General features: G+C 38.3%; 2 protein-coding genes across 9 annotated transcripts; one reads left to right on the plus strand and one right to left on the minus strand.

Annotated features, from left to right (window-relative positions):
• Positions 1–5,836: 5,836 nt before the first annotated feature.
• On the plus strand, positions 5,837–120,768 carry MBP (myelin basic protein). Of its 5 annotated transcripts, none has more exons than XM_084282221.1 (9): positions 5,837–6,086; positions 30,950–31,024; positions 60,977–61,067; positions 100,703–101,133; positions 113,728–113,832; positions 114,324–114,359; positions 114,962–114,994; positions 115,975–116,100; positions 119,007–120,768. In XM_084282221.1, the coding sequence occupies exons 2-9, from the start codon at positions 30,974–30,976 to the stop codon at positions 119,061–119,063; spliced, it is 930 nt and encodes a 309-aa protein (XP_084138347.1). In that variant the 5' UTR covers positions 5,837–6,086; positions 30,950–30,973; the 3' UTR covers positions 119,064–120,768. The 5 variants fall into 5 exon arrangements, with proteins under 5 accessions (XP_084138347.1, XP_084138349.1, XP_084138348.1 ...); XM_084282223.1 differs by lacking the exon at positions 5,837–6,086 and adding an exon at positions 6,329–6,465; XM_084282222.1 differs by lacking the exon at positions 5,837–6,086 and adding an exon at positions 6,470–6,592.
• A 2,120-nt stretch (positions 120,769–122,888) lies between these two features.
• On the minus strand, positions 122,889–191,783 carry ZNF236 (zinc finger protein 236). 4 transcript variants are annotated; one of them, XM_084281396.1, is made up of 33 exons: positions 191,715–191,783; positions 181,172–181,314; positions 179,778–179,942; positions 175,397–175,575; positions 172,042–172,166; positions 169,985–170,157; positions 167,773–167,919; positions 165,767–165,838; positions 162,605–162,808; positions 161,131–161,359; positions 159,560–159,832; positions 157,383–157,586; positions 154,528–154,672; positions 152,435–152,695; positions 151,948–152,198; positions 151,252–151,353; positions 146,253–146,404; positions 144,964–145,070; positions 144,713–144,864; positions 144,384–144,596; positions 143,625–143,904; positions 143,060–143,163; positions 140,783–141,148; positions 139,416–139,531; positions 138,090–138,321; positions 137,402–137,581; positions 136,026–136,178; positions 134,951–135,141; positions 132,949–133,080; positions 131,265–131,462; positions 129,407–129,536; positions 124,981–125,157; positions 122,889–124,558 (listed from the first exon to the last, which is right to left on the minus strand). In XM_084281396.1, exons 1-33 carry the CDS (start codon positions 191,773–191,775, stop codon positions 124,431–124,433), a joined length of 5,745 nt encoding a protein of 1,914 aa, XP_084137522.1. In that variant the 5' UTR covers positions 191,776–191,783; the 3' UTR covers positions 122,889–124,430. The 4 variants fall into 4 exon arrangements, with proteins under 4 accessions (XP_084137522.1, XP_084137521.1, XP_084137523.1 ...); XM_084281395.1 differs by having other exon boundaries at positions 139,416–139,561; XM_084281397.1 differs by lacking the exon at positions 144,384–144,596 and having other exon boundaries at positions 139,416–139,561.
• Between the last annotated feature and the right edge of the window lie 96,575 nt (positions 191,784–288,358).

Raw genomic sequence — 288,358 nt, forward strand, 5'->3', positions numbered from 1 at the left:
GTACACTGCCATGTCTGAAAGCGACACATAGTTCCCAGTGGGGAAAAAGAGAAGGCAGTGTAAACAGGTATGTGCCCTATAAATGTGCACTTAGCATAGATTTATACTGAAAACTGCTTCTTGTTTGAAATCCCTCTAGACGATTCAATAGCAAACCAGAGAAATTAAATGATTTGCTGTCTTGTGAAACTGAAGCCCAGCTGCAGGTTGTCATTGTTTTTTTGTACTAGCAGAGGAAACAGTGAAGAGTGAAAGGCATTGGTTCAACTACTAGATTTATTTTTTTCTGTTTTCTTTCTATGCTGATATTGCAGCAGCTGTATTCAGGCACTCTGGAGTACGTTTTATTTGTGAGACTGGTTGACTTCCTCTCATTGGAAGCGCTCTGAATAGCAATAAAGCCATGCTTTGTAGACGTCTGCCCACACAGAAACTACAGCTTTTTCTCTCTTTAGCAGTAGGAGAAAGTGTAATGAAGGCTATCATGTTTCAGATTTACAGAATATGTTTTACTTAGCATGAGACTGATCTGAGCACACATTAAATTCTCCTGGAAAGACATATCATATTTCCTCTGTATTCTGTGTTTTAGTTTCAAAATGCAGTGAATTCAGGAGCTAGATGATCCAAAATTATGTGCAACACACATCTTAGCTACTGCAGATTTTCATTTCAAGAATTATACTGTTTCCAGGAAAAGAGTATTGTCATTATATCACATGTTTTAATATATCTCCTATTTCCCTTACAAAAACTAATTTGTAGATTTCAAATACCAGAACCTTAAGATTATGTAAAATAAATAAATAAAATTTTTGAAAAAGTAATTTTATTGTGGGCACCAGGCAATCCTTCTTAATGGTAATTACACTAAATCTGTTTTTATATTCTACACCTGTTTTTCCCCGTTACCCTTATGAGAAACTTTCACCTGGGGAGTTGCAAATGTTCTTTTTTAGAACTGAGCAAAAGCATTCTTCCTTTCTGTGTTTTATGTGGAGAAGTAAAAAGGCTTCCAATTAGACAGCTCTGTGTATAACATTTCCAAATTCAGTAAGACAGGCAGTTCTAGTTTTCAGAAATGAGGATGATTTCTCCAAATGGCTTACATAGGCTTGCATTAGAAACAACCAAGGACTTCAGCAGATGGCAGCTGGATCCGAGAGAATGGATCTTGCAAACGAAGAGAGTCAGGCAGAAATTCCTCTGACACTGAGCCCAGTAAGGGCTGCCAGGTTAAAAATATTTATGCTGAAATAGAGGAAGTGTTCTGTGGGTCATCCCGTAGAGAAGTCCCAGTCCTGAAGAACATGCAATGCAGAAGCCAAAGTGTAAGAAGTGGAAAGACAGAAAATGAGACGAATGAGAAGAACATATGTCATAATGATATAAAAACGTATATCATAATAAGAACATATATCATAATGAGAAGAACAGAGGTAGAAAGTAGGCAGAGTCCCTTGGTATGTCCCTTTCTGTCTATCTGAAAGTTAGTTTTCTGCATGCCCACAGAAACCTTATCAAAATCTACCATGGCTTAAGAAAAAAAAAAAAAAAGGCAATACACATATATAATATGGATGTGTATGTTTATGTGTGCATCTACAAGTAATTTGTCAGAACACAGACACTTTAATTTGTATAAGTGAAGAGGAATTTACACCCAGGATTACTTTCTATTCATTCATTTGCAAATCAACTGCACACATTAGGCATGTTTTCTCTACTGATTAAGTGCTAGTGAAAAACAGAAACGTGGTAACGTGCTTAACAGTACATAAACATCAAATATTTTTGACTGGCTTTTCCATCAGCTGAAATGTTTGTATTAGAATAAACATAAGAGGAAAAGATGCTTTTATCATAAAAAAATAATAATAATAAAATTTGTTTGACTAGGACTGTAGCAGCATATGAAATCTGTTTGAAATACCCTGTCAGATGATTAGTTTTACAGAAAATGGAGTTGTCAGAGGCAACAATTAGTTGAAGACAAAAAAATACAAAATGGAGAAAATTGTTCTGAAGGTCTGCCATATTCATCTTCACAGACCTGTGTTTCTAAAGCTACCCAATACACAGCTTTTTGATCTTCTTCAGCAAACATGATATTGGCGGTGTCATAAAAATAATGCTCATCTTTATAATTTGAAGATCAATTATGTAGGTAAATATTTCAGAGCAAAATCTCTTGTTAGATCCTTATTAGGTTATTTCTATTCTGCAATGTAGTATCACATCTGTAAATGACAATATTTCTGTAAAATATCACTTTTCTTTCTCATTCAGAAAATGCTATAATACATTATTTGCAAGGACTGTCAATGGCTATTATATTGTCATCCATTCACTGTTATCTTCATTCAGTGGGGAATCATAATTTACAAGGAGAAAGATTTTCTTTTCAATGCATATTTACAGTAAGGTCATATGCCTTAATATCCACGGTCAGTAAGAAACTGAGTTCTGACAAGATTTCTGAAGAGGGTCTGTCCATTTGTGACTGCAGAACATCTCTTTGATTTCAAGGTTCATTTAGGAAATAAAATGTGTGTTTTTTTAGACTCAAAGTCTTCAGAAACAGTTGCTTTTCCACTGTTCCTTTCACAGGTATCTGCTGAAGAAGGACATATCTTGAACCATATTTCTGCATATTTGTCAGAGCAGTCCTAATGTTTAGCCACCACAACCATATAGAAATTCTCAGCAATCAAATCTAATTCTGGGATTCAGAATTAGAACTGAATGATGCTAAAGCATAGCTCTCAGTCTGTGACAGAAAGCAACATCTGCATATAACAGTGTTGTGTCCGAGATCACTCAAACAAGCACTTACTGAAAGGAAAGGAAAAAAAAAAAAAAAAAAAAAAAAGTATGAAGAAGTCATTAGAAGTCATTCTGGTTCTGCTTAAAAAAGCATTTTAAGCCTTGTGTTGTTATTTTTATGGATTCATACATAATATTAACATAACATAACATACATAAGTACTTTATCAAATACGGCAACTTCATCAGTCTATATAACAAATATTTGATTATAAGGCTTAAGTGAAAGTGTTATCATCAGAGTTCACCGAAGGTCCATTTATGAAAAATTTTAAATGAGAACATAATTGGGTCTAGATTATGTTTTCTCCACACGTAGTGCTTAATATTGTTAATCTTGCACTGGCAATTACCACCATCTCGGTGATGGTTCCTCATTACGACATTTTGCCGTTTGCTGTTTTCAGTTCTTGAAAGTGAATAGCTGTTCTTTCATCTTAATTCAACAGCATCCTGCGAATTTTAATTAAATCATTATTTGAGATTATATGACACTGCTCTGGTTACCTATTATGAGGCTTTCATATCTATAAGGTTTCATATGGAAATGATAGTTTCCTTAGTAAGTCTAATCTATTAGCCAACCAGGTCACTTGTAATAACAGGTAATTAATAATAATAAATGACCAATTCTAGTACAAAAATACATAGTGAAAATTCTGCTTTCTTTCCATTGCCTCTCTCTAATTTACATGAAGAAAACTTGACAATTTTTTACTGGAATAACTTCTACTGAATTTTACTAAATAAATTAAAAAATAATAATAATATCCAGATTAATTTCCCTATGTCCCTACGTTCATGTTTTCATTTATTCAGGTAGAGGTCTTTACAGTGACCCGTGGAACAGGGATGAAATAATAGCATGTGGGGAATGCTAAAATAAAATTAAAAATTATTTTCTCCATGCAACGGGAAGCAAATGAAAGAAAAAGTGGCACTGGCTTTGAAGATCTGGATGCATAAGCATTACTGCTGAACATACATGTTTTCTTCATGAAGAGTAGCAGAACGGTAAGGGACAAATCAGCATGTCAAAATTTCTAGCTACAAATGTTGTCCAATGACTCTAATACTTGTGCAGAAGTTTAATTTTTTTAAGTATATGTAAATGATCATACTGACATCCCACAAAATGCTGGAGAAATAAAGGAAGGAAACTACAGACTGAGAAGTAGGGAGGTGTTTAGCACATTAAGAGAGAGTTGATACATGTACACCCTGTAACAGGTGTAAAAGGGCAGTATTTTTCCAAAAATTTTATTTTTCAACATACTGTATGACAATCTACCACATTCTGCAATTGGAAATTGTCACACCTTTCTACACCTTTAGGCCTCAATAGGGTAAATGTGCTTAATTGTATGTAGTCTCTCTACTGTGATTTATTAATTTGTTGTCTGTGAGTGCTGTCAGATAAGATTTTGCATCTAATTTTACATTCAGATTTTATGCAACAAAGGCAGAGGTTACCACCTAAGCACCTTTAGTGTTGCATTTTTAAAGTTGATAAATATCAGATTCTTTGTGTCATGCTTTTTAACAAGGTTGCCATTTAGAAGTGAAAATATGTGCAGTTTAACTATGAAACTCCTTTCATGTGCTCCTCAAATTTCCATGACACAAAGCGGTATTTTTCACAAGTGAAGGAACGTGGAGAAAGAGAGTGACTCAAAGCAGTGCTGTCTGTACTCTAAATAGAAATTTCCAAGACTTTGAAGTGCTTGTACTGGTGATATTCCATCTATTCTTTTCCTCTGCAATCCTTCTTTCCATCTGTGATCTTTTCTATCTCGCACTTCAGTGTTTTATCTTCAGATTCTCTATGGTAGTCTTCGTATTTATAATAAAGGCTCACATTGGAAACTTCTCACTAAGAGGAATTACTTGTGGGATGCTCCTTTCATACAATGGAAATGTTTATCTAAACAACTGCTTATCTGTAAGATCATACAGTTTATAAAGCAGCTCAAAATATTTTCTTAAACCTCCTCCATCTTCAAAGATGAATAGCAACCCCCAAAAGATTTACATATTGTGGAGTCAGTGGGTAGTTGACATAATAACTCTCCATCTGTTGAGGTTTAAATATGAGGCACTTGACAGGTGCAACAGAGAAGTACAGAAATTGCCAATGAACCTTCCAAATAAAGCAACTCCTTCAAAAAATCTATAAATTTACTTCCTATTTTTGCAGAAGTAATAATAATAATAATAAAAATCACATTTGAACAGGATGGAAACTATTATTTGCCCCAAACATCTGTATGTGTGATTGGCTCTCCCCAAACTCGGATAAAATTTAAAGGGCTATTCTCTTCCCCTGAAATATCACCCTGACCATTCATGCTTCTGAGCTTCTCCCCATAAATGTGGCCTAAGTTTGTGCATCTGAGGCTAATGTAACACAATGCCACGGGACACTAGAAGCACATCTGGCGCTGCCAGGCCTGCCTTACAACCATGAGGACTGGTGAGCCAGCGACTTACACCAATGGCCTCAGACTGACCAGGGGTTACTCACACTTGCTGGCACACGATTTTGGGACTAAAACAGCTGTGTTCTTTTGGGTTTTAGTTTGGGTTTTTGGTGGTGGTGGTGGCTGTTTGTGGCTTTTTGTTTTGTTTTGTTATTTCCACTTTTATTATAACACCGTTAGGCCGCATGTTGCTGGCGAGCTGCTGGCTAGGGTCTGTCAGACCTGAGGGGGCCACCGCCGTTTGCCTCCCTGTCCCCTTCCCCTTCCACCCCCGTGGCGGGCACCCCCTGAAAAACCATCTGATGGCCCGCACCCCCAAATCTCGCCCCCTTCTCCCCGAATTGACCCGGGGACTCCATCCGAGGGGCTCCTTCGCCCCACGGGTGTCGTTGCCCCGGGCGGAGCGGGCAGAGCCTCCCGGCCGGCCCCCCGGGCGGGGTGCGGGCACGGCGCTGCCCCGGCCCGCCGCTTCTTCCTGGTTCGGGGCCGCCGTGCGCGGAGGGTCGGCGGGCGGCCAGCACCTCGGGCACGGGTACCGGGGGCGGTTTTGCGAAGGAGGAACCGAGCCGGCCGCCCGCAGGCGAGACCGGGCGGGACGAGGAGGAAGAGAAGCGGGCGGGAGCCGCACGCCCCCGGGGCGCGGCGCGGCACGGCTCGGGGCTCGGCTCGGCTCGGCTCGGAGGTCGCCCCGCTCGCCCCTGCGGCTGCCCGGGAGCAGGCTGCCTCCCGCACCTCGGTGGATGCTGCACGCAGTCCTCGGAGCACCGGGAGGAGACGCCGGTGCGTTGCCGTTTTACGCTTTTGCTTTTATTTATCTTTTTGTTTTCCTTCCTGGCTGGGAGGGGAGCGGGGAGGGGGGACTCCGCCGCGGTGGTGCTGCGCTGCGGGGAAGGAGGTGGTGGTGGTGGTTCCCCGCGGGGGGAAGGCAGCGTTTGGGCTCGCTCCTCTTCCTCGCTGCCGTGTGCCCCGCGTCCCTCCTCCTCCTCCTTCTCCTCCTCCTGCCCAGCGGGGCTCGGAGGAGGAGCGGGCGGCGCTGCGGGACACCTGGAGTGGAGCACAGGTGGCTCGGCCACAGGCAGGCGGCGGCAGGTGGCCTCCGGGCTCCTTCCTCCACCTCCTCCTCCTCCTCCTCCTCCTCGCCATTCCGCCGGCGGGACAGGTACGCGCGGCCGGGAGCAGCCCGGTAGCGATCGGCGGGGCACGAGCGCCCCGACACCCACTGCACATATACTAATCCTGGCTCGGAGAGCTGGGGGACGGGGCCGGCGGCGGCTGGAGGCCCTCAGGTCGGTACCGTGGGGGGTTCCGCTTTCACATCGTGGCCGCACGCGGAGTTTTTAGAGCAAAACCCGGCGAACTTCTGCTTTTCACGCCAGCCTCGCTGCGCGGCCAGGCGCCCCAGGGCGGCTCAGGAGCGGGGCAGGCGCTGGCCCCGCCGCCGCCCCCAGGGCGGGTCTGGCCCCGGCACCCCCGGTCCCGGCCAGGGCTGCCCGTGGAGTTTGAGGGGACGGGGACCGGGGCCGCTGTGTCTGCACGGTGCCGCTTCCCTCCCGGCTCCTTCCAGCGCCCCCGGGGCTGGGCCTGCGCCCGGCCTCTCCCTCGCCGGCAGATCTCTCGCCCTTCTGCTTTATTTTCATATTTTAATCGCTTATCTTCAGCTGCCGTGCCTTTAGTGCGTGTCTCCGGGTGTGCTCGGGCCGTGCGATCTTTTTTGGTGTGTGTAGATTTTGACAGTGTCTAAAATAACTCTGAGTCTATGGTGTCGCCGAGCTGTGGGGTCAGCAAAGACTGAGGTTTTAGGGTACGTTTTTATTATTGTTTCTATTATTATTTCGTGGGGACTTTTGGAAAATCGCTACACGGTTTATCCTGGAAAGAATGTAACCATGTATCTTTGTGGTTTTAAATAGGTCGCTCACGACAGTGCTTCCTGTGAGCATCAAATTTATCCTTCGGTATATCAGGTGCTACGTTTGGAAAGTGGTTGGTTTTTATAAAAGTACCAGGAAACTGTGAAAGTAAAAAGTATAATAAAATTAGAAGATTTGAAAATGCAAGAGACTATTGCCAAGGAACCAAAGCTTTCCCTCTTTCCAGTAGGACCACAACAAAATCTCAGGTGATTAGGGCTGACACCATGTATGTTGCACTTTGTAATTTTTATTGTATCCAGTGCTTATTTCTAAAATGCTGAATTTCTACGTATAATTCGTGTCTATAGAGCATTACTAGTTCACAGATACGTAGAAGTTAAGCAGTGACTTGTGAGTGATTGTGTATGAAGGCTTGAAATCCCTGGCTGGAAGGATGACGAAGTGCTCCCTGTCATTTGAGGTAAATAATAACAGAGCAGGAGAACGGTCTTGTTTTACCTTAATGATTTGTTGATTACTGTTGGCAGCTGAGCAGGAAACAGACTTGGATGGTCTTAGAGCAGTTAATGACGACTGCTATGAGCCTGTCAAAGCTCTCAAGCATCATGGATTATATATAATTTTCCTATTCTACATCGGCTCTGCCTGTATGCGTTTAAAATTGTTCTGAAGAGCACCCATGAGAACATTAAAAATACCATGCCAGGGTGTAGCAGAGCTGCTGTAGGCAGGTGCCTACAACAAGAAGGCTGCGCTTGGTTGGGCTTTGCCATGATGCTCCCTTTCAGGGCCCTGACCGGGCACCTGTGGATGAAGGATTCCCTCATGTTGAAGTCTTGCTTTTGTGTTTGACTGACAGGGTGTTTTTTCTTTGATTTTCTACAGTAGCTTTTGAACTCATGTAAGATTCCAGTAAGAGAGTAGAAAGGTACCTGAGGAAGTAGGTAACCAGATGGACACCTTTATAGATGTTATCAATTGCTAATGAGACAGATTAAAGTCAATTTCTAGCTTTTAAAAGCCAGTGCATAGAATAGAAGTTGCATTAATGAATATTAACATACCAAGTAAGGTTTGTGCATTAGGCTCTGAAGTAATCCATCTTAGATAAAGCTTGGTATTTATAACACACACACACACACACACACACACCAAAAAAAAAAAAAAAAAAAAAAAAAAAAGTTATGCTCTTCTAATGCTTCCTAATGAAATGGATTCAAATTCATTTTCACCGAGCTGGGAGAAAGCAGTGAATAAAATGTAAAGTTTCATTCTCTTCACTGGATTTATGTTAACTAGACAATTAATAACAGAAATTGGGTATTCATGCCATATTTACACCATGCTGTACAATTAAAAATAAAAAAGTATACAACCTCTCAAAACCCCAGATCTGCAATGATAAGTGGGAATAGAGTAGTGAATGTTAATAACGTGACTGATCATTGTCACAGTGATAAGGTCTGGCCCACCGCAGTCCATTTGCTTGATGATAGAGATTTCAGTATGTTCCTTTAAAATTTTCACAAACACACAACATTAAACAGCTAAAAATATGAAACAGTTTTCAAGACAAAATTGTTTTTGCATTGGGCTTTATTTCTCATAAACTCAATTCCCATGCAATGCTTGTATTTCTAATCACTTGAGGCCTTGCATCCTCTTTAAAGACAAGATATCCTGCATGTGCTGAGAAGCACTATGTCTGCTTTCAAGGCATGGTACCAACCAAGGCTTGATGCTGGGCACTTCATGAATCAGTAGTAGAAGTGGGACAGGCTTCCAGTTCTATCCAGCTCGTAGAGTTTGAGAAGATGCCTGTTTGTGATATGTTGGATTAAAAGTGAATGCATGTGGAATGGTAATGGTAGGATCAGGCAAGTTGTCCCAGGGGAATGCCAATGATCTCTTTCAGTGTTGCTGGGAGAAACACAGAATTTGGAAAATTGGTGCTTGAGTCTCAGTATTGCTGCATGTGCACAAATTTCCTGTTTGTTCTTTTTGTGATGTTTTTATTCAGTACTCTATATAAATTATTCATACGGCTGAAATAGCCACTTCAGTTATTTATTCCATCAAATAGAACATATCATTATAGTTTAGGCTCTAATTACTCTGCTACATGATTGTTATGACTAACGAAACACTTTCATTATAAACTGTTGAGAGAATACAGATTAAACTGAAACCCACATCTCATACTCGCAGCATAAATAGCAAAAGTTCTAAGTGTTCAAATTATTAGATTTTGGTTGAGGGAGGTGATTCTCTTCCTCCACTCCACTCTCGTGAGACCCTATCTGGAGTACTGTGTTCAGTTCTGGGGTCCTCAGCACAAGAAGGATGTGGAAGTACTAGAACGAGTCCAAAGGAGGGCCTCGAGGGTGATCACGGGGCTGGAGCACCTAACCTACGAAGACAGGCTGGGGGAGTTGGGGTTGTTCAGCCTGGAGAAGAGAAAGCTCCAGGGAGACCTTATAGTGGCCTTCCAGTGCCTAAAGGGAGACTACAGGACAGCTGGGGAGGGACTCTCTGTCAGGGAGTGTAGGGATAGGACAAGGCATAATGGCTTTAAACTTAAAGAGGGTAGGTTTAAGTTAGATTTAAGGAGGAAATTCTTTAGTCTGAGGGCGGTGAAGCACTGGCAAAGGTTGCCCAGAGAAGCTGTGGATGCCCCATCCCTGGAGGTGCTCAAGGCCAGGCTGGATGGGGCTTTGGGCAACCTGGTCTGGTGGGAGGTGTCCCTGCCCATGGCAGAGGGTTGGAACTGGATGGGCTTTAAGGTCCCTTCCAACCCAAACCATTCTGTGATTCTATAATTTCCTATCCATTTTCTGTTAATTTCTTACCTGCCAGAAGGAAGTGATATGGAAATAGATGAGTGCTCATATATAGGAATGTAAGCAATTTGATTCAAATTTTTACTTGCTGGAACTAAATGGGTTTAACCTAGATGAAAACATAATGATTTTTTGACATTCAACAAATTGCAGTGAGGCCCAATGTGGATGAAATCTATTATTCCTTGCCATAAGTGCTGAAAGCCTAGCCAGTGTTTAATGGGGGAGGAGTCTGGAAAGTTTGCAGTCCGATCTTGCATGAGTAGATTAAAGGGTAGCACAGTCTTCTGGATCACTGCTGAGGTGCCCAGTCCTGTGGTGTTTAATTACCTGGGCAATTTTTCTCTCAGGCAAGCTGTCACGTTGGAGCTGTGAAGCATGTTTGTTGTGGTGAGGCTCTCACTTAGTAAAGGACACCAGTGATGAGCAGTGGTAGGTGAGGAATGTTTAGATGCAGCTTTGAGTACAGCCAGTTGATACTGCTCTATAAAACAGGAGCGTGTCTGGTTTCTTTAAAACACTCTGTTCAAGATGGAAAGTGTAAAAGCCACTAGGTATCCAGAACTCTTAGGTGCTTCCAAGAAAAAGAAAAAAAAAAAAAATCAGCAGGACACTGTCATTTCTGAAGAGGCCTAGATTTTTAGGTATAAGATAAAAGTACCAAGCAATGAAAAAAGGATCAGAAAGGGGAAAAGAAAGAAAAAGAGCTTTAGGGCTCCATTGCTCGAATAATTTATACAACTGGAGTTTCAGACAGATAACACTTGAATTCTGTACTTTATTTGCTTATTACTTGCATTAATACCCATTTTCAGGGGCACCCAGCCTTCTGCACAAACTGCTTAATTTGAGCCTAATTAGATAGCGAGTGTAAAATAAACAAGTTAGTCTCTGAGAGAGTGATCCAGTTGCTACTGATGCCAAAGGCAGCAGCTGACTTCAGTGGTGATTACATTCTAACTGTATTCCTCTAGCCTTCAGTCCTAGTTCTGGGTCTGATTGTGCTAATTGCTCTGCAGGAAGATCGCTCCCACCCCGATGAGACATCAAGCGAATGCTGCATTTGAGCTGAAGGAGCCCTGTGTAGTGATCCAGATCAGGTCGTAAATTAAAATGAAAAAATTGAAATCTAGTTCCCTAGGGACTTCACACACCGAAAAATTTAGACAAAATGTTCTTAGTTATGCTAAGCACTGTGAGAATTAGCAGTGGTTGAAGAGAGTTGCATGAAACTATATGGGCAGCTCTTTCCCAATCAGGCAATGACAGTACCTGAGCTTCTGTACTCGGTGACACTAAATAAAGGGTCTGCCACATGCGCTATTTTAGATTTCCTTTACTTAGTTATCTCATTCAAATCAGTAGGGATTTTTCTGTTTGTTTCTCTGGTTATTTTCATGTATTAGTCTCACATAAAGAAGTTGCTCTCTCCTACCATCTAATCACCACTCAAATACCAAACATAATCCGTGTTGAATCCTTGTGTCAGATGGGTTTTTGGATATAGTAGTAAACACTTTTGAGGTCAGTTACACAGCTGATACATAGCAATTGCATTAACTTTTCCAAAGAACAAATTGTACTCATGTTTTCCTGACTTCTTCCAGCTGTTTTTAGTTTGGCTTTTTTTTCTTGATGTCCAGGGGATACCAGTAACCCCCATCTGCATTTGCTACGTCTCATCTTCTTTATTGAGAGGTTTGCAGGGACTGAGCCTTCTGTGAAGGGTTGGTCGTGCTAGGTTTAACTTTTCTGTAGAAATCAATATACAACCTGCAACTGTATTCTCTAAGAGATTCATAATCAATTGAGAACAACTTTTTCTGGCTAAAGAATTTCTGGTACTTAAACAGTTCCCAAGAGTAATATTTGGATTTAAACATTCTGTGTTTCTCTCATTCAGAAGAAAATGGAGGGGGGGGGGGGGGGGGGGAAAGCTTAAAATGGTCATTTTAAAGTACTCAGAGAAGTTCTTGGTTAATATAAAGTGGGATCATTCCTTTGAGTTTCCTGGCAGTTACTGAAATCCCAGCTCTGCTGCTTGGAATAGCTGTAAATCTTGGACATATCCCAGGAAAGCCCACACAAAGGGCAAGTGAGAGAGAGAAAAAAAAAAAAAAAAAAAAAAAAAAAAAAAAAAAAAAAAAAAAAAAAAAAACGAGAAATAACATGGAAATTTCCAGCCAGTTTTTTTTCCTTCATTCTGAAATGATTTTGAAATAAATCAGTAGTGAAGTTAGTTTTCTAAATCTTTACTTCGCCATTGATTTTTTTTTTTTTTTCCTGGAGCTTTAGAGAAATCTTTCAAAGTGGAAAAACAAACAAAGTAATAAATCTGAAATGATTGATCGACTCTACTTCTCCCTCTCCTCTCTGAAACACATGATGACTGAAGTACAAAAATGTCTTTTTCCATTTTATTTCAACCATTTTCGATCATACCAGCTGTACTAGGATTGTTTTGCACATTGGAAAGAAAGTCAGATTTTATTTATTTATTAAATTTTGTTCCAATACACATAACATTTCTCAGTTTATCATTTTAATTCTTAAAAGTGTTTAATTTCTTAAACACTTCTGGAAAGCTTTAACATCTGGGAAATTTTAACTTCAAGCCTTTCCATTACAGATTGGCGAAACTAAGAACTGAGGGAACCTAGCATCTAACTATTATTTTAAAGTGAAAACAAAAGGGAAAACAAAATCAAAGCAAATATGTACCAACAGATATTCCTAAAATTAATTGAGATGTATTATTTTTTATTTTTATTGGTACCTGGTGTATTTGGATTCTGCTTAAGAATTTTGGTTCATGTGAGCTTTGGATTATGTGTGAAAAAGTGTTTGTTCTTAGACTGCTTATTTAGAAATCAAAATTCAGGTGAAACAATGTAGTTGGACGAGTTATAGCCATCTTTGGAATTCAGCAACTTGAAGAAAGAGGCTTGGCAGTGTGAGAGATCATTACTAATAGTCACCCATAAAGCTGTTCTTTTATTTCCTTTTCTGCTTACGCATTGTGTACAACCTTTTTACTCGGTCTTAATGCTTGCTTTTAATCCTTGACTTTCTGAAGGAGAATTTTCAAGAATAAAGGAGGAGCAACATTGCTGTCAAGGACAATAATATGTTCTCAGCACTTGGCTATATTTTTCAGTTGGTTTTCTTGTGAATACTGGCAAGACCAGGAAAAGTAATCGTTATTTGCAATAGAGTATATTTGATTAAGGATTTGTATAATGCAAGATTAGCCTGTCATCTTAACTAGAATATATATGTACTCCAAAGATTCAGAAACCCCCGAGATACACCTATTACATAGCTGTCAGTGCCCTGATGATTTTTTTTTTTCCCAGTTACAAATTGAACCATGAAAGTGTGGCCTTTTCCAGATAGAAAGCATCACTCTGTTTGCATATCCAAAGGTCTTTCAGAGGCCACTGTGTAGCTGCTGCTTCTGTTGGGTCCAGGGATCTGCCATCTTTCTGGGTGTGGAATTGCCAAGGTGTGCTGTGGTGGTAAGAAGCCAGCTCCGAGGTAGGCGTATCTGGGGACATGTGGCTCTTTGCTGTAAAAGTGTCAGAGAAAAATCAGTTTTCTATGTAACGATAACTTCAGAGCCCAAAGGACTGTTGTTCTGTGCCTTCTACTTACTATTTACACACAATGTATTCTCTGCTAGATAAGACTCCACTGAAGTAATATGGAACAGCTTCTCTTCCAAGGATGTTTTAAAGTAAAGTAAGTTGAAAGTGCTATCTCCACAGCTCTTGTGGGAAGGCTGGCATATGTAACAGCAGTTCACTCTTATCTAGCCAGATGCAGATTATTAAATATTATCTTGGCCAACATTAGCATCTGGTATTCCAGACACACCACTGAAGCATAAATTAATGCTGATTGAATATGTTCAGTGGTAGAGGTGATCTTTGATATATCCTCAAGTTTTCTTCCTTGCCAACCCTTCAGTTTGACTCTCGTCTTGTCTGCTACATCTGACCAAATCTCACTCATTCTGCAGTCTGCACACAACCTGGGTTAGCATTATGGTGAAGGCACAGTCTATATATTATTTCTTTTTTTATGCTGCAATTCTGTAAATCCCTGTGACAGCCACTATTGTCCTTAAATCTGTGTGTAAACCTGAGTGTCACAGGCAAGCTTACAGCCAGTTTCTTCTGACTAATATACTCAGAATTTCTGCTGCCTTCCCATGGTACCAACTCCCAGGAAGTGTTCTAGAGTTTGTGACAAATTCTTTGAGTAACCTGGACTCTCAGCTCATCTGAGAAGAGACTCATCAGCTTCTGGGATCAAGGTCCACATCATCTCACAGTTAATAGCAAAACATTGCTTTGTGATGCTGCGTAATGTATTGTAATGCTTTTCACTTATCCTTCTCCATCATTGTTATTTCCCAGATATCAACATCCTTCTTTCCTTAGGAGCTTAAAAAAAAAAAAATCAGTTAGTCCTTAGTTTAACCCTTTTGTCAAATTTTGTTCATTCTCAGGTGGAAAAGTAGTTCTGGAATATCACCTGAAAAGCTAGCATATGCAGAGCTTGCAGTGATTAAAGTGAAATTATATATTTGTCCTTTGAGGTCAATATATAATATTGTCCCCTCTTTGAGGGTCAAATATATAATTATGAAGGTACAGATGGAATTATGGATTTGTGTGCACATGCTGATTTTTGCATGTGAAGGACAGCTTCACAACCCTGTACAGAAAGGAGCAGTTACAGTGAAAGCTACAGCAGCAAAGACTGAAGTCAGAACAAGGAAAACAACCAGATGAGGTTTTTGATAGATCTGTGGTACAGGATAAAATACTAGTGAAATGATACAGAGAAGGAACTTTGGAGACTGACTCGTCCCTCAAAGCTGTGTCCATTAAAAATGATAGCATTATGATCTGAAACTTTCTGACCCTTAGTCATTGTTTTGCATTCATAGTGTTTTGACAGCTCTCACCATTCTAGAGAACTAAAATAGGAGCAGAAAACAGAATCTAAAATACTAAAATCTGCCACCAGGTTATACAGCAGTCCAATTTGAGTTTGGTTCTTTAGTTGAGTGATCACTGGAAAGTGCTGAGCAATTTGATTCCAGGCATTTTCATCTCTAAGTTGCTGAAGTGAAATGGGGTGGGATGTGGAACAGGATGGGACAAAACCCACACAGACAAAGAAAACCTGTGCCTGAAAGGCAGACCAAGAGATGATGATGAACTAAAGTGGAAATAGTCTCTTTATTATTATAGTTGCATAGAGTGCTTCATATATCAGAAAAAAATGGCGATATTGAAGACGTGCAGAGCATCTTCATATTTCCAAAGTCACTCTTAGTGTTAACTGCCCTTTTATTTTTCTAAAAGCAGAAAGAAAACAGAAGTGATGTTTTATTCATGCTTATTTTTTGGCTTAGAATACGTGCTCAAGTAATTGGGACAGACTTGGAGGAAAACACTTATAATTATCATTTACTTTGGCTCTCATTGGGCCTTTTACTCTTGGACCTTTTCCCCAGATGGTGGAAGCTAATTGTGTCAAGGGGTTTCTTGGTAGCCAGAGTGTGTAGTCTGTAAAAATATAAACTCCCTGGCTTGGCTTTTGTAATCTTTTATATGCACTACTACTTTGTCCTGGCTTGTTGCAGAAGCTTATGCTTAGCTCTCTTCCAGCATAGCTTTCATCAGCACAGTCTGAATCAGCACAGTTTGCCTGGAGGGCAAGCAATCATTTGGCTTGGGTTATGTTTTGCAGAAAAACATTCTTGTCCAATGGAAAAGAACCTCTAATGGGGTCACGTGGGAAAGTTGTTGTTGTTAAGGGAATTTTAGGAGGTGCTCTTCGGCTGAACGCAGGATATTGAGAAGTTCATCTTAAATTTTGGCTGACTTGTATAGCGGGTTGCAAAATGTTCTTTTCTCCTCCTGCGGTAAAAAGTGAAAATGCAACGTGAAGAAAATTGGTTCTAAATAAAGGCTGAAACTTGTAGCTACAAGTCATAATTCTGTGCACCCCTGGAAAGCATGCAAAAGGCTGAAGAATACTTTTCATTACTTCTAATTGGCCTCTTATTGTAAACTGTTTATAAACTTCATCCCTTTGTGAGTAATATTTTTCCAACAGCTAAGCTTTAGCGAGAAGACTGAAACATGCCTACCACAAATGGCGTGTAGCAATGACAGCAGTGTGCTCATTCCTTTCTGCAGCTGTCTTGTAACATGCTATCAGCATATTCAGAGTTCTTATGTGCAGTTTACACCCTACCATAAGGAACAGTTGTATCTGCCATGAGGTGTGTATTTTATCTGTAGTATTTTCTTTATAATTATTATTATTATTGTATACGTGTGTGTATATATATATATATATATTATTATTATTATTTTTTCCCTGTAACTGCAGTGCTGCTCAGTGAATTTTGTGCTTATTGTGGCTAAGGTTGTTCAGTTTGCCTGGCTCAGGGACGAACAGGACATGTTCTGATGACTGAAATACATGCTTATGCAGTTTCTGTGATCTGTATAATTGCATAAAACTCGGGACAGTGAAGGATTTCAATTTACTGCTTGCACATAGCTCATTTGTACAGCAAATTCTTGTCATCTTCACTGCATTGTGCCTAAATGTGCATGCTCCGTGTCACATGTTCACAAAAGTCCAGCACAGATTCGTAGGCTTGTTCAGGTTAGAAGAGACCTGAAGAAGTGTTGGACCATCCTCCCATCTGAAGCAGGGTCAGGTAAGGGGTCAGGCCAGGCTCCTTAGGGCTTTGTTGGGCTGGGGCTAGGAAAACTCCGAGAGCACAGAACAACGTGGTTGTCCAGCTGCAGCTGACTGAGTCACGGGATGGGGCACCTGCGTCTTGGGAATGTGATGATGGGTGTACCAGGACTTCATGTGGCCTGGGGAAACGTGCTTGTTGGGAACAGGATGTTGCTGCTACAGTGATTCCTACTCCTCGTGCGTGAGTAATTTGCAAGAAAGGGACGTGGCAGCAGAAGTGACAGTAAGTTTAACTGTTATATTGGTTTGGACTGCTTGCAGTCAGTGGTCTTTGGCTTGGATTCTCTTCTCTGTTGGTTTAGTTCCATAATCTTGCCATTAGGTTGATAATAGGAAGAAATGCATGTATATGTGTCAGGGAGAGGATTTGTGAAAGTCTTTATTTGCATTCTAATAGATGTTTAAAACTTCACCAATCATGTGGTACTTTTTTCTTTTACTCACCATTTGATATTCCCTTATTACTCATAACTTGCCAGGTGATCTTTGGAAAACACCAGCCAACCTCACATGTTGCAAGACCCACAGTAAAACCGAGACTCGCTTGATTCAACTCTAGTAAGAAGCAGACAGTTTTAGCCTGACTGCATGATGCTGAGCACTGAGTTCATGACAGTTTATTGGGGAATTTAGTATTTGGCAGAGCTTCGTGTTGGCACCACATGCCCTTCTGATTCAGACCTTTCAGGCTCAGGCCTTTACCTGTTCTTGGTGAACAGTGATTACTTCGCGTAGTCCATTGTGTACCAAAATGATTTCTTCATATGATGACAGCAGTCCTTAGCTTTATGCTGTATGGGTTTATGTTTCAGATATTAATTTGTAGCCATTGCATTACTATTTAATATCTGAATAACCTCTTGGGGTAAGGTTATAAATATGTTCAAAGAAATTTTTCTTCAGGAGCTCTATCTTGAACTGAATGTAAGAGGAGTTATGTTTTGCAGTTAGAAATGTTCTAGTAACAATCCTGTTGGCAGTGACTTCATAAGAAATACAGCTTTTGTAATATGTTTTGAATGGCATGTGAAATTAGCTCTTTAATCCTTCCAATAGTGCTTAATTTCAGTAAGACTTTAATACTTTAGTAAAAAATCATAGTAGAATGCAAATAATTTTCAGTATTTTAACAGAGGTATATTGCATGTATCCCAAAACCTTAGTGTAATCATTTATTTTATTATATATTGAAGATTTCTAAACTGGAAAATGAATGTAGGGAAAAATCATGCTAAAAAGTGTATAGTACCTCCAGGATACATCTTAGATACGTGAGTTCTTACTTTTAACTCTAATGTCTATCAATGGTTCTTATGTTTTAGGAATCTGTTTTTCAGGCTGTAATTATTTGTGATGTGTAAAATCACATTTTCTTGTCCAGTTCTGTAAATTAACCTCTATGGATAAAAGATTAACATGCTGATAAAGCATTGGTATGATGGTACATCTGAAGACAGCCAGATGATTAAAGGCATTTCACAATTGGCCAATTTTGTACTTTAACCTGAGAGAACTAACCAGAGCTTTGGCAAGAGAGCAATTAAATAATTTCATAATCACCCAGGCATTACAGCAATAACACTGGCACACGTAAGCCTGAAAGCTGGTTTTGCAGTGTGTTCCTGATGTGCAGTAATGCAGTTGCCTTCACTGGGTTTGCTCACAAAAGCGAAGATCACCCAAATGAGTGCAGCCAGATGACTTTATGGCAAGTCTGTCTTCACATCTCTCTGAAAGTACTGTATGTATGCAAGAAGACTTTGAGGCTGTGTTTGTTTTCACGCTCGTTTTAAATAGATAGAAAGCTTATCCTGTAATATGTCTTTCTGTGGTATTGAATCATTTTTTTATTGATTGAGAGAGGCGTTAACTTTGGGCATGTTGACTCAATTCCAGCTTCTAATTGCATTCCCTATGTGCAAAACCTTCTCCTGCAGTGTCAGTTGAATAAGGTGGCTGTCATTTACAGTTCAAGTATTCTCAGTGTTTAAAGGTTGCTGCAATTCTGAAGTGTTTGAAATTATTCTTAGTTTTACGTGGTTGAGAACCCCGTATTTTGAAGTTATTGAAAAGATTTTTATCTTTATGGTAACTGAAATTGCAACACTTAAGAAGCTTACTGTATTTTTACAGTAATAGCTTATGATCTAATGGTCTGACTTTACCCAGAATACCAAATTTTATAGCCTGGTGTCATTTGAGTTCCTGAAAATTAAGCTATCATCAGATAAAACTAAAAAATACATGCACTTACTTCGGCTCATAAAGAAGACCCTTGCAATACCATGCCTATAATATAAGGTTAGATGCAGGTTGGAGAAACTGTCCTGGTGGTGCAAAGTGGTGCCTCCTGGCTTGGCTGTGGGCATGCAAAAGGTAAGCAAAGGAACAAGCAAGCAGCATGGTGGGAGTGCTGTGACTTTAAATGAGCAAAACAGTGATTGAGCAATATTTTTAGGGTCCCTTGTTTCTACCATGTTGGGAGTGTGTGGTACTGATGTTCTACCCACCCTATCCTGCTGATGATTCCCTTATTACCTGCTGTTATTAGCTCTTCCTACATGGTGTTGGAGAGAGCCTGCGTGGTAAAATCTGCAGCCCTCCTCTGTTTCAGCAGACAGCTAATGCATAATGTCATTTAGAGTGCTTCAGGACAGGCAATTCACGTAACACAGCTGACAAAAGTGGGATATATCTGTGCATTATGAACATAGGGGTGAGTTTAAGCGACCTCTGATGTATCCAAACTGACTAAATGTTTGCATGCAGCTTTGTTTAAAAACAAACAAACAAAAATCAGTTCTGGTGCTAATTGCTTTCCACTTTGCTTAACTTTAAAAACAGACAAAGCCTGCTATGCTTTTAGCTTATGTTTTTAAACATCCTTACCAGATAGTATGAAGCTTGTGGTTTGGGGGTGGGGCAATGTTTTGGGTGGTTTGGTGGTTTGGTTTTCTTTTTTTTTTTTTTTTTTTGAGTATTTTGTGCTGCAAGATAAGAAATGGGGAAAATATTTTTTTTCTTTCTTAGTGTAGTTTTATTTATATATGTACATATATATATTTGGACACTGAGCATCTGCAAAATGAACGTCAAATACCACAGTGAGAATGGATTTACTAATAGATACTTATAAATTGTAATGCATTAAACTTATTGGATGTACTAAAAGAAGATAGCAATTAAAACTGTAACATTAGCATAGTAAAGGCAAGTGTGGACACCCAGAATCATGGAAAAAGTAGTTACTGCTTTATAGTGTACATACTGACAGTTAAAAGCTGTCAGTATTATATTATTGCTTGCAAACTGTCCACTTACAATTCCAGTAAGAGCTCTTTTAAGCAAGAGGCTACGTTAAATAAGAGAACAATTGTTTTCACTCATTGATAATTCATATGTTAAATGACAGATTTTTTATTCAGGTATCATAAAAAGAAAACAACTTGCATTATCAACTTCCCTTTTAGCATTACAAGCTGCTGTTTCTTGTGAGTGCTGGGGGTGAGCTAAGGTTTGATGAGAACTGGTTAGATGGAGTTACTGTCTGAGCTGGGAAAGTAAGGAATTCAGCCAAAGCAGGTGTGCTGGCTGAAATGGGCATCCACAGGTGAAGGTAATCCCCTGGGTCACCCTGGGCTGTTCTTTGGCTGTGGCCAGAGCCCTGCCATTCGTGCTGTCTCTGAAATATAGTGGTCACTCTCTTGTGTCTTATCTTGAAAGTGGTTATAGTTTTCTCTCTCCTGGTCCTTCCAGACCCTTTTCTTCCAGTGTTCAGAACCACTCTGACTTGCAGCTCGGATTTATACACAGGCAGGATATATTTTCTCCTCTTTCAACACTGTCTTAACCTTGCTTTTCTTTTAGGTGTGACATCTTACGGGTTTTTAGTCCTGTCCCTGTATAATAGGCTCCTATTGCTTTCATTATCCCAGCATCTCTTCTAGTAAAAAAAAAATTATGCTGTTAGATATGGCTGACAAGAGCCGTACCTTGCATTCAGATGAGGTTATACATGTGTGTTGTGTGATGACATCAGTCCTTCCCTGTCATGACTGGAAATACCCCCTCGTCATACAACATAGGTCTGTTTGTCTTTTTTTTTTTTTCTTTTTTTCCCCTGCCAGATCATGTTGGTGACTCACAGTTATCCTGTGATCAACCCGTAGACTGATCTTTCCCCTCAGTACCTTCTGAAATGCTCCCTGGTTTCCCACATCCTGTGTGAGTATGCGAATCACAAGCTGGTTATCTAATGGTACTGATGACCTCCTGCTCTGGCTGTTTAAATAAAGGCAGGCAGAGAGGGGTTACTGTGGTTTCTGCTCTGCCTCGTGATAAGCCCAGGCCTGATGGTTAGCATGATGTGTGCCTGAGAAAGTCTGCTGAAATAACACCTCGGAGAGCAGAGAAACACCTCGTTGTTGTATTTCAACAGGGTTCTGGTGTAAAATGAGGTGAAGCTGCTTAGGCACGTTATCATGACTGGTGTAATTTATCTCTGTCTTTGTGCTGTATCTATCATATGAGAGAAGGGTTTACCTCCTGAGCATGTGCTCTGTGTACTGAGGTTGCAGGAGATTTAGGGAAGCAATGTTCTTCATCTGCCTTCACATGCTGCCAGGCATATTGCCTTCCCATGCTGCCTGGCATAACGAGAGACCCTTTTTGGTGGAGGGCTGCAGACCCTGTCGCAGATTTAATGATGATAATTGAAACATTTTCTTCTTGTTTTAATAACACTCAGTTAACAATAAAAATAGAAAACTTTGTCCTTATACCTCACAAAGGAAGCTTGTTCAAGATTAAGATGATAGTGTGATGGGTGCTGTGAATAATAACTTTTAAGATTACTTAGCTTTTAATCATGGAGTGAATTTGAGGTGTATTTTGGTGAACACCTTTGAAAATGAATATGCTGCTAAGCTCTGTATTAAAACACAAATTTTCTTACTCCATTGACTTGTTGCAAGATTTAGCTGTCGTTTTGTTTTTGTTTTTTTTTTGTTTGTTTGTTTGTTTGTTTTGTTTTTGTACAGTGAATAAAACATGATTTGACATAAATGCAGAACTGCAATAGAAAACAATCCTGAAGAAAACAGTGTTTGGCCTGACACATTCCTTTGTCTTCCTTTTAACATGAAATAAACAATCTGATTTTAATGAAAGAAGGGGAAATAATTGTCTTGTGTACATTTCATACATCATTGTGTTCAAATAGAATTTTATTTTTCTGGGCCTGTTATTCTTGTCAGTAGGAATTCAGTAATAATTATTCCTATGCTGTCTTTGCTCACAGCTCTCCCAACCTTTATAGAGGCTACATTTAGTACATGAAATTGAAGATTTAGAAAAAAATGAGGCAATTCTTGAATGTGAGGCACAAAAGTACTTTACATTTGATGAAGCACACAGCACAAAAGTACTTTAAAGTATATATGACAAAGCACACAGCTACAGTAATAGTATCAGGATGATGTAAAGACTTAAGTGGTTTCTCACACAGATTGCAGAGTCAGGGTTGCTGCTGTTACTCATTAATTATGTAAAATTCCAAGTGCAACACCTCATGGTTTAGTGACTGCAACCTGCCCAGCTTCTGACCTCGGCGAGGAAAGCCCAAAGTAGCCAGACTGAAATTCCCTTTGAGAAACAGGTAACTTTGTTTATTTCTCAGATATACAGTTATCCTTAGCAAGAAGTATTTTTGTTTTCTCTGTTTGGAAGGGAAAGCAACCCACTCTATCACTGACAAAAAAAAAAATAAAAATCCCAAACCAGTGTCGTAGTATTGCTGCCAGATAGGCATTGAGGAGCACACAAATACTGCTTCTCTACAGTCACTTTGTTCTTGGAATTAATTTCTTGATGTAGAAGTAGAACATCTTGTGACACCTCATGAAGCTTCAGTGCCTATGTACAACTTGCACAGCAAAGGGTTTCAAGCTGGAGAGTCTTGTTTTGCATGTGCTAACAGACTGTGGGTAATAGCAACCTGTTAGGAGGTTGTCACAAGACCCATGAATCTTGTTACGTATCTTAAGTACACTCAAATCAAAAGCTTGGGGACTAAGTTTCCATCAAGTTATTTAAAAAAAAAAATTACTTTCAAAGCGTAATTTTATGCATGAATGCTCAGGCAATCAGGCTAGGAAAGAGAAGGCAAAAGAGTAACATAGCACGTAATGAGTGAGGAATATAAGCATATATATTGTTCAGGGTGCTTTTTTCACATCACAAAAGACAAATTGGGTTTTGTGCCTCCTTGGCAGCAAGCTTATGGGAAGGGAGGGACATGGCTTTACAGCATCAGATTGAGCCAAGAGGGAGTCAGCTGGGAGTGCGGTGAAAAGTCAGAGCCTTTCGTAATATCTATATTTATGCCAAACGTAAGAGAGGAACACTTAGAGGAAACCCGACTCTCGGCTGATATGTTTACAGTATGGATAGGTAGATCATGTGTGAAGGCAGAACAGGCGGAGGGAAAGGTGGGGCAGTGTCTTTTTTTTTTTTTTTTTTTTAAGCTTATTTAAATGAGAAGGGTGTAGTGGTTCATTGTTTTCTCCCAGCAATGTTAACGGTGTCTGGAGAGGATGAATCATCTTCTTGTCCCATCTGTCAGTCAGTCGAATACGAGAAGATAAGAGCCAGCGTGCAGTGCCTTTGATTCACGTGCGTTTGGAGCTGCAGGTGTGCATTTTGTCATCAGTCACTACGGTGTGTTAGGGAGACGCTGAGCATCAAAGTGGCTGTGTTCACTGGAAGCCTCACTTCTAAAGGGAAAACATACAGCTCACCATTTGGAGAGGAATTCTTGTCTCTCTAAATAGACACACAAAAAATGTGAGTTTTCAAATGTATGTTGTTTTGATTTTCGTGGTGTCTCTCCATTTTTATGTGAAAACAAATGTTAGGTCTTCTGTGATTTCAGAGTACTGTAATCTCAAAACCCGAAAGTCTGCATGTAAGTCATAATGATACTTGCCTGCATGGTTTCTTGATTGTTCCTTGTCTTTTTCTGCTGTTGTACTGATAAGATCCTTATTTTGGCCTGAAATTCTCTACCATTTGAAATCAAATTTCATTCTTCATTTTTTTCATTTTCCTGCTTAATGTTACATTTATGTTATGTTTCCTTGTGTTCTGGTTTCTCTCTGAGTATTTTAGCATTTAGGGCAAGTACGTCGTTCAGTTGCTGACTCATTCAGGTCAAGAGGTGAAGTCCACTGCTGCAGGCATGCTCCTAAAGGAGATATAGAGCACTTTAGGAGCAATGATAGTGGAAAGTGCTGGTCTTAAGAGCTTACACCATGTCTTCACTATATGCAGAATGAGGTTGCGTTGCATCTCTGTACTTAGCTATTCTTTCTATATCTTTCTCTCTCTCTCTCTTTTTTTTTTTTTTTTTTTCCTTGGGATTTATTTTATTGCAGTGGCAAAATACGTTGTCCCTGGAGCAGGGAAATGCTGAGGAACAAACACCCGTGAGTATGCCCCTGAGCTTTTTCAGAGGGCTGGGAAAAATTGGTGCGTGCTTCTAGGTCTTGTATGCCATGCAGACCTTAAGGGTCCTTCTTTGGACCCCCATTCAGTATGGAGAGGAAAAAAATAGATGTTTTGTTGTTATTTTGTTTGTTTTTCTTCAGTAGGGTATCTGAAAGGGTGAAAAGTAAAGATGTATTGCCCCTTGGTAAAGACAGCACATAGCAAATTAAACGAACGTGTCGATAATAGTGAATGAAATTCAAATAGACAAATCAGTCCTAAATTCATAAGGCAACGATCCCTTTTTGGATCAGGCTCAAGGGATGCGATACTAGGACGCTCCTTCCATCATGGTGTTGTGAAGACAAATAGTGAGCATGTGGCTAACGCCGTCTGATCACAAACATTCAGGATTTGTGTTTGTACAAGGGAGTACAGATAACGGTGTGTGCTAAGTGATGCCAGGTGAGCATTTTTCTGTTCACTAAGGGAGGCAGAAAAGCCCCGTTGAAAAATTTGTTCTAAAATTATCTGTTTTCTCATTCCTAATGGGGAACATGAGGCTGACAGTGTTTCAGAAAAAGAGGGTGGAGTGGGCTGAAGGAAGAAAGAAGGGAAAAACAAGAGAAGCATAAGCTACGGGAAATAAATATATATGGTTTAGAAATTTCATTATGATTGCTCTTGCAGGCTGCTGTCTGTAATCAAGTTTGGACTGTCCTCAGGTGAAATTCCTGAAATTTACATGTGTTTAAAAAAAAAAAAAACAGAAACAATGCAATATCCTTCTTGTTGAAGAGAGAGGGAAAAGTGTAAGCAAAGCAGTCAGAAAAGATCAAGAAAAAGAACCAGGACAAAAAAAAAAAAAAAACCTGTCTGCTGTGCTTACTCCATGGCAGCTTTGGGAAATAATTTGGTGTTCTTTCACAAAATATATTCTACTGCAGTATCATAGCCTTGTAGCCTTTCTCCAGTGTCATACTGTTTACATGAAATGTACTGATACTGAAATAGTTTTGATACCTTTGGTGGATGAGGTGTACCTAAACTACTGAGACACTGCACTAGCACGAGGGAGTGTTTTCTCGGGTGTTTAGAATTTGAACCGTCTCTTAGAGGGACACTATTCTAGGTCTAGTGTCCTCACTAAAGAGCATACAGCTGTCTATAAACATGAAAATTGTTGTAATGCCTACATAGGCCAGATTTCTAATATGCAAGGTATTGTGCAAGCATAATTTAAAATGCATGTATTGCTATTTACTGCCGGTGACTCTTCTGATCTGAATATTACTGTTTGCCACTGTAATTTTGTTTTTTGCCATTGACTACGGACATATATAGAGAGAATCATTTGGTTTTCCTTCAGGACGTGTTCCTCAGAGAAATAGCACTGTGGAACTCAAAAGTGAAGTAAGGTTTGATCCAGCAAGGATTACACACTTCCATGGGGAATGAAAAGTTAAATTTATGTGAAATAATGACAAAACTTGTAAGAGATATAAAACATTTATTTCACAAAATTTAATGCTTGAATTAAGAGGGCTGGATTCCTAGGAAGCAATTTGCCCATGAGGTGAGTTACTTTTGTGTGGTTGCTTGCATCTGATTCTGACTGTGGTTACTGATGCAGTTAGCTACAGGTCACTCACCTGAGGCTGCAAGAGGTTTTCTTTCTTGGTACATGGGAGTCCCAGATGACCATGAGGGAATTCTATGGAAGCAGTTTAGGTGTGCCCAGGGTCTGTCTATTTTTAAAAAGATGCTGAAGTGAAGGGCTTCTTTCTAAAGATGCACATCACCCTGAGAGCCTAGAAAGCACTCTCAACATTTCTAGCTAGCAGCTGGGCAATAGGTCAGCTTGCTTCTCAGGAATCTACATAACCTGGACTTGACACTGGTGAAAGAAAAGATTTGTGTGTCACTGCTGGGGAAGTTTGTCATTAAGAGTCTGCATCAGAGGGCTACCAAAATTAGACAGAACTTGGACATTTCTTAACAGTAACTATGCTGCTTTCTTTTGTCTAATAAGATCTGGATGTAGTAGTAAAATCCAGTTTTATTCAGACGAGAATATCAATTAATGTAGCAGAAAGTTTTAAGTAAATTCCTGAAATATTTTTATGTTCCATGCTGACTCTTCCCATACGTGAGTAAGACTGTGAGCATTCAGTAAACGTATCTAGCACTGTAGCTCTGCACCATTATTCACCAGCATCAGTGTGTGGTGAATACATGTTCCTAGACAAGGTACTAATTATGAGCTGATACTTGTAAATATGTAAGCGCTCACATACCTGTATTATTAGGTGTAGTTCTGTTGAGTCATACTGAAGTGCGTGGGAAGAGGTAAGATCGAACCCTTATTTTACATAACTAAATTGCTCTTCAAGGATAACATTTAACAATCCATTTGCAGCATCCTGTGACTTCCATTAGATAGTTTGTACGTTTTAAAGCTAAATAACTATTAATGTTCAAAACAGGTGCACCAGGTGCATTGGCTTCTAGCCTCTTGTATTTCCTGAATTGTTATGATTCGTTAGCTGTCACTGTAAACAAGCTCGTGGGCTGAAATTTATTGTTTTTATTTAGATTACAGAAAGCTGATGTTCAGCAAGATATTACAGGAGATGTACACCCTTTAGAGTCTGACAATTACAAGTAGTGGACTTTTCTCAGGTTCCTTTCAGTGAGTAAGAAAATGGTACTTTACAGTTAAGCTAGCGTAATCTGCAAAAAAAAAGATACCAATCTGTTTCTTGGTATGTTCAAAAAGTTTAGAGGAACATGTTTCTGCCTTTCAGGGGAAATTCTGAAGTGAGATTTAAACCTCTATGTAAGACAGTGTGTGTGTGTGGGGAGATAACCTTTTCAGAACCTTGTCCAAAGTACAAATATCTATTTAATTTCAACAGGAAGGCTAGAATTGGGTTAAAAAAAAATTGTCTGATGATATATGTTTACAAAACCCTATCTGTAATCAATTTAATCAATTTTAATCAAACATACATGCATTTTTTTATATATATATATATATTTTTTTATATTTTTTTGTGAATATGTGATATGCAGGACCAAGTTTTCCCATCTCTTTCTGTATTTGTTCATCTTTTAATTTTACACTTAGATAGGAAAGAGAGGTTTCTGTCCTGAAGTGGTGTTTCCACTGTTTCTAGCTGGAATACACCTTTCTATCCTGAAGAAAGCAGAAAAGAAGGCTTGGCCTAGGCTTCCTGCAGGCCACCTGTTAGACTGAGTCCCTGAGTAAGGTGACTTGGTGGGAGAAGGCAGTTTATTTTATTTCCCCAGGCAAGATCCCTGTGCTGTTTTGGGGAATCACTTGAAGCAGCCTGGGTAGCTGGAATGATTTCGGCAGCAGGCAGTGACTGGGTTATGCTAGGGTTTTGGCAGCAAAGCTGCTTCAGCTGGCTCCTGGCAAGGGGAGCGGTGTGGAGGCTGCTGGGCAGCTCTGCTTGTAGAGCTTGCAGTGCCTGCCTGGGCAGCTGGTGCTGTGGTCTGGTTGTTGCAGGTCTTCCCCGTGTCCCCTCTCATTTTGTGACTTAAGGTCATATGCAGAATCGTTTGTCTCACAGGAATTACAAAACTTGCTGGATTTCACTAGGAAGGTTGAGGACATGTGCTGTTGTGGTCATAAGCTTGATCTCATGCTCAGGCCTATTTTGGAAGCTTATTGTTAGACCTGATTCACATCTGATTCAATGGAGGTTGCTGCATTTCTACGGCAGTTGTATTTTCTCATTGTTTTGGAGCTTCATGACTGTTCTTGTGGCTGTTTATCAGTGCTAAGGCACGTATGGACTCATCTGCAAACAAGGATGTAGCTGGGTTGACTGACATTTGTTAATAACTGCCAGGAGCTGCTGCTTCGCTGTATGCAGAGCTGCTTCGTCTGGCAACCTGAATGTTACGAAAATTACTAAAAAAGAAAATCCTCTTCCATCTCAGATTTTTTGAATAGTTGGCTGCAGGTTCCTACAAAGATGGTACAGTGAGTAATCCCATTGAAGTCAGTGACTCAACTCATCTCATAAAAATCAGCACACATACAAACGGTGGCTTTCTCAGAACAACAGCAATCACAAAATAGGTAGTCTTAACAACAGCCTGTACTTTCATCCTGAAGTGAAAATGACCCATGGTCTCAGTTTTTAATCAAGTATGGCAGACTTCTGCTCGCATGTAAAGTGAAAAATCGGGTCTTTCTTTTTGCTGCTGGGAGTGATTTTAATGCTTCCAGGCTTGCGTATGCTGGTACTGTGCTCTGATCATCGCAGATCTGCATGTTGTCCTCTCTAATTTCATGTTGCTACTTTCCCATCAGATAGATACAGAACAGTTTGCATTATAGGCTTCCACTTCCAATTGGCATCAAAATTTTTGAAAGCCTTTATTTCCCAAAGGACCACTTACAGATTTCTCCATTTCTGTTACTCTTAAGATATTTTTGTGCCTTTGTCTGGGAAGTATCTTCATTTCTACACAGGAATTTGTATCTTACTGGTTTGCTGGTTTTTCATTGTGCTTACTTTGTGCAGACACTTGGGAAGAAAACTGGCCTTATCATTTGCTACAGCTAGCTTGTGGCAGCGTGGAACTTGTTGCTGATTTTCTTTCCACTCACCAGCAAAGGATTTAAAATGTTTATCTGGCTTAGTTTCACACCATGGTGCACAATATGGTTTGTCCATAGCTGGTATCTTTCTCCACTATGGCAGTGCAGGAGTGGGGCCCCACTGTGCTGGGTGTTTCGTGGGCACAGGACAGTTATTCCTAGAGATTTAATCCACAGAAACAAGTGAGAGAAAGGTGAGGCAGGACGGCAAGCAAAGTTCTAGTTCGCAAGTATTACATCAGCTCCATTGCCTGTTTACTTAAAAGTATGTGCATTGCAGAGCGTTTGATATTATTATCATTATTACTGTTTCTATAAATGACTTGGAACATCATGCCGGTACGTTCCTGGATAGATGTTTCCTCTGGTTTTGTATTCCACTTGGTATTTTCCTTAGGTCGCAAAGTAGGCGATGAGAGATGAGCTGCCTTTCACAGGGAAAAGAAGAAAGGCTGCTCTGAGGTAGTTCAGCCCTGAAATCAAGGTTGTAAGTGCATTTTGGGGGGATTTTTTATTGCAAATTTTCATAATGTCACAATAATTTAAACTGGTTGTGCTGATTTCACAGTTTCAAAAGGTGTATTTCAATCTTTTATGCAACACATATATCTTTAAAAAAAAAAAATCTATTATTTGGCAATAAACTCTATCTTGAGTACACTTAATGAGTTTGGATGGTTTTTAATTTTTCCTCTGTGAGACCTCAGAAGTGGATTTAGTGGGGAATGATTTGATCACATAGTGACATGTGTCATTTTGAGTGTTGAGTGGCTGGAATTTGGTGGATAATTGAATAAGCACTGGAGACCCTTGCTAATTTGAAGTGTATTATCTGTGTCTGGGGAGAAATCTGTCAGTCCGTCTGAAATTGCAGTAGCAATGCAGGACAGAGTGGCTTTCGATAAAATGCACATTTGTGATGGAAAGTCAGAAGTAATCAAAGTCTCTATCTGTTGGAGATAGGTATCCCTTGGTATGCAGGTCAGTCCATGTATCTGAGCTTATAACCGTGTCTTTATTTTCGAGTATAACTAGGTAATAGGCTGTTATTTTACTTCACATGTTTTCTGTCATAGCAAAGGTCTGTTGTGCTTCTTTGCCAAGCTTTTGCAGAAGATATTGTTAATGAAGTAACAGCCTTCTGATACTGTTTGAGCATTGCGCAAAGATTTCTGATGCCAAGGTTTTATAGTATGTAGCATTATATTTGTTGCAGAGTAGCAAATATTACTGTTCGTCAGAAATTCAACATTATGAGCAAAAGTCCAGTTCATAATACTGAGAAGAGAAAGTCTCTTTGAAACTTCTTTTAGAAGTAGTTTTAAGTTTCGGGGCTTTAAATGTTACCTTGCACCGTCTTTAGGTACTAAAACTCAAAGACAAACCATGTCTGTGTAAGATACTATACAGACACAGGCTTCTAAGAGACGAAATATGTAGTGTAACCACAAATGCAAGCTAAAAGCTGAAATTTCAGTGTTGTGGTTTAACCTACATAAGCTCTGCTAAAGCTGAGATACACCACAGTAAGCCAGAAAATACAAAGAAAAGGCTGGCATTCCATTCCTATGTGCTTGCCATGAAAGCCTGTGCTTTAAAGAACATATCCATTCTCACCTCTACAGCAAATTGTTAGCAGTTTGGTGTAGTGCTTGGCTTTTTTCAGTAATTGCTGTTTATGTAATGGCAAATGTGAATTCTAAAGAACTTACTTGATGCCTTACAAAAATCTGCAGCTACAAATCAGCTGCTACATATTGTGCAATTGGGATTGTAAATATGATATCAAAAGATAGGGCTTCTGCCTAAATACTGACCTAGTCTTGGCTTATGTACAAATCAAATGCTTTATTTTCCCTCCTCTTCCTTTTTTAAGAAGGAAAATTTACTGTGGACTGTAAAAATGTTCATTGTATGAGAGCTGTTTTGCTGTACTGTTCAAGGAAGAATTAATTTGTATTTCAATATAAATGTATTGGTTTCAAAATTTCTGTTTTGTTTTTGTCTTTTCAGAATTTGAAGTTCTGGTGGTAGATCATGGGGAACCATGTGGGGAAACGAGAACATAGTGCTGACAAGTCAACCAAGGTAAGAGCAGAAAATTGAAGAGGCAAGATCATTTCAGAAATCTGTGTTATATAATAATTTATATTTACTACCTTAACATGTTTACCAGATCACTTTCACCATTGCTATTTTTGTAGTTTTCATTTTAAAATGAAATAATTTCTTTAAAAGGGTCCTATGAGATGTAGCCAGACTAGGATTTTGCTGTGTTGGATGAAGTTTTCATGTGTCAGATGCATAGCTGACAAAATGCTTCTCAGTCATGTTTGAAATGAATGAAATAAGCCTTAGGAGCAGGAAATTGCAGACATTTTTAAAGAGCCAATGAGCTGACTAATGTTTTACTTACTGACAGCTTTCCATTTTGGCAGTCGTTGGCTTTATCGTTAAGAAAGGAACTGTATGGAAACAAGTAAAATAAGAGGATTCCAAAGGCAACAATTGTCAGTCTCAGTAGATACAACTTTAAAAATCTCCTTGGTAGAAAGAGGAGAATCATCAAAATATTAACTAAAAGTTAGTATATATTTTCTAGGCCACTGTTGACACTTTGTATTTCACGTATTATGTGATATTCTGTTTGCCTTGTGATAATATCTTGTTTATTTGTGTGTCTGCATTGTACAGAAAGAGTGTATTCACATGTATCTTAAAATAAAGCATATATAAAAAGTTGTTTTTTCTTACTAGCTTTTGCTAACTTCCCTCTACCCATCCCCACCCAAAAAGAACAGTTTACAGTCCAATCCCACAGTGTATAAACTTATTGCCCTTTGCATCAGACAGATGATGTAAACAGATAGTTCTGTGCTCTGGCTGGAGGAATGCAGGTATTTTGCATTGCAGTGGCACAGATAAGCAGCTATCCCTAAAAGGTTTATGCAGACTAGAATTCATATAGCTACTAGTTCTTTGACTTCTTCTTTAGGGAAGTACATGAGGACGTTGGAGGGAACAGAAAACAGCAGGAAGAGAGAACTGGAAACATGCTTTTGTTTTCTATTCAGTGTTTTACAAAATGGTTTCGGTTTTAGTGAAAACAATAGCGTGAGTCCCAAGCTGTGTTTGGCACTTTAAGATTTTTGGTTACATTTCTAGAAAATTGCCTTGTGTGGATCCAGCAAAGTCATGTGTACCTAACAGATGTATTTAGTTAAATATTTTGACTCTTTCTGACCAAGCATGGGAGATCCTGCAGGTGTGATATGGCAGGTACACAGAGCTTATTAGACTGTTGTGCACCATGTGTCCTGTGCTTAGGTTTTTCTTTGGGCACAAAATCTGGTTAGAAGAACTCTTCATAACTTCTCTCCCACTTTGGGATCATGTGTCTTATACATCTGAGTGGCAGGTCAGTGAGTTGTCTGGCACATGGGGCCTTAGAAATAAGAAGATTCTTCAAGCTCTAGCAGCCTATGCCATGAGCACAAGTCCTTCAGGAATGAGCAAGAGTCAGGTGTCCATGAGTCTTGCACTGAGTATGTAAAACAGGTCTAGAAGGAAAAAGACAGCTGAGCTCTTTTAAATTCATTTTTCCTTATCATTCAATGAATGTTGAATTCTGCAATGAAAATAACATTCATTGATGTAAAATATTTCGAAGGGGGAACTTACTTCTGTAGCAATATCTTCTGTCCCTCTCTCATCCTTTCAGAGCGCAAAAGTAAAGCAAAACCCCAAACTTTAAAACAGCCAATGCTGATCAAGATCTCCCTTTACTCAAGAAAGACAGCAGTAGTATCACAAGAAATGATAAGGCCACAGATCTAAAATCAGGAAAGATACGGTTAAGGTGCTCCCGTGTATTCCATGTAACCAGTCAATCTTGATTCAGTTCTTGTAGGCAATAATAAAGTTCTGTACCATATGTACCATACTTGTTTTTAGTTTTCAAGCTGAAGTTGCTCTTTTGTCTTTGTTCAATATAGCTGTAAATTAGAACAGTTTTCCCACCAGTATTGTGGTGCTGCAGGCTTGCAGAGACTGCTGTGAAAATGCTGAATGACCTCTCCTTGCTCTTAGCAGTAGAACTGCAATGCAGAAGGCTATCAGCTCATTCTAAAATTCATTACTTGTAACTTCAGGCTGTTTGTAATGTTTCAATTCCCCAAAATATAGTACCAAAAAAGATGATCATCTTAGGCAGCTTGTTTTGAACACATAACAGTCAGATTTTCTGCACAGACACCATACTGGCTCCTGAACAGATAGTCCAGTTCTCCAGGTAGCTACATCATGAATATTGACGTGTTAGTGAAGATACTGTAAACAAACTGTAATTCTTGGTTGTACAGAAAATGCCCTGTAGTACAGCAATTACTGTGTGTATTTTTCATTTGTTCTTCTTCCTCTTTTTTTTTTTTTTTTTTTTTTTTTGAGTTGACATCATGCTTTGTTTTACTTTCAGTAAATTTGGATATTTGATGGCAAATTAGAAATATCCAGAAACCAATTATTTCATCAAATTCCTGTTACGAGACCAAGATGCTTTCAAATTTGCAGATTTATGAAAGGCAAGATGGCTTCCCATGCTGTGATGCTTCTTTCAAAATGTTATCTTCTTGATTTATAAAAATGCCAGGCTATAATGATGCTTTTATGAATAATGAGGAGAAATTTGAAATTAATTGAATGTTTTGAAGTGGTCTATTTGACTTAGGTAATGAGAAAAATACTTACAAAGCCCTCACCTTTCTCTACTATTTAATGAACACAGCAATTTCTCCTATTTCTCTTTTACTTTGGATGGTTTTAGGCTACTGAGTCTACTGAATCCTGCAGTAAATGTACAACTATGGATTTTGTTTAACTTTGTTCTTGGTGGTAATACTTGGGTTTAAACTTACTTAAATGTATCTGGGAAAAACAGAAAGGAAAATAATGTCCTGTTCTTCATGTCACAAATTTTGTTACCTTCTCTGAGAACTGAATGTAGAATTAAAAGAGTGGGTGAACAAAGTTTTGTTGATCTTTTTTCTGAGTTCTAGTTGATCTATGTTAATTCGGCACAGCTGCAAAGAGCCATGGGCTTTTTTTTTTTTTTTTCTTTCTGATGTCAGAAGGTGTGTTCAAGTGTTTCATTAGAACAGTTCCTTGCCGCTGTCTGTTCTGGCTGTCTCCCTTGGAGAATTCTGTTCAGCATATATATGCATCCCTAAATCACTGAACCTTCTTGATACCTGTCAAAATTGGCTCTTACCTTCTGTGTTGATTGTTCAGGCCCGTGGGGTTGGGAAGAAGTCTTTCGGTCACTGCCTCAGCTATTCTAGAACTACCAAATTCAGCAAGACCACAGAGCCTGGTTTTCCTGTACCTCAGGTCACATCATACGGTGGGGTGCTGGAAAGCAAGCTTGTGACTTGTATGAAAGATAAAAACCCACTGCCCTGCCATGTAAAGAGATTGCTCAAGAAACATAAGAAGGCCTGAAACGTGTCGGATCATTTGCCTATTTCATGTCCTTGCTGTACTTCGGGTATGCTGTCAATAAACACCAAAGAACCAAAATCAATTGCTACCTCTGATATCCAACTCTGAGGAACTTTGAGAACTGTAAATTTGCCACAGTATATTGATTTTCACAGTCAGAAATTCAAAACAGATGTAGTGATGATAAAGTACTCAATCTACAGTTTAATGTTTTGCTTGAACTACAAAGGCATCTGTTAGTAATGACCAAGTCTTGGTGCATAGTAAATTTATGAAAAATCTTACATTTGATTACCATCTTACATGGATTCTGTAATGTGTTTTGCAGTGGTTCATTTGATAATTGTAAGAAACAAAGTTGTTCTTTGTGTTTAAAGTGAACTCAACACAGTTCAAGCAAAATTGCTCCGGTAAGCATGCATCAATCAACAAGTCAGATGGTTTCTACACTGATTCTGAAGAGAATTCTGTTTTTTCTTCTCCTTGTATGGCTGATGTTCAGAGATCTCGCACCCTGTGCAGCCTTTACTCCTGATAACATTGACAGAAAGTTTTCTGGCTCTCCCTGATGAGAGAGGTGTGAAATTCTGAAGCTGGCTGGCTCAGTGTAGTACTTGTTTAGTTTACCTCGTAGACACTGAGCAATCTGCAAGCAGAAGAGTTTCACACTGGTCTCCTTTGATGCCCTACCTCAGACTGTTGAGACTGCTTGTCTCTAAACCATGTGCATGTTTGTTGTTCTTTTCTTTTACACCAGGTGCTTCCTCTTAGTATGCATGGTAAAGTACCAAGAAAGGGGGGAGGGGGGAGGGAACACAACAGGTGGAGTAATTTGATTAGTTATATTAATTGCATTGAAGTCTTATTTTTGTAAGATAAAGCTTTATTAATCAATACGTCAAGTTTAAGAGATACTTGATATACAGGTTATGTAGGTTATGAGGTCTGGGATATGCTTTTTTTTCAATGACATATGGTATTGTAGTTTAATATGTTTAAATACACTATTCTTGTTACCATGTGTAAAAAGAGTGAAGCCCTTTCACTTTTTCCCCTAGCAAAGTTGTATAGTGCTATTTTTATTTTCCTTTAATATTTTTTGTTTGTTTTTCTGAGCGTAAAACCTCTACCATAAAAAAAAAGAATCCAGGGACTCGTGATGTATCCAATATATCAAATATATTTGATATATTGATTAAAATATTCCCTTTCAAGCTCATTACTCCATCTCAATAGCTTTCTGAAGGTAGAGGGAAAATAAAGAGAAAAACTTTAAAATGTTGACCGAATCAAAGTTCTCTGTGAGAGATGTGGTGAACACTTTCACCAGCCAGTTTTACAGGTTACACATAGAAATTCTCTCAAACTGCCACGTCTGGTCAAGCTGGTGTCTGGTACAAGGGAAGGAAGTTTTCAAAAGAGGCAATCCCATTCCAGGGAGTGAAGGGCAGTTCTGTAAAGCTAAGCAAAACCAGTTCAATTTGATAGGCATCTGTTTTCTTCAAATTCTGCCATTGACCTAGATTTGGCCTTGAGCAAATCCCTTTGTGCTGGCTGTATTCTCCTGTTACATTTCTTAACCTTCCTACTGTCTAACTAGATTGCTTGTTGGGACAGATGCAGTGTCATTCTGTATTAATAGGAGGACTTTGAGACTTTGAGTGGAGCCTTCAGGCACTAATGTGCTTCAGACAGTGAGATGATATCATAGCGATACAGAAAGGACAGTGCTGTTTGAAGCCCCTGAGAATGCCAAGTATGTGGTAACTATGACATCTTTCATCAAAAATTAACCTTTAGACCATCATTCAGCATTGTACTGAAGCCTGTTCAATGTTTAAGTAGGCAAGTAGCTCTGCTATGGAAGGACTGATTTATGTGTCCAAATTTAAGTCATGTGTTTAAATACTTGGCTGTTCATTAAACTTTTCAGGCAATGGGTTGAATAAGGTCTATTAATGTTACAATATTTTTTTAAGTCTAAAATATCTGAAGCTTATCATAAGTATGTGTGGAAGAAAAACCGTCAGTGGTGTAGAAGTCATTCTTTTATGATTCCTAATTCCCCTTTTTCCTGTGTATCTGAATGCTACTGAAGGTAGCAATACTTATGAACAGAGCAACTGGCAGAAGAGTTACAGGTGGGAGGCAAGACTGAGAAGGGTAAGCAGCAAGTTATGGTCAGGACCATGGCACCTGAGTATTTAAGGCTTTTGCCTGAATTGTGTAATACTGGACATTTTTCATTAGACCTTCATTTTAATGAAAAAGCAAGTAAATACATAAGTAAATGTTAAATGAAATGTCACAAGAATGTTTTTCTGTTGTGCATGAGTGCTAAGTACCAACGTTTCTTCGTTTAGGTCTTGAGCTGGTTGAGTCTGCATGGGTGTAAAAGGAAGAGGTGCAGTCACTGTGGTTTTGGCTGGGGAGGAGGAAGGGTCTTAGGCTTTCTTCTCCCACCCTCAGCCTGCAGAACTGACTAGCAGAAGAGGGAAGTGCGTGCTGTAATTTTTGAGGTCTTGTGCATCAGATGCCATGTTGCTGTGGTAGTTTCCTATAGTTTCTTTCACATCTGCTGCTTGTTAGCTCTGATACAGAGCTAGACAAATGTCCTGTCAGTTGAGTTTAATGATAGAACCACTAAAATTAGCAAGGAATTGGAAGGAAAAGGGTATAATTCACTGCCCGTTCTTTTTGAACTCCCTGTGAACTGGGCTGCTTGCTGAACAGGCTTCTCTTAGGGTCAGCCCATACTGAAGCCCAAGAACACTGTGTTCAATGCTCTAGCGACTTCACACCAGAAAAATGAAGGTGAAGATGTTATTTTTAGTCTGGAGGAAGCAATAAGCGATACAGAGATCCTGAAGGGAGCGATATCTTCCTTCTTTCTCAAAGAACCTCTTTGTGCTTCTACTATTATGGTGGTTTGTAGATCAACATGCTATCATGTGGCAATACGCTTTATCAGCTGCTCTGAAACTGGATGAGATAGGTCAAAAAAACAACCTAGAATTTCCAATAGTTATATTTGTTAATTATATATATATATAATATATAATATATATATATATATAAAATCTTGTGCAATATGTAATATATTACCTTAGAAGACAGTTAAATCTGTAAAATCAGCATGGGTGAAGTGCTTTCACCCTGTTAGAACTTGGCCTATGAGGCCAAACCCCAGCAGAATCTCCAATATCCAGGACAATGACTGGCAAATCTTTCTCATGACACTTGTCAAAGTATTAAGTCCTGGTAAAAGTGTGTTCAATAGTATTAAGCCCTGGTAAAAGTGTGTTCAATAGTTCAGTAGTGTCCTCATCTTCTTCCCCTAATGCTAGTTCTGTTGCCTCAGATGCTTCTGGGCACCAGCTGGGAGTATTGCATGCCAGAGCAATGGTTTATATGACTTCTCCATCTCATACTTACTTATATTTCTGATAAAGTAATTGACAGTGAAACTGGGTCAATGAAACTTGTTGGTAGACATGGTTTTACGCCATGCAACAGTACAAAGCCAAAACCTGAGCGTTGATATAGTCTGATGCTAAGCATCCTGCCACAAGAAAAGAGGAATTGCACATAGCTAAGGTGAGGGGAATCTTACTTTAATTTGTAAATTCATCAAAAATGAAATGGATATCAGAAGAAAAAAGATGAGGGACTTCCTTACAAAGTGTCACTTTAACAATAACTTCTCTTTTTACTTCAGAAGCTGAAGATGAATGATAAACAGCTCTTTCTAACGTAATTGCAGTTTTTTGTACACCAAATAAACGTAATTTGTCTGCGGCTGCAGTTCAAAAAGTATTTTTCCACCTTGAGCTAAGATGTCATGGGATATTTTTCCTTTTTACTTATCTTTCTCATGCCCTCAGCTTTCATGACAGAAATACTTGCAGAACTTTTGCTAGAGGAAAAAATTTGCTGGAGGAAAAAAGTCTTTTGCAAAAGGAAATTGAAAAACTTTTAAGCAGAGTAATATGACTTTGTTCTTGATTGCTGAGATAAGGCTCATTTGAAAAACAATCTGATCTTTCAGTGCAGCATCCCGTGGATGTGGCCATTACAATATAAGAATTTGCATAGAGCTGAGAGCCACAAGTTAAATACCGTTTACATTGGATAATTAGGGGACTTCTGCACATCTCTTATAATCAGGAAGAGACAATGATGGAAACTGTGGGTGGTATTTTTTTATTATTTTTTTCCCCGTACAGTGCCACAGGATGACGTTCAGGTTGGTGTACCTGGACTTAGCTTTAACTGAAATATGGCAGTTGTAACAGCACTGAATTTAGGGAGGTATGGAGGAACTCAGCTTGCTCATGACCTCCATACAGCTCAAAAGATGCAGATGCCAGAAACTGTAGCCAGAAATTGATGATACCAGAAATTGTAGCAAGGCTATCATCAATGAGATCTATCCTTAAACAAGTCACTACTGATCAAAACAACAAAAAAGTCACTGTTTGGGGGGCCTCAGTTATTCCCATTCTGTGTAAGAGCTTCAGGACTAGATTCACTGTCTGGTAGCGCTGAGGTTTTCACATGACTCATGGAAATCCCAATATGCTGGAAACGTCTTGGTTAAAAGGCACTGGTTGAGACTGTTACGTTGAAATCTGAGTGATTTATGGTTTTGTGGTCATAACTGACTTACTAAATGTCTAGCACATTTTCCTAGTCTTTCACAGTCCCCCCCTTCTTTCCTCCCTTTACCTTCTCGGTCCCCCTACTCCTTGCACGCAGGTTTTTTTGTCACGCTATATTCTGCTAGTATTTCTGTCTCTAATGCAGTCTAAACTCAGTGCCATGTTTTGATGTTTGGAGGCTTCAGAAACAGCATTTAATGATTAACAGCACAGTTTCATGCTTGGAAACAGTGACGAGACAGCCAGCTGCCAGGCAGTCTTATCATGGAGGTGGGAACACTGTAGAAGAGATAAAATTTGCACTGCTATAACACACATCTACTTGAAAAATAGTTCTCTTCTAGCCAGATCTCTCTCTTTGTGTTGACAGAAGACGTTCAGCAACTATTCCTATCACCGTACCTTGCTTCTCAAGCAATCCAGTAGTGCCATTGCCATTGTTTGAAAGAGTTGAAAATCAAAGTTCTTCTGTTGTTTTTTTTATACCCAACTATCATTATATATACATATTATACATATATATAAATGTAACATGTATATGTGTGTGTGTGTGTATATATATATATATATATATATATACATGTTACGTTTGTACCTGTTAAAAATTTGTCTTCTACAGAAAACAGAGAATAGCTATTGAATTCTTTTTGGGGAAGCATGGATTCAATTGTGAGGGGGAAACTTGCAAAAACTTTAAATCCCTCTTTAATTACTTATGTACATGTGTATATACATGTATATAAATGTACACACACATATACACATATATAAAAAAAGATTAAGCATATATTGAACTACCTATAAAAATGTGAGTGTATATTCAAATGTGTATTCAATATATATACCCCTGACTGGCTGCACATGTGTTCACTATGTGAGTTTTAAGAAGTGAGGCCAGCAGCCTTCCTCCCCAGGGCAGCTTGCTGTCCATTCTGATCTTCCCCATGAACTACAGGCTAAATCTCTTCTTAATGTTGAGCCAGAGCTTTCTACTGTAGAAATTTGCCTTATGGTGCACAGTGAGAAAGCCTTGAATAATTGCTTCCTTTTCTTTTTTTTTTTTTTTTTTTTTTTTTTTTTTTTTTTAATCCTGTGTCTGAAATCCCATTTGTTTTTATGAGACTTGGCAGATGCAGGTTGGTAAATGTGGGACTCTGAATCAGCATCTCACGTTAGTGACTGTAACAAATGAGGAATGCTTATACCTCATAAAATATATATTAAAGACAGTTCAATACTTGCCAATGCCATCTGTTTGTTAAATATTTAATAATATATTTAACATGTTAAGTATATACTAATAGAATATATAAAAATCTCCTGGTGTTCTGTGGAAGGCTTCAGAGCTCACAATAGGTGAGACCCGCTGCGTAAAGTAACAGTTGTTCTATCTCGGGTCCCCTGCTACACAGAAAACTCAATATGTTTAGGAGGATTGATGTTATTTCTGGAGCTCGATCACATGAGATGTGATTCTAGGTCAAAAGCTGTACGTAATGAAGACTAAAACTTAGTTGTTTTTCTTTTTGTTTTGTTTTGTTTTTCTGATGAAAGAAATAATTTGCAATATGCTGTGGGATATTTGCTGGTAGGAAGAGGCTTTCTCCTGTGATACAGTGCAAACCTACAGTTTCTTTCAGAAGCAAATCTGTGTTCAGAGAAAACTTATGTTAATATATTTTAGTTGAGATTGATCTGAACCACAGTAATCCATTATGTTCAGATGTGACAAATTAAGTTATGGTGATTTGTAGGTGCGGAGAATGTGGGCTTGCAACATCTAGCTTTCAGTTTCTTGCAGGTTCATTTACCTGATAAATTACTTTCAGTGTTGATTGTTGATAAATTACTTTCAGTGTTGATTCAGTCTACAACTTCCTCGTAAGGGGGTGTCGAGAGGCAGGAGACCTTTTCTCCATTAACACCAGTGACAGGACCCGCGGGAACGGGGTTAAGCTGAGGCAGGGGAAATTTAGGCTTGACGTCAGGAGGGGGTTCTTCACAGAGAGGGTGGTTGCACACTGGAACAGGTTCCCCGGGGAAGTGGTCACTGCACCGAGTCTGTCTGAATTTAAGAAGAGATTGGACTGTGCACTTAGTCACATGGTCTGAACTTTTGGGTAGACCTGTGCGGTGCCAAGAGTTGGACTTGATGATCCTTAAGGGTCCCTTCCAACTCAGGATATTCTATGATTCTATGATTCTATGATTTTTGTTTTCCTCTTACATTCAATATTTCAAGAAAATGTAATTCTTAATAGTTTCTGCTGCTGTGTATAAGGGATCAGAGACCCTCTGAATGTGGAACCCATGAGGGAGATGGCTCCACCAGGAGCAGGGCTTGGCCTCAATCTCACCTCATGGGCCACGGGTATCAGCAGGAGGCAAGTTGTTCTGGTTTTGCTCTGATCATCTTGCTTTAACCAATTATGCTACAAGCAGTGGGCTGGTGGAGCAGGTGCAGAGCTGCTTTCCTCCATGCAGAGAGCCAGATGGCCAGCTAATTGTCCCCGTTCCCGACTAAGTCTTGGCCAAGTCTCCTGCGCAGAGCTCAATTAGGCTGGTGTGCTGCCAAGGTGGGTCTTGGGGCTTTAAGAAAATGAGGACTCCAGGGACGGCTTTGGGCAGCTGGAGTTCTCTTGGACAGTCTTCAGTGGGGTTAATTTCAAACCTTAATTTCAAACCTATTTTTGTTTACTTGGTTGGTTGTTTTTTAGTGGTGGTGTTTTCTGTTTTTTGGGTTTGTTTGTCTTGAAAGCAAAAATGATTGACGCCTAACAGGACTCAAGACTTCGTGATCTGAGCTAAGACATCTTGCTTGTTACAAGACTTAGCGTCAAGGTATGGTTGCAGCAGATAAAAAAAAAAAAAAAAATCTAAGTAGCAGCCCATATTTTGAAGCATTGATTTTCTGGGATTTTGCAATGAGAACTTGTACCTGTTGAGTTACCTGTTAAGGCAGAAGAGTTGAAGGGGGAGCTTGGGGGGGGGGGGGGGGGGGGGAGGGTGCTGTTTGGATTGGCTCAGCTTTCTAGAATCCTTTTGGGGGAATCTGGAAAAAAAAAAAAAAAAAAAAAAACCTTTTATTCATAGTACAAAATGGGAAGATATGCTGGACGTTTTGTAATGGGTTGTAAACTTGCTAAAAGATTCAAATGAAATATGTTTGCTTATCCATATGCTTATACTTAATGTAATAACTACAGATATAATTTGTGTAACCTCTTTATATACTTGTTTGTGAAATGCTATGTGTAACTCCATCAGTTGTTTTTATGTCAAGACATTTCACTTTTGTTAGACTAAATCATTGTGGGAGATAAAACCGTTGGGTGTCAGAGGAAAGCATTAGATGAAGTGGAGTACTGTTGATAGATCATTTTGCACCAGTAGGGAATTGAATAAAAAAGATTCCCAGGCATTTTCAAAGGGCTGCCTGTTCTGTTCGTCGCTGGAAAGGCTGTCTTTTGGTCCCAAAAGATTCTGAAGTCCCACATTGATAGTTACTCAGTCCCACATTTATATTTACTCAGACAATTTGAGTACGCTGTCATTGAGTTACTGAGTTCACAAGTAGCGTATATATATATATGTGGAAGGATCAAATATACAAGTTAATACAATACACCTATTTAGACTTTTATACTTAGAGATGATGTATTCTTGTCTTTTTTTTCTTTTTTTTTTTTTTTTAAATCGATCATGCTCCACTTGTTTTATTCATCCCTATATTTACTTTTCTTTTTTTTTTTTTCCTTCAGTGTTTTGACTGTGGGTTTGCCCTCACCAATTATACCTGGTGATTACATAGCCAGTAGATTATACTACCTCTAGGGATGAAGGTGAAGAGCTTTGTGTGTTCACTGTTTTGCTTGTGTCTGAAGCTTGCACTGAACAGCAGATGAGCAATACCAGAAAAATCTGTCTGAGGTCTAACTTCAAAGAAGTTGTCTCTGCCCCTTTTTTAGGATGCAACACCAGAAAGAGAATGGCAATGGAAATACCTCTCTGGTCATGCACGGTTAAATTCCCTGCCTCGAGAAGCAGTTGAATGTAGCTGGTGCGAGTTTGATGTACAGTGCCCTGCATGGCTCCCTGGGTTCTGGCTCACCGCTAGAATTGAGGCATAAATTCCAGCCTTCACAACACATATGCAGCCATGTAAAATTCTATTTATGTGCTGAGGGTTACTAAGTAACAGTTGCTGAGGGAAATGCAGTCTTTTAACTTCATGACGTCTGTGCACTTAAAACTGCCAGCCAAGTAGTGCATTAACATAGATTTTGCACATTAATGTAATGTGATTTGCCGTGGGCTATGTGCAAGCAAAATCTTTGGGAAAAAAAAAAAACAACAGCAGTTTTGTCTGAAGAGCTGGAGTCTCTCTGCAGCTGGGTCTTATGAACAAGAGGTGAAACCCAATTTTTCCCCCTTCTACCTCTTCCTCTGCTTGACACATGATTAATATGGACCTCGATATTATATATATTATGATATATGCATATATATATTATATGCATATTTATATCTTTACCTGTAGATATAGATTATACCTATATCTATGTTTTGCATTTACATCTTTCTCCAAGGGTAGGAGGGGTGAGCAGAAAACAAACTAAAAGCTCAATGTGACTCAGCCGTAGGCAGGGTGCTGGTAATACAAGGAGAAGTTTGCCCTGAGCTGCATCGCCTCTAGTAACCATGTTTACCTCTAATTTTGCACAGACATTATCAGAGGATTTGTTTTTTCTAAGGAAGGTTACCTTGAAAAGGTCATCTGTCTAGGCTGAGACAGAGCATATCTACTGAAGGAGATTCTACTGAAGTGAGCAATCTTTCCTTTAAACCAAACCAATCTTACAGCAGTGGCTTGAGCCGAAGATCTTCAAATATTGATGAAAATGAGCTGTTGCATTGTCATTAATTCTTACAGTTTTTAACTTATTTCTCCATTATAAAGCCACTTTTTGTCCTTGTGTATGTGCATGTGAATTTTGCAGTGGGAAAGTAATACGAGCTTACTAGGCTGTACGATTTGCTGATTGTAGACTGTAGAATTTCATTTCAGGGAGGTTCTTGTGTTAATTATACTGTTAGGTCAATGTACACAGGAGGTGTGCAAAAGTATAGACAAGTAGCTACTACCACAATCCTTTTATGAAAGCAGCATAAGTATATGTAAGTCATAGCCATTAGCTTTCATAGATTTTTGTAATTTGTTTTAGCTGAATCCAAGGATGTTATTTGTTAATCGCCGAGTATTGCATCACAGTTGGGGTGTGATAGACAGGTTATTTACCTGGGCCAACATTTGTTGCTCTCATGTGAATAGTACAATAACTTTTAAACCTTGCAAAATATACTTTATCTGTTCAGTCATGGCAATTGATTTTTTTTTTTTTCTTGCTATGGATTATTTACCAAAACAAATAAATGAAAAGCCCACAAACAAACAAGTACCCTCACATCATCATTGCTTTAAAAGCTGGGTACATTGATTTTTGTTCCCAGCATTGTAATTCTCTTGACATTTTTTGACAGGGTATAATTCCTAAGTACTGCCTGCATTTTTGCCAGTCTTTGAGACAGCATAGTATCTCAGCTTTTTTTGTAGTCTCTTGTACAGTCCACCCATCTTTTTTTCTGAGGCTAGAAGCTTTTTCCTCTGGGGAGAAATTAGTCCTGAGTTTTTCGTTGCTCAATCAGGCTGATGTTTTTCTGCAACTCTTGTGACCAGTTGTGACTGTTCAAGTGGTTTTAAACTGATGTATTAGCCACAGCTTTTCCCTTGGGAGGCTGTTGTTTCTAGCGACGATATTGGCTTCAAGCAAAATGTCTTTAAAGTCTATAGAAGGAGCAAAGCAGAACAAAGGAAAAAAAATCTCAGCATAACTCTTAAGTACACATTTGTTCTTCTAACCCCCTTTCTTTTCACTACATAGGGATTTACAGGGAGCTTTTCTCTCAAGTGATCACGTTTAGGAGAACTGGGGTTAAATCTTCATGTTAATAGTCCCTTTCTTTGCTTCATGCTTCAGGAGCTATCTTCACTTCCAAACATTTGTAATACAATCATTTACATTCATTTAACAGAAGTGGATGCAAAAAATAAACAAAACCTTTTCTGCACAGCTATTTTCTGGCCAGTTGGCCTCTACTGGTGAATGGGGTTGTCCCACTTCAAATGCAGGGCTTTGCATATGCCTTTACTAAACTTCATGAGGTTCTTGCCAGTCCGTTTCTGTAGCCTGTCGAGGTTCTTCTGGACAGCAGCTCTGCCTTTCCATGTAGTGAGCAGCTCAACAGTCTTTACTAAAGTCACTGTGTGATACTGGCTACAGTGCTGATCCCTGAGGGATGCAGCTGCTATCTGACTGCCAGTTGGACTTGGTGCCCTTGATTGCAGACATCTGAGTCTGGTGGTGCAACCAATTGTCTGCTTTTTGTATTCCACCTACCCAAACCTTATCTTCCCCTGTTGGCTGAGGAGAGCAGCAGACTGTGGGAGTTGGTGTCAAAGCCTGTGCTAAAAGCAGGGCACACACCACTGGTGGTTTTCCCCTCCTTCACAAAAGCAGTCATTTCACCACAGGCGACTCTCAGGTTGGTCAGACACTGGGTACGTGTGGCATATCCAAGCAGTCTGTTCCCACCCACCTTCTTCACCCATGGAAACAGCTACCCTTAAAGCTGTTCGGTCATCTACTTTTAACAAAAAGATAAAAATAGCTAAGCATCTGAAATTCAATTTATTAAGTATGGCTCTCACTTTACCCATGTGTTACTGCCTTTTCACTTCTCATGCAGGTGTTTCTATTGAGAACAGAATGTACCCTATCTTTAACAGTCTCTTATACCCCAATAAAGTACCATACTTTGGGATACATGGTAAAACAAAACAAAATGGTGGAGATGAGTTGCTCACTCATGTATAGTCCTCTTTCTTTCAAGACGAATCACAGAATCACAGAATTTCTAGGTTGGAAGAGACCTCAAGATCATCGAGTCCAACCTCTGACCTAACACTAACAGTCCCCACTAAACCATATCCCTAAGCTCTACATCTAAACGTCTTTTAAAGACTTCCAGGGATGGTGACTCCACCGCTTCCCTGGGCAGCCTGTTCCAATGTCTAACAACCCTTTTGGTAAAGTTCTTCCTAAGATCCAACCTAAAACTCCCCTGGAGAAACTTAAGCGCATTCCCCCTCATCCTGTCACTAAGCACGTGGGAGAACAGACCAAACCCCACCTCACTACAGAGGCATAAAGCACACATTCTAGTTGGGTGATGATCCTTGTTTGCTTGAAATCTTCCTGCTAGAATGATGGGCACTGGTTACAACTTCATAAAAGATCTGAAAATTAGGCACTAAATTAAAAGCAAACAAAAAAAAAAGTGGAAGTTGAGGGGGAGAAGAACAAGTTCTCCTGCCTGAAGGATGAGTAGAGATGCTGAAGAAGTAATACTTAGGTAAAGCACAACAAGCAAAGTAGGAAACTCTCATTTTTAACATATAGCTCTTGAATTTCAGCATGGCATAGGTATGTCTTTGTTCCCATCTCCCCCCACCATGATACTTTTGTTCTCCTGAAGGTACAAAGAGTTTTTATTGGAACCTCATTAATGAATCAGCCTCTGGTAAACTGAATCATCTTTTTAAACACCAGTTTCTATTTGCTTTTTGGTTCACTAAGTGAAAAAGTGGCTGCTCATAGGTGTGGCCACATTACTGGTATTACCATTTCTCCTGTATACGTGAACAAGAGCCTTTTATTGTCATCACTTCTGGGACTACTTCACTGGTAGTACAGAAGGTGGATTTTTATTTTTACAGTCAATTGGAAATTGCTGTTGCCTAGTCTTTCCCAGGTTTGGTGTCTTGTTTCACTTTACATTTGGAAAATGAAATTACAACTTGAAATAAATTAAAAAGTAAATGAACACTGCCCCTTTGAGCTGTCTATTTAAAAAAAAAAAAAAAAAAAAAAAAAAAAGGCATTTAAAAAATAAACCCAAACCAAAATTAAAACAAATATGCTTATAAAGGATAGGGTTATGCATAGTACAGATGGAGTATTGCTTATTTGGTAATGCTTATCTGTTCATACTTTTCATAAGGTATGAAAACAGCCTTATGAAACATTTATATTAAGGAGCATGTATCTTACCATATTGGACATCTGAAGACACTTTTTTGAAAAATGCATTTTGATCTTAGGGTGTTTTTGGTGTGCTTAAATGGAAGCAATCATATATGCAGGCAAACCTCCCCGATTTCCACGTGAGTAATAATGTGTATTTGCTGATGAATCAGGTGTCACCTGGGTCTGAAGAAGTACTAAGTGAGAAATTTGGGTGAGTCATTTCCTCAGGCTCTCAAGGTTTGTCTTACCACTGGCTCATTGTGGTACGTAGAAATAAGTTGACTCAAGGTGACTGTTTCTGAGAGCTAGCAATGCATTGAATTCTTGATCTATAGGAAAAAATGCAACATTTTACCTGTACTCATTGCATAACAAATCATAAAGTCACAGTAGAAACTAGCCCCATAACTTCACTGAAGTTTGGATAAACACAAATAAGATTGCATATGTGAGTAATTCACATCAGCATGTGATAGTCTGGGCTACATTAGGGTGTAGGTGGGCTGCAGAGGAGGGCTCCAATATCTGAAGGTGATGATGGAACCGATACAACCAATTGCTTGGTGGCCTGGTAGCCAGAACTCTGAGAGTTCAAGCTCTGACTGATACCCTGTACGATGTCTGGAAGCCCCAATAAGATCAGGTGCTCAGATCAGGTTTAAAATATGAATTCATTAAAGCGTATTTATCTCACAACTGCATAAGCATTCCTGTACTCTTGCTGCTGAATGAAACTGCATCCTAATGTCTTGTAGCTTGCTTCATGCCTTGAGGGACCCCTATATACCAACTGTGTAGCAAGGAATGAAATTGGCCTGTGCTTTGATCTTATGTTTTCTTTTTCTTGCTGTTGCTAGACCAGGGTCAGTGCAATCTGAATGCCAGCTTAAACGTTTACACACTGATTGAACAGTTGCCTGAAAATAAACAATTAAAATGTCATCTCTCTGGGCACCTTTGGCTATACAAAAGTTTATGTGTTTTTTTTTTTCCAAAGTAAGTTTTGCCTCTAGGACCTTGTTATTCAATTCTGAGATGTGAAAGTTCAGTTACTGGACACGCAGTTTAGTGTTTCAGCTTGTTAGCTTTGTACACATGTTACAATGACCCGTTTGTCTTCCAGTCATATTGGTGTGATTGTAACTGCACAGTATTTCTTGTGAGAGTGCCTCTGTGTTGGTTTAAAGCATGGAGGAAAGCATTGTTCACTCATTTTGCATTTAGAAACTAAAATCACAGAATTGTAAGCGAAATCAGGGGAAGAGGTATCTGTTTTTATATGAATTATTGGCATAATGCCATTTACACAGTGGTGGTTGACAAATAGTGCTGTAAAGGCGTTCACCTTCGTGAAAGAAAAACACACAGGATTTAATGGTGAGTTCAGAAGAGCCTCTTGTGTAGAGTCCCAAGAGTTACAACTCTCACTGCTGGCTGCATCATGAAATTGCTAGTTTCTGAAGAAGCCATCAAAGAAGAAAACATCAACTTCTGTGTAATGTCAGACTTCCCACCTCCTCCGAGTGCTTGCCAAAAGAGAGATCGGGGGGGCCCTATCCGGCTGCTTACTGAAGGCTTTGAGAGAACCTGTGTGATAGCTGAAGAGCCAGCTCCCTAGCTTTCCTCTCAGAAAATAATAACACTGGGCCGTGATCTTGTGCATATGAACACTGGGAAAGGAAAACGATCATCTCAGTAAGGGTCTACCCTTCTGTTCCAGCAAAATTGAACATTTCTCCCCGTGTTGGGGTCATCTTGCATAACTCTTCCTTCTTTCTGGCATGGATTGCTTTGGGTTAATTTTTCTGAGATTCTGCCGGGTTGTGTTGTAGTTTTTTAGTGCTAATTAGGTGTATCATTTTGCTATTTATTGTAATTTTTATGACAGTCTTTCAGGTTCTGTTTAGACAGCTTCTGGAAAATGACTGACAGCTAGAATATTTCTGAAATCAGTTAAACCTCTCTTTAGAGCATGCATTTTGTGGTTAAAAAAGTACCTAGGGAAAGTGGGGAAGGGATCATTATTTTGATGCTTTTCACATGCCCTAGGCAAAACCATGAATTGATTGTAATCAGCTTTCTGAAATTGTTTTCTTAATGTCACATTCAGAAAAGTAGGAGTGTGTACACTTCAGTATACCTAGTTCTTTGGCTGTAGGATGATTTTTCCTAAGCATGAACAATCTAGGTATTTTTTCTGTGTTCTGGTAAGGAATTATATTTAAATATCATTGACAACTATGTATTAACAGTTGGCTAACACTTGAGAGGCTTGCAGTGGCCTTCTGAGAAGGTCTGCCAGATTTGGACCCGTAGTGGGACTGCAGGTGACCGGATCCCTCAAACGGTGATGTGGCTTTCTGAAAAGGTAGTTGGTATCAAAATTTAGTATTTAATTTAAACTTTCTTTTGCTTCCCGCTAATTGTCTTGTATGACAATCATTGTTTCTAAGAATTGATGGACAAAGCCTCTCTCTTAACATGATGTATTTTAAAACATTTTAGTGCTAGAAGAATATGATTGAATCTGTATTTACTGGATTTCTTTGAAGGAAGGGGAAGCTTATGCCACAAAAGAATAAAGGATGTTTTACAGGAATCATTACTGATGTAACACTCTTTTGTTCTTTCTCCATCTTTTTGTTATTATCGTGCTTTTTTATTTGATTGTTTTAACCGAGTTGTAGCTTTCCACTTTAATGAGGAAGGAGAAGAGAACAGAGAAACCAGACCACCTGCACAAAACTATTTCCCTGCTCGTGTTGCTTGGCCTTGCCCGATCACTATTCAGTGCTGGTGATTTAAGCTCCAATTCTGGAGGTCTTTTACAAAGCCATATACTCTCAAAGTGAATAGAGTGTGTGCCTGTTTGTATTAGTTTCCTAAAGTGGGAGTTGAAAGGCATCACAGCAGTATTTGTTACCATTACGCAGGCTATTTTGTGCCTCTATCAGCTTCCTTCAACTACAAAGCCTTGCTGCTGTGCCAGCTGTATTTCACAACTCTTATCTGAGAAAAGCTGAACCAAAACACTATTTACATTTGGAAAATTGTATTTCGATTGTTTGGTGAATATAACCCCATAAATCTAGACATTTGAAAATACTGTCTTTTAACTGCTATTTGTGCATTTATTTGCACTACTCTCAGGACCTGAGCTCGTTCCAGGATCACTGTGTAACAATACTCAGATTCTTTTAACATCTTGAATTTAATATCGAGCTATTTACATCAAATAGCTTGTGCCATTCAGCTATTTAGCCCAACTTTTTGTGTTTTGTCTGGATAGCCAGGAACATTTGAAGGCCTTGTGATTGGTGGCTTGTTCATGACAGCTTCTCTCCTGGCCTGACGGAGGACATGTGGCTAGGCAGTGAGGGGGCTGCACCCCAACAAGCAGCTGAAACCTCTTTTTTTCTAGGTTAAAATATCTTGCCAGTTGAAAAGACAAAACTATTTTTCTCAATGTCCTCTCCCTCGTGATAAAAAGTAAAAATAATTATTAAAAATAACTCAACATCTTGTAATAAGACTTAACCTGTTCTAGTGGGAGGTGTCCCTGCTAGGTTTTTTTTTTTTTTTTTTTAGGTAAATATACTGTAATATCAGGCAACTTGGATATAAAATTTCTCTTAGCTTTGACGTAGAAATAAATTTGAAAATACTAGAGAGTGCCAAGTGATCTAAAGCAGTGAAAATGGTCTTCCCTCAAAATCACTATATTTGAAAAATTAGATTATAATATTAACTGATTGGTGTTATGACCGATTCTTTTAATTCTTGACAAGCAAGAGTAAAGCCTACTTTTTAAATGCTGAAGATGTCTTGGTAGTTTTCAGGGAACTGAAGGAATGTAATTTTGAATCTAAGATGCTTTTAAGTAGCAGTTTGTGAGTCTTCTTTCCTCAAGAACTAGGACTTGGGAAATGAAAATTAAATTAAATTCAAGAAGTTGAAAGTCCGTTAGTAGTGTTTGGTGAGAATTGTTTCCAGGCATTTTTTTCTGCTCATAATATTAAACTCAGAAGGGGGTTGGATTAGTCTAATGTATCACTGCAGGTAGAACACTGGAAAAGCTGTTTAAACGTGTCTACCCTTTCTACCCTTTTTAGTGTTTTTTTGTTTGTTTGATTGGTTGGTTGGTTGGTTTTGTTTGTTTGGTTGTTCTTTTTTTTGTGTGTGTATGTGTATTTGTTTTTTATTTAGTACCTTAACACAGATCAAGCACTAAAAAGATAGTCATGTTATTCAATAAAGCCCATCTTCAATTGCATATAGAAATGACTTCTAAGTGTATGTTGTCATCTTCAGTTTGTACCCTGAAGGACTGCTACTTGTCTGCAATGGAATTAAGAATAAAATTCCTGAAGTGAAATTCTAGCCTGCTTGAAGTCTGGTTGGCTGCTGGAGAACTGAGCAGAGCTCAGCTGTTGTCAGGAACTGGTTTTCTTCTCTGTGTGTCTAGCTTGACACAGTTATGCTTTAGCTCACAGCCTGCCTAAAACCTGCTTTGGTACTTCAGGTCCATATAAAATATTTTCCTTGTAGGTAATGGAAGAAAGCAAAAAAAATTTTGATTGAGCTACACATTTTTCAGCCTCTTTGCTGTTCATTGCAGAGGAGCACACAGGTAAAATCCTTACAGTGCTGCTTTGAGGTGGGTTCGTAGCAGTGCGGTACCCCTGCGTCATGCTTCGCTGCTACCTGCTTCACCTCGTGTCTTGCTTTCTGTGGCTCAGAGGGGCAAATGAGCAGCCCTACTGCCACAACCAGTCCTGTACATAGACCTCAATGGAGGACTCAAGGCTGAGGATCTCAAAGAGTCTGGGCATGTATTTTGCTTTTTAGTCATTACCAACTGCCAAACTCAAACCCATGATACCAGAAGTTCAGTGTAGAAGGTTGTAAGGCAAACTTTGCCTGAAAAACAAGATATTCTTAATCCTCTGGTGAACTTAGTTTCCTTTTTTTTTTTTTTTTTAATGATCATGGATGTGGTTATTTTTCTCTGTTGTTCCTTTTTCTGTCACTGGTTGCTAGTTTTTGCATCTCTGTTGCGCCTTTAGCTTGGGTGTATTCAGTTGCTTAGGTGACTCGTTTTCTTCTGGTATATCAGATAGCCCTATTCATTCATTTTAGATCTTATCAAAATGCTAGCATGTATGAGCGGTTTCACTAGCAGAAGGAAACAGGATTGCTTTTGTGTACTTTTCTTTATTATTGCTCTTCAGAAGGACCTCACGTGATGGTGACACTGGAAAATTACCCATCTAGTGGGGTTCAATGCTGCCCTTGTTCCATGTATTTTGAAAAGAGATTGCAGACTACAGCATCAACATTGCATTTCAGACTTAAACCATGTCTTTTTAGGGGGGGGGGAGGGGGAAGAAAAAAAAAAAAAGAGTGAAATATTTGTACTTCCTGAACATGGGACTAAAATGAATGTGAAAGGAGAGTGAATTGGCAAACAGTCAGTTCAGATCAGATAAAGGTGGTGAGTGGACTGGGAAAGCATGGGTATTGATGGCTATTGCTCTTCAGACTACTCTGGAAATCTTGAGCATCTTAGCTATTTGCTTGAAGTTGAAGTGCCTGTTGTTTCTGCCTTGGCTCATCAAGTGCTGTTACGGCTCCTCTTTGGTCCGTTAGGGCAGGAGCTGCACCCGTTCGCGTGTTTTCTGCTTCAGGAAAAGCGTCCGGGATCAGAGTGGGGAGCGCCCACGCTTTAATAATGTTGCCTTCAGGTCAAGTGCTCTGGAGGTTATTGAAACCCAGCGCATTTCCAAGTGCACTTTTAGGTCCTTGTATTGATCTTGACGCTTTGGTATTGCGCGTGCCACTGTGTCTTTTGTACAGCTGGGGGGTTGTCGCCCTGCTGGGATGATTGGGGTGGGATCGGTGGAGGAAATAGCAATTCACTTCTCTGTCTGTGCTTGTCTGCAGTGGGCGTGAGTCACAGTCAGGCTTCCTGTGTATGGTTTCAGCCCTAGTGTTGCACAGAGTAAAAGACACGTGACAGGATTCTTGCTTCAAATTGAAAATATTGACCTGGAGCATGTTCTTCTTCTTTGTCTTAACTTGTTTCTGTGATTTCCGTGCTACTTTGGGAGCATTGCTGATACTACCTGCGTCTCAGGAACCTGCAGAGTAGTAAGAGGTCGTTCACATAGGTTTCTCCTCACAGGATACATGGGCTTGTTTGGGGTGTTTTTTTGTTTGTTTGTTTGTTTGTTTTCAGTTCACTGAATTCTTGTGAAAACTTTAATCTTTATACAGGTTTTTTTTTGGTTTGGTTTGGTTTGGTTTGGTTCCCAAATGAATTCTGTCATTTTAGCACCTTTCTTCCAGATGCGATTAACTTGTGCAAGTGGAGTGGGCACAGTAATGTAATCACTTATTTATATTTTCTCCCTATCGCATGCTTGAACCTCCATCCTAGCACCAGGGAATACCTTATCGACTAGTAAAGGCCATAACCCAATTGGTAAAAACTTTTCCCTGAACAAAAGCGGTTTTAAAATGTCCTTCATAAATGGAAGCAAACAGCAAAATAGTGTGGAACTGACAATGGGGAACTTAGCAATATTTTTTAGATGGAATTCGGTACTACTTATTGCAACCCTTAGTATCTTAGGGTTTTTAAATAGACTTTATGCATTTCTTCAAAGACTTGGACAATGTGTTTGAGGCATCTCAGTCCCTTTTCAGGCCTGCCTTGAGGGTTAGTGATCGGATCCTTTAGTTTGAAACTTCTTTCTAAATTCTCCGTCTGGTGACAAGAGCAGCCCAAGTACTGCTGAAGCTGAGATTTTGGAGTGCCAAAAAAAATCTCCTTGGAGGACTCTTCCTCTCTCTCTCTTCCCCCCACCTCTCTCTGTCACTTTTTCATACTGTCACTTCGTATCTTGAATAAGATTTTGACAAACACAGAGGAATGTAAGAATAACTACTCCATATAGAAGTTGTTGAATAAAGGATATTTTAAGTATTGCATTTCCAAAGTGGGATATAAAGAACCTGTAGAAATGAAAATTGTATGGGGAGTCTACCAGAAAAATGGAGATAATGGCTGATTAAGTTGTGGTTTGAGGGAGTACTGTATTTATTTGAAAATTATTGGGAAAATTATGAAACGCTTTCATGTCTGGTGGAGAATGAAAAAGGAGTTCGAGAATTTGAATCTGTGGAGCTAGCATGAACCCAGCTTCAGTCTGGTATAACTGTGTTGTGCGTGATGGGAGTAGCCTCACTCAAGGGGGTAGGAATTAACTACCATGGCACTGTTAAGATTCACCATTCGGGATCTGTGTAACAAACAGGATGCTTCCTAATATGTATGTCAGTTTCCATGTTAATGGCAGGTGTGGTAAAGGATCTCCACAGTTAAGAAGAATTAATGGCTGACTTCAGGAAAATGCTTGAATACATTCGTTAATCCAGGTAGAGGAGATCTCGGGCCAGGCAGCGTGCCTCAAGTTCCTGCTGTCCACAGGGTTGTCTGCAGGGTCTGTTTGGTTGTGCTAAGCAGCACCTGTAATATTCCTCCCAATGAACAGGAGCTAAAAATTTTGAGACTGATGCAGGTCTTTGAGAAGGAGGCAATAAGAAATTTTTCTGACTTGTTCTAATGAGACTTGCCTGATAGCACTATTGTTAGTGCTTAGTCTGGAGATGCAGAACATGAGGCGATAGTGGCAAAGAAAATTACCCTTGTTAGGAGTGACTGAGGTAATTCTTGCCCATTTTAGCTGTATTTGTTACTTAGAAAAATATTCATGCATTTCAGACATACTGATATGTGCCTCTCTATCATCTTACCGTCACATTTTGAAGCAGCACATATCTACCATTTGAAGATTTACCTTTTTTTCTTCTCCAGAAACTCTGTGGAAGGTCAGTTACCTCTGTTGAGAAGAGGCAAAGTATATAATGTCCTGAAAGTGTACAGTCACCTGAAGATCATACATCCATTATGTGATTATTAAATGAAAGGCGGCCTTGTGTAAAATAAATTAGGTGAATATCACTGCAGAAGTGAAATATCAGTGATGGTTTTCTGAGTTCTTTAGCTGTGTCTGGAGTTGTATGATTTACTGCTATGGATACAATTTGCATTATTAAGATTATTATTGTCTGCAGCAACTTATGCTTTTTCTATTCTTCCAAAATGGAGCTTACTGCCAGTCAAATCTGTTTTTGTCTGCTAGAAACGTCTGTCTGTCTTCTGCCTGTTGTTTATCTTAAATAATTCTGTAAATCTAGTGTAGAGGAGGAATCAAACATTTTATCATGCCCCGAGTTCTGCTACATCTTGGGGAGTTACATGCAGGGAAGGTAACTGCTGTGGGCAGTAATGAAGGAAGTACACACAGAAATGGAGAGATGGATATGCTGGAGAGATGGATATTCACAGTCTGTGGTGTTTTGCTGCAATTAGAGCTTCTGATGTCAGTATGGTACTGAAAAATAAAGGAAACAAGTATATTTTCCTTTCTGCCTTTGGGTTGGAGCTAAGCAGACTGTCTGAGCACATAATAAGAGAACAGAATTTCTTGTACAAGGCAGGGGTGGATGTCAGCACAGACAACACAAAACTATACTTTGGATAGGATTTCACAGATTTCTTTAATTCTCTTGGATAAAACACTAATTCCGCTTGAATGCTTGTTTGGTTTCTGATGAGAAGTTTTGATTTGTCTGTGTTTTTCCTTTGCAAAATGAAGTCTTCAAGTAACAGTTTTATGGTGAAAGGAAAAGAAATGATCTGTTTCTAATTAGTATGCAAAATGGCAAGGGAGCTTAAAAAGTTGGCTTGAGTACTCAACAGCACAATTTTCACTTCCGAGACTTAAATTTTCTTGAGAAAATGAGCTGGTTTGGTAAATGCAACATGCTTCACAGTGGCCTGCTACTGTAGTGTCTGCTAACTTGGCTGCTGTAGTGTCTGCAGAACACTCAGCATTGTAATTCAGTATTTCTTAATATTTTCTATTTGTTAAAGATCCTCTAAATAGTCACCAATAGCAGCAAAATACAAACCAGCCTTGCTTCTTGCACTAATGTGTGAGTACACAGCCAGAACACAATTTTCATATCAGTATTAGTTGTGGCAAATATTTTGATAGCTGGCAGTCATTTGTATATTTACATATAAAAGATTGTGAAATGTTTTTTTAGTATAGAGACTGGAGTGCTCTCTTGAGACGTGATGAGATGCATCAAATGTGATGGAAGGCAGGTAAACAGAGTCTGAAGGAACTGGTGATCTGCCACAATGGGAAAGTGGGCCGCAAGTGTCTTGTAGCACATTATAACACAGGTTTCAGTATTATTGAAGCTGAGGCAAGAGCAGCTGTTATACATACACATCTGCATATATGCAGTTACAGTGTATACACACATCTTATTTTGCAACTGCTTTGTAAAATGGCACAAGTATTTCTAGACTGTGACAGCTTGCTGTGACCTGCTGTTAAGATATATCAGGTGCTAGGTTTTTTGTTTGGTTGGTTGGTTTTTATGGCATTTTGGACCAAGGTTGGCCTGATTCCCAAGAGAAATGCAGCTCCACTGTGCTTTGGTAATGACCTTTGCAGTCTCTCTTCTGATGTCAGAGCACCAGCAAAGATGGGAGTGTCTTCCTCACTTCCCCAAAGTGCAGGTCAGAGGCTTTGAAAGCATCTAAGCACACACAGAGTGCCTTTCTCATCTCAGGAAACCCTACTTGAAATCTGTTTTGAAGCAAATTTTTGTGGGAGTGCTTTGGATAGAGAGGGGGAGTTTCTGTGAACTTCATTTAACTATATAGGCCTAAATCTGATGTAATCTATAGTTTGGGGGAACTAATCCTATAAAATAAACTTATTTTGCCAGTTACTCCTAAAATTGCGGTGAGTGCTGAACCTGCAAGTCAGATCTAGATAGCATTACATTTACTATGATAGGTACAAAGGGCTTTTATTTTACGACCTGCCACAAGCACTTTATCACTGTAGGTGATGAATCCATCCTGGTGCGGCTCAGGAAGTGTAAAGGAATATGTTTTCACTTTCTGTTTATTGGCTGGAAGGACTGAGATATTTGAGAACTTTTGGGACACTAGAAAATAGAATTGAACAACTGGCTATATCTTGCCTTTTAAAATCTGTTTTAGTATAGAAATTGTTTTTAGAGCATCTGGGTAATCAGTTGCTCCTTTGCAGTGATTTTTCTTGTATCAGGTTTGGTAGTAAAATATTAGCTATGCCAGTAACAATGTGTCATGTAAGTTTTTAGTGCAAATAATAAAGCAAAAGAAATATTTTTACAGTTAGCTTTTTTTGGATAAGGAGCCATGCCAAAGAGATTTACATCCAGCCATGTACTGTCATGTCTCAGACTTAAATTCTCAGGCAGCTTTCCTGTTGATATCTTGGAGCGGACATCTGTCAACACCAACAATGTAGCTCATCCAGGGAGCAGGCAACGCAGCTGCTATGTAGTCTTCCCTGGTGATTTAACTCAACCCAAAATATCTCAGGGCTCTGTCTTTCTAGCTTTCCTGAGAATGCCAAAAACATGTTTTTAGAGTAATGGATGCGAATGTCTCCCTAGAAAGAACACGGTGTGACAACTCACTCCTAGGTACTGTCTATGAGTACCAGCTGTTTTGTTGCTGCTGCTCTTGATGTCTTGCAGCAAGTTGCAGACTCAGCCATTTCCTAAAAGGAACAAGAGCACAGAGAATAGCAACCTCCCTCCTTTGGCTTTACAGTACACTAGGTATGATGGAATACACCCAAAAATTGAGCTGACAGTCACTATCTTTGCACAACCTGGAGCAATAGCTCTGATGACAATTTCAGTTGTCCCCTTCATCTTGGAGAGCCCTGAACTCTGTTTGCTCATCTAACTGCATGAATTTTGTCTTTTCCATGGTGGCACAGTGGTGGTTGGGAGCTTTTTGCTTTTTAGCTCACTGTTGTAGCAGAAGTCCTCTTCTGCTTTTTTCAGAGCTGGTCTCCATCTGTTACAAAAATGATGTAACTGAGTTGCTGTTTGCTATGGTGCAAGGAAAATAGGATGGAGAGCCCAACTTTAATACATGGGTTACTGAGCCAGTGGCCTCTACTGGTTCTGTAAGCCAGTACAGGCACCATGGGCCTTGGCATGTGCCTCTTGGACAGCACCTGCACACTGCAGCTAACACAGGGTAGCCACGGGGGACAGGGCTCAAGCATTTGTGCTGATCACAAAGTTGCTTGTCTAAAGCCAATTGTCTCTCAGTGTACTCACTGCTGGTTTGTGACCATCTTCCTGAGGGACACTAGTTCTAGTTAACACAAACTGAGGTGTGCATCTACTAAAACTGACTGTCTCCTCAGCTTTGAGATTCATAGCTGATGGATTTTCTGCTTGGGATGTTCAGTTTGGTACCTCAAGAAAGTGCAGAATCTTTTCTCTTCTGCAGATCGTTTCCTCTGAAGCGCAGTTTCTCCCCTTTCTTCTTGTTTCTGCTTTTCTTTACTCTTGTCTGCTGCTGCTGTGACACCATTAGGCTTCCTAAGACTTGCTTTCTTCTTTTTTCCCACCAAAGCTTGCTGTCTTGCTTGAAAGTCTCTTGAGTTTTGTTCCCTAAGTTCGACTGCTGTGTTGTGTAGGAAGGTTGACAGACTTAGTCAAATTGTTTTATTTTATCTGCTGTGCAGTTATTAACAAGGGTAAGCAAGAGACTGCTTACAGCTTGGAAGTGTGCTGCAATTCCGAAGGCAGAACTAATATTTCTCATGGACTGTATAGCAGCACTTCCAAAATGTAAGTCAGAAATTATAAATTGTTCAAAGGTGATTTCTTCAAAACATTATAAAAAGTCTGCTAAATGAACATGTACTTGAATAGAACAGTACCTGCCCTTTCAAAAACACGGGTGTTCTACTTTTCTCTTTTTCTTCCCCAGTTCATAGTTAACTCTTTCCAATAATACTTAATATCGCATCAGTCACTTGGTATCCATCACTCAAGAGTTGATCATGTATGCAGTCTACTGCCTGCATTGCTGCAAGCATGCATATACATTTCTTTTGGGTAACAAAGTAAACCATTCTGAAAACATGAGGAGCTTCTTTTGTTGCTGTTTTAGTGGAGTGACATGGTTTGTTTGGTTTTAGTAGCAATATAATTATTTGAAACTCAGTATTTGTCAGGTTAGGTCTTTTCTAGCACAGGTTTTGATCTTTTCTAGCACAGATTTTAGGCTTTTCTAGTTAGGGGATGAAATGCTTTGAATTTTGGCAGTCTGTTGGTTTATCTCTGGACCCAGTATAACACTACATAGCTAATTGGTAAATTTGTTTCAGAAACATGTAAGTGCTTGTGCTTCACAGGGTCAGTGCGGTAGTTAAAGACTGGAGGATGGCTGCTCGCAAGCAACAGTAGCTCTCTCTAGCTCACTTGCCTTTGCTTTGTGAGGAGAAATATTTGTGCATTATCTTCTGATCTCTTGGTTCGCTAAGTCAACATTGGAAGATGTCAGTAGAAAGAAATAAAATATAAGAAAGAAAGATGGAAACTTAGAAGCCTGTCATGGTTTTTAAAGAAGTTGTTCTTATTCTACCCAATTTAGATGTCTTTTTTAGGCCTGCTTCTTATATCCTGTAGTACTGTTGTAACATGATTTAAATATAAAGGGTGATAATTTGGATAAAATAACAGGGTGAAAAAAAAACTTAACTTAAAATTGGTTGGATTTGGTCTTATTTGCTAACACCATTTTTTTTTTTCCAAAGATGAGATCTTTGATGGGTAGGCACGTGGGAAACTTGAGCTCAGTGAGAATCTGGCCACTGACATTAGAATTTCACTTCAGTTCTCTCTCCAGTGAGTTCAGTGAAGAAGCAAGTAAAGCAAATTTAGTAGACAGATACCTGAGCAAGATGTCAAAAATGCCCAGCTTTGTTTTGTATATATATAATCTACATGCACATACACAACCAAATTATTCACTGAGCTCTAACGTTACTTTTGTTAGAGTCCCAGTCCCAATTTCTTGTCTTTGTTTTTCATTTTGCACACGTGAAAAAACTTTAAATCTCTGAAAGAAAAAATCTGAAATAATTTTAAATCTCTTTCATTGTGGAAGAAAATACAGCATTAGAGAGGAGGAGGCAATGGCATGTGATCTCCTGTTACAGTCAGACACGTCAGTAATTTTACTAACAGCATCACCATTAGTGCTATGGTATGACATTAGAGTTAGCAGGAAAATCTCATCATATTTGGAAAAAGAACCTCTCTAAAAATTGTACAGACTTTTATTTAGCTATATTATAAGGGAAAAAGAAAGTATCAACCAGAAGGAGGAGTATGTTATAGGACATGTAGCCATGTTTATCTTTTGGGAGAGTTTTGCTTAACTTTAAATAAATAGGGGTGCAAGGAAGACAGTGGTGAAAATGTTTCATAATGAAACAGCAGAGAAAATGCAATGATTTAGACTTAAGAGCAAATGACTGGAAAGTAGGAAGAAAAAAAAAAAAAAGATACAGGAAAAAAACTCAAAGCAGAACAAAACAAGAAAATCTGTGTTTTCTGAGTGTTTTCCCTCAATGTTTTGCAAAACATGTATATGAAATTCAAAAGATACCAAATCCCTCACTGTTAATGCTTCAGTTTTCACTTAAGAATATAATTTTTGCATAATTAAGATGTCTGGTTGATGACTTTAGAATACCTAATCTGAAGAAATGTTTCTGTTACAGAATGCTGAAACCAAGGTGGAAGAGGCAGCTAAAGAGAGTCCAAAAGCAGCAAGACTAACACAGCAGTCTTCAGAGGACAATGAAGTATTTGGTGAGTTATTCAGACAATTGGGAAATGTTACTTGATCTGTTTTGTTTTTGTGTGTTTTTTATTGGTGTTACTTTGTTAAGTCTTGTAGGTGGTGGTTGTTTTTTTTCCCCTCTCTCCTAAAAACAGAAGAAATAACTCCTTCAACATCCTTTTGATCTACCTGAGTATGGGCAGTACAGTTCCAGAGAGATGTGGAAAGGTGGAGGAAAGGGTGAAGAAACAAACAAAGAGTGATCAAAGGTGTGAAATATATGTCTGAAGAAAAATTTGTAGTTGGTTACTATAGAGGAGAAAGAGTGAATGCAAGTCTTCAACAAAGTTAAAGATGTATGCGGTGAGAGGGAAAATGAATTTTTCTTTGTCCCTGATGGCTAGAACAAGCAGCAATTGCTTTAAATTGCAGAAAGACTCAAATGTTGGCTAGGGGAATCCTAAAACAAATACTGAAACAGTGGCGTGCGTCATCTAGAAAGTGTGGAGATTCATCATAGTTGGCCTTTACAAACAGGTTAGACAAGTAACTGTGTAAACTGATATAAGAGAGTTCATTTTGTGGCAGAAGGATAGACTAACTGACTGATGACACATGAGGATGCTTGGAGGCCTAGATTTTAGATGAGTTCCTCTTGCTGTGATTTTTTTTTTTTTTTCCACAGGTTTTGCTGATAGCTTTCATATCAAATAACAATACTATTTTTGGCCTCTTCTGCTGAAATAAGACTGGGAGGAATAGCAGGAAACCTTTGTTTTTCCAACTTTATACAGATTTTATGGTAGTGGGACTCCACAAAAAAAAAAAAAAAAAAAAAGCAGTAGACAAAAGTTAACGCAGGAGACGATGAAGATTTGTCAGTGAATGTAATATTTACCTCCATTACATTTTGGAATGGAAACTCTACATCTGCAAAAGTGATTTGGATTTTATTAAGGCTGACTAGCTTAAAATTTTGGACGATTCAGCTATTTATGAGTACAGTAAGGAATTATTTTTGTTCTTTCTAAGTACAGAAGGAGTGAAGCGTGAATAACTAAATTTTTCTTACTATATGTGGAAACAATGCATGTCCATTTAGACTGGTTTGGGCTAAAATCATCTTTCCTCTGTGAGCTAACGTAGTGTGATTAGCACGTGAGACTGAATTCCTGGCATGAATTCTTCCAATACTGATCATGCAATGCCAGTGGCTGAAGAATCCACAAGTGGACTTAAGTGGACATAAGAACTAGGTTTCAGCTTTATTAACTTAGTGGCGAGGCTCTTACCTCATTTCCTCTACATCTGCTCCACCAGTTATTTGCAGCAGATCCAGTGCTACTGGTTACAGCACCCCAAGGCACTGCATAATGCATGTCTCAAACTGCGCCCTTTCTCGGTTCAGATCTCTCTAGTGCTCCTCCTCTGAGATGGATGGAGACAGCAAAGCAGGGAGACTTCAGCCTACTTCTTTCTACTAGTGAAATCTCAGGCTTTTAAACAATGCCTCAGAGGCTCTGAGACATCTTTATTCTGATCACTAGCCCCAGATAGTAGTGAACTAAACCAGCAGTTAGTTGGTCAAACCTGTGGCACTTATCACATATGGGGATTGTGAATTTATTTTATTTTTTTTTAAAAAAAGGGGTGGGGGGAGAGAGGGAATTAAAAAACATGAAGTTCACTATTGGTATATTTAAAATTATTGTTCAGTGATCACTGCGCAGTACAGAGTAATAACCTCGCTACAAATTCGTTTGCTAATTTTAGAAGGTGAATAAGCTGTGTCCTACCTGTTCTTTAAAGCTAATGATTTACTAACAAATTGTGAAATATTTCCATGTTCTAAATCCGTAAACTGAACAGCTTATCTAAGATAAGCCAGTGATCAACCTTTGCTAACTTGGCAATACAAGAAGGAAAATTTCTTTCCAGCTCAAAAAATGGTCAGCATCTTGTATCAACTCTTTTACCACTTTACAAATGAAGTCTGGCTGGTTTGCTTTCTAAAATTAACTGAAAACTGGCTGGAAAGAACCGGCAAATATGGTGCAAATAGAGTCTGTAATCTTGTTGACCCTTGTGCAGTAAAAAAATCAAAGGCTGAGGGTACAAAGGCAGTCACTTTAGAGTGAGACTCCCTGAGAGTCGGGGAGGACGTTTTTTGCAGGTACAAGTTTTATGTCTCTGAGAATGACACTGCTGTACGTAACTGCCTTTCCCTGTCCTTTCTGGGCAATTTGTTAAGAGATTCAGATCCAACGTATAGATGATAAATGAAAAGCTTCAGAAAGCTTTCCGTAGGTGAGGAATTTGTTGTCCTGTGATTTAAATGGTTAGATTACAGGCCCTGCTCACTTATTCTCCGTCTTGATCTATTTCAAGCCATTCTTCATTTCTTTCTTCTTTCTCCCTCGTGATGCTAATTATAATGAGTGTCAAGTATGCACCAAGAGTTGCTTAATTTATAGCTTCAGCTTTGACTAGAAACCCTCTTCAGAGGAATTTTAAATAGCCTCCAGCCTCTTTTAGAGGCTGCAGCACAACCTTCCTTTTTCACATACATCACTGTCTTCTGTGCTTTCTTTTGTGCAAAAGCACACTTCCCCTAGCTTTATCTGGACAATGCCACCCCCTACAGAAAGGTTAACACAAGGAAGCAAAGGATTCAATTCCAGCCTGAAACAGTCACAAAGCTTCCTTTGCAAAGGGGGATCGCGTGCCTCGACTCGTGTTGTATTTCTGTGCATGAGAGCTCGGCGGGTGCCCACGGGAGTCTGGACCCCTGAAATCATTGTGGCTGTCCCTCTGCACTGAGCCACCCGGTGGCAGCAACTGCCAGTCCCCAGCAGCCCCCGGACTGCCCGAGCAAAGCAAGCAGAAATCTCTTAACTCCCCCCTCTCCAAGGTTAGTATTGGGCCAGGTGACGAGGTGATTTATCAGGGGAAGGGAACCCTCTGTATTGTCGACAGTGTGGAGTATATGCAAGTGTTAGAGGCTGTTATACACTGAGGATATCTGAGGAAGCTGTACTGCTTGAATATGTCAGTGTTTCTTTTGGAAATACTTTCTAGAGGAAGTGTGGTTTCTGCAGTTCCTACCAGTTGGGTATGGGTTTGGAGGCAAACACAGTATTACTGATTGAAACCGCTGTGGTGATAAAGAACCAAGTGTGGGTATCTCTTTCAAGTCTGCTAGACCCAACAGGGCTCTCTGTAAATCTGAGTAAAGATTGGTTTGCTACTGGAGAGGGGCCCCTGGTGAGTGAACATGAATGTGTGTTTTCTTCTTCATGAGTTGGATTTGGGAACTATCATTTTGGAGGGTTTTTGTTTGTTTTGGGTTTTGTCTTCAGTTGTCCTTTACTACTAAATTTTTATACTGCCGTATGGCTGAAATGCCCTCAGCAGCAATGGAGCTCCATTATTCTAGATCCTTTACACACAAAAAAATGGGAAAAGAGTCAGATTTGTACCGTGTTTTGGAGATCTAATTCTCAACAGCGATGAACTTTTAATACAAAAAGATAGAGTAGACAGATGGAGCATAAGGGTAAGAGAAAGGGAATCTAGCCTGTATGATAATGGTATGTGTAACTATCAAATTCTGAATTAACAAGTGTTAGTTTTGTTTGGCCTTTGAAAGGATTTTCTTGTAACACCCAACAGAGTTCTGTTGTCTGTTCTACACTGAATATGCATCTGTGATCTAGAACTGTGCTGTCCTGCTGCTACAAACTTCTGCTGAACTTGCACGTAGTCAACATGGTCTCTGTTGCAACCAGTATGTACTCGGAAAGGATCGTGAATGACTCAGTACAGGAGAGAGATAAAATATTGCTGGGTAGAGTACTGTGCGTTTAAAGAAATGGATCAGGAGGTGACAGCTGGCTTTGCTTCCAAAGATAACTATAAAATATCTCTGGAAAATTCAGAAGTTTATTAGATCCATTGCAACACTACATCTGTGAGGTAAAAGTGGGGGCCAAACTGCCTGCCATCCTGACTAGGGTGATTGGACCTTCCTTGGGTGCAATTCCTTAATGCATTAGCTTGGAGAAGGACAAATGCAGGCTTGTACAGATGAGTTTTTTCTACTGGGCTGAGCAAGCATAAAATTACATGTAAGGGAAAATTCTTTCGGGGGGAACTGTGATATGTTGACTGCGTGTTCTCTTTGATAGCACACATAAGCTTTTCATTGCTAACTTTTCAAGATACAGTAAGTCGTGATATCCTCAAACAGGAAAGTTTCATCTCTACTGAGGTCAGTTCTAAAATGGTACCTGGGGCAGTGGCCAAAATGTGGTTCCCCATGGCTTAGTGTTTTTCAGTCATCCCTACTTGCAGCATGGAGTTGTGCTGTGGTTTTCTTCGGTGATTTCTTCAGTGTTTTTTGTTTGTTTTATTTTTGTTTGTTTGCTTTTAAAGAGGCAAAATTATTTATTTATTTTCTTAAAATATCAGAAATGTGGAGCTCTTTTTCACCATTTACTTGAGCAGGAGGTAGGCTCAGTTCTGCGTATGGCCAGGTGGCACTGAGCGAAGCACCGTCTGTCGTTCTGCCAGCTTTAGCTTCAGTGCTGGTAGATCCTAAGGTAGGTTTTGTGTACAGAGCTCAGGGATGTAGCTCAATAATGTGCATTCAGAACAATCCCACGGCAACCCCGACTAACCCTGATTCATCGCTTATGCTGACACCCACGGCTCTGTCCTACATGTTAAACTCCTGTGGATATTTGTCTAACCCTGCACAGGTGGGAGAGTTCTGTCTCCATGAGCTTACAATTTGTTTTGACAGGCGTAGGCATTGTCGCTATTGCTTTTTGAGTTCTTTTTTGCTTTTCAATCCCTATTTAAAAAGGGAAGGGGCAGAATGAAATAGGAGCTGGGAAGATTTTAGTATCTCCTGGCTGCACAATCCCTTTCCCAGTTGATGTGGTAGTGTCAGGGACTTGCTAAGAGCTGGGTGTTACTGTCTTTCAGTGACCTTCTTACTAGGAAGCTTCTCTTGTTGTAAACATGGTCGATTGTGGGACACAGGCTGTGACTTTAATGCAAAATAATGGCAAGCTGATTTCCAGCCACAGAGGGACATTTGTGGTTAGATTTAAATGGTATCATACTATCTAGTAGCTGGTCCTCATAGTAGAGTGCTTGGGGTTGTTTGTGATGATCAAATTTTGGTGTCTTGGCTTCTCCAGCTGTATTTGCAGAAGTACTGGCTCGTCAGGGAGGTAATGCCAGGTCTCTCCCTCCTCAACCTTTATGTCATTCACCAGCCCACCTTGCCTTACCTGTCCAACTCTAATGTCTGTATCAATTTTATACCAAAGAATAGAGGGGTTCAGATGAAAAATAACATGAATATGAGTTTAAATTTAAACTTTCAAAGTTTTCCTGTGTTATGAGAAGAGGAAATGGCCTGAAGTTGTGCTATGGGAAGTTTAGGTTGGGTATTAGGAAGAATTCCTTCACTGAAAGGGTTGTGAAGTGCTGGAACAGACTGCCCAGGGAAGTAGTTGAGTCACCATCCCTGGAGGTCTTCCAAAATGTAAATGTAGAGCTTATGGACATGGTTTAATGGTGAACGTGGCAGTGCCAGGTTAAAAATTGGACAAGATGACCTTAAAGGCCTTTTCCAACCTAAATGATGCTATCAACTCTATGGAAAAAAAAAAAAAAAAATCAATCCAGTGAGACAGCAGGTTGTCCAAAAATAAATGTTATAACTATGATGCGGTTATTCCCTCTGGCATGAGAGGGAAATGGGGGGATTTAGTAGTTTTCTATAATTCTGTAGTTCTTCCTTATAAGGTAGGAAATTATTCTGTTGTTCCAGCTGTCCATGTTGTCCTCAATGTCTTTTTCCTTTTCACAGTTTCTTACAAGACTTGACCTGGCTGCTTCCAGTGACCACTGGTTTATCAAAATGACACCAGAAAGACTGGAATAATTTTCTGAGCTGGAAAGGATAGATTTGCATTTCAACAAAAAATTGCTTTGCATTTTTGTGTAGTGATTGAATCTCAGAAGTAGGAGATGAATACTGTTCAAACTTTTACTTTTGGTGCATTTTTGTGTCCACCCCAAGCTTTTTTTAAGGGAAAAGGTTGACATTTTGTTCTTTTTTGTTCTTCACTTTCTGCAAATTGTGTGTAGGAGACCTTGACCTGTTTCTTATGCACTAGAGAACTGCTGTGGTGAAAAGAGACACAGAGGATTTCAGAAACAGCAGTTGGCTGATCTTTTTTGTTGTTGCTGTTTTCAAGTTTGAAGCTTTTATAAAGTACAGATATTTGCATTTTGATGTGAATTCTGTAGTTTGGTTATGGCTTATTAGGTGACTACTCATTTTTATGGATTTTCTTTTTATAATAATAGCATTCAAGCTTTTTTTTTTTTTGGCAGCCATTTGATGCTTTAAACAGTAATGTTAGCTCTTGGGCATCTAACTAGTTAATATGCCAGTAAATTAATGTAGTGCTCCATGGTAACACCTAAACCTATGAGATTACTTTGAACATGGCACTGATGTTTGCCACAAAATTGGTGCGCAACCATTTTAACAAGTCTGATCCCGTATGTTTTTTTTGTTTGTTTTGTTTTGTTTTTTTTTTCTCATCTGCACCACACAAAAGCTACAGGCATCAAAGAGGCGTAGGGTTTTTCTCTCTTTCCTGGGGCCTGGGTTTGTTACTAGATTCATTAGCAAAATCAGGGACCTGAGCCAGTGGTGACTGCTGTACTTTCAGCGGTGCTGGCCTGGCAGGGTGCTCTCCCTGTAATTTGTCAGCACGATAACAGTTCAATAATTGAGTTACTCATGAATTTAATGCCTGCTATACAGTGTACAGGATCTGCTGATTTTTTTTCCCCTTGTTTATTCAGAGTGAGTCAGTATTATTATCCATAGCACACATGGTGTCTGAATGTAAAAGTTAGGATGGCTAAGGGTGGCCTAATGTCACATGCTGCTCTGTGGTGATTATGAGGCCTTCTGCTAATTAGCTAACCATGAAAACAAGTTACTCCTTTCCCAGTGTATTTTGCCTTCTTTGTCCTGTTAGCAGCCTGCAGCCCAGGGCAGTGGTCTGTTTGCACAGAAAAAAACAGACTGCTTAGTGTTCTCCATCACTGGTCCTTATGTACCAACCAGTTTGGTTAAGGCAGAATTTTATCTGCAAATGAATTAAAAGTGCTTCTGAAAGATCATTATTTTGAGGTAGGTAGCTGGCATAATGCTGTTGTCCCATTTCCAGTGTTGTTTGTTGTTGTTTGTTTTTTTTTTGAGGCTGAATAAATGCTCGGTTCTGGTTTGAGTGAAGAAAGCAAAATACTCCTCTGTGGGCCAACCACTCTTCTGTCCTTTTAGCTGAAACAGATGTTGTCATTAAAGCTTAATTATGATGTGACTCACTTTTGATGTAATGCCTCGGAGAAAACCAGAGTATTTTTTTTTTGGTACAATTTTGTATGAGAATACATGCCCAGAAACGTCAACTGAGATTGGCAATCCTTTTGTGTCTTAAAAAAAAAAAAAAAAAGTATTAAAGCCACCAACTTTGACTTCCTGAACAGTAAGAATTAAGGAATTTTATTGGGTAATTCCTGGATCAAATCCAAAATATCAACTTGAAGCCAAAGTAATGTCATATGGCAAGAATTGTGTGAATACAATGGATTCTCCCGAGGCTTTCAGTTGCCAGTTATCCTGGTTGAAGGTAGGCACTTTGCTGAGGGTGTGTACCAGGGACTGTATCCCAATATAACCTCTGGCTGCAGAGCTGGGCTCCTTTGGACGGCCCATAGCACACATTGCAAGAGGGATCCTGACGCAGTTTTTATCTTGGCTAGATGCAGAAGACAGAAGTCAGTGGGAAAAGGGGGGTATGGAGGCAAATATTTCTTGCCCTCATGACCACAGTAGGTCAGTATTAAGTCGGTGCCTCCCATACAGTGTGCTATCAGTAGGGTGCAATTTCAGTTCCTTGTGATTTCTTGTCAGGATTAGATAGGACTGAGTTCTGGCTTGGAGCTCTTAGTGGTTCTTTCCACTCACACCTTGATTTAAGCTTCAGTCATTGGCAGTATTGCAATTAACTCTATTTACTTTGACTAAACTATGGAGATAGTGAGTTGAGCTTAAAAAACAGAAATCCATCAACCTGACCTTCCAGTTGAAAGGGGGTGGTGGTCTGGAGTATGGAAAGTTGTGGACTTTCTTTCATGCTCAGGTTGTTGCCCAAAGAGCATGGAAAGATGAGAAAGGTGTAGTAGCTGCCTCCTCTCTGTCAGCAGCTGTTCCTCCCTGAAAGTATCAGCAGATGTGTAATGGGTATAGATCTGAAAGCATTACAGGGAGAGCTGAGCAGCAGAAAACTCTCTGTGAAAGGACTGTGACAGTGGAGAATGTCAGTAAATTGTAAACACCCCTTGCAAGTTGTTTTGGTGCTCTAGTGACCCTGACAAAATATTTTCACTTCTATGCCGAGTCAATCTAAACGGTGCTTCGGTGTAATGTATGACACTTGTAACTGTGTCCATAGGACTGGAAATGAATCAGATGGTGGGGTGAAAGCAAGAAGGAATGCAGAGTGTATGAGCACAAGAAAATGCTGTGGGGTTTGGCACTCCCATCTCTGTACCACAGAGCTCTGAAACCCCAGGACTCCAGTACCCTGTCAGGCAGCAAACCCAGTCCATACTCAAAGCTATAGTCCAAGCAAGCTGGCTGTGGTTTGGCTTAACTTCCTAAAATACACACCTTGGCACACTAGTTCAGTTCTGTGGGCATGACAAGTGTCCCTTTAAGCGCTAACAAGGAGCCCCACAGCAGAAATTCACATCTGAGGTATCTATTTCTGATAGGGAAAATAGAAGTGAAAAGGACTAGTATTTGCGGGTGTGCACACACTGGTACTTGGACAGAAACATCCTGGTAGTGACAAGAGTGCGGTTGCTTCCAAGCCTTGCGAGCAGCAGCGAACAGCCACGATAATGCTGCTCTTTCTTTTCTGTGCTGCTGAGAGCAGGCTCGCTCTCTAGAGCCTCCCCTATGAAAAGCCAATAAAAAGCTTGGCTTTCTCTAGACCTTTTAATATTCTTACTTAATTAGAAGGAACCATTTTTTTTTTTTCTGCTGGATGGAATGTATCTCTATCTGAACAGGAACTTTAAATTAGCCTGAGTGATATTTAGTAGCTGTCATCTGTGGTGGCTTGGTTTTTGCTTGTGTTTATTCCTTGCTGCAGCGTCTTATAATGACTGCTGTGTGAGATATTAACCATGGAAAACTAACAGTGGCTGTGGTAGTGCTGACAAGGGGGATTGCAGCAGAAATCGGTGTTTTGGAGACTAAATTCAGTTGTTTAAACAAACACGTGTATGGCTGCTGTTGCAAAAATACTTCTAAATCTCTTTTCGTCTCAAGTGACTGCCACAGAAATTGGCTACAGATAAAAGAAATTCTCAAGAGTTCTGACTTCTGTTCCAAAAGACCTGTAATAAGATTTTCTTTTTAATCTTTGTTTGGGGAAAAGTGATTGAATATTACTCTTGAAGCAAAAGAATGATAGGTTTTAGACACCTGACTAAGTCACCACATAACATTAGGATAAATAGACTTGGCTTCACTGAAGTCTGTGGAGACAAAACTGACGCTTCCAAAAACAGATATATAAAGTTTGAGAAACTTTTCTGCCCTGAAATATTCAGGGAATCCCACTTATTTAATCGGGATGTGGTAACTCTTACTTTCCTTATCTAAGCACGAGCTCCATTTTTTTTTCTTTTTTTTTTCTTTTTTTTTTTTTTTTTTCAGTACAGTAACTCTACTGATTTCAACAGCTATGCAGTGATTATATCTGATTTTTTTAACAAGGCAGATGCTGATCTCAGGTCCATGGGGGGTGAACTGCTCGACCTAGCTAGCAGACTTTGAGGAAACCATCTGTCACATCAGACATCCTGCATGCTGCTGAGGCAGCTTCAGGCAGAAAGAACATTTCCATTTTCTTGTCTGTAGATGTGTTGCAACCCCAAGTCAAACGGGTAGCTGTGGGACTAAGTGGATTAGGGGAGCTGCAGTCTATTGAGCAGAAAATTTTATTTGTGAACTGCTGAAGGGCTAAGTTTGAAGTGCACTTCTGACGTTTATTGTTGTAAGTGGACTGAATTTTTTGCAAAGCCTATTTGAGCTGGAGTAGTTCTAGATGTGATGTAGTTTTGCTTTCTTCGGTGTCACCTATTCATCGGATCTGAAATGTTCAATTTTTTCAGTTTCCTGAGCTAAGGTTATGGAATGAGCAGGACTTTGCCATTTTAGTAATGTTATTCTGTTGCCTTTTACTTTCTTTTAGGCCATCCTTTGATTTCGATGTTATATTCAGTTGATGTCTCTGTTATATTTGAATGACTGGAAAACTGCCTGGTGGAAAAATTTGTCCTCCTCCTTGCTAGGGGACAATGGTTAATGAAACTAAACAGAGGAACTTCCCCAGATTTCAGCAGAATTAGGAATAAACCTTGAAATATTGTCCATGATTTTCTCCTCAATTTTTAAACTACCATAGTCCAAGTGCAGAGTCATCCTAGCATTATTTCAGTTATTGTTCACCCTGCAGAAGCACCTAGCTGAGGACTAGGACCTCATTCTTCCTGTAGACCAATAGTCATAAGGAGAAGAATATAAGAAAGGCACTCAGTGGTTGTGACAGCTGATTCCCATTTCTCAGAGTAAGTACATGTACTTCCTCCACCAGTCAAACTACTTTTGCACCAAGGAGATTGTTGGTCTCTAACTGTAGTACAAGAATCAAAATGCTGTGTTTTTTGCAGGTGAACTGCAGTTAGAGAATAAAGCCTGTTCTGCCTGGGAGAACTCAGTAGCACAATCACAGCAGCACAATTACTCTGATTACACGAGTGCTTCATTAGCACCCTCTGTACATGCTATTCCTCCTCTGGACACAGTTACAGCTGCACTGTTCTCCCTGTACCAATATAGCTCTGCCAGTCAGTCTTCCCTGAAGGCAAACTGTTAAATAATTTCTCTTTCCTATTCATCTAATCAACAATCTTTTTATATTGACTCGCAATTTTTTCCTTCAATTGTAAGTAATTATAAGGGTTGAAAAATGCCTTACTAGTTTGAGTTACATTTTTTCCACCCACGGGGTTTTTTTGTTTAACATATGTGTTTGTTACAAATGTCTCCTACGGTGAAAATACGAGGCCTTTTCTAATAGATTTTTCTTATATCCCTTGTAAAAGGGCTCTTTTTAGTTCTATTTAAAGTTTAGGTGCCTGTTGTGTGATTTCTCAGTCTGAATGTTCTTGAAAGTTATTTTTGAGATTCCAGTAAAAAGAAAGTAAGAAAAAGAAAGCACGCAGAGCTGTTCCCTCAAGAAAACCAGTCAATGTCTTGAAATCAGCATGTTGCTCAAAACTGCATGCTGCTTTGGCTAGTTATCAGGGCTCCTGGCCTCTTTGTGATAAATCACTATTGCCATATACAAATATCTGACTTTTCTAGTGGGCTCCCTGTGTTTTTCAGCATATCATAATTGTGTTCTTTATCAGGAATGAAGTGTGAGAAAAGGCTTATGTTTTCATTCGTGCACACGCTGAGTATAAGCTGGTTGGACACAGGGAACTATTTAAAATTAAAGCATTTTCCCCACCATCTATATTAGTCCGCTTGTATTGACATAGCTGGGATGCACAACTGCTACGTAAAGACTTAAATATTTTTAGGGTCAGATTCATAATTCAGCGTTTCTGATTTAAATACAAATATAGCCCTTTTAATTTAACAGGCTTTTTTTTTTTCGTTGAGGAAGTACAGCAACATTTGATCCATGTGATGGTTTTACTTATTTTTAATTGGCTTTTTAAATTAATGATTAAAAAGGATTTTGATATGAAGGGTCTTAGAATTTTGGGCAGAAGAGATCTGAAACGTGTAATTTTGTTTGATCTATAGTTTCAGAAGAAAAATATGTATAAAAATAATTATATTTTAATGTGAGGGAAATATCCCAAAATTTCCTGGACACTGAAGTTTTAATGAGGTAATTTCTTTCTGAATATTGCAAATTATTTGCACAAAGTGGAGGTTTTTAAGAGTCCTTCAGATCTTCTTGAAATGTTATGATTACAAACTATATTTATTTTCAAGCTAATATTTGCACACCCAAATTAGTTAGTAAGCCATGTTACTGGAGGAGGAAGGAAAAAAAAGGGGGAATTTAGATTGATGGGGAATTTTGTCAGGCTGTGTTTATGCTCATTTCATGCACTGCATATGTATCTATTTAATTCACAGTGGAATCTAGGCTGTTTTGTGTGTTAATTGAGGATGGTAATATGCACAGAGTGGAGATGCTTAGGCAATTGCTTTGTCTCCATTATAAATTGGGAAGTGTGTCAGTCTTCTGTAGATTTTAGTACATTATATTACTGATTTGAGTTCTTGCTTGTATGCTATTTGTGCTAAAGTGACATGGATCAGAGGTGGTGATTGTTGTTTTTTTTTTATTGTTATTTTATTAATATATGTACAGGTAAGAGGCTGAGCACTTTTGAGATTACTGGTGAATAACAATGCTTTTAACAAAACAATTCAGGAGTCATAAAAATGCATCACAAGACCATCTTAGTGACTCGAAGAATGGAATATTGTAAAAACAAACTTGAGAAGGTCAGAAATAAATTATATTTATAGGAGATGGTAGGATAAGACAGTGTGTATTAACCTTTTTTTTTTGTTAACTGCATTATCTGTGGGGAGCTTTTTAGCCTGGTACATGTCTTTTAGAGTAGGGATATTTGTTTATATATTGTCTTGTGTATTATCTGTTTTTACTAACAGCCTTGGATAAAAGGCACGTACAGGCTTCTGCCCATGGCTTTTGGGAGAGATGCATGTATCTGAGATTTAAATCACATCTGTATCAATTTTGTCATTCTTAAATCTGCTTCACTATTCGACACACAAGCTCTCAAACTTGAAATACATACGGAAAGGCTCTCTTGTGCACTCACACCTTCAGACTTAGCCTGCTGGTCTGCAAATTCAGCTGTCATCAAACAATGCAGAAGATGAATTCCAGGTCTCGGAAAAGCTTTCACTTAAGCTATCCTGCCCGCAGTTCTACCTCAGCCTTTATGTTTGATAGCCGGCATATCTCAGATGATCTCAACTCCCAGGGGAACATGAGAATAGAGGCGTTCTCTGAGTGCATGAGTGGTTAGAATAACACTATGTTTAGCGATCAAATGAACGATCCCTTTGAGCTTTCGAGATAGTACCCCCTCTCACAGGGCGTCGGAAAGCATTTCTTTAACAATTATGCAGCAACAAAGCACAATGGGATCACTGGTTGCCATCATTTCTTTCAGAGGAGAAAAGTCAGAGTTTGTATATTACCTTCATGTTAGGATCTCAAATTCAAGCAATTTGGTAGTCAGGGAATACAACTCAATCTGTTATTGCATCCCTGATGTTAGTGGAATGGGCTGCAGCAAAAATATGTTTAAGATTTTTGGTATATCAAGACAGATATTTATTTTTTTTTCCAAAAAATATCACCTGCCTGCTGCTTATTCTTTTCAGTCCATTTTCTGGCCTGACAGTTTTGCATTAATCTGGTTTAAAATCCTCCTGGTGTAAACAGAATGTGAATTACCTACCGTGCTTTTCTTATGCTCTAGGTCATTTCTCCAATGTATTGTTCTTCCTATTTACTACGACTTATCTCCACTATGTGACTATGGTATTTTATTGCTGTTGTCCATTCTCACCAGTCTTTTCCCTGTGCTTTGCTCCCCATGTGTTATTCCCACCTACTGCCTCATTTCTCTCTGTCAGACCTCCTTTTGCTGCATTTGTGTCCTTCCATCTGGCTGCTTCATTCCTTTTCTTTATTACTTTCTTCCCCTCTTTACACTGTGGTCTTTCTTTGCTGCCAGGGGTCAAATCTATCTCAGTTGCTTTCCATAAGCTACTCTCCTGAACAAACACCCAAATTTCTCCTTGGTTATTAATCTGGGTGTTACCACAATTAACACAACTGTGCTACACAAAGCACAGTTATTACTTGTTCCATCTCTCTTTGCATCCCTGAATGTTTTTTGTTTGTTTGTTTGTTTGTTTTCTTTAAAAAGTCCCTAGGTTAAGGGTCAATTTAAAGTTATTTAGGTGTACGTATTTTTTTAAAGGCCATTTTTTATTTGTAACAAACTGACAGGATATATGCCAAATGTGAGATCCTGCAAGCCATGTGCTAGGAAATATTCCAGGCTTGGACAGATGAATTACTGTTGAGATGACTTGGGTTAATAGCATTGCTTGGGGTTGTTGTGACCGTTTTGCTGTAATAACAAATTCTAGTCAAAACTGGAGACTTCATCCTTGAAAAAGAAAGTTTCTGTGAAAAGCTGCTTCTAACAAATTATATTCTTTTCTGGTAAAAGTTTGCATAGTCTGTGAGTCTTTAAACAGATTTTGGGCCTAAAAGCACAGAATGAGGATGCAAACAAGCACACTCCCTTTCCCAAAGGTAAAATAAATTATAAATACAACAGTAGGTAAGTTCTGTAACAAGTTGGTTACACTTTCCAATACTGAAAATATCATCATCCCTGCACATCTGCTCAACAAATAAAAGAAATTTAAATCTCAATTAAAACAGAAGTCTGACCTTGTGTCTTTAATCTGCTTAGTAGACAGGGTGTTTTTATTTGCAATTGCTTAGGAATCAGAATTGTTTCATTAAGATCATGCCAGCAGGGATAAAAAGTTCTTCTGCTATAAAATATCACTGAAGTATTTGCACCCTAAAGTACATTTCACAAACCACAGATCACTTTTACATTGCAATCCACAGATCTTCTTAACCTACTGTGACTGAGCCTCTGTAGCTGCTACTAATAATGTGGGATTAGATAGCTTGGTTTTATGATTATCTACAGAACTTTTATTAAATGGTTTTAGCAATACATGGCATCTCTGAAAACCTGAAAATGAAAGAAAGTAGTACAGGCTTGCCGTCTGTTTCCTAAGCATGTAATAGACCACTTGGCCAATTTACAGGGCTTGAATGTGTATATATTAAAGGGCAAAGGAATTAGCTAACCTGAGAATTTCTAAAAAGCAGTTCAGTAATTTTGTTTTGAATCTGGAAACAAATATTATGTTTATATGTATAAACATGTATGCATAGGATATAAAACTGTTGCTCAGTTAGACAGCAGTACAATGCACACACATGTATATTCTGTGTTCCTTTGGATGTTCACGTTACCTAATTTTTTCATCCTAGAAAAGGAAGAATAGAAGATTGCAAATTACATTGATTTAAAATTAAGATCGGGTGATTAACTTTTAAAATTTTATTTATTTATTTATTTATTTATTTATTTATTTATTTATTTATTTTGCTAGAGCAGTGTCCACACCCTATTAAAATCTCATAAGAGGCTGTAATCTTAAGCAAACATGCTGGTTATGAACCTTTGTGTTGCAAATCATGAATATGACTACGTGCTTATTAAGCTGGGGTTGATGCCTTCCTCTGACTCTTGACACTTCTGGATGATGGGGAGGAAAGAGCGGTGAACTGCATGCAGAGTGACAAGTGACATCCTAACGGGTGTTCACACGCAGTGCACAGCCTCGGAGATGCTACGTGAGAAATCACAGTTGCAAACTGGGTGAAACTTAATGTGTTAGCATCTTTTTATCTGTCCGAATACGTCTGCTGAAGCAGCATCTGGATTAACCAACAGCTAAGGAAATTGAAAGTGCCGTTTTCGTGAGATAATGTTGAGGTTTGTGAGTGCACAACATTGAACGTGTCAAAGATTGCTTTTCACTTTAATGGACAATGTGTAGAGAATTCAGCTGTCTGAACAGAGTTCTGCACCTGTCCATGGCTCACAGGCCTTTGGTGTGGGCCTCAAGTTAATATTCCTTGTGTTTGTTTGTTTTACTGGCTTTTTTGTTGTTGTTGTTGTATTTTATTTTATTTTATTTTATTTTATTTTATTTTATTTTATTTTATTTTATTTTATTTTTTATTCCTCTCTCCCTGTTCATTAAATTGATGCTGCTGCCAGCTTGTCGTCTTCAGACCAAGAAGCATCTTTTTACTTTATACTATTTATCTATGCTTCAGGTTTATGTTCACCTTTTTTGGGAAAGTATATGAATTGCAGTCTCAGGTCATATCTGAAATCTTGGGCTATACTACGTCTGCAAACCGTCCTTATTGTTCATGCTCGTTTGAATAATGTTTTGCTCTGTTAGTTGCTTTAAAGCATCTTATTTGTTATCAGATGTTGTGCTTTTATTAGTCTAGAAAAATCCAGTACCAGCTGTTACCTGTATGCAGCCTGTGGTATGTCCTACTCTGCTTCAGAACCCCTCTGTGCTACTAAACCCAGCCAAATCAGGCTGATATGTGCCTTGCAGCTTCCTTGGGCCGAAATCAAGCTCTGGGTTGATAGAGACATTGGTAGTCTGCACTCCTAATGACGTGGGTGATTTTTAACAAGAACTTTGCTCCACTGCACAAAGGTTAAACATTTCTTCATAGAAAAGAGATTACTGCAAATTTCCTGTGTTGTTATATCTTGTCTAAAATGAAAATTGAAGTCTGGGTTTTATTAAAGTAGAGTCTTGCAGTGGAATTTTAGTACTGAAAGGCTGGCTGATGGGTAGCTTTGAGCTGTTTGTAATAAGGAAAGGTACTTTTTGTTGGAGTTTGCATTGCTGGAGTGCCCAAGGCAGGAAACGGGGATGTATCAATTTGGTATTTGATTTGATAGTCTTTATACATTGTCTTATGTTCTGATATTTTTTCTTTCCCATCATCTATATATTTATTCACCTAGCAGGCCTATGTTGGAGGTGCCTTGGACGTGGCATTTTCAGTTTTTGACTTGGAAACATCTTAGAGGCAGTAAAGGAAACTTAAACCACTATAGCTGGATTTAGTGATCACATGCTGAAGGGTCTACTACATGCTGTGCTTTGTGGTCCTTGCTGAATAAAAGCCACATGGATTTCTCACTTCTCAATCTTATTTTCTCCTCTTGGAGGAGAACATGTCCACTAATGAGTCTTTTAGGTAGCAACGAAGTGCTGTGTAACTGTGATCCCAAGGGATAAATCCATGCTGGTTTTGATTATTTTGTGATGGGCATTTAGCACATCCACTCTTCTTGGCATCCTGCTACAAGGTTCTTTCAGTATGTAAACAAGTAGGTTTAGTGTCCAAGTCTACCGCTGACCTTTTTACCTTTTTCTTAATGTATTTTGAGTCTTGTGGGTTATTATCTTACCTCACATTTGAAATGTAAATAACACAGATGAAAAGGCATGATAAGTTGACAGCATGTTATCCTATCTGTTTGAGTATGAAACTGATACAAAATAAATAAATAAATAAAAATAATAATAATCAAAAAGTTAAGCAAGCAATTTCCATTATGTGGGTGGATTTTCTGAAATACCCAAGGTAAATTTTTTTAATGTTCTGGAAGAAGTGTCTGAAAAACTATAAACCATATGAGTTGTAAATAATGAAGAATGCTAGGCAGAGAGGTGGGTCCTACAGAATATCCTGAAACGTTTCCACATTCACAGCTCAGTTTCTAAGAACAAAATTGTAAATGGAATGGGAGGACTAGAAGGGTCTGGATTGTGCAAGTATTAGTAATGTACACCCTGTCAATATCATGGTCTGGGAGCTCAGAATGCACTATAACTTGACATTTGGAAGTCTCTACAGGGTTTTTTGGACAAGCTGAAGTTCAAAATAACTGATGTATGGCTGTATGTGAGCTGAAGCTGAAAGGTAAAATACTGACACCACTAAACTCAGTTTGACTGGAAATAGTGCCACCAGCTGTGTGGAGTTTTGTGAAAATGATACCGGGGACAGCCAAGTGAGATGGCTCAAAGCACGTGTACTGCAGCCATCTGTAACATGTAGTTTCACTTGGCTAAGCCCTAATTTTTTACTCCTGCTATTACTGCATTTTTGAGCACCCTGCAATTTCTTTGGAAGGGCTGGTTAAGCATAACCTGTCCCAAAAGCAGAATTCAACAGCCATTGCTTTACTGCCAGCCCCACCAAACACCCCATTGCAAACACAGCCCATTTTCAGCACAGGGTGATTAGACATTTTGCTTGTTTGCTTTTAATTTCATTTAGAATTTGCTGCCAAACCAACCCGGGGTACCAGTGACAAAGCTGAAAGTTTGCTTGCTAACAATTACCAATGTTTGTCTTGAAATGCAAAAGTCTTTTCCAATAAGGAGGTGGTTTAAGGTAGTAACTGCATGATGTTTAGAACAATTCTTAATTTTAATTTTGGACACCACTCACTTTTTAATTGCTGCAGGTGAATGCACTTCATTGCAAGCTGCAAGAAGGGACATAGCAGCTTAGGGAAATGTAGTTTTGTTATGCCTGTGTGAGGCAGGAGGAGAGGAGAAGTAAAAGAACCGTACAGGTACAGAGGGTGAAAGGTGATGGTGGCTAAATAGGGCGTCTCCTCCTCCTCCTGCAGCTGGATCTCAGTCTGAAATTCATGGCATGTGTCTCTCACACTGACCGTAATCATGGGTGGAAAACTGTAACTGTCTGGCTCAGTCCTCTCCGGCTGCTTGCTTCTGACAGACACGATACCAGAGTGTTCACATCCCAAGTGTGGTAGGAAAATTGGCTGATCAAGCGCATAGCTGGTCCTGGAATCTAAAGATTTACTTCTGTACTTTACAATTCTTTCTTGCTGAATGGTTTATATGCAGACTATTAAAAACAAAGAAGTGTTTCTCTCTTCTTTTGAAGTGGAGGAATAACCAGATGCAAAGGATGCCTCTAAACTGCAGGACCCCAGGGACACTTTCCAGCTCTTTCTTGGGCCTGTGTGCTGGCTTCTCCTTGTACTCATATGCACACAGTCCCTTCCTTCCCACTTCTTCTTGCTTATGTCTGTGTTTCCATCTCACAGAAACCTGAACATTCAGGCTGATGACAGGACTTCAAAGCTCACATCCTGTTCCATAGTGTTGGCACAGCTATATAACCTGAATGCATCAGATAAAAAAATAAACAGGATAGGCAGTTTTTCTACATTCAGATCACTGGGGGGATGGATGAGGCTGTTCTTATTTTATTTTGTCTATTTTATTCTATTTTATTTACAGCAATCAGTAGCCTTGATCAGTTTACAATTTGTGTTTAGTGGATGCAGGAAGGACTTAAGGAATTCAGTGTTCTCCAAGCGGGGAAATGTTTTCCATGTTTCCCATAGTGTTTTCCAAGCAGGGATCAGCTCAGCCATGACACTGATCAATTCCTTGTAAAATATGTGAAGCCAGTAGCCCCTGATACATTTACGCCTTTTCAGGAGTAGAAAAGTTTCACTCAGTCATATTTTCAGGATTTTACAAATTGTGTAAGGCAAACAGGCTTTCTGTAGAGGAGGAAAAGACATTGCTGTAGCTGTTTTCTCTGGTATCATTGGCATCACTGGCATCTCTCCAGTCAGCATTCAAGTGCAATGGTATTCATTTTTTCAAAAGCAGAGCCTCTTGCTCTTTTTCATCTGGTGTTATAAAACATGAAAAGACAGTCTCTTCAAATAATTTTTCCTTTTTCCAATCACTGACACTTTAACTCTGTTTCTTTTTTTTTTTTTTTCTTTTTTTTTTTTTTCATTTTGAATTGTTCTCTGGCTACCATTCAAGGCATATTTGAGCTAGCTAGCTAAACCTGCTGCTGTTGGCATTCTCGAGTTATTAATGCTCGTGCTCTGTTACTGTTGGAGAAGCTTTTTCTTCCCACTGTGAGAAGCTTCACTGGCAGACGGTAACCTGGGGCATTGGTCAGGGCCACGGTGCTGCTGCACTGGGGTACATCCACCCTTACCTTGTGCTGATGTTTATGCATTTGCTTGGAGTTTGTTAAAGGAATTACCTTTATTCAGGCAGCAGGTAGGCTGGCATTTACCAATCACCTCAAATTTGTGTGTGCACATGCAGATTAATAGAGAGAAAAGGCATCTAGGTGCAAAATTCACTAGTTGTGTTGCACACACTGTGCCAGTTGTATCTGTGGCTGTATTGACAGTGCTGTACAGATGCAATTCTTTTCTTCAAAGAATGGCTCAACAAAGTTGAGACCCGGTTGTATCCATGCAATTATGTTACGTCAAAGTACCCTCTGAATTGGGCCTCTGAACTGGGGTGGATGTCTCAGGCCCTGCCACTTGTGTGAACACAGATGGCTTGAAATGACTTGGAGACCAGTGGAAATAATCTTCAGGAAAATGAGCAGATCTATACTGCAGTATGAGCACAACAGTGGCTAAAGATTAAGCAATCTTTCTGCTGGCTGATGGAGGTGGTGGTGATTGTTAGCACTCAGCCTGCCCCCTAAAACTTCACCCACAGTGCATTAGTGAGAGGCAGACTGCTCTTCCACTTCACTCCAACTGTATGCAGGAAGCTTGAAGCCTTTTTATGAAGTGTGGCAAGCCTGACAGTGAAGAGAAAAAAAGACGTAACCAGCGTGACTTTAGCTTGCAATCATCTAGTCAAGCTGTTACCAGTTGTAAGTCAGATTTCTAGTAGAAAGACTAAATGCCAAGTTAGCAGTGTTTTACAGCTACAAGCCAGGTTATCCTGTATCTTATTCTCATTTTCTATATGTGGTACACCACAGTACTTATACAATCAGTAGAGGCACAGGATGATTTGACAATTACAGATTTCAACCAAGTTGTGTCAACCACCTGTAAAGAAAATATGGTCCTTAATTTTATTCCTTTCAGGCACAAAGAAAATATTTTCCTTGTCAGGATAAAAAATGCTGAAATCTGAAATGGGGGGGATGTTCTTCTGTTCCAAACATTAGGTCTCTCCTGATTTCTTTGTTGCTTGATGGGCTTGTCTTAATGTCACAAGAAGGATTGTCAGGATGTGTGGGTAGGGAGGAGGGAATTTGTTTCACTAAATGCCTCTTTATGACACTTTCTGAAAGGCAAGCAGTCAGAGCTTTAGGCTTTTGCAATTGGAAGCTTCTGTCCTAGTTAGGAACTGCTTATGTCTTGTAAGAAACGAATCTCTTGGTTTGTTAATCATCACGTGATAGCTTTCTTGTTGTTTCATCTCTCAGGTAACACTATCCCCAGTGGTCTTCTTTGCCGCTGGGAGGGATATCCTAGGGGTTCAACCCGTCTTCTAAGCGTCTCATTTTATTTATGTAGGTAGGATAACTTGCGTGCTGGAGGCAACTTTGTGTAAACCACAGTTGCAGATGGAAATGAGATGGAATCCTCTATTCTTGCACTTATCAGATTGGACACTGATTCGTTTTCTTTCAGCAGTGTTTGAAAGCCAAAAGTAACAAAGGAGGACTCCACAATAACTGTATTTGGTTTTGGTTTGGCTGTCAGGGTTGGACACCACCCGTGATCACCAAGCAAGCGTGCAGTGGTGAGGCAGGTCCCAGCTTGGTAAGGCATGAGGCACAGCTGTCCCTGTAGTGTCACTGAGGGTATCACAAAACCTCACAACTGAGCAATTTTCCAGCAGTCTGAGCCCAGGCGACAGTCACCCTGTGGCAGAGCTGACCTCAAATACTGGCAGATAAACTTCTGGGTGTGCAGGGGAAAGAGGGTGCAGAGCCTGCTGGTGCACTCAGCACCCTGGCAAGGTGCATCCAATAAGCCAGGAACACAAGTCTAGAAATACACGGGCAATTTTCTAGTTACTTCTTCCAGCACATGGCACTCTTGGAGCCTTTGACCCCACTTGGAAGGCTCCACCAGTTACTCAAGTTTCTTCAGGTAACCAAAGTCTGTGATTCACTAGAATTGACTACATCCTAAATTGAGAACTGAACCAAATTACAAGACCTTTATAAATAGACTGCTTTACTTACATATTTCCAAAGGACACACAGAGATAGTATAGAGTTGGTTGATAGGGGAGACTTCTTATTTTGCCAGACAGCCACAACTTGTGGATACAGAAATGCCCCTGAAGCATTTACCTGGAAAACAGATGACCTTTCATTTTCAGAGATAACACAGCTATTTCCTGCCTATGGAGCATTTTATACTATTTGTGAGCTGTCTCCACAGCTTTTATGAGGTAGAAAAATGAAAACTTCCTGCTGAGCAAATTGAGGCAGGGTTGTTTTGTCTGTTTATTTCAGAAATACACACACACGTGGCAGAGAATCCCATGTTGGGGCAGCACTGAGGCTGCTCCAGGCACCTGCAGGGTGCCGAGGGATTTGGCAGGACTTGGGCTGCCCTGGGGCCCTGCCTGCAAAAGGGAGGCTAAGTATTGCCTGGCTTCCCAGGCTTGCATCTGCACTTAGGGGAACGGGGAACGTGCATGTTTGATCCTGGTATGACCTAACACATCGCTCGCAGGCTCTGTAAACTATTCTGGAAGTGGTGGTTTTCCTCTTTCTTGTGCATCCTGGGTAGATTGAGAGGAGCATCCCCAGTTAACACTTGGAAAAATGTGTTCGTACAGTATTTCAGATTGCATGCCTTTATCATGCTATAATTTTACTCTTTACAAGTCATATTTCTTCTTGTTGAGTGTGCTCTTCATCACATAAAAAGTGACTTTATTTTGCTATTTGAGCATGTATAAAGTTTGTGAATTCTTTTTTCTTTCTTTTCTTCTCTTTTTTTTTTTTTAATAGCAGTAACTCCCACGAACTGGTACAAGGCTTGGTACTGTGCAAGCAGTTTTTCACTCTTAGAATGCTGCTAATGAAAAGCAGATATTGTGCAAAGTACCATCGATCACTGCCGCTGTTTTATACAGTTTGTCACCATTGTTCGTCGTATAGCATTGAGTCACATTTAGGACTATGGTACAGCTCACAAGTGTTCAGCAGGGGAAAAAAGAAAGTGTTTATTTTTTTTTAAACCTTAGTATTTATAATCTAATATCAATGATTTGTTAGCCTATAGAAAATGTCTGATGTGACCTCCTGTCTAGATGAGAACAGGTTTATTAACATGTTTAGAAGTGTATATAATGAGGTCTGTAATAATGGAGAGTGGGATGGAGTTTCTAAGGACATGAAATAGCTGAGGTTAGACACTAAAATATTAAGAAAAGAAATACAAAGCACTGTTCCAACAGATGGTTAGCTCAGAGGCAGAAATGAACTTTTATGTTTAGATTTACTTTAACAGCTTTGGGATTTCCTAATAATTTCCTAGATCTCCTCTGACTAAGAGCATACTGAATCCGAGGACACTAGCTAAAATCCAACCAAAACACTAGGTATGTGCGTCTTTAGTTAAGAGATGAGCTGTGTAAATTATGGTCACTTTTTTTTTTTTTTTTTCCTTTTTATTGAGGCTGACATTCTGTCAATGCCATGGAGTCTTGGGGCTGCCTAGATATGCTACTGGTGCCCTTTACCTTGTGCTTTTGTCAACTAAGAATCTAAAGTTTCTTATAGGATTCGGTGGTTTTTGTTTTTTATTCTCCTGATGTTTGATTTATTTCTCTTATCTGTGCATTGATTTAAGCAAATTGTTTCTCTATGAATGTGTTTAGTGATTCCATCATGAATTTTGTTATCATTTGACAGATTTTTCTTGCTGAATCGATGGGGATGGTAATTGATACTACCATCATTGCTTTTTACTGCTATTACTGCTTTTCTTTATATTGAATATGCCTCAATTTATTATAATATATGTTATATTACAATATAATATATAAACCAAGGCTGGTCTCTGGGCATTCATTGCTATAATGTGCAATGGGGTGGGGAAGAATAGGACTAGGACCTTAAATGTTACTTTCAAAGATGAAAAAAAAAATGTGCAAACAATTTGACACTTTGAAACTTTTAGAACTTGCTGGAGGTTGGAGAGGTTTAATTGTCAGAGCTTCTTCAAAAAGTGTCTAGCATCTAGACCTTGAAATAAGCAGAAATTACTAGGGAACAGTAAAAGGGCTAGAGAAGTTCAATTTTTCTGTTTTCAGAATGTGGATATAAAAAAAATATAAAAGTACACTGTTCTTACTAATAGACTTTACAGCATAAGATTGAGGCATATACTAGATTTACAAATAATTCTAACAAAGGAGAATAGCTGAGCTGCACTTAAGGGTTTTAAAGTAATGAAAGCTGACCACCTCTGTGCTAAGTTCATCTCCTGCTTTTCCTTTGATCTTATAGGAGACGAATATTGAGGATTTAGTGCCTATGCTGTAAGCTGGAAATTAAATCTGTGGAAAGAACCTGCAGTAGGTCTGTGCACCACACATTTGTCCACTTAAAGCATGCGGTGGGACAGGAGCTTGACGAAATTGTTTTTTGCTGGCAGAGGAAAACCACTTTTGCACCAGGCTAAGCTTCAGCTCATTGTCAGGATCTCTTCACATTGAGCTGCTAGTACTTCATGGCTCAGCAAAGCTGTACAGCTTTCAGCTGGCCTAGAGTGAGTGGCAAACAAGATGGGTTTGAACTGAGGTGTAGGCAGAGCACATTGGCTCTCAAACTAGAAACCCCCCTGTAAACACACATTCTAGAAATGTGAGATTTCATGCTGTGCAGATGGTACCAGCCTACTTTTTAAACCTGTGCTTTAATTTTTGTCCCTTCCATCAGCCAATATAGAAATGTTCTGTTTTCTTTTCATGGAAAGGTTTGTTGCAAAATGAAATGGGAAGAAACCTATTTTTAATTGGGACATGGAGAAGGCATCACTGTATGATCAGCCTGTTAGTGCAGCCGTTTAAGTTCCTCTGCAAAGGATGAGAAGTGAGCTGTTTCTTCTTTCAGTACCTGTGCAGTATTTGTGTTTTGAAAACAGAAACCCCTTGAATTTAGACATTTTGTCTGGGTGTATCTAAGATATGCATGGTTTTTAAGCATTTAGTGATGCAGGCTAGGAGAGGTAGCATTTTAATCTTTTGACTCTCATACTTGACACCTCTGACTAGTACTGAGCAGGTAGGCTTTACAACCAGGAGAGGTTTCAGAGTTGAATGGCTGTGCAGACATAATTTAGAATTTGCTCCAGAAGAAGCTTGCTGAAGCCTCCAGCAGTATGGTGCTGATCGTGGAGCAGGATGGGCTGCACAGCTGAGTGGTTTGGACAACAGCGTTGGCACAGGAGCTTGGGGAAGAGGATGTGAGAGGAAGGGCTGGCAACTGTGGGGGGACAAAAAGGGAGAGGGCTCTTGGTGCGGGAGAACAGCAGGGTGCTGTGACAGCTTGGAAGTGCAAATGTTGTCCTTTCCTTCAAGGTAGGAAGACTTGCATCCAGACACCAAATGCTGTAGATTTTGCAGTTTGCCATCAAGTCCACAGTCTTTCCATGTGACCTCTTGTCATGCGTTTCTTTATTGCCTGCCCCGTGCTGACAGTTGATTACAGGATAGACAGACAAAGTGATTTCTATTCAGCTCTAGAGGTTTGAATTTGTCTTTTTCTTTAACCTTCTAGTCATCAAAAGAAGTACTCACCTCTTTCTTTCTGATATCTTTCTTTCAAACATCTGCCTCAGTTCTTTGCCAATATTTTAGATTTATTTTTTATTTTTGTGTGTGTGTGTGTGGAATAATCTGCGTGCTGTAAGACCCTGTGCCATTTCAGTCCGTGCAGATTGTTTTAGTCCTTTGTATTCATTGCTGCATTTGTTGGAAATTTCTGCTTGGTTTCAAGTATTCGTTATCCTAGTTTTAGGACTGCACTTGAGGCTATTATGAAGAAGACATTGCTTGCTGTAAACCCTATGATAAATTCTGGAGATAAGATTCCCTTCTAGTGTCTTTTGTTCTGCCAGACAGGCAGACATTTTAATCAAATCTCATATAAACTCTTCAGGCCTATATTAGAGCTTCCTTCTGAAAAATATTTCTTTGGATACCAAATTTTATTACTGAGGATATCTTAAATTTTTATCGTAATTTAAAAATTCTGAGAAGGCTCCAAATGGTTTATCATTGCTTTATCTAAAGTGTCTAAAGTACCTCTAAAACTTTAAAAAAAGTTGCATACATTATAACAATATTAAGGCCTTGAAACCTTTTTTTCTAATATTTTAACAAGCTACCCACTGTTTATTGCATGTCTTGCAATATTTTCATACCCTCTACTCATTCTGCCACAGCAATTACATGGCTCTGTTCCTAGGTCTGCGCTGACGTACTCCATTATGCAGCCTCCAAACAAAGCTGTTTTGACAAGCAAGGCAGGGCCTGGTGACAAAAATCCTGTTCTCCCCCCATCACAGCAGGCAGCAGGATGCAAGGTCCCTGGGCGCTGTATTCCTTGTGCCAGGGGCTGCAGAGGGATTTTAAACCAGCCCCAAACAGCTTCAGGATTCTGTGCCCTGGGAGCATCCTCATCATAAATGTTCTCAGGTGTGGGGATCTCTGCACGTGACTTTGGCGTGGGGAATTTTGTCCTGAGTAACCTGGCTTTTGGGTTTATGTTCAGAGTACAGGGTGATTGTTTCAACAGTGAATCCCCGTCACATGAATAAACTTAAAGGAGGAAATGTTGTCAAGCAGCCAAGTCCTAAAATCTGAAATGCTGAACATCCCTGAAGTGACACATTTGCAAAGAATTTACTGTATTTTTTTTTAATTAGCAGTTAGCTGCTGATCTTTTAGGCAGAATTATTTTTTTTCCCATTTTAGCACTAGCTGAGATTTGGCAATGCTAGTGATAAAATGTTTTAAATATTTATTCAAAGAGTTTGGCCTGACATGACTTTACTTTATTGCATTTGCAAGAATAATGGTGCAGTCAAAATCTATAGAGCTGAAGATGGCTGACTAAATATATGTAATGGGGGACTTATTTCAATGTTTCATTTTTATCCCTTCAGAATTGGTATTTAATGCTTAGAAGTGAGTGGGTTACCAGAGATTTTATTGTTTTAGCTTGACAGCTTGACATTGTTTCAGTTTTGAGTCCTGCAGATGCCAAACAGTCTTGTCAACTAAATATATATATATATACATATATATATATATATATATATATATATATCAGTTTGATCTCCAGGGGTGTATGTACAGTATGATGGTTTACTCTTTGGTAACACCCCAACTACTGCTGTTTCCATCTCACACTTGCCTGAAATCATTAGACAGATACATGAAATGCAGTGGAGAGTGGCAGGCTGTGGAGGAGAGCAGTGTTTCCTTGCTGATAGAGCTGGCCAGAGAAATAAGGGAAAGCAGTGCTGTGGCTGTGCACAGGGATGTGGGGGATTAGAGATGTGCTGAGCTTTATACAGATTGATTGTCCAGAGTTGGGGATATTGCTCTTTCTTGCCCAGGCCTGAGGACTGAAGAGATGACAGCTTGTGGTTGCAGAACTGTATGGCTGAGGAAAAGGGTGTCTGAAGGGACTCATCCTGGTCCGTCTTGCCAAGGATGGTTGCTTCTCAGCTAACAGACTAGTGAAAGAAAGGCTAGGAGATGAGGAAAGTCAGGGAAGCACAGATGAGTACATTTTCCTTGAGTTTGGAAGGCAAAGGCACCCTTTGGTTTGCCAAAATGTGATAAAGATCTTTCTGGGAGGCCTGAGGTGGAACAAAAATGTAGAGGTGGCCTGTCCAGAGAAGAGGCCTCTTGGCTCCTGCCTGATGCAGGAACTTGTTTCCTGGCTTTGTGCTGAGCCTGCTGCCAGCTCTGCCATCTCCCTCACCACCTTCAAAGCCCTCTCCAGCAGTCAGTGACTCAGGCTGGTGGTTCTCCCCCATGAGGGAAACGGGGATGCCCCTTGGGAAGGAGGTCTGTCCGCTTGGTGCCATACAAGGCGTGAGACCAGGTGCTGTGGGGAACAAAATCAGCCAGGTCACAGTGGCAGTAACTGGCCTGGTACACATACCACGGGCACTTGCTGGGCCAAACCCTACACCAGGGGTCTGGGGCTCTCCCTAGGGGCAGGCCCTTCAGATAATGCCACCAAAGGTGAATTTAGGATTACTGGTTAAGGGTTTAGAGTCAGCGTGCTGAATCTGCTGCCGTCACCAGCACTACTTTCAGCATCCCAGCTGCACAAGGAGCTTTTCTTACTGTCCGTGTCAAAGGCAGAGCTGGTGTTGCAGATGACAACCACACGCTGTTCATTCCCATATCAGACAGGAGTTGTCTGTCATTGACATCTAGGCTGGAAAAGACCTTCAGGGTCATCAAGTCCAACCATCTTGAAGTGGAGGTGCAGCTCATGGCCTGGTTTTATACTTCCCAAAGAGTACAGAGGTCCTCGTGTCTTGTACCTTATGGAATCAGCTGGTGATGTGGGTCTCCTCTCCACAGAGGTCTGAGCTTCTTTCCCTATCAGCATTGTGGGCAGAGCAGGAGATGTGGGTCATGGCCTGGGTCTTCTCATCCTCTTGCATCTCCTACATCTTAGACACAGCTGGAAGTACAGCTCTCGATCTGAATCCTCACAGGATATGCAGGCTGCCACCCACATATCCCGGGCAGGGCTTTGATCTCACTGAGATCTCACAGAGACAAGGTGGGATAGCTCACCCACCATGCTGGGCACAGGCCTTTCAGGAAGGACAAGGCGGGGGACAGCAAGGAAGGGCAGTTGTACTGCACGTGAGAGCAGTGGGGATGCACAGAGCTCTGCCTTGGGCTGGGGATGAGCCAGTTAAGAGCTTGTTATCTTTTATGATAAGCTTATCATTTTGCAATAGTGTTTTAAGTGGGAAGAAGATAAGTTTAAAGAAAATAAACCATAGAGTAACCCATTAGTTTCTGGGATATGACAAGCTCTGCGACCAAATTTCATGCAGACTCCTGCTGGCTTTTGCTTCTCTGTCCTTTCACCACATATGTAAGGTGAAAATTAATTCCAAAGTGAAGATAATGTCACACTAAGACAGTGTCTGACAGTTGTGGAATTGTTCTGCCCATAGAGAACTGCATTTCAGACAGCCTTGAACATCTCTATAGCCCTTTTTTGGCCTTTAGAAAGTGTTCAGTATTTTTTCAAGTCCTGTAGAGAAAATGTAAAAGGGTCTATAGGCTCATTTGTGCCCCAACATTTCAAATATTTTTAGAAATATTAACAAATTACACACTTCAGGGTCTGAATATCATTTATGGCACTCTGGTGGATCTTCTAAAATTTCTTCTTCTAAAAATTACCAAAGTAATTCCCCTCACTGCAGATTTTGTAATGATGGTGACTCTCTGAGTTCAAGTGGGCTTTCTAGTGAAAGCTTCAGTTCAAATACATTCATAGTGAAAAGAGAGAAATCTAGAAATATCATTGTATACCAAAAGCATGCATGAACATTTCAAGCATGTTGACTACAGCATCCTGCAGGTAATTCATAGTAACCAAATAGATCAGCCACATCACTGCAATTTGTTTTTAATTCGGGTCTGCTCTGTAAAAATCTATCTTGGAATTCAAAGTTTGAAGTGGCGTCACAAACCCATGAAGTCAATACTGTGGGTTTTGGGGGAGCTACAAGCATTCATATTCTTTTACATATGAATAACTCATATGCAGTACTACTACTACTACTACTGTGAAGTGTTTTGTTGGGGTTAGGTCTAGGTAGTTATTGCCAGGAAAACTTAACACACATCAACAGTTTTACTCTGCAGGACTGAAAAGCAGCTTATCCAAGGAAGGTTTTGTAGTCTGTAAGTAATTTTTCTGTTACAATCAGTGTTTCTTAAAGTCAGCATATTTGGTTATTATAACTGTATTTTATTCTGCAATGTATTCTTCCTAAGTATAATCTCTGACGTGTACACTTAACTCCTGGTCAAGAAAAACCAGTAATGTCACCAGGTGCAGTGTTGGAGGAGCTAGCTATGTGATAATTTTTAACAGCCTATATGCTACAGCTGGTTTGAACCTGATGCTTTGGTCACTGCCCTTAGCTCATTCATTTCACCTGCAGTTATGCTGATTTTAAGGCCCTGCTTCCCTATGGCATTATGGAAGAAATCTAAGTTTACTACTGTATACTCAGTTGCACTGAAGGGCATAGGTTGTTTCTCAGAAAAATGTGACTTGTGAAAAATAAAAAAGATAACGTGAGTTGTTGCAAAATCTGATTTAAGTGCTAGTACTTTTGTCGTGCAATTACTTTTGTGGGTGTGATGTGTACAGGTCTTGCAACCTAACAGGCTGAATGTGACTGTAGCAGAGAAGACAAAACATCAAACAATCCTTTGTTTATTACTGGTCAGTTGTACAATTTGTAAGGATGACAAATGCTGATGGATCAAACAGGTGATTTCATTTTTCCCCTTTAACAACACAACATTGTTGTTAACATTTTTTTTATTTTATTATTATTATTTTTTTATTTTTTTTTTTAAATGATGCCCCAGCTCATTTTACTGTGGGAGGATCCTTTGTGAGATACTTAAGATTAAACCAAACCTATATGTTCTAGTAACAACAAAGGAACATTTTTCTTTGAAACTGGTGGGTGGATAAAATTCTTTTATTTTTTTTTTGTGTAACAAAAAAAAAAAAAAAAAAAAAAAACTCCAACAACAAACCTCTGCGGGTTGTATGGAGAACTGCCACATGCTTCTCATAGATTCCAAATTTCTGCCATAGCAAGTCCCACTGGTTTCAACCACAGGCTTTTTTGTTTTCTGTATTCTCTTTTGTAACCCTCAGCAAATGGAGGCAAGGCCAGAATTTCTGGAAAACAAGAGCGAGAGGCTGCAAGCCAGGCCTACACTGCTGCATTCCTCTGCAATGGTAGGCCACCGTGTGGGCTTCACTTCGTCTCTTCATTGTAAGGCAGTGGCAGGGATAACCAATGACCAGCTGCATGGAAACACGCAGAGTGCAAGGTAGCTAGTGCAATCGAGTGGGTTGGTTTTAACTGCAACCTTGATATCAAAAATAACTTTTCCATGAGGGATATTTTTACCTTTTTTGAACGCCTCTTTTTTCTTTACTTTTATTTTCCTGTGCTCATAAGCATAAATCACCTTTGAGTACCCAGGAAGCAAATAACAAAGTCCAGAACAGTTTTCTTCTTGTTACAGTTGGTACCATGTACTCCCAAGTCATTACTTTTCTTTACCTAACTGCACTGACCATCTACATGTAAGGGCAGCAGATGGATAGAGAGCCTTTCTGCAAGACTTCAGAAGTTGAGAGTAACTGGTTAGTCTGTACAAAGATGCATCACCCCACTGCAGAAATATATATATCCTCTAGTTTAAATAAAACACAACTACAACAGGGGAAAAGGAGGAAATGAAGCTCAGTGCAGCTACAAAGAAACATGTAACATCCTCCCTGCCCCCTGCTAATTTCTTGCATGTTGAATCTGGTGGTAGTGTGTGACTTTTAGAGTAAGTTTACGAAAAAATGGTCTGTACCTCTGGTTTCTGCTATGTTCAGCATTGTCTGTAATGGAAGAAGACGCATAGTTGCTATGTGATTACTGCTGCTGTCCCTATGGTTTGAAAAACATTGTGGGCTGTCTTTCTGTGATCTTTTTCCTTTGACATGGCCATAATGAACGAGGCTATTTCAGCTGCTGTCACTGCTCATTTTGCTGCTATAACTGAGCATCTGTGAGAAGGGCTAAATTTCTTCAGTTAAAAAGAAGTTACTTGAAGACAAATAACACAGAGTAAACAAGTTTGGGGATGACATGACACTGTTTTTCTTCCATCAAGTGTAAAAGCTGGCTCCCAGAGAGCAGCCCCTCACAGTGGGTAACAGGACGTTAACGCATGTCAGCCCACAGTAACCACATGTGCTTCCTGTTAACATCCAGCCTTTGGGCACTGACTACAGCACTGAGCTATTGCTGCACAGACTGCAAGTGTTTTCACATCTCTGACATGCAGATGCTAGGAGTTATATGCCCCTTGGTGAAAAGCCTCACAATAAGTGAGTTTTCCAGCGGGGGAACCCTGGTGATGGTATATCCAAAATCTGTTTGACTCGGTATTAGTAGTTATACCACAGTGATACCATAAAACTTAGTTGCCTTCAGTGGAATAATAATGCTGAACCCAACTGTAATGAATGTACAGTGTGTTTTAATTTTTCTTTCATAGACCCAGTCCTCTCAAATCATTAAATTACAGCCAGGGCTGTAAAAATTAGGTGCTGTTTGCTAATTCAAGAGGTAAGACTTCAGCATTTTTATTAGAGTGTCACCGTTCCAGCTACACATCACATTCTTGCATGTTCTCATCTGGTCATTGATTGTGTTTGGGTTTTACCACATAAGCTGAAACGATCAGTGTAATTACCCTACCAAACAGAACACCACACTAACACCCAGCACCAGGAGTTGCTTACTATAGGGATCTATTCTATTTCGTGTTTATCATCTAGTTTTTAAGCATTGGGTCCTTGAACTGAAAGAGGCAAATTTAGAAGAAGATGTGTGATATTTGCTGTTAAATAACATAATTTGCTAGTTGTGATGCTTATAATTTTATAGTGTACCTCCATGTAAGCGTGACCTCGAAACAGTTGTCAGCACACTGAACAGTGTTTTTTATTTTAAGCAGATTCTGTGGAACCCCTACAAGCTGCTGCTGCTTGCATAAACAGTGCAGTGACAGGGCCCAGTACTTAAAATCCAAAAGTCCTTTCTTGTCCCACAAGCAGAAAAATGTCAGATCTGGAAATCAGTATTAGAGGACCAGAAGCAGCAAAAATAAGATTCAGCTGCATTCAAGCCCAAGTCTGTTCCTACAGGATATTGAAGGCTTTTGTTTTTCCCCTCTTAGTCAGTCTCACATTTCTGAAAGAACTGACACAAAATCGGGCAGATACTGTTTACAGAGAGATGTCTGCATGTAACCCTTTTTCTCTTATCAGTAACCTTTGGGATAATCTACTTCACAGATAGATTTTTTTCCAGCTTTGGTTCATGAGCTCTGGGAACTACATTTCACGTAGCTGAGGGAAGCCCTGAAAATGGTGCATCTCGGGATCACAGTCAGACCTACTCTCCCTTGAGCACTGAAGGAACTGAGAAGAAACTGGCAGGTCAGCATGGATGGAAGGTTTATTTTTCTCGGTGTCAAAAGAAGAACAGCACTGGTATTACAGACACCTTTGGCAGCCAGCAAGTGTCCCCTGGGGAAGCAGGTTGTGAGTCATTTCAAGGGAGACTTTACTGAGCACCTTACCCAGTGAAATACCTGGCTGTGAATTATGTCACAAATGTTTGTCAAACACTGGAGTTTCTTTCAGCAGCTCTGGAATACATTTTAAGTTAGTATCAGAAATTAAGTAAGGATTTGTACTTACACCTTTCATATTGCAGTAATTAATATCTGAAAGAATTGCTGAATAGCATTCTCTTATGCAAAGTGAATTTCTCCCCCACTACAAAGTACACCAAAAGTAGAGAGAACCCCTCCTATTCCCCCTAACTGAATGCGGTATTTCTTTCCTTCAAAATCTGAGCATAAATAGTGTCGGCACGCTGTCATCCCATTCTCCTGCTGAGCCTGCAAAGACAGGTATTTTTGTAATTGGATGTGACCTGGCACTGCCCTTCTCCCCATCTAAACCTTTCTGCCTTGTCACGCATGCTCTGCTGCAAGGGCAAGCTCTGTTTCTGCATCAACCATTCTTCAGAGAGAGAGGGCCAGGGTGCACTTGGAACAGTGAGGTGTTTGAGCAGTCAGCAGCTATGCCAAGACAGAGATACTAATGACAGTCTAGCAATTAATAGGTCATATGTGTTCTATCCATTTTTAGGCTGGCAGTAGCCCTAGGTTGGCATAATGCTGCCTGCACAGGTTGGCTGAGAACTGCTATTCCCTCAGTCAGCAGGGATGCATGGAAAGCAGCATCTAGCAGGCTCCTCACCTTCTTCTAAGTGAAATCTTAAGTGAAAGTTTCATTCATCGGTCCGCAGCAATGCAGTCTAATGTCAGCTCTGAAAACGTCATGCCTTTACCAACAGCAGTAAAATCCTTTTCTGCGTGCTTAGTCAATGATCTTTAATCCCATGCTATGTGTTGGGTTAATAAACTTGGTCCTTTACTTAGTTCAATAGAATTAAATTAAACTTGGTCTTGAACGGAGTTCAATAGAAGTGTAAATATGACTCTGCAGGTAACATAGGTAGTTAAGAGCCTATGCTGGGCCAGGTATGTTTTGTTTGTTTTTTGTTTTGTTTTGTTTTTTTCTTTCCACTTCTTACTCTATTTTGAGTACTAAGGTTTTCTTGGTGTTGTTTTGTTGTTGTTGTTTTTGTTTTTTGGCTGGTTGGTTTTGTTATTTTTGTTTGAGGAAAATTGTGCCACTTTATACCCATTATCCACTGCTTCATCAGAGTAGGGTAAAAGTGTACTGGGCTAATCAATGAAATAGAAACCCTTTTATTCTTGTCTGCGAAGAGCTTTATATGCTCTGTAATGTCTGAGGTGGGCAGTGAGTGAAGAGTCAAAGCATTGCATGTTATGCTTAGCAGGTGGTTTGTCATTTTTGTGGGGGAAAAGTCCAAAGGACTACAATTTGACAGACTCATTGCAAAAGCTAAGTTTCCTCTGCAAATACTCATCCTGTGCTATGAAGTTACATTGAAGCTATAGAAAACTTTGGGTGGATTTTTTTCCCAGAAGTGGTAAGTTTTGTCAAGGATGGAGGGAGTATAGTGAGCTGTAATGGAAGTGGTCTCTTGGCTCACTACAACTGGAGCATTGAACTCATGTGGATTTGTATTATGAGACACACGTTTCTCTGCACTTGTTTTGCTAGGGAAATGGGAAAAATAGTTGTGTAAAGGCTAAATGCACTAGCAGATTGGTTTGGGTTGTGTTCAGAGCTATGACCAACTGTCTTTCACACCATTATGCTGCATGCAGCATATTCATGACAGAAGTATTTGGTCAGAGTTGACTTCCAACAATTTGACAAGCATCAGACAAACCTGGTAAAGAGATCTGTGAAGTAAAATGTCTGATGGCATTATTGCCTTCTAACCAAATCAGTAAAGTTAGGCTGAGAGCCATTTTTGTCTGCTGTATCTTAGCATACATAATGAGAAATCAAACTTTGCAGTTCAGATTGACTAATGCAAACATAATTCTTTTTTTCTCTCAGCCTAAATACTTACTTATTGAAGCCTAATTGCTGTAGATGTGCCATTCTGCTGTGTGTTGCACTGCAGTCAGAGTACAAAACAGGAGCTGGACTGTACCTTTCAGTGGTACTCAAGGGAGCAAGTGCAACCTCCTCAAGAATTTTGATCAGAAAACTCTTCTATTTTCTTCAGCCACTTAGGAAATGACCAAGAGATCTGTAACCTTGTTTGCTGAACCAGTTTATTGGTTTGTACCCCTTCTGTCATTTTCTTTTCTCCATTTCTTTTAGTTTGATCAGCAGGTGCTCCCACTGCACACCAAGTGGTGCAGTGCTCCTCTGCACCACCTCCAGTGGCAGAGGAGCCAGAACCGGCCTTGGTATTTCTGGCAGATGACCTGCACTGGTCCACAGATTAAATAGTTTTTCCACACTTGCCTTTGCTACTCAATGCTGCTGAGCACCAGATAGTTGAATCGTGTTTCTGAGGAAATCAAGTGTTGAATTGGCCTGACCTTTATTTGACCCTGGCTTTCATAGCATATCACTGTGTCTAAATATTAGAACTGAACTGCCTAAAAAAAACAAAAGACAAATGTTGAACAGCACTATGATCTCAATGCAGAGTTGGAACCCAAACATCCTCAGCTGCAGTTCCTGTGTAGTGATGCTGGACTGGCTTTTTCTGTCCTTTCCATTCTTTCAAATGCCTCAATGTTACCCTTAGAGTTACTAAAAGCCACATATTCCAGAAGAGACCTTTTTCAGCCTCTCCAAGTAACGCAAGGCAAACTACTACCTGTACACTGCACATATACCTTACTACTACTTCAGTTTACTAAACATCTTGAAATCTTAGTCATTATGAAGCAGAGTAATTTTTAGGTGTAACTTTCAACTGTTTAAGTGACTAAATACAGGTAAGTCAGTATAAAATTCCACATTTTGATATTTTATCATCAGCATTTCAGTAAACATACTGAAATATAGTTAGGATTAACTGTTTTGTGTTGTGTTTAACTATCTAGTTGTCTCATCATAGAAGAGAGAGGAGAAATATACTTTGTATTTTTTATGCTGAAGAGCACCACTTCATAAATATACATGACTTATGCAGAAAGAAAAGTTGATTCAAAAGGTCCCTAAAGTTAAGTGAGATCTTTTTCATCTTTGTACCTGGAGAAAAAGAGGGAAACAAGAAGGAAATTAGTAATCAGTAACAGCAATCTGTAGTTATTGTAAAATGTAGTAAGTATTCAGTGTTGTGACTTTGATTACCTACTTCTGATGTTTGTAAAATCTCCGTCTGAGATGGAGATCTCACTTCGTATAAATCAAGTTTTGATAGTAGCTATTCAAGCCACAGGGCTGAGAGGTTCCAGTTAATTTGAGGCTTATACAAGAGTGTTGATTCCCAAGAACTGGGATAAACTGCTTCTGCCAAACTGAGCTTTAAGGCATGGTGGTTGTGAAAATAGAGATGGGGCATGACTCATATGGGCAGGCAATGGGAGTTAGTTTTAATATTGCTTCTTTGAAAGCACTCCTGGAGTTTCTGTTAATTGTGTTTCACTAAGAGACTGGATTTGTTGGTCCATTCGTGTTCCTTCATTTTGGGAGTCACTGCATGTACAGGGAGCAAACAGATTGGCCACTGTCACCAACATGGCCAGGGAAAGCTGTGCCAGTGGCAAGCTCTAGAGCTGCACTGCTCGAGGGGTTGTGGGAAGGTGACATTGCCTGCAGGAGTAGTCTTCTGCTGTGCCTGAAGCGACAGATCCCTGCTTGCTTTTGGGATGAAGCAAGGAAATGTGCTTCCCACACTCCCACTTGTACAGCTTTCAATGTCTTTATTCACTTAAATGCGAATACAAGAGCATACACTTTAGTAGCCTTTCAGTTATGCCTATGGCAATGCATTCTGCTATATGTACTCTTAAAATTAACCCATTTTACAAGAAATTAAAAAAAAAAAAAAAAAAAAGCCTGAAGCTCTCTTCTTCCCTGGGCAGCTTTTTCTTGTACAAATGACATGCTATAGGAAGGGTGCTCTTGTTTATTCTATGTCTTAGACAACCTTGTCAAAGCAGGGCTTCGTCTTGCCGGAAGAAACAAAGAAAGTATCAGTACTGTGTGCACTGCATTTATGATGGGCCTTAATGGAAGAAGTCTAAACATTTGTTACTGAATCAGCCAATAGGCATATTTCTCTGTGTGCCATTAGTTCTGGTTATCCTTAAGGTATCATTAAAGGGGTCTGACTCTCCAAATGCATGTGAAGGCTTGGCTTACTTAGCTCAAATATTAACAGTATCTCTCAGTTGTATATTTTGAAATATTAGAAAACACTGAAGTGTGCAAAAATTCCATAAGAAAACTTAAATGTATGCTTTCATTACTGAAATAGAACATACAGACAGATTTATACTTCGCATCTCGCTGCATATGCATTGGGAGAAGCTACTTTTATGGCACAAATGCCCTTTGTTGCTTACCAATACACGTATTCAGAGACACAAAGCACAACTGTTGTAAAAAAATATTAGTATGCAGATGCTCTAGTGTTTTGTTAATGCATTTAATTAAATACAATAGCTCTTTTGTTCATTTTTCTTTTTCTGGCCTTGAATGGATTTGTATTATGGTATAGAATCTAGGGTTATAGCTGCTAGTTGAAATGTTTTGCCGTTTCTGAAAGTGTCACATCTTCGTGATGTTACTTTCTCTTTCATTTGACTAAGAAAAACAGTCGAGGGTTTTAATAGTTCCTAAGAAATCTGAAATTATCTTTTCAGGAAAACCAAAATCACAAAGGTGCCAGCAAATAATTTCCTTTTCTCCACTGATAAGGTCTTAAGTTGCAATTAGCATTGGTTAAATAATAGTATTCCTGAGAAATATTTTCAAATGTTTTAACCGAAGAAAAACCTTTCAAAGTTTTCCCCAACATTTTCTAGGTAGTTTCCAAAGGTGCACAGTAGAATTGCATGATGTATTTTTATATGAAAAGCTGTGTAAAACTGCAGCAGACTGATGACAATAAATTGTAGCCTGGTGAGTAGCAGGTGTCTGTTTGCAGAAACCAGCATTACTGTCTTGTGTGGTTATCCATAAATTTATTTCAGAATTAATCTCAGCCTGAGAAGAGGTTTCTTCAGTGCCCTGTGGGTGGGAAAAGCAATTTGAAATGACTGTGTCAAGTCTAAGATTGCTCTGGTGAATTAGTGAAGTATTTGAGCCTTGGCTACAAACAAAACGGTATTTGCCAGAATTGCTCCTGCTTATGGAAACAAAGACTAGATCAAACAGGAATGAGATAATTAGAAGATCCTAAAGCTAAAGGTAATACGTGACTGACTGCAACTTATCATGCATTTTCAAGTTCTGTTAACTCCAAAAAATGGTCTTCCTAACATGGGGTGAGTGTGTGAGAAGCATTTACTCTGAAGGCTTAAAGGCTACTTCCCAAGCAGTAACCTACTAATACTTTTTTTTTTTTTTTTTTTTTTTTAGTATTTTTTGGTGGTAAGATATATTCGTCAGTTGGATGCAGTAGGAATAATAGTGTAGAATGTAAGAAAAAGCACTAAGTTTTATGTCACTTGTAGAAGCAGATGTTAAGGATCGAGTGTGCTGTAACTGATTTTTTTCAGATATTTTACTGCGTGTGTCAGAACACAACTGTAGAGAAGGCAGCAAACACTTCATTCACTTATAATAAGGAGGTCCACCTCGGCTCCTTTCTTGGCTAAATGCTCATCAGGTTCTGGTAATTCTTATCATCACTTTTCACAAGTAATAAATGCATATTATGTCATTTTGCTCCAGGCCTTCAATCAGCATCAGAGCAAGGACATCATATATAGAAGGTCAGGCTCACACATGGAGGAAAAACTGTTATGGGAGACAAAGCAGAAAATTACAGCCAAGTATTCTCCACTTTTTTGAAGTGAGGACAATTTAAATAATAAAGAAAACCCTCACGCCTCATTATGCTTTTGGTTGTTAATGAAGTAACAGTGAGAAATTCAAAATGGGGACAGACCTGAAGCATAGAGATGCTCTGGCAGCACAGAGGGAGAATGTGCAGTTGGGAAGACACAGCCAGGCATGTTGCTTTAACTACCTTTATTTTTTCCTGTTCTGGAGACAAAGAGCGGAGTTTAGAGTTCCAGTCTACAACGGGAAGTACTGGAAATCCGATTGTCCAGACATTGTGCCTGAAAGCCCAATCAACAGTAAACCTTCCACATAAAGTTAATTTCAGTTGTGCTTCTAACAAGTATTAATCTATTTACAAACACTAGTTTAAAAAACAAAACAAACAAACAAAAAAAAAACACACATAGAACTTCTTCAAATTTTGTGTGAGAACATCATCAGCGTTTCAGTTGCAAGATAGCTTAATGTTCTGACAGGCTGCTAGAGAACATAGTTTCGCTGCAACTGCACAGCTTACGGGTTTTGTATGAAATGGCCATCTCAAGGCCAGGGAGAGAAAGCAGCATTGTTCCCGGGCTGTTTTTCACAGGCCTGTATTCATATCTCATCCTTGTTGTTTGCAGGAGAGGCAGATGTGAACCAGAACAATGGGACCTCCACGAAGAGCCCAGCGGTGACAGACTCCAAAGGCGCAGCAGACCCGAAGAATGCCTGGCCCGAGGCCAACCCAGCTGACACGAGCGGTCGCCCCCACTTGATCCGCCTCTTTTCCCGAGATGCCCCAGGAAGAGAAGACAACACCTTCAAAGATCGGCCCTCCGAGTCAGACGAGCTACAGACCATCCAAGAGGACAGTGCAGCAGCTTCAGAGAATTCGGATTTGATGGCTTCGCAAAAACGCTCCTCGTTCCGGCACGGATCAAAAATGGCCTCTGCAAGCACTACAGACCATGCTCGACATGGATCTCCAAGGCACAGAGACTCGGGTCTACTTGACTCGCTGGGCAGATTCTTTGGAGGTGAAAGACACGTTCCCCGGCGGGGCTCGGGCAAGGTGAGCTCTGAGGAATAGAGAACTGCACAGCTACAACAAAATAAAGTACAATTAAAAAGGAAGGGTGGGACTAAAAAGAAGGTGTAACTGCTATAATGCAAGAGTTGACTTAGCCAGCAAGACAGTACTTGCAGTTGTGTCATGTAATGCTTGGCTTTGATCTGAAAACAACAACAAAAAAAAGCATAGATCTGAGAAACATGAGGAGCTATTTCTGGGTCATAACAAGGAGTATTAGAAATCCAGGTGTCTCTAGAAACATTACCGAGAGGAACTTTTATGAACATTTTATGCGGTGCATTCTATGCGTTTGTATGCTGTGCTTTTTAGAGAGAGACGTCAGTCTGCTTTTGTGTGTTGTTTTCAAATATTTGCAAACTGGAGCTGGATGAAAGCACTAAATGCAAGACAATGGCTAGATAGTTTGGCACTAATTACGGGACGGAGTTGGAAATAAATGGTGGAAAAAGAACTGTGGCCAGATTCTCAGCCTGCTTGCACAAGGGCATGTTTTAAGGTCAGTTGATAGCATTACAAAATAGTCCAGCTGCTTTTTTATTCTGGTAAGAAGCAAAGACTTGTATTCTAACCATTTCATACTAGGAATTGTGTAACAAAACCATTTCTTTCTTCTGAATAGAAAAACAAGGTATTGATTAAAGGATGCTGCATTCTTTCCTACTCCAGGATTAATCTGCATCCTTTGATAAGTTTGCAGATAATGAGTTCACTGAGTGGCAAAATTTAAGATATCATTTACATAGCAAAGGGTGAAAATAGTCTTGTGTTTGTGTGTTTACACACTACATAAGCATTTGAATGGATCTACTCCTAAAATCTTAATTTTAGCTAAATCTATTGTTTAATATAGTCACTCAAAGTGTAAGTATTGCAAAACATAATGCTCACAGTTGTTGGCTGGCCACGAATTTTTTGGTAACCTTTGACAACCTTTGCTGTCTGTTCAACAGTTCTAACCCGCGATGCTTGCTAGGACGGGTCAGTACACGCAGCTTTCCCAAATCAGCCCTCTTGTGGTGTTTCATTGGGGTGTTATACTGCGATTTACAGCGGGTTTGTGATCACTTCCCTACAGAGCTGTGGCAATGTGTAGAGCACTGGATGGAAAATACTCTGGGACCTTAAGACCAGAACTACCAAAGCTTCTCCCGCTTGGTCACCAGTGCTGAGCACGCTGCGTGTTCTGGTCATGGTGTTGCTCCCCTTAACGAACCGGGGACGGTAGTGCTTGTGATGATAATGCTTACAACAAGGATTTAGCAACTAACTACAGGGATGTTCATACAGCAACTAAAACATGCAACAAGCAGTTGCTGCGAGAAGGAAGAAAAGCCACTTTTCTTCATCTCACAGCTGTCACGGACTGTTCCCAATGCTGCTGTATTCTGCAACCTGGTTGGCTAGCTCAACTCTTGCTGGTGTATTTGTATACTGTATTACTCACTGAAAAATCATATACAAAATGCTCTTTATACCAAGGAAACAATGCCAAAAACTTAAATTCTGCCTACAGACTATACAGAGGTGTGTACATTCTTGCCTAGCAATAAGACAAACCAACCAACCCACTTTTTAGTAGCGATGACTGAAAAGTGGCTGCAAGTTGTACAGATTTCTGTATTGTGTCCTTTGGGGTGAACATGATCGCTATGATTCCCTTCAGCTCTCTACAATCAATCATGTGCAAGGGGACAGAATAGCACCTGTCCTATCTCTGTTGCTGTTCAGTGAGCTTATTCTGAGGCACTTAAACATCTGTAAAAACTGTACAGAATTAGGGGTGATTTGTTTTGTTTTGTTTTGTTTTGAAGAACTACTGCATTTAATTTGAGGGTCCTGGCTTACAAATTTTGTCTAGAAGCACAGAGAAGTTTTGTTATTCTGGCAAAAGTCAGTCCCAGTAGCACTGCCTTCCAGTGCCAAAGCACCTCTACCCCTGTTTCCCACAATGATAATATTGATGCATGAAAAGATAGCCTAGGAAGCTACATTGCGGGAGAGTTTCAGTGCTGAAAATGTTGAGAATGTGCCACAAACGATTATTTATTTAGCCTTTGAATCAATGCCTTTTGGTTTCTTGTGTCAAGGAAGGCTTGTGCTTTCATTTATTTATGTGTGTGTACACAGAGGAAGGCGAGGGGGCTAATAGTCTTATCTGTACTTAAAACCTAAATAGCTCTAATTTGCCGAATATTGTAGTGTGAGTAGTGAGACATGCCAAAGGTGGTTGTGGAAGAGCTGAACAAGAAAGAAGTCTGGCAGTTTTCCAAACTCCACTAAGCAAACAGGGCTTTGGTAAATAGGATACCCTGAAAAGCACCTTCAAGGTTGAATTTCAAAGGCTTGACGTAGAAGCATTCCTGGAGCTGCACTGCGTATTTGCTTGCACTCATTGCTGACCAAATTTTGAAGCTTTTTAAAAGCATTTCTGCAGCTGCCTTCCTCACCATCATCCCTTTTCAGCCAACCCCTGTCCCAGTAGGAGCATGTAGCTGAACTACCCACACCAGCAAGCACTGGAATGCAAAGACAACACTTGCTCTTTGTACAAATTTAGGGCTGACATTCAAGCAAAACACATTATAAATTCTTTGTGGAGGCATTTTCATCTTCCAGCCATAGCTGAAAAGTACATAAATGAATAACATTCACTATTGTGTAAGGAAAGGTGGGGTAGGAACAAAGAAGGGACTGTTCTGTGGCCTCCTTTTCTCCCATGGAGCAGGTTCTCCCTTATCATGGAATTCTGAAGTTAAATTAAGAGCCCGTGGGAGTCCCATGGGAGTAAATAGAAATAGAAGTACTGGAATGTACAGAAACACTTTCTCCTCTACGGGGCAGTGAATTCATTTGCCATTGTCCCCTCCACCCCCTGCCGCATCAAGATTTTGATAGCAGACTCAATCAAAAGCAGCTTGAATTTTGTACTTCCACAATTTTTTAAGGTAGAATATTCGAAGCAAAGTTATTTTTGCACTCTGCTTAATTTTAATTGTATTAAAGATGTTAAAAGGGCAACAGAAAGAAACTGCAGTGCAAACACTTTAAGAAGCATGCAGCACAACAGCGTAACTATAAATTACATCCCTTCCAATCTTTACAGATGTAATCTATAAAGTGTTTGAGCAAGTTTATGTTAAAATGATCAAATCTCCCTTATGCCTCTTAGGTATTAGACTGTATTCAGCTTCAGTATGTGCTGAATACTGACTTGTTTCTTTTATGGGAACAACTGCAACTAAATCAGTTGGTTATGCTTTTGTAATTTTTCTTTATGATTTTTTTTTCCTACTAAAGTCTTAATTATGAAACAAGAACTTTTCTGTCCCGATTTAACAATATTCATTAACATACTAAACTTTACACTGCATTTGGAACAAACCAAAAAGCAACAGACTAAAATATTGTGAATGAGAGTAAATAATATGCCAAAGCCAGACAGTGAAAGATTAAATCCACTTTTCTTCTCTTGTATTAACTTCAGTTTTCTGTGTAAATTTGTAAAGTTGTCCTGTTGCCTGTATGAAGCCTTGCACCTGTGTTTCTTTCCCAAGATACATGTTTGGGTACAAGGAATATAGGAGGCAGCCACAGAGATTTCCCTTCCTGCAGCCACAAAGTATCTTAAGTACTTACCCATCTGAGCAGAACCAGGGGGTAGGATCAGAATTTTGGAAACTTCATTTCGAAACCCTACGCCAGAGTTAAGCAATGGCTGTGATGGGGATATACAGAGAGAGTTTTGGTAAAGCTGCAAAGGCAAAAGATTTAGGAACCAGGATTTCAAATAATAACACAGACCTATGTAATCATCCGAATACCCATACTTCTTTTCTTATTGCACTTGAACTCAATCCACATTTTTTTCATGCAAGCTTTAATGTATACTACAGCACCATGAAGATGTTGACAAGTAGTTAAAGCAATGCTAGTTGGACTAGTATATGATGTGCTTTGAGTAAATACTGTGATCTTTAATTTCCAGGTCTTGGTTTTCAGGGAGTGGTATTGCTTATGATACACTGGTTTTGTAAAACCTGCTGTGCAAGCAATATGCTTGTAAAAGTTTTTGATATAGTTTATGGTGATTGTAATGATTTTGTTTTAATCTCTTGCTTTATATGTGCTTTGTTTATGTATTCATTAAACTGTTTACATGACAAAACTGGCGTACTAATGATTTAATTTCTTTTAAATACTTTTAATACATTAACAGAAGTCACAACAAACTACTTCATAATACTTGATGGGATAATGAGATAATTAAAAGAAACTTCACTGACTTTTGTGGAAAGACACAGTATATTTGACAAATGAAACTTACCTTTTATAAGGAGGTGGCCACACTTTAAATAACTGAAGCTGCTACATCTGCTGTTCTCACGTTCCAGTGACGGGAACTGAATCTGGCTTTTCTTTTTCATTTGAAGGTAATAATGGATGATGAATGACCTAAAAATGAGTCAGTGTGTCAAAACCATCAGTTTCGTTAAAGTTAATTTGATTTGTAAGGTTGGCCTCTGAGCACTTTAGAATTCTTTTTTTAAAGCGAAACAAATACAGTAACTTGCACTAAACAAGCAAGTATCAACAGGTAAGTACCACATATCACTTGACAAGAAAAGGTTAAGGAGCCAACATCATATATGACTCATTTTAACATCTCTTAACACATATATAGTCCATATATGTTACACATGCTTAACATTTAACACATTATTTAATGCACTAATCTCTTACATTTTAAGGAAACATTTTAAGGAAATTACTGCTTGAAACTATATACTTTATAAGAGAAATTTGGAAGTCAAACTAGTTTAGATGAGACGCTGAGAGTGAGCACCAATTCTTGGTATAGCATTAATGATGTTTTGTGTCCGGACTAACTGCAGGTACAGGCAGAGTTCAGTTACAAGTGGAACAAAGCAGTCAGGGTCCACAGATCTGTAGCAGAATTTGAAGGGAAAATCATGATTGGATGGACAGGAAAAACCTATGCACGTAACTGCTTTTAGTATATTATTTTTCCCCTTCAAATTTGGAGAAGTATTTAATTATTTGTTCAGGCTAAAATACTAGTAAGTCAACTGAAGCATTTTAAAATTACTGGTTGGGGTCATTCTATAGCAAAAGACTTTCCTTTTTTGTTAAATTTCAAACTGTACCTTCCATTTCAGTGTTTACTAGCTTGCTTCTGGGGACTTCTCTCCACCAGTATGACATTAAAATGATCTGTTTGAAAAAGAGATATTAGGGCATCCTCAAGAAGACCACTGATAATTTATTTTAGTGCATGGTGACGATACAGGCTTGCTGCTACGTTTCCTCTGCACCTTAGCATGGCCACAAGAGAGGTGGCAATGGCAGCTACTGTAGGAACTGGCATTGTTAATTCTGCAGCAGTTCCTCTGGTTTTCAACTGCAAGGCACCACAGCACAGTTGAGAGTAAGGTCTGGCTTTGGTTTTACTATGATAATACACCCAAGAGTTGTTGGGTTTCTTGTGCTTGTTGTTTTAACAAGTGGGAAGGGCAGGGAGGAAACCTGAAACTCAGACACGGGTCAAATGAACATGTTCAAAGTTTAGTATAAGGCTTTTCTCTACCTAATGTTACATTTTCCTCATTATGCTTACTTCTCTATAGCTGAGCCAGATTTACAAATAAATTTCTCTACAGTTAAATCCATTACAGTGTTTTTTTTCTATCATATGTTAAGCTTGATTCCTTGCAAATCATGAGCTGTTATCCTTAGCACTTTTCATCCTACAGTGATTAAAGTGTTGGGTTTTTTTTTTGTACTTTAGCTATTTTGAGATTGCACAATAAATTCTCCCTGATAGAAAAAAAAAAAAAAAAAGTTTGTTTTTTCCTGACCTTGTTTTGTACCACCATCACCACACGTCATTAACACCAAATGCTGGCTTTTGCTTTATGTACTGATGCAAAACATTTTATGTAGTTCCTGAAATGGTGTCTGGTTAGGCATGTACAGTTAGTCATTTCACTTTAAAGCTACTGGGTTCCATCACTGAGCTACACAAAATCTTTCACTACTATTTTTGGATGCTTTTATTGGACCTTATGTGAAGCAATTAAAAAAAATGCCCAAAGCACTCTGAATTTCTGCTGGAGACGCAGAATGATCCTTAGCACCATTTTGCCTTTCATTCATAATGCATTTACTTTTTCATTTCTGACATTTCATACAATTAACATGCCTTGGAGGCTGTAAAAGCTTCAGGATTTTAGTGTTGTGTTTTTGTGTTGCTTTTTTTCCCTCCCTCCTCATCTTGTAGTGACTACACCATTGGAAATTTTACTAGTGGTAGTATTTGCTTCAAAGAAATAAGCTATTAACCATGCCAGGTCTAATTACTTCATAATAGTTGACTCTCCTTGCTATTATATGCTCCCTTTTCATTATGCTGATATCAGCAATAATACATGTAACAACCTGCACACAACTTGGGTTTGTCATTTTCTTACCTGTTATAGGCAGAAAAGAAACAACATTTGGCCAAGCCCTTCAAATATGAGAACTCTTTTAAGGTGGGGGCATGGATCTTACTCTTGTGTTAGCTACCTAAGAGCTGAAATGCGTATTTTCAGAAATAATTTTTTTTACTACAGCACCATTTTTACCTCAACTCAGGGCTGTAACATCTTTCCCCTTCATGGCCACAACCTTTTTCCTTCCTTTGATTTTTTTTCTGGTCAGTAGCTATGAAGTGGTAGTATATACCTGGTACTTACAGTTTTGTTTTCGAAATAATCAGCAACATTATATTTATTGCATGAGCTTCTTGGAGGTATGAAAGTACTGGGGATCAGGCCTTTCAAAGGGGTCCCCTTACAAACAGCAGGGGACAGCACTGAAAGTGCACCAGAGACAATGCCCAAGCAGTTCAAAGAGCCTCTACTGTGAAAAACATTTGAATATAATGACTAATCTAAGGTGAGAAATGCTGCAGAAAAAGCAAAGGTAAATGAAAGTGTTGTTTTTTGATGACAAAACCCGTTATGAAGTGTCACGACAGCGGAATGAAATAAACACGGAGAGAAAACAAGAAGGTATGACAGGACCAGTCTCTCACTTGGGAACTGTCTTAAAACAAGCCATTATCCTAAAACACTGTCAAGATGCTATTTCTTCATTCTTCCCCCCAATAATTTCTTACTGTCAACCTTCTAATTTGTGAACTGCAGTCATCAAGGCCCTAAGGAGTGAGAAGGTTTTGGAGAAATGTGGTTTGAGATTATGGATGATCCCTTACCTCTCTCGATGGAGTGTTCTCCGTTGCTTCCTTCTTCATGCTGTCACATTTGGGTTTCTTGTCAGTCATCTCTGGTCTTGCCTCCAGTGCTTTTCATTCCCATCTTTCTGCTACAGCGCCTCCTCTTTCTTTTACCACCTGTTTCAAGGCAAGGAGTGTATTACTGATCTCAGCACACGACTGGAAGCCAACACCTCCCGGACTCTCAGTCCCTCTCTCCCTACCGCCCTGCTCTGTCCCTTTGAGCAAGCGTTTTTGTTTCCATCTTACTTTCTGCTCATAACTAACAGCACCATTACAAAGACGCATGGCTCATCCTTTCTGAAGTGATTAGAAAAGCTTGTTGGGTTAGATAAGCATTTATACCATCACCTTTGGATCAGCATGTGGGGATGAAGTGAACAGTCCCATCACCTGCAGCAACACATCAGTAAGCTGTGAAGAGCCCGGAGGACACAACGTCAGCTGTGCTCAGGAGCACAAAGGCCCATGCACAAAACACCTCTGAATTCTGAGATGAAGCAAATCCTGTAAAAAAGCACTTGTCAATTTGACCGGGATTGCTCTACTCAAAGTCTATATAATAAATTTCCTCTTTTTTAAAAGAAAGAAGTAGAATCATTCATTGAAAGGACCTGTCTCTCCACTCCCATCCCAAGACTGTTTGGAAACAGTTCTAACTACAGAAATTCAAAGCTGAATATCCACTCCCTTGTGCTCAGAGAGACTTTGGATGCAGAGTGCCTTTCAAGTGCTAACACAGAATTAGCTGAGTGGCTTACAAATTGCCTCTTGTTCTTCCACCTTGCTCTTCAAACAAACTAGCATGAACTGTATTTATCACTTAAAGGTGGTTTTATTCCGCCAGTGCTGTTGCAAAGTTCTTCATGGGGTTAAGCATTATTTCCTGTAGGCTGTGGAACAGTTTGGTTTTATACAGCAACCTGTAGGTACTTTCTATATCTCTATCAATTTGAAATTTGTATATTTTGTATGATTTATTATTCATGCACAGTGATCTTGGTGAAGATAACTGTTTTGAAGGCAACCCATTGAAAACCATGAAACCCACTGAACCCACGAAAAACATCCATTGCTTTTCATTCCTATTAATGTCAGAAATGCTTACTAGGCTTGGTTACATTATAAATCAGCTATTTTTACATGTTTTGGATGCATCTCAATTTTGCCATTACATATGTGATGTTCTTTAGATTTTCACCTCCCCTCCTAAAAGAGGCAACAAAAAATATGTATTAATGATACTGAAAGAGATTTGAAGAACATAAATTCAGTACTCCAAAACCAAAAGATCTTAATGCTATTGTCACTAAAACATGTTATCAACTGATTGGGAATTACAAGTTTTAAGTTTATCTTTACATGTATATGCAATCCCTACTTATATGCAATCCTCTTACAGAGAACAAGAGGTCTTAGAGCTTGTAACACACATTTTAAAATCACCCTTAGTAAGTATGAATTGCAAGATCTAACATACTATGTTATACCAAACAAAGTCAGAGGTCAAGCAAAGTCATAGGATCACTGAAAAATGTTTGCTTCTGCTTAAACACATATTTAACACTCACCATCATATCTGAAGGCATAATCAAGTGGGACATGTAGAATACTTAACTGCAATTGTTTTAAAGGAAAGCAAATTTAATCTCCAACCATCAAGTTGGATGAATATATCACAAAACAGGATTATCAAACCCAATGTACAAATGTTCAGACCAAAGGCCCCCATGCTTCATTTATCAAAAATCCCAAGACCCTTCCCTCTAATCTCTCTAGAGTACAGGCAGTAACACCCCTTAGCAATTATAAAGTGCAATGGAAAATACCAAGAGAATTGGTTAGGTCTACTGTATCAGAAAACTGAAGAGCACATCTCAGGTGTCCTCACTGCAATTAGAAACAGAATAATCTTGCACAACAGCCAAAATGAAGCCCAAGCAGAATTACATATAGATTCTTCCCAGTGCACCACCAGAAAGAGCTGGAAAACATTTTAAGATTGAATGCCTTGGTGACAGAATAACCATGGGTATTCAGAAATACATTTAAGTGTTCAGTATTTACCTTATTAATCCTTAAACTGTTAATTCCACACTAAAATTGCAGACTGTGCCTGTGTCCTCAGATCTCCCAGACGCAGTCTAAGTACCCAATACTGGCAAATACTGTAAAATAATTAAGATTATTCAGATTAAGGGATCTTTCCTCTATGGCTTTTTTGGGTCATATTTAATCCAGGTTGACACAGCTGTCAAACAAAAGTGAACTGGGAGCAGTGGAAAGATGTGTTCTCCTCTGTCCTGTATGTTTTTTGGAAAGCAAGACTGCTTGCTGTTCACTACAAACCATTCGGTTGACCCAGAAATTACACTGGCACAGATGAACCTCTGTTTTAAAATTCACAAACAGTAACCCAAGAGGTCTGAATTCAAGACTATACTTTACAAGTATGTTTCATAACAAACAGATTATGGAAGCCAAGTTTGACTTCATTGGCAGTGCCCTGAAGACCAAAAGTCCCGAAAGTCAGGCAAATTCTCCAAGGGAGCTACAGCACAGGGGGCTGCCGCTCTTAAAGCGTATTTAAAGATGAATGTTTCATTAATACATTCAGGAGACTACCAATCAATGACTCAGTCAGCTCTTTCAAAAAAAGTCCAGCTACAAAACAAAACCTCAGTAGCCTAACCTAGCACAATAAACCAGATTTGTCTTCCCTTTCATTCAACCAAGTATTGCATTTAACTTCTAACACTTACAGATATCAGTTACTACTTTTCTGAGGGAAATGGTTTTTGTAAATCATGTATATGAGCAAGTAAAAATAAAAAGGATTTTCCCTTCTCTCCATTAGGACTCCAAAACCTGAAAAGAACACCGTGTAGGTGGAAAAGCAAGTCCATCTGCTCATAAATCAAAGGAAAACATATAATCACATGCCACAAACTTAGAATATTGAAGATTCTGCCCACAGGTGAAATCTGCTAATCACACGAACAAAAAGCACATTATTTGTGATGTGGGGAAACACCATCTTAAATTCATACAGAACCATCCTTAATGTTTTCAGACTTGCTGCTGCCTGATAGCAATCCATAGAACACTTGCTACCGCCTGCTGGCAATCCACAGCCCACTGCAGAATTGCAGGCTACTTCCATGCAAAAACTAACTTAATTTTATTCCACTTCATGTACTGTCAGAGTTTCATGGATAGACAGCAACATGCTGCTAGGACAGGAATTGTCACCTGCAACACTGTCGAAGGAGATGTGCACCGGAACTCAAATAAGGACACTTATCATAAGGACAATGCACCCAAAGAGTTTCAGAGGCAAAGCAATGCTTTCTTTAAAACATGGCAGAAGTATCTTGGTTCTAAACATGCAAACATGTTGATACCTTTCTTCCTTGTGATGGCAACCTGGGGTATTTTGGCAATGCTGGGACTAGCTGCAGGATGGAAATTGCTGCAGAAGCACAGGCAGGACTGCCTGCCTGGCACTGTGGAAATCCCAGTGACCCAATAAAGTTCAGAATTCCTGCTTTTTAAACAGTAAATCTCTAGATATCATCAACATGCAAAAAATGCTGATAAATACCCGTTGAACTTCTCTGCATCTGCTTGTTTTTGTCCTAAGGAAATGAATCTCCTAAACAATCTGACATTCATTTCTCTTAAGAAACACACAAGTTAAAAGGCACTGCTCATGTGCCTTCTGACTCTCATTTCAAAGGATCCAACATAGGATAAAGACATTTCATTCACACAGAGTCACAAGATCTGCCTCCACCCATTTAAGAATAGATCTTCCATTCAGTAGCTTTGAGCAGTAACATTAGGTAGCTCTGGGGGACCTTTTATCCATGGATCTAAGCACATGGAAATAAATCTCTGTCTCAAGATATGACTGCTGAGAACTGGCTACACAGGCAGGGCAGGGTTGCTCTGAAAGCTGCAGATGTCACTAGACAATCAAAGCCCAAAAACATTCTTCCAACCTTTGAAACTCTGTTCTATAGATGCTAACTTATTTCTCAAAATTCACCAAACCGTTCACAAGTCAGGAGTCCTGCTCCAACAATAAGACTAAGTTATTTCCTTGGCAAATTGATCAATGGTTTTCCTATATGTGATGAAAATAAAGTGTATTTTAAATAACTACTCATATTATTATATAGTCAAATGTCCATTCAGTTTGGACAACTAAGTGCTTATGTGAGTGGTTGTCTCACTAAATATGAAATATAAATATGTAGAAGCCAAAAAAATATTTTATTATCCACCTGGTGCTTATAATGTCACTGTATTTGCATGGAATTCATTATACTGAGAGAACCATTGCTGCACTAACGTTATTTTAATTCTCTCCTACCTTCTCTGTTCCCTACTGCATATGCTTAGGAACTTTTGTGCTCAACATGAGGCACTGTGGCTCTACGCTTACACTGATGGACGGACAAGTCGTCATTTGGGACAGTCATACATAACAGTTTTTTAAACTTAGTCATACTGCATCTATATAACAATAACTTTTTACTTTTTTTTTTTTAAATGATATTTTCACCACAGCAGATGTGTCACGCTCTAAGCACCTGTCAAGGTATTCACTCTTTGCTATGTTATTTGTGTCCTTATGCCTTCTCTTAGTGGACTTTTCTGTATTGCTACAGGAGCACCACTGAAAATTGAAAGTAGTGTCAGTCTCATTTAATTCCTTAATTCTAAAAACAGTTGCTCTTGCAGTTCACCAGTGCTATGTAGTTGCTGAAAACTGAGAAAATGAGTTGGGTTTTTTTGTTTGTTTGTTTTTTCTTTTTTTCTGGATTTGCTCTCACAAATGATCCAGCATCTCCCCTCCTCAGGTTTCCTTTTCTAAAATTACATTCTATGAGCCCACTTCGAAGGAAGGAAATTTTTAAAGTTTCTGCTACCAGAAGTGTCCCATAACAGATTTAGTTCCACACTGGGCTCTAATGTTAAAAACATGTACACCTATACCTATATGTATATATAGATATGCATATACATACACCTATATATACACACGCATAACATGTATATGCATACACACATGTACATACAGTGCACTTGCCATTGTATTAAAGAGTTGTTCCTTCACAGCACTGCCAAGTTTAGATCGCAGTCCCTGCAGACTGCTGAGGCATTTTCCTCCTTTGTTCTCTGCTGATGAAGACGACTTTTCCCTTCACACGCTTCCAGCTGCCCTTCCCTCCTCGCTGACTTGGTGCTCTGCCTATTCTGCTTTGCAGGATATACACGCAGCCAGGGCTAGCCACGTAGGGTCCATCCCCCAGAGATCTCAGCACGGCCGGCCTGGTGATGACAACCCTGTAGTCCACTTCTTCAAGAACATTGTAAGTCTCATCTCTTCTCGTTACACACTAGAATGAGAGATTTTCTTCGTGATCCGTCAGTAACCAAATAACCCACAATCGTTAGCCTCTGTTAGCCTCTGGAAACTCATGAGTTGTTTCGTGCTTTAGAGCTAACTGTGCAATCTGATACAAATATAATTTAACTGGAAATGCAAACACCACTGAAATGCTACAAAAAAGTGGGTGAGCCCTCGGTCAGCACAGCCAAATTTCAACAACAGGGATTGCAATTATACAACTTCATCATTCACAAGGTTTGTGCTGGTGCGTTTGGCATGGGGTGTCTTTGGCATGGGGTGTCTTTAGGCATGCCTTTTGTTTAAAAACAGCTATGTCAATAAAGTGTACAACAAAATTAAACAAGAATTAACACTATGGTCTAGTATCTCAGATAATATGCAAAAGGCTTGATGGTTACCTACATTTATTGTTGCCATGGTTTTATAATTCTGTTTTGTGTTGGTTTTTAGGTCTCACCCCGCACCCCTCCTCCAATGCAAGCAAAGGTGAGTGTTTGCAGGGCCTCGTGCAACGCCCGAGATTTTTTGCAGGCTTGTTTATGCCAATTCAGCTGTTGACCTCATTCATTTTCTCTATCTGTATTAAATTAAAATCAGGAGCTATCTAAGGGAATATCTCAAGCAAGGGACTAAGATTGAAAAGCTATGGTTCTCTTCCTCATGCACTGGCTGATTTCATGCACAGCACTGAGCCAAGTGCAGTCCCACACGGGGATCTTTGCAGCCCAATTCTGTTGGGATTCCATTGAGTAACATACAAGATACCCAACAGTGGGTAATGCTTTCAGACAAGCCTCCCCCCCCAGGAGCCGTCCCTACATGTACTAAGCTCCAATGGCTCCTGAAGTAGCCAGCCCTGACAAACCATGGCTCGTGATGGAAGCTCCTCTAATTTTGATTGAGAATTTTGCCTTTTTCATTTTTATGTAATGACAGTACATAGACTGCTGATTTCAACCGATGCTTTGTTATCCAGCCAGTATTTCGTTATCTTTACTGCATTTCCATCACCATCTGTGCATCACACATGCAGATGTTATATTCCACATTGATCAACATGCCATTGTTTCTGTTTCTTACATGTACAGGGAAGAGGATTATCCCTCACCAGATTTAGCTGGGTAGGTGATGAACGCGCTTGCAGTAAAAGCCATTTTATTTACCAGGCCAAAGCATATCTTGCTCCACTGCCTCAAGCTGCTGCAGCAACGTGATAATTTTGTTTTGTCTCAATTTTGCTATTTTGCTTTTCCTATCCCACTTTCCTCCCTCCTCCCACAGCACTTTAAGATGGTAATCACACTGCTTGCTCTTACCCAACAACTTGACAGCCTTGCAGCGATAACTTCTTTTGCTTTAGCACAATGGGAGCAAAATCCACTGCATGGCAAAGCTCTCCTCCTTTAAAGATTCCCGGACGACTCATCTGCTGCATTTCTCTTTTCATGGGAATGACAAAAATACAAGGGTGGGGCTGGGACAAGACGGGAAGCTGCCCCACAGTTCCAGCTGTTCTTACACAGCAAACCCTGCAAAACTAACACTGTCACTCATTCAAGTATTTTGTCTTACCTTTCCTCACAACCCTTTTCAGTAAGGAGAGACCTGACTAAACAGCTATTAGACAAGTTCTTCCTACAGTCATCACAGCTAATTCAATTCTACTTCTCTACCACAGGTTTGGTTTTGTTAGGAGAGGAACGTGTACATTTTAAGACGAAACACATTAAAGCCTTCATGCTGTCAACCATTTCTTTCACCATCAGTAGACCACCAGTTTACTTGATGCGTTAGCCATCCCAGGTCTTGTAAAACTGCAAACTTTTTAAGTTTTGCCATGCAGGTTAATGTCCTGATCCATTTTTGATCATTAATTCTTCTTTTACAGATAGGTGCTTCCCTCAGATTTAAGCATATTCTGATAATCTCCTAATATTTTCCTTCATCCTGGCTTACTACTTAAAAGGTTATTTTATTCCAACACCTTTACGGTTCTCGTTCAAGTATTGCATTTCAGCAATGGCAAGGAAAGATTACAATGTGAATATATGTCAATTTCTATATGTTAATTTGCAATACATACAAAAATCTTTCTTTGCAGGGTGGTGAAGGACACAAGCCAGGATACGGAGGAAGCGGAAAATTCTATGAGCATAAATCTGCTCACAAGGGACACAAGGGATCCTATCATGAGGGCCAGGGCACTCTTTCCAAAATCTTTAAACTGGTAAAGTACAATTGAATTTACTATAAGTATGAAAAATTGAGTCCAGGAAAAAGAGAAGCCAGTCCTCTCCAGAACCTGACATATTTGAAACTGCCACATTTCCTTAAAGCTTCTGAAGGAGCTAGGTATTAATGGGTAAAACAGAAGGTTATCTCATGGCCTAGTAAATACAGGATAGGAAACAAAGGTAGAAACACACTCCCAGTTACCACCAGGAAAGAAGGTAAGTCCACAAAGGCACACAGAGAGCTGCACCACGATCTGTTATTAAGGAACTCACAACTGATCTGAAACTCAGAAGGTGATTAAGGTGACAATTTCTCAGCAGCAGCAGGCTTTATGTAGAGTAGTGAAAACAAAAGCCCACTGATACTCTGTAGAATGACGTCTAGGGCATAGTTTCACAAATACTTGGTACAGAACAACTTGGGCAGTTCCTGCTTGTTCCCACCCCAGGTGTGAGAGCTCCTACAATGTTGGCAGAGGGACTTATAAAACCACATATGCAAATTAGAAAACCGTCATATTAAAAATAAACATTTCATCAAGATCATCTTTAATCTGGCCAATTCATTACTTTGAGACACCACACAGCACCCTCCAGTGCTAATAAATGAAAACAGAGCAGGATAAATGTCAGGCATGAGGATTTAGAGGTGCTGATCAAGCTACCAATAGAAATAGCAATTGAATTGCAGTTTAAATTAGAAAAATAAATAAATAGACATATATATATATATATATATATGCAGGGAAGATAAACGGTGAAAAGCCTAATCCTAGATGTATCATTAAAACAACAGTCAGAGGCCTCAAATCAACTTATTAATTCGGATGCTTAACATATGCAAAAAGAAATACATTTGTCACAAAACTTCCAGTTCAGCTTCAGAACTTACCATCGCAGATGTGGATGCCAGCAGTACGTAATATATAACTGTAAAAACACAGGGAAAATAAGTACAAAATAAAATACATAGATTATTAAGATTACAATTTCATGAAAAAAAAATTCGTTATTACTAGATGTTGGAAGCCACACTGGAACAATCAACACTGCACATTTGCTCATCCCTCTAAACTTTTCCTAGTGAGCTGCTGACATATGTACATGATACTGTCACGTCTCTTTGGTCTGGCATAGCACGTCTCATAAATAGGTAAACACTTTGACAAGATGTTAGGCTTCAGGTAAATGTATTTTGTTTTGTTTTTCTCGACAGCAAAGACATCTGAAAATGTAATATATTTCAGTTTTTCAAATTGAATCATCAGAAGTATAAGTGAAACATTTAGATTATCCTTGAATGTACACTTACAAATCAAGATGAGTAGATACTTCAAACAATGAACTCGTTTAGCTATTTTTGTAGCTAACATTCCCAATTCCCAAAACAGAGAGATACCAATCAATTGCTTACTTTAAAGCAAACAAACAAACAAACACAAACAATTGAGTCTTATTTTTACCTCTGTAAATCTCCAAAAGAAATATTCTTACTACGTAAGTCTCTATCTGGCACAAGTATAGAGCATGGCAGCAGAACATAGCCCAGAATTTTTTTACATTCTGTGTTAGGTAAAAGACACATGACAAGCACATCATACCCACTGCTTTTACCAAGACTGTGTTTTGCCTCAAAGGTAGTAAAGCATTCGCTGGTAACAAATCGTTATACACTATTCTGACATGATGAACATGATCAACAGTAATCTTAACTTGAAGACAGAAGGTCTGAGGTACCATTAGCAGAGCTGATCATCTCAAACTCTCCAACAGAATGCATGACAAAACCTTCACCTGTAGCAAAATATACATTTTTCTCTCTTACATTGCTTAGGGCATGTCTCATTGTAAAGCTGCCTTTCAAACACAAGCAGCCTCAAGTGAGAGCTGGAAAATTTCAAGGAGGTAGTACAAATTCTTCTGTTGCAGTTTGATGGGAAAAGATACCCAGTCAGCTTAATCTTATATTGAAATAAATGACTTAAAGAAAGAAATGCCAAACCTTCTAGCTTCGATCACCTTTGCCATAAAACTGCTGTAGGGCTTTAAAATTTATGAATTGTCACAAATGTACTCAAAGACTGAGAATTAACACAGAATCACAGACTGGTTTGGGCTGGAAGGGACCTTAAAGCCCACCCAGTTCCATTCCCCTGCCATGGGCAGGGACACCTCCCACCAGACCAGGTTGCCCAAAGCCCCATCCAGCCTGGCCTTGAGCACCTCCAGGGATGGGGCATCCACAGCTTCTCTGGGCAGATCTTTTCTCCTATTCTGATGCTTTCTTATTTGTAAGAATAGGTCAGGTTTCAGCCCTTCATCTCTTCTTATTTTTTTTCCTGTACTTGCATCGTAGTCTTCCCTAGAAGACAGATGTTGATAAAACTACATACATTTAAGAACTTACACCAATAAATTGATTACATTTCAACTTGTATGCAAGGTCTGGATTTGTGTGTGTTTTGTTTGTTTGTTTGTTTGTTTTTTAATATATACAGATTAGGGGCTAGCCATAAAGAGGCAGTAGTCTCCCTCTCCTTGGAGTGACAAGAGGGGGGTGAAAATGAAACATTTTAAGATGTCCAAATAAATAAATTGCTTTCATAAGCAAGGTCTGAATAAGAACACTCATTTACAAATGATTCATGAGAGACTGCCTAGCCCTGTATAAGAAATTTAATGAGAAGAAATTAATCCTATGTGAAAATATATGAAAAGCAATCATCTCTTTCAAGTGAAAATTCAAATAAGATTTAAAAATATACTAGTGGTCACTGCAAAGTCATTATTATTATCACTAGATATTTATAATTTTATTGCATTAGGGAATGATTGCTTTTAAATGCACAGCCCTAAATATCCAGTACCTTTTAATTTCACTTTGCTCTTCCTTCCACAGGGAGGCTCTGGCTCCCGACCTGGATCACGGTCTGGTTCACCAGTTGCGAGGCGCTGAAGCTCTAAGATGCCACTCAAGGATCATGTATTCTGCTTCATAATGTAACGGCCTTAAAATTAATAACAACTGCGAGAATTACCTAGTTAGATGCAATCCATTACTTAATGCCAATTAGGTTCTGCATGCAGTAGATGACACAAACTTCTATTGGCAATCCCTGACCAACAGTTGAATGAAAGGAACACACAGAGTAGCTTTACTAGAAGTTTTCCCTATTTTTATGTAAAGTAACAAGATCTCTTGACTTTACTCATTCTTCTTCAGGATGCCCTAACTGTACGCTGGACTTCATTATTTCTCCCATGCCCTTAATTTGAGCTCGAGTCTTCTGGTTTCATTTTATTGAACATCAGAATTGCAAATAAAGAGCTAACATCTTGAATACTGAGCACTGCTGTTAACGAATTTCTGAGACACTGCTGTAAAGAAAAAAAAAAAAATCCACCTTGTGCAGAAGTTGTAAGGACTGTTTATCCAAATACGTTTTTTTAATTTGGGATTTTTATTTGTTTTTTGTTTTGTTTTAATCTTCCTTCTCTCACTCACAGAATAATTTATTTTCATAACAGGATTAGGCAGTCATGGAAAGGTTTACCAAACATTGGGAGTTCAAGGTATGTGAAATGTGGGAGGGGGCAGATGTTGTAGAATCAATACGATGCAGAGCAGCTGTAATAAGGAAATGCTTTCCATACCAAAAATTGCTCGTCGCATCCAAACCATTAGAATTAAGAGCAGATGAGGGAGAGAAAGAGGATTTCAAATTTGAGTTAGACTAATGTTAAGAAACAAGGGATATTCCCAGCAACGAAACATCTAAGATTGCACATGTGACCGACCACTGGACGTCACTGTTGCTCCACACGAACTCTGCTGCAGCAGCATTAACTTTGCAGTAAAATAAGTAAGTAAATAAACATATACATAAATAAGTCTAATTTCTGAAAGAGAGCCCTTCAGTACTGGTATCTCAGATAGTCCTGCACATCTTATGATAGAATTTCAAACCTAGGTCTTGGTATTGCAGCAGTGTTGAGTTTGGTTGGCTCAGCTTTTGCCTGAATAACACCTGGATGCCTGTTCAGGGCAGTGCACCAAAGCCAACTCATAGTAAAACTACTGTGAACATTTAACTGTTGTACTGTAGTTGCCTGATAGAAATAAAGTATAGCTGAGTTAGATTTAGGTATTAATTGTTCACAAGTAACTAAAATGAATGTGTGGCAATGGTTTTTCCAGCCACATAGAGAAATACAAGGCTCTTCTGAATTGCACTGTTTTATTACTTAAACTTACCATTCCTTCAAGCTGTCGTCTAAAGTGTCTTAATTAATTCTTCTTTTTCTGTTTTAGTTTTAGCCTATGTGTTGTAGACTACAGTTAATGCTTCCCAGGTTGAAACTGCATCTATAGTAAGTGCCCAGTAAAAGTCACCTATAAACGTGTATGTTAATTCCATTTCACATCTAGATCTATTTTAGGTTTCTATTCAGCGTATATTAATATAAAGAAGTGGAAGATGAGAGGATAGAAAATACATAGAGATTAAAGAAAACAAAACCACCAAAACTATTGAGTACACATGCGTTACATCTTCTGTTACCTGCATTGTTTGCTATGTGTATTTTTCTATTGTAGCTTCGTTCAGATGTATACTCCGCAACGTAATAGTTGATTTAATTTGAACACATATTGTTCTTATAGGAACAAAGCTTTTAAAAATATTCAGTATCGAAATAAAGTAATCAACTTGTAATGAAACTTGGACCAATTCTTGTCTTTCATAACATCCATTGTGTACACAACAGTATTATTTTCCCTGAAGTTTATTAAGAATTAAGAGACTGGAAAATGACATTTTGGGCAGGACACCCTTGCCTGTTCACAGGCTTCTAGTGACATTGTTGGTGACTTAACATCTTAACGTGGCCCACAAAGCTGACAAATATGACACAGGATTTATAGGAGACCAGCGTCTCTGCAGTGGTAGCTAAAGGCCAGGGGGATACTGCAAGGCATAAAATGCCTATGTATAGGCAATAAAATCCTGCCCTTCATAGACAAGTACAACACAAAGCGCCTTTATTGAACAGAGCATGCAAAAACTCAACTTATTTTTTCAAGAATTCTTCAAAAATGGTAAAGAATATTTAAGGTAAAAAATGTGAGAGAAATCTTTTGGAATACTGTACCGTGCAACTACAGATCTTAGCTAAAGCTTCTTCCTTTCTGTCACCACTCTCCTCCTCCTCAGTAACTTTTTTTTTTTTTTTTCCAGAGTCTAGAAGTGTCTTTTTTTTTGTTGTTTACTTCATATAGAAAAGGCACAGTAATTTAAAACAATATTTTACCAACACAATTCTTGTGAGACTAAAACTTAGAGTGAAATCTTTCTTTGTAATTACTTAATAGTAGCTTTGCTGACAAAACAGCAATTTATATGGCTATGCAACTAATGAAAAAAAGATTTTTCTGATAATAATGGACAACCAACACTAGGAGTTTGTCATTTCTTGTGCTGAGGGAACAGACATAAAAACATAAACCAAAAGCAATTCTTCAGCAGACACATGCCAAAAGGCCTGAGGCAAGCAGAAACCTACTACTGCAATAAAACCAGAAAGAAGAGAGGCATTCCTAAGCCCTGTTTTGCCTTACCCGCTACACAGTCTGACTCTTCAGCAAGGTCCCTGAATAAGGGTTCAGAGTTCTTTCCAGTTCCTGAACAAAATGCATCTGCTTTGGATTTTCAAGAGCATTATTAACATATTTGTTCCAGTGCCTGTATTTGTACTGAACATCAGATACATTGCTCTGAAAGCTTCCAGTTCAATCTCACCAAGTAATGTGTGCTATGAAAACCTCTCTATCAGGATATTTGAGAGTGGATTCCTGCAGTTCACCGGCAAGGAGGTGGGGTGGTGGTGGGGCACGCACACAAAATACCATGGTACAGAAATGTTTTTAGGAAGTCTATTTACTGTAACTGTCAGGACTGCAAGAGCTAAAGGAGAAGCAAACTGAATTCAGGAAAAGTGTCAGGTGACTACATAACTCATGCTATTGATTTGTCACTTCCAAGACTTGCAACACACTCGTTGCCTCTTGCTGAGAAAACACTTTGAGAAGTGATCATTTTAAAACTGCATCCATTTACTCATGAGATCTGTTTTTAGCACAATCTCATCTCTTGTTTCCAACCACTGCCACTTCTGACTTGCTGCAAAGCAACCGGAGGCAGAGTAGGCAATGCTTTCATTGCTCCTTTCAATGCTCCTGCCAGTATGAAGGATGGAATTACATCTGGACATGACCACATGCAAATAATTTTCTGTCGAAGTATATTTGGCCACCTCTGGACACCATCATCACATATGCAACAAATCAGCTCCAGCAAACCTTGCTGTGCATATACACTATTCTCTGAAAGAGCAGAAGTGTTTTATACATGGCATGTATCACACAGCCCATTTGAAATTTTTCAGGGCTGTGTAACTTCAAAATCTATCTTATTATAGGTAAATAGGGGGCCGTGTGAAGGGGTCAATATGCCTTCAGACAACAACTGTAAAATGTCCTTGAACAGCTGAAACACTAACACTGTCTGGAAGGAAAGACACTGCTAGAAGACTTCACTTCACATACACTCTTTAAATATGAGAGGGGCACACTTCTGTTAAACAGTTTTCAGTTTCCTAGAAACCCGAGTCAAATGCTGAAAAAAATACACAAAGCAGAATTTGGAAAAAAGTAATATTATTTAACATGTTTTTGAATTAAATATTCCACATAACAAAAGTGTTATTTTCATGTCACCAACTATATTACTTATATACATATGCCAAAGAGTTAACAAAAGATTTGAGAGATGCCCTATCAAAAACAACAGTGATTTCTTGATTCAGCAATCCGAAATAACTAGTTTGTATCATAGACAAAGTATAGACAATATTTACAAAAAAGGGCTTTCTGCATTTGAGAGCAATTATCTTTCAGAAAGTAAATTAAAATCCCGCTCTGTATTATAGTACAATGAATCCACCACTGATCTAGAAGTACTTGCAGCAAAATGAAAAGATGAACTTCCTGCAAATGGGATTAGTATTTACAAAATATACTGATCAGCCACACAGAGGCTCATATAACTTTAAATATATATATATATATACAAGCACACATATATATATATCTATATATATGTAACATATAAATAAAACTCAAAAGAACAAGGTAAAAATAAGAAAAAAGCTTCTGTCTTTGGAATGTCTAAAAGATGACTATGTTTTTACTCCAGTGTTTCTTTGCTATGAATATACTTAAGAAGTGGCACCTGTAAAGCATTACTTAGGTAGTTTTGCTGAAACAATGACTTCAACAACAACATATGAAAGTAACAAGTTCCCAAATTCACAAAGAAAACAATGAGGAATTTACAGATTTAAAATAACCATTTACAGCACTGGGGAATTTTGTATAATATAGGTGACCTAATGTGCAACTCACTTTGACTGTCGCTAACAGAGAACTGCATGTTTAATTCCCAAATTTAGTGTATGGCTGTGCTTTCCACAGATACTGGGATATGTACCTGCTGATCCAATACAGCAAACATAAAAGAGGATTTCTTTGTAACCTCTTCTAGCTTGAATTTTCTTTAAATAATTATTGCTGAGTTTAAAATCTCAGGCATTTTAATGTACAATCTAACAACGAACTGAACTACCCCTGTGGTTGGAATGGAAATGAACATGTGCCCTCTGAAGAGCGTAACTCAAGAAAAGCCATAAATTTATGGCAATTTATTTTTTTCAAATTCTCAAACTGGTTAAAACAGAAATATAGCATTTTCCCGTGCCTTGTAAAAAACAAAGATCTAATTTATACTGCATGCATCTACTTTGTAACATTGTTTCCAAACTCAATTATTTCTTTAAACAAGAGGAAAAAAAAAGGAAGCTAACAGCTTCATAGCTTCCCCATGAAGTTAAGTTATTCTTCATCTCCTTTAAAAATGGGAATCGTTCTACTCTGGTATGAAGTTCCAGTTTATTTTTCAAATAGATATACTGGCTGTGAATTAGAAGATGAAACTGTATACAGTATTACCTGAGTTCATTGATTCACAGACAACTTGCACAGATTAAGTGATGTTTTACCAATATTTTTCAACAAGCTTAAAAAAAGACAATGATTCTTTTAGGTAATTTTTGTAAATAATTAAAAAACCTATAATATATTATTCTATTGTTAATATTTCCAATGCTTGAAGCCTCAACTGTAAAATCCAACTTTTTCTTCTCTGAAAACTTGTTTATAGAGAAATTCAAGTCCCAAAAACATTTTTAGCTTTCAGATTTTAAGTTGTCATCGAAAAACACTGCCTATACTTTGCCATTCATTTGAAGATTCTTGTACCACTTCTTCTAAATTCAGAGCACGACTAATATCTTCCCCTTCTTGTTCTTGATTGCTAGCAGGTTCTTGTACAGGACCTTCCAAAAAAAAATAAATAAAATAAGTATGACTGGGTGTGTACTTAAGAAAAATTCAAGTATCTTGGAAACATTCTTGAGGAATAAAGGAATCTTGCTTGGAAAGGTACTATACAACTAACTCAGAATCTATGAACACATTACACAGTATTTGAAAAAAAAACACAAAAATATAATTGTTTTCCTATTAGAGTTTTTGAACTTCCTACTTCTGCAATATAGAGCTCCACATAAAAAGCAGGAACCAGGAGTGCTAACCCATCTGTTTCAACCTGCTTTTTGGGTTGTGTTCAAATACTAACTCACCAGCACTGGTGTTATTGTTGCCTAAATCCCTCAGTAACTTAGGGCAAGCATTTTGTATTTTCCTAGTGAACCACATGGCTTTCTGCACTCACCATTGCTATCATTATGCTACATACCAGTGTAACCATGAGCCCGTTTCATATGGAGTTTCATATTGCTTTTCTGCGTAAATCCCATTGCACAGTAATCACATTTGTAAGGCCTCTCTCCTGTGTGCTTTTTCATATGAACTTGAAGAGCGCTCTTCTGGTTAAAAGCCTTTTCACATAGTGCACACTGAAATGGCCGTTCCCCTAGAAGAGAAAAATGTGTTTACTAAATTCTCATTTTAACGTGCACGCTTTTCATAATTCAGTATCATTAAGGTGACCTAGAAATTACATAGACAAACGGGTTTTTTTCCTTGAGTCTCTAGGAATCTAGGAAATTTCTAGAGTGCATTAACGGTAACTTCTTGAGACAGATGACTGAGAAGCTAGCAAGGAAGGTGTTTGGCTGGGCTTCGTAACCACGAACAAAGGAGAATTAGTTGGGAATGTGAAAGTCAGGAACATCTTTGGGTGCAGTGATCATCAGATAGTGGAATTCAGGATCCTGAGAGAAGGAAACAAGGCAAATAGAATCACAACAGCAAGAACTAGGAGAGCAAATTTTGGTCTGTTAGGAATCTACTCGGAATAATTCTGTGATTTCAGTGTTCTTGGGGGGAGTAAAAGGACCCTAATAGAATATAACAAGTATATTTCTATCATGATGGCCCTCTCCCAGGAGGGCTTCATGCTTACACCAATGTGTGTTACAGTGACACAAACAATACTCTTTAAGATAGGCAGAGGGAAGACAGATTTCGGTGGGGGGCAAGCTGAAGGGAAAGGACTATCGTTCATACAACAAACTTAATTAATCTACCAAATAGAATAAGAATACCAAATAGAATAAGAAAAAAAAAGAGTAAGAATACATCCCTAGATATTGGAAACAAATCTTTTTATGTATTTCTGTTTTGAATTTTGAGGGAAAAAATGGGCAGATTTGCAAAATATTGTTTCTGCTAACCTGCCAACTAAAGAGACTTTCACATGTGGTCCAGAAGGATTTTTTTGGAAGACTGCTCTGATAAATCTATTCAAGAATGTAATCACTACATGGCATTTCCAACAACACTGCTGAAAATAAACACATGCAAAGGTTCACTTCAAGGAAAACTCTCAAGAATTTAAGTTTCAGAGCATTACAAATCTTCAATGTAGTGGCAAAACTATGGCTAAAGCTCTACCCACTTTTATACTCAATAATTGAAACATGTATCAATTACTTTAAAACCCAAGTTCCTTCCTCCACTGAAAGATCTGCTTTTTCAGAAAAAATGCTGACAGGTTTTCTGGGTGTGTAGCATGCAGCCTGTGTATTTGTTTTGTATGTGGCTTAAGACTATAGATCAGAAAGCGGACTGACATAGAAATGAAAACTGCAGCACAGAGGTGTTCTGTGCATTTTTATTAACAACAATTTCAGTAGTTTGAAGTAGAAAATCTGTTTCTTCAGATACTTTTGACTCCAAGGTCTATATTCTACTAAAACAAACAACCTTTTTAGTGCTGTGTAAGGGATTACCACATGACTTTTTCTGATAGAAGTGCAAGCATCTGCTTTCCTCTAATTACCACAACATTTCTACAAACTGTCCTTCATTGAGAAGACTTGAATGTACAAGATACTTAAAGGATGTGAGGGAACACTCTCACGTTGCACCAAGGAAGGTTTAGATCAGATATGAGGAAGAATTTCTTCATGGAAGAGGGTGGTTAGGCACTGGAAGAGGCTGCCTATGGAAATGGTGCAGTCCCCATCCCTGCAGGCATAAGAGACATGTGGACATGGCACTAAGGGGCATGATTGATGGTTGGACCTAGTAATCTTGAAAGTCTTTTCCAACCTAGATGAATCTATGATTTTACTCATAGAGACAATGTGATTTTCTTTAGGCTCACACAGATTCAGTAGGTATTGCCTACTAATGATTTATAAATCATTAAAAGTGTTTAATGAAGAAAGGTATCAGTTTCTCACAGACAAGAATCATCTTTAAGTCTAAACTGATTGGCTTTCCTAAACTTTGATAGGAAAGGCTGTGTACGTAAAAGCACCTAAAGACTTGCTTGCAGCACATTTTCACTCATTTTTCTTAAGGGATTTTTAAAAGAGTAGTCATTCTTTCAGAAGAGAATGTTATGTTACAACTGCAAGTCAATCTACAACTTCAAACAACAATAATATAAAAATGAATTCTGCAAGGATTGTTGCAGCTTGTGGGCATTCCCAGCTTATGAACACTCAAGTCCAAGAAATCTCAAAATATCTGATGACTTACTGAGTATATTATAAGTTATAAGCGATTCCAAAATAGGAAGATTTTTTTTTTCCTACGATTGTGCAGACTTATGAGAAACAGATGCATAAAGGGACTGTGGTCTCTCCACGGCCTTCCTGAAGGGCTCTGTGTCTATTACAATGGACAGCATGAGCCAAAGCAGGGAGGAGGGATACTGGCTTCTTCTCTGATTTCAAGCTATTTGGGGGACTCCTAGAGCACAACACTCCCTTTTTCTAAAATCTGAATTATTTAAGCTATATATAATAAACTATATTATTTAAGCTATATTTAAGTTATATGGAAAGCAAATTATTGTGGAATTCTAAAGATGGTTAATCTCCTTTGATTTTAAATCTTGGCTCTCCCTTCTCCAGTATAACCAGAATGTTCCTTTCTACCACTGTAACAAAGAAGTTCTGCTCCCCTTCTTCAGTTTTTCCTCTCACAAAGAAGAGAGAGTCACCACTCATCCACAGCTGAAACTCTCTTGGGGCAGGGGGTAGAGGAAAGAGAAGCATGCACAGGCAGTCTGTTAAATCAGAACTCACAGGATCACCAGAGACCTCTAAAACATAACAGCTGTAACAGAGCAAATCAGAGCCTCCTCCCACAACCAGATGAGAAGCCACCTTCAACCAGGTGTAACAGCTTTTATAAAGCAGGCTAACACACACCTATGTATTGTGGGAATAAACACAACTAGCTACAACTGAGCAGTGATAAATGCTGCTAGCTGACAAACTGCTGCAAACGCCCACTACCCCTATCTATCCATGCCTCCTACTGCAGCATCTGTAAACCTGTTTTCAGGACTCCCAAATTTAAGGATTTCCTTAGTGAAAGGACTCAAACCATAAATTAATCTTAAGTTCATGAATCCTCTTTATCCACTGTCCTATCCTTCCTGGTAGAGAGATCTCAACAGTAGGAGAACAAAATGTGAAAAGACAGATCCAGAATCTGCAGCCCCTCTGGCTCTCAGTTGCCTGGCAAATCCTAATAACCCAAAGCTCAAACACTGATGTGTAAATGAGATGGTGTTTGCAATTACTGTTCCTGTTTTTACCTTTGACAGTATACAAAGTATGTGCTGAATTAGTCAACTGAAACAAGGCAAATTCATTCTTCCAGAACAAATCAAACAACGCACAGAAAGCTGTACATTATATAGGCCTGATCTAACTCATCCACAAACATTTTGAGTTCTTGAATAATTTTTTCTCTAATCCTTCTTTTTTCATGGCAAAGCAAGTACCAGGCATTCATTTATGTGTAAACCTCATGATATACTGGCAAAAGATTTAAAAATGTTTTGAGGATAAAACTGAATGAACAGTCGAGGAACATCCCCTCTCAACATTTGGTACATATGGTAGAAAGCATGCAGGTATGTGGAGGGAAATTTTAAACAGGGTGAGAAATACAGAGATCACATGCTGACCAGAGACTGGAATAAACAGCTCAATAAGGGGCTGGGAAGAGGGAGGACAGAAGAGAGAGAAAGGCATAGAGGGAGACAGAGAACAGAAACAGAGATTGAGAACAGCTCAATGTCACTTGAATGGGAAGACAGATAGCTTGTGGTTGCTGGTGCAACGGATGAGAATGAAGGCATAAAAACAATAATCCAACACAGTACAATGACATCCAGAAAGGAGTTCTGCAAAAAAGCCAAAGCATTTCAAATGGATTTGAATAAGACTGTATTTATCAAAGTCAAAGAAAATAAAGTTCTAATATTTTGAGATGCACGTAATAAGAGCATGCACAAGACAGCTGGATATATAGACAAGCCTATGCAGCAGAGACGTAATGCTGAAAAGTGCTGAATCTGAGACTGAATCTGAGAGTGCAAAGTGAAGATCCAGTCAAAAGGTGAAACTCAGATTATCCTTCACAAGACAGGCAAGTGATACCAACCAAGGAAAAATGACAAGGCTAACACAATAGCTTGAAGAGATTAGGAATTTTGCTTTAAATCCATGAAGAGCGGCCAAAAGCTAACTGCCAGACAATGACAGCGCGGAAAGAGAAAACTCTGGCTGACTCACTGAACAAAAACACTAATCATTTTTTGGGTGTCATCTTAAGCTATAGCTTACAGTTAGTCCCCTCCAGCTTAGAAGCAATACAGATAACTTCCCCATTTTTAATGTTTCCAACGTTACCTGTGTGAATGCGACTGTGTCTCTCCAGCTGACTCGGTTTAGCGAAAGCTTTTTCACATGTATCACACTTAAACACCCTAGGCTTCTGGGAACTCAGTGAAGGTCCAGCCTGATGGGTTTGCATGTGTTCCTAAGCCAGTAGAGAAAAAGAATGTTTTAGAACCATTTAAAAAACCTTCAGTATCTAACACAGAAATATATTCACATTTTGAAGACAAAAGCAGAGGATCTTAGTCAGCAACAGACAAGGAGGAGGACGATGGAAGTCTGCAGGTTTTTTTTCCCTTTAGAAGAAACACTGCATTTGTATATCATTTCTTTGTAAGACTGAGGCATCGGTAGCTTTACATTCCTGAAAACCTCTGTCAAGAACTGTATGAACTATTTTTTTTTTTTTAATACATTAGTACCCTCACTAGTTAAGCGAAGCAAAATGACAAAGTTATTCATTCAAAGTGCTCTTTGAATATTTTGTTTTCTTACAAACATGGATTTAGGGCAATTATACGTACTAAGTTAGTACTGGATTTTTCCCCCCTCTCATCCATCTCCCCCTCATTTGCCTGATGCGTAGACATTTATACTCAGCACCTGAATAAGTACCATTCTAAAAGAGCGAAAGCCTCAGAAGAAGACGGTCACAACACACAGAGCTGCACTATCAACATGCACACTGAACCACTTAACAACAAACTGTTGAATTAATTAAAAAAAACTAAGGTCTTTACAGGTAAGAGAGCAGAATGAAAGTACAGCACGTTTTAGTAAGAAGCAGTAATAACATTTCTAACTTCAGTGGTATTAACTCCCTAATGTTAAGCCTAGAAAAGGTTTACTTCTAAGAAAACAAGAGATTGGTATCTTTTTGTTTTGTTTTTCATCATTACTTAAGGAAAACAATTATCTGTATTGTATTCCAAAAACTTTTTGCTAGAAAACTCTTCAAACATAAGTAGCTGAGTTTGACAGCATTCTGAGAGTTTCCCCAAGGACCAAAAATCTTTTAACACACGCTCACTCCAAGGGGGTGAAGTTCACAACCAGAGTATATCTCCTTGAAATATGATACAAAAATGAGAGGAAATCTCCTGAAAAGCTCTCTGAAGAGCTACTAAATATTAAGGCATGGCTTCTGGATCTGGAAATTTCCTGTTATAACTCCTGGGAAGCTGGAAAAATTCTGGGGAAGTTAAATGTTTGTTCTGTTCTTAATACACTTCTTCAATCCACTGCCTTTTAGTATCGCTCAGAGATGGGATATTGGCCTGGAGAGACCACTTGTTTACTACAGCCTGATACTCTTAACAGGAACATTCTATAATTATAATTAAAATATAAATAAATTTCTGAAAATATTCAGAAGTATCAGGTTGTTGATAATCTAAAGAAAACATAGGAAATATCACTAAACAGCAACAACATAAGGATAACTTAAAACCAATGCCTCCTCCGCAGATGTCACTTGTGCTCCAAAAAGAGAGCACCTAAAAACCAAAGGATAGTGTGCAAAGTAAAATGTTCCCTATGATTACAAAAGCCTCTCTGGAAATCAGGACAAGCAGTGCTGACATATATAATGCAAGTAAAGTAAATGAAATCTTTTTCTGCCACCGCTATTTGCATGACAGTCATTCACATTTTTTTTCCTAAGGTCAATATATGCATTAAAATACTCTCTGTGGTCCAGGGAAGTTATCTATCTGTGCAAGCAGTATCATTTAGGCTCTCCCTCTCAGATTCATATCTCACAGACTATGAACGGAAAGGAATGGGGTAACAGGTAGTTTTCATTAGCATGACAAGAAGTCCACACCGAAAGAATGAGTTAACAGACCGATCCACTGTTATTACCAAATACCTTGAGATGCGTTGCCCGCTTAAAGGCTTTATTGCAGACATGGCAAACGTGTATTCGTTCCTTGCCATGAACTTCTTTACTGTGGTGCATCAACATGGTGGCTGAAGAGAAGGTTTGACTACACTCAAAACACTGGTGCACACGACTTTCTTTTTCTGCTTGATTGCTTTTAGTCACATTAGGAGAAACCTCTGTCACCTATAACAATTTGTAAAACAGTCAAATAATTACATAGGCACACCCACAACAGCTGTTTATTTTTCAACGTGATCCATTTTTGAAGTACTTGCAAGCAGCTATGAACACAAAAGAAAAATTTAAGTTGTATGTAAACATAAACTTGTATTTCAATGCTCTTAACAATGACTAAATACAGTTATTTTACAAAAACAAAAAGATTAGAGTAACTATGTTCAAATTCATGTATGTCCTAAAAATCCAATGTGTTTGAGTATATAAATATTTTCCTATACTTATATATTCCTGAGCATCTCAGATGATTCTTTTCTCACCAAAAATATTCAAAGCCAAAAACACCTCAGACAAAACCAATAAAAAAAAAAAACAAAGAGTGTCTGATTTTTACAGAGGATAGTGTTTTCTCTGGTTAGTTTATCTATCAAGAATTTTTTTTTTTTTTAAATGAAGTAGCTCTGAGCTACCAACACAAAATTTCAGAAGTACTGAAATCGTAATTAAAAGTTGAGAGGATGTGGGTGTTTTGTTTTGTTTTTTTAATCAATGCTGGCATTTGCAAAAATTTCACTTTCTTCAAATAAGGTAACAAAAAACTTGCTCAATTTTGTGGATAGAAAAGAATCTTAAATACTAAATCTTATAAAAAGAAATAAATGGAAATAAACAAAAGATAAAGGAAATATTATTCTAAATTACTTATTTAGGATAAACTGAAGTTGAGAAAGAGAGCACAGTAGAATGTTTTCCATAGTAGAAAGCAGGAATAGTAACAAAATTAGCAATGATGCAATATAATACATACTGAACAAAATGATAAATAACATACACACACACATTTAATTATACATGTATGCACATTTCCAACTGGTTGGAACCTCTCAGGAAAAGGCCAAAATGTTGAAAGTCAGTCAACGGTCACCAGAAAGACAGAAAAGTAGTTTACATTACTGTTCTATTTTGACTGCTACAGCACTGCTACGCAGTACTGCTACTCAGTCACTGTCCCACTTCGCAGATGATTTGGGATTGCAGAAAACAAATCTTAGCAATAAAAACAAAGCAAAAGAGACACTCTGTCTATGGGACATTTACACATGTTTTTTGCACGCGTCCTCTGACCCCCCTGTAGCAGACTAACTCATTTTTCTTTTGCTGCTGATACAACTGCAAAAACTCCTCAGAGGTGCTGGGGCAGAGGCTGGGCCAACTAAACCAGCGCTGCTGCAGTGACCCCACTACACTCCTGGGCATGTACCTCAGTGGGCTGCTGGCTCCAGCAGAGCCCAGAGCCTTTGTTGTCTTTTTTCAATGAGTGTTATTAACTCAAAATTTAAGCACAATCCAGATGACTAGGCAGTTAAAATGAACTTCTTCCCAATGGGAATGACATCAGTCTTCCTGCTTTGGTATACAGAAGAATCATTCTAATACTTTTTATTAATAACATCCTTTACCCACAAGAGACAAAGAAATATATTGCATCTACCTGATATGTTATTTCTTCAGAGTTGGCAGCTGCTGAATGGGGTGTATGGCTCACTAGTATGACTTGCTGTGAGCCTGACCCACTTTGGCTAGCGAGACTGGAATCTGTGAGTATAGCAGGGAACTGCTGACCCTGTCAAAGAGGGGAGGAGAAGGGAAAGGAAGTAAAATTAATTATATTGAAACAGTTAATTGCAGTCAAGCATGTTATTTTTATACCTAAAACTATTTTTTTTTTCCTCTAGAAAAAGACCTTTTCCAGTATCGTGTTTGAGCAAATGCTACTGTTTTCTCTCCTCTTCCCCTTTCATCTTAAACCTACCAACTTAAGGGTAACAACGATTGGAAGTCTGTAAAAGCAGAGATTCAGTTCAGTTTTTCCAAGTCTTGCATCAAGGACTGCATGTTTCATCCTTCCCCTATCCGTGTCTTCCCAGATCATACTTTCTTTAACCCTATCTTCTGTTTTCCTGCATGGTCTCCCACAACATTTCCCTTTTAATATCTGTTAAAGAAATCTACTTCCAAAATACATGAAATCAAGATACAAAATTACCAATTGAGAGTCACAATTACTAACATCACAGCACTACTTCTATTTCTTACTATTAAAGACTTTTCCATCTCCCCAGGAAATGCACTAACTTTATGTACTACCTGTCCATTTATCATGATTCGTGCTACATACACTGTGTTTGCATAGTAGCCAATATGGTTTTCCATTATTTGACTTAAAGTCTTATTAATTTAACTTAAAAGTGGCTTATTGATAATCATCAACACTTAACTTTACATCGTTTAAATGATTACAAAGTCTGAAATGAAGCTACATGTTGCTTTGTTACTCTAATGTCAAAAATGACAAATGCGTTACTAGAAACATTTAAGAAGCCTTTACACAATCTTTCCCCATCTTTAGCTTTCAATGACACCACAAAAATCTTACATTATAATAAAAACAAAATTAATGCTAAAGCTACCTGGGAGATGATAGCCATATCGCACAATTCTTGCATCATTTCTTATCACTATCTCTATTAAAGAGGGATAGATTTAATCACTTTCCTATTACTTGCCGTGAAAAGAACTAACACAATTACTCTTCAACTCATATACCCACAAGGAGGAAGATAAAAATTTACCAGAGTAAACAATAAAAAGTTTGGGAATACTAAACTATATAGTTATACAACATATTGTTTAGTAAACAAAAATAAACTGAAGTGATAACATTCTCAAGCTAGCATTCTCAAGGTAAAAGAATTATCTTATTTAGGTCTCCAGGAGTTAGGACCTAAAGAAAAGGCTACATGAAGGTCTTCATAACATGTCCTATTATCACAGGTCAACTATTCTGTCTCAGATTAAATTATTTTTTAATCCTCTTCCACACAGGACTATGTAATCAAAATTGGAAGCTATCTTTTGAAGACTGAGGAGAGAAAAAATAGCCTTTGCTACTTTGCCTAGCAGAATAATTCATAAATTATTATAACAGTGTATGACTTTCACATGACAATAAAGAATAAAGGTACAGCCTAAATTTAACCAGAAGGAAAAAAATACATTTTAAAGCAAGCTTATTGTTTTTTCATTATTTATTCTGTATGTACTGAATTTGCAGATTTGCTACTAACATTTCTTAAACATTTTTAGTGTAGCACTCATTCCAATCCTCGAGAAAGTACTATCTACCAGTTCTGTGATTAAGTAAGAACTAATCACAGAGCACCCACAGGAAATATTCATTACTAATCTCCCTTTTCATTTAAAATGGAAAAAAAAAAAAAAAAGCTGCAATTAGAAGAAATTAAGTTTATGGTATTTTTAAATGGTTTGGTCAGGTTTTGCTCTCCAAAGAATTACAGTAGCCATGTATATACAGTTTATCACAAAAAAAGAACGATCTCATAAGAAATTATTTTGTAAGCAAAATCCCAAATTCCTGCCCTTTAAGACATTAATATTAGTTTATCTGTCACTTCAGAAAAAACATTTCTTACCTGTGAAGTGATATTAAGTGTAACTGCATCAAGACCACCTGACAACATTCCCTGAGTGTCAGCAAGAGTTAAAGTGACACTACCATCTCCTCCAACTCCTGATGAAGACATTACCAAATTCTGTGTAGAAACTGTAGGCTGAGACATGGGTGTTGTTGAAGGAAGGTTTGTTCCACCTGTTGTACTAAGCTCTGGAATGTATGTAGAATAGTGGGAAAAAAAAAAAAAAGTTACGTAAGTTCTAACTGCAAATTTATTATTTTAATTGAACTTAACCATTTCTATTTCTCCTTTGCTATGCCTTTATGTCTCCAAAGCAAGAGAACAAAATCAGTTAAACTAATCACATGTCAAAAATCATCAGTCAAATGATAAAATTAGAAAAAATGTAGTTCTTAATGTACCTTGATGTATATCACACTGTGAGGCCATAACTTTGTAACAAGGCATATTCATTGCCAAAACAACACCCAAAGAAATTTCAGGTTACACATTTCTGTAGTCTGACCACTTTCAGAATCCTCAAAGACTACTTTGACTCAAGGTAGTAAAACCAAAATTTCAAACTCCGCAACACAGCAATCCCACCCTATTTTCATAACATGGATGATGAACTATAACAGCTACATAGGCTAGTTTATTAAAATCAAACTGTTATAAGACACCTGTATAAAAATAGATTCTCCAACATGTGACTAGAGGCCTCAGCTTTCAGTTTTTAAGTCTCAAAAAGATGAAAAGATGAGATAGAAGGTACAACCCAACTGCCTGTTTTTCATTACCTAAGAATAGGTAATAGGTAACTAGCCTTAACCTCCAAATTTTACAGAATATTCTGGGGGTAGGACTTATCTGTATTTCTTTCTTACTCTGTGCAGTGGGTAATTTAAATTGGCACAATGAAGTAAGGCTAGTGAGAAAACACACCCAAGGCTTGTAGTTGTTCAATTGTAATGTGCAAGATCATACTATTTCAGATTCAGTTATCTGGTCTATCGTTTAGTTGTTGTTGTTTGTTTGTTATTTTTTTAAACATGGCATTACATTTTTTCTTAGAAAATCATTTTATGCATACCTGGAGCATTTAGCGAAGTGCCCTGAGAAAGAAGCTGGTCATTGCTTATAGTTAATGTTGCCCCTGTACTCTGGCTGTTGATGGTTGGTGCTGTCAGCCTTAAGCTACTATTCATATCACTGCTTCCAGAATTATGTTGAATAAGATCTTGTCCTAAACAGAAATTAGCCCTGTTAATATCTGTTAATAACTGGAAATATCTCAACATTATTGTACTAATGTACTTTCAACAATAAAATACTGATCATATCATAAAAGAAGTAGAAGATAAAACCAAAGCACAAAATTCATTATGTGGAGGTTCAACATTTTTAATTCAGATGTGGTTATGTACGCACATGACCATACATCTAGATACTAACAGAGAAATACTTTTGCTTATTTAGACAAATGGATCTTTCCTAGATTCAAGTCACCAACTTCATGAACCTATACAGCCTAACAAACTAAAGGCTATAATATTTTTTATATCTACCATACAGATAATGAATTGCATTGAACATGCTCTCTTTTGAAAAAAGATCAACATTAATTTTGTGGAACCTTCAACAGGCACCCAACATATAGAAATTGAAGGCAGATTCTGTCAGCTGTTGCACAGCCGAACTCCATGTTCCTTAGATGTGTGAACATCTATTGACAAGCAAAAAAACAGAGGTGAGGAACCATGACACTAACATGGACATTATTGCCACAACACTTTGAAAACATAAAACGCTTTACAGAAAAGAAAAAAATAAATAAAGAAAAGAGAGAAGCACTAAATATTATACTGAAATCTGTTAAAGAAAAGCAATGATACAAAATACAGTGTCTTGGGGGAAGTAGACAGCTATTTATGCTGTATAATAGGATCAGTCTCTTAGAGGCAGTAAAGAAAGTTGGTCCAAATGTGTTCAAAGAAAGCCAGAGTATTAACTACATATTATAAAGCCTGAATAGTACAACTCAAAGAATGATCAGGGCACATATTAGAAGATGGTTGTACTTTAAGTAAATGTAGATCATACAAACTCAGTCCTCCAGGTGTTGACCTGCCCTGAGCTGCCTGTTCCAATCCCAGCATTACCCAGGAGTTATACTACACCACACGAGGCCTAGAAAGGAAATACAAACTGCTTATACAGGCTTTCTCCCTGAGAAGTATCGGTTGAATCAAGACTATGAAGAAAATAGGGAACCAATTTAACGTGTCCTCAAAGCAAGCATACATTGTTTTTAAAGGCAGATTTTAAAGGGGAGCATCTTTAAAAGCTGATGTATATAAAAACACACCACAGGAATGCCGTGGACAGTGGAAAATATCCTCAAATACTGTATAGCTAGCCTATGAAATGGAAACCTGGTACCGTTAAGAAATCATTAAAAATACCAACCAGATATGGTAAGAGTGATTTCTTGAGGACTTCCTGATGAGTTTGTAGTAGTAGAACCCGTAGCATGAGCCAGAACTTGGCTCAAACTGGAATTATTTATGGTCAATGTTATCTCATGTTGTCCATTTGAAGATGATACCATACCCTGTGAAGTCATGACTTGAGAGATGTCCTGTGTACCTAAATAGATAGAACAACAAAATAAAAAATCTATGAAGATCCTATCTTTATGATACAATTTTTAAAACAATTACTACATTTTCTAAGTATATTTATACATAATATAAACCTTTATTATATATATCTTAATATAAATTATATACACACATCTTATATAGATTTATATCTTACGTTTATGTTTCTAAATTCTCACTACAGAAGATGTAGCCAACATAAAATTTTAGAACGTGTACTCTAAAGGAGAAGTTGTTTCCACTATCAAATTTACTCCTCTAAAGGTTAAGATTTTCAAAGTTTTTATACATTTCTAAAGACTATAAATGTTCTTCTATTTTCATTATATAGCTTACCTTATGAAAAAAGAGCATTAAAAATGATAAAATTGTAGAATTTGCTGAATATGCTGCTACAAGAAGTATATGGCTATCTTTTTAAACAAGGTATTTAAAAAATCTCAGTGCATGACAAACTAAGAAATTCAAAGCATAAGACTTATGACACTGCTTACCACTAGCATTGGTTGTCAGCACAGACTCTTGCTCAGATAGAGATCCTATTGTCATATTAGCTGAAGATGTTACTGTAGGCTGTAAAGACAGGCCTGATATGGGCTGAATAACCACATTAGCAGGCACTGTGTTTTCTGTTGTCTGGAGGGTGGGATTCTGTGAAGCCATATTGGGATCTCCAGTTAGCTGCTGAGCAAGTAAATTACTCTGCTGAAGAATACTTGGATCAATCTGAAAAGCAAGTTCTCAATCTGAAGTTAACAAATATGGGTTACGTGAATATTCATAGCAAACCTAGAATTCAAGAAGGTGAGTATAGAGTATATATATGAACTTCGTAATTGAACATTTTAGTTTTTATTGTGCTTTTTGTTTGTTTGTTTTTAAATGTATCTCTCTCTATATATATAGAAAGCCTCCAAAGTCTACATGTAAACAGTCTATTTAGCTTCAGCTATAGATTCATCCTTCATCAAGAAGTTCGGGAAATCATTATTATAGTTGCATACAAGCATGCTGGACTCTGGATACCCATTATACTGGCATTCTGTACTGACTTAGTGTTGCATTTACTCTTAACACTGTTTTCAGGACTTTCAACGCCAAAAGGCATGGAGCAGAAGATAAGACTGATATCAGAAATTACCTACTTTTTCAGCTCCTATGAGTCTGAAAAAGCTCCAAGCAAGTCAATGCAACTCTGCAAATGACTTTTCCCTTAGCTTGGGGTTGGCCCTTTTGACCTGCATAGGTCTTCTCCAACCTCAGAATGATTCTGTTAAACTGATCAAACCTAAACTAGTTCATTAAAACTGTTAACATCATTTTAAAATTTAAATGTAACCATCTCACTTTTTTATATGAAGCATTTGTATTGTTCATTTTACAAGCTCAAAGGGAATTTAAATTCTGAAACCAAGTATTTAAAAACATGCTAAATAATGGAGGTGTCATGGTAAGGAAAAAAAAACTTTTCTGTAATCATTTGAGTTGTTTTCAGGGGTGGGGACTGCTGGGTGGGGAGATTTAGCCTAAAATGCTTTTAAAGTGAAAAAGACAAAATGCAATTAAAAGAAAAAGCAGCATTTAAAGCAATCTGACAAAATCCCAGAGGGGTAAAAAACAGAAAGACTGGAGGAGAAAAAACAGAAAAAAAAAACAATGTAGCTATTGTTGAAGTCTTTTAACACTGTACAATTGATATAGCACAGAACTGCCAAACACCTCGCTCAAGGGAACTCTTCCAGAAGTATACTCAGTTAAACTTCCTTCAGTCCTCAAACTGACTCTATGAAATTAGAGACAAGAGACTAAAAGCAACCTACCTGTAATGTTATGTTGTTAATACTGGTGGCATCTATTCCAGATATTTGAACATTTTGTCCAACTAGATTAGCAGCAAGTTGTAATTGTATTCCTTCAAGAGTGGCCAAGCTACCATCTGTCAAGGACACAGTTAAGTCACCTCCAGCTACCAAAGAAAACAGTCATATTATAATGTTTTTCTTTATCATTACTGACCACCATCTTATTTTTGTAAATAAAATCACTACAAAAGCTACACATATACACATGTATATATGCAAGGAAACAGAACTTGCAGTTGCTAATTATAAATTCCATATAATTTAGGGATAGCTATTACTTAAACACAAGTTGGCATCTTCCAAAACCAAAGTAGCTTTGGAACCTGGAGAAATTTGGTATAAATTTCATTGGAGAGTATGCCACCCCTAAATACAAGCAACACTTACACAAGGTATGTCCACCTGAGTCATTGCCACATTTATGCATAGAACAGAAACATTATTCAAGAAGGAAGCAAAGATAAACCTACACACATATGTGGGTGGAAATAAAGGTACGTTAGCATTTGAAAAACAAAATCTTAACAACTTAGAAAACTAATATTAAAGTCAAACAGACTGTTGCTACGAATGCTCAGAAAAGGTGAAGAAGTCACCTTGTTTGACATACCTTTTCCAAACACCTTTAGTATTAAGTATGATCAACCAGCCTCCTTTGGTTCATGTCTCAAGAACATTTATCTTTGCCTATCCAAAATCCCTTAATACAATAAATAAATTTGCTTCACAAAGCATCCAAGAAATACCTCTTCTGGGCAAAATGCAAATCAGTAATCTTGATTTTAAAAGTTTCCTGCTTCTTCCTAGGACTCCTTATTCTGTTCACTCAAGAACTCCAAGCAAACAGATAGCTTTTAAATCTCCAATTTTTCCACAAACCAAGCTTGTCAAAAAAAAAAAAAAATTTACCAGTATATTCTGAACTCTATTTGTTGGTTTCAGACAACAGCTTAGGGTAGCTGATGACTATAGTTAAGTACAAGACCAAGACATCACTGCAAAACAGTTTTGCTTCGCTTCTTTTTAAGAAAAGGCAAGAATATTACCGAAAATAACACAATTACTCCTGCTACTTATCTTTGTTTTCTTCCTTTCTACAGTGCAACACCACAGCAGAACTTAAGAGATCTAAGTGAACTATGACCAGCATACATTTTCCCCTTCATTCTAAAATACATGTAAGTAGCTATTTATGTCATCACTGTGAAGGAAGTTGAATGCTACCTGCTTGGAAGTAGCGTTTGGTATAAGTTTCTGAACCCTAGCAGAAAGCCAAATTCAGTATTTCATTTAAATACCACTAATAAAAAGTAACCCGTTTTTACCTGACACAGAAGCAGGCAGAATAGCCTGGCCCACAAGTCCTTGTTGAAGTAAATTTTGATCAAACTGACTTGTCAAAACAGAGTTATTCATGATGAAAACATTTGGGTCTGTTGATGATGAATTAAGAAGACTGACTGGCTGTAGTCCCTCAGTTGAAGTACGGGCAACAGGCTTCCTAACCTTCTTGGTCTCTGGTTTATAATGACACTGTATGTGGGTTTTTCTGCGCCCAGACGTACGAAACCGTAAATCACAGTGAGGACATTTGAACGGCTTTGCTCCTGTATGCAGACGCATGTGGACTTTCAGACTTCCTTTTGTAGAAAAAGAATTACTGCACACATGACAACTGAAGAGCTTCTGACCTAGAAAAATTTTAAAAAGAGAAAGGTAAGTGATAAAAACTCTAAAAATCAATAGCCCCGTACCAATGAATTAAGAAAACATGGATTCTAAACTAAATTGAACATAATAAGTTTGAAATAATTAGCCACACTCTTTATAGTTTTGGCTGCTTTTCAAATGAAGAAAGGATTTTAATTAATCTTAATTTTTTCCTAATTTCTGAGACTCAGTTTATTTCTAATACACTGTGAAAAAAATCATTCAGATTTTGACCTGATAGGTCATCTAATGTCTCGTCTTCATCATTATCTCTCACTTCCTGACATAACAATTCAACCTACTTCAGTTTACTGATTTAGATTACAAAACCCTAACACATCAACGTCCCTTTTTGTTCAACAAAATAGTAATTACAAATTGGGATGAAAGGTCATACAGGAATGACAAATGCTGAATTAGCACTGTTTCCAAATAAAGTCAAATTAAGTATACTTTATGGCATCTACAAGATGATTACTGCATCTACAAGATGATGCAATATTGCTGGCTACTCAGGTAAAACGTTAACAAGAACTGCTATACATACAGGGAATTAAAAAGCAGTGAAGGCAGAAGTACAATATTATGTGACTTCAGTTATTCCACTATAGCAGTATACACTACGTCGGGATGAGATGCAGGGAGTAAATACTTAGCCAGAGAACCAAATCTCAGAACTTTCAACAACATACAAGAGCTGGTTCTATGTATTACAACAGAATCTCTCTATATAGTAACTGCAGTACAAAGGCCAATAAAATCCAAGAGAAAAACATATCTGAAAGGAAGCGTAACAGTAGTGTTTGTTTAAAAAAAAATTTAAATCACCTCAAACAGTAAGTTTTTGCAGATAGCACAACATATTTTTTTTTTTTTTTTAAAGACACTATACCAGACACTCAGGGGAAAAAAGCTTATTACATATTAAAAGACTTTAAACTGATTTTAAACACAAGGCCTAACAACAGAAGGAAATGACTAGAAATGTGGATATATTTCAGAAGTCCACCTGAAGAGAAGAGCAATATTAAATAAAAGTCATAATACAATAAACCAAGAAAATGTATCCAGTGCTAATGGTTAAAAAAAAAAATTGCAGGTACATATATACTTTTTCCATGAGCTAAAACTATGACTGTACTCTGCTCTGGTGACGCTGCACCTTGAGTACTGTGTTCAGCTTTGGGCCACTCAGTACAAGAAGGACATCAAGGCCCTGGAACACGTCCAGAGAAGGGCTACAAAGCTGGTGCAGGGCCTGGAACACAAGTCCTTTGAGAAGTGGCTGAGGGAACTGGGATGTTTAGCCTGGAGAAGAGGAGGCTCAGGGGAGACCTCATTGCTCACTACAACTACCTGAAAGGAAATTGTGGGGAGCTGGGCACCAGCCTCTTCTCACAGATAACTAGTGATAGGACTAGAGGGAATGGCCTCAAGTTGCACTAGGGGAGGTTTAGGTTAGAAATTAGGAGACATTTCTTCTCAGAAAGAGTGGTCGGGCATTGAATGGAATGGGTTGCCCAAGGAGGTGGTGGCATCGCCATCGCTGGGGGTGTTCAAGGAAAGGTTGGACGTGGTGCTTAGGCACATGGCTTAGTGGGTGACATTGGTGGTAGATGGATGGTTGAACCCGATAATCTTGGAGGTCTTTTCCAACCTTAATGATTCCATGATTCTACCTTATAAGCCTACTGGTATAGGACATAGTAATAATATGGTTTATTCAAAATAACGACTCATTTGATGATGCTGTAAGCACAGAAAATGTCACCTAGCATTGCCATTCCCCACGTCATAGTGAAATACACCATTCCTTGCAAAATATTCAAGCTAAACGAACCTGTTAAGATAGTTACAAGATTCTCAACAAAGATATTCAAAATCTTACTGACCTGTGTGTGTTTTAACATGACAATCTAGAGTGGATTTTACAGTGAAACTCTTCCCACATTCTTCACACTTATACGGCTTCTCTCCAGTATGGATACGAACATGCCTAATAATTCCAGAATACATGTATGACATGAATCTCTACCTTTTATGCCAGTTTCTAGGAATAGTTTATATCTTACTAATTTTAGATGTTATCAAATACTTAATGTAACATTAAGCAGAACTACCAAAGAAGATGATTTAAGCGTGGTTGGTTTTTTTTTCAAATTGATTTTTATGTTTTAATATTCAAGTTCTATTGCAAGAAAAATAATCTAAAATCCAACAAGCGTTTTAATAGTGCAAGAAACAAGAAATACGAAAAGTTTGCATATTCTGTATTTGACTAAACCAGCATTTTGGTACATATCTTTTAACCATTCTGGAAAAAAAAAAAAAAGACAAATGTACATAAATAAGAGTCAAGCCTTAGCTTAGCAGTAACAGTTTCATATAACTTTTTTGTGACTAAGTGCCTGGTGAAGAACTTAGAGATCTAAGATACAGAAGTTTTCCATTTCTTACCTGACTAAGTCACTGGGCTTTTTAAAGCTTTTGGGGCAGTAACTGCAACAGTTAGCGTATTTAGGCTCTGCTTCCAGTTCTGCCTGTTTATCTTTGATCTCACTAATTCTGTCTTTCTCTGCAGCAGACTGAACAAGAACTTTTTCTGAGACGGTGGCACTTTCTCGAGGCCTGATCTTTGCTAGTTCTGCTGTTTCTTCTTCCGTGAAAGTTATTACTCCAGGACGAGATTTTCTTGAAGTTCTCTCAGAGTTTTCTTCGTCATCTTCAACACACGTAACTATCAAAAAATATATAAACATATCTGTTTAGCCTAATCTGTCAGCTGAAATTATGAAAATAAAGGGTGGCCAAGAAACACATGGCCACCAGGTGGACTTAAAGTCTGTGGCCTGAGCTTGGACTTAAATCTCTTTCAGAGATCTAATTAGATGTTTATATTTCTTTTAAATCAAGACAGATTTGTAATTCTTATTTTTACAACAATTAAATACAGGTATGAGTTATTCAAGAAAAAAAAATCCCTTTTAATGGCACATTAAAATAGCTATGGAACACAATAATCTGACTGCACTGGACAGGCTCCTGGCAAACTGATGTCTTTAAACAATTTAGACAAAAAAGTACTTTCAGTGGCTCAGGACATTACCCATGCTTGAAGGCTAATTTATAGCATTACTGTTACAGCATTCATGCAATCCACTGAAACATTTGTACTTGTTACGTAGTAAGTACAGTAAGAGTAAAAAATGAAATTACCTCCCCCTCCTGTTTCTGTAGCTGCAGCTACAGCTGAGGAGACTGCCTGATGTTTTTTCATATGTTTTTTGCAGTGAACAGTTGTTCGAAAACTTTCATCACAGAATGGGCACTTGTAAGGCTTCATGCTCATGTGAGTTGCCATGTGCCTTGTAAGGCTGCCATTAGTTGTGAAGGACGTATTGCATATGCTACAGCTGAATGCTTTAACTCCTTAAAATAACAGAAACAAGTAAGTAGCATGCAGTTCTTCTAAGTTTATGTATACAAGTTTGGGTACTGTAAACCTTCTGAGTTAAGCAAATGCAGAGCTGATTGTACTCTGTTACCTGTATGAGTCTTTTCATGTGACTTAAGAACTCCTGATGAAACAAAGCCACGGCCACATAGTTGGCATTTATAAGGCTTCTCACCAGTATGTGATCGTACATGTTGTTTCAAATGGCTGGATTTCTTAAAACCCTTGTTGCAATATTCACATCTATTAAAAGAAAATTATTTTCATTAGTTGTGTGTAGTTAGTAGCAATAAGAAATTCAGGAAAATCTTTGACTCATCCTAAAAGTTAAATGTAACAAACCTATATGAACGCCTGCTTTGATCTTCACTGTCCTCAAGAAAATGAGGCCGCTGGGAATGCAATTCAAGTTCTTCTTGTGATGACTGATCTTGTATCAACCGAGTAGTCTAGAAATCAAAGCCTCAAGTAAATTTCAGCAACACAATATTGAAACAAAGCCACACAAGTAGGTAAGGAAAAATATAGTATTTGCAGTCAATACAAATAATCAAAGCAATGCCAGAAATCTACCCTTTCACAAATGCCAAGAAACTGAGTGCAATACAATAATACCTCACTCTTTCCAAGTGAGAAGGAAAGTAGCAAAACTTGCACCTACTAAACCAGAATAAAGAGATGAGGTGTACTCACACCTCCCTACCAATCTACAAAAGAAGTCTCAAGTCTCCTAGATTTTCTAATGTTTGAAGGGTTAAATTTAGCACTAAAGCAGCCATTTTAAACAGCATGAGCCACAAACCAAGTAGCAAAATACAGTGGTGCTGACAGTTCTTGACTACTTTCTGAACAGGTTTTTCCTCTAAGCAATAGCTACAGACAAATCCTCCAGAACAATAGCATGTTGTAATGTTTAAAGAAGAACTCCAAGGGCTGAATTGACTCCAACATTTCCACACCCTAAAACCTAGCTCCCTTACTAGCATTTGCCTTTGCAGAATAGTATTAAAGGGCTGTAATTCCTGCAGCTCAGTATCAGAATGGTAAAGACACTCCCTATTACTATAGATGGTCATCACAGTAGATACAGTTAGCATAATAAAAAGTACTATTTAAATTGTGTTGGTTTTTTTTATAAGTAACTAAACTTAAACGAATTTAACCAGATGAGAGCTATGAAAGAACACTCTACACTGCAATATACAAGCTCCATGAATGATAACTACATATTTATAATGTTATTTTTATTGCTTGATCACATCTGTAAGAATTTAAGAATTAGGAAAGAATATAGTGCAATAATACAAGATCATTTTATAACATTAAGTCACACGAGAAGACTCATACAGGTTCCTTAGCTTCAGGCTTGCAATTTTACTTCATAGTATTATATCTTTTAAATGCCTAGAGCACCAAATCGTACAAACCTTTTTATGAAACAAATAGCCATGTCACATGTTACATACTACCCCCTCCCTTTTTTTCCCTCGCTGCTCAAAGAAAAAATGCAATCTAGAAAAGAAAACATGAAACTTTCCCCATTTGTCAGTTTACAAAATCAGTTATTGAAGAATTCAATAAAATCATCACTGAACATAAAAAAATGGATTCTGCCATCTAGCAGTACTTACTACATTAATAGCATCTGTATTTGGAACTTGAAGAAGGGCTGGTGGATGGTAACTCGTTGAAAGAGCCTGAGATTCAAGTGTGCTCGAATCCTGCAGCTGCTGTACAGCTGGAAACTGAGTCTGTTGATTGTAGCTGTCATTCACTGTAAAACCTATCAGAAAGTAAAAGTCACAAAACCAGAAAACACACTAAATGGGACTCAATAACACCACTGTTTTGTTTTGTTTTTGTTTTTGTTTTTTTTTTTTAAAGACTACCTTCAAAAGAGATTAAGTAGTATTACTATATGGTAATGCTCATTTTATACTCTTCACTGCTGAGTGGCAAAATACATGTTTCTGGGATCTACATAATATGCATAATTGGGTTACTTACCATTAGCTGGAATTCTATTGGACAATCTCCTCCACAGAAAAACACTGTTTGAAGTTTCTTCAAGGTGCCACAATTACCTTAGAGCCATTGAAATTTTGAATTTCTTGTATGTAAGCATGCATGTGTCAAACAGGTTGACCCATCTCCCTTTATCCATGTTGGTACCACGCTCCCTTAACTACACTGGAAGCCGATCACAAGGATGCAAAGCTCAGTGGGGAGGATGGCGGGTGAGTGGAGGAGATGACCCAATAGGAGAACTCCAGTTTCTGATAAAGTAATCCCATTTTCTCCTACTTTGGATCTCCTCCACATATTCCCACTCTTTAGATCATAGTAAAGTATGGCCTCTCAAAGGCAAACTGCAAAGTAAAAATAAACACATTTTTAATTCACATTTCCAGTATGAAGACCTGAAATTTTTATTCAGTTTTGTTCTTCTAAAATATCAGATTTTAACCAATTCCTTTTCTAAATGAATGAACAAACTGATAGTATCACTGACTCAAAGCCAGGAAAATACAGCTCAGATTCCAATTTTCTTTATGCTATTAGAGATGCCCTTTTATCAACCCTTCCAAACCCTAATACTTCTAATATTAAATAAAATCGGTGTTACATTGGAAGAAATGAAACCACCAGTATGAGTAATTAATAAGGGCAGCAATTTTACTATTTCTGTGCAGTTTGCCTTCAGCGGACAAAAAGGGTGAAGATTATGAAAACAGGGTAGAAACAAAAACTCATATCAGATGATCACAGCATCAGAGGCCAAAAAAGCAATGCTTAGAGAATGTTTTGAATTACATTTATCGAACACTGGGATGAGTTAAGTATAAGCAGAAATTTTCCCAAAAGATATTTTCACAGCATAAGATTACTATTATCAATATAGAAAGAAAATCCTAGTTATGTGCTACCACTTACATCATAGAATGAAAAGCCACAAATGTAAACAACTCGAGAGCATTATTAGTCAGGTGGTAATTCAGCATAAAACCTAATGCCACAACTTGTCTTAGATTTTCTCCTAGAACCACCAAGATTACCAGAAAAAAGGATTCAACAAGCTGAACCTTGCACCTGAATTACTCTTAATTAAATGATAAAAAAAAGGTAGCCTGAAAAACAGCCACATGAAGCTTTATGGTCTTTAAAGGGATACTAATTGCTGTTTTGAAATATATTTTAAAAGCTCTGTTATGGAAAAATGGTATTCCCATTATATATGATGAGAACACACACAAAAATAAGCTTCAAGAAACCAAGAAACTAAAGTGATGCCACTTCCACACCCTACATACAAAAATGGACATAACTATCAAATGTTAAAAACATTTATTAGAGAAACAAGAGGGGAAAAAAAAGCAAAAAAAAAAAAAGAAGCTACTATATCATTACCTGGTTCATTTTAATGTTTTAATAAAAGCAATTATAGACATGCTGAAAAGTTTCGCAGAAAGAATTCTGGAACAGAGTGCTCAGGAAGAAAAGTTCTGAATTTAGATGTATTTTAGGACAAAATGAAGAAAGAAATACTACTTCTGAAAGTAGTTCTAGAATAAATATAGGAATAAGCTATAAAAAGAACGTAAGTGATGCATCACTGTGTTGCTCAACACCTAGGTCAAAGGTCAATTTCCACTCAATTTTCACAGAACATTACCCACAAAAATAAGTAAATGAGATAGGCTATGTCTAAATAAGAAACAAAATTCATAGCCTTGAATTTCAGTTCTTGCTTTCCATCACTATCATTTCCCAGAAACTTCTGCTTAACTTTCTTTTGCCAAGCAAAGAACAGAAAATGACTTAAAGGTCTTCATTATAAAAGGGAGTCTCTTAACTACAAAATTTTCTGAACTTGGATCAGCTTTATGTTCAGTACAAGTATTCATTTGCAATGTTCATTTTCTCTAGGCTTTATAACATCACCCAACCTATTCTCTTCTACATCGATAAAAATTACTGAACAAAATAGAATATGCTGGAAATCAGTTTACTACTGAAGACACATGGCTTGACATGAGAATCAGAAACCTACCGTGTAATAGCTCATAGAAAATACAGTATCTTAGTTTGTAATAACAACTTCATGTCTTTCTTTTCCAAACTGACAGGTCATTCAAACTCTAAATTACAAATGCATCTACATGCACAAGTTTATCACTGCAGAGATCCACGACTAGCAATCAAATGTTCCAGAGGTTTGTTTCCTAGGCAACTTTTGGAACCACCTGAACCATATTCGTTACAATCAATGTATAAATAGTAAATGAAAGAATAGGAATTTCAAGTCTTAGGATTGCAAATCAAATTCTTAAGAAAGCAAAACAGCAGTCCGGTGGCAAGGGCATATTCACGTAGGCAACAGAGTAATAGTATTTGGAATTCTTGTAGTATTTCAAAAACACTTTCCCCATCTCCACTAATTGAATTATTAACATTCAACCATGCTTATAGGGATATTTTACAGGAAGAAAGGGTGACAATCTATACGAAAACACGTTTGGTGACAGATGATGTTCAACAACCTAAGGACACATTCTGATAAAGGATCCATTTAGTTGTTCTGACCTCACTAAAAAGTCTTCAAACGAAGATGCCTGAATACGTAAAATTACAAAGGATACTGAAGTGCTTTTACTATCTTCAAAACTAGCTAAAATGAACACCAGATTATGACGCAGAAGTGCCCTCAAAAGATACACACTTCTTACCAAGTCTGAACATATCAAGAAGAAAATCTGAACAAACCAGAATTTCTGTTTGTACTAGTAAGTAATACTTATACTACTGAGAAGTATTACAAACAAACCTGAAAGGAAAAAAAAAAAAAGAGTTCTAACAGGTCTGTGCAGACATAGAATCAGCTTCATTTGGATGAAATGCAAAGATTTCCTTTCTCAAAAAAAAAAAAAAATTACTAAAGGTTTTCTAAAAACTTTGAGGTTCTGTTAATAAACAATGACCCAAAATATTTTAAGAATACAGCCTACAAGTATCAAGGAAAAAAAAGACACAATGTCTTGAGCTTGAATGCTCTGCCTAGCTGATAGGAAAAAGAAATTAGGAGCATGAAGCACAGATGCAGACATAGGGAGAGGGTCGACCAATTTAACGCATGCATCCGCGCAACTGCTTACCTACCTGAAATTCAAAAATTTTGTAGGGCTCCAGGATCTTCAAGGAAACTTCAAAGAGTAGGGAATCTGTGGATGAGATTCCAAGTAGAATAGGAGACATCTTATACAAAAGAGCCTTAAATAAAACCACAAATGTTTTGATTCTCCTGTACCAGTTTCATAATGTACTGATGATCAGCCTAGATCTGGTCAAAGAATTGTTTTGTAGGATCTAGAAGTATCCTTTTTTCCCCTCTCCTGAAAAAAGCTCTTGGTTTTTAACATTCACTTAATGGAGAAAATAACATACTAGAAACTGAAGTCTAAATAAAAAGTAACAAAACAAGGTCTTCATATTGGATTTTTAAGTTCAAAAGAGCTATAAAAATCCAAACAAAAAACATCATCACACTGAAAATAACACTGACAGCGAAAAGGTTGTGTTTTTATTCTGCAGTCTCTTTTTGTTCACTTGGAAAACTTTAAGAGGTAACTAATGAACGTAATCTACAGGGTTACTATAGGACCTGGTTCAGTTTTACTTAATAAAGTTGGAGACTAATTTCTTTTCCCAGTGACATACAAAGCAGAACAGCCTAGAAAATTAAAACTAGCAAGAAATTACACTGCTTCTTCACACTGTCATGCAATTTAACAGTTGATAACATTTTTACAAAAAGCACTCTACAATTAATCAGGGAATGAAATTAAGAATATAGAAGTTTAATCAGATGGAATACCAATTGCTGATCACCAGCTAAAGTTCTTTGCTAGAGTCAGGAACAAGGAGGAATAGACCAACCAAAACAAACAAAAAAATTCAATGTACACCCAAACCCAACCAAACAAGAACTAGTAACATCGTATCAAGCAACAACTCAAGAAAGACACCAGTGAAAAGCAAAGGAAAACTAACTTCTTCATTCTCTGCAGGCTACAAAAGCATCTCTTACACTTGAGTATTTTAAAGCTAGAATAAAAAAAAAAGCTTCCAGGTGTTCATGAACTTTTAATTTGTTACATATGTAGATTTATAAAATATAAAGAAAATCACTGTCATTAAATGAAACAATGATTTTTACATGATAACATATCACAAACCTCAACAGCTACTCAATCAAATCGTAGACCATGTTCCTGATCATCTCAAATTAGTAGCAGGTAGTTAGATGGGCAAGTTGTGTGCACTGCCTACTATCGTATCATTTACGAACACGAGTAAGGAAAGAATATAAAATGCCTGACTGCAAGCCCCATACTGTAATGGCTAATCATCAGCTCATAAAAGCAAAATCTAATTACATTCAAGTATTCTATATATTCTACCAAATATAGTTTCAAAATTGTAATTAAAGAAAATGCTTTTGTAAGTTATTTGCCTTGCAGTTATGTTGATTGTAGATGCTCGATTTTAAAATGTTTTTGATAGCTACGCTGTAAAACCAAATTTATGAAGATTACCTTCAAAACCTTTATAAAAGCTTTATTTATTACTAACCTTGTGATAAGCCCTGTTGATCAAACGACTGCTGTGTTATAGCTTGTTGCTCAAATTGAGCGATGTTTTCCTGTAAAGTATGCTGGGATGTCACAAATCTATCTGAAATGGTGGAGATGAAAAAATATATGTATCAAGAAAAGATGGAATTAATTGGATAATTCAGTTATTCCTAAAAATGTATATTTTAGTCATTTGATTTTTTCCTATATTAAAAAATAAACAAAAAATTATTTGCTGAATAGGTATTTAAATCTTTGCTTATTGTAGGCTCTTGTACTTACTATGGAAAAAAAGAAAAAAAAAAGTAAAATACTGTAATCTATCATCACTAACAGAATAAATTGACCAAACATCTTGTTATTTTCCAACCTCAAATCACAGGTATTACTTCCTAAGCAGACTATACAGCAGTGCTTTTTATTAAAAATAGAGATGAAAAAGTTTTTGGTCACGTTATTTTCAATATATTTTACAGTTTCGTTTGTGATACAAATAAACATGTAAAGATACATAGTTTTATATTTTTAAAAGTATGCCTAAAAACTAATGAATAAAATTTTATAATATGTTAAGTGGTGAGCTTTTGACTCCATGTACTTTTCTCATTTGTTACGTGCACTGTCTTGAAACCAAAATCATTTGCTTTTTGGAATAAACAGACCTCATTATAAACGTCATGTTTCAAATACTCACCCTCATCTTGCTCTAAAGGCTGGTCAGCTAATTGTTGTTCTAGTGCTGTTTCTTCTGTGCCTACCACTGGCTGCTGGTCTAACTCTAAAATAGCCTGCTGATCTGTTGCAACAGCTTCTGACTGCTGAAGCTCATCGCTTTCAATTTCCACTTGCATCTGTGTAGAAACATGAATGCTCTGCTGATCTACTGTAGAGTCATCTATTGAAGCAGACTGTTGATGCTGCTGAAGTTGCTGTGCAAGTTCGTACCTGCAAACAAAGGTAAGAAGGTCTTTTTGTGGCTTTAGACAGACACTGTCAGATTATTTTTACTGTACAGCAAAATTTACTACACCTACAGAGCAAGCTAGGTATTTGCTACCCAGGAACAAATATCCTTATTCAATTATTAGCATTTATTACCGAGCAAAGCTGCCTTTTGAAGCATCTTTAAGAAAGGACTACCGAAATACGTTGAAGGATTTGTATAGAAGTTGTAAACATACCTATGAGTCTTCATGTGTTTTTTACAGTTTAGTGATGTTTTGAATGTTTTTTGACAATATGGACACATATATGGTCGAAGGTCATTATGGATTCCCATATGTCGCCTGAGGCTACCACCAGTAGTGAAGGCCCCGTTGCATATAAGACACTTAAAAGCTTTCAATCCAGTGTGTGTTCTAATATGTGCTTTCAGAACTCCCGCTGACACAAAACCTCTTCCACACTGAGAGCACTTAAATGGCTTTTCACCCGTATGTGACCTTTTTAAGAGAAAGGAGAAGACTTACGTTTGATTCCAAAAGGTAGTAAGATAACAAATTTTCAAAAGAGTAAAATAAAGAAAACGAAAGCAACTGGATGGATGGAAAAGGCCTAAGTTAACAAAATTTAGATATTATAGCTTCAATAAATTATACATGTCCTGCATGTCATCATTGGCAGGGCCAGAAGTGATATTGTCTTCACAGTTCTCACCATGTTCCGCGTTCCAGCCACCTTTTCTGGTCAGACTTTGCCTGAATTAAGCTATTCAGGTTGAACTGAATATGCTCTTCAGACTAAGATAATATCATTCACATGCAGTGTGCTCATTCTAGCTAAAACAATGTCCCCAGAAATTCAGAGGAAAATATATTGTCCTGCACATATTAACTGTTATTCTGGCAATCTCTTAATGAAAAGCTTGGATACCTTTGACTGAATTTCAGCAATAAAGAAGGCTCTTTTTTTTTTTTTTTTGTTTTTTTTGTCTCTAATACATCTTTTATGATTCACTAACAACTAAATTTTAAGTAACTAAAATCTGCAGCCAATTTTCTAGAAGTTAACTTTTGAGAACAGAACTATGTCCATCCTGAATACTCCCTGAACAAAGCACAGTATAACTAGTACTTCAGACTGCTATGTGAAAACAATATTCAGAAGTGGGGAAATACCCTCACCTGTACTAACGCTAAATCCTGCTCGACAAATCCTTCCTTCCAGAGATGTTAGAGTTTCCCTTTAGGACTCCACTAAGATGTAATACAGACTGAATGACAAGTTAGGAAATGGAGCAGAGCGAAATGAAAATTTTTAAGGTTACAACTGTATTTTCTGAGCAGTGAGAGCCAGGAGAATAACAGTGTGAATGCTAGCAAATAGAAGATAAAAGAACCAGGATTTAATAAAATAACCAGCTGGAACTGGGTGAAGTTAGGGATGCTTTATGATTATAGTACTCTTAGAAGTTTATGACCACCACACCAGATGCCACAGTAAAGAAGAGTATGATAGATAGATCTACATATCTAAATTTGAATTAGAGAAAGTATGAAAGCCATGTAAAGCTCACATTGCAGGTGTAAGCAGATCACCACCTGCTTGCAGGGAATCCTTACTTAGGTCATAGTAATCATGACCCCCTTCCCCCCCACGTCTTCTCTTTCAATTATTTGGCCCACAAAACATTGTCAAGTCTTGGAGCAACCTGATTTAACTTTGAAGCTAGCTCTTCTTTCAAAAAGAAGGTTATACTAGTTACCTCCACTGGTGCCCCTCACACCTCATTTTTTTCTATAACTCCATGGCTTTAGGGTTTTAACAAATACCCACGCTCTGGAACTTGAACAGAACTTCAAGGAGCCAAGAGATCCCAAGAATGTTTACTTGATTACATTGTAAGCCTAAATTTTTAGGTTCAGTACTTAGAAACTAGAAAACAACACAAGGCTAATTTCCTTCTCAAATAACAGCAGCTACATACAAAGCAGATGATTTGGAGTATGCATTTACAAAATTATTAAAGAAATTACATGCAATGCTTGCAATTTTCTATATACCATTTCGGAAAAAAAAAAAAAAAAAAAAAGAATTCTACTGCTAATGAACTGCACAGTAAACACAACCATGCGTACTGCTAGAACTGTGCACGGGCACAGATTAGTCCAAAATCTCCTTCAACATTACCAGAAAAATCAGTTATCACTGGTTCACTACTTAAAGACAATTAAAACATTGAAAAGAAGCCTTTTCGGTGACCAATATGTACACTTCATACTTCCATAAGATTTGTTATTGCGTACATTTCCTTTCTCCTTCATATTTATTTTACCTGATATGTTGTTTAAGATGACAAGATTTTTTATAGGCTCGATGGCAATAAAAACACTTATAGGGTCTGTCGGCATCATTCACAAAATTGTTGTTAAAATAATTTTGGAAGAACTGGCTATTCCTTGGGATTGGCTGGATAAGACCTGCATATAAAAACACAAAGGAAAAAATAATTGATAAAGATACTCCAAAGCTGCAGTAATCTGGAAAGCTAGTATTTGGAAAAAAAAAAAAAAAAAAAAAACTTACGACTAAGCTTTTGGTATGAAAGAATGTAAGAAAATTAGTACATTTTCAGCACCTACTTGAGATTATATATTCATCTACTTCACATACATATTCATCTACTTCACATTATACACACTGTATGCATACTATGTATGCATACATACACAGTTGATTTTTTTAACCCATAGGTCAACCTCATTACATTAAGCCTCACATATATCAAAAATAAAAATCATTTTAAAGAAAGTCAACTGTTATGAATTCACTGCCAATCAGATGCATTGTTCTTCCTACTTCCATCTTATCCACATAACATTTTGTGTACCTACATATATGTTAAATATGTCATGTTTTAACACTTATCTTGCATAAAAATTAGTTTGCATTATAGCAGCCTTAAATGATATAAAATCCACTTTAAAATATTTTATTTGATCTACTCTGCCTAATCAGCATGCTTGCTAATTTTCTGGGTAACTCCAAATATTTATTGGGGGAAAAAAGAATCAAAAGATGGCTTATTTAAACAAAGACGCTTTACACACCGTACCCTGAAAACAGTTAAGGGTAGTTCTGGAACCCTGAAACCGGTTAAGGGTAGTTCTGGAAAATCACATAAGAGTTTCTGCTACTAAACATCCAACTGCTAATAGAACAGTATCTGTCTCAGAAGCAGTCAACATAAGGCCATCATTCCAAACAATAACAGAATAGGAACAGTAGCAGAGATCTCAAGTAAACAAGCTCAGTCACTGATACATCTGAATGCAAAAGTACTCATCACAACATTGGTGTGAAAGACTGATGAATGACACAGTTTCAATATAGCAGCAAAAAATACCTTTATGATACTAAATCACCAAAAAAGCCCTTCATGCTATTTTTCCTTCTTCTTCAAACTGCTTGGTCTAACCCTGTATTTCATATTCAGAAAGGAAAGTCCGATGGGTTTCTGCTGACTTCCAAATATATTTGAAAAGTGCAGAAGAAAGGAAAACTTTTTGATGAGAGGTTGCAGCAACATCAAAAGGGGATTAAGTTTATTGGGCTGTGACTTGAGTAAGTGTATGCATACGTATGTTATACATATTTCTACGTGTATATGTGAACCAAAATTTCCTTTGTGTTCCCCAACTAACTCAGTCTAGGAAGAATATCTTCTCCCAGAAAAATTCTTCTGACATTCTTTTTGCAATAGTAATGAGAATCATACAATATCCTGAGTTGGAAGGGACCCATGAGATCCCTGAGTCCAACTGTCGGCAACACAGGACTACCTAAAAGTCACACCATGTTGTCCAAACACTTCTTGCACTTCAGCAGGCTCGGTGCCATAACCACTGCCCTGGGGAGCCGGTTGCAGTGCCCGACCACCCTCTGGGTGCAGAGCCTTTCCCTAACCCCCAGCCTGACCCTCCCCTGTCCCAGCTCCATGCCGTTCCCTCGGGTCCTGTCGCTGTCCCCAGAGAGCAGAGCTCAGCGCCTGCCCCTCCGCTCCCCTCGTGAGGGGGCTGCAGGCCGCCATGAGGCCTCCCCTCAGCCTGCTCTGGGCTTTTACAGTAGTGTTTTTTTGTTGTTGTTGTTAATATTACTATATTAATTTTGTTAATATTGCTTCCATCTGCCTGCCTATTGCAATTTCACTGTGGAGATCTTAATTTTATTGTAGTGCTTTTTTCTTTAAAATCAGGAAAAATGACTGTACCTGTTCCTGGGTTCATTCAAGAAAGAAATGTTGTAGAATTTGAGTATCTGAAGCTGTCAGATAAAGTCTTGCTGCTGCTCTTTGAAAATTTACATCTTATATCAGACACCAAATAAACAATTACTCTTGCATACCATAATTCTTGGAAGCAATGAAAACAAGTGGATTTTTAAAGATTTTAGAATAAATACATTACCAATTTTCTACTATATAATGCTGACTATAAAATAGACAAGGCAGGGGTTAGCAAACTGTTGAATCAAACGACAAAGGAGAGTAAATAACCTGCCCACTATAATGACCTCTAATGGACAACATATCTTGATTGAGCTGTGAGACAACTTACCTTGTTCCAAAAAGTGGTTTTACATAATGATGTAATAATTGTTCTACAACAGAATTAAAATAATTATATGAATTATCTGTAGTATGTTCAAAAACTGTTCTGCCCTTTATCGAAACATTACCACTAATTTAGCTGAGGTCACAATTACACCAAATGCAGTAAAACCATGTATCACTGGCTTATTTAATGTATGTAATTAGAATAAACGTGATTAACTCAAGAAAAATCTAAGACTGTATGCCACCTTTTCTATATCAAATGTATAACAGTAGTTAAACTAAAGTCCAAATAATGTAAGGTAAAAATGCATACACTTATTTCTAAGACTTATTCAACTTCTCCATAAATAAAAGACTACTTACTAATTCAGAAAGCACAAAAGAGTTTCAAGCAAACTATGAAATAAAGTGCTTTTCCAAAGTTTAGTTTATTAGTTTATCTGATGACTGATCTCAGAAGTACATCTTTCTGAGTAAGGTCTAATTGTGTTTGCTTGATTAAACTGTCACCTTTGTTTTCCAGTGAAATCCAAATTTTATGTTTACAGGCAACCACAGATTTACTCACTCTTTACCTAAATCAGTGATGAGTATGGGCTCTTGCAAAGGAATGTCTGGTACAGGGACATTTGTTTTTCCTACTCGAACTTTTGCAGGCTTACGTTGATGTCGCAGCTTTCTTAGTTCCGTGTGTTTAAAATGTGAAGCTATATGAGTTTTCCGGTGGCCTGATGTTCTAAATTTTTTGTCACAGTGAGGACAAGCGAAAGGCCTAACACCTGCAAAAGATCAAAAAAATTAGTTTCTGATTTTATCTCTACTTCCCCAGAAACGTTGTTTTGGTATACAGGTTCTTTTCTGCATTTTCTGTTTTGTTTTCTGTCCAAGCGTTCTCCGAGAAGATCAATAAAATCCAACCAACAGTAAATATAAAATTGCCAAATTACTAACTGGTTATAACAGAAAAAAGACAGCAATTTTCAAAAGGTGCCAGAAGCTATCAAAAAATTACAGATACCAGGTCAGAGAAATATGAGGAAAAAAAAGAACCAGTGAACATTCAGACAAATGATACCTAATAGTATGAAAAAGATGAACATTGTAACAATTTCAAGAAATTCTGACTCTGTTTCTGAAATGTCAACAGTGTTTGATGACAGCCAAATAAGTGTGCCAGTGGGAATTATTAAAGGACGACTTTTTCACTGAAAAATCCAGGAATATTTTGAACAGTAATATTTAGTTCTGGAGACTTGGAATGCATACAGAACTTCATAACTGTCACAGAGATAGGCAAAGCTGATGAACATTCAGCTTTTGTTTAAAGGAAAATCTCATACTTATAGGGCTAGAAAACATGACTAGGTGGAAAACCAGTGGAAAATATGTGAAAGAATTAAGAATGAACTGCTGCTCTTCACAATACAGTAACTAAGAAACACCAAATGAAACTAGTGGGCAGAATATTGAACACAGTAGAAGTTACTTAACATATAGTTCAACATTTGAATTCATAATTGTCTATATGGCAGGAAGTTCACACAAATTCAAAACCTATTACTTAAGTTCCTGAGACAAAAATTGACTGTGTTGCTTAACATAAAGGTGTGGCCTGCTTCATAAAACCCTCAGCCCCAAAAGTGTAGTGGAAACTAGTTGTACACTGCTAAGAAGCATTACTGTAGCTTCTCCTCTTCACCAGGTCTGCATCAGAGATGGCACAGAGGGCTAGATTTAACTTAACCCTGCAAGCCCTAACCTGACAGGCAGCAAAAGAAGCAAACGTCCATCTCTGATAGCAGGTATACGCTGGAGTTCCATGAACATGGAATTACCTAGTTTTTAAGCCAAGTTTGAATAGGTCAGATTTCTGCAGATGAATACAACGCTGACATTTCAATGGACTAAAGGTGTTAGACCATGGAACACTGAACATCAAATGCACATAGCCGATAAATAATACAGGAAAAGAACTTCGCTACAAACATTTTTACAGAAGTCAATAAGAAACTGTATCTTGCAGAATTAAAATATATAAACAGAAGTGAAAGAGTTTCATGTTTATGAGTATCTGCCTGAAAGCTTATTTACCAGTACAAAGTATGAAAAAGTGGAAAATGACAACATAGTCCATCAAGAGTGGAAAATTCATTTTAATCTATGTAGAAGATAGAAGCTGAGCCACAGATTTTGAAGCTATCATGTATGATGTAAACAAAGACCAAATGAGAAGGGTTTTAGGGTATGCAACACAAGATATTTAAAACAGGTAAACTGGTGAAAACACCATGCAACACCTTACTGCAGAAGATAAAATCAGAAGTAAACAAATAATCCTGAGAGATACAATGTAATTATTGAAGAACGTGAAGAAGGGAAAATAAAAGATACAGAGTATATAAGGTAACTGTGAATAAGTAAAATTAGAATTCGAAGTCTAAGTGTATGATTCTCTAGAAACCATAATCAAATATGTTCATAAATTGATATTAAACAGGAAAAACAGCTGAATCACTATCAGAAAACTAAATGCCCACAGCTTTTCTATAAGCCCAAAGTTTCAAAGCCATGAAACCCTAGAGAGCTATGACAAATTTTAAGTTCATCATTTAATACACTGAAAATGATTTATTCTATGGTAGATATAAATAGCATGATAGACACCTCTATAATTAAGCACTTCACATTATATGTATGTGTTTGAAGCCTCACTCACATTATCAAAAACACACCAGCAGTTTTGAGACCTTACCTGTATGTAGACGAATGTGAACTTTTAAACTCCCTGAGGTGGAAAAGCATTTCATACAAAATTGGCACTTGAAAGCTTTAATGCCAGTATGTGTTTTTATGTGTGCTGTGAGAGTACTCTTAACGGCAAATGCGCGGAAGCACTGGGGACACTTGAACGGCTTCTCATGGGTATGAATGCGAATGTGGCGCACTAAATCACTTGGCTTTTTAAATTCTTTAGAGCAGTATGGACAAACATGCCACCTTATTCCATTTTCTTCACGTATAGAACCTGAAATAAGAAACAAAAACAATTTGTTTGAAGTATTTTAACAGTTTTGTTTTCTAAGTTCCACTATGCTGACACCATTATACTAAGTAATCAAAAAGAACACATTTTGCAGATGCCACTACAACACACACTGTAGACAATTAACTTCTCAATTAGATGCATTCTAGTTCACAGAAGTAGTGACGGGCTAGAATGACAAACAAAATCCTGTTGAAATTCAAATATTTTTATGCTACTGAAAAGGAAGAAAGGAGAGAAAAAATTAAGCTAAGAAGTGTCTGATTTCACAGAGTAACAAGAAACAATGCAGCTTGAATGCCACTTCAAATGGTAGGTAATAATGTAGTATAATAGTAGGTATAATGCAGTATAATATACCAGTTAACTTGTAATAAATACCACATCTAACACAAACAGTTGTATAACAGTAAATAAAACTCCTCAACCATAACCACACCTACAAATTATTTTAAGTACTAAAGACTTAAGTACCTCACTGGAGGGGGTACTTTATATGGCACTCTCTTATCCATATTCAAGAAAGCTATGAATCCCTAATTGTTCTCATGTAAGGACCCTTTCATGCTCAATGTATGCTGTTCTTCATTTATCTCTGTTTCTAGTTCAATTTATGATACAGGTACAGCTGCAACATAAGTGAACAACTGAAAGAAAAATTACACGTGTGTTTACAAATAATATGGGCTGCATTTGGACCAACAATATAAAGGCAGAGCTGTTCCACAGATACCCAGAATTTCACATCAGCCCAGTAGAGCCTGTACAGTTGTGAACATAAATTTACAGCTCAATCACTAGTTTCAGGACTTAAACATGCAACATCAGTAATGATCTGTATGAGGCAACAACATCGTACTTGTGTCCCTGTGAGGCCTCATTTCCAAAAGAGGAAAAGGAGAGCTAGCAAGAACCCTCTGCTCTGGGACACACCACGAAATCCCAATCTTCCTCAAAGAAAGACGATGGGAGAAACAGGGAAGATTTCTATTTTCTGTCCTTTTCCAAAAACTCCACTGATCTAAATCCAGAACATTGAATAGCGTATAGAATAATGTCCAGAATAGTGTATAACTTCAGTTATTGCTACTCGGTAAGGTTTTTAGTACAAAAGTTATAAGTTACATTGATCATAGCTTATACAAATATTGTATTTTATGTAAAAGTCAATTAAGCCTGTAACTCATCTGCAAGGTTTTGGGAAATTCCTTTACAAAGTCATTAACACCCCCCAGAATACTGTAGTCTTTACAAGAAGTAGCAAACAGTGGCAACATTACCAGGTAAAAATGGCGATTTTTTCTTAATAACCTTTTTTTCTTTTTTATCCAGTTTATCTGTACTCTCTTGCTCCTTATCTTGTTCTGCATTATTAGAGTCAGTCTGATGATTAGAGAGAGTCTGGACATCTGGGCTCTGATCCTGGGCCCCAGGAGTCTTCGCTTGGCTGCAGTCAGTAGAATGTGCAGAGACAGGAATTGAAGACAACCCACTGTTCTCTAAAGCTTGCTAGAAGAGAATAAAACTTTTAGACTAGGAAAGAAGCATTCCCAGCTGCACCAACTTTCCTCAGACTGCCATTTAGAAGATGTAACATAAATATAATTAAAGGGCTTACCTTTCAGAAAAGTGCCAGTTGTCTCCATAGAATCTAACATTTGCCAGAAATATACAATTATGTCTTACACCTACACTACATAAGAGAATAGTTTCCCATAAATGGTCAATTTGAAGCCCACAAGCTTCGGGAGAGGCCATAGAAGGTATCAACAAAAAGAAAGAATGCTACATCAAAGAAAGCCTTGGAAAAGCTCAAAAGCCTCTGTTAACATATCATTGATAACCCTCAGACTGAGGCATAAGCAATGCACCCATTTCACGTACACCTGAAGGGACCGAAATGGAAGCACTTTCATGGATACTACTGTGTATGAGAAGATTCCGGATCAAAGACCTCAAACACAGTAAGACTGCAGATATTTGATCACTAGAAAGAAAACTTTTTTTTTTGCACTGTATGTTTAGGGTACTACATGCTCATACTTCAAACCTTGTTTTTATTAATAGCTATCAAGACTATATATTTTGCATTGTAATTTGCTACAACTACACACAACCTTCCAGACATTAGGGAACTCAGCACAGATAACATGGTGAACCTGCACAGAACTCTTCCATACTACACAGCAGTTCCTATTGCCAAGACCAAGGACAGAACAATGGATTAGACAAAACACAACACAGAAAGGAATTTGCGTAGATCAGAAAAAATTCAAATACCCTGTGTCAATTAGAACAGGATAAAGGCCCAGAGACATTCTCATTTTTTTAATCAGATAAAAATATTATCCCTCTTAAGTATGGTCACACTTTAAGAATCATAACTTAAGGATGTTTCAAAAGCTGCTTCTAGGCAACAGACAAAAAAAAGTCAAAGGGTAAAATATCCATGAATAGGTGTGTACACTCACAGCTTTCCTCTGGGCCATGTAATCACTCTTTGTAACCTTTCTTTTATAATATTATATAAAGCCTGGCACATTATTTAATATAATATACTATAATATATAATACATAATCCTGGCACATTCCATTCCTGTTCATTAGATCTTTACAATTCTCTCTTGACTGATAAATCATTTCAAAATACAGGAGGAGTACTGTCATTGAAAATATTGAAACAAAATTTCACTAAAATAAAAACAGCTAGAAAAACCATTGAAATGTAAAGATGTTATCACACAGATCTCTTACCTGCAAAATATCTCTATTGATCCCCACAGCAATGCTGAGCTGCTGGCCAGGTTGTTGAGGCTGGTTATTTTCTACAGGACCTGGTTCTGATAATTCAAGGAGCTGCTGGATGACATCGGTTACAGCCTGTTGTCCCTGATTAGCAGTAGCTGAAGACACCTGGTTTTCTGTCTGCTGAAGAAGCGGAGACCGGAAATGTGTGGCCTGAAATATACAGCAGTATATTTGTACAGGAAGATAAAACGTATATATGAACTTATCTCTTAACCTCCCTTATCTGAAATGTCTGTTAACTGTCTACTACAAGGACTTCTATCAGACTACTTCACACAGATCTGCCACTTAAGGTCTTCTCACTGCCTTTTTTTGGAGTTCTTCCCAAGATGCATAACTGTAAGCTTAAAGCTTGAATTAAGTTTGTAGCAACTACTGAACCTTCAACCAGTTTACAAAACACACTTATCAGTTATTGAATTCCACATTGAGAGGCCACATGAAAAGTACAAAACAGATACATGACACTGATATGGTTGTCTTTTTATAATTCGTTTAACTAAAAACAAGTCCTTTAGAAAACTTCTACTAGCTGAGATTTTTGTATTAAAGTGTTGTTACACTGAAACCCTTCAGAACAATCTAACTTGTTTGCCTCCAACTTTCAAACTTCTAAATCTCTGAGCTTTAAAAGAAACTACTTATACTCTGAGAGTTTAAATATACAGAGCTGTGTTCAAATACCCAAAAAAAATCTTTGGACTAAAAATCATTTTTCAGTTCTGATTTGATAATTGCATCCTTATGACACCTTAGTAACAAACAAAGATTAAAAAAATCAATATTTCTTTTTACAATCACAAAGGCATTCAGTTCTCTTTTGTTTATGAACTTTTCTTTCTTGAAACACACTGCAGAAATATACCATTATTGAAACAAATGCTTTTAATCATTTTACTGCAAAAAAATAAATATGTATTCATACATAGTGGCTGGCCCTGTAATTCTGTTTCTTGGAACACACTGGATATTTGCTTTTAATATTTCCCTTCCCCAAAAGTAATCACTTCCAGGCAAAAACGCATATACAAAACACTATATTCTTTAGATCATTTTTGACAAAGAACAATCTTAGCCTTCATGCATGTAATATTTCTTTCAGCCTGAAAGCTCCCCAAGATTTTCTTTATATTGACACATTGCACAAGACAGCTAAAGTGACACTGTCACCATATTTGAGAATAATTCCAAAGAAATGTATGAAGAAAAATCAGCTTGATTCCAATTTCCAATTGAGTTCTGAGAATTTCATGAAGTATTCTTAACGTCTTTTTGCATGAGACAATATAAAACAAACCCTTCTCTCATTTTTCTCACATACAAGCAACAGAATAACACTTGCTATTTTATCATTTTTATCATTAGTTCATCTTTTTTCACCTCACCAGTGGGACAGATGGAAAAACTTCTCAGATTCTAATTTAACAAAAAAACTATAAGCATTTCAGTATGTGACCTCTTTCTAGGTTTCCCTTAGAATAATTAAATATCTAATTTTAAAAATAGCACAGAAAATGAAGTATTATATCATTACTCTAATTCCACATTGGTGGAATAGTGAATAGTGAACATATGGAGTGTGTGGAATCGAATAGTGAACCTTGTGATGACGGGCTTTCTGATCTGGCTGTGTAACTAACACAGACTTCACTGCTGAGTCAATTACTCCCTCAAGTGAAGTAACTGTACAGAAATTAGTCTTTTTTTTTTTTTAAATCAAGTAATTTATTATGGTAACTTTCTATTGCTAACAAACTTCATTGAGTTGCTCCAACACTAACACCCCCTACATAATTTCAAAGTGTGAATTTATCTAGTTTCAACCCACAAGTCTTTTTTCCTTCTCTTTTTAATGCAGAGATTATAGATTTTTTCCTTTTTCTGCAAAACAGAAGATCAAGTCATCATTAAATATTTTGTCTGATGAGCAAAATAGATGCAGCTCCTTGAATCTCTTTGATAACAAAACACATCATATAGTTCAAGAATTTTGATGGGTGATTCCTCTTGTATCTTTCAATACAGATCACGAATAGTGATCTGAAAACTGCCATCTTCTCAAAATAAAAAGACCAAACCGATCTTTGCAGGCAAGGAAAACTTCGCTTTTTGCTAACATATCAAATATCCATAATAATAGGGATTTAAAAGGTTATAGAAGACTTGCAAATGTCTGTCCTTTGAATTTGGACCATTTTTCTGGGCCAAATTGCCCAGATGTGCCCAGGTTGCACATCCGATGGCATGGGAGCAAGCACATCTTACAATAAAGAATGAGACTTTGAAGGCATGTAACAAAATTGCTGCTTTCTTCTTTGTACTGAAGTTTTAGTTTTGGGGTGGTGCCATATGCTCCTTTTCCTCAAAATTCCTATACATATTACAATATATAGTTGTTAGGTTAAAAATAGAAGGCACCCTAGCAAGGGGAAAGAATTCAAGTTTTTTCTTTGCTAGACTACAAAGTCAGGCTTGCCTTTGCTTGACTTCCTAGATTCCCCACATACACAGTAAAGCTAATTTTGCAAAGTTGCACAAAAACGGCCTGGGCACCCAGCAGCTACTAAGGCTGCTTCATTTGAGAAGGCGTCTTCATTTGAGAAGACACTACTTTGAAGACCCTGTGGCTAAGGATGGAATTGGAGACTGTTCTCTCACTTGCTAGGGAAGACTAAGAGACACTTCTTCAAAGAAGGTGGGAATGGAGACCCATTGCTCCCAGCTAGCGCCTACCAGTGGGCAGGAACCAGCACTCTGCATCAAGTAGAAGGAACTGCACAAGGGGACATGCTGACACAGGAGCCTAATTTCAACGTTCAGATTCAGTCTAAGAAAATAGGCACTCAAAATTTGACAAAAAGGTCATCAGCTCCTCTTTGGAGCTTGCTTTGTTGAAAAGCTTTTGAAAATAATGCACCCTATTCAAAGTCTTTTCTCTCCATAATACCTACTTGCAATCACCAATAAGTCTGCCTTCATGTATTAACTGATGAACTTATCACAGTGGATAACTGTGCATCTTTTTCCACCAGAAAGTTTACCAAATTCTGTAGAGTTCCTCCCCTTTTTATTCTTGACCAAAAAAAAAAAAAAATGCTCTATACTTACATTCTTCCATTTATTATCAACAGGTTGTAAAAGATTAGCAGGAGATGTTGTTAAAGGCTGGGTGACAGAGTCCTACAAAGAAACAAAAGCAGTATTTCAAGCTTTGGTACAAGAAGTGAAAAAAAAAAAAAAAAAGAAATCTTAAGTACCACAGCTCATTTTCCCCACAGTATTGAGACTAGAGAGAGAAAAAAAGACTACGGGAGAGATACGAATGTACACAGAATCACCTGTGTTGCTCCATAGTTTATATGTATTAAACATAAATTTTACATAAATTTTAGAACCCAACATACTTGAGTTATAAAGCACTGATGCTGCAAATACATAACAGCCCTAGAGTAAGCAAGTTTACAAGATGTACCAGTGTATCAGAAAATAATGCTTTCTTTGGTAGTGCAGCAATACAGCTGACATCAAGTTTAGGAATGCATGTATTTAGGACATAATCATTGCTCATCCCAACATCCATAGCAAGGGATGACAAAGAGAACTTTAGAACAGGAAAAGTATTATACAGGAAACCTGTTATTAAAGAAGATCCGCATGTTGTGATCAGGATAAGGAAGTCAATTCTAATGTAAGAATGGTAGTGCTAATCTAAGAACATACCATCTTTCTACAGCAATAAATATGCAATCAACTGTTACATATCTGCAATTTCAGATGAAAAGTTAAATATAGAAATTATAATACTTTTAACAGACAATTAAGATGTCAGTCATCCTTGTTCTTCCTTATTAAGCTTATTGGCATCTGTTTTTAAAATTACTTTTCTTCTGTTTTGCTTATACCATTGTACAGAGATTATTTTCCATTGCCTTCATGCAAGCAGAGATAGATGCATGAGACAAAGATAATGGCAATACACTTCTGTAATATCAACGTGCAATTCAAATGCAAAATAATCAAGCCAAACAAAGCAAGAAAAACACAGCCGGCCAGGGAAAGCAAACATTAGGTGGCTATGAAGGAATCCTTCTCCATTCTGCTTTTAAGATAGAATTCGTGAATGTGAAGATCTACAAAAGGAGGTATAGATTATATGTACTTGCAAGTAAATAGGACACATTAATTCTTCCTCCCCCCCGAATTAACCTGGAAACAATCTGCAATATAAAAACAGCTTTATGGAATCTAAAGAAAAATGGTACTCCACACAACACTACTAGACACTTGTTGTCAACAAGATACAGCTGCATAATGAAGCTGAGACTTTAAATTTTAACCCTCCTCTTCAAAATCTGGTACTACTTGTCGGTACTACTTGTCATACACTGAATTTCAGAGCATTAAAGTTGGAAATGGTAAGAAATAGAAGAAGAAAGGCTAAAAGGTAGAAGCTTTCTTCAAAGAAGAAAATATGATGTAGTAAAAACATGCATTGGTTTAAAAAATAGTCAAATGAAAGCAAAAGCACTTTTTGAATCTTTGCATTTTCTTTTATTTCAGTAATGGAAAAAAAACCACATTCAGCATTGCTAATAAAGCTTTTTCCTTTACGATCTTGTCAAATAAGAAGTTAACATTAAAAGCAAGTTATAAGAAACACCCAAAAGAAGAATCTCCTCTGCATAGATTAGGAATTACACCAACAATTAATTTATGAAATTAATGTTCTTAGGTACTTGGAATAATCTAGGTTTCATTGTTCCAATAAAACTTCCAAATTAGTTTCATTACATAGAAAGAAAACCTCCCCACGCAATTTGTAACTACCAGAGTTATGTTTTAATTATTTGATGTTATTCTACATCATATTTTCATCTAAACCCTCAAACTGTAAATCCTTTTTTGCATTTGCTTGGCCGATCTACATTGTGCCGATATGCAAATCAATTCCAAAAGGACAAATCTAAAAAAAAGGACAATAAACCTACAATAGGTCAGAACCAAAGCTACATGATTGATTACTGGAATTAAAATATAGACCCAACTAAAATCTTAAGGGAATTTTCATAATATAATAATATAAGTGAAAATATAATAATATAAGTGAAGCTTACCGCTGTAACATGAGATACATCTGTTGAAGAGCTCGCAGAATTCTGTTGACCACCCATGTGCATCTTGCTGATATGTGTATTCAAACTACCCAAGCTTTTGAAGACACAGCTACATTCTGTACAGTTGTACGTAGGGCCATTCTTGACCTTCAGGAAAACAAAAGTGTTTAAGTACATTTTCCCTAAACCTGCCTAATTATCGTTTACATTATTTATTTGCATAACAAATGTACAATGGGATTATGAGAGTTAAAATGATTTATTTCTCCAAGTTACTGATACCTTGTTATGGAATCAGTCTGCTATCAAGTCAACTGTAATCTATGTGCATGACTCATCTCCACTTCTCAACACTGGAAAGCACCAGAGAGTGAGACAAACGTCATCTGGCTAATCAGGCTTCAGATTTCTCTTTCCTTACAATTTCCTACCATTACACACTCAGAAACAAAACCAAAATGCAACTTGATAAAGTAAGATGTGCCTGCAAAAGTAACAACATACTGAATACATGCTGAAGTTGGGAAAAAAATGAAGGGAAATAATGCAGATAGTTTATTTTAAGATTTTGGTTCTCTTTTGTTTACTTGTGCAAAAGTGCCTTTGATAAATTTTCAAGAACAAATAAAATCCCTTTTTTTTAGGTCTGAGTAAAACAAAGGTGAGAGATTGGACCAAAGGCTATTAAGTACTGCATGAAAAAAGAATGGTGAAAGACAGGTAAGTTAAAAGTTGAATAGAATATTGAATTCTATTTTCTGACACTAAGCTTTACCTCTTTCTGAAATGTCTTGTTGCCAGTTATCAACTAACAAAATACAGATAAGATCAAATGGTGATAAACCAAGTGGGAATCATCCTGTTTTATCACCACCTGTAACAATTTGACTGCTTCAGAATTAGAGTTCTGCACACAATCTTGAAGGAAATCATGACAACAAGAAAAAAAAAAAGATCCAAAGTCATAACTAAAATAAGCACTCAGGATCATGCAACAATGCTGGAGATGTGACCAGGAGGTAGTATTTATGACAGGACAAAAAAGGTGAAAAATATACTTGGCTTGATACCCCAAAACTTAGCAACCCCAAAGCAAATTATAAAATTAATGCTGATGCATTTTTCTTTATATAGATATACGTATATCATATGTATTTTATATTGCATGTATAGAAAGTTGTGAATAATAAGGAAGAAGAGTCACATGAATCCATATGAAGTGTAAACATGATTTAATATAACCATGAGCAATACAAAACATTCAGTGAAGGACTGTATCCAAAACATAAGAAACTATCATACTAGAAGGTTCCTTAGTTTAAAAAAAAATAAAAAACAAGATCTGCCATTGTAACAAAAATTGAAAACGAGAACGTAATTCTTTCTCCTAACAGAGATAAAGAGTGGAGAGGGCAGTCTGCATGCAGCAAAAAGACAAAAAAGCTACCTTTACCACCAAAATATACCTCCAAAATCAAAACTAGATCTTTTTCTGTGGGTATTTCAAACCACAACTCTCTGAATCAATGCAGTAATTACTGCGCAAAGTTGCATAGCCAGTGTTGCTCAGACTATATTACATGTATATCAGTACCTTAGGTATCTTTAAAATTGTCTATCACAAAAAAAAAATATATATATATATATCAGCATTAAAAAATATGCCATAAAGAGGTCCATTTATTTTTTTTTTCTAAGTCTTATTTCATTATTTTTCTTTTCTGGCTGTAACTGCAAAGCTTCTGATAAAGGCTGCAAGATGCATTCTTCAAAGACAATTATCAACTGTGCTTTATATCGGAGATGGTGTTTGGGCTTGAAATTTCTCCTTTTCTACTTTGCTGGTTTTGGCTTACTTTCACCTGATTTCAGACCCCATTCTCTTAATACTGAGGTAAGCAGCATTTTTAGCTATTAAAGGAAACACAACGTTTTAATCTTTCAATGCACCGAAAAGACAATGGTAAATGAAGGCCTTGCTAATTATCCTAAGCATCCATTTATTCAGATGAAGCTATTTTAGGCAAGCTGAATTTGCTGGTAAAAAACAACAAACCGGAATCTATACTACAGCAGAAAATCTATATTGGCTGAAGAAAGCACCAGTGCGCATAGAAATAGCAAACAGTACATTTTAAATACTGAGAACGAAAGGTTAAACACCAATAAGCACTATATTAGCACCAACCACTTTATGAATAATTGCATTTACCTCTGAATGAACTCTCTGTATGTGTGACTGAAGATTGCCCTTCTGAGAAAAGGCAGCAGGACAAAAGGCACAAGCATGAGGTTTTTCACCAGTGTGCTTGATCATATGGGTCTGCAATGCCCCCTTCTGGTTAAAGGCTTTTCCACATTCACTACATTTAAAAGGTCTTTCACCTAAAGGGGGGAAAAAAAAAGGCAGCTGTGGAGTAAGAGGCTTTAGATAAATGTTAGCAGTTTCCCATATCTGAAAGGAAAATTCTATCACTAAATAAATTATTGCATGTAGATAGATATACGAACACAGATGAGAAAAAAACACAAATTATCAGGTGTTTTGACAATGACTGTTTACTTCAAACACTAATCACAGCATCTAGACAAAGATTTGAAACTTTCACTGAGCCTAAGTGATTATTGCAGTATGTAAATTTAATGAAACCTGTATAAATATTACCAGAACAGCTTCACTCAACCTGTGGATCTAAAAAGTTACTATGCAAAAGCACCTGAGGAGGGAAAAAAGAGGTGAAAAGAAAGAAGTAACGCAATTATGATGGTAGCGTAGTACTGTATACGCACCACAGACATACTCTTTCCAAAATTAAAGATGTACATATTCTAAATTCTCCCATATATTACAGAGTGCCTCAAGCAATCGTATGCCAGACAGAGTGGCTGTGGATTTAAAGTAATAATAGAATCCTTATCTTAAATGACTGTTTCCTAACAACTTGAAACTTGAAATGACATACAATGATGTGTAGATTGAGACTATTTTTTTGTCTCTGGTTTCCCTAATAGACAAATGTCTTTTTATTCTTCAAGAGAACTGTGGATGTTCTCGAACTTATCGAAACTTCACAAATGTGTCCTCAACCAACTATAATTTTGCTTAATTCTGATCCAAATAGCTAAAATAATGTATCAAAGAGACTAGACTCTAAAATAAGAAAACTATTTTTAATGACTTTTTTTGGATATTATTTTGAGGCAACTTTTAAAGCAGGTACAAGGGTGACCTCTTGTGTCACTGCATCACAACTAAAATCTATAAAACTTGAATGTTGCTATGAAAAGATTACACAATGGAATTCTAAAGGTATTTTTATTTCTCTTTGCAAACTGTCATTCCTACACACAATGACTCATGATACTGCTATTGTCTGAGCACAATGCTAATACAAAGAACACTGGGCAATTAGATAATTTACTACTTTAATTAGCTAAGAACTAAACAAGCAGCAATTTATTCATAGGATGGAGAATACATACAAATTGCACATCACTTGTGCGCATCAATGCTTTATTTAAATCCGATCTCACCCTACATTACGTATTGCTGGTTAAAACTTAACTATTCATACAGTTCTCTGTACACTTCCTCCTAAACTTTTGTATTAATTTCATACACCACTTTTTTCAGTTATTTCTATTGTTTAAGGATTAAACAAATATACATTTTTTAAAAACTAATTTAGCCCAAACCACCTGCTATTCATTCTGCAAAACTGATTAGTCTCCTGCTCTCCTTTAAATACCAAAAGTACAGTCTTATCTCCTACTAAATTCACTTTGAACATCCTGAATGTGGCTGTTACAGTAAGTCAGGGAAAATATGGGTTTAACTTTAAATAAATCAATATAAAAACAAATGTAATACCATTAATTTACTATTTAGTCTCATGTTAAATCACAAAACCAGTAGAAATACATTATAGAATCTGTTCTATAGAATATGCAAAATCTTATTTAGAGTAACAGACAAGCCCTGATCCAGAGATCCAAATGTTATTGCCCTCTGAAACTGTAAGAATTAAGTGTCATTCTGTAATAAACAAGGCCTACGAAGTACTTAAAAGTTTCCAGATATATATCATTATGAAAAGTTTTTTAAAAATCTTAAGCATATAAATTTTCCTAATCAAAGCAATTACACAAAGAGTGTTTTAAACCAACAGGTAACATCATAATAATGTTTCACATCCCAACGGGGAGAAAATTATTTAACATTTCAAGGGGTAATAGAATTTAGTAAAATAGTTGCTTTCATAGTCTTACCTGTGTGTATTCTAACATGTCGAGTTAACTGGCTTGGTTTTTGGAAGGTCTTTCCACAGTGAGGACAGGAATAGGTAAATCCACTTCTGTCAATGTTTCTGTTATAAGATCTGGTACTTGATACCCTGTCAGTTAAAGAAAACAGTTCTTTTTAATCCTAATATTAAGTATTATTTTGAAGGAATTTATTTTACATCATTTTTTAACATACACCTTTAATTTTATGAACATATATACTACCAGCTGTATAAGTTTAAAAAAGTTCTTTAAAAGTTAAAGAACAATGGAAACAGTTAGAGACCTTTAGATCCACCTAGAATTTTATAGAAATTTTATAGTTATTTCTGTAGTAAAATTGATACATCTTGTAGGTTCTCCAGAGACAAATTCATTGTAAATTCTGCTAGAAGTACAGAGAAACTTCAAAAGTACTTTTTTGGTGGGTACTTTCAACACCACAAATTCATTTCTGTTCCTTGAACACAGCAAAATCTTTGTTCTCAACTACATATGAGAATCTCATAAACACAAACACAGTTTCTTATGTCTAACAAGAACAGGTTAAGAATTTAATATCCCAAATATGTATCACAATCTCCACAGAGCCACAGTAATATATGGGACAAAGCTTTATAAATGATTTCTCTACAAATCAAGCTAACTAGTTTGAATGACAGCTGAAAACCAACAGCATAACTGTGGAAAAACAACAACTACTTTTATCCAGGAAAGAAAGAAAAAACAAAAACCTGGGATACCTTACAGACCATTACAACTCAGTTAAAGAAGCAGAACATGGAATGTAGTGCACTATGATATCCAGACCACTTCACGTTTTCATTAGTACCTGACTATTTATGCCTACATAGTAATTCAGCTTGCCAATACTGCTCAAGGCAAGCTGAAATTACAGATTTTAATACTTACTGTTTTTCTACAGAAAATGAGAAATAAAGATTAGATAACATGGATCAGATGTACAAAAATATACCTTGAAGCATAAACTGGTAACAACAACGTGACAAATAGCAGGGAAGTAACAGTCTGTGCATAAGATGAAATCTTTAAACTTCTATTCAAATGATGCATTTTTCTACTCCAAAACGGAGTCAGAGTCTACATTGTCTATTTAAAGGACAGCACATTTTTTCTTCCAGTTACTTGAAACAAATTTTGTGTGTTTTTATACTTTTTATACTCTTCCAGAGAAAGCAGAGTTTGGGTGATACTGTTATTAATACACGTCAATTGTGTCTGCTAAAGTTACTGAATTATCCAGAGTAACATCTGCTGAAGACTGAAAAGCAGCACAGATTGTAGCACAGATTTTTAGTCTCTTCTTCCTTCCATTTCAGGTTAGATGTGCCTGACTGTTCCAATATGCTCTCTGATGAGTAATAACATCTGCATAGCATGGCTGTGACATTTTAATAAAGAAATGATAACTAATTTGGAAACAACTGCAGGAGCAGTCCTTCAAGATCAGGTCATCTTCTGAAATATTTCAGCATTTACAGATACATTGACCATTTTCTTTTTAGTGGAAGATTAAAATTATAACTTCATAATAGTTTCTATTCAAATGTTTCAGACATATAACAGATACCTTTTGGGAAAGTAGCAGCTACATTCCAAAAAAAAAAAAAAAAAAAAGAAAAGAAAAGAAAAAGAAAAAAGTCTTCTTTCCTTAGGTCCTCCAAATTGCAAGCTTATTTTATGATTAAAAGCAAGAATCAAAAAATAAGAATTTTAACTACCTATGTAGGTCCTTGAACTTTAAATACTATACTGTATACTGTCAAGTTAGATGAAATGCTAACTTTTCATAATTCACCTGAACAATATGACAGGACTGTGTCATATCAAAATTCAGAATTTCCATGCTTTTCTCTTCAAAATCATTTCTACTGAAACAGAGAAGGTCTGAGCGGTGTTAGCCTTGTGATGAAATAACACTCATTAACCTGGCTCACATACATGGGTTGCGTTGGAAGAGCAGGTAGAAAGACAGTAAGTAACTTTTACAAACAATAGTTTCTTGGATATACATGCAATGTGTCACTACACCTAAATTGATAAATAAGGTTAATTTTGTATAAGGAAGCTCTGAATACAAAAGTAATCTTTATTTTCCTAAACGTGAATTAACAAATGATCACTGAGCTCTACTTTCCTGCAAAATGACAAAGGTTACTCATAAAAGAAACAATCTGCAGAAGAAATACCACAAATAATTGTTTTACCTGTTTGTCACTAGCCTCCCTGCCAAGATTAGTTGTATCAATTTTTTTCTCCTTAAAAAAACACTTCCTATCTTCAACATTTTTAATAAAATGCAAATTAAAACTATACTTATATCTCAGTTACATCAAAACGGAACACACCTAATGCTCAAAAATCACAGTTACCATATTATAATCACGCATCTACTCTTTATTTATTCATCTTAACTTACACAGGAGACATCCACAATGAGAACTCACCTTTTGGCTAGTATTATACGCTTATCTAACTTTATACTCCAAAGCCTCAATTTTCAGTTTGCAAATGAAAACTACAATTCATTTTTAAACCTTCTAGAACAGGAATAGCAAGATTGCCCAACCTAAGACAGATGCTAATAAAAACAAATTGGAAATACCTCATATTTCTCATTTTTAAAAATGTATTTTTTCCTGTCTGTTAAGTTTATTGTCAAAACCTTAGGCTTTGTTAATGTATAAACTAAACCAATGGAAGTGCTGCTTTCCTCTAACATAAAATTATCTTCACCTTCTTAAAAGTGAAGTTAAAATAGAGAGCTGAAAGATATTACAGAATATTGACCAAAATTAAGAACAGCATTTATCAGGCCTCTTTTCTTCTCCTCATTTTGTGCTTTTTCAGATTTACAACTCATGGCAGGTTGTGATGGGGACTAGCAAAATATGATTAAACTGCAAGAACTTTCTTCTTTGCGAAAGACAAGCATTAGGATTTTTGCAATTACAGTAACTGCTACATAAAATTAACATACATTCGTTTCAATGTATTGCTATTAGGCTTTGAAATCATACAAACGCACTTCAAAAAGCACTGTGTCAGAAAAGAAAAATTTCTGTGTTTACAAGTAGCTGACAGATGAAACTGTGTTTAGTATGGATTCCTAAATACAAAACCAGCAAGAAAACGGCCTCAAAAAGTAATCGCCTAGTTTAGCGAGGAGTTAAAAACAAGTGCCATTTCAGAACAGCACACAAAAGAAAGGAAGCGACCTTCTACAGATCGTGGTACTTCAATGACTGGAAATGCTATTCCTGCCTTCCCCAGATAAAAGTAACATCTGCCCATTTTGTTACAAACCCATGACTGTCACCTTATTTTATAGTGAGTTTTCATATGTTCCTTTAGCTGTGAGGAAGTTTCAAATTCCTTTTTGCAAGATTTGCAGCTGTGGACCCGACTGCCTGCCAATTCCTGACGATGTTCTTCCATGTGTATGGACAGCTGACTCTGTAAAGTAAATTCATCTCCACACTCCGAACAGATAAGATTCTGAAAGAGATAATAGAGACTGATTTTTGAAAAGATTCACAAACAGCTGTATGCATACACAAGCTTTGCTCAAGTAGATGCATGTATACTTCTGAGGACACTGGCAGCTGGAAGCAAGCAGCAATAAAAGTATACAAGCAAAAAAAGTTTAAGCCTCACAATATAAATCACAAGCGCTAATCGTTGCATACTTACGGTAAGATTTATCTTTTAAGAAACTTCACAAAGTAAATACTGAAATAGTTCATAAGACAGCAGCAACAAGCAGTGCAGTATGGTCATCTCCACTGCCTATTTCCTTGGTTGGCTATTTGAAGATACACACAGAATACATTTATGCTCTACATAAACGTTTGTAAAAAATACCACTTTCTAACCAAAAATATCTTAACTTCAGATTCACTTGTTTTACACTTTAACCAGTTGAAATGATACAGAGTACCATTTAACAAGAACATTAAACCACATTCAATACTAACTGACCTCAAGCTATCTACCTAGACAAGACAGAAATAAGTAGTGACACAATGTTTTTGACAGGTATCACTTCAATCCACTAATTTTAACCATGCCACTTTCTAGTTAGCCATTTAGAATGGAAATCATACTTGCAATGTTTAATGCAGTTTCTCTAAAATTTGGAGGAAGATTCAAAGTCAAGTATTGTTGTAATGCAAACTAGAAGAGGAACAAGGATATGCAGTGCTATTTTAAAATACTCTGACAACAAAATTGTTTCCCAAGTCTAAAAAAAAAAATTGAAAAAAATCTGTAATATTGCCAATGTTTAATTGCCAGACAAAGATAAGTCCTTTAATGAAATTAAATACTACTTCAAAGATGACTTGTTTAGTTTAACCTAGAGATCATGATTACTGGAATGAAGTTACAGTGTGGTCCAATAAATATTACTTTATTTTCCAGGACCTACTTTCAAGTCTGAATAAAAATATTCTTCAAAAGAAAGTTTATATAACAAATTCATTTTATGATGATCCTTTGGTACAAGTGGAGAAAAATTACACAGAGAGAAACTTCTAAAGCATACTATACCAAGCTGATGGCCCCCCAAACAGTTTGTCAATCATTTCTCAGCATTTTTCAGACACATGCATTTATCTACATTAAGTTGGACATATCTTATTAAGCAATTTGCACAAACAAAAGAATAATCTAATAAAAAGTATTTGATACAAAGTCTATGTATTTCTGTTCAGTATAGTAAAGTTTGCAAGGACAATTAGGCAGAAGTAGTAAAGCAAGGACAAAGTAAGGCAGAAGAAAAAAAACTCAGCAATGCATTAAACCAAATAGCCTCTCCCTGGAATAGATAGTACCAATTTTATTTTTTTGCCACTCAAGCAAACAAAAAAAACACCACCACACACAGAACAAGTAATTGCATGATGTTAACTTCACTGGGGTTAAACCCTTCTGACACTCGAAGAAAGAAGGCAGTTCATATACTGCTACATAAGACTTAAACTTCCAAAATCAACAACAACTTTATCCAACTCTATTCATCTGATTCAGCCTATATTACCCATCTTTATCTTATCACATCCAACAACGTACATTTTTAGCAAGCATTAGTTTCAACTTTCTCAATACATTAAGGTTTTCCTAGAGGCATCTTGTCCCAAAGAAGACATATTTGCAGTTTTAAAGTAATAAATTAACATTTTAAGTTTCAATTAAGTTTTTCTTCACCAAATCAAAAAAATAACATCAGGTGCCACCGTTATTCAGAAGAATGAGACAACACTAGAATATTCTACAAAGCTGGACATATTTCACTAGGCATTTTCTTTATGACTTATAAGAAGAAAGCTACCTGAAAGTGAAGAATTTCAAACATGGAGATTTTTTTGTGTATGTGTTTTTGTTTTGCTTCCTGTTACACCAGTTTATCACAAGGGAATCCGTAAGTCACCAAAGAATAGGATAAAAGCTAGTCTTTTGCAAGCTAGATTTCAATAGCCCAGAGAACTTCTTGAACGTCTCACAGGAGCAATCAATCATGAAATTCTGCATTTCAACACAGATATACTTTCACAAACCTAATTTGACAGTTCAAGAAGCTAATCACACCAATTTCTTATTACTTCCGCACTCACCTGTAGATAAAGCTGGCTGATGGAGCACAAAACAAGACTAAAGTTACCCCAACCTCAGCTTTGTACAATAGCCTCCTCTACCGCTATGTATGTTTCCCTAAGCGAGTACATACCTGCTCTGTTTTCAGACTTTCAACCCATCTAACAGCAAGGGCAAGAAAGTGACAGCAAACAAGAGGTAGAATGTACTCCAGTACTAATTTAACTTCTTATACTCCACATCCTGAAGAACTCCTGAATGACAGCCAGTACCCTGCTCAATACCCTATGGTTCAAGTTCAAATTCCAGCTCTTCAATGATCAGGCCCTGAACGTTATCACTGGGAAAGTCATTCCTGCAATTCTCTGAATTAATTGCAATGGTCATCTGCTTTATCACAGAGTCATAATGAATTACAAGAGCATATTAATTCACAATTGAAAGTTGCTGATATTTTTCTAAGTTTAATTTTTAAGCTGCAGTTTATTTTTTTTTAATTGTGAGGCATCACACAATCTACTCTCCTAACATCTGCGCCTAGTATCAAGATCAGAGTAGCTTAAGAATAGAAATTAATACTAAAAATCACTCAGGTATCTTCCTTGATGCTCAATTTCCTTATTCTAATGCTTCTAGCAGTCCAAAAATTTGCGTCAATAAACTCCCATTAAACTGTTTAGTACTACAGATAGATTAACACCTAACAAAATTGTACTGAAGTCTTCTCATTTTAACTCTGTTGTGTACATGACAAAATAGGAACTGATAACAATATTGAAGAAGGAACCATTTCCTACTGTTTATGTAATAGCATAAACAGCTTCACGATGCAAAAAATAGATCGTGAAAGTCTCAGCAGTAATTAAAATATACTAGCTCAACAAGGCTAAGTGCTGTGTCCTGCACTTGTGGAGCAACAACCCTGTGCAATGCTACAGGCTGAGAGAAGAGTGGCTGGAAAGCTGCCCAGCAGAAAGGGACCTGGGAATATTGGTGAATAGCCAGCTGAATACGAGCCAGCAGTGTGCTCAGGTGGCCAAGAACATCCTGGCTTGTTTCAGGGATAGCATGGCCATCAACACAATGGAAGAGATTGTCCCCCTGTACTCGGCTCTGGTGAGGCCGCACCTCGAGTACTGTGTTCAGTTTTGGGCCCCTCACTACAAGAAAGACATCAAGGTGCTGAAGCATGTACAGAGAAGGGCAACGAAGCTGGTGAAAGGTCTAGAAAACATGTCTTATGAAGAGCAGCTGAGGGAGCTGGAGTTGTTTAGCCTGGAGAAAAGGAGGCTCAGGGGAGACCTTATCACACACTACAGTTACCTTAAAATGAGGCTATAGCAAGGTGAGAATTGGTCTCTTCTCCAAGCACCAAGTGGTAAAACAAGAGGAAATGGCCTCAAGTTACACCACGGGAGGTTTAGGTTGGGTATTAGGAAAAATTCCTTCACTGAAAGTGTTGTGAAGTATTGGAAAAGGCTGCCCAGGGAAGTAGTTGAGTCATCATCCCAGAAGGTCTTCAAAAAAACACATAGATGCAGAGCTACGTGGTAGCTCTGGTTCAAGTATGGACTTGGCAGTGCCAGGTTCAAGGTGGGGCTAGATAATCTTAAAGGTCTTTTCCAACCAGAATGATTCTATGATACACACAGAGGTACACTAAGAGCAGGAATTATCTAAAATTACATCAGCCATCAAAAAATTATCACGGACTGTTACATATGGGCTTATCAATGTACATAAAATCACACCAGTTGTTTCAAAATAGAAGTATTTGTAAATAACTAAAAGAGCCAAATATTTAGTAGGATTAGTATTACTTACAGCACATTCATCAACTAATGATCATTGACTAGGTATGACAATTATAGAACACACAGATTCTCTCTGTTAAAGAAGACAGGATTGCAACACATGTTTATATCCGATATGATAATTTCTGCTAGTATTATTAAAATAATTTCCCCAGTAGAAATTTTGTGCTTCTTCTAAATGAGACCATTTTTTCAATCTTCCAATCTAAAACATATTGCTGAGGGATTAAGTACAACCAGCATAACATATTTGTCTTTTTAAAACTTAAATCATGAGGTTTAATGAATTACCTCTTCCTTCTCATGTAGCATTATATGAGCTTTCAGACTTGCTACTCTGGAGAATTTCTTGTTGCACACAGGACACGTAGGATCTTCACCATTATGAGTGCATTTATGAAGTGTCAAGTTGAATTCAACATTAAATGACATCGGACACTGGTCGCATCGATGAGGCTGTTTGTTTAAAACACACAAAAATAAAGACAAAATTCAATCTTCCCAAAAGTTTATATATACAATATAGATGACGCGTAACTATACAAATTAAAATCAAAAAAAGTAGTAATTCAAGTCCCCACATATAATAATGTTCCCTAATAACATCCATTTTAAATATTTTCCTCCAGCTCTCCCTACTGGAAATGCTACTACTAAAGAGAGTTTAGGGAAAGAAAGAAGAGGAGCAAGGAGTCAAAATACAGACTCCCTGAGAAGAGTGAAGTTCACAAGAAAAAGAATAAGCAAGAGACAAGTTTCCCTGCTTTAACTGAGATACTGAATTCTCTACAAACTCAATAATTCAACCAGCAAAGCAAAGAGTTATGCTAAGATTGACCTGCTCTTCAGTTGGTATTTGCACAACCATTTCTCATTTTTAAAGAACACCTTCACTTTTAGATATAAAAACTCTTACACAAGCATGGAATAAAATGGTTTTAACAATATTAACTTCAATTTTTTATGTATCAACTTTAGAACACTGAAATTTGTGTAAATAGCCCTTTGGACAGATGAATTAACATATGAAAGTTAAACATTTCCTCAACATTATCCATTCCATCTACAACTACAGCTACCTTAGTATTGGAACTTTTTGAATCACATGGAATAGTTTAAGCTTTGTGAAACAAAGCAAGAAACAAAATAAATAAAATGCTTCAAAGTACATATGAAACCTGGGGCAGAAGGTTTTTTATTCAAAAAAAGTCAGCAGTCTTAAAACTGCATTCTTCTCTTTCCTGAATTTGATTCAATTTGATTACTAAACTAGGTAACTTGACTTTATTCAAGACAGTTACTCAAGACTAACTGGGTCTAGGTAATCAATACAATCAACATTCTCCTTTTATTGCTAACATCTAGAAACAGTTTGCAAATTCAGTTAAGAGAATGCCATGCCTTTTCACATTATTTCATAAATCAAATCAAACAGCTAAAAATAAAAATTACTGAACTTCAATCAATAACTTAACTAAATGGTATCAAAGTAAGGTATTGTCTCAAAGGAAAGGTGCAGAAATGTTCAAGAAAAACTTCATAAAATTCCAAAGTTCACAAGTAGTAATTATGAGGTATGTAACTACAAAAAATCATTTATTTTTTTTATTAGCTTTACTTGTCAGAATATGGAAGTATCAATATACACTGGTGTTTTCTAAATTCAAATCTACTATAACTCATACCTTGTCATTTTGCTCATGATCCCTCATATGGCGCTGGAACTGGGTCTCTTTTGGAAAAGACAGCAAACAGATCTCACACTTGTGGAAGTTGGGTACTTGGTAGGGAAAATTACTGTTCTCTATTGTCGGGGTCAGCACACCATCTACAAAACAAGCATCAAGACATTTTGTATGACATTCTGTACTTCATTCACTTGTAATTTATTGTAAAAACAAGAGTTCTTTGAAGCAGAAACTATTCTAATTCCTATAAGTTTTTGACCCCTCTAAGATTCTAACTGCGCTGGATCTTGAAGATTACAAATTATTTCTTTCCATGCTTCATAAAGACCCTTCGATTTTGCAACAATGTGAAATGCTGACAAAGACAGCAAGGAACAGCAAGGAATACATAAGATACTGACCAAGGTTACTTTTAATAATATTAACTGTTTGTTTTTTTGTTGGTGGTGGTAGTTTTTGTTTGTTTGTTTGTTTTATAAAAAGGTACTTAATACAATAGTCAGCACCTCTAACTACTCAGGATTTCTGTCCTTTAACACAGATTTAGTAATCTTTTATTTCTTCTACTTCTGGCAATGTGAAACCTTTATCTTTACAGTTGTAAAACCAACACCAATGTTTCAAATAGCTGAGAGAGATGCAATAAACTGCAAGTCAAACTGTGTACACATATATTCAATGGAGAAAATGATTTTTTATAGACCCAGTCTAACCCTATATAGGTTTCTTGTTCTGAATGCCCACAGTCATATAACATTTGATATACAAGTTGAAAGCTTAAATATTCTCTCAGATTACTGAAGTCAGTCTTGTTACTATTTTCCCTTTATCTTAAATATTTAATAGAAAAGGGAAATTGAAAAATCATAGGTTCCAAGACAAACAGATTTTACACTTGAGACCATACTGTATGACTAATAAATTAATAAAGGAAAACTTTAATGAAGGAAACTGGCAGGAAGGGTTAAAATACATAAGAGCCTTCAAAGCTGTATTAATAAAACAAAAAAAAAAGGTCTGTTGACTCATGCTGCAGAGTGAGGAAACTAAATAGGGAAAAAAAAAAAAAAAACACAAAAAAAACAATTCTACTTCAAACACTGCCACAGCTCCAAGTGCATCAACAACAGAATGCAACAGGATGCAAAAAGAAGTTGATTTAATTATCTAGATATCCAATAAGTTATGTTGCCCTTTACAAACATCAGCACTTCCATCTGCGTTTGTAAGAATTAGCCACAGAAAGCAGAAACAAAACTAGGAGTTTACAGTATCCTGTTTATATTTCCTCTGAAGAAATTAATGATTCAGCAACAGAGTATATCTGCTCAGTACTATACCTACTTCAAAGTCCTCTATCATTCAATGCCTCAGTTATAAGGGAAAGGAAAAAAAAAAAAGTGGTACCTTATGCACTGACCACCTTTTCTTCCTACTATAATTCTCATACACAACCTCAAAAAGCTTGTAGTTAAGGAAGCTCTAGAAAATGTTTTAGCACGGGTGAGAAATCACAACTGAAAACAGTATCCTGGAAACTCACATTTCTCATTCCTGGACTACCCGAGTCACCCCACTAACTTTTGCTCTGCAAAGTTTAGTTATGCATCATTCTGTTATAGAGACAACTTCAGTATCATAAATGTTAAACACGTGTCCGTTTAAACCTACATCATTTAAAAAACTCTGCAGTAAATTCACAGCATATTTAGACACTATTAATAGCAGGTATCCTTCCCATCTCTGAAATGGCCACAGCCAAAAGCTGGTAGGCACAGCGTTACTTACAAGACACTGTCAGTTTAGCATTTTTGTGATAAATACACCCAAGTAGAACAAAGGGAACAAAATGAGTTTCTGTAAATACTGACACGATTAAAAAAAAAAGAAAAATCTACTCCAATACTAGAACCACGCAGAAACTTAATGCAAGGAGCTTTCCTCTTCCCTGAAAAAGGGAGTGATTGTTCAACCCCATGAAGGCTTGACCTCTCACTTTAAATTGACAACTGAAAAATGATCCAATCCATGACTTTTAAAAAGGCTTTAAACTTTCTCCAAGAACCAAGGAGATTATTATCTTTAAACATTCACTCCTGAGATCAAAGAGACCAGACAACATACAAAAACAATGCTTAAGCAACTGAACTAGTACTAAAATAATCAAAGGTGCTAACTTGTCTACAATTTGAAACATAGAGAAAGCAACATGCTCACTACTCTCTGAATAAGATTACCTGTTAGTTATTTTTCCACATCAGTAACATTTATTAAATGTTACTCCACTTTTATTAAAACATGTATCATATCTTCAAAAGCACAACACTGATTAAACTTCTGGCAATCAATTTTCTTCTGGAATACAAAAAGGACTTCAGCAGAATTATATGTTAGTGAAAAATTAGTATCTTGCAACAGAATTTGAGTGATAACAAAGTGTACGAAGTCATACTGTCTGATGTACTGATATATGGGAAGAAAGTGCTCCAGCTTTTGTTTAAAAAGAAAGAAATGATCACCACTGAAAGGAGTAACAAACACATAATCTTAAAATATTTCATAGCACAGAATAGGTAAAGAGCCTAAACTGTGGCAATTCAGCAGCTGAGCACATCACACCCCATAGTGAAGCGTCAGAAGTTTCTCAAGACCAGCTCATGCTGGTCAAGGCCCGAGCTGCCTGAAAGCTTTTCTGCCCTCCTGTCCTCAGGCTCCAGGAAGAGAGCACACATCTCCCATTTACAAAATACAGTGATGATGTCTGAAAGGTCTTAAGCATTCCTCTTTCAAAGCAAACCTCTGTAACACTTTGCAAAGCCAAATGTTACATTCTTTTGATCACATCTTTCATAGCTGGTGTCCCAAAGAGCAAAAGAAAGAAGGCTGGGGAGTCAGGATTGGGCTCTGGACTGCCTGGTCCAGCCTGAAGAAGGCTGCTTGGCAGATGACTCTTACTGCAGAAATGCATCTGAAAGCCAGAAAGATAAGGCACAGCAAATCAATTTAGGTTAGATACAGAAATCTTGAAAGGCTCAACTATTGAAGATCAGCTGAAAACTGCTCTTACTTATGAACAGAAAAACAGTCCAATTAAAAAACTCAAAAGAACTTTGAAAGAGCAATTGTTTCACTTTTACTCAAAGGGCAGGATTGAGATCTAACGCAGATTAAAATTACAACAAATTCAATTCTTTGCTATCACTGCGTCTGAACTAGCTTAAGGGAAAGACGAAATTACGATAATCTTTTTTCACTTACAGTCTCACTAAAGTACAGTCTAGTCTCTATTGCCAGCCAAACCTGGGGTATTGCTGAGAGCTGCATAGCTCATTTTTATTAAAGATGCAGGAAGGGTTTTTTTATTTCATTCTTCTAAGAATGAAATAAGGGAAGTATTCAAAATAATATCTCTGCAGAAATCAAGGAACTAGATAACAGCAAGGACAAAACCGTCATGTGTTTAGAATGGGGAAGACAGAAGAACAGAAAAGGCACTGTCAATAAAAAAAGCAACAAGCAAGTGAGATATATTGTAACTTTTCAGACAGGCATCAAAGACTCAAAGTATAGCTTGGGCCTGTCTTCATTCAGATATAAAAATGAAGTAACAGCTTGACAGAACTTTTTGTTGGAAGAATTAATAAGCAGATGGGGGACACTATTTACACCGATACCTCATTCACGCAGCAAGTCAAACTAATAACCTACATTACCATATTTTGGGGAAATCAGCAATAAAACCCTGTTGTGTTATTATCATTCCTTAATTTAGAGGAGCAATGCTTTTAAATGTATGAGCTTGGGCCATGAAACAGGCCAAAGACTGAAAAATACTGAACCCATCTTAAAGACCAGTATTTTGAAGACCCAAAAACATGGAGATGAAGTCAATTAAAGAAGTCAGCAATGGGACATGGTTTCTATCCTTTCAAATGCACTGATCAATTTGCTCATTTTAAAAACTCTCGTGGCATTCCCTGCTTACCAAAGAGAATACAAATACCGACACACATGATAAAGCTTCTGATGGTCACAATTAGCAACTCTATCATAATACCCAATGTGGTGCCTAAGCTCTGGGAAGAGCTAAACTCTAAGAAAAATGTAAATATTGGGTACACAGATTAAGCAATCTGTCTGTTCTTAGATATACTCAGTCCAGATGGAAACACAAGTCTACTGCCTTTTAACAAAGATAACAGAATGCTATTCAAGTCAATAACAAAAATAAAAGTTTGAGGTTTTATTTAGATTAGACATCAACTTATTAACCATATACTTCCAACAAAATCACATGAAAATATGCACTCAAGAGAGAAACTATTTATTTATTTTATTTATAAACATAAACAAAAAGTGAACGTCAGACCAACCAGTGCCCTGTAAGACAAGTGATTCTTTCATGTCTGCACACCACAACAAATGATAATCCTTACTGAGCAGCTGCAAAGTTTAAACCACTGCCATTTAATGATATTAACTGCATGGAAGCAGTGCAAAAGGTTTTTGCACTGGCTTTGTTCTGTTGCAATTTGAATGCTTGTCCAGTTGCAACCTAAACCAACCCCATTACATCACAGCTTGAGGGACAGACATGTATTGATACAATTAAACTAAAGAAGCATAAGGTAGTTCCTTATGCACTAACAAAGATCTTGTCCGTATTCTTGCAGTTTGTTTGTAGTGCAAAGGTTAAAAAGTATCAAAGATAACACCACTTTAGTTTTAAAGATTCTTAATTTTACAGCCTTCAAGTTTGTTTGCAGTGTCCCGATCCCTCACAGCATACCAGCCATCAAGGTTTTTGGGTCAACTCCACTGGATTTCTGTGCTGCTGCCTTCTGAAAAATCTACCTTGGGGGGCTGAGTCAGCAGCAAGCAGGTGCTCTCTGCTCCAAATGCCTGGTAACATCTCAGTGTGGAAGGGGGGAAGAGAGAGAGAGAGTGAGCTCCCATATATTTCTTCCTAATGTAAGCAGCCCCATGCCCCATGCCAGTAAGCAATTCTTCGTGCAAGGCGCAGATGGGCGTACTCAGCTGCAAGTGCACCACAGCCCCGGTAGATCTTGAGCAGCCTGCTGGCATTAGACCAAGAGGACAATCCAACACAACTCTCACGCTCACCGAATTCACCTAGGAAAACCTGCCACTGAATCTACATGGCAGCTGACAAGCCTAGGGACACAAGGACCCAAGGCTATCGAAATCTGTATACTAATTTTGAATATTAAAAGTGGTAGAACAAGGGAACAGAATGGGGATGGCAAAATTGTTGTCTTCTCATATTACGCTAGAAATCTTGATGATGAATAACGATGTATGAATCATTAAACACTTAGTTCTGTAACCATAAAAGAATCAGATTTCTTTAAACCTAACTCAGCACTTTTTAAAACAAAAAAAAAAAAAAAAGTACAGGTACAGTCACTCCTCATGACTTCTCATGGAAGGAGCAAGGAGAAGGCTCAACACATCAGCCCACACATCAGACCAAAATATAGAGATAAAATATATATATATATATATATATATATATATATTATATAGATAGATAGTTTTTGTTATTTTTTGGTCAATTCGCAATCTTGAATTTCAAGTAGCACCAGCACAGACACTGAGCTTCCAGAAGCACTCTGTTAGATGGATGTCCAGACGTGCTCCTTTCTGGAGCGCAGGTGAATCCTGAAGTTGCACGGCCACACTGACGCCCAGCGGGCAGCACAGAAGTCTGACAGGCTCCATCCTCTCTGTTTAGAAGCAAAGTATATTGGACTGGGTCTGGCTGGGCTGGAGTTAATTTTCTTCATAGCAGCCTTTACGGTGCCAGGTTTTATTTTAGACTGGTGACAAACCAGTGCTGATAACACATCAGTGCTTCCATTAGTGCTGGCTGCTGCTTGTACAGTGTGAGGGCTGCCCGCTTCTCACCCTGCCCCAACAGTGAGCAGGCCAGGGTGGGCAAGAGGAGAGGGGACAGCTGCTGGGATTTAACCAAAGGGATGGGATGTTCCTTGCCAGGAATTAACCAAAGGGATATTCCTTGCCATCCAGCTTCACACTCAGCAACAGAAAAAGCTCCGGGTGGTCCCTCCAAGGTAGCTGAGCATCAGTCTGTTCATGAGGTACAATGAATGATTGCCTTTGCACAGTTTTTTCTTCCTCTTTTTTTTTTTCCTTGATTTATTAAACTAACTGTATCTCGAGCCATATTTTTTTTTTCTCACACTTTTGTTCTTCCAATTCTATTCTGCAGTGAAGTGAGGGAGGTGAGTGAGTTTTTGGTGGCTAGGGTGAACCCACGAGATAACCCACCACCCCCATCACCCTAATCTAAAGATAATTGAAAGTTGGCATTTCCTTAACCAAATCTAATAGCTTCACAAGACATTCAAGTACAATATTGCTACATTTATTGCTTAATATTCTGAAACAGGAATTACACTTTTTGACAGTTGCACATTTAACACCAGGCTACCGCTTTTCAGATGTTTGCTTCTGTATTATTTGGACCTTGACCCTCACCTATGTCTAGGTACAATATCATTAATAAAAATTTAAGAATGAATTAAATAATTTGCTAGGTGATCCTCCCCATCTCTGAGAAGGAACACAATCCACTTACAGAAGAAAACTCAAAAAGAAAGAGACCTGAGAGGTCTCAAATAAAAACCTGAATGTATTTGGAAACAATGCTTAGGAATGAATGAGGTATGAAGGTATGAGTGTGACCGCAATAGGGAACAAAATATCAAGGGCCTGGAATTGACAGAAAGGTTTGAGACGGACAGAACAAGGACTGAAGTTATCACACAGCCAGAACTTAAACACGGGTTATTTAACTGCTTAGATTACTGGGGAAAAGGCACTGATTTATTTTAAGCCTAGTGAGGAACGACTGTGGAATTAAAGAACACCAATGTAATCTAAAGCTCTCTTCTTCCAGCAGGAACCCAACGTAGCCCTCACGCATAAACTTAGATCTGACTGTTGCTGTATAACACCATGATGACAGAACAAAATTATCACTATTAATGCCTGAAGATTCCCCTTTTCTATGGCAAACATTTGAGCAGGTGGCCCTCCTATATGTTTTAACACGGAATTACCATTATCTATCATACTTAAAAGATTTAGCCTACATCACAGAGGCAATACCACAAACCCCTCATTCCTGCCTGCACAACATCACTCACATAGCCTTACTTGTACTTGTCAGAGGTCAACATATAAAATCCTAGCGCACAACTACTAAAGTAATAAACATAAGTCTTCTCTGGATTGATATTAACCGGCATGTTAAGGTTGCATTTCACTTCAGTCACACAACATTGGAAAGTAAAGCCACAGGACCACCGTTCCCCTAGTTCAATATATTCACATCCTACTTCAAGCTAGAGAACTGACAGGTAGTAAACAAAATACAGCCAGCTCTGCATAGCAGACTTAAAGAAGCTACACTGTTTTCCTTATAGTCCTTAACTTTGTAACTTTTTGTAACTTTACCCCCCTTCATCTGTGAATTTTGTTAACATTTATGCCATGTGAAAGCACAAAATAACCAGTTTAAATCCACATTGTATTTAAGTACAGGACATACATGCACTCCAGGCTTAGGAGTTGTTTGAGTACACTCTGAAAATATTGTGCCTTGCTGAAAATTCACAACCTACAAATCTGACAGTCCAAACACTGTAAGGGGAGTTACACTGCAGCCACACTGGAAACTCTGAGGACACACACAAGTAACTGTTTCATAACTTTCTTTTCAGGTTAGAGGCTGTCACCAGAACCTACATGAAGGTGTTACTAGCGTGCTAACACCCATTACATGTGAAGCGCTGCTTGTCCTCTTCTTTCTTCAAAAATATCTCTGTGGAGAAGCATTTTTTCTAATGTATTATTCTTGCTTCATATAGAGTCAAGGCCGCATCCTGAAATTTTCAGGACAAGAGCCAACGTCTTGCCTCTGTATTAGGATCTGCAACCTCTGTATTAGGATTTGCCATACAACCACTACTAAGCAGCCAGAGTAGGAACTAAGGTGCAGCAAAATCCCAGATCACAGCAGACTAGCTCATGAAGCTTCCCCAAGAATCATATTCTATGCCCACCTTCCTCAAAGGAGAGATTAATTTGAAAAGTTTGATCAAGTTAAAAATAAAAACTAAGAACAATAATCAAAAATACTTTTGGGAAACCATTACCAATTCAAAAAAAAAAAAAAAGTTGTTTTAGAATAGCGGCCACTGAGGTCAAGATAATATTTTGACTAATTCTGCCTAGAGTTCAGATTTGTACCTAACATTTTTAGTTTTCATGGGACAAAAACATGCCTGGTGTTTGACACACATGGTAGTCAAAGAAGTCTGAGGAAGCCGCACAACAAAGCATTACTGATTCACCTTGATTTCCTTCCAAACAGAGCTGTATTGCCATAAATACATAAATACATAGATTATCTAACCACTGAGAGCAACACTCCTCCGTGAAAGAGACGAGCACGCCAGGGCTATAAGAATTTGTGAAGGGGGGCAGACTGACAGGGAACAAAGCCTAGACATGTACAGTCTCCTAAGCAAAAGATATGCTACCTCTTTTTGCAAACAGCTATTTTCCAACTGAATTCTTCCCCCCGAACTCAAAGCCCATAGGATTCACAACCCATTTCCTAGGTCTTTCTGCATGTACCTGAATGGGACAAAGAGACAAATATCCTGGGAGCACAGCTTCACTAGATCCAAGCTGTCTTGTTCCGCTAGAGCTTCTTCATTCATTACTTTTATTAAGCCACGCAGTAATGTAGAAAAAAAAAAAAAAACACGATGCTTGACCACACTAATTTTGCTGTTGTCCCAGACTTCTGGGATCTCTAGGGCCAGAGGTTCCAGCACCCACAATATTTGCCTGTGCAGGGCAGAGTCCTCACAACTGCAGGCTGCACAAGTCTCTGAATCCCTGCAGCAGCCCTAGACCCTGTAATTCTAAACTGCTATCAACAAACTACCCCATAAAGCAATTTCATTAATAAATTACAAAGTTTATTTTGATTTTTTTAAAAACATGAAAACTACAAGATACGATTGAATTAGACATCAGCTCACAGTGATCTCTTTCAGCCGTACATTTTCTATATAGGACGGATCTAAGATCAAAGTCTGACTACAAGCAGAATGGATACAGCCACCAGGCTCTTCTTCTTGGACAGCTTGTCTCAGTCTTTTCCCATTCATAGCCCCATGCCATCATTACAGGGCTTACAAGCACACCATACATGTATAACCTTGCAAGAATTACTACAGAATTACAAAGACGATGTAGACAAAATGAACATAAAGAAATCTCAACTTCCAAAACTTGTACAAGCCAAAGCTCTTTGGGTCCTTTATATTTGGCATTAAAAAACTGACATCAGCTGCTCCAAGAAACAAAAATATTATCTTCTGACAGGACTCTGTGGCCTTTTTGGTGTTCCATACAGGAGAAAACATTTCAAAAAAAAAAAAAAAAATCAGTCATGTAACAGTGCAACATTTTATTTTTGTTTGCCAGCACATTTTAATTCTACAAAAAGTACTCCAGACAGAAGGCTCACCTACACATTCCTCTTCGAGAGCCAGAGCTCATCTGCGAGCGCTCAGAAAGCCAGACATTTAAAGTGTATGCTGCAAATATTAATTAGCCGGCTTTTTGTGACTGAAATATTTATGGTAGGGTATTTATGTTTTATGAAATCTCTCCCCTTCTTATCCGAAGAAAACAGGCCTACGTGGTTGTGCAGAAAATCACTGAAGGGGGTTTTGTGCCTACGTCCACTTTCGCAGCTTACGGGCCTTGTTCGGGTGCTGTTAATGGATCCCCAGTCACACCAGCAGGGCCGAACTACACAAAAGACCCACCAAAGCGCCAGGAGACCGCTGTCAAAGCCCCCAGCCCACCACAGGCAAATCCCGCCCGGGGAGTTATTTTTCAGATTTTCACAGCGACAAAAATAATAGTAAAAATAAATAAATAAATAGAAAGAAAACGAGGCACAAGAACAAAAAAGAGGCGGTGCGGGACGCACCGGGAGCTCCCTGCGAGCGGGCAGGCGCTGTGTCCCTACCCACCCACAAAACAGCATTTTTAAAACCCTGGGTGGGACAATAATAATAAAAATAAATAAATAAGTAAATAAATAAATAAATAGGAAGGAAAGCGTTGGAAGTTTCAGCCGCCTCGCTCCCTGAGGTAACTCGGGGGGGGGGGGGGGGGGGAGGGAAGGGGTAGACGAGGCGGCCGGCCGGGCCCTCGCTCCTTCCCTTCCCTTCCCTTCCCTCAGCCCTTCCCCGGTCCTTCCCCCCCCAGCCCTTCCCTCAGCCCCCGGTCCCTCCCCGCTCGGTGCCCGGCGCCGCCGCCGCCGCTCAGGGCCGGGCCCTGCTCCCTGCTCCCTCCCCCCCATATCCGGGGACTATATTCGCTCCCCGCGGAGCTTCCCTTTCCTTCTTTCCCTCCTTCCTTCCCCCGCCGAGGCCCCGGCCCCGGCCCCGGCCGCGCCGTTTACCTGCCTCGCTGCCGGCCTTGCCGCTCTCCCCGCCGGGCCCCGGAGGCCGCCCCCTCGGCATGGCTGCCCCCTCCTCCTCCTCCTCCTCCTCCCGCCCCCTCCCCCCCCGGCGCGCACGCACACACGCACGCACGCGCGCGACGCGGCCGTTGGCGGAGGGAGGGCGGTGCGGGGCGGGGAGCGAAGGGAAAGGGAGCTCCGGGGAGCGCGGCGCATGCGCGCTGAGTGCTCTCCCTGTGTGTATGGGGGGGGGGAGTGAGGTGCGGAGGGGAAACCGCGCATGCGCAGTGCTGAAATTCCTATTTATTTTAATACTCCTCAAGTCTTTTCCGCAAAAGTCTACCCAAAACTCGCTTTTCCCCCGAGCCATGTGGCTCCTGTTTAGTTGTTCATGTGTTAAGATCCGCAGTTCTCGTTGTTTGCCTATCTCTCTTTTCCTCCCCCGACCCCGTATGGGCACTTCATTTCAAACTATAGTCTTTCAGTAGCCTCTCCTAAAACGCGTTTAGTATTACACAGAGCTACTTAATCGCTCAAATTTGATGGCCCTATCTTCATTACTTACTTCTTTTATGTCACTTTCTTCAGAAATAGCATTAAATGAGTGCTGTAGATCCCTGATCAAAACTATAATCAAAACTATAGTGCAGGCTAGGCATGGATACCTGTAAACTATACCAGCTAAACACTATGTAATGTCTTTCTCATCACTTAATATTGATAACACCTTAACTCATTTATCATCTTCTATTTGGAAACGTCGGGAGCTGTTTTTTTCATGGGTGCCGAGTTAAATGCTTTTCATGTATATATCTAATTAAATTACACCTAAAACCTTGCCCTCAGCTACCAAATTTAATCACATAAAGGAATGGAATCAGGTTTCTGGAATGCAAGGTCTCATTTCTTCCTGAAGGCTAAGGTCGGGCAAGCATATTTAGATAATTTCTTCTTCTATCTGCCAGTTAAAAAAATGAACCGTGTTTAATTTTCTCTACAGAAACGCAGCATCGGTGCATAAATATGGGAAAGGAGGAGTGAAACTGCTGTGACCCTTGCCTGGGGCTCCTGTGAGCTGGCTGCTTGCTAAGAGCACAGCTCCACGGAGAGAAAAGACGAAGAACAGCAGTGGCCTCTGGTGGCTACAGGCTAGTTCTGTGCTGGAAGTTGTTACGCCTGTCTTTTCGGCAGCAAACTACAACCTTCAATTCTGTGAGATAAAGTGACATCTGCTCACAAGATTTCAGTTGGACCCTAGGGACAGGACTCTGAAACAAAGAGACCCAACTGAATCTGTATCTTAAGTCATTGCACGGGCTCATTATTCTAACTACTAGTCTTTATTCCTTTCAGTTTCTGCCACAGGATTATCTGTATTTCTGGTGAGGTCTCCATGTTAGGATTAAGAACTTTGAATCTTGAGTTCTGTTTCAGTTTTGAACTGATGTATACAAGAAAATAAGGAGTATATAGTTTTTCCAAGTCTAACACAAAAAGCAGCTTTAGTTCCTATTTTGGCTTTTCAGTATTACAGTTCCAGCATTTCCTTCAGTGTTCAGCAGTAGAACATACAATCATGTTAATCCTGTACTGCAAAAGTCTGTGTGTCTGTTCCAAATTTATGTAGTACTTTGTCAGTGTGTATTAGTGTTCTAACACTGCTGCATCACTCTCATTCTCTACAAAACTAGCTCTGTCTAAAAGTTGAAAAGACATCAGATTTTGCTTCAGATCTCCACTTTTGAATGAAGAGAATGGAATAAGTGTTGAATAGCACATGAAAGTAACTCCTTGTTTACAAGGAAATACAATGGTAAATCATACCATTGCAAAAAGCAATACCATACCGTAAGCATTGTCTTTAACTTTACAACCACTTTCAGATTATTGAAGCTGTTTAATCTCTGTGACTACCCTTCTTTGTCTATATGATAGACATATTTTTCACTTGAACTTTGCAATTCCTGGAAGAAAGTCACTTAATGCATAGCTAAAGCTGTTGCTCTTCTTTTTGTTGTCTGTATTTGCAGAAATTGTGATATTTCAACATATTTAAAATTTGTTACAGTTTGTGAATAATAAAATAACCTACTACAGTTTCTCTTCAGTGTCTCTTGCATTATTACGGAGGTGCTATGCAGTGAACTTTTCAGGTTTTGGGTGTGCCACGGTATTACAACCTTGTGCTTTTTCAGGTGAGAGCCTAGCAGACCATTAGTCATGCTCGGCTTTCCATGCAAAGGAAACATGGGTCTGTTCCCCAGGGGGAATCTGTAATGTAATACAGGGAGAGTGCTAGTCAGATGGCTGGCCTTTAACTCTTTCCATTGTGAGTTTTATCTGGTATCACTGATTTATGGGAAGAAAAGCAGCTACAGTGTCAGCCCTTATAATATGCAAAATTAAAAGTCATGCTTGCTTTTTGTCTACAGATGAAGAATATAGCTACAGAGTGAGGTTGACACAGGGCCACAGAACAAGTTGAATTCTAGATTTTCCTAGTAAATGTACTACTAAATTTTAAGGCAAACTCATGAAATCTGGCAAACCATCTCAGTAATCCTACTTACAAAGTAGGGTGCTGTTTACTGTTACAGTAGTCAGATCCTTACGGTTGTGAGACACTATCTCCAGTTGCTTATAGCTTTGCCACACTTGAACTGTTTGGACTAAAATTTGCATGCTGCCCAACTTCAGTTTGGGTTTGGTCCATTTGAATGCATTACTTCTATTTGTCAGATTATGTTTCAAGCAATTTTTTTTTAAGATCACAGAAAATTCCTCTCTGTATTAAACTACAGTACTCACCATTGATAAGTTTTCACTCCAGCATGAGAGCAATTCTAGGCTTATAGGGCATAACCTGAACTAAAACCTGCAGTAATGTAGAAATGCCAATAAAAGCAGCAGCCTTCTCTCATATTAATATAATAACATGAACTAGAATAGACCTGGTGTATACTTGGCATGTATATAATTGTTGAAATTATACACTGCAAGAACTGCAGTATATGTTTTGTGTAAAGAGTTTCACTAAAGAAACAGTTTTCCAGTGTTAATATATTGACTTCCAAAGAAACATTAATATTTTCAGCTTTGCTGGGATGCCTTGTTCATTCATGAAAGAATGGGTGCCTTGGTTTGCTGTTGTTTGGATAAAGGACTTGGGTTTCCAGCCCTGCCAGCTTGCTTCTAAAAGCACTATGCCAGTGGAAAATAATATTTTGATAACAAATTAATACTCTGTAAAATTTGATGTTTACATTCATTACCCAAAAAAAAAAAAAAGTAAATTGAAACACTGTTAGCCACTTGAATAACATCCATGAAATTCTCATTGTCAGCCCTAAAGTTGCATGTGCAGTTCAGTAGTTTAAGAGAAAATACTTTAGAATACTGAGATGTGTTATACTCTAGTACTGAGACAGTAGAGGTATATTTCATGTGAAATTTTAATGTATTTTGAGACTGAGGCCACTAATACAGTAAGTACACTGAGTCTAGTAACTTCTTTTTAATATACACAGCTGAACTTAGATATGTCATGTTTATGTGACTTTCATGTGTTGTCAGCTGGGCACTAACTCAAACCGCTTGTCTAAACATTAAAAATTAGGTTCCTTATCAATGTTGGAGTTCTAATTGACAGCTATAAATCCCTACAAAAGTGTTATCAATATTGGGTCCTACACTGAGTTTTTAAGGCTCATTCCACCTTAGAAACTGAACGAGGATTTCACAATTTACTTGAGCATCTTTCCTAAATGTTCATTTATTACTAGGACATTGATCAATCGGAGGCTCTGTGAGTAGCTGTACTGTTTCTGTTGCATTTGTTGCTTCCATTTGTCTACTATTTATGTAATACATATCTTGTGGTGCAGGTACTCCACTGACTGAGCTGCTTTTTTTCTGTTTGTGGGTGTAAAGTGCCTGGAAGATGTTCCAGTTCTTCAAATGCAACCTCCTAATCTTTCAGCAGCTCTGCTGTGAGAATGCCAGACTGTATTATCTGCTTTAGATAGCAGGGGGGTTGATCTGTTTTGCTTTTGAATCTGTTTAAAATCATTTGTCAGATATTTAGTGTCATTAGTTTTGTGATTTCTTGTGGTGACATTAGTTTCTGTGTTGTCTGTACCACCCAAAATTCCAGCCTCTAAGTTTTCTGGTTTTTTTGTTTGTTTGTTTGTTTTGGTTTGGTTTGGTTTGTTGTTTGTCTGTTTGTTTTCTTTGTGTGTGGATCTATTTATTTATTTTAATTTCATAATCTTTGTGGGTTTATATTTATGTCTTGTGTAATTCAAATCTTTTTGTGGTTGTAATTTTGCTTTCTATGATCAAGTAACAATACCAGAGTCTTCATAATGTACTAAGTTCATTGATGCCTTACTACATATTTGGCATTTAATTTCCTGTTTGTATGCTGCCTTGTCTTGATATTTTATGATAGGCTGAGGTTTATGCTTTCTATTTTATGTTGCCTTTTGTTCTTCTCTCCTTCATTCTGCTCTTCTCTTTCCTCTCCTTTTTTTCTTTTTCCTTACCTAGAAGTTTTGGCACGATAATTTCTTCTGCCACAAATGTATGATACCAGATAGAAGGCCCCTCCATCATCTTATTTTTCTTCATAATATACCACGAACTATTTTACATGGTCTCTCATTTTGCTTGTCTTCTCTGCACTGTATTGCTTTTTTATGCTTTTATTGTTGGTGATTATTTCTTGGGAATGTTTTTTTTTGTTGTTTCTGTGTTTTTCCTGTTACATGTTGATTTGTCTCCGAGACTGCTCTGTTATAGTGCTACTGTCCATTCTGCACTTGTCTATCTCTCTTCATAATGTTTGCATGAATTGCTGCATATTTTCATTCAATATCCTGCAGCTTCATTCATATTTCTAATTTATTGGGACTTTAATCTGATAATTACAGAATTCAGCCATGTTGTGTAATTCAGAGACATACCGGTCTGTTGGTTTTTCACTTTATTAAAAATCCCCTTCCACAAGTTTTTGGGAGAATGTAAAATCCTAGAAAGCCTCCAAAAACATGAACTTCCCTGCTCTTCTCATGCTATCCAGATGCTCCTGGAATACGTAGTAGTTTTTAAAAATAATGACCAAGCCACAGCTGTTCTAATGCAGTCCTGTACCCATTTTGTCATCAAGAATGCCCAGTTTCTAAACAACATTGTCTTTGTGTATACAGTGAGTTTGATTTCATCTGTGTGCAACAATCAACTTGTTTCTGACACATTAGTATTTCAGACAGTGAGAGAAACTGTACAGTCTCAGGGCTTTATTCTCTCTTTCACATATACAGACTTCTCTTGCAAAGCATTTTGTGAAATGAGGGTTTCAGTTCATAGAAATTACACTTCACATCATTTCTGAACTATAAAGACAATGTTTGGAAAATTGCTCACCCCACGTGCAGGATGTGTGGCGTATTTTCTTCAGAAGGCTTACATTTGGACACATTATTGAACTCTGTTTTATATCCAGATGCTGTTTAGACAGTAGAACAAAACACCGTTCATGACAAACACAAACATCTTCTCCTCAGCCAGGTACTAAAACTGCAGAAATCAGGGAGTCGAGTTTAGCCTCAGGAACGCTGCCTCAGTACAGGGAGGCCATGCAATAGGGGTAGGCCTCTTCATGGAGGTTTGTAAGGGAATTAGGCCTCTGGAAGATTTGTGTCGCAGGATACTGGGGAGGCTCTGAAGCTGAAGTCTTCTTTGTGAAAGACTCCTCAGAGGAGCTATGTGAAGAGGAGGTGACAACAGAAGACAACATATGGAGCAAATAGAGGAAACAAGCAACAGCAAAGCAGCAGCAGGACTAAGTTGTGTTCACAAAAAAGTTCTAATGGAGTTTAAGTACAAAATTTTTGAAGGATTCCTCAGGCATTACAGTGACTCTTCTCACACAAACTTGCCTTGGTACCTAGGGACCAAGGGAAGTTGAAAATCTAAAAAAAAAAAAAAATGTTTTGAAAAAAAAGTTTTGAAAAAAGACCTGGGGGGCTACAAAGCTTTTAAGCATGGCATCTAAACTGTGCAGATTGGCAGGAAATATAAAAATAGAATTACTAAGTATCTTGATAGCTTTTTGAGAAAAGCCATGTTGGCTTTTGTGAAATGAAGTCATATCACAGTTATGCTGAGAACTGTGTGGTTGACACAGCTTACTTGGTTTTTCAAAAAAATATGGGAAGGGTCTTACTGGAGGCTTGTAAGAAAACTTAGAGCCACATCATGAAAGGGAAGATTCTTGTATGGTTAAATGGTGGGAGACAGGAATAAATGGTCAGTTTTCACAACAAAAGGCAATGACCATTGAGGTTCCATAAGATCTATATTAGGACCTTTACTGTTAAAACATGCTCATAAATAACTGAAAAGCATGTTAGCAATGAGGTAATCAAGCTTGATGATATTAAGTTATTCAGGGTAGTAAAACATAGTGACTGAGCAGTAAAATGACAGGTGTAATTCAGTGTAGATAATTGTGCGGTGATGTACATAAGGGGAAGAAATCCTAATTTCACTTACATGAGCTCTGAGCTGACTAGAGTGGGAGTTGAGAATTATGATAGATAGTCACACAGAAACATCACTTGATGCTCAATAGTGATTGAAAGAGTAAATCAGAGGTTAGGAGTCATTTGGAGAAGAGTGAAGAACAAAAGAGAGAATGTCACTCTGCCTTCATGTAAATCTTGTTTCACCATATCTGTCATGTGACTCTGGTCTTGTCCTTCTCTACCATCTCAAATAATACAGGAATTTGGAGAAAGTTCAGGAAGGGCAGCAATGATGATTCTACACCAGAGGTATAGAATAACTTCCATATGAGGCATGACTTAGGTAAGTTTCAACTATTTAGACAAATGAGATTATTTCAATGGCAAGAGGCAAGCTAAAGAAAAATGATCCAGGAAAAAAACTAAATTATTATTTATTATAAAACTAAATTATTATTTACAAATAATAGAGTCAAAGGAAGAGTCAAAAGGTTAAAAAAAAAAAAATGGAAACGAGATACTAAGATGCTCAGCAGAATACCTGGATGGTATTTGGATGTGGTGCTTAAGGACATGGTTTAGTGGGTAATATTGGTGGATGGACCAGGTGATCTTGGAGGTCTTTTCCAACATTAATGATTCTGATTCTTAATAGGACCCATTGCTCCATGAGGGCATCCAAAGACTAGGTGAATGCTGCCAGCAGTTCTGCACCCAGAGGCATTGCTAGACTCATGGCCACAACCAAGCAACTAACACTGGACTTCATATATATATATATAAATCACATGCTGTTATTTTTATATTCTTGTTTACATCTGAAGTATTTCTACTGTCATACACTTTCCCCCACTTTTGTTTTAACTATTTTGTTGAAATGCACGTTATAATCACATATCTTTTTATTTGTTTCTGAGTCCAACTTCACATTAAGCTTTTGGATCCTTTTCTGGCACCTTAAACTAAACAAAACCTGTAACAGAGTTCTTATTAATATTAGGAAGACAGCTATTTGAATAAATTATTCCCTGTAAATATAGTATGTATCAGTATTTGAAGAATATACCACCCCAAAAATACATCAATCAGCATCATAGCAAACTTTTTTTAAATACACTTGCTTATTTAAATAAGAAAAATAAATCAATTATTCATCTATTTTCTATGCTTCATCTATTCTTAAAAAAAAAACAGTAGGACTGAGGCAACAAGGCCACTTCCAATCAGATTATAACTGCTGGTCTGGTGCAGATCATTAGTGGGTAAATTACCTTGGGATGTGGTTAAAATCACTGCAGGTGTTCTACTTAATGAAGTGTTAGTTAGGTGGCAGATGACCATAAAACTTTGGGGCTGTGTGAGTTGTCAGTACAGGAGAAGGAAAGCGCTAATGCCAAGCTGTGTAACATCAAAGACAGATAGTGAGGATTGCCCTTTACTGATGCTAATTGCAGTCTTTGCTGCATCCAGCAGCTGCTGATCTGGACCAAAAATGTAGTTGCCAATGTATATGTGGAAAGCTCTATAAGTTGCTAGTAAATCAGATAAGCACGCATCTATTTTATAGACACTGCAGACGGCAGAGGCAGATGGGTTTAGTGAATTTTCAAAAGCCACACAGAAAAACAGTGGCAAACTCAGGGTTAAAATCCAAGCTTCCTGATTGCAAATTGTCTGAGAAGCGATGAGAAGAGAATAAAGCGTAAAATCATTATAATTAAAAAAAAATCATGTATATATCTTAGCAGATGAGCACTCCACAGTAACGTTTTTTAGGGATGTCAGTAATTTAAAACAAAAAACTTTTACAAAAGTAGTTTTAGAGTTATTGCTTTAATGTATCCCTATGTAACATGAATCAGGCAATATGACTTTTGTGAGAGGAACAAATGATTTTGTAATAGCATATATGTGGATGAAGTTTCTTGTTATGCAGTCAGCTGCACAGAAACCTGATGCTGACTTCTCTCTGGAAGAGTTAGAAAAACTGCATGCTGATATTTCATGAGAGTTATCTATCTTCTTGGGCTCTTGGTCACCTGCACAGAATTTCATCATTATTTTATTACCAGATAAACAAAACAAAAAAAAATCATCGTTCATTATTATATCATTTCATTATCATTATCATACCATATCATTCATTATAATATCATTTTCACAAAAATGAGTTACCATTTTTGTGGACACATGAACAGAATTTTGTCAATTTGTCAGAGTGGAATCTTCACAAATGATAGCTACAAAATTGTAATACCCCTCCACTTATGTCAGTGAGTATTGCCTGATTTTTCTGGTGCTCATAGCTTGGCCAGCTATGGATGCCTTTCTCAGGAACTTCAACAAGTGTAATTCTGCCAGCTCTGGAGTTCTTGTTTCAAGGGATGTAGATAAGTGATTTTCTTTTTAATGAAGTAATTGAAAGAGAGCCCATAAAAAGTAAGCGAGCTGTCATCCTCCTACATCATTCTTGAAAATCACAAAAACATTTTATCTGAAACACTGATTCTCCTTCTTTGTTTTTTTTTTTTGTTGTTTTGTTTTTTTTTTCTTTGTTAAATCTCAAGATGACACTCAGAAAAGGTCAGCCCCTAGAGTTAAATTAGCAATAAGCCTGAAAATGGTCTTAAAATGAGAAAAGTTAGGCAGTCTTAACAGCAGGTGTCAGTGTGAACTCTGCCTCTATAATTAAGGGTGTAAACAATGTGATTAACAACTTTCAGTGCCCTCACATAATATCCTGAGTTAATGTGAACGTTAGAAGCTGCTGTGTTATTAGAAAATACTTTCCAGATACTGTTGTTTCACATGTCTGGTATCTATCAAATAGTTACAGTATCATAGTCATGATATTTTTCTGCTTGTCAGCAATTTTCACTAGCAGAAGCACAATAATGAGAACTTTAAAATCAACCCTCTGGAAGCAGCAACACTGTATGTAAATATTTGATGTTATGTAATGTATATTATATTTACCTTATAGAAGAATGTGCTAAATAAATGATAAGCTTGATTGAAAAGACAATCAAAACTCTGAAAAGACAGAAACAAAACAGAATATTAATTTGAAGAGATTTGTAGAACCGTGTAGTAAATGGAAAAATCTAATGTAGAAAGTCACTGAAGCACGTAGTAATAAAAATCAATTGTCTGCAGAGCTGGCTGAACAAGTTATAAGAAGTTAATGAAATGAATTAAATTAGAAACACCTGGTAACTAGTAAAATGGGTTGGCTTTGTTTTGTTTTGTTTTCCAGAGAGGAAGAAATGAACATTTAATTTTATCTTGAAATCCACTTAGCTATTCCCTCTTCTGCTTTTAGAAGTGGATACCTTCAGCCACCTGCTTCTGTGCTAGGTGCAAAAAGATATTTTCTGTTATTGCAGAACTTTGGAGCACCTGTCTGTATTTCTTCTCAGGTACAGGTACTCCAGCCATTAAGCTGTTGGAATATTTAGGTTGCATTTTTTCTGAGAAGACAGACATAGAGGTTTTTGTCCATGTGATGGCTTAAAAGTCTGGTTTATGTGAAAGCTGAGGGTAATCACAGATCAGGCAGCTGCAGGTTTATTCTGTCCTAGCCCAGATATGAAATAAAAATCTTAGTCAAACTAGAAGACATATGGAAGATAATTATTCCCTTAAATGTTCTGCTATACATACATGCAGATATATATATATATATATATCTGCGGAGGAACAAGGCTGGAAGGCAGCCAGGTTTTCCCAGCTGAGAATTCCCCTGGCACTGGGGGACTCAGCTGGCACCCAGCCTGTTTCTCTGGCTCCTGCTCCACTCCGCTCCTCTGCTGCAGCGCTGCAAGCACCTTGCCCTGAGCTACATGCTCAGCTGGTGTACATAAAGCTTTCGGGATTTAGGGCATGTATGTCTGTCCTGAGAGCCCATGATCCCTAACTGCCTCTGTCCTTCTGCCCCATCTGCACCAAGTGTGTTTCATCTTTTTAGCTGCGTATTTGGTGTGGCTCCCATGGTGTGTTGCCTGAGTGCCTCCAAAATGTGAACGTGTCACCTTCCCAGTCCCTGTAAGGTAGAAAAGTTCTGCTACACCCCTGTTGCGCATGGGGAATTACGGCATTAATTTTACTGTCTTTGAAATCTGTGTTTGAATTCAAAGAGCCAAATGGCTCGAGCTGTGTCTGTATGGCCTGGAGGAGCAGGAGCACAGGTGCAAGCCAGTCCTGCTGTCTGCCTCAGGTTTCCTTTTTGGAGAGGTACCTTGCTCCTTCCAGGCAAGAATCAAAGTCAGAGTCAATGTGCAGGCGGTACGGTCAACAGGGTGCTCCCCTCTGGCCCCAAGTAGCGTGGCCACGTAGATCCAGCAGAGATCTGGAAGCCAGAGCTATCATAGTGATTCAGTGTCCATAATTTCATGATGGAGCAGCTAAATTTTGTGAGATAGGGCCTCAAGAATCCAAAACACAGAATACAGGGGCTAGACAGATTTAGGATAATCCTACCAAAATCATGTGAAGTGGAGCCACTTAACATTATCCAACAGGCACTGGCAACACATAGGTTTGTCTGAAAACTCATTCTGATTTGGACTTACATGTCTATAGAAAGACTGTGAGGTAAGAAGCTGGATTTCCTCAGGGATGTGAGATGCGCACAAGTAACCTTTGGTAATACTGTACCTTCTGTAAGACAGCCTAATGGCTACAGCATTCAGCCTGGAGATGGGAGGCACCAGCCCCTCCATTTTGTCTCTCTTCAGCTGCAGATGCACTAAAAACCTACATCCCTTTAGGGCTGCCTGCACATTCAGCTGCTGGGTGGTCTGCTTTGGGTCACCTTATTGCAGCTTCATCTCTGCACATGCATTGTGTTGGAAGATTTAAAACTTTGGTCTCATGACTTCCAGGACAGTGTTTGAGGTGGCGGGCAGTCATTTCTTATTACTTAGAATAATGTGTATTGATGTATGTTGCCTTGAAACATAACTCCAGACATTCTGCATGGGATTAATCAAGATACAGAGTAAAAGCAGGCTACACCTTAAACTGTTTCTGATTTTGGCTTAATGCTGTGCCACCTGTGTTGCAGTGGGATTAAAGTAACAGGGGGAGGCAGCCTGTTAAAAAAAAATATACATAGAAAAAGACCCACCTTTACTTATGGATTTGACTATCAAGAGTGATTCCAGCTGAATGAAACTTTATAGATTTAGTATTTACCCTCCTGAAGCATGAGCAGGGAAGGGATATGTGTGCGTTTCTTCTAGCAAATTAAACAGTTCCCAAGGACATTCCCAGGCCCAGGAGCCAACTGGCATGGGCTGACTCACCAGCAGAGCAGTAAACAAACACGCTCAGCCTCCAGAGCAGGGTGGCTGGATGCAAATCAGTAATGGGTTGTGGGATGCTCTAACGCCCAAGCTGTGCCTGGGAATTGCTTGGGAGACTGCTAGTCGGTACAGGCCAGCAACAGTCAAATTCCGGAGTCTGGGAATGCTCTCACATGTGCTGGGATTCACCAACAGAGACACAGCCCAAGGTTGACTGGCATATCCCACTAACTAATCTCAACAGTGCAAAAATTATAAATACGGGTTACTTTTGAGGAGAAGCCATTTAATATGTCTCAGATGCTTGTTTTAGGGAAGCTTTTAGCTCCTTAAAGATACATATTATGGTTCAGTCCTGGATTTCTAGTCTTGTAGTATTTCTCTTGTGCATTTGCTAGTATTTTCTAGTGCAGCCATCATGTTAATGAGTCATACAGGCTCATAAAATATCTTGACGATGTCTACAGGTTTTAGAATGAATTTAGTGACCTTTAGGGCCAACTTGGAAGCAGATGACTAAACATTGGGTGCTTGGTGCCATTCTTAAACTGCAGCACTCTTCTGTTCAGAATCTTACCCCTACAGCACCTATTATTGTCTGTTACCATACTTAGTTAGAAGGTGATACAGCTTTAACTCTATCTTTAGAGGCCCTTAATTTGGGGCACTGGATAGCATATTATCAGTAGCTGTCATTAATACACACAGATAAAAATGGATGGTGATTTAGTTATATATTTTAATTTGATAATGTTCACAGTTTTAAATCTCATAATTCCTACTACCTACTGCTCACTAACTTTATTTGTTGCATCGTATGTTAAATCAGCTAAAAAGGAACATATAACCCCCAAAAAATTTAAAAATCCATCCGTAAGCATATAACACAAAAAAAAATAATTGATCAGTTTTTGCCTTCAAGTTCACTTATTTTCCTGGTTTTAATAGGCCTTTGATTGCAAATCTTGTCTTTATTCTGCCCATGAAAATGTTGGTTTTGTTTTCTGTTTTTGTTTGTTTTTTATCATCAAGTATTACTTTCTTTTTGAAAAGAAAATCAACTCAGCATAAATAAAGCATAAAGAAATTCAGCTAAAACCTGTTTTTTTCCTTTTTCTCCAAGTTTCATATAAATGTCTTTATCTTTGAATTATTCTTAATTAATAGAACTAATTTAAATCCCTTGAGTCCACAAAACGTCAGACGAAAGTTTCTGTCACATCCTTATTGCCCTTCAGGAGACACTTTGTATTTTTATATAATTATTTTTTTTTCAAACCGTGATGATAAAAGAGCAAAGCCCTAAGAGGATCACTCTGAGGAGCCTGTGGTCTGTTACATTGCAGGATATTGTCTTATCTTTTTGTGATTGAATTATGTCTGCATATTTCAAAGACTAAAACTTACAGAAAATTAGCACACAAAATTGTGCTAAGGCAACATGAAGTCATAATAGGAAGAAAACGGCAGCTTTTATTGCTGCATATTCTTAACAGGCCTTTTGGTATCCAGGTGTTGGGACGGATATGGAGCATTAGATCAGGTGGTGTCATTGTGTAGTGTTGCAACTCCTAACAAACAAAAGGGGGTCGGGTAAATATGAATTAATGCAAGCATTTAAATATCCAAAGAAAAAGTTTTTATAATAGTGAAGCTAGATATGAAAGCACTAATTTAAAGCATTATTCTTCAGCTATGCTATATCCTATCATCAACTGAAAAAATGCTTCTAAAACTCTACCTTCCACTCCTTTACTCTGCTTCAGCATCACTGACATATTTGAATCTTTCCTTTTTCTAAGAATAACAGTCTCTACGTTGTGACACCCTATCCTAGTGGTATTCCAAAATATTGCAAGGCTATTAGTATAAAGGCAGTGAAAAGAGACACAGAGCCATAAAATTATATAGCAAATAAAACTAGGAATGATGGTTAGAAGACTCTATTTTCAGATGTTTTATGTAGATCTGAATCACGGAACCACCTATTCCAAAACTGAAAGTCCATAAATATGGGTTGGAAAAATGTGATGCACGAACCCCGTGTATTTTATTTTGTTTTATTTTATTGTGATAAACCCATTATGCATAAATTAAATGTTATGATTGCCAGTTTTCATGAGCAAAGTAGTTCAATAAACAGATCTTTAAGACTGGGAGTGATTCAAAGTATATAGGTTTGTTTACAGTACACCACAAGCAGATGAACACAGTGAACGTCCTTGGTGTGTAAATCCTGTGAAGTTCAGCATTTTCTGGTAGTCTTATGACTGTGGGAATTGGGATTAAAAAAAATAAATATATCAACAAATCCCAAGAAAATCATGACACAGCAACAAGTTAGCAGCATGAGAAATTTGTGTCACATCTCAAACCAGCTATATCAGTTCTAGGTACCTGATCACATTAAATCTCCTCAGTTTAGAGAACTTCAACTAATACCAAAACTTCTCTCAGTTTCCCATCTAATTTTAAATCAGACACAGGGTTTCAGTGTTTGGTGGTAGTTGGCTTGGTTCAAGTCTGTGGGATCTGTGGTTTGCTGCAGTTTGTAGTTTACGGTCTTCTCCAGGGGAGCTAAGTAAAACAGACAGCGTGCAGCTGAGGCAGCTTAAACATTCTGCTTTTAATCAGAGCTGATGGACAGTTAACTGCGGAGATTTAACAATGGAAGTAGCCAATGCTGGGAAAGTACAGTGACTATAAAAGCAAAGAAATAAAGAGCATTAAAAAAATATTTTTATAGGGTGAGATGAAGGAAGTACAATTTTCTCTTTAAATGTAGGGAAATTTGATCTAAATTGATCTTTTACTCAGAGAACTAATTTAAACACCACATGTCTTTAAAAGGTCGGTTAAAATCATCCTTCACAAACTTGATAGTCCTCATAAGTTACTATATATTTTCATGTCTGCATAGATTGTTGTTGACTCAATATGACACATCCAAAAAAAAACCTCCACAATCTATTAAAAACAGGCAGGGGACAGAGAAATACAATGTCTTTAATGCATTAAAAACTGACTAAAAATGGAACGGGCATGAAAAGCACTTGATGCAGAAGCGGTAGAATATTTTCTAATCTTGAATAGGTACCTGATGGAAATTACCTACTGATGAAGTGTTGCCAGACAGAAGAAAAGATCTGAGGATTAGTGCTGCAGCTGGAGGATTGGTGAAAGAGTAATAAGAAAATACAGGGCAAAGGAAGGGAGAGAGGAGGCTGTGCAGGCAACTTGAAATTTATAGACACCTAATAAATGAGATGACATAGAGAATAGATGCTTGAATGAGTTGGATGACCTAAAAAAACAGTTAATTTCCCCTTCGAGCAGTTTCAAAGAATTTCTCCTTCAAACAGTTCTAGGCCACTATTAGATCACACCATATTTTCTTCTTCACCAAACTAAACAGAGTTCTTCCCACATATGTGAGGGGCTATGCCCTTGGCTTCTTTCCATCTCTGTATCCCTCTGCTGGACTCTGGTTTCTTAATAGACAGGGAATGGAGTGGGTGAAGCAGGACACCATATTCCAGGCATGGCCACACTAGCACCAACTAAATGGGAACAACAACTTGCCTCTTTCTGCTACTCATTCACCTCTTAATGAAGCCCAGTTGGCTTTATGTTTTCATAGATTTCCAAGAGATTACAATGGCAAGGTAAAATTGGAAACTCAGATTAATTTAGATTGGAAGGGACTTCCGTACGTCATGTGGTCCATAGTCCACTCAAAGCAGGGCCAAATTTGAAGGTAGATCAGGTGTGCTCAGGCCTTGTCCAGTTAAGTTCTGAATAGCTTCAAAGATGGATATTCCAGATCTTGCATGTGCAACCTCCTTTAATATTTGATCAGTCTTTCAGTGAAAGCATTTTTTTCCTAAGATTTGATCAAAATTTCTGTTGTTGCAATTTAGGACCACTGTATCCTACTTTTTCACTGTCCCCATCTTCTTATAATCACTCTACAGACAGCAGAAGAAAACAGTTAGAACCCCTATTAGACTTCCCTTATCCAGATTGAACAAACATGGCTTCATCACCTCCTCATACATGATGTGCTCCAGCCTCATAGTCATCCTGGTGGGCTTCCACTGGGCTCTCTCTGGTATGTTCATATCCTTCTTTTACAGGGCAGCCCAAAACTGAAGACAGGACACCAGATGTAGTCTCACAAGTACAAAATAAATGAGAAAAATCACTTCATTTGACTTGCTGCTACACTTTTCCTAATACAGCACAGGATGTGGTTAACTTTCATCACCACAAGGACACAGGGAAGTCTCCTGTCCTTTGAGAGAAAAGTCCATGGTGTGTGAAAACAACAAAATCTAACAGATTCTAAAAGCTGGGATTTGGAGGAGAGTTTTGGTTATGAGTGCTCAGTCACAGTCATTGAATAAGTTTTATGAGAAGAGGAATTTCACTGAAAATGGACTCAACTGTGGGGTACTGTTTTTCTGGCACAACTTAGAAGAGTCTTAAAAGCTTTGAACTGTTGTCATATTTACAGTGATGGGTAAAAAGTAGCGTAGCTGTACATGAACTATTTCACATCACGGGAGCAGCCTGGCTACAGCTATATGCAGCACATGATAGGTTTGCTTATGTGGTTCAACCTGATATTTAGAAATTGCTTGCACAGCAGGGGAAGACTGACATGGAGATTCATGTTAATTTCCACACTTGGCAAAAGCACAGAGGAAGAAGAAAATTAGGAAAATAAAGACACTGTAGTGGGTAGAAGAAAAATCAAATTAAATAAGAAAGTCTTCATTCAATATCCTTCCATTTTATTTTCAGTGGATTTGAAGTATTTAATATGGTAACTGCATGGGGAATTATAAAATAAGACACAGATTGAGGTTAAACAAATAAATGTCTCAGAAAATGTGTTCTTCACTCTCTGATCTCCTAAGCCTCCACTGTACTCCCTTCAGATTTGAAGCATTAGTCTCAAATACTGCTCAGCCACAATTCCAGCAAAATCCTGTGAGTGCTGTTGTGGGATGGAAGAGACAGTCAGCTCCTCTGCAGTACCTTTCCTTATACATTCTGGTTTCCCTTTGCCTGTTGGTCCATGTGCGATCAATATGTGCAAAAACTTATTTCCAACCACAAGCACCCAACTCAGGGCAAAAGTCTTTAAGCATCCTGCATCTTAAGCTCTTACAATTCATTAAATGAGAATTTTTCCACTCCATAAAATCATACATCTAAGTGATATTCCAGTCCTACTTTGCATTGTTGATGCTTTCCAAATATGTGACATCAACACTTTTCATGCTGCTTGTGCCGTAGACATTAAAGAAAATAATAACTAGTATTGATCAGGAATGCAGACCCTGAAGGATTCTATCCTAGTACTGTTGTTTTAACAACCTTACTAGCCACTAAGACATAAATGTGTAAGAAAGGGTAACCGTGAGGGGGAGAAAAAAGCTGTTTAGCTAAGGGACAATGCTGGCAGAATAACAGACATCTATGGATTGGCCATAATTAAATTTAAGCTGGTGATTTAGAATCAGGATTCTGAATACTGGAGGAATATTATTTTGGAACTGCATCTCAGGCAAGTAAGTAAAGGGTGGAGAAAAAAAAAAAAAAAAAGACATCTTTTAAAATGATACTGTGCTTTTCAGGTAGTTGAAGTCTGTATTTACTGTAACATTAAAGGCACTTGAAATTAAATTTTTTTGGCACTTCCATATCATTTTTTGTTATATAAATATAACCCTACTTTCTTGACACTGGTTGTTTTTCATCTTTAAACAACAAGAGCAAAACAATAAATTCTGTTTAGTTTTAGTCCTGAAGTAATTAGCACATTGTCTTCTTGCAGCTCAAAAAACTGAGCTTCAATAGTAGAAACTGCAGTACAAAACACCTGTATTTCCAAGCCTTGTGAAATGGGCAGTTGCCAGTATAGAATACCAAGACAAGATTTGGGGTGAGTGACTGTGGTGGGTTGGTCCTGGCTGCCAGCCAAGGTCCCACCCAAGTGCTTGATTGCACACGCATACACACACACACACACACACACACACAAACCATTTGGAGTGTGGAGAAAACTCGTGGGTTGAAGAAAAAAAAAGATCATTCACCAGTACTGTTGTGGACAAAACAGACTCAGCTTGGGGAATTTAACTTAATTTAAAGCATCTAGTTACTGATTTGGGTATTAGGAAACAAGGAAGGCAAGCATTTAAAGACAGGGAAAACACCTTTCTTCTCCCTTTCCCAGGCTCAGCTTCCCTGCTTTCCTTTCCTCCCTGCTTGCCAGTCTCCACTCCCCTTTTTATCACAGCTGGTTATGCTCAGTCCTGTTGGCAATGAAGGGGGCTGGAGTCAGGGCATAACAGTTTCCTTCTGCCATTCCTCCTTTCTCACTCTTTTCTTCCACTCCTCCTTCACTCTTATTTGTTTCATCTGTTTTGGTGTGGGTTGCCTGTAGGGCTGCAGACCCTTGGGGAGTACCTGCTTTCCCACGGTCGATCCATAGGCCACAGTCCTTCTAGAGTTCCACCATGGAGCCCCTCCTACTTCTCTAGCCTTAGTGTTTCTCCCTTTTGGCATTTATTGCCATTTCTTAAATATGTTCTCACAGAGGTACCACAAACTCCTCTGTCTGGTTCACATGGGCCACCAACTCACTTGATAGCCTAAGCTGTGTCCTGTGGTACAGCTGACCAACTGTGTCCAGCATGAGTCTCCTCTCACAGAGGCCAACCTTGCAGCCCACCCACTACCAAAACCTTGTCATCTACACACTATACAGTATCAGAGGTTGTTCAAAGAGCTGACAAAATGATGTGGGCATCCTAAATCCAACCACAGTCTCAGGTGAATGTAAGCATCGCTACCCCTGCACAGGCCACCCTTTCAGGATGCTTTGTGAAGAATGGTGCAACACTCAGCACGGTGAAGACTTCGGGCAATTCAGCCATCTGTAGAGCATCCTCAGGAGATAGCCATAACTTAACCAGGACTTGAAGCCTGTCTAAATTATGCTGGGAACCACTGTGTGGGAGTCCAGGGTAATGGGCAGGTCATAAGGGTTTACAGGTGTCCTTGTTCTCTCTGTAAGAGAGAGTGAGTACTTTTCCATGTCTATCTCAGACACAGAGTAGCTGTCACTTTCCAAAGTAAATTGTGTTTGGAAGAAAAACTAATCAGATTATCCATCATGTTTCAGACAAAGTAAACCGTTTGGGGTGAACTGCCCAAAGGTATCCAGACTGGAGCCAGCTTTTCATGGAAGTAGTTAGCACAATACTTTTTAGAAAGGCATAGGATTAACATGCTAAAACGAGAAGTTATATCACAGTTTAAACTGTTAATATGTAGTGAAATTTTCATGATCTTTTCTCACTTTATGTGTGTAGCTGTGTTATTGATTTTTTAACAGTGCCTTGGAAACACTGACTCATGGCTCACTTTTTAATAAAACTCAAACAGTGAACCTTCAGGGTCTAACTTCTCCATATAAATCTCGTGTCACATCACACATTGGAACCTCATGACAAAAATTCTCTTTTATTGTGCTGTAAAATATGCAAATATTATTGTGATGGCAGTTCTGTAAAAGCTTAGAAAGTAAATTTTTCAGTTGTGCTTGTAAAGAGCAAATTCATTGTCTGTGGTTAGGAGTGGTTTAGAGCCTTCTCTGCATTAGGAAGAAAAAAAGGGGAATAGTCCAATAGTGGCAATCCTAGGAATTTAAAATTATGCAAACAACATCTTGCTTTCTAGGAAATAGTAGAAACAAGCATAATGAGACAGCTTCTTTGTTCAGAAATCAAAGTCTGCCTAGCTCTCCAGAAATTTTTCTCCCAAATAACCCCACATGGCTTGCTTACATAGGTATGCCCTTGACATCTTTTACTTATTCTGGGTTTCTGCTCTTCTCACATACACACATAGGTAATCAGTCTCCCAACACCCCTGAGACCTTCTCCATCTCTCTCATCTTCTTGAATTGCAACCCATTTAGTTAGTTACTTAGTTACGACCCCCCAAAGGGGCCCTTGCTTGCTCCTTCCAGTTAGTCTGTTGAAAAGGTAGTTTCTATGCCCTTTTAATTTTGCGTGTCTATAAACTAGAGAAAGCATCTATTACCAGCAACCAGAGTACTAAAATTCTGCATTAAAAAAAAAAAAATTATGTGTGACCAATTGTTTCTTGTTCTCATATTTACATTGGAGTAGCTGTTAGCCTTCAAGTGTTGGAGCAAAATGAGGATAGGGCACCCATTCTTTTCACACTTATATTGATGCTATCTAACTAACTTACTGTGTTACACAGTAAACATGCCAGCTCTACAGCTGCTGAGTTTGTTTTATCAGTTGTTACAATAATAGAATATCTGGCCAGGAGGATGGAGAAGTAAAATACAAAGGACAGGACAAATCTAAGAAAGATAGATCCATTGTGATTTTAAATATAGTAGACCAAAAGAAGACTGACACAGGATATAACAAAACAGCAGCTTTTTGGAAGTAAAGTGGATGTTCCTAGAAAACACTGCTCTATACTTGATATGTTTTTGATGCTGTCTCTAAGCATCCATTTTAGCCTTCTGTCATAGGCCTAGGTGGACTTTTGGTCTGCCTGATTATGGCAGTTCATGCTTTGTGGTGGGATGTATTTCTAGATATGTAATCTAGATCAAAAGGTTGTTGAGATCTTTCTAGAAATTAGTGAGTGAAACTTGTGGGCTAGTGCTCTGAAGGACACTAGATCTATTAGCACCTTTGCATTTGAACACTAGTGGATATATAGGTGGTGACATATGAACAAATTATTGGAAGATATTAATTACCATGTTAACTACTTCTCAGTGTGCGTTTACCTTGAGTAAAAGTGAACTAGCCTATCCTTCCTTAACTGAGAGGAAAACTACCCATAATTATATTGCATTTGCAGAAGAGAAGAAATGTGCATATGGACGATTACCTCACAGGAGCAAACATATGGAAATTTATTGCCCCATGGTAACATCTTTGTATGTCAGAGCCTCAAGACTTCAAACTGATATTTTGCTAAACTTTACATGTCTGCACTGAACAGACTGTATATTAATTTCTTGAGGCCACTGGAAGAGCCAAATATAAAACGATGACCTCTTGAAATTTTAACTGTGGGAAGATATATGCGTGTTTATAATGATTTAGTTTATGACTAAGTGTAGTGGGTTTACGTGGCAAGGTTTTGGTAGCAGGGAGCCATAGGGGTGGTTTCTGTGAGAAAGATCTAGAAGCTGCCCCATGTTTGGGAAGGGCCCCATTGTTTTCCAGATCCGAGCCAATAAGCGATGTTGTTTTGCGCCTCTGTGAGAGCATATTTAAGACAGGGAAAAAACGCTGCGCCACACAGCAGCCGGGAGAGTCAGTGGAGCGAGAGAACAGCCTTGCACCAAGGTCAGTGTAGAAGGAGGGGGAGAGGTGCTCCAGGCGCCGGAGCAGAAGTCCCCTGCGGCCTGTGGTGAGGACCATGGTGAAGCAGGATGTCCCCCTGCAGCCCATGGAGTACCACGGTGGAGCAGGGTTCCACGCTGCAGCCCGTGGAGGAGACCACGGTGGAGCAGGTGGCCCTGCACCGACGGAGGCTGCCGCCTGTGGAAGACCCCTGCCAGAGCAGATTCCGGGCCGGACCTGTAGCCCGTGGAGAGGAGCCCACGCAGGAGCAGGTGACCCGGCAGGAGCTGCTGCCCGTAGGGGAGCCAGGTTGGAGCAGTTTTCTCCTGAGGGATGGACCCCGTGGTACGGACCCATATCTGGGGCAGTTCTGGAAGAGCTGCTGCCTGTGGGAAGCCCACGCCGGATCAGTTCATCAAGGACTGCATCCCGTGGGTGGGACCCCACAGCACAGGGGACGAGAGTGACCGAGAAGGAGCGGCAGAGAAGAAGTGCTGTAGACTGACCATAACCCCCATTCCCCGTTCCCCTGCGCCGCTCGGGGGGAGGAGGTGGAAGAGGGTGGATGGGGGGGGAAGGTGCTTTTGTTTTTTTTCTTTGTTTTCTCACTTCTCTCGCTGGTTAGTTGTAGGCAATAAATCTTACTATCTCCTTATGCCGAGTCTGTTTTGCCCGTTACAATAATTATTGCGTGATTCTCTCGTCCTTATCTCAATCCTTGAGCCCTTTTCACATATTTTCTCCCCATTCCTCTTTGAGGAGGGGGAGTGAGAGAGCGGCTGTGGTGGAGCTCGGCTGCCCACTCGAGCGGAACCACGACACTAAGATTGCAGCAAAACTGACCTATATGTACTCTGACTGGGCATAATTTCTGTAGAGGTTGTGTCTACCAATGCTAGCATGCATGTAGCTCTATTTAGGTGCATTCATTTTTGTCCAGCACTTTTTTTTTTTTTTTTTTTTAATTTTTATCAGCTCCCTGAAAGCATGATATACAAAATTAGTCATCATCAAAGTAAGTCCAGGCTCTGAAACCTTTTGAAATGAAATTTCATGCTGCTGAATATAAATATTTGTAATAAAATCTTTCAGACAGAAGATCCCATAGTGACGCTATTGTGCCAAACAAATGATTACTTTATATCTCATCAAAGTACCACTCATATATAAGTTCCCAGTTAAACAGAAAGTTGACACACTTTCTCCCCTCAAATCCTATTGTATTGTCAAATTAGTATTGCCATAACTGAAACTCTTGGTAAAAAAAATAATTCTAACATTACTTTATGGCACAGGAACCAGTGTCAGTATCTTGGTTTTATTTCTTCCTTTACATCACGTTACTTGTTTCTGGAGAATGAAATTTGGCTTAAAACAAAAATCACAGTTAGACTTCCATTTATTCAGGAAGAATGACTGATCACTTAGTGGTGAAGTTCATGACACTGAATAGTAAACTTCTGTCTTTCGCTATAGTTCATGTTTCTACAAAATAATTAATGGAAAGAACCAAGAGAGAATAAAAAATAAACTATGAACCAAGCAAAAAAAATAAAGGATACCTCAGCAGGAGAAAACATGCTGCAAACATAAAATGGTTTATATAGAAGGATCCACAGTTGGTAGGATAGGAAAAGGACTACCCAACAGACTTTACACAAGGATTCATTGATGTGGTGCCATTGCAAGGCTGCTCTCAATAATCTTGGAAAGGTCATGACAACTAGAAGAAGTTCCTGAGGAATGGAAGAAAGTAAATACCACTTTTGCCTTCAAGAATGGCAAGCTGGAGGATGTAGGGAAATACAGGTCAGTCACCCCCACCTGAGTTCATCACCTAGGAAGGTGGTGAAGCACACAACCCTGGAAACAATTTTCAAACTCATGAAAGACAAGAAAATAACTGGGAATAGTAAGCAGGGATTTGTGGAGAGGAAGTCTTACTTACCTGACCTTATAGCCTTCAACAATGAGATAGCTTGGTGAATGAGGGGAGCAGCAAACATGATTTATCTTGATTGTAGGAAGGCTTTTGGCACTGTCTCCCATAATCTCCTCAAAAGACAAGCTGATGAAGTATGGGCTAGATAAATGGAATAGCAAGTTGGATTGAAAACTGTCTGAACTGCCATGCTTAAAAGGTTTGTGATCGGTGGCACAAAGTCCATCTTAAGGCCGGTCATTAATGGTGTACCTCAGGGTTCAAATACTTCAGTACTGTTTACCCCCTTCACCGATGACCTGCATGACTAGACATAGTGCATGTTGAGCAAGTTGACAGATGACAGAAAACTGAGAGGAGTGGCTGATACACCAAAGGGACCTTGACAAGATGGAGAACTGGGCCAACAGGAACCTCATGAAGTTCCACAAAGGGAAATGCAATGTCCTGCTTCTGTGGAAAGATAACTGGTATGTTGGAGGCTAATCTGGAGGCTTCTGGAAAGCAGATCTGCAGAGAAGAGGACTGAGGGTACTGGTGGACAAGTAGCTGACCACAAGACAACAACGTGCTCTTGCAGCAAAGGTGGCCAACAACATCCTGGGATACAGGAGAAGGTCGAGAGGGGTGATGCTTCCCCTCTACTTGGTGAGAAGACATAATCTAGAGTGCTGTGTCCAGTCCTGGGCTCCCCAGTACAAGAGAGACATGGACATAAGGACATAATAACACGGAGCATCTGACATAGAAGGAGAGGCTGAGAGAACTGGGATTGTTCAGCCTGGAGAAGGGAAGAACTGGAGGAAGATCAATGTATATAAATACCTGATGTGTGCAAGTAAAAACTATGTAGCCATGCTCTTCTCAGTGATGCCCAGTGAAAGGACAATAGGCAATAGGACAAAATGAAATATGGAAGATTACACTTGAACAGATAACAGATGAAAACCTTTTTTAACTGTGAGGGTGATTGAACCCTGAAAGAGGTTGTCCAGAGGGGTTTTAGAATCTTGCTATATAGATCTAAATATAGCCTTCAAAATATACTTCCTGCTAATTGTGGAGGGCTAAATATTACCTCCAAAATTGTGGGGAAAGACAGAATATTATTTAAAACAGAAAGCATATTTGGTGAATGCAAAGGAAAAAAAAAATAATGTTATAAATCTGTTATTTTACTATTGAGTTAAGGAGTAATGATTCTAGCATAACCACATGAAGTATTTTGAGCAAGTTGAGAGCCAAGCATTGAGAAAGTACTCAAGGCAAATTTCACAAGAACTTGCATTGTATCCCTCTTGTCGCCACCAGGCAGTCAGCCACCACAACGGGCTTTCTGCTAATGTTTTTTTGATGCAGCCAGAAGAGTGGGACTCTACAGACTGCCCTGTATTCTAAGGAATGGAGCTGTCTTTTTCTTTTTGTATGTGCAGAGGAGCTTAGGGAGTCAAAACCACTACTGTTTTTAGACACCAGTGGGGAGAGAGCATGAGATTTCCACTGTTGGCAGGTTAGGTGTGCTTGCTTACAGAAATCCTGGGAAGTTTTTATATTGTCCAGGAGAGAAAGGGTTTGAATAATGTATTTAAGTTGTATAATGAAACACATAAGGGTCTTCTTCAAGCAACCTGTGAACCTCAAGTGCATGAGACAGTCATGATGATGAAGATAGTGAGTAAATATGGATTGAATAGAGGCAATGGACTAAAACAATGACCATAAATTTTGAATGCAATCTAGTAAGCCGTAAATGTACATGCACAAAATCTGAAACTGGTCAAATGGAGTAAAATAAAGGTAAATCAGAAGTGGCCTGAGGCAAGCCACTTTCTTTCATCTGCATTAGGAATGTCCCATTAAAGGACACTGTAGATACTCTAGAAAGAGTTAGAGCTAAAGCAGCTAGGCCCCCTAAAACATTGCTTTTTTTTGCATCTCTTCAAATAAAGTCTTATTGATACAATTAAAAAAAAAAAAAAACATAAATAAATAAATAATAATAATAAAAAAAAAAAACAATAAAAACAACTCATGATTTTGTTACTACTCTTGTTAAAGATTTTTTTTTTTTTTTTTTCCTAAACAGATGAGGAAAACCATCTGGAGGATAAAATTAAGCAACAATACACATTGCTGTAATGGAGGAAGGATAATAGGACAGGAGGAAGGTAATAGGACAAAAAGGAAAATGCAAGAAGACTATATCATAGTCAGACTTCATATGACAGACATAACTCTTTTGAAGAGACTTGAAGAGACTGAAATTGTATCAGAGCTGAGCTGAGTCTTCCTAAGTTACATGAAGACAAATGTCTTGGTAGATTATTTGTGAGATGGAAAAATTTTATTTCCTCTTTTCAGGAAGCTTGTAGTAACAACACACACAGAGATGGAAATCCACAAATATTAAATTTATAGCCACCATTCTAGCTTGTACAAAGGAATACCCAATTACTTGTTTATATATTTTGCATATCACCACTCAATAATATTTTACATTTTTCTTACAATTAAATTTGGTCCTCCAAACCATATAACCAAGTAGAATGTAAATAAGTTTTTTGTGTGATTTTTTGTTTGTTTGTTTGTTTCTTGTTTTTGTTTTTGTTTTTTTTGTTTGTTTGTTTGTTTTTCATTCAAATAGGTAATATATGTGTCATATGGACATCTCAATCCAATAGTGTTGTAATGAAATTTTGAAGGATATCAAAATATGTTGTTTTTTCTTTCTGTTCTTTCTTTTCAATTTCTTTCATTGCAGCTTTGTTAGCACCTGGTCAAAACCTTCCTATATGGCATCTTTGTTACTTACATACACTTCAATAAATGTTATGGGCTGAATTTTGATTCCTTTCCCTTTTGTTATTCAAAACAATTAACATCAAACTGAAACATGAAAGAGGTTTTAGGAAAGATGCTTTCCCTACTTGAAGAATTGTATTTTACGTTTTCTAAATGAAAACTATTATTGTGCATCTCTTACCCACATGCTACATCTTACATTTGGAATTTGGCAGGTAAAGTTATGACATTTTAGTTGGTTAATGCTTTGTCCAAACCCAAGCAGCACTAGCAATGTAATGTTTGCTATTATCCAATAGACACTTCTCCTACCCCATATGATACTTTAATCCTTTTTTAAGACCAGTTTTCTGGAGTCCATCTGGCATTTTCAGACACCTCTTACACCCATGTTGCCATTGCAGTAATGCTGTTGCATTACTGGGATATGCTGTAGCCAAGTCATGCTTTGTTACACATACACAGCAGCAATGTAAGTGCTTTTAGTTTATACTCCTCTGCATGTTATCTATAATCTAATTTCAAACATGTTAACAATAAAATAAGACTACTTCCAAATACTACTTTTTTTTATACACTTAAAGCTTTCTCAATCATAGCTTTATTGGCTATAGAAGTTTATAAATAACATCCCTCAGGCAAAGTTCTCTAATGCTTCATTTAAGAAACATTAGTAACTCTGATCTGTGGAAATTAAGTAAGATATATGGTTGCCTTTTTAATACAGTTTCCTTATATCCAATTTAGGCATCAAAAACTGAAATATTGGTGGCATTTCTAAGGCATTTGAAGGTTCAATAGGAAACAACTGTTAAAAGTGAAGTTAAGTTTACATGATTTTAAGACCGATCTATCCAGACCCATATGTAAGAGGATAGGATAAAGGGCACAATGGTGCAGTTTTCCTATGTGAAAACTGATCATTAGACAATACCTAGAGTTGTGCTTTTTCAGGCAATAAATAAGTTTACAAAAAGCAGTGCAATTGTTAGGAAGCTCTGACTGACTTTGGCTAATAGACTCATTGGGGATTTTTTTCCTCGAGGGAGCCTGAGTCACAAAGCTACTAGAGGATGGTATGATTCTCTTTTATCCACATTCTTAGTCGATCAGGGCACCTCACATATAGGGACATTGAGATTTAGTTTCCTCCTTTGTCTGAAGGAACTTGAAGCCATATAGATTAATACCTTAAGCCCAAAGCTTCCTGGTATGTGCAGGCTAGGGAGACAGTGCCTTTGGTTCCTTCATATTACTCGGTCTCACTTCCTATAATTAGACAAACTTTCCCTGATAAGATCATCTGACTCTTGTGTAGTTCTCCTAAGCATCACACCTCATTCAAGACATGCTTGAATGCATGTCTTCCTCCATCAGTGTTTTCACTGCTTCATTTTGAGTAATGTATTTAAATGTCCACTTTCACAATAATGACTCTCACCTGCTATTTGAACCACATGGCAATGAAGTCAATCTCATATTCTGGATGAGGGGTCTAAGCTAATAATGGAGCCACAGTTATTAGTACTGACTATAGTGAAGAGCAGGATTTCAACCACACTATGTGACATCCAAAGAAAGGTCAAGTATTACATTTAGTAAATGCTATCTTGGAAACTTCTTTTGTAAATCTTGGGATATATTTCATACAAAATTTAAAATTAATTACTGGCAACTTCTCTGGCCCAGGAAACATAGCATTTGGGACAGTTTGTTCATCATAGATTTACAAGCTGCCCATGAGATATAGGCAAACTAAATAGACAAATCTAATCCTCAGTTCACCATTTATAAAAAATAATAGTGTTTGAGGGCAGTTTCATTCTGATTCTGTGAGCTGGATAGAGCATTCTCCTTTTCCTAAGTGGTAGCAAAATTCAGAGATTTTCTGTTGATTTTTTTTCATATGAAACAGAAATAAGTGACAAAACTGTAATTTAACTCATGTAAATTGTGCATTGAAATATCATATAGATGTTTTTTTTCTTTAAATAAAAGTAGCAACAAAGAGCAGAATGTGATTTCATCCGACGCCTCTGTTCTGCAACCAACCATCACTCAAATAACATTAAATTTTCCACAGCCTCTTTCTCTGGTCTTGAGAGAAAGATGATCCTGATGTCATGCCAAATTCAGAAATACCTACCATGATCAGAAATGTTTTGTGTCTTTCTGTCACCTTTCTGTTCATGATTACTTCAACCTCAGCTGAGACATTTGAATCAATCACTTGAACATTTCAGGATAAAACCAGTTCGGTTGCCCTAAATTCTTGGTGGTGGTAGTTAATGGCATCCAGGTGACTTTGCACTGAACAGAATGAAGGGCACTCACAAATCGTTTCACTAAATCAGCAGTACAGCCAATAGTTTCCAGTTAAGAGTCATTAAAATATCTGGGGATAGAGGAAGAGGAGGGGGTGCTGCAGTTATTTCTACAATAACCACTTTATTCACAACTGGGAAGCTCCTAGCTATGAGTTGTGTGCTGCTTATTTAGAAAAAGCATCTGTGGATGAGTATCTTTCTTTAAATAGGCCTGACTATCCATATCTTTTCTGTGTTTCCCCTCTGCATTTGTTGTGCTTTCTGATGAGGTTGCACAACTTAAGGGAGCTTCAAGGTTTCAGATGCCATCCCGGAAGAAAAATATAATTTTCTGGTCATAGCTAATTACTGTTTGGCTTGATACTCTCCAAAAGGTTATCCAGCATGTTTACACATCTTTAACCTTCTGTATACCTATTCTGTAATACCTTTAACATCAGATACTTCACACCAATTAGCATTCCAGCATTTTTAGTTCAGAATAATTATTTTCACCTAATATTTTAATAGCTATGCCAATGCATTGCACTTAATAGTGCAATAAAAACATAATTATACAATACACAACATCTATTTTGCTATGTAAGTTTGCTTGTAGAATCAAATTACTGACCTTTTTTCATTTCACCCTACTTGGAATGCCCTCTTATAGCACTCAACAGTGAAACTCAGGAACTATCTGAAAGCCAGATCAATTGCGGGTTTTTTTTTGATCTCTTTTTCACCTAAGGTTCTTACCTTCAGGAAATAAAATCCAATGAAATCAAAATGATCCAAAACAAAAATCAAAAGTGACTGGGTTTATAGGCCTGTTTTCCCACATTACTTCAGATGTTATCTGTTATGTTCATACCACAAATAATCAGGAGGAAAACACTTGGAGGGTCACACAGGTCAATAAACATCTGGCTTATGAAGTGTTGCCTTGCTGCCTGTATTATGTTGATAAAATTACTTTAGTCAGGAGAAAGAAATATCAAGTACAAAATTTAAGTGGTAAATCTTCGTGTCTTGACATATGGAAGATTTGCATGTGTAATTTACATTGGCATAAATCTCATTATATCAAAATGAAATTCCAAAAATCTGAAAGAAAAAGGAACATGTTTAGGAAGCGCATCTCCGTCTCAGTGTGGACATAGGCCTGTTGGTCCTTTGCACATGGAGATGAGACCATTCAAGTGCACTCCATATTTGTTGAAGGAAAACATATAAAGGCATTCTTGATTTGTGGTGTGGGTTTTTTTTATTTGTTTGTTTGTTTATTTTTAGTTTTTGTTTTTGTTTGTTTTGTTTTTGCTGCTACAGAAACAATTTTGAGCTGTTCTAAAAGCAGATCAGTAGTGGATCCCTGCAGCTATATGTGTTCCCACAGTCATGCTCTTCCCTGAATTCTTCTTGTTTATCTCTCAAGCTTTTGCAAATATTTGAAATTCCTGGAGGAAGCAGTCTACACCTGCACCCACTAGCAGATCCACTGGAAGAATATTTAATGAGAAAGTACTGTGTTGTCTGTGTTATCTGGAACAGCATGCTTAGCTTTCTTTAATTCACGTGGCTGATAACTGCCTTTACGATAAGTCAGTTTTCTTATTTATACAGTTGTTCTTTGCATGGCTTTTATGTTCTCTTGTGATGTTACTAAACAGTTTGCTGAATAAGGACTGGGCTGCTTGCTGGATTTTTGGAAACTTTCTGTGTTTAAAAAAAATGCTTTGGGCTAGATTTTTTTTTTTTTTTAAGGAAAATTCTTATTGACTTCAGTTAAGGGCTTCAGGAGGTTAGCTGTCCAAAAAAAATTAATATATGATCACAGGAAGAGATTTCTGACACTTTCCTTGGCCAGGGGCATTCATCGCATATTTGAATTGTATGCTGCCTAGAATGGATCCAGGAAAATAAATATTACTTCATGAACTCCAGTTATTGTGCAACTGAAGTGCAATGATATTGTCCAACATGCTTAGGTGGAAATCTTTTGTAGATAGGAAGGAAAATGAAAATTAGTAGGTATGATAAAAACAAAAAAGGATAGTCCTGTGCTAACTCAAGTAATTTTGTGGCAATCACAATATTAATCACAAAGCATCTTACATAGACAGCTAACTCTAGTTATATAGTCTGCTAACTCTCAATAATTGATTTTTTTACATCACTCAGGTTCAGTCATTTTCCAAATCACTTTAATGGAGAACCTGAAATGAGTATTTCTAGAGACTAGAGACTTCTAACATAGTTTGGTACTCACACCATAGGTAATGAAACATGCCCAGCAAGGCATTATGGTCTGTGATCATATTTGTATCATCCCAAACAGGAAACACACACTGATCTTTCAATTTATTTCTTAGGTAATTAGGCAGTAGGTATTTACCATGAGAGGGAATAACGGCCTCAAGAAGCCATCATCTGGTGTTTGTCAGGTAGCTCCAGTGTAGCCAGTTCCTGTCTATCTGACCACTTCTCATCCTACATTCCAAATAAGTCACCTCATCCATACTTAGCTGGCCACTTTCTCAGTTTTCACACAGTCAAACATGCTCATAAAACTGTCCTAAACACCTCTTTCACATCCTTCAACTACTCCAAACAGGTGTGGCGATATATCAGAATTTCATCACTGTTGGCCATGGTGGATTTGCTCTGTACCTCATGTACTTCCTAGGATATTTTCTTCTTTAACCATTCTTTGGAATGCCACAGGTGTGTGCTACATGCTAGAAGCCAGCAATGACTTTATCTGTGGAGAGAAAAAAAGGCCAAGAGAGCCTTCTGCTCTTTTCCACTACTTTGAACTATCAGAACCATGGGGAGTCAGATGAGCGCCACTTTGCTCCACTTGAAAGAGTAGCACATAGTATTAGTAAGCTTAGTGTCTTTGAACTGCTCTTCGAGACGCAGGCTTATGTGTATTGGTTGAATCAGTTCAATTAGTATCTCCAAATGGTTCTCAGTACCATTAGCTCTAGAAATGACTGGTATTGACAATGGCTTCTTGTCTCCTGTGGTACGTTTGGTAAACTTAAGTTGTCTTCTTCAGAATTCCTTGCTCTTACATTAATCATCATAGCAACAAATACTCAGCTTCACTTTTTTTTTTTTTTTTTTTTCCTTTACTTCATCTATGTGAAAGGATGTGATCAGACCTGAGAAGAAGGAAACTAATTTAAGTCTCCTTTCTGTCCTTTATTGCTAGAGAGCTGGTCCTGCCTTAACGCTTTCCAAAAACTACTTTGTAAAGAATGGATGTCAAAGAGAAATACTGTAGGACATCTCAAGACACACCATCATCCTGTCTAATATTACCTATTATCCACTTTAGAATATTTTTTTTGCAGTTGCTATGAGGATCAGAAGCTCTTGGATATACTTCTAAACTTAGATCTTGTACAGTGCTTGGATTTCATGCAATATAAATTTAAAATTAAAACATTAAAATATATATAACTATTCCAAGTTAGATTCAAATATCTGCCCACAAGCATTTAAATAAATGGTTTGTTTTCTTAAATAAATAAGCACTTGCAGCTTCTATCAGGCTCAACAGAAGGCAAGGAGATGAGAACAGGGAGCAATTTCAAGGTAGAAAATAATAAAGAAAAGCAAATTTCTGCCAATACTGTATCAACCTGAATCATATGCAGAAAAAAAAAGATGTAGAAATTGCACTCTTAACATGAATTCTGCTAATTAAGGGACTCACTGCTCATCTGTCCACTAGTTGGCAGGCATAGCAACGGAATCAGCTATCCTGTGAATGCATCCCTGGCTGCTACTGAGTCTCTGCGAAAAAGTCCTAGCAACTGCATGCCAGCACTGCACGGTGCAAATGCATAAACACCAGGATCAGTCAAACCTGCATGGGAGTTTACCACTGGTTTAACACAAGTTTAACACCTGGGGTACCAAGGTTAAATAAATAGGAATACATTTACAGGACTGTCTTTAAAAATAAAATAATTAAAAAAAAAAAAAAAAAAAAAAAAAACACTAAAAATCACATCCTCAAATGCATAGCATATAGATTTCCCCCTTCCTTTCTAGCTCCTGTTCCTGAGGATTATGCAATTGTACAAGTGCCTGCGGCAGATGCTGAGAATACTCTCACTCATCTGATGGATTAAATGGGTCACTTCACATTTAGATACTATGGGATTCAGATCAGGTTCATGGCATATTTAATATTCCCATTTTGATACTGCTAGTCCAGCATGACAGTAGAAACTGAAGTGACTGTAGTGTATATGTATATGAAATTTCTTCAGATACTATGTTTTCAGAACAACACAATTGCACATCAGCAATTTCATTTGACTTAAAAGATAGCACATATTTTTTACTTTTGTCTTCTGCCTTTTCATTGCCCATCTAGCAGCTCTGTAACATTTATTTTGGAGCAAACTTGTTGTTCAGCCAGCAAACCAGAAATGAATCACAGCTCCCACTTCACATAAACCTTTAAGTTTATCTATACACAGATTCACAATTTAATTTTCTATCTTGTACGTATTACCTGATATATTAATATGCTTTCCTAGTCTTCTTTTACTCCTTCACTTTTCTGTAGCTGCTGGAGAGACTTTTGTTGGAGCTTTTTTGTACTGGAGCAAAACCCTGTCAACAGAGCGCAAAAGCTTGTTTAATGGCCTCTAGCTGGCTGCAGATGCCTACATTTCTGAATAGTACTCAACATCAGAAAACTGAACGTACTATTAATTAAAGCTTTCTTTTCAAATGATGCCAAAATAGAATATTTGCTAGAAAGACTGCACTTTTCCTCTGACATGAAGTAAGATGAAAGACATTTACTCTGTGATTTAATTTGCATTCTCTGAAGTGACTCTGTGAAATGTCCTTTGGTGATAAAGAAAGTACTTGTTGCTGAAAACCTAAAACAAAGTATTAGTTGTCGCTTTCTATACAGTGTAGTTGCAAATGTGAATCTTGCATGAGAAAAATTAGTGGTAGTGTAAAATAGGACATGTAAGGTCACTCATTTACTGGTTAGAACATCCTAGAAGTCATTTTTTTTTCCAACTACATTAAATCATCCACATCAAATATCTATTTTAAGATTACTATACAATAATATGTTAAGATTTACATTTGGCATGTAAAAGAGTTGTAGACAACTGAATAGAGCTAAAGGGATTGAATTAATTTTCTCAGAGTAAAAGAATGCTTTTTTGAGTTTTACAATGTAGAACTGAGTTTTACACTTCATTTTGTATTCCTAATATTACATTAAGACTCTTTCTGTTTCTTTTCTATTTTTTCTTTTTATTTCATTTTATGCATATATATATATTTCAATTAGGAGAAAAAAAAAAAAAAAAGTGTTTAAATAAAGTGTGAATGATCTGTGAAGTTTCTAGACCTTGTTTATTGTTAGAGCAAGCAAGCATGTGCTTAGGGTTACAAAATGGACATCTCAGTTGTGTGGAAACTATGCTGGTCTCGGTTTTCCAGATTGGGAAACAGGCTAGTAAATGCTTCTTCCCCAGCTTCCAGGCCCTGTACCTTCAACACAAAGCTGAAAGAAGAATAGGAAATATGGTCTCAAGCTATGCAGAGTTAGAATGTTACTACAGCATAAGCTTGGACATGCTACCTGTGAAGACCACACAACCTATGTACAGCACAGGGCAAGAAGAAACATATTGTTGTACTCCTCCTGGAAAACCCCTTCCAACTCCCATGCAGTTCAGGAAAAAATAAATAAAAAACGTAAATACCTCTATGCAAAATAAACAAAGATACACTGGCTGGCATTCTGGCAAAACTCTCTCCAGCCTTAATTTCTATTTGCCTGCTCTTGCCTGCCTGCATGAGGAGAATACGTAATGAATCGGTGGGACCTGCTCCTCCCTTCACACTGCTTTGCAAAAAGTGATGAGGACCATATGGATACCTGGCACCCCTCTGTCCTCATTAAGTTACTATGTATTAGCACTTCCAGGATACTAGGGGAATACTCTTCTGCCCAATATTCTGTAATACATCTTATTTTAAATTATTAAGTCCTGCTGTTCTTACTCAAGGACTTTTATAACCAGTAGGAGAATTCTGATGCTAAACTTCAAAACCCTTTAAATAATAATAATAATAAATAATAATGATAATAAAAATAATAATTAAAAAAAAAATCTGGGAGCAGTTAAATTAATAAAGCCTGATTTGTGAAGAGTTCTGTAACTGCATCTTCATGGACTCTAAGCTTTTTCCATGGCTGGGAATGGACCACTTGCATTTCTACTGTAGATTTTTTAATGCTTAAAAAGGATCAAGATTTTTAGCAGCTTTCCTCATAATGGATCCCAGTGGTGAGCCACCACGATATTTGGGGGCTGGAGCACACAAGGAAAGGCTGGTTCAATCATAAGACGAGAGGATGGAGTTAGGATCCCATTGGATCCTAGACAAACTAATGGGAGAGCATGGCAAGAATGGTGTCAAAGTTTTCTGGGAGGTGCACTGTGATAGGACAAAAGACTGCAGACATGAACAGCGACATGAAAAATTTTGATCAGATATCCAGAAAAATTATTTCCACAGGTTTGATGGTCAAACACTGGTGTGGGTCACCCAGAGAAGCTGTGGAGTATCAATCCACAGAGATATTTTTCTCTTACCTATATACTGATGAATTTGGTTGAAATAGGCAAAAGAGGATCAAAGGTTATTAGTAAATGATATACATCATAATCTCATAATCACATAACACTCATTTCCTTACAAAGCTAGTTTGCTTGTAAAAAAAAAAAAAAAAAAAAAAAATTTTTTTGTCTGAATAACATTTTCAAAAATTGCTGAGGTACAAAATGTTGTAACTTACAGATTACTTTTTTTTTTAAAAAAAAAAAGGTATATTACTTAATGTCAGGCTTTGAGTTAAATTGTTTCTATAAAGACTTTAATTACTAGAGTAATTAATTTAGTATCTAGATTAATATACTAGTCTGTACTAATTATTGGAATGACAAAAAAATCATCAGGCCAACTCTGACTTCTGCAATACTGAAATAAATGTTGAATTAACATCAAACTAAGCAGGAGCAGAATTTGTCCCACTGATTCAAAGAATTTATTCTGAACGTTACCATACTTGACTATATCTATACAGATGTATAAACAAATTATGTCTAAAGTAACAGCCTATGCAATGTACAGAACTGTGCCTAAGAAGCCAGAAGAGAAATGATAGCAGTTTATTTCATGTAACCAAATTGTTATTTATGTTATTTTGTAGACACTAAAACTGTATTCTGTTATTTTCTATTTTTATCATTCCATTGATGAGATACAGTGTACATAAGATTAGAGAAGACTCTGGAGCATATGAAGGCTTATTCATTTGGTGAACATCACTGCAGTCATGAGCTAGTGGAGTGTACTTGGAATACAAAGTATATTCAGCCTGCACAGGTGGAACACTGTTAGTACTATTTGTTTATAAATCTAAAACCACTGCAAAATTGCAAGAATATTTAGGTCTTCTAAACTACTGGAAATAGTGATAATGTCAGAAGAAAGAATACACAATCTTAATCTATGTAATCTAAACTAATTTAGTTATAAAACAACCCTACTTTTTGAAGGATATTAATTCTTTGTAGAGTAGAAACAGAAAAAAAAAATAAAAATCAGTCTCTTCTAGCATGGGGAATGCTGAATTGGTGTTATCTGGTGAAAGTTCTATTTGGTATCCATCCTAAATATAGGAACCAACCAAAAATCATATTTTGGGAAGAGAAGCGTTATACCCCAACCTTTCCCTGATACCTCCTCTTTACCATTTTCTCCATCCTTGCAAAGTGAACTGATAGAATGAAAGTTTCTCTAAAGCAGCCCCCAAGGATAACTTTCCATGCTATTCTAAAGATCCTTCTGTTGATTCTTAAGGAAATGTCTCTCTCTCCAGATGAATTAAGCAAAAGCATTCATTGTTTTATAACTTCAGAGAAAAGCAAAGATTTTGGAAAAGTTATCCAGCTGGTGTAAACTGACTTACAGCCTTTGATTTCTGAATTTACATCTGGCAAAATTGTATGTGGATTTAGTGCTATTAAATAGTCCCACTGAAAACAATAGGATATATAATATGTGGTGCAGTCAGAAGGTGTCAGTAGCTGGCATAAGTATCCAAAGTAGTAGTATAATCTATAGTTATAGCAAAATAGACGTGTCTTCTGGGCCTGAAGTATAGACCTACCTTTTCTGTGCCTCCTGCAGCTCCTTATGAATAGATACGGATTTGCTCTTTGCACAAGCGCAGATGTGGAGCAAGCTAGTAACTGATTAAACTCCTCATACAGTTAGGTGCTTGTAACTGCACTACCTTGAGCTGTTAATAGCACCCAGTAAGATGGTTGTCTCCCTGCCAGCAATCATGAGGTGCATGGTAAGGATGCCGAGAAACCGTCACTTGGCTGGTTAAGAGCCTTTAATGTTGCTTTTGCTCCACTTCTGGCCAAGAGTTTCTCAGCTGATGGCCAGGCTCCAAATCCTCCTCAGACTGCTGACCTGTATGAAGTATATTGCAAACAGAAATATTTATATAGTGTCTTCCAGCGTTGCTCAAGGTAACTCAGATTACCATAAGAAGGAGACTATTGTTGCTCATTTTTAGTGTTTCTGTGCCTGTGCTAGATGACAGCCCTTCCTCTATTTTGGCAGTCTGCATGATTTTCAAGCTCAAATGCCAGCATCATATCCATAATATATAATAATCTGCTTTCACTAAGACAAGCAGTGTTTTTCCAACGTTTACAGTGGTAGGTAGGAGTTGTATTTTAGACCTGGCTCTGCCCCTGTGTTTGGGAAAATTAAGTCACCACTGTACAGTGGGATGTATTACACTCTTAAATATGTCTAAATTTCCTGTATCCTCTGATGACCAGAAACCAGGGAGGAAGGTTGGAAAGGAAAGTACTCAGTCACAGTTTACTAAGTTTACTGGAGGAAAAAAAAAAAAAAAAAGTTGTCTTTTTCTTTTTTTCTTTTTCTTTTTCTTTTTCTTTTTCTTTTTCTTTTTCTTTTTCTTTTTCTTTTTCTTTTTTTTTTCTTTTTCTTTTTCTTTTTCTTTTTCTTTTTCTCTTTCTTTTTCTTTTTCTTTTTCTTTTTCTCTTTCTCTTTCTCTTTCTTTTTCTTTCTTTTTCTTTCTCTTTCTTTTTCTTTTTCTTTTTCTTTTTCTTTTTCTTTTTCTTTTTCTTTTTCTTTTTCTTTTTCTTTTTCTTTTTCTTTTTCTTTTTCTTTTTCTTTCTTTTTCTTTTTCTTTTTCTTTTTCTTTTTCTTTTTCTTTTTCTTTTTCTTTTTCTTTTTCTTTTTCTTTTTCTTTTTCTTTTTCTTTCTTCTTCTTTTTTCTCTTCTTCTTCTTCTGTTTTCTTTCTTAATAAGAGAAATTTGCTGCCATAAAACTATGACTGAATGACATGCCCTTTATAAGTTTTTCTTGCTACACCAAAATTGCTAGGAAACTTGCTCCTTGGTCACTATGCAACACACCACCACAATGTCCTTCAGCTCCAGATGCAGCTGGTTAGAAGGTCACTGGCTGGCTGCATACGATAGACAAAGTCCCAGAGTGGGAGGCAAGAAGATGGTGAGAGAGTCTCACACCCGAAGCATAAGTCTTCATATTTCCAAAGGCCAAATGGTAGTCTTGTGTAGAAATTCCCTTGAATAATTGTAAAGGTTCCACCCACAAGCATGAGGAATGCAACTCTGTGTTCTGTCTCTAATCCAAAAGGGAGTTTTATAGCTCTGTGGAAATCCCTATTGTTGTAGCTACACTGACTTCCTGCAGCAGTGTTGGCTGATTAGAAAAAACCTTGGGTAACTCTGTACTGTACAGTGTACCCTAATTCTCATCTTCTAAGATCGTCTTCTAAGTAAGGAATAACATTCCTATCTCTTTGCAAGAGATATAAAATCTATAGTTGAAATAGTAAAAAATAGTATTTTGAGTTTTATGTAATGCCTAGTTGGCACATGAGAGAAGCAATGGCACAAACCATTATGGTAATTCTCTTTTCTTCTTTACTTAGGATTCACTCATAGATATTATGATTCACTGATATACATGTATATGACAGGTAATAAAGAAAATGTGTTGCCTGCCAGCTTTAGGACAAATTTACTTGCAAATATGATATTAGAAAGCATGTAATCTACAAAGACAAAATTTTCTCCACTTATCTCTCTCTGTGCTTGAAAACTTTATCCTTCATCTACTGTTCTTCCTCAGATCAAAAATAAGTAATCATTTAAAAAAAAAATAAAAATCAAAAAACAATGTCTCAGAGCAAAAAGCTATTAGTTTAAAAAGTTGAAAATGGAAGTGCAAAGTAGGTCAACTTTAACCAACTGACTCAACTTCTAAGGTCAGGAAAGGCTTCAGTCATACTTTTTGTTCCTTTGCTAGGGAAATTATTACACAGTAATGTCTTGGGGCTGTGCGTTTTCTAACGCTGCCAAGACAAGTCATTTTTGTGTGTGCTGTGAGCAGCATTCCTTTTCTATCATGTGACTACAGGATGGACATAATGCATTGCAGTTAGCAGCACTGACTCACCCTGTAGTTTACGCCAACTCTTAATGTCATTCATGCTTAATAAAACCGTAGGGTTCTGCTTTTCCACCCACTTTTTGTTATTTATCTTGAAACCTTCCATATCACAAGAAAAAATATGGCTGCTTCATGTAAAATGCTTATTTTATATTCTCCTTTCAGGCCTTTTTGATGTGTTAACAATATCCTTGAGAAAAAGTTCTCTGAAAAGCCACATTTAAGATGGCCAGCATATATCTGAATGACTGTGGCATACTTTTCAGAGAAATAAGTATCATCTGATATTCTGACTATCTAGTCTTTTTGTTTGATTTAATGTTCTTTTAGAAATCATGAATTCACCCACCCAAGCCAAAATCTCCCACAAAAAATCTCCAGCACTCTGACCCATTTATGGTCTCTGCAGATTAGGCCTGCCTTTAAATTTTATACAGTAGCTGCCATGCTGCCTCTGACTGACTGTTGTGAAGACAATCTGTTAAATATTGCAGGTACAAGCCTTATTAAAAAATATAGAATCAAACATGTTTCATGCAATACTGTAAGCCCAAACACAATAGCAGTGGCATGGTAACGAATGGGAAATGCAAAGTGAAGTTGACACACCTCAGTGTCACAGAATCATAGGACAGCTTGGGTGGGAAGGGACCTTAAAGACCATCCAGTTCCAACCCCCTGCCATGGGCAGGGATGCCATCCACTAGATTAGGTTGCCCAGGGCCTCATCCAATCTGTGATGTACTGGAAGAAAGCAAGTGTCGCCTCTTAAGATACATTGTGTGTTGTGCCTTGCCCTGAACCCAAGTCCAGCAATTCACTCAGTTGCCACTTTGAGCCATGAACAGCTGTAACTTCAGCTCTCTGCCTCCTAAGTAAAAGCAATGAGGAAACTGAATGGGCCTGAAGATTGCACAGCTCACAAAATAACAAGTTTGGGTGGGGCTCTCAGGGCTTTCTTCATGCCATACTGCCATCACAACTGACTATGCCCCAACGCTAAAACCGTGAAATCTGTAGCTGAGTGTACAATCCACATGAACCATGCTACTGAGGTGAGAATAGAAAATCTAGTGAAATTAGAGCTGCTAGTCTGTACTTTGTATTTAGCTCCTGTGCTCAGGGCCTGAAGTCTCCTGTCCCAAAAACTTGTATTGGAAATACCTGAAATCTGGTGTTCTGTGCTCTCTGCCAGTGGAACAAAATTATCATTCAAAAATATCTGTAGCAGTTCCAGGAATAAATCTTGCCTCTGCTTGATTTAGTGATACCAAGGCAGTAGAAAATTCGCAGTGTTGTATATGGAGGGAATTGTCCCAGTTTTCATTGTAGCAATAGAACAATTGAAACAGGCAATTCCAGTAAAGTGTTACTTTACTAAAAACACTTTAATTGCAGTTTAAGTGTGTATAAGCCACAGTGTTCTATTCCGTCTCCTTCTTCCAGTCAAAAATAAAAAAATAAAAAAAAAATCACTTCTTTCAGTAATACTATTATTCCAGTAAAATTAACAACCTGGCTTCTCTGTTTATTGTCTGTTTGATTAGAATCTACAGCACTCAGATGTCTGACCTTCTCCTTGCTCCGGGATCCTTTCATGGACAATGTGGAGTGTGAATACAGATGTGACACTGAGTGGCTGAGTCATACATGTGTGGTTGGTTTTACCTCAACAATACTCTTTTTTATTTATTTTTTTTTATTTTTTTAAATGAGAAAATTTAGAGAACTTAGGATTTTCATTGTTGGCTTTCAAGATACTCAGAAGATTCTGGCAGTATATATGTCAAGAAACATGATAGTTGTGCTCCAAAGCCTTCTATTTTTAACACACTTGTTTCAGGCTCTCCTGTGAAAACTATCAGAATAAAAACCTTTCAGGCTAGTATACTAATAAATAAACTATTTTGGGGGGGAAAATATATATATATTTAGAGTCCTAGTAAAAATATTGTTAAAATATGAGATATTTCTCATTAGAAAACTCATTAGAAAAATAAGTTTTAAGAATATTGGAAAGGAGGAAAAGTTTTTAAAGGGAACTTTTGAATCTTCGTAGGAGCTTTCTACATGTCCCTGGCTTAATTTTAACAGTAAAATCTGATAATAAAAACCAAAGCAAAGTGTTGCAATAGGAAGAAATGACACACAGTTTCCTTTTCCCCCCACCCTTTTAATTGGCATTGCTGACAGGTATCTTGGGGTTTTGGGACAGAAATTATCCAGAACTTCCAGTATTGTGCTAGGCCTGTACTTGGCACTTGATGTTCAGCTCCTCTCAGGCATTAGTACCCTCTTCCGATGCCATTTGGAGGCCTACAGTAAACAACAGCGTGTGCAGTCCATGTTTGAATTAGGGCCTATTGTTGCTCTGCGTTAACAAGGACAGAGGCGAGACCAGAAAGGAGAAGTCATGGAGCTGTTTCGTAAGGATCTGTCTTTGATGGACAAGGAAGGAGTCAGATGCCTCAGGCAGTGAGAGTTATTGTATATGTGAGACACGAGCTGTCTGGGAGAGATGTGAGGCCTACAGTTTTGATTCATGTGGCCTACAATGTAGGATACCCTGACTAAATGGCATCTGAGCTAAATCATTTAGTTCTTTGCCTTAGGCTTCATGTCCTGTGTATTGCCATGAGTATATTTAAATGATCGCCATCCCCTGCCCAGCTCTCACATACGGCAGCAGACATACACATCTGCTGTATGTACACAGCCGGATTTATTTTCAGGTCTTCCATTTCAAAGCTTCCTTTCATTCAGACTTCTGCAACCTCATTGGTGCTCCATGTGAATCATTACTTGCATTTAGTTCACAGTATGAGGGCCAAATGAGAGATAGCATATAGAAGAAAGAAAACTGTGTGCAAAGAAGTCACCATATCAGAAGGAAGCACATGAAATCACATGGCAAATTATGTCCCTGTGGGCTGATGCTCTAGATATATTCACGAAAGAAGAAAAGTAAAGTCTCTCTCAGATTACTCAGGTGAGCAACTACTTACTGATGTGAGCAAAAGTCACATCTTCCTAAAATACTAGTAATTTTTTCTAGACCCATTTTTGGCTCATAGAAGGAAATATACTCAGAACTATTATTTCGAAGCAGAAAAAAAAAAAAAAAAAAGGATCACCACAAGCTTTTCTGTGTTAGCGTTATGCATTTGTTCTATTTATTATTAGGAATACATGCTAATATATTTGAGAAAAGCTATATTGTGGTTATTGACTTCATATCTGAATTATACCATGAACAGTGACCAATTCCCAAGTGATCTGACCCAGCTTTTGTAGCTGTGGCTGATACCGTCTCTGGGACTGATAACTATGTGAACCAAACAACAGTTGAAGGTCTCTCCACCTAGCCAATGACTTGGACTGTTGCCGAGATATCCTTGTTTATTCTTTACGTGTATATTAATCCTGCTCTTTGTTCTTATTTAGTCATCCTGACTTCTCACTACATCATGGTCTCACTGAAAAGACCTAGTAAACAAAGGGGCAAAGAGATAGGCAGAGCTGAAAACCATGCCATGCTCTGTCCTGTCATATTAGTTTAACTGATGTTATCACAGACTTAACATGCATCTAGTTGATTCCCATCTGCCACCATAGGATTGGCAATATGAGCAACCTAAATGTATTCACAGATAATTAAATGCCACTTGATGCTACTGAATATCTCCTACATATTTATATGCTGTCTGAAATGATAGATATCACTATTTACATTATTCAGTATTTAATATATCTGCATACACAAAATTATATAGATGTACTCACAGCATTGTTCCACTGTGAAATGGGAAAGGGAAGCCCTTCCTTATTGAGACTGCTCAGAAATTAATAAATTATGGTAACATATTCTGTATAATAAAGACCAAAGTACCTCACCCAATAATTTACACCCTGGACAACTAATCTCTGCTTGATTTAGCATTGGTTTTCCAGGAAGACCCAGTTATTACTTTAGCCCTCCCTATTCAGGTCATGTTAGCAATTAATTAACCTCAGCAGGCACAATTTTGCTGTGTTTCTACTAAGCATTTATTTAATGTCTCAGTATAGATATTGGAGCTCATGCCTCTTGGTTTGCTGTTACTTGGGCTTTTTTTTTTTTTTAATTTCTTTTCTTTCTAAATTAGAAGCTACCTTCAGTCAGAAATTCCTTTACAGTGTAGGAGCTGTTAAACTATGTGTAATTCACCTCACAATCTTCTTAATTGTATTTGCTACAAAAGTATGAAATATTGGAGGCTGCTTTCTCCATGCAAACCTAAGGGAAAGCAGACAGAGCTGTGATGTGCAGGTCTGCCCTTAGCTGAAGCAATGGGCATTTGCTGCCTGGAAGGACCCTGGAGATGCTGCTTATCAACCACCTGGGGCTCCCTCTGGCCAAGACACACAAATTTTACACCAAAAACAAAGACAGGAGGGGCTGGGGTATGCTTATGTCTCACCACAGTATGGGGTTCATGCCTTGTCAAAAAAGGCACACCTGAGCCCGGAAGCTTGGAAACACTCTATCAGTTTAGACATCCTCTTGGACACTCAAATACATTTTGTGGGAAAGAGATATTGGCATACATGGTGCTGGTTCCACCCATCTAGTTGCTCAGGTAAGCAGAAGCAGCCACTTCATGTCTTCCTCCAGAATATCTGCAGTGGAAATATGAATTACTTTTTTCCTTTTTGCCAAACATGAACAAAAGTGGAAATGATCACTTTTTCATACATTTTTGATACTGCTAAGTATCTCCCACATCTCAGCTACTATATATCTGCTCTGTTTATGCATAAATAGAAATCAGCCAATTTGATCTAAGAGAAGATAATTGTTTTGTAGTTGGGGTAGCAAGGTAAAATCCAAGGTTTATTTGAGGGCAAGGTTTAAGAAAGCAGGCCTCCTTTTCCTCTGGGTAAGGAGGAGTGCTGTAATAGTCTCAAATTACCAGAGATAAAGTATCTCATTTCAGTTACCTAGAGCCTAATTTTGTCTAGAACACAAAGCACCACATTTTGCAGGCAAATTCAATCATTTGGCTATCATACGTGTTTCATGCATATTGCGTAGCTCATACATAGTTTTCAAAGGAAAAATGCTTTATAACATGGACATAACTTATATCTCAGGTCAGCTATGTGGAATTCTTTAAGCTAAATTGCCCTTTAGACAATTCTGACAACGAGAAAGAGTATACCCGAACTATTTATGGAAGTTGGGTCTGTGTTTAGAGAATTGTAAGTGTAGTATCATTAGAGAGCTATTAAACCACACTGTGCAATAGCTGAAGAGTTCTGACAAAAAGGTAGAGATATTCCTAGCCCTATTTTTAACCACTGACATAATCTGTAAGTGTGGGAATCAGACACACATATCAGAAAACTAAAGGCCACGTTTTGGTATTTGTTATACCATTGAAATTTCATAGATTACTTTGGCTGGGTTGCTTATAAGAGTTTCTCCTCAATGCATTCTGTGCACCACTCCTCTGATTAATATTAATGATCCATTTTCAAGTCACATGAAACATTCCTCAGCTCAAACGACCTTTTTCCTCTTGAGAAATGTATTTCATAATGAAAAAAAAAAATAATCTTCTGAGATTTCTTTTGGTTGGTTTTGGTTTTCTTAGTCTGGAAGAACCAATCAAATAATAAATAGCTGTGAAATTAAGTATATTATACAAAAATCATTTGCTATTTTTATTCTGTATTTAGAGTTGTGAATGACCACTGATGAGTCATCTATGTGTTGGTATTATGGCAAATTTGATTTAATTTTGAAGCTATCCCTGATAAGAAGACATCTGCTTCTCCTCACCACTCTGGCATTTTATCTTGAATACAACCATTCATGGTAGACGTTTACAGTTTCATATCACTGTTACAGTCACTGGGAATTCAAACAAATGTCCTTGCTTGTCTAGAAGGTAGGATTTAGTAAAGACTTACAAGATGAATTAGAATTAACTAATCATTTTAGCCCTTTAACTTCCATGGGCTGAATTTAATGCTAAGGGTACACAAGCTGATCTTTCTTAACTCCTTTCTATTTACAGATATACCAAAACCCTACGTTTTTAAATTATTTAGAAACAAAAGAGGACTCCGTAAAATCTTCAAACAAAGAGATGCAGATGTAGAGGGAAAAAGTGAGCCTAAATATGGTGAAAGAGCAACAACCCTCAGAAAGGTGTACATCAGGGAGAATATCTCCTCCCCCATCAGAGAGATGACGTGTCCTGAGAAAACACATGTCTAGGAGATAAGGAGCCTTAAGGAAGAGATTAACAGCTAGCCAAGTATTAGCAGCAAAATAATTTGTCACAATATTTGCTGAGTGGGAAAAGACAGGAATCTGCATTTACTCCAAATAATTGAAATGGATGAGGTAAATCTCAAAAAAAAAAAAAAAATAGACTGGGAGAAAAGGCCTTGTAGGATAAGAGCATAACCATGACAACATTACATGAAACATTCAGGACTAGCCTTTCTACTGAATTGAAATAGAAAAAGGACTCTTCCTATTAGCATGATTTTACTATCGTCTATCTCAAAGAATGACTTGAAGTATTTATGTTTGGTTGAATGGCCTGCCCTTGAGACATACAGTTGGTATATAGTGAACTTGACAAAATAACTTTTCTCCTATTTAAAAATGTACATGTGACCAATTGGCAGTCCCCCACCCTATGTGGTGTTGTTCCTGACAATAGCAATGATGCCCTATTACTCTTTTTACAGTGTCAAAAGCCTTTTAAGGGAATTCATAACCTACACACACACACACACACACACACCAAAACAAGCAAACAAACAAACAAAAAAAACATTGCAATGGACTACCATCAGTATGATCTGAGTAGTAACAACATCTGTCACTGCTTTTTACCGTTGCAATATCCAAATCTCCACTCAAAGCTCATAGAAAGGACTTTGAGAAAGGAAATATGAAGTAAAAAACATCATCCTGGCCAAAAATATCACTAAGTGCCATTTTGGGCTCAGAGCTCAAATTAAGGGGAGACCATTTCCTTTTTCTACAAATGAAAGCAGCTATCTTGCTTCCACTGAAGTCACAGACTTGATCATATAAGACAGGTAAAGAGAAATTCACTTTAATATTTTCCATTTCAGTTCTTCATGTTTCTGTTTCCTTAGAGACAAAACTCATTGTACCTTCCTTGCTTTTACAGGTTGAGGTTTTAAAAGTGCATATGTTTTCCTTCATCTATTCTTTTTTTTTCTTCTTCTTGTAAATACTAACGGGAACAGTAGGGTTGCTGTGATATCAAATCCAGTATAAAAATCAGTCAAAACTCTGACTTAGAGCATTCCTCACTAGTTATCTTGCCTAAATAAATGTATTGACTATGATTATAACAGATCAAAACAATGATATTGGAAAACAAAATGAAGTGTGTACACTCAACTTCTGGCCCAATATTGATCTTGTTGTCACAAGTATTATTGCACTGTGTTCTTTTCCTCCATATCTGTATCCATGGCACTTCATATCCAACAGACATTGCCAAACACACATGGTGTCTCTACTGCTTCTTCTGTGCTGTGTTATGATAACAGGGTTGATATCCTCGGTCTGATGGGTTGTACTGAAAACCTGCAAGAAGATTTATCTTTCCAGTGTGTCTATATGAACCTATTTTCTGATCATCTCAAAAGTTTCAGTGAAGTTAACCTCCCAGAACCTCTGTGAAATAGGAAACTGGAATAATTACCACTTAACATATTTGGGAAGTGAGCATCACAAAGAGTAAGATTATTCAAGATATTACAATGTTCCTGCACTCAGGAGCACATAAGATATCACTGGTTTAGACTCCTGTCTTCTGAAGTCAAAGACCCCAATAACTGCAGCATGCACCTGAGTCAAAGTAGAAGCCAGTCCAAAAGCAAACCCACATATTATCCATAGCAGGCAAATTATTGAATCTCTAATCCACCCTTCTGTGTCTGGTTTTGACTGGAAAATGCAGACCTGAGGAGTCTCCTCAGGTTAAAAAAAAAAAATCCAAAGGAAATGTTCCCATCCTTCTGGGAAAGTTTTGGATCTGAGAAATAGGTTTCCTCTTTCATTGTTGAAACTAGTCTTATCAAACAATTCCCTGTGAACTCTTACTCTACAGCATGTCAGCTATGTTGTTGCCAGACACCAGGAATTGGCACCTGCTCAAAAAGCCATTTTTTTTTTCTGAAGTGGATCTTGGTTTAGCTCTTTTTTTCATTGACGAACTTCAGAAGATCATATTGTCAAAGTTCACTCTGGCGTCATGTTTAGATCCAGTAGCAACCTCAGACTAAAGTGATTGTTAAAAAGGGTACAGAAGGGGAAAATAAATCAGCATTGGTGTCAGTTTGTTTTATTTCAATAATGGTCGCCATGGAAACAAAGTCACTGACCTGTTTCTTTTCATACATATAAGTAAACACTAGGGTTTCCAATTTTCATACAAACCATTTTTAGTACCAACAGTTTACCCCACAGAATGCCTACAACATGCTATCTTATTGAAACTTACTTTTTTATTTTTCTTTCCCCTAAAGGCCTATTTTTATTTATTTATTGCCAATTTCATTTACCAGGGCAACAATGAAAATTCAGTACTGTCATTACACCAGACCACCTCAGTTTTCACTGTAACTACCCTTGCTCATAGGTGCAGTGACTGTAAACCAGCAATCTAATAGTAGTACATTTAGATGTGCTTCAACAGCCACTTCTGACTCATCAGGTTAATTTCAGATGACTTCATTCTGCATCTTTTTATTGGTCAAGCATACTATGCACGAAAAACACCTTACTAATGACAAACTAGCTGTGATTGAGTTGACACATTCTATTTACAATGGAGAAGGCCTTTTTCATATCTCCTCAACAAAGCACTCTTAAAACAATTTATTACCGCCAACATGGCTTGTGTCATACATTCCTTGCTTGCTGTATTTGCATTATTCACATTGATTCTAAGCAAAAACTTACACACTTAAATAAGCAAGAGATATGACTGAGGTGTCACATATAACTCACAGATAACCAGCTGACATCCAAACTGAGTGTGAGCATGTAACCACAATGCATGGATGCTTGCACAAAGAAGCAGGTAATGGAGTTTGCAATGAATAGCACAAAAATATCAGGTTGGAGTGCCATTTCTCCTTTTAAGAACACAATAACATCCTCTCTCTATCCCTCTTAAGCTTTGACTATGCATGTTGTATGTGCAATGTATTGTGGCCTTAAGGACAACCACACACGTATACAGGAAGAGAGAGAAATCATATATGGAAATGTTGAAAGGCAAAAGAATATCATATTTGCTGTATTATGGCCTCTGAGACTATGCCCTGTGTTTGTTATCTCAAGAGTAGGCAAATAATCTAGCATATCAGTGTATTATCTGGGACAAATGCCCTGCTAGAGTAACTCCAGTTAAGTAATACACTTATTTTCCTTTCCTTTAAGCAATGTAAAAACTCATAACACCATTTAATTTAATGGCATTACTCCAAGACTAAATAGCTATAACTATGAACAGAATTGTCTGACTGAATCAAGCTGTTCAGAAAGAAATCGAAGTCATGCCAAACTGCCTTTTTTTTTTTTTTTTTTTATTGCTCTGTGACAAGCCTGACTGCTCCATCTTTCACAGGCATTTCGGGTTTAAGCTAAAGGCTTATGAAAATAGTTGCTTTGAGTTAAGTAACTCAACTACATCACTGTTCATCACAGTCAATATATGCATTTTAGATGATCAGGGAATTGGGTGTTGTCTAGGTCACTTTATACAGAGGTTTGCTGGTTTTGTGTTTTTTTTATCTTTATTTTTTTTCGTAAAGGATTACGCCTAAAGTTTGGCTGCTATTATTCTGCAATCTACTAGACAAATGTGGTTACAATTTCCTAACTCCCATTGCCCAAATTTACTTAAATTGCTTCATAAACAGAATTTAAACATGCTCTAGCTTGTGCTTGTGATAGATTAAACTTTTCCTCTAATACACTTCCAAAATCTCTGTTCCAGCTGAGGGCACTGACCTTACAAATAAATAAAACATGTTTTGTTTCCACGCTCTGTATTTATCTCAATGGCCTGTAATCTTTCAAACTTTCCTTCCCTCCCCCTCCTTTGCTTCGGGTCTGCTTCAGTTTCCCACTGATACTGATATGCAAGCTTCCTCATTGGGTAACATTTGGCAAGCCTCGCTGCTGCTGTCCAGTAAAGGCAGATTTCTGTAATGACGTCTGCTGGTTTTTACAACAGCAGCATGGGGAGTCTGAACTCAGCAGTCAACAGCTTGTGGGATTAAACAGGAAGGGGAAAAATAATATTAAAAAAAAAAAAAAAAAAAAAAAAACCTGCTTCAGTCTTAATAAATTCTGATGATTTTTGCTATTTTGAACCAGTGGAATATAAAGTCACAGTGCTTTCTCCTCATTTTCTACCTTTTAATATTTCAGTGTTCCATCCAGAACTTCTGTCATTGTGATTTTATTCTCAACTTTAAAACATTTTTAAAGGTTATTTGATACTTGTATGTTTCAATTGGTCGGGAATACAGTCCAGGAGAATTTACGTGGTGACATAAACGATGGTGACTCCTCAGGGCCAAGCAGTGCTCACATGCAGTGTACTCTCTGCGTATTCTCCCTGCTTAGAGTAAAATCCACTGAGAACAGACCATAAAATAATGCTGCCACTGGTTAATATATTTAGGACTATCTTTGTTTATTTCAATAACAAAAATTAATACATCTTATATTGGATTTCCATAGTCAACTAATTGTCTCAGACTGATGGAACCAGCGGTGATATTTGCATAACAAGTTTCCTGAAGTAAAACCACCCTAAAAACTGTGTTGTGTCCCAGGTGGCTGCATGGAGAACCTGGAGTCTTCTAACTCCTGCCTCAGGAGAAGAGAGATTAACCAAATCCTAACTGTGGGTGTTAGTTTGCTTCAAAAAGGGTTTTTCTTTCTTTGCCCGAGTGGCAATTACAAATGGGAAGTTAAAGTGCACTAAATTAAAACAGGATAAAATAAAATAGCCTTTCTTTAATCACTGTGTTAAATTTGATATATCAACCACCCGTATGAACACAGAATCTAAATTTTAAAGATTTAGGATTCCAACTATAAACATTGTTGAGAGATGTAATTTCAGAGAGAGTGAAAGAAGAGTCCACGTCAGAGATTGAGTATACTTAGCAATAATTTCTCTTTAGAAATATACTCTCCCTCTGGTTTTGGCCATCCTCCAAAATTCTACTTCTGAGACATCCCAAACAATGGAGACGTTATAACAAGAACCCATGGAGCAGTGTCCTGCATTGCACTGATGGTTTATAAAAGAGTGGTTTGTCTCAGCTAACCATTCCACATATATAAAATTAATGGTCTCAAAAGGCAAGTAAATGCTTACTGCACATAGTGAGCACATTGCAGAAATCCACTTAGATGGTACTAACTTTCCATTAATTTTCTCTGCACCTTGCCAGAATAAGCAGGCAGCCAACAGGGTACTCCCGTGTGTAAGCCCAGACTTTGCAAGTGGTGATTCCTACAGGCGGATTCCTCACACCATACTTAGGATGCTTACATGAAAATTATTGGATTTTCAAAACTGGGAGAAACACACAGTTGCCTCTGCCATCAAGAAGACAGATTGGCGATTTCTAGGCAAGTCAGTCACCTTCTCGTTGGGCACCTAACTGTGGTCTGCCAAGCACAGGTCTGGTTACTCAAAAATCTTGGTGTAAGGCTGGGTATACAGTATTTTGTGCTGATACAAGTATTTTGACTTGATGAGTGATTTTTCTATTAAAATTATCGAGGTGATGCATTCCCAGATTTGTAATTTCCTACTCATACAAATGCCTCCTTTTCTCTTGCTCCGTGAAAATGTGAGCAGTGGTGGTGTGAGTACCATACACCTCCATGACTGCAAGTGTGCCAAAGGACTTCCAGTGTGCTGGGAGATTCATCAGGAGAAGTTTCTTTTTTTCATAAAATGTGCAGGGGGTCATGCAGTGTGAGCTCAGTTGCGGTGTACCTCGGTCCCTGTCACTAGATGGGGCTCTGGGGAGGCTCTTCCTGGCCTCACCACTTTCGTGGGGGCTGCAATTACTGTGACTTGCAGCTATGCAATGTGTTTTATTAATCCATTGGCCAGACATGAACTAAGGAGCAATATCTGCACAGGTGGAAGGTGTTCCTCCCTAAGGAATGAGCTGCTTCATGCACCCAGCCTGTGTCCAACATCCCCCTGCCTCTCCCCAGCCTTCTCCTTGGCCTCCCCACGCGTCTGAGGGCACCCAAAATGGCAGCCTGCCCCAGGGCCACTCGGCAGGCTGCAGGAAGTGGGAGATGGAGACAAACTACAAAGGGAAATTCCTAAGAGGCTGGGAGTTTGGCAGCGAGGACCGGAGTATCCTGACTTGGCTTGTGGGAATTAAGAGATGATCTCGGCTGAAACTTGTGCTGTCAGACCTGCCCCTGTCAGCGTGGGTGCTTGGCACAGCCATCCCAGTGGGAAGCTCTGTTCCTAGGTCATTCCTGCTTTCTCCCATCTTTTATGCTCAAACTGAAAAGAGGGTTTTGTGAGTGTTTGCTTCCGCTAGCAGATGACATGTATGCGAAGACGCATGTGTGGTACTAAATCAATCAGAAGATGTTACACGCTCCTCCCAGTGGATTACAAAATGAGAGCGGCCTCTCAGCAGTTTGCACATCGTTTTATCAAACCCCATCTGTCACTGAAACTTGGTGTCCCAGGTAGTTGCTCAGATGAACAGTGTCATCAGTTTACAAGTTGCATCACGCTAAATTTTATTTAACGACTGTTTACTTACTTTTCAATGCCATTATATAAAGTCAGTTAGCAGCTGGTATTGTCAGATCACTTGTGTGTGTGTGTGTGAAAAAATACCATTTCAGTTCTTATTCAAAGCCTCTCAGGTCTCTGGAAGAAATAGAAAGTTATGAAAAATAATTAAAATTATTAAACATAATGTTTCCCAGATCAAAGCAAATTGAATAAGCACACTGCGCCATCCTTAATTATTTAAAAGTAGATACTGTTCTCTACCTTTATGAAACCAAAATAATTTTTAGAATTTGAGCAGGTATATTTAATTGACATAATGCAGAAAACCATTTTATGCACAAATCCATGCTTACGGACATTATTTCAAGGACTTATCCACATGAAATAACTACCTTGTTTTAAGGGCAGATCAAAGACAAAGGATTATCTTTGTCATCTACACAACTATTAATTCAAAAAAGCAAAAATACATTTATTTGTATCTGTGCATTTTATTCCCTGTTGTGTCTTCTTGACAGGGGAAAGCTTAATGGTGTGTTAGTAGTAAATAAAAAGCCTAAGGGTAACGAGCAGAAGAGACTGTGGTTTGACACATGTAAGTTGCTGTTTATAAGTTAAGAGAAACGTATCTTCACTCGTATGCTAAAGAATCATATGCTGTTTTATGAGGGAAATCGCTGATGTTTTTATTCTGACTTGCACTTGTCCCGTAGGACAAAATAGATGCATCATAGCAGTGCTGTGGACTGCCTTTGTGTTAAAACATCACAGCAGCATGTGATAAGTTCTGCCACTATTTTGTAACCAATTACTACCAAGTATTGACAAATCTTGTCAAGCTATTTGGCATACATCCAAATTTGGCAGTACAGCAAGTAGAAGACAGCATTTTCAATGTGATTTGAATTTTGCTGGTGTAAAATGTGGACAATTCAACAATTTTAGAAATGGTGAGTGATCCTAGCTATGCGGACATTATTCTGGTCTTCTCTGAGAAGAAGAAAAAATAATTTACAGGGGTTTTCCATACAAGGGGGTTGCAGTTTCTTCAGTTCCCAGGAGATGGCATACATCTTTTGGAAAAAAATGTCTGCTCACTTCCTAAAGGAACAGCGAGGTGTAGGAGGAAATACATCAATGCGCCATTCAGTCCTGCGATTTCCACTTGAAAATTGAAAGTCAGTTGGCAAACCCCTTGGGATTTAGGAGAGATGGAATGGGGATTGCCATCCACAGAAGAGAATTTGTATGAATAGCTCAGCAGGAGGAGGGCGAAGAATCCCCACCCAGCAACCGCATTTTCTTTGTGGCATAATATATGTAAGACTATAATACAATGCCCTCCTACTTTCATCTTTCTATATTGCCACTCATCAGCATTACAAAGAATGTAGCTATTAAAAGAACTGCCTCTTGGCACCCAAAAGCCATAGCACTGTATTTTCTACAACAAAAAAACTCAAGCCTCTATTATTTGTTTTGCTACATTTGCAGCAGTCTCCCCATTAAGCTTGCTTCTCACAGCTCCCTGATCTCATTCCCTGTTGGATCTAGATCAGACACACCAGAGGTCAGGCTGACTTTCAAACCTTCTTGCGGGCTGGCAGGCATAGAAAAGTGTAACAGTAATAAGGATTAAGAAGTTCTCAGATGGGCCTACCAAAGTGGAAAGCCCCTCCCTTCCCCAGACTTGCCACCCTCTGAAATGCTTGGCATAAATACCAGAGCCAGAGTTATCGAGAGAGTGCATATTAATTCCTGGTTACTCAGGTTAGTGCTTTGAAGCATGGGTAAAGCTCCTGTAAATACCCTGTGACACTTCAGTTAGATTTTCAGAGGTCCCACAACTTGTTAGTGGAAGAGAATTGCTACCAGTTTCTTTTGGTTACCCCAAACCTTGGAAGAGTGATCTGAGGCCATGGAAGGCCATCTGACGTAGGTCCCATTACTGGCACACCAGTCAGAAGGTGTTTGTGGTAAATGTGAACTGTTATGTCATGAGTCATGATACACTGACTACACATTCAAAGTTACATTTAAAAAAAAAAAAAAAAAAAGTTAAAAATTGCTGAAAGTGAGGTAATGTGAACTGGCAGCAGTGGCTGTAAGAACCCAAATCCAACCTATTAGCAGTCACCTCCTACCTGCTGACAGCCAAGACATAAGTAGCCACAGTGGAGATAGCAGTGCACTATGTCTGTCACTGAATAAAGCTACATCAAGAAGAAAAAAAAAAAAAACAGAAATACTTAAGAACTGGTTGCCCCACTACCACAACCAGCATCTTCACCACATCTTGCTGGCAAGGGATTAGCTTGACTACAAGTGGAGTCAGGTCTAATTTCATCACAGAAGACACTTGAGGTTCCTCACCTGTGTGTTTCAGAGCAACATACAAGGGCACAGTTCTGCTGATTCTTCAGGTCCAGACTGTTACATTGCAGGCAACCTGGGCACTGCTCAGGGGACACAAACTGAACCCTCAGTGGTCGCTGCCACAGTTTTATGTGCTCTGGTGATATGACTGGTGATGGGTTACATGGTTGCACCACCCCATTCTACCCATAAGCACCAGGGCTGGAACCACGTCCATGATCACGTTATAAAGGCCCCTTAGGAGCATGCTTGGCTCCAGTTCTCTTTAATATGTTACTGCTGCCATTCATGGAGACAGACTTCCAGCTAAAGCCTTGATTGCACAGAAGAAGGTTGCCTTGGGTCACTGCCAGGATTCCCCACCTCTTCAAGTCTTCATCCAGCTGTGAGCAGTGACTGGAGACTGAATTCAAATGCACCAAGACCCCACCAGGTAACCTGTCTTGCCGATGTAGAAAGCCCCCCAACTCAGGGCATGCCATGCTAGTTGTGGTGTTGTTGGGATGTGCATTTTGCATACCCAACTTGCCAGGAAAATGTTCCCTGCTGTGCATGGGCATGGCAGGCTCCCACCAGATGGGTGTGCTGATAGTAGCTCATGTGCTCCAGTGTCTGGCCACCAGTTGTCAGAGATAACGTGGCCCTTCTGAGACATGCTGGTAAATCTTAAAGCCACCTGACAGCACTCTCCTTTTAGCCTGCTTTTTTCCACCATGTTTGACACAAGAGAGGTGGTGTGGGTTTCATACTTTGGGGGTTGCAGAGGACTGAGATGAGGCTATGCCAGCTCCACTAAAATAAAAGTAAGCAACACAGCTGGCAGCAGGTAGGTAGTTATTTTTGAAGATCCTGGGGGAAGTTTGAAGTGCACTTATCTTGATTTTAGCTGATAGTTTTAAAAGAGCTCCCTGGATTTGCTATAGTCAGCTGTTTGCTTATTCTACCAGATAAATATAATACACTGCTCTTCAAGAAACGAAAGGTTAAATTTGGATGCCATCCACAGGAAATGGGAGCTTAAGGGTGAGCATGTGTTTTGAAATACGGATGTTACAATTCCCTTTCTAGCTTGCAAAACAAACCCTGGGCCTATACCATGTCACTTTAATGATTTATTAGCCCATCTTTAAAAATCACTTATTCAGTTCCTCCCAATGTCTCTCTGCTACAGACGAGGCTCAGCAGCCTGCTCATTTCTCATGCTGCAAAGATTATTGCTTTTACCGATGGCCAGACTGTGACTGCCCAGGAGCAGGTGTGCGAGGGAGGGGAGATAGGGAAGCTCAGAGCCTCCATCTCCTCGGGCACCTATTCAACAAGCAGCAGTCCTGATTGTGCTTGCTGAAAAAGAGCAGGTGAGCCCCGACACTGGTGGCACCTCACCGTTCAGATGGAGTGAATGTGTTTCCCTCCAACACTGCCTGCTGGGATGCTTTGGAGATGCTTGTGCTTGTGCTGCATCTTGAGGCGTGTTAGTGAGTAACAGCTGCTCAAAACACTGGGGCAAAACAGGTCAAAGAAAAACAGATTGCTCCCTGGACTTTCTGACCCTCTTCCTTTTTTCACAGAACGAGAATTTCTGCCTTTTTTTTTTTAAATTCTGTTAATTCGAAAAGGATGAGTCTTTCAAAAGTATCTACATAGTCTGGCCCATTGCTCAGGTCCCCTGACACCTGGAGATGGACTTCAGACACCCAGCACTGTGCAGGGGCTGCCCAGTCTTTGAGCTCAGAAAATCAGACTTGTGAAGCACTCTTAGCCTGAGAGGCTCTGAAACAGCAGGCAAAATGCAGCTGCAGGAGTTTTGCCATCTTAGTTACTGAGAACAGGAGCAGATTTAAATACAGACACACATGCAGAAGCGTGAGTGGGAAGAATAAGTGAAAACAAGATCAAGGGCATGCAGATATGGAATTATCAAAGCATTGTTTAATGATTTAAGGTTTACTCTGAACAATACCAAAATTGAACAATACCAAAGTTGAGAAGTTTCTCATTTTTTTGATACTAAAATAGTATATCATAATTTGTTTGACCAATGCAAAATCTAAACCATCCTTAAAGTATGGCTTCAAAAATAAACTTATCTGCCAGAATGCTAGAATGCTTTTTTTTTTTTTTTTTTTTTTTTTTCCTGTGAGATTTACTGTTCTTTAGAGCTGATGTATATGAAGGGGGACCTTTTGTTGGTTATGATAAATGTCTTCTCTCTAACTTCACTGAAGCTATGGTATATTGCTCCAGTTTTTGAATATCTGACCTAAAGGGCTAGAAAAACCTTCAGGAGACCAGCGCTGAAACCTGCTTCTAACTGAAGATACCGCAGCAGTTTTTCTAAGGACTAGGAAATGTTCAAGGTTATAGGTATTAAGCTTGGAAAATGATGAGCACATTTCCAAAGACAGACTAGATTCCCTCCCCCACAACCTGAAACTCTTCTCATTGAAATGCATATATATTTTTCCATGACTTATCCTTATTCCTTTTTTAAAGAAAGAAGTTGCTCAGTTTAGATGTTGAATACTGTTTTTCCCCTTTGAAATGGAATCATGTTACAGAGAATTAAAAACTTTCAGTGTCTTTGGAAAGGGCCTCAGTGCCTCTCAGGATTGAATTGACAATGATTAACATCATCATTTCAATGATTGCCAATTTACCCATCTCACAGATACCCTAAAGGTTTTGTTCTGTCCTGTAACCACGGCTGAACACTAAAAATGCTTTCCACTGTAGAAACAGCTATCTGAAGATCATTTTCATTTCTCCTTTTCACGTGCAACTGTTTACTCCATTCTTAGCCTTAGGTTGAAAAATATTCGTAAAAGCAGAAATGAAAGCAGTTGCAAAAAAAGAAAGTCATTATTTCAATTTGGTTAAAATTGAAACGTTTAGGGTTAACTCTGGCTATGGTAAGCAGCACCAGCCAATCTCTGGGGCAGAGTGGTGACTAAGAAGATGCACTGCACAGTGTCACCAGGAGACTATTGGCTGCTACTCAGAGGGAACATCTGCCAAAGCTTGAGATGATCAAAGTAAAGGTAGCCTGATAGAAAACCAATCTATTAATGAATTGTTAAGGACCAAGCAGGGAAAAGTCACAGTTTTGTCCTGGCACAGTTCCTGCACCATAAAACTTCTTTGCGAATTGTTTTATGTTTCTTCTACAGTCTAAATGTTTTGATTACCAAGGCAGTGTTTCCCCATGAGGCGTATCTTAAAGAGATGCGGTGCCTGTACCAAGTGGGATGAGATGATAAAATGTAAGAATCTGGAACATGAGAAGGTTGAAGCTCAGCTGTGAAAATGTTTATTGGATAAACGTTTACTGTGCTGCATGCTTATATTTATTTTTCTTTCGAATCTTTGAGTATTGCTTCAGTGAGACAATTAATTCTTTTTGGAGAGTATGACATGGTTAATTAAACAGGTGAGAGAAACTAGTTTCTCAACTGTCTGGAGATTCAAAGATCCAGTTGCAATTTACAAAGAATATATTAGAGTTGTTGACATCATGTGAATCCTGGCTTGTCTGAGAATGATAAACACATGAGTGGTGTAGAAAATGCCATTTAGAAACCAGAGATCATGCTCACTGAGGCCAGTCCTCTGCTGTGCTAGGTAGCTGCACTACATTCTGTTTTTAGTGAAGTGATTATGTTTAATCTGAAAACCTCTTAAGGATTTTGTCATTTTTCTGTCCAAAGGGTGCCTGCTCCAAAAACCACTACACTGATGGTTAAGAACCAGATTCTGAATCCCATAGCCATTGCATAGCCATTTGTTCTTGTGCCCAAGTCGTTCTTAGCTTCAGTAGCCCATCTTTACCCCTAATGTTAATCCTTTTGATATATTTATGAAGAGCAACTGCATTGTCTGAGTCTTCACATTGCCAGCCCAAGCAAGGCAAGCTCATGAAGGGCTGTGCAGTGGCACACTGCATGGCTGTTGCATGGGCTGGAGCCCACTCAGCTCTGCTCCCCTTCACTCTCCTTTCCCGCCCACCAGCAGGTACCAACAGAGGCTTGGAGATGTGCTAAAGAAGGCAGCCTAAGCCCTCATAAGCATGGCTTGAGAAAGCAGAACTTTGACAACATTCGGACTGTGATATAGAAGGTAAACCCAGAAAATGTTGCAGAAATTGCAGAATTGAGGCTGTAAAAATGAGTCCAACCTTTCCGAGACACAGACTGCTACTTCCTCTATTTTTGCCTTGCACCTAGGACGATGTGGCCTTGACCAGCTGGTCTCTCAGTGCTCCTGCAATCTAAACATTAGGCATTAATAGTTTTGAATAGCAAAGAGTTGTAAACTGCAGTATATACTGTTATACTAAGGAAGTTAGTGCAGTTGGCTTTATTTACAGCAGGAGGGATTTAAACATGACAAAAAAAGGCACCAATTTGGGTAGAGAAGGAGCTTGAGAATGCCCTGGCACTGACCCCTCTTTACTACTTCAAGCAGTAAGATGGGCTCTCCTTTGCCTCTTATTACTGACTGCAGACTTTTATGGCTTTCCACATGGAGAGACCAGGCAACTATGTGTAAATTCTTTATAATTGACTATTGTTCTAATGAATCTTTTATTTTACTGGTTTTAACATATTATCTGTAAACAACCACTACTGTTTGGCCAACTGTTCTGTTTGTTTAAGGTTACTTAAGTCACAGTTATCTGTGGAATGCTCCTATATTCCTTTGGGCAGTCAGTACATAACTCACAATTATCTAATTTTGGGAGGGGGGCGGGAGTCTCAGATCACTTTTATGAGTCTTTTACAGAGCTGTTAAGTACTATCAGACATACATAGATACATATTCACTTCAACCCCACCACATCTGCAGTTGTGGTTGAAAGTAAGAGGTTCTCTCTATAGCAACCAGCGCGTGTTCGTTTCTTTTCTTTTTTTTTTTTTTTTTGAATACCAAGAGCCAGATTTTGCTCTCAGGTCCACAACAGTTTTGTTTTTCTGATTGTTTTATTCTTGAGAGTGAATAAAGTCCTGCTATTTTTCCACTACACGTGTCTCAAGAACAATCTGATTTGGGCAACTTTCTAAACAAACATTCGCTGATTTACTTCTTGATTAGAAATTATTAGTGGATCTTCAGGAAGGGACATGCTTCAAATAGATCTGGATAGAATTAGCAACGATGAGACATTTACAGCAGTAGAGTCTTTCTAAAGAGCCTTTAGAACTAATTCCAAATGCATACATGACTTTTAATTGGATAATTATTGCCTGTTGACTTTCTTCCAGCTTTGTCCTGTAAGGCAATGTGTGTCAAGATTTCAGAGTCACTTGCATATCTATGTATTCCTATTTTTCATCTGTATGTGTAAACAACTATTTGCCCATGCAAAAGGGATCCTTAGACGTGCAAATACCTTATCTTCTGCATAAATATTTTTTGCAAACAAATGTGTTTACAAGAGTGACTACATGAAATATAGATATGTTTGAAATGGAATGAAATACAATTAAATACAGATCTGTTTACATGAATGGTTACATACACAAAAAGAGGGCCTTTAACTCTGAAATTGGGGGCTTCTGTCTTGTATCATCTCTCAAGTTGATTGTATTTCTTTATATATGTAAAGCTACCTCACTAATAAAGCCGTTTTAGCAGTGAACCTAGCAGATTTAACAACAAAGCATCTATGCATGTGCTTAACTTTAGTGGAGCTAAAGACCCAAGCAAAGGTAAGCACATGCTTCAGTGCTTTTCTGAATTGGATTCACTTTTCGATCCAGTACTATATTTTTCCAGGCTTCCTAATTTCCTGCTCTGCAAGAGAATCAAAAGTCAATGGAAAGAGTTTACAGTGGATGCAGTGTTAAGTGTTGTCAAGTATGTTTTGTAGCCACATTTCTTTTGTAGTCCAAGCTGATCTGAGAAATTCAAACCCACACTATGCACTGTACCTAGCATTGCCATAGTTAAGGAAATGGTGATCCCATTGATCTGTAGATTACCTTGCAGTTCTCCAGAAATGAAGTGACATTTAGTTCTCCAGAAATGAAGTGACATTTACTTCTCCAGGAAAATGTATACATTGGCTTTTGAATGCTATTTGACAGCACAAATATTTATGTTTAACTGGCCAACTTATTAATGAGGAATCACATTATTCAAGAATAATCAATGTTCTGCTGGTGGTCCAGGGTGCTGAGAGCTATTTCTGAAGAACACTACAACTGTCCTCATTTCAAACCAGGACAGATAGTTACTGTAGAGCGATACCACACCTGATTTGTTATGCAGTGTTGTGTTGTTAAAGGCCTTTTCATAAAACTCCTTTTGCCTAGCCCCGTGCAGAAACCACATCTCCCTGATGTTGGTGTATCAGAAGGCAACTCATGCTTTTCTTCATAGATAGTCCTTCCCATAGGTTATGTATGCACAAGGCAACTGCTGTCTTCTAGAAGTCTCTTGGGAAATTAAGAATGGCATTGGTAGAGGGGGGGAGAGGCTCTGTGTATGCTTCCCATTCCCCACTTCCACTAGGCCTTGGACGTAGAAACTGGAATTTATCAGGGGGTGGCTCTACTGGACTAGGTAAGGCTGAAAATTTTGTGTAAACTTAGAAAGAATCAAGAACATCCAATTGGCTTTAAATTATGTGATCCTGACTTCAACAGCACTTGAAATTAGAAGTCAAGTCTCATAACACTGTTCCATACAAAAAATAAAAGGCCTCTGGTTAGAAATAGTTTAATTTTCCATTTAGATAAAAAGTTTGTGTTTATTGTTATACCATACCGTTTTCTACCTTTGCTTCCCCTCATCTTTTTGCTGATTCATATGCAATGGCTGCAAACTTTGTACTAAAAAGATTACTTTATTTGTAACATTTATTTGTATTTAATTTGTATTTTTATATGTATTTAATTATTTTATTATTTTTTTTTGCAAATATTTCTATTTTAAGTTTGGTTTAGACCTAGCACAATGTTTGCACATTTGGACCCCTTTTTTGCATGTGCAAAGCTTTCTGTACTAAATTATTTAATTCCCTGTATACTTCCAACCTCACCCCCCCCCCCCCCCCAAATACCACTTAGTGAAAAACAGCCACAAAGATAAACCCTGCTCAATGTGGACAGGGCCTTTGGATCGAGCAAGAAATAGGATAAGAGACTGTATGACTGTGAACAGATGAAATCATGTGACGTGCTTTATTGCTGGTGAAATCTGTTTCCACTTGCTGCCACCCACTAATTTGACAATAGATTGCATCATGTGGTTGCAGCAACTGAGAAGACTAGCAACCATTTTAAACTGCTTTCCTTAAAGGGGAAAACACTGTATAAAAACAGTGGAACAGAAAGAACAGAAAGAACAACTTGGTGTTGTGAACATATTTTAAATCTTAGATAAATGCAGTAATTCGTACTGCATTATATTAAATTTAATGTAAGACAACTCTGCAATGAGGACCTAAGTATTAGCCAAAATTTGTTTATTGAGAGATTATTCTTAGTGGACAAAAACAGCTAGGAGATTTGTTAGAGTAATTTAGCTCATACTAGAATTGCAGTTACTACCTAAGTGTTATATGGAAAATGCACAGCATTTTTAAAGCAGAAAAATAAATAATAATGAACCCTTAGCTTAAAAATGCAATTCTCTCTGAGTTCTTTTCTTGTAAAGTAAAATCTACATTTCAAAGGAATATTTTCTTACATATGGAAATGCTTATTTTCTAGCTACTGAAGATCTGCCAGGAAATATTAGAGAATATCATGTTCAGAGTTTTAGAAGGCAAATTGCTTCTGCATACACTGTATCTAGCAGACAAGCTTTATAGTGCTTTTTACCTGTCTGTCATAACATCATCAGGTTTTCCAAAGCACCTGAAGCCCTTGCAAGTTAAGAATTGTAGCAGTGTACCTTCACATGATGCATGTATTTAGCAATGCTAAGGTGATGAGCAAGTAAATACAAACAACAGATTTATATGCTTTAAACCCAATTATTAAATGTTCCTTGATGGAGGAAATAAACAACTTTGAAATGAAATAATTGTGTCAGCAAAGACGACAGATTTTAAAGAACACTTATCAAAGTACCTACAACATGGCTATGCACCTTTAAAAAATCAGTTTCAGCTGTACTTTATTGTCTTAATTTATATCCCAGGAAAGCAGGGAGGGCCACCTTAGCTGTGGAAGATTTGGCTTTTTAGATATAAACATCGACTTTAAAACATCTCAGCAGCATTTTCAAATTGTCATAGTGAGCAGAAACATACATGTTGTTAGCCAGATGGGAAATTTCATATGCATTTCTTAAACCAGTTAATTTTCTTGTTCAGTGCAGAGAAGCCAAAAGCTAATGTTGAGGTCTGGGACAGACTTTCAAATGTTTTTTCTGTCAAATTCTATGCACCCAGAAAGCCTTAGTCTTCTATTGATTTGTTTGCTTTTCTGTTAGAGAGAAAGCAGTGCATTTGTGGCAGTTTATTCTTACTCTGGCCTAAACTCTTCTGGTATTCTGACAGAAAAAAAAAAAAAAAAAAAAAACGTGTCTGAAACTTCCAGGAGAATTTGAAAAACTATTTTGGAGGTAGAAACTGAGCTCCCTTTAGTTTTCTCTATAGAGACAAGTTTTAACTAATCAAGGAAGACCTGTAGAAATGTCCCATGGTCATATCTTTGAGGAAGTTTCCATCACGACTGTGTTTACCACTTATTCTTTCTCCTCCTTATTTTAACAAATAACGGAAGAAAATAGCTCTCCTATCTCCATTTGTTTGTTTCTTGGCTTCTTTAATTCCCAGTACATTTTTCTACTTGTTTTTGATTGCTTCCAATTGCAGAGTGAAGATCGGTTTTATTTGGTCAGCATAATGCAAATAAATTGCTGCTGTTGTTTACTGCTAAATGCCTGCAAAGGAAAAAAACAACCACCCCTCTCTCCCTTACTGGCTGTGAGCAGGACATTTGCTAACCAGCAAGGGGCGCCCTGAAACTCACTGCAAAGGTACTGGGGAGAACTGTTGAAGATAGTAATGAAGTAAAGCAGGTAAAGACTGCTTTTTACAGGAGAAGAAAAATGAATTAAAAAAAATAAAAGTAATTAATAAAAAAAGTGTTGAGTGAACTTTAAAAAGTTCATGCACTGGAGGGAAGGAACATCTCCCAGAGGGACCTTGACAGGCTTGAAGAGTGAGCTCATCTGACTCTCATGCAGTTGACTAAGGCGAAGTGCAAGGTCCTACAAATGGGTTGGGGTGACCCCCAGTAATCAATACAGACTGAGTGATGAATTGATTGAGAGCAGCCCCCCAGAGAAGGACTTGAGGGTATTGGTGGGCATGAGCCAGCAGTGTTTGCTTGCAGCCCAGAAAAACAGCCACATCTTGGGCTGTGTCAAAAGAAGTGTGGCCAACAGGCTGAAGGAGGTGATTTTCCCCCTCTACTCTGCTTTTATGAGACTCCACCTGGAGTACTGCGTTCAGCTGTGGGGCCCTAAAAACAAGAAGGAAATGGAAGTATTAGAATGAATCCAGAGGAGGGCCACAAAGATGATCAAAGGGCTGGAGCACCTCTCCTCTGAAGATAGGCTGAGAGAGATGGGGATGTTCAGTCTAGAGATGAGGTTGAGAGGGTGGTGAGGCGCTGGCACAGGTTGCCCAGAGAAGCTGTGGATGCCCCATCCCTGGAGGTGCTCAAGGCCAGGTTGGATGAGGCTTTAGGCAACCTGATCTGATGGGAGCTGTCCCTGCCCATGGCAGGGGGTTGGAACCAGGTGGTCTTTAAGGTCTCTTCCAACCCAAACCATTCTGTGATTCTATAAAATTGTTCTTGCATATAGACCAGGGAGAAGAGTCGAGAGAACTACCAAGTACAATTTGAAAATGAATTTAATCAAAACCATGCTCTGTGGGACAACAGATGTTATAATGCGTGTGGTAGTCATGCTTAAATTTTGAAAGTAGGTTTTAGCAAAATTCAGAACACCAAAGTCTCACGATATCTAATAGTGGGCAAAAACACAGTTTTTGGAAGAAAAAAAAAAAATGAGGAAACCAAATTTGGAATTTGGAAAACAAAATTTTGAGAAATCTTAATCTTTTCAAAAATAAAAAAATATATATAAAAAAAAAATGTGCTTTATTTCAAAATAAATAAAAACAGAATTGCTGCTTGGAAGGAGCCAACACATTTTGTAGCTTAACAGAGTAATAAAAGAAAACAAACAACAACAAAAATAAACCATTTCCCAACTGCTGTTACTACATGGTCTCTTGAGGCTTTTTGAACCAATGAAATGTAATTAGAAGGGGGCAGAAGAGTGGGGATTTCCCACTGCAACTGAAATTACTTGTGTTCACAAAGAGGAATTTTGGTCATCTTACAGAAATGCCACCACACCAAATAACTTTAAGCAGTGATTGACAGTGTGGTGATATCTTTACTTGCAGTATACCACTTTGTGTGCTTCCACAATGCTACTGGTTTTGATAGCAACGATTAGTACACCTGTAATTCCAAGTGACAACCATGCTCAGCTTGGCTTTCAGCCAGAATAGGAAAATAAAGGGTGAATTTCAGTGTGGTAAAAGATGCATGAAAAACTGGGGAACAAAATGAGATGCTAACTTCCCTTTAACATACACAGCCTGCAACTGATTGTTTAAGAAATAGCGGTTTTGCGTATCCTATCCTGAGATCACTGTGCGCCAGGTTGAATGGCACTGCTGATCAAGAGATGACTGTGACCCAGTTTTATTACTGGTAAGCTAACCTCAAAAGGTTCAGCAGATCTTTTCGGTTCACAGAAGGATCAAGTTACCTATATGCTTAGGCAGCCTTTGGTCAATTCACCTGCAAGCCGACAGAACTACCACTCAGCTTGTATAGAAGGATTTTTAGGACTAGGAACTAATGTTTTCCCCAATTCCTAACTTGAAAATAATGTGAATGCTGTCCTGTTTGTAAGGTAACTCCAGGATGGAGGATGGATTTGAAGACATAACTAACCTCCTGGGGGAGGTTTGGAAAGAAGTTTTAAAGAAAGTTAGTTATGTCTTCAAATCACTACAAAAGTCCTTGCAAGGGAAATTTTAGAGATTCTTTTAAAGTGCAAAATTGGTTCCATTTATTCCCTCAGTTGTCTTCCACGATGAGCACAGGCAAGTGCATCTTATGCCTGTTTTTTCCTTATTTTTTCATCTTTTGTAGGTCTTTATATTCAACAGTTTATGAGATACAGTGATCCAACACTATTAATACAGTAGGTCAAGGATGCAGCTAGAGCTTGAAAATGTCAGTTTGGATTTCTGCTCTGACAAGGACTTTACATATAGTCTTGCTGACTGTGTCTCTTCTGTAAAGTTTTTTCAGTTGCTAGCAAAGCAGTTGTGTTTCCTTGGGTTTGTACGTTTTGTCTTCTTGGGGCACATGAGCCAACAGACATGTCAGAGAGGTGCTTCCTTCTGCCATCTCTGCACAGGGCTGTCATAGGGCTATCAATGGGAAGTGCTGCACTGCACTGCGAGGACTCTTTGTTCCTCCCAGGAATTGCAGCACTTTTAGATCTGGTCCCCCAGTTCCTTTTATTCAGATTCTTAATTCAATCAGATATCAAACCCTTTTGTTAACTGAAAAGCCACAAAAAATATAAAAATATGCTAGTCAGCGTATATAGATGTTTAGATGCTGTTGCAATGCTAACTGTAGTTCTTAAGGACTCAGCTTACCTTTTCACTCCCTTGATTGATGTCTTGCACAGACAATAGCAAAGAATGATTTAGCTATTCGCTGTGCATGTGGGAGGTAACAGCAGAAAGTATGATGGTCACACAAAAAAGAAGGTGGAAATGTCTGACCATTAGGTTAGATGTTAGTGGGCTCAAAACCTTAATCTTGTGACAGCTTATCATTGTTTAAGAGGTTATGAGTGTTTATAAAGCAGAAACACTTTATTAGATGGAGACAGAAGGGTATAGGAAGTTTAAGCACAAAGGCACCAAAACCTCTCCAAATCCTGCGTGGATGATGGTGATGAGAAAAGCTGACACTAACTGCTTGCCCCTGCTGGACAGAAGGCTGCTTTATGAATATGCAGTATGGGGCCAATAACTGTTCTGAACTTTTATTAGTCTTACTAAGCAACTACATAATCACAGGACTGCTGTTTATTTACTGCTTCTTGTTGTTTTACTCATTGTATTTCAATTTTAAGGGAAGAAAATCTTGACTGAATACCAAAATGAGTCTCTCTTGCTCAACAAACATGTAAAATAAAAATAAAAACAAACAACAAAGTTCTGGTTGTTTTGATTTGCATCACAGATTGTTGCAAAGGTACACATAACACTTCTTATCAATCACTAGTGATGTACAGAAAGGACAGTGTTACAGCTCATGCCATCGTTCAGGAGAAAGTGCACAATGCTGGAACCTAGAAGATGCTAGAAACAAGAAGTCATCTACACAGTATAACTGATGGCACATCATCCTTTAGAAACTTGTTTTTTAATATTTTAAAGTCTTGGTATTGTATGAGATGGGTGATACCTTAGTTCACGTGAAGATGTTTGAATTCACTTTCTCTGATCTTCTTCCCATAAAAGCCCTCAATGTTCCATTAGTTCTCTCTGAGAAAACCCTGAGTACTGTGGGCCTTGAAAAGCAGCATTAAATACATTTGCAGTAATAATTCTAGTGTTTCTCTTTCACTTTTAAGTTTGCTTTGACATTTTCCAATGTATTTTTTCTGTGTCCAGGTATTGGTTAGTGTATTTTTTATTGTACCGTTTCAGGCAACTACTCAAGGACAAGCTGCTTTGCATGGACCATTACTCTGCACTCACAAAGTTGGGGAAAAAAAGCATTTCTAAACCACACTAGGGCTCTCAGACACAAAACTGATAATGACTTTAGTCCCAAGCCTCTTAGTTGAGGGTAAGATTAGAGAAATCCCGCAGAAGTAAGAGTGCAGTTGTGGGATTGTTAATGAAAAACTGCTTGTCGAGGGACAGGTAATGTCTACACAGGAGTGTCTATATTAGCATGGTAGCAGTGGACCTGTGCTGTGCAGGTCTTGCGTTGCTGGAAGAACTGGTCTAACCCGACTGACAGAAGTTCAGGATTTTATCATCTGGCTTCAAAATGAAGAGTGCACACAGGCACAACCTATAAAATTTTGTAGTATAAACATTTAAAAAAAAAATCTCAATTCTGCATCTGTAAGATCACATTTCTGTAAAATAGTGATGTTTACCTGTCTTGAAGATTATCACATTGAAAGCTATGATTTGTTCAGAGAGCAATGTAATGGGGCTGGATAAGTACCATCCATAAACAGAGGCTTACTTTTAAAAACACTTTTCTTCTGAGAAGTAATGGCTGCTTAGTTTAGAGTTTCCAGCAGCTCTGAACAGCTGGCGTTGCTTCGCTTATAGCAGGCAGGACTTCTTTCTCTTAAGAGGCAAAGGACTCATCGTATTGCTCTGCAAAGAGAAAGAGGAGGGGCAGATGATTACTATTATTATTTGCAAGATTGTAAGAAGGGGAGGTTAAAAACCTTAAGATGCTTCAGATCTTACCCTTTTCTTTTTACAAAGTTGCCTGCATAAAGCCTTGTTTAAATCCATGGGCTTGAAAAAGGAGTAAAATAACTGTAAATCTAGTCATGTTTTGGGCAATGTTAAACAAACAGTACATTACAGCCTCAAAGTTCAGGAAAGGCACTAAGTCATCTTCCTGCATGTGGTTCCTGGGCTGCTTTAAACCCATCTGTGCCCTGCTTACAAGAATTAGAGTTGATAGGAATGACTGCTGCATTTATGAGGGGTATGCAACCCGTAATATAGAGAACATAGCACAGTGCAACCATTCCCTCTTCTGTCTCAACATGCCCCCATTCCTACCAATGCTGTGGGCTGTTGCAACAGAAGCCTCTATATCAGGCATAAAGATGAGCTTTTGAACACTTCTGTGAAATATGCACACTATCCATTTCTTTTTGTTTGTTTGTTTGTTTCCTCTAACTGGGAGAATTATCCCAGAATTATTCCTTTTTGCAGCTCCTGTACCCCATTTGGGCAGCATGCAGGAGATTTCCCTGGTTGTATTATTTTGCCTATGAAATGTCGCAGTTAACTGTAGTGACAATAGCAAGGCGGCATGTCATGGTACCTACTGACCTGCAAAAGATAGGATTTCTTTACGTTATATTAAAAACCATCATCAGGAATCAAGCTGCAGTTTTGTTGTATTTACTTGAACTTTCCTTAATGTTTCAGCTCTACAGTGGGTTCTTTTGATAAACAGTAAGTTAATCACCATTACACAACAATATTACCATGAGAATCCCACAGAAAGCAGAAATCTTTCCTTGCAGAATATTTTTCCTCTGACTCATTCTAGCATTTTTTCCTAATACATACCTGAAACTCAACACCTCTCATTATACACCTGAGAAGCATATATCTCCTAAAGAAGGTTGTCCCATTATTTAAAAATTAAGTGCGCATTAATTGAAAACAATGTCTCAGACTAGAAATAACTTATGCACTTAAAATTTACAAGAGGTTATCTCAACACCTATTTTCCTGTTAGTAATAATAATAAAAAAAAAAAGTCTTGTTGTTACCATAGAAACTGTCATATCTCTACCTACACTTCTCAAAGAAAAACACCAATATATTCATTTGTTTTGTCTCTCCCTGCTCACCCTCCTACCCCCCAACCCACCCAGTGCTTGAAAGTAATCTTGGATCCTGTTAACAAATGGGGGAAGAAATGAAGCATCCTTAAGTGACAGTGTATTGTCATCAAGCCTGAAAATATGTAGGCAAAATAGTAGAGACACCTCACTGGGCAAAGTTGTTCTGAAGTTTAAACAAAGGTCCCTATCCTGCCAGCTACTTTCTGGTTGTCAAATCCCACTGCACACATGAATTTGCTTTAGGTTGAAATCAATTTATCCTTGCAATGACCATTAGGAGCAAGATAACTGGAAAGAAAGGAAGATTTTCTTTCCTTTTTTTTTTTTTTTTTTTTTTTTTTTTCAGAAGTACTGTTTTGGAAGGAATTTATAGTTGCTATTAACAGGTGAGATCAATAGTTCACATCACTGCTTTTAAATTTGATGCTCAAATGTCACATTAGTCAATTTTTCGTTATTTCCTTTCTGATATTGTTTCCACCTTCATTAGAGCAAAGTTCTCCCATCAAAACCTCTCTGTGTAGTGGAAGGAAATGATTTCAGCTGAGACAAGGAGACACTTAAATCTGATCCCTGCTATATTTTTATTAATTCTGTAGTTTTTCTTGTCACTTGGATACCGTGTTGAAGGAAGGGAAAATGCTTAGGTTGTTGCTATGTAGAGTGTAAAGGAAGACATTTACAGGGGAGCCATCAAGTAAATAGATATAGTTAAAGCTTTAAACACAATCTTTTTTTTCCTCTCTTTTTTTTTTTTGACTCTTACTTTTAAAAACACATGTAGCCTCTACCCGATCTGGCTATCCATGAACTACTTTTTGTAACCCTTGGATTCTGTCCTGTAAAATGCTAAGATGCTTATGTCAATTTAAACATTTTTGAAGTGAGCAAAGGTAGAGAATTTTTATTTTGAAGGTCTGCTTTCTCATATATTGAATCAGAGAGTCATGATTAAGGATAGAGTTAAATTATATTCAGGACTCAGTAAACTCTAAGGGTTCTAACAAGTTTTAACTTTAAAAACTAAATAAAAATTGCATTACAGCATAAAAACATTCTCCATCAAATCTGGCTGAGCACTACAAATGGTTTATTTTATTTATTAATGTATTAACTTAAGCATATGAAATTCATAAATATTTCTCTCCATTGTTGTACAGGAGGATTGCGTATTTTGGTGTAGTAAGAAATGCAACATTGACCATATATAAACTCAAATGCCAGAGGAGGAAAAATTATGGTGTTTCTATTACAGAGTTCTGCAACTGGAGTTTTGAGGAGACTGCTGAGGTGGAGACCTGAAAGGAATCTTTTTCATCTCAGCCATCAATGACAGAGGGAAAAAGACAGCTCGCAAACCCTGCCTGCGTGACCTTGGTCTGTCTGTCCAGAAGGCCTTCAGGGATGTACAAGTAGGTACATATTATAGACCTTTGCAACTGGTAAAATGGATTTATGTGAAATTATTGAGGAAATTCAGTTGAGTGTGGTAGCCCCAAGAATATTTGTTTCTCACCAAGCCTTGGAGTACTTGAGAACTATGGGAAAGGAGAAGGATACAAAACGGCTGAGCATACAGCTGCACGAGACTGGCTAGGTTGGATGGTAGGCTTTTGTTTGCTCTAGGGATTTGCTTGGCACAGATAAATTATAGGCCAAATCCTCAGCTCCTTACATAACCAGAACTCCAAATGAGGGCTCTAAAAGACTTTGTGCTTAAGTAAAGACTGAGAGCAACCTGAGAGCCAAGGCCCAAATTAACAGGTCTCAGCTATTACTAGAGTCAGCGTTGCAGCACCTCACAGCAAGTACTGCCCTAGGATCTTCCTAGGGTGCACAGCTGACAATTGACTCCAGCCGGGGAGTGGGAAGGTTTCTAGGCTGCCTAGAAACTTTCTCAAACCATGACTCTTCTTTGGATTTAGGACACAGTTTGCAGCCTGTGGTTTCATACTTCTGTATGACTAGCATTCGATACTTCAAAGTTTCCGAGTTTCATACACCTAAATTGGAGGAGACAGTGGCAGCCTTCAGTGCAAGGGACTGCAGGACTGGGTTTTACGTCAGACAATGCTTGAACTCACAAATTCCTCCATAAGTCATGTCCCCTACCCATCTGACTGTGACAAAAACAAGATTGAGATAGTTTCCACGTCCCTATAACACATGGAATGCAGGGCTCCATGATCCAGAAAGAGTAGGCATGACTTCTGCGTTGTCCTGAGGTGTGACTCCTGGACCTAGGTCAGGATAACTGGCAAGCAAACAAACAAACAAGCTGAGACCGAGTGAATTGTTTTGCTCAATTTTAAATGGGAAAAGGGCATTTGATTTCAGTCCTCTCAGAAAGAAATGACATTTTGAGCAAGAAAATTCAAAGCATCCCTTTAAGAAATTGTTGAGATTAAATGCCTTTGACTTTTCTTGCATTCCTTTTAGAATGGTCAATTATATAAAACTGGTATGAGTCAGTATGCATTTTGATGTCATTGAGTTTGTAGCACTTGCAGAAAGGCATTAATTAGATTTATTTTTTTCCTGAGCTTCCCTGTAAGTATATGCTTCAGAATTTAACTATTTGGCTGGTATGTTGGACTCCAAAACTCTCCCAAACTCAAACCTACACCCAGTGGAAACACTCAGGTTCCACCTAATTTCATGCTTCAACCATGCAAAACCATTAAGTTTGCTATAGCGTTTCAGCACAAAACCATAAATCATCCTGAGAGTGCTTGAAGGGCTGCAGAATTAGTGACCCTATTCTCAAGTTTTGAAATCACAATGGAACAGCAAAGTAGGTTTCATCTTAGACATTTTGTTCAGATTTCTTTAGACATTACCCACACTTTTACTGTCTCTTTGCATCTTCCAGTATTTAAGAGAACAAGCTTTCAGCAAACAAATGCTACGAATAAAAATTAGGCATACACTGTATGAAAGGGGCTGTTCATAATCTGTCAGAAAGTGAGTAGTTTAAAACTACTCTCATATAGTAATCCCAGGCTTGTACTGTAATTTATGACATCTCAGTAGGAGAAAAGATAAAAATTCTGAATCTCCACCTGAAAAAAAAAAAAAAAAAAGAAGGAAGATCTCTTTCAGAAAGATTGAATGATTTAATATGAGAGAAAGAGAGAAAGACAGACTCTGGAAACACCAGGGTCTGCTCTATCATCAGTGTCGTAATGCAGTCAGGAGAGAGAGTTGCTGAGTCTGGTGTGGTGGGACATGTATTCCGAGCAGCTGAAGAGCTATTTCAGTATATTTGTCTCTGGGGATCACATATTTAATACATTAAAATACGTTACTCTGAGTGTACGTGCATTTCAAATATGAGTCACGTTTGTTTCAATACATGCGTGGCATCTCCATGTAACGTGAGCATCAGCAGACAGGCAGCAAATACATTTTTGAATGTACATGTGTTTGGACATTGTTTAGACACCTTCAGAAACGGAGTATCCAAGTCTCCAAAATATTCTGTTCTATCCCACAAGGAACAGATTAGAGCTGTTAGCTGAATCTGTTCACAGTGAAAACATACAGAGTGGATGCCCAGTTGTAAAGACAGAAAGCCTGATTCATTCCTATTAAGCAGAGTTATGGAAGAAATCCATGTTGCTGTCCGCGTGTGGATAGCAACCATTCACATATCCCAGCCATCTCACGCTTTGACTGATGGGGAAAAAACATTTTAAGCATGCTGTAACTCCAAGTTGTTGCAATGTAGACAAGCCTCTGAACTTTTTACATGCAACCTTTCTGAGCTGCAGACAGAAGACTGTCTTTGCAGCCTCCTAATTGAACCAGGTGGGGAAAGATTCTTCCAGTCAAGTAGTATTTGCCTTAACCAGGAAAAATTACTGTTTGCTTGTTTTTGTATTTAACCAAAGGCAAATTGTTGTTAACAGATGCTGGCTGCCTGTAGGAAGGCAACTTGAGAATATGCTAGTAAATATTCTTGACAACAAACTTTTTTACATAGTCAAGAGAAGAAGCCTTTAGTGCAGCCAAAATAGCCACAAAATTCACTTGACATGCTCAGATGTAAGTCATCTTCTGTTTCTTTAAAAGCAAAGAAACCACACAGTAAAAAAAGCTAAGTAAACAGAACTGCAAGAATCTTTCACAGTATGCATTCGGCTAAATAATGCATTTTTCTTGATAAGGCTTAACAGCGGAAAACTCTTGCACAAGATTTCATCATTGCTACGTATTTCATACATTCAATTTAGTTGCATAAGATGAAAAAAACATATCAGCAATTCCTGTTAAACAAAAGTTTTCTAGTTAACAAAAGCAAACTACATATACGTTAGAAGGAATATACCCACCTTTTGTGCTGTACTGGTATGCAAGTTTCTTACCTGTAGAATTATTTTTTTTTTTTGGTGACCAGCCACATAATCAGTGTCTGAATACTGCTCTACACTCAGTATAAAATACTGTGACCTTGATTTTAGGAATGCACGCGTGCTTAATCGTGGGAATACTCCTATGGAAACTGAGGAAAACAGGAGAAAAGATAGGCAAGTCTGTACAGTGCTAATGTAAATTAAATGAATTTCTGCAAACAAAAGAAACTCTTGATTTTCATAGCAATTAACTTAAGCATTACTAGCACTGTGTCTAGGCATTCAGATATGCATTTAAGAGACTTTCTGGTAGCAAAATGTTTCATGTCTGCAATGTATGTTCACTGATTTAAAAAAATGCTGCTGTCTCTTCGTGAGACTTACATTCCTAAATCCCTTCAGGTTTAAGGGTACAGGCACTTGAAATTCATCACTGTACCTTTTAAACTGGAGACGGAATTTAAAATATCCAGCTTAACTACTTGATCCTAAACATGTGTCAGGGAAGGTACCTACACTTTTTTCCAAATTCAGTTGTGTAATTTGAAGTTTGCAATAATGGAGAACTGCTGTAGCGGATATAAAAAAAAAAAAATCTACATTGCCTACTAATACTTTTGAGAAGCAGTGTCTGTAGTCTTGTGCAAAAGGCTATCTGATTAGCGAGGAATAGAAAATGGGTGCATGATACTAAACGATTTCTCAAGAGGCTGATCCAAGGTAAAGGGAAGAAATAGCACAGTGTGATGAGTCATTAACAAATGTTTTAGCAGAGGTGAAAACTGCATTATGCCAGCACTTTGTTACCAAGAGGGGTGCATCTTCATTTTGTGCTTATTCTGCAATGTTAGTGGAAAAATATTTCCACTACAGGGGCAGTGAGCATATGTAATGCAAACATTTTGACAGTGAATGTAAACAGCTTTCCTGCATTTTAAACCATTAAATCAAGGACACAAATTTCCATGGTTTGCAGATTGCAATCTTCGCTGACTATAGGGAAGATGGTGTTGCATCTGTTTTGTGTTTATAATTGCACGTTGTGTTGTGCCACTGTGACTGAATTTTAATAAACATGTTGTTTTTTTAATTGTCATGGACACTAGGGTCTCCCATATAGCTACGATGCCAAGAATCAATAATAAGTTCCATAGGAATGTTTTTAGAGAAATAAACACTCATTGGGATGACTTTAATTTTGCTCTTGCTTGGTTGTGAGATGGAAAAGTCCAGCAGCCTGACTCCCGCTTGATTTGCGACTTCTTGCATTTCAATTTCAGCCGATTGGCTTAAGCCGAACATTTTTGGCTCCATTCCTAAACAGGAGGCTCTGGGGAGCTCTCGCTCTAAGCCAGCCGTAACGAGGTGTCTGTTGTTATTCCCGTCGATAGAATATAACCCCCCCCCTTTCTTCTCCATCCCTCCACACTGTCCCAAAATAGTTCTGCAGGGCAATGAAGGCGCATGTCAGGATGGGCCCCGTGTGTGCAGCAGCGGTGCCCCAGGGAAAGAAACAGCCGCAGACTTGTGGGGCGGGCGGCTGGCTTTCTGTGGAGGAGGAAAAGCTAGAGCCAGTGATTTGTGAAAGAGGTAATGTGACTCTCTCGGCTTAGAGGAAAAGTTTTCTTTTCTAATAAATTATTTCTCCCCCTGGTTAGTAAATCATTTCCCCTTCGTAATGCATTTAATTTGCTATTCCCTTTAATTATTGCTTGTCCAGGTGGATCTTAAAGGCTGCAACTTAAAAGAAGTCTCTTAAGCCTAGCAAAAAGTCACCCCCTGCCACATCATTAACTGAAAGACAATCATAGTCTGCCTTGCCTTATAAAAATAAAGAGAGGGGTCAAAATGCTGCAGTAAGTGTTTTTCTAAAGGTAAAGTCTTGCATTAATAGGAAGGACTTTGGTGGGTTTTGTATCAGGCCCATCGGCCCCTTCTTGAATGACATGACCGTGTGTTAATGACAGCTTGCGTCCCCTCCAACAATGCATTTTCAGGGAGATGCACGAGACAGTATTTTCTTAGTCAGAGGAGAATTGTCTTTGCATTGTCATTAGTTGCCTATAGCTTGGACCAGTTACAATACATTAGAGCATAACCCTCACTTCCCACAGGAAGGAACAAATTGGGAACCTGCTTTTTAAGGACAAAAGAAGACGCTGTGTTTTTTTCCATCCTGTACCTAAGAGTGCTGAGCTGTGTTTACCTTACAGCCCTGCCTCTGTCTCAGCTTGTGGCTGGCTGACTTGTACATGGAGATTTATTTCTGAATCAGCTGCCTAGCGCTGTAGCCTGCCTGTTGAATACACAGCCTCACAGCTGGCCTGGTCTGATATTTTGAAGTCATTTCCAGTAGCTTATGATGTGTTCCCTGGATGTTTATATCTTAGGGGAAGGAGAAAAGGGGTGAATCCAGAGGGAAGCAACCCTCATCTCTTTTTGAGATGTGGTTTGCAAACCGAGACACCCCCAAGTCCCACAGTTGCCTGATCACAGATCTCAGGAGTCTGCAGTGCAAAACAAAAATTTCTTCAGCAGAGAAAGCAGCTGTTTGGTGTTTTGGAACAACATGGATCTATCGCCGAAGCGTCTCAGTGCCAGAAGTGTCTGTGTGCTGAGCCAGCTTTGCTGCTGCAGGGGAAGGTGCCTCAGGGTGAAATCAATAAGGATCAAACTCACTCCTGGTCAGCGTAGGAACTCACTCACTGCACTCCTGGTCAGTGTAGGATCAGTGTTCCTAGAGGCTGCACTGCATCTGTCCCCGGTGTCCAGGAAGCCCTCACATTTTTTGAGACATCCAGCACGGAAAGGATCTCAGTAATCATTCACTGTGAAAAAGAATAGCTGTTTGAGCATATGCTTTAGCTAGAAAAAGAAGCACATAAAGTCTTCCTTTTATTCACGTGTATTAGGATTCTATACTTTTCTTGCACTTAGATGCACAGTTTTAGAAAACCAGCATTTTGGTTAACTCCTATGTTAAGGATACAATTTTGTCTGCCTGTCCTTGCTAATTAGAACATTATGGAATGAGCTAGTTAACCAGACTCATGTAGATTTCTTTAGTCACTAGATTCAGTGTTTCCTTCTGCCCCTCTTCTTTATTTTGTCTTTCAAATCACTCATGTGAATGAGATTTAAAATTGACTTAATGAAAAATTTGTCTCCTATGTTAACCAAAGCTGTCTGAAAATTTATTAAGAGGAAGTGCAATTTGCAAAGTTTTCATGGAAATGGGAATGAAAATCAATTCCTAAGCACAGCTAGGTTCATCTGTAAGGATATGCACCTGTAGGTGCACATATCACTGAATCCACTTAGTGGTCCAAGCTGAAGTGACAAGGCCAGGTGGACATCATGTTCCAGCCCTTGCTGTCTGCAGAAGCTGCTGCAGGAGGACCACTGCAGCCCAGGCAAGCTGTGCGTATCACCAGCCAGCCTGGTGCTGCCCAACGTCCAGCAGGCAGCAGAGATGGCAGGCAGCCTACAAGTGCTCGTATAAGCACAGAATTTGGGCCAACTTCAGCAGTCCTGCTTCCAGGAAACAGGAGACAGAAATAGGGAAAAATGCATCCTTCTTTAAATAAAAATATCCTCTACAGATTACTTACACTGGATGTAGCTAGGCTTTCAGGTAGGATCAGAGTGTGCTTCTGCCTTTGTGTGTCTGCTGACACACAAAACTAAATGGATCTTTTCACTGGGACAATGGTTGCTGATAAAGAACTTGCTATCAAATGTTATAAATGCGGCAGAATGCTCCTGTCTGTGGAATGTGCTCATCTGTTCTGCTGCATAAATCGTCCCTGTTACCATAAAATACAAGCATGTCACAAGATTTAATGTACTTATCCTTAAAATACCAGTATGCAGCAAATCCCTCATTTCTGTGTGGGAAACTGGTCTGTATCATGAGGCGGTTGCCCTGCTTGTGGCTCTTGAGGCTTGGAAGCCTGACCCACCCTCACTCTGTGGCCTTTTAAAGCATCTTCATAGTCTTCTAGTTGCATCTTCAGATCTGCCATTAATGCTGGGCTCCCAGCAGACTCCCAACAAGATCCTTCCTGCATCTGCTTATGCAGCGCCTCTGTTTCCCATGCATCCTGCTTTCCTCCAGAAGGAAACGCTATGTCATTATCCACAAGGCCATGGAATAAAAGGGGAAACAGAAAGCGATTACATGGGTCAGGCCTGGGAGTACAGTCTCTTGGCCTCCACCATTTCTCCCTCCTCAGCTAATTGTGCTTATATCTGTCAGCATTAACAGAGCAAGGCAGCAAGCATCTGGTATTATAGGCTTGGCTATCCTGAAAGCAGAAACCCTGGCAGTCCCTACAGGTTCCTTTTATTTCCCTGGCAAATCATCTGGAGGCCTGGACACTCTCTGAACAAAGCCTACACAACCAGTATGGCCTACAGCATTCGGCTCTTGCCCTTGGGGTGCTTAGTCAGGGCTGTTCAGTCAGGTTGAGATGCACAGCACCAAACGACACAATTTAATCCCGGGGAGAACCAAACTGTCTCAGTTCTCCTCCTCACATGGGCTGGGAGACAAGCTCAGGACCCCCATGGACCAATGGCACTTCATGCTCCTGTGATCATCTGGAAGCCCTACAGGATGGGCAGAGAGCAAGGATGGTGTCTGCTGATCCATCCTGCTACCCCCACACCAAATACCAGGCAGCTGTCTACAGAAAAAGCTGAAGAAGCCTCTCCAGGCATGCCTCGAAGCAGAGGCAGGAGCAGAGTTCAGGTAAAATGCTCAGGTAAACAAAAATCAAACAGTGAGATAGCCAGATAGAACTGCAAGGAAAAGTCTACCACCAAAACCATTTTGCTTAATCCCAAACACACTCTGTTGCTGCCCTGGCTGTGGAGAACTGCCATGGCTACTTTTTTGAGGTCAGTAATCCAACATTTCATCCCTTCCTTAGGCTTGCCAAAATCCAGCCCTCAGTTGCTGCTTTTGTTCTTGCTTTGTACCTTTAAGCTACACCCATACAATAAAAAAAGGGAAAGCAAAACTAAAAGTCAGCCTTGGATTATCCTGCTGTTAGGTTGTTGAGGATTTTTAAAGCTCACAGTTTCCTTGAGGGGAAAGAAGTTAACGTGTCACAATACATCAGGCCTTCTGATGTGAGGCAGGCCTTGCTGAGTTCACTTGCTCGCTGTTTCAACATTCGTTTGCAAATTAAACCTCTTCTAATGAGAAATATCACATTCATTAACTGGTAAACATCTGTTTAGAATATAGTGTCCTCCTTTGTTCTAGAAAGTGGCCTCACAAGAGAAGCTATCTTTAATGCCGGTGATTGTTAGCTGCAGTAAAAGTCTCTATTCTTACAATATTTAAAAAGAATTGATGTTTGCATAACAAATTACAGAAATTCGGACTGTGAATGCACACATCTGCAGTATGTCCTCAAGGCACTAACCTTACCCAAGAACACAAAGTCCTTGTTATGATATGCAAACTAATGAATCAGCTGAAGGAAGCATTTATATTTTGACAGTGTTTTAACTTTCTCTGACTCAAATTAGCTGCGACTGTGGCTGTTGCTCGGCAAGATTCTGTGAACTTTCTAGCTAAAATTAGCCTTTCCAGTGCTGGATGTTATCACAGAGAAAGTAATTTGCTGGAAAAGGAATAATTGATCTGAAACTATCTCTTTCACATTTTGGTATTTGGAGGAAACAAGTAGCAGATTGTCACTGTCTTTTTCATTCTTGCCCGTGATATGTTAAAACTGTACTGGTGTTAGCAAGTTTAAATATAAAATTAAACCATGTTCAGGTACCAACTCTGACTGTGTGTGGATAGGCTGTGCTCTTACACAGTATGGATTTTTTGTATATTAGTCCACAAACACTTAAAATACCTCCATACCTAAAATCTCCCATATACATCTTGTTTATTAACTTTTCCTTAAAGTATGCAGTGTTGGTTGATGTTGACCATCCTGTCAGGAAGAACTTATAAAAGCCCTGAAAGTCAGTTTATCAACACTTCTAACATTTATTAATCACTGTATTGGACATTTTGTGTAGTGGTTCCTTAGTGCTTTAAATTTCATCTTTAAATTTATTTTATTTTTCTTTATTTTTTAATTATTTTCTTTAAACTTTCAAGGTCCTTCTGTCCTCTGCTAGACATCTGCTCCAGAATTCGAAAAGCATTTAGTCAGCTATAAATGGCTCTTCTTTTTTCTTTTATTTCTTTTCTTTTTCTTTTTTTTTTTTTTTAAACAGGATTTGGCCTTCAACATTGGTTTGGCAAGCCCAAAGCTTTACTCCCTATCAGATTTGAAGGAAAAAAGTACGAAGCAGTGGTCTTTGTCTTGTGACACACGGAAGTTTGGATTTGAGATTGTACGGCTGTTTCCAACCTGCAGAAAAACCTGAGTTGCAGCATGTTCTCTGGAAACATGGATTTAACACAGTCTTATGTGTGACTTTATTCCACCTGCCCGAAACCGAAGTTTTTTGCACTGTGACCTGTTTTGGGACCTGTACTGCCTGGCATAACAACCTGAGAGCTGATGTGCTGTGGAGACATAGCCCTCTGAAGTGAGAAGGTGCTTGTCTGTATCATAGCATGAGCCCAGGCGGCTGGTCCTCCCACCATGAGAGGAGGACCATGCCCTGGGACCTTTGCATGTTTAAGACTCATGCAAAACTCTCGTCTAGCTCTCCTGGAGGTATTATTTACAAGAACAGTTCGTATTCTTACTCAAAGATTACACAAACACTGCTGACAAGGTCAGTGTCAAGATGGATTAGCTGGCATGTAAAGGCCAACCACGTAAATAAAGCTCCCCAGGAGTAGTATTAACTTGCCTAGTAGTGCATTTATTTATTTAGCAGCATTTTTCATCTCTTAATTTTATGAATTAGTCGTTTTATTTGTTTATGCCGGTTTCTACTCCTTATCTTTCTTTACCCTTCCTCTATCTCTGCAGTGTGCTAGCAGGTGGTGGTGCTAAGGGATATTTCTTCTGCCTTGTTCATGTGTGCTTCTATTCTACCCGTTGTTTGTGCATGCTGTGGAAAATGGTGGCCTTTTTAACATTTGTATATCCAATAAATGAGGTGTGGTAAATTTGCAAAACACTGCCTAGAGATTGGATGATGAGAATGTTTACTCACATGGACGTACATACACATGCAACCCTACCTTTACAAAGCTACCCCTACCTATACAATTATTTTTCTGTAATATAGTATGGAATTTCTGCAGGGGGTCAGGATATGACTATAGTGTTAAGCTATTCACTGGCCATTTCTTTGTTAAAGCAGTTCAGCTCATGAAACCACAGCTCAGATCTCTGCAGTGGAAGCAAACACAATATATATGCAGATGTTTATTCTCATCCATTATAAAAGTATTCCATTGTTCCATTTCTCACTTCGTCACACTCACCTGTGCAGGTAGGAGGCTCTGCTGCTGCTGCTGGGAGAGGTTGTCCTCGCTCCCACTTCACTACTGCTGCTGGCATCACTCATGCTCACTGAGGCTGGACCTGAGGCTGACTTCTCTACTGCAGCACTCCCCATATTTGCTTGATTTGTAGTGTCCTGTGACGGTGTTCACAACACTGAATTCTCTTTGCTTCTTACTTGCTTGTTTCTGGTTTTCTTTTCTTTGTTTCTGGGTAACAACCACTCTATGCTAAGTGTACAACACAGAAGAAAAAGTCCCAGCCCCAGAGAATCTGTCATGCAACATTATTCCCATCTTAACTCCTTAAATAATTGTATTCATCTCTGTCTTTCTCACCTCTGTTTCACTGTGTAACATATCTCGTGGCTTCTGTGGCTGCATTTGAAAGAGACTATATATGTCAAAAAATAAATTTAATATCTCTCATGCTAACAAAGGATATATTAAAGAATTGTGTAAAAATTCTGTTCTTTCTCATCCTAGTGAACCATGGTAACTATAGCCAATATTTTCACTTTAGTTGCCTTACACTGGTTTTTGAAATGTATGTTTAAACTTCTATATAAATGGTGTACCACAGAGGAAGCTCAGTGTCTACAGTTTTGTGGGTACCTAGAACTTCCTCAGATAAAACCTTAGAAGTGTTTTTTTGATAAGATTTTGGTGCTAAACTAGGCATTTTCAACCCCAGCTGTCCAAAATCCATGAGTCATAGAAATCTGGAGATTGGATGAAGAGTTTTGAGATCAAAAGCAATTTGAACAAAAGCTGGCTGGTTTTCAATGTTTCACTTTGTTTTCTGATGCTCCAGTCTTTGAAGTTTTATTTCCAAGATTTTTTTTTTCACAACCAGGAGGGACAGCAAGTCCTTTATTGTCAAATAAGAGCTTGACAATGTCACGTGAATCCAGCTATGGCTTTTATTATTTTATCGTGTTTGTTTGCAATACTTAAGACTCCTCTGAGAGTTAGTAACAAGGGACTTAACTTTGAAAATTTTAGCATCTGCATCTGATTACATCTTTGCAGGACTTCTTCTTAAGGGTCTGAACTTTGAAATAGCTTCACATTAACTAGCACTGTGATTCTTCTGAAATAGGGCTCTAGGTTTAATTCTTCTTTTATACAACTCAGGTCTTGTGTTTCACAAAAGCAGCGTCACAGAAATGTGAGCTTGGAGGAGGCAGTTTTAGTTCACAAATTAGGTTCTTGGCTGTAAGATTTCATTGTTATCTTACTAGGTGACAGTTATTTGGTGTCATGAAGGAGTACTTTCTTTAGTGCAGAATTTGGTTCTCTTCTGTTCCCTTGTGGGATTATCACTTTTTACTGTATTCTCTGGTATGCGTGACACTGTAGCTATGGTGCATGGTTTCAGCTGCTAAATCTGTGTGAATCAGCATGGACTAAAAGTTTGTCTTCAGCACATGAGATTCTTTAGTGTGCCATGTCATCTTCAGAGAAATAAACTGCCGCAATATCTAATCTGCTTTACATTTATTTTGCATTAAGACATTACCTCATTTCTGATTGTGTAAATTCAGATGCTTTCTGAACAGCAGAAGTAGTTTAGATGCTTACATTTTGGAAAGGTAAACGCTTATGTTTTAAAGGTAAAACCCAAGCAACCTTTTAGGAGATCTCAGGGTTCTGCTTCCCTCTCTTTAACCTATATTAGCTCTGCTACCCCACAATAATCTCGGTTGCCTGTGCTCCTATGACTGTTTTGCAAAGGCTGCAAAATTCAATAATTCAGCCAATATTTCAATATAATCGATATGAATCGTCATCAATGGCTTTTATGAAGATGTATGTTTTACCAGTAATGCTGGCTTAACCATTCTTGTTTCCCACTCCATATTGTTTGCTACACCCCAGAAAAGAAAAGGAAAAGGAAAAGGAAAAGGAAAAGGAAAAGGAAAAGGAAAAGGAAAAGGAAAAGGAAAAGGAAAAGGAAAAGGAAAAGGAAGAGAAGAGGAGAGAAGAGAAGAGAAGAGAAGAGAAGAGAAGAGAAGAGAAGAGAAGAGAAGAGAAGAGAAGAGAAGAGAAGAGAAGAGAAGAGAAGAGAAGAGAAGAGAAGAGAAGAGAAGAGAAGAGAAGAGAAGAGAAGAGAAGAGAAGAGAAGTAAAACCTATATACTTATTTATCTATATGTTACCTGTAATTTATTTTTGTTTAGTCATCTGTGTTTAACCGTTTATTTATACATTTGTAACCTGGGACAACTGAGCGGTGTAAGTGACCACAAAGTCTGACAAAGCGAAGGGGCATTGAAGAGCCAGTCACTAACAGCTGGAGATGGTTGATCTTTCACTTGGTGCTGCTTCTGGAAGAGTGATGAGAAGGCTTCAGAGTGTGCCTCCATATACATTTTATTGGCATGGGAATGTTGTTGTAGATGTTGCCTGTCCCGTTTTTCCCATCGGCTCCTGCTCTTCTGTTGCGATTTATCGCTCTCTGATGTGCGCCAATAAAACCATAGGACTGTGCCATAAAACGGTGAAGGAAATGAGAGAACTTGAGGTTTTTGGAGGCTAATTTTTAATGATGAGTTTACAGCACAGCCTCTCAGACCGTTGCGTCAGCACAATCACAAAAACAAAACAGAAGAGTGAACTGCGGAGTGGGGGATGCAGGAGTGTGCAGGAGCGGATCCCGTACACCAGCCTCAAAGGCAAAGAAAAGAAACACAGAACCACATCCCATCTCCTGATTCAGGAGCATTGGCAGTTTTGTCCTGTACCTTTAAGGTATGAAATACACAAGCACCAAAAAAGCCTCTGTTTCTGTAAAGCAGTTAATTAAACTAGTCATATTTAATTGCTTCGGTAAAATAGCTAATAATTTAAACTTCTGGTTGCACATCAAAGACACCCCTTCGTAGAAGACACACAAAATACACTCAGTTGGCACTTGGCGTTGCTAATTTTTCAGGAGCAATGGGGAATTTTAGATGCAGAAGTGTCATTGATTTTCAATGGAGTTTAAACCGCCAAATTGTGTAGATTCTTGAAAATTTTGACCCTTATTAATTTTCTTTGGGTAAGTTAAAAAGCCCGCAAGCCACGAGCAGTTGTACAAAGAAAATGCTTACTGCACTGGATGCTTAGTCATAAGGATTTAGCATTAGGACTCTTCCTGTGTCTGCGTGTGTGTGGCTTTACCACACATAAATTATCCAGTTTTCCTTTTTCCTCTTACTTGGGGAAAAATATACGGAAATTTCAAAGGCAAGAGAATCATCTGAAAGGTGAACCCATTCCTTTTATTCACATTTTTGATTCGGGCAGGAAGATAGCCCCAGAACCAGCCCCAGTAAAAGAACTGCTTTATGCAAAAGAAAAAGCAAAATAAAGCTATCAAGTTGTAAAAGCAGTGGAGCTGCAACTCCTTAGCATTCAAGCAACTATCTCTAGAAGGGAAGCAGATTATGCGGTATCATATTGCAAAAGGGCTGTTCGACCCTGTTGCGCTTACTCGGAGCTACATATTTACTTTTGTCACTGTATAGCAGCGATTGCATTATATCCTTCCTGCCAGGACACGAGGAGAAACAGAAGGTTAAGTGAAAACGGGGGAGGGGAATAGAAAGAGGGAGAAGCAGCAGTAAAAAGGCTGAGAAGGGAGAAAAGAACAGCTGAAGAGAAAAGAAAAAGTTCCTCACCAAGGCACGAAAGACTCCCAGAGTAACACAGAGAAGTAAGGGATCAAGCACGGCACATATGGGATTACTAACGCAATTGTATTTCATCTCTGATATGGCTGAAAGCAAGACAGTTTGGTCGTAAGAAAATAGATGCATTTTATTAAGCGTACATAAAAGTGGGAGGCACAGAGTCTGGCACCAGCGTAGCCTAAAGGAATTTCCATGATTTGTGCCATGAATGCTGAATGGGAGACTTGTAAAAAGCACCTTTCTCTTAAGGATAGCCTGCTGGAATTTGTAAACATAGCCAAAAAAACAACAACAACAAACCAACCCTGAATTAAAATACTAGAAAGTGGTGGAAATAGCAAAGCCTTGTTCTCTGGATAGAAAAACCTGCAACCAAACTCTTTTACTTTAGAGGGACCTGAGCAGTCCAGAGGCTGTGGAGGTCACTTGGAGCAATGGCTTTGAAAGTGATTAAAGTTGAAGGGGGACCACACGACATGACAAAGAGGAGGGGAGTGTCTCAAGATGGTGGTCAGTAACAAAAATGGCAGAAGCAGGAAGCAAAGAGGTCTGGTTTTGTAACTCTGGGTTTCCAAACTCAAGGGTTCATTTGGCGGGGGGGGCTGATGAGGGATACAACCCCACTGGCAAGCCTCCTTGCCTCTCCCGCCCTGTGAGCTGATGCCAGAGCTCTGGACAATGTAAAAACTATTTTCCCTTTGCTGGAGAAAAGGCTAGAAGGAATATTCAACCCATTAACAGAATGTCTTGGCTTGAGTAGAAATGGCATTTTTCTCAAAAATGTGTTAGCTAACTCATTTAACCACTATATTATATATTCTACTTCAGGCTGAGCAAGTAATGTTTTAATATGTGTTAGGCTGTGTACGTGAGCCTTAGGACTGAGCCAACTAAACCATATTAAAGTACAATTTGTCCTGTCAATAACAGGAGCCTAAAACCTGTTAGCTAACACACTTAAGGAAAGAGAAAGAAAACAAAACTCCTTTTATTCCTGTCTATCAGCATCTCTAGCAGTGAAAGAGGTTTGTTGATCTCAAGATGGTCTCAACATGGGAAACAGTGGAAGGCAGCCAAATGGGTACATTAAGTTACAACTGTCTATAAAAATATTGGTTTATAGCAGCACAGAAGCTTTTGAGTCTGGCTCTTCCAAATTAGCTGCATGAGGAGGTTAGGGATCTCTGCTAAGTAGAAGGGACACTTCAAAAGAAAACCCTGACTCTTGCTTGCGAAGTGCAAGTCCATAATAATTTTGAGGGTACTATAGTGATGGGGAGAGAGACGTTGTGGCATTGCTTTGGCACTGAGAAAATAAGAGTAGCTTCACTGAACACAGGCAGACTCAGTCTCGTGCAATGGAGAAGAATAGCATCCTGGAACTGTAGCATTATTGTATGTTGGGTAATCAGATTTTCCACTGTCTCTACAAGATAAATATGAACCGGAAAAAGAAGCTCTGCATGACTCTGTTCTGCTCTGATTTGCTGTAGGGGTGGCATATTTGATGAGCGTTGCAGAGGTGTGCATAGCGCTTTTTGAACCACAGCAGTCCCTGGCATGGGAAGATGGCTTTACTGGGTCTGATCCTCTGAACTGGTGTCCTTCCATACCGAATTACACCTTTTCATCACACTGAGAGAGCGCCCACTATTCACCAGTGTAGATCTGGCCTGTATATTTATAAACTACAATGAGCATGCACAACATTTTATGTAACAAAAGGATCTTACAGCATAACCCAGACTGAACAAAGAAAAGGATCACAATTAACAATGCAAGGAAAGAGGAAGAATGGAGGGAAGAATGAGAAACCATGATGAAATTACTCTATACACATCAACCTTTACTTCCTTTTATTATAATGCCTTTATTTAAACAATGATCAAATAGTGAATACTTACAGTTTTATGAATACTAAGTTTGCCTACAGAGCATCAGCAGACTGAGGAATTGTCATAAGAACAGTTATAGAAAGCAACAGCAGAGTTTTCACTGAGAAATCCCCCCTATTCCCTTGCTTTGTAATTGTCACCTGTAATAAATTCACCTCACTTGCCCCTCCTAAGCAGCAAACAAGCAAGGATTAAGTTCTTTGGCCTCATTTTCTCTTGTTCTGCATCTCAGGTGATTGTTTTCAAGTAGGTAAAGCCCTACCACATTTGTATTGGCATAAAATAATAGCAAAAGAGACTGACTTCCAGTAAACAGGTGCTTCAGTGAAGTGTACAGAAGGAAAATTCCCGCTCCCTTCTTTATTTTTATACTCATGGCTAAAGCACAGCTAGGGAGTGGAGAACCTCCAGCATGGCCAAGTGAGAGAAAAGGTGCAAGTGATGCTGCCAACAGGAGATCCAGAGTGAAAGAGGAACTAAAAGGTCAAGGAGGCAAAGAAAAGATGGACAAGGTACAGGGTTGGAATCCATAGCTAAGGGAAAGCACAAAGGGAAGAGGTCATGGAAAAATCATGCTAGGGAAAGAGTGTTAGAAATTGTTTATAGGGTGTAGACAAAAGCCCTGTCTGGAGGTTCCCAGCCCCAAATCCTCTGCTTTCATGGCTGGCTGCCGTGACCAGACTGACAAAAAGTGGCCCTTTAAGAATGAATGGTGTTATCAAGACCTTACACGTAATCCTAGCATTGCTAATGGGGGAGGGCACACAGGTCCTTCAGCGCTGCTTCCTTCTCCTCCCTCCCTGATTGATCACAATTAACGTACTTTGTGGCACATGCCAAAAGCTCATGCAATACTAAAATCTTAATTTTTTTCTGGAAATGTATATAAAATGGGGAGGTCTTAAGAAACTCTTGCAAAAGGGAACTGCAATAAAGCATATAACATGGTAAAGATGGGTGATGGAGAGGAGAGTGGCAAGCAAGCTGTGCCTCACCACTGGGGGGTTATCCGTAGTCCAGGTGTAGGAAGGGGCAAAGACTCTGTGCCCCTCGGTCAGGATTTGGGCATGGGACCTCCTCTGGATTCCTGTGTGCTTTTTCTGTTGTCTGTGGTCACTGAAATAGGTGTAGGAAAGCACAAAACATTTTGATTTTTTCCTCCTCACTTGTGATTTAGGACTGAAGCCTAGTTCTTGCAGTCCATGACATGCTTGCTTCATATTTGTTTCGTAGGCAGAGTTTTGGCCACTCAGAATTGTGTTGGTTATGTGAGACACTTGGGCAATAAACTGAGTGAGGCTCCCTATGTACTCATCCCTAGCACATGCTTTTGCCTCATCCCATTGTTCAGTTCATGCAATTTCACCTCTTGCGTAGTCAATAACTGTGCACATGGGTCTTCACATCCAAATGGATGATATTAGACCTGTCAATTTATCATTTCTGTAGTGACTTTGATAAACATGTAGAGTTCCATCAACTCACTCTTCTCTGGAAAGCAGGGTTCTTGCCTTTAGGATTTATCCTGAAGACATAAAAACAAGGGTTGCTGTTATCAGCATGCTGATGACAGCACACAATAATTGTCATGGCAGAAACGTCCCAGGCATCTGTCATACCAGCATCACCTCAGCAGTTAGCACTGTCCACTTGGGAAAGACTCAACTTCCATGGCCTCTTGTGCTTTTATCTCCTGGTCAGCCCTTCTGCCATCAGGTCCTGATCTTGGAGGGAGACGCAAAGAAATGTCAGACTCAGACTGGTTGCTGTCACTTATGACACATCCCACATGCAGCATGCTTCCAGCAATAATACTGAGAGGCTGTTTTCATGCCTGAGCTGGCTCTGGATCAAAAGAGATGCTTAGCATTGCTTTGGTGGGTAGTGTTCAAGCCCTGGGCAAACAGAGTGACTCTGCAATTGCTGCTGCAGCCCACCCTCCATCCTCAGTGCAGGTCGCTACATACATTATGTCCTGGCACACATAGGTAGGTATCTGTGTTTTGGCTTCAGTTTGTTCTCTTGATCTAATTACCACCAAGCACCTCATTCACGGCAGGGAAAAATAAATATATAATCTTATACTAATGGAATCTCTTGTGGACAGTGTAAATTGTCTTGCTTAGCCAGACTTTCTTGAAATTTTGAAATGAATGCTTCTGTATAATCCATCTTAAAAAGTAGCCATCACAATATTGTGTTAGCAAAGTGATAATATTTTATAAAGATGTCAAAATAAAGAAAATATTTCTCCTGTTCAAGAATACTGTGGTCAGTCTGAATATGTGTGAGGAGACAATTACACCTGAACGTCTATAAAAGAAAAAAGCCAGATGCTGACACCTTCCTTTACTGCACCTTTGTCAAGATACACAATTCTAACTGTTTTCTAAAACTGTATTTCTTAGCTTGCTTTTGACTACAAGCAAAACCTCTCAGTTGATTTGTCATCTGGTATAGTAAAAAAACAGAATCAAATAGCATGTCAGGTGATGCTGACTTGTGTGTCTCCAGATGGGTGAATAAGTCATGTTTAGACCTTAGGCTCATGTCTGAGTTCAATCTGGAAGGCAAGTCGGGGATATCATTTGAATTTGGTGTTTAAAATCTTGACAGCTTTATAGGAATTTAGTATCTAGTGTCTATATCTAATATTGCAGAGGATATGGATCCTTACAATCAGGGTCAGTCATGACATAATTTGTGCTCACGATGCCTCTGTAACTATCAGCCCGTAACTCATCAAAATGGCCAAGGTAATTATCAAGAGTTACAAACTTAGTTGTCACCAGGGGTATCCTTAATGCAGCTGAGAAGAGTTGGAGTAGACATAGCTAAGTTATTTCGTACCCTTTACATTCTCAGACTGTCAAAGGCTTTTTTCGTCCCTGCATAATTTAAAGCAGCCTCAGAGCACACACATTCTCTCCCTTTGGGTCAGGAGTAAAGAGAAAGTAGCTTGAAACTCTTTAGAGGCAAAATTCCTTCTGTCTGGTTGAACAGCTTCAACAAGCCAGGAGATGTGGCTTGGAATACTCTACGGGATAACGCCACACCTCCTGTAACAGGAGACCTGGTCAATGTCTTCTACTACACACAGTCTTGTTAAGCTACTAGAAACACATTATGTTGACATATTCTGTGACTATTTTGTGTTTGTTGTAAATAGACATCAACCTACACCACTTTGGCCTGAGTCAGTCAAAATGCTACAATTTCCCAGCTGTACCTGGGAGGGCCTATTTGCTGAGTTGATCTATATGATGGGTGAATGGAAGGATGAGGCTGGTTGCCTTTCTGTAGGTAGTGAAGAGCTGCTTGTGTTTGGGACCCTCATTCTCTTTCACGTGGCAAACATAAATATGATGCCACCATCTTGGTATTGGCCATCTTTCACATAGGTCAAGAGTTGTCAATGCATAAAAGATGTCCTCAAAAAAACTTTATTGGTTTTGGTGTTGTTGTTTTTTGTTTGTTTGTTTGTTTTGAGACTCTGGGCACTGGCAGAAAAGTCAAAATCATTAATATAGTCTGTAATAGGGCTCCCAGGTCTCCAGATGTTCAGTGGTGGTTGAGTCTTGCTTCTGTAGGTCTTCAGATTCTCTCCTAATTCCGTGCATGAGCTGCTGTTGTTATTGCTGTTGTACACTCCCTGTGAACATAGCACCTGAGAAGAATTGTGGGCAATAAGGAAGTTTATTATGACATTTCACTATCAGAATAATTGTTTAGCCATAAAGCTACATTATTTGAGCTGAAAGAATCAGGCATAACAAAAGCACTTTTTTCACTTCTTTTTTTCACAAAACTTGGCTGGAGAATAGGTGGTAATTAGCACCATGAACAGAGTAAGTGGGAATGATTTTACTTCCATAATGCAGATGTATATAAGTTTTCTAGATGTCTTTTTTTTTTTTTTTTTTGGAAGGGGTGTTATCAGTTCCATGCAACATCCTTCCTTAAAGAGAAAGCGTCTTCCTCTAGGCCTCGTTTAGGAAGATACGTAGGTTGGACCTATCTTAAAATAAGAAAATGACAGAACCCCTTTGCTTCTAGCAAATTCAATGGATGAAGTTCATTCTGAGGTCTCTTCAGGAGAAAAAAAAAAATAGGCTTGCAGTATTTCACTGCCCTTGGTTTGACAAAATATATGCCTCCAGTCACCACAGGGCTCATTAGAGTGAAGGTAAAAATCCAACCAAGAACTTAGTTGACCGAGCTGGCTTCTTATTTGGGAGTTTCTTTTCCAGTAAATTGTTGGGGGCTTTTTGGTAATTCAACAGTAAAATCATAATCAGCAGAAGTGCAAAGCTAAGATCATAATTTTAGCACATGTATCTAAAAAAAAAAAAAAAAAGTGTAATTTTTTATATTTTTATCTTCCATTTTACTATTCAGACACATGGCACCAAGTAAAATCCCAGGCTTGAGGTGATTGCAGAGCTGACCTATGACTCCAACCTGAGGTTGTAATCGTGTTTTATATCCTGCCCGATCCAATTCATCAGATGTTACTGTCAGAGATAAAGGATGGCTTACTGGTTAAGGCACAGAACTGGATCATCTGGATTTAGTTCTCTGCTTTGCCATTGTTCAAAGAAAGCTCGTCTGTCCAAAAATCTGGGAGGGATGTTACTCCTCTTTTAGTAACCCTTGCCTCCACTGATTTTTAAAAGACGAGTTACACATCTTGGAGGATTTCAATCTTGAGCTTTTAGAAGCAATTCATCTCCTGTGAGGGTAAGGATTATAACTTCTCCCTCTCTCACAATGAGGAATAAGAATTAACTAGTCTGTGGAATGCCTACAAATGACAGTGATGGGCTTAGGGTAATTGCTCTCTAGTTAAAAAATGAGGTAGAAACTGGTATAAGTAAATAATCTGAGTACCAGGTTGATTTTCAATGGAAAAAGCTGTGGAAACAAGAAATGTGAAAGAACTGTTCTGCATGGACTTGGAAGGACTTCATGGCAGCTTTTTAGAAACAAGTATTGCATTAGTGTGTGTGCAAAAGTTTTCCTCATCTGCAACAGCTTTTGTCCATTTTGGCTTTTGTCATACTGCCACTCTCACGTGTGCTGGAGGTAACTACATTTCAGTAATGCTGAAGTGTACAGGAGGAGCCTCTGAGTCGGACAGCCAGCAGTACACAACCACACAGCATCATAACATCTGGGGGAGGCATCTTCTGTTTAAAACCTGCAGATAGCTGCCTTGTCCTCTTACCTGGGGTCTACCAGTGGTACTCTCCATTCCCTGGGGTAAAAGCATACAGCAGGAGCTTAAGCCTCAGCCCAGCGCTTGCAGATAGTCCTCCCAAGAATAGAATAAGGCAGCCCCTACCACATCGCTGCTGCCAAGCAAGATGACACACCACAGACACAAGCCTCATCATCTAGTTTAAAGACAGGTCTTCTAACCTGAAGTCTGGCTTAAAACTGTTCCCTGGTGTACTGGGCTTCAGCTGGAGGTACTTTAACAGTAGTAAAAACCATACCACTTTCAAAGCAACTTCACAGAAATACAGCAGGATCAATCTGCAGGTATATATTTTCTAGTGATATATTTTCTAATGATGCATGCCTTTTGAATACACAGGAACAAGGACTCCCTCCATTTAGGAGCCATTGCAATTGCTTATTATATTTTTGGTGGTATTGGAAACTGAAGTTTTATTACTGCCTCTGTTTGGTATCATGATAAAAAAGAAAAATTTCTCATAATAGTTATTTTCTGAAAACTAATTGCATAATGTTGTCTGCTAACTGTCCTTCCATCTGTACATACATATTTAACACCACAGTAAAATATAATAATCACATATGTCTTTTCTGTGCTACTCTGATACAGAAAGCAGTCCTGAACCCTGTGGGTTGCATTTTAAATATCTATTTCAAAAAGAAAAACAATTCAGAGTTCCTTTGGTGACACATTGCACGAGTTAGATGTCAGGACTGCATTTATTGCTTGCCAATACATTTTCAATTTACAAAATTGTTGAAGATACAGAAGTAAGAGAAATAGAGCAATAATTTACGGTAAGCACTAAAATGAGCTGCTTATGTACAGCTTCCCATTGGGCAAAAGCATAAACAGGGAGCTTCCCCTTGTTTCTAAAGGAAAAAAAAAATGAAAGGATGCTGGATACTGATTTGCAGAGCAGCCACTAATAGGGACCTGACTCAGGGGCCAGCTAGCAGGATATGGTACCTTTTCCTTCCAGTTTACTGACTTGAAGTGAGCTCAGGTTGTTGGTGAAAGTCATGGTAGTGCCATCTAATCTGTGCCCAGCGGCCTTTAGGTGCTGGCATTGGTTGGCCACCAATTTCTTACAATGCTGGAACCACCTGAAGTGGCACCTTGTGGCTATGGAAGCAGAGACTCCAAACTTTGGGTACAAACTTTTGAGTACACAAACAAAATCTCAGTCTCCCCCTACCACAAGGTGAGGAGATGGAGCAGAGCTAACACTACACTGCTGACTTTACTAACACCTGTTTTGTGCAGAGACGGGAATTTGGTTTCAGGAACTGCCCTTCAGCATCTTCTGCTGACAGATCTCCTGGAGCATCCCCTGATGAAGATATGTATTTTACAGCCTTCCTCATGTAAGAGCTGGTTCCTGGGCACTGACACATCCCTTCTATCCCCTCTCTAATTTCTTCCTGGTCTTTCAGAACCTATTCCCCATATATTCCTGATTTATTGAGGCACTTAATGCTTTGAATAGAGTATGAATTAACATCTCCGCGTCTGACACTGAACTTATCTAGATTTTCTCTTGTGCACTGTGCTTTTTTGTTTCACCCCATCCTTTCATGAGCCTGTTCCCCTTTTGAACTTAGGGCTTTTGGGTTTCATCGGGCAGTCTGCTGGCGGCATAGAGGTGCTGACAGTGCTGCAGGGACTGCAGCCAGGAACGGGGTCGGCACACTAGCAGCACCCACTGGGAGCCAGCCTCTGCCTTAATACTAAACTGGCAAGCCTAAAACATCCAGAGGGCATAGAAATGCTTTTAAGCTGTATGAAACACACTGCAGGAATGAAGAGCTCAATCTGATCATTTTAGTAGTTTATTTTAAATAATACTGAGCTTGTAGCTGTTGAAATTCCTTACGCAATTCTTCTTCCAAGGTTAACAAATTCTCCAATTCTGATGTCCTTTATTTTATTTTATTTTATTTTATTTTATTTTATTTTATTTTATTTTATTTTATTTTATTTTATTTTATTTTATTTTATTTTTTCTTAATTTTTCTTATTTTTTCTTATTTTTCCCAGGGCTTTTTAATAGAGAAATTATACTCACACCAACTTGGAGTCCTAAGTCCAGTTAGTAGCAAGTACCATAATCTCACCCCAAAGAGCATGCTGACTATGCTGAAGAAGACACTCAGAATACCTGAGAAATAAATTACAATTGCTATCCTGTTTAACAAAGATGATTTTTCATTTCCCAAGTTGCTCAGTCTTTTGAAGTGATACATCATAAAAGCAGAGCAAAGGTAAAGCTTTTCAGTGTCTTCTTACTGATAAATCTTCCTGCCAAGATGCAGACTGGCTGGAAAAGCTGCAAAAATTAGATTCCTCCCTCGCAACCCCCCCCCCCTTTTTTTTTCAGTATCTTTTATAACTTTTCATTTTTATGGCTGAAGAAAAAATAGTTTCATGCCTCATTATCTCTCTCTCCCATCTCTCCCTCTTATCCAAACTTTTGAAACATACTCTAAAGTAATCCAAGAATTCAGTAGTGATTTGAAATCTTATGATAGCCACGAATAATTAAGAATACCCATTCTGCCACTATTCAGGAATTTCATCTATTTTTTTTTCAATAAGGACAGAGTAGGCAGAAACTGAATAATATATAAAGTAAACAAGGAGTCAAGGCTGATTAGGGAAGCAGGCATCAAGTTTCATTTCCCAAGGACATTACATTTGTAAAATTAGTATCTCACAAATATTTTGAAATGTCTTCAAACTGGGAAACCTATAAAAGAAATTCTCTCTTTTTTGTTGTTGTTGTAGAGTTAATACTTCTGGGTATGAATTATTCAAGATTTCTTTAATGCTTGAAAAGATAAAGAATATCTTTTTAGCTTTGCAGATATGGGGCAGCAGAACATCTACTGCTACAGAAATAAAAACTTACCTGACCTGTTTCTTACTGTTTTCAAAATCTGTGCAGTACCAACACATACTTTGTATAAAAATCATTCAGATATGTATTTTGCTAATTCACTTTCTAGGAGATATTATATCATTATGCAGAATATAATAGAAAACACTCAGTAGATGCCATTTTAAAACATCTGGGAAATTTAATAGTGAACTTAAATGGAATTTAATGTAAAACTGTGGGTTTTTTTGTTTTGTTTTGTTTTTCTAGACACATCAAAACACTGTGGAACAGATTTAATTCTTTGTTGCTTTCTTTAGCTTCTTACAGCAATTTTCAGTGGAAGATGTGTTTTCTGAAAGCTCATTTTTAAAATTTATCTTATCTTTTAATATTGATGCTAAAGATAATGTTAAGTTAAATAATAGTTGCTCAATTTCTAAGGATAATTACTTCAGGCAGTGTAATGGTGCAAATTTGGTACTAGTGTGTTCTGTATTAAGTATAAAGACTTGGATCTCAGAAAATGTGTGCAGCTGGCAGCATAGGATTAAGGATGCAATGTACTCTAAACGATCATGCAAGAAACAAAATCAGAAAAGGAACTGAATAATGACTGTGGTTTAATTTTATAAAGATTCGTGCAAACAATGGCTGTTGGCTTAACTTTGAATACCTGTTTGGGGTGTCTTAGAAGCTTTAGATGTTTCTCTAAAACTCAAAATAAAACAAAGTTTGTGTTGGTTGCAGTTGGGTTATGATCTCAGTATCACTGTGAAAGGCTAATTATCAGACAATATGCATTATTTCAGTGTATATATGCTCAGAGTGAACCTTTTTATATATCTAGTCTGAATTTCAAGGCATTAATGAAAGGAAGAAGCCAAGGTAGTCTGAAAACACGATGACATCTCTGACCAGATGTCATCTAGGCTTACCGTTGGCAACAAATATACTGTTATAATATATACAAGTTATAAATCTCTCTGAACATGTGCAGCAGAGAGATAGATAAATACAATGCTTTCTACTTCTTAGAGGCACGGACTTCACTCTTCAGATGAAAGTCACTGCAGACATATGGCAGCAGGAGTCAATGAATGAGGAGCAGCAGACAGAAGTCTGGGCTTCTACTCCCAGCTCCACCTCTGATTCCCTTTCTGGCCTCAAATGAGTCATTTTGCATCCTGAGATATTTTCCTTAGCTGTTATATAAGCATTGCTGATATTCAGATATGTGTTTGAGGTACCTCAAGGTCTCAGGACAAAAGCATGAAGTTCTATTGAAATTACAATGTATTAAATGCTTTTTTTTTTTTCTTGAACACTAAAGAAAGCCTAGAATCCACGGGTAAGTAAAATAAATATAAATTTAAAAAATAAAAATATAGAGAAATATAAAAATATAAAAAAATAAAATAAAAATATGAATGTTTTTTGTTATAGTAAAATCAAACACATGCTACAAATATAAGTGTTCAGTGAAAATGTATAGCTTCTGCAGCATGCCAACTCTGACTCACAGTGAACCAAGAGCTGCAGAGGTTTGATGCATTTTGGCACAAAGTTCCTCTGAGATACAAGTGGTGCTACACATTCTACATGTGTAACAAGTTGATTATAATTACAAAAATGAAAGCTAGCCTTCCAGTCTGCATGGGCTGTTATGCTAGGTTTATGTGAAGTTCTCCACATTGGCTGTAGGATTTTGCTGAAAATATCACTTACACAATTCACATCTAATTTCAGGTAAAACAAGAAGAATGTCAAGATTTCTGTATGAAGAGTCTTAATTTTAAATAATAAATAAGTTTCACATTCAGGACAGAGTTGTAATTCAGAAGGGTTTTCTAGTAAAAATTACATCTCTTCAGCAGCTGTGGTTTCTGGAGAGCTCTCTGAACTCCTGATAGCACACGGCTAGCACACAAGTCAGAAACGGGGACAATGCAAATGCTAAATAGTTAGGATGGATATTGGGAATAGTTTAGACTAAAGCTGAGGTAGAGACAAAGATGAAAAAACATAGAAGAGGCAGAAGAGAACTGAGCAAAGAGTAACAGGAGATATGGTAAGTGTGGAGACAGGGGAAGAAGAAATGAGAAACACGTCTCATTCTTGCATAGTGTAATCCTATGCAGGATGGTGTTACCTATAATTAAGTTATTATCTTAGAGTCACAGTTGGAATTCAGGTAGTTCCTTAGGGTTGGGGCAGCCTTAAAGAAACCGCAAGTGCCTCATCATCTTGATGATGCTTTGTCATTAACTTCAACAGGTGACTTGAGGTGAGACACTGATAGTGACTGAAGTCCCACTTAGAACAGTGATGGGCAGCCCAGAGGGAAAGGTTCACAGG

This window comes from Netta rufina (assembly GCF_964035555.1).
Source record: "Netta rufina genome assembly, chromosome: 2".
Classification (NCBI taxonomy): Eukaryota; Metazoa; Chordata; class Aves; order Anseriformes; family Anatidae; genus Netta; species Netta rufina.

Coding starts and splice junctions, on each gene's coding strand:
- MBP (XM_084282221.1), top strand. CDS start 30,974: ATGGGGAACCATGTGGGGAAACGAGAACATAGTGCTGACAAGTCAACC. Junction 101,134..113,727: donor CCCGGCGGGGCTCGGGCAAG/GTGAGCTCTGAG, acceptor TCTGCTTTGCAG/GATATACACGCAGCCAGGGC. Junction 116,101..119,006: donor TTTCCAAAATCTTTAAACTG/GTAAAGTACAAT, acceptor TTCCTTCCACAG/GGAGGCTCTGGCTCCCGACC.
- ZNF236 (XM_084281395.1), bottom strand. CDS start 191,775: ATGCCGAGGGGGCGGCCTCCGGGGCCCGGCGGGGAGAGCGGCAAGGCC. Junction 144,865..144,963: donor CAAAGCAGGCGTTCATATAG/GTTTGTTACATT, acceptor TTCTTTTAATAG/ATGTGAATATTGCAACAAGG. Junction 129,537..131,264: donor AGCGGGCAACGCATCTCAAG/GTATTTGGTAAT, acceptor CTACTGGCTTAG/GAACACATGCAAACCCATCA.